This window comes from Gorilla gorilla, chromosome 19 (genome assembly GCF_029281585.2).
Source record: "Gorilla gorilla gorilla isolate KB3781 chromosome 19, NHGRI_mGorGor1-v2.1_pri, whole genome shotgun sequence".
Lineage (NCBI taxonomy): Eukaryota > Metazoa > Chordata > Mammalia > Primates > Hominidae > Gorilla > Gorilla gorilla.
The window spans coordinates 72,815,467-73,077,500 of record NC_073243.2 but is presented as its reverse complement, the minus strand read 5'-3'; the positions used below and the strand labels follow the sequence as shown (position 1 = coordinate 73,077,500).

The 262,034-nt window shown below is 37.9% G+C and overlaps 2 protein-coding genes and 1 pseudogene across 10 annotated transcripts; 2 read left to right on the top strand and 1 right to left on the bottom strand.

Annotated features, from left to right (window-relative positions):
• The first annotated feature begins 19,852 nt into the window (after nucleotides 1-19,852).
• Nucleotides 19,853-107,827, top strand: OSMR (oncostatin M receptor). 4 transcript variants are annotated; one of them, XM_055367927.2, is made up of 18 exons: nucleotides 19,853-20,144; nucleotides 41,117-41,202; nucleotides 48,272-48,444; nucleotides 53,661-53,832; nucleotides 55,978-56,262; nucleotides 57,508-57,643; nucleotides 58,194-58,345; nucleotides 76,020-76,162; nucleotides 76,492-76,642; nucleotides 89,707-89,783; nucleotides 91,000-91,222; nucleotides 93,775-93,954; nucleotides 95,310-95,414; nucleotides 96,585-96,758; nucleotides 97,365-97,532; nucleotides 104,066-104,147; nucleotides 104,646-104,718; nucleotides 105,055-107,827. In XM_055367927.2, exons 2-18 carry the CDS (start codon nucleotides 41,130-41,132, stop codon nucleotides 105,631-105,633), a joined length of 2,946 nt encoding a protein of 981 aa, XP_055223902.1. In that variant the 5' UTR covers nucleotides 19,853-20,144; nucleotides 41,117-41,129; the 3' UTR covers nucleotides 105,634-107,827. The 4 variants fall into 4 exon arrangements, with proteins under 4 accessions (XP_055223902.1, XP_055223901.1, XP_004058977.1 ...); XM_055367926.2 differs by having other exon boundaries at nucleotides 19,870-20,144; nucleotides 76,489-76,642; XM_004058929.4 differs by having other exon boundaries at nucleotides 19,895-20,407.
• Nucleotides 107,828-110,100: 2,273 nt separating this feature from the next.
• Nucleotides 110,101-245,902, bottom strand: RICTOR (RPTOR independent companion of MTOR complex 2). 6 transcript variants are annotated; one of them, XM_019013496.4, is made up of 39 exons: nucleotides 245,815-245,902; nucleotides 245,597-245,644; nucleotides 193,290-193,387; nucleotides 175,484-175,548; nucleotides 174,484-174,615; nucleotides 168,798-168,861; nucleotides 162,956-163,082; nucleotides 154,221-154,390; nucleotides 150,943-151,010; nucleotides 147,898-147,965; nucleotides 144,231-144,313; nucleotides 140,300-140,387; nucleotides 139,695-139,785; nucleotides 139,519-139,585; nucleotides 139,000-139,080; nucleotides 137,152-137,252; nucleotides 135,228-135,393; nucleotides 134,837-134,938; nucleotides 134,667-134,713; nucleotides 132,755-132,890; nucleotides 132,140-132,339; nucleotides 131,556-131,682; nucleotides 131,021-131,185; nucleotides 130,797-130,873; nucleotides 129,994-130,072; nucleotides 127,933-128,042; nucleotides 127,098-127,185; nucleotides 125,785-125,877; nucleotides 125,302-125,408; nucleotides 124,514-124,743; nucleotides 122,025-123,033; nucleotides 121,669-121,740; nucleotides 119,586-119,763; nucleotides 118,790-118,874; nucleotides 117,814-118,047; nucleotides 117,164-117,319; nucleotides 116,697-116,820; nucleotides 115,085-115,223; nucleotides 110,101-114,632 (listed from the first exon to the last, which is right to left on the bottom strand). In XM_019013496.4, the coding sequence occupies exons 1-39, from the start codon at nucleotides 245,861-245,863 to the stop codon at nucleotides 114,558-114,560; spliced, it is 5,199 nt and encodes a 1,732-aa protein (XP_018869041.1). In that variant the 5' UTR covers nucleotides 245,864-245,902; the 3' UTR covers nucleotides 110,101-114,557. The 6 variants fall into 6 exon arrangements, with proteins under 6 accessions (XP_018869041.1, XP_055223896.1, XP_018869042.1 ...); XM_055367921.2 differs by having other exon boundaries at nucleotides 117,814-117,933; XM_019013497.4 differs by lacking the exon at nucleotides 121,669-121,740.
• Nucleotides 194,662-194,814, top strand: LOC115931283 (androgen-induced gene 1 protein-like; annotated as a pseudogene).
• Nucleotides 245,903-262,034: the final 16,132 nt, after the last annotated feature.

The following is a 262,034-nucleotide window of genomic DNA, read 5'->3' as shown; positions in this document are numbered from 1 at the left end:
TAAGACATGGATTTTATTGAAAACCTAATAAATGCCTTGATCAGATTCTTCCCCAAAATAGCTTCCTTGCATCCACCCACCTCTTTTCAGGTCTCCATACTGTATGAGTCCATCTGATTGGCAGAATCTAAAATATGTCTGGAACTCAAGAAGCAAAGGAGTTTAGGATATGTAGCTTTTTAGCTTTCCAGCCCCTGAAACTCAGGAGAAGGTTAAGATCAACTTGAGTGAGCCAATCTACTCTTTCTAACAAACCACCATGTAGGTAGACAAGCAGTTTAGGGAGGAGAATGAGAAGATGAAGCTGGAGAGAATTAGGAGAAACTGATGTCATAGAAATCATGACAAGAAATAATATGAGGAAGAAGGAAATGGTTAATTATTTAAAATAAGTGACGCAGAGAAACACCACGTAAGAATGTAAAGTACTGCTGAATTGGGCAATAACAATGTCCCTCAACACCAAAACAGGAGCTGCTTCATTGGTAGAAAGATGAGAAGGTAGAGACAATGAGTCCTAGAATACTCTTTCCAGAGGCTGGTTGAGGAAGGAAGAGGAAGGATGTGGTTACCATCCATGAGACCTTGTGTGATAGTGAATCGTTCCTCAGTAAAGGAGTGATAAACTCGGCCGTGGATGGACTAGAAAAGTTTCAATCTTTCTCCTTTGTGTCATTAAAAAAAAAAAAAAATCCTCTCCCTGTTTTCTAAGCTAACAGGTCTTCTTCTTAGGTCTCGCAAATCATCTTGTGAGTGAACAGAAGTGACTCTCAGATTTTCTTTGTATCTTCTTGTTGTGGAATTATTCTCACCCACAGCACAGGAAAGTTCCCTGAAGTGGCTGTCTCTGTGCTCCACTTTTCTTCTTGCCTTGTGCAACCTGTATCCCATTACCCCCAGGGAAAGCTGTCTCTCTTATTCATCTTCTTTGTCCTAAAATTCACATTAATTTTTACATCATACTCACAGTCCTCAACCCCCAGAGTTCCCTAAGTCAAACCATTCTTGGCTTCATGACTTTGGTAGATACTGCCAATAATCTCCCAATATCCACCTTCCCTTCTATTTTTTTTTTGTAAAAGAATCCCCAAGTTTTACACGAGCCCAGCTAGAGACTAATTTCTTGTCTTCTTAAGCAGCTAGATGTGACCATGTGATTCTGTCTGAACCAAAGGGACTCTCACTTGTGCCTTAGGTGATGGCTGGCTGAAGAAATCTTGGGAGCCATATATTGAGCACGATGAAGCTGTCCTACCGACCCAGGCCACTTATTCTGGACTGTTAAATGGGAGGGAGATAAACTTAGATTTTAGGTAAGCCACAGTGTTGTTGTTGTTGTTTTTACTTGAAGGGTATCAGGATACACTAGCCCAAAATATGCCACTTTAACGTAAGGTTTATTTTGACCCGAAGGCAACTGAAAATCAACAGATGTAGAAGAGTTCTCCACCCTCCCTTTATCTGCCTAGAAGTTGGGCATGAGTTTCCCTTTGTTACGGTGTCTATCTCCTGTATCAGGAAAAGGAGAGCAACTTACATCACCAGAGATGGAGAGTTGGCACCAAGATAAATCTGCGTAACAGACCTTAGGAAAAGAACCTTTATCTTCTGTTAGTTTCCCCCATATATTTCCTAGTTACTTCCCCATGATTTATCATCCCTTGAAGTTCAAACTTTCCTTTATTAAAATTATATGTAAACTAGAAGTCTAACTACTTCTTTGAGTTTCACTTCTTTTCTGTGAACTCTTGTGCAAATAAATATTAGCAAAAATTGCACGTTTTTTCTCTCATTAATCTATCTTTTGTTAGTTTAATTCACAGGCCCCCAGATACTGAACCTAAGAGGACAGAGGAAAAGTTGTTTCTCCCTGAAAGACTATACCCTAAATAATACAAGGGTCACAAGGCATATTGCTCTCCTTTATAACAATGGCTGTGTGGTCCAGCTGCCACACAATATCCAAGACTGGTTCCACAATGACAACTGCATCTTTCAGGAACAGCTTCCATAACTTGTTCTCTGCCTATTAGAAGTCTCCTCTGACTAGAACAACATCGAAAGATGTTTCTCTTCTATATCTCATGACATCTGGAGAATTTGGGGCAAGAATGAACAGCACCTTGTAGGATGTTCTTGGAAACTTTGTCTTCTTGGAAACAATATACATATTCCCCATGATCTTTTGGCCTTGGAGTCAGTCAGCTTGCAACAAATTCAAGCTCTACCTACCACTTGACAGCAATGCTACTGAGCTTTTCTGTGTCTCAGTTATAAAATGGGGTAATAATTGTACTTGTCTTCAAAAGTTGCTATGGCAATATTTTTAGGTGAAATTGTTATGCAAGTTTACATTATTATAATTATACAGTTAAATTATCCTGCTTTTGCAAATGTCAGGACAAAACATGACCATGTAAACCAATCCTTGAGCCTCTCTCTGGGTCTATGGAAAAGTCTGTGTCATCAGCTTCACAGTAAATCCACTCTGACTACCTCACAGGGGAATTAGAGGATGACACAACATACAGACAGGGCCACTGGCACAAAGGTAACTTTGTGCTTATTACACAAGGGTGACCCCTCCAGATTGACACAGGGCTCAGGGCCAGCAGAGCAAGGGCTAGATTTTAGCTCTCACTATTTTTCTTGGTTGGGGGCCTTTGGCATTGGCAAAACTGGAGGTTGCTGATATAGCTGGGGGTTGGTGCACTCCACCAAGGTCCTTGGCCAACAGGGTGGAGGTGAGCAGGAACCACATTCAAGTCCCCTTTTCTTGCCAAGTTGTGTGTCTCGACATGCAGCTGCATATACCCAAGAATAGGGCATGTTTGGCTTCACACGAAATCTCTGTCTTTCTGCTAAACCCTGCACCTACTTTTCTTTAATGTGTGCAGAGGTGCCTTAGAGCTTGTGGGTGGGCCAGCACATTACACCAGTATAGGTAGCAGCCCTGATCCCTGGCACGCAATAAGCACTTTACAAACCTAAATGTTCCTTTGTGTCCCTATCCCACCCCCCATTCTTTCCTACCTACATAATGTTTTCCTTACTTGCTCAACCTTGTATAACTCGAGGTCATTAAAAAAGTTAGTTTGCATATTTTCAAGGAAGCAATTGGAAACCTAAGTTGCTCCAGGGAATTGCCTTACCAGTGTGTCCCTGTGCTTCCAGGGGATTCCACATAAGATAACATCTTTGGGGATTTTGCCAGATTCCTTGTCTGTATGCATTGGTGCACCGTGACAAAAATCCTTCGCTTGGCCAAACTTTAGTCAGAGTCCTGAACCCTCTCATAGGCTCATATGTGTATTTCCTTGTAAAATCTAGTTTTAGCAAGAACTCTGTTAAGTCAGTTTAGCAAGACCACCCCCTACCCCACCCACCCTCAATATCTGATCAGGTTCTTTATCATTCACCATCTCCCAGGTGATGTCTTATCACCCTGGCCTGTCTTCAGCAAGAGTCTTGTGAGGTTGCCTTACACAGAATCCCCCTTACTCCTCAGGTTTCCCGTAGCACTTTTCCATCCACTGACCACCACCCTGCTCCTTGGCTATACATTTCTACTTGCCCATGCTGTATTTGGAGTTGCAATCCCATTGCTGTGGTCCCTGTACCTATGGGATGGTCCGAATAAAGTCTTTCTTAACAGGCTTTATTAATTATCCATGAACAATTTTTTCTTTAACTAGCAGGGAAGGAATTTTCAGTTGTACCACTCTGGGAATGCCCAGAGCTCATCTTAGGCAAAGTCAAGCCAGAGGGCTGTGCCTGGCCAGTCTCAGGTGGTGGTGATGGGATCAGGTAGCCAAGCATCAAAGTCCTCTGATGTCAGTCTTGCCTTTTGTACCGTGGTGGGAAGACGTGAAGCAAATTCCTCAAGTGGCCAGTTCTCTAAAAAGCAGCCACTAGAGGGCTCTATAGGGGGGCTCTCTCTCTCTCGCTCTCTCTGTCTCTCCCCTCTCTCCTCTCTCTCTCTCTCTCTCTCCTCTCTCCTTCTCTCTCTCCTCTCTCTCTCTCTCTCTCCTCTCTCTCTCTCTCTCCTCTCTGTCTCTCTCTCTCTCTCTCCTCTCTCCTTCTCTCTCTCCCCTCTCTGTCTCTCTCCTCTCTCTGTCTCTCTCCTCTCTCTGTCTCTCTCCTCTCTGTCTCTCTCTGTCTCTCTCTCTCTCTCTCTCTCTCTCTCTCTCTCTCTCCTCTCTCCTTCTCTCTCTCCCTCTCTCTCTCTCCTGCTTTGGACCTTTTCTAGGCTGGTTGAGGGGTTGAGAGTAGGCTTAGGTTAGGGAGCTGAACAGCAGGACAGCACAGGCCTTGCTCACATCACCCACATTATCTCTGCTGAGTGAGTTACCTTGAGGTAAAGGAGCAATTGATGGGCAATTGTCCATCAAAGTAGTCACACATTTAAAATGTTGGTAGTACAAAGGCTAATTTATACTCCCACCAACAGCATTTGAGAATTAACTGTTGATCCACATACCTCATCAACACTGGGACATGACCAATCTTGTAAAATTTTCAACATGATAGATTAAAAATACATATTGAGCACATTTTCTTATTTTAATTAGCCGTCCATATTTAGTCTGTTCATGTCCTGTTAATATTCTTTGCCTTGGATGGACATTAAAAATGATAGTTTTTAAATCCACAAAGTCTCACTGTACAAATGAAATATGGTTTCTGTCTAGCCCTTTCCTACCGGAATATCAAACCGCCTTGGCCTAGTCCTCATTCCCTTCCAAACAAAATGTGGTCGCTTTCTGGTGAAGTCAGTGTTCCCGTGGTGTGTGATAGTTCAGTGTGTCCACAGTTTTATGATTGAGGCTGTAGATTGTTAGTTCTGTCTGCTTTCTAAGACCTTCTGAAGGGGCAGAGCTGGTTTGCTTAGTTGCTTTCTTCAGCAAAATGTATACTGTTCAATAAATGTTGCAACTGACAGATATGTTTCAGCCTCGGCTTCTCCTTCCCAGGGAATAAATCTAATATGTGATTCTGACCACAGCGAATGTGTAAAACAGGGAATGTGGCTAACATCTATGCCACCAGGAAAAATAAGCACTAAAGAGCTGCCCTCTGCTGATAAAAAAGCTTACTAGCATAACTTCAGATTCGTGTCTGTAACAACTTATACTTTCGATGGTCTGAGAATTTCTTTTTCACTTAAAAAAGCCTTGGCTTTCAAGTTATCCATAGTTCTTTTCGAAAAAATATGTGATCAATTAAGAAAACTTAGCAATGTCTTTGAAGCTGTAAAAAATAAAGTAACTTATAACCCTACTATTTAGAGATAACCACAAATAACATATTTTCTATTTCCTCTTAGTCTATATTTTAAGTACGTATAAACATGTATGATTTTTTTCCCAAATTAGAATCCTGAGTCTACATTCTTTTCACTTATCATTGGCATTTTCCTGTCATTAAACACTCTTCAAAATCTGATTTTTAAAGGCTAAATGATATTCTACTATAAAGATATATCATAATTTATTAACAAAGTTCCTCCTGTGCCCAGTGTGCTTCCTCATTCTGTCCGCTGCTGCCTCTCCTTGTGCACATGGGATGCTCGCATTTCCCCACCTCACTTGCAGTTCTGCTGGGGCCATGTGACTGGGTTCCAGCTGATAGAGTGTGGGTGAAAATGACTGGCCCGGGGCTAAAAAACTCATGTCTCCCTCCAGCTCTCTTGTCTGATGCTGCAGTGGCTTTGGAGGTTCTAGTTGACATGGCTGTAATACGGAAGCAGCCTAGATTCCTGAGTTACCACTTGGCAGAGAAAAGACCATCTAATCGGCATCAGACTATATGATCTGAGTGAGAAACAAGCCTCTGTGAGTTACTGCACTTAGTGAAATGATGCCTTAAGTAAACCGACCTAATGGAAGACCTGCAAGTGGCTTCCAACTTTACATTATTGTAAGTAAACAGCAATATTTTGGTTATTTCTAATTATGTTGCTGTCATAAATGAGAACTATTTGGGTTATTTTTTCCTATTTTAAGTAAGTGGATAGTTACTATTTTCTTCTGTTTTTGTATAATTTTGTAGTTTTATACAGAAAGCTATTCTTTTTTTTTTTTTTTTTTTTTTTTTAGATGGCGTTTCACTCTTGTTGCCCAGGCTAGAGTGCAATGGTGTGATCTTGGCTCACTGCAACCTCCACCTCCCCTGTTCAAGTGATTCTTGTGCCTCAGCCTCCAGAGTAGTTGGTATTACAGGCATGCACCACCACACCCAGCTAATTGTTTTGTATTTTTAGTAGAGACAGGGTTTCACTGTGTTGGTCAGGCTGGTCTCGAACTCCTGACCTCAGGTGATCCACCCACCTTGGCCTCCCAAAGTGCTGGGATTACAGGTGTGAGCCACCACGCCCAGCCCAGAATGCTGTTCTTTAAACAAACAAATATTAAAAGAGTGTGGGCCAGGTGCAGTGGCTCATGCCTGTAATCCTAACACTTTGGGAGGCTGAGGTGGGAGGATTGCTTGGGCCCACAAGTTCAAGACCAGCCTGGGCAACATGGCAAAACCCTGTCCCTACAAAAAATACAAAAATTAGCTGGGCATGGTGGCACATGCCTGTAGTGCCAGCTACTCTGGGGGCTGAGGTGGGGGGATTGTTTGGGCCTAGGGGGTCAAGGTTGCAGTGAGTCCAGATCGCACAACTCCACCTCAGCCTGGGCAACAATGTTAGACTCTGTCTCAAAAAAAGGAAAAAAAAAAAAAGAGAGAGAGAGTGTGTGGAGAGAGACAAGTTGAATTGTCTGCTGAACGACCCTGAAGTTGCCATCTGTTGATGGGCTGACCTGGAACAAGGGTTACCTCCTCCCCATGGGAGGGTCTGTGCCCCAACCCAGCGCAGGTATGGGTTGAGGCATCTCTTCTTCAGCTCTACGAATCTAATTTCTAAAACTGTTGTCAGGTGCTAGGAGCCAGCATTCTCAGACAATGGCTGCACAGCCTACATCTAAACTCAGGCTATTTGGCACCGAAGGTCTGCCTAGCTTACATAAAGCCCATTTGTTAATCTCAGCTCATACATACAACACTTTAATTTAGTCTCTCTCTCTCTCTGTTAATCATCTTTTTATTAATTTTAATTTTTAAATAATATATTTATATAAGTAAAAATTCAAAAGACAGAAAAAGGGAGACTTAAGCCTCTCCTCTCTGACCCTTAGGCACCCAGGGACTTTCCTAGAGGAAACTAATTTTTTTTTTTTTTCCTGAGACGGAGTTTCACTCTTGTTGCCCAGGCCAGAGTGCGATGGCGCAATCTCAGCTCACTGCAATCTCCGCCTCTCGGGTTCAAGTGATCCTCCTGCCTCAGCCTCCCAAGTAGCTGGGATTACAGGCATGTGCCACCACACCCAGCTAATTTTTGTATTTTTAGTAGAAATGGAGTTTCACCACGTTGGCCAGGCTGGTCTTGAACTCATGACCTTGTGATTCTCCCGCCTCGGCTTCCCAAAGTGCTGGGATTACAGGTGTGAGCCACCGTGCCTGGCCTGTTTTTTGTTTTTTAAAATATATCTTAAGACATATTTTATCCTTTTCTATCCTCTTTTTCTTTTAAAAAATGCATCCTTTATGAACTGTCAAACTTTTATCCTTTGTCTATTTCAGTGCAAAAATTATTATATGACATTCAATATCTTTCTTTATATCTGGCTCCAAACCTTCTTTATGAAGAATGTTTTACTTCCTTCCAATAGACATCTCTCTTTCCATTCAGCAGGCCTGGGAATTGCCTTTTCAATAAAGTCTGTTTTTCTTTGTTCAGATCTTTCTTCCAGCCTGGAATTTCTGCCTCACTGCCTAACAGTCAATCAGACATCTCTGGGTCTTCTTTGGTTCCAGCAAGCAATTTAGTTTCTTCCTCTCTTTAAACTGGGAAGTACTACCTTCCTTTCAGCTCTGACAAGGCTGTACTGTAGAAAATGGGTCTCTCCTCCCTCCAGTTTCCCTGCAACTCAGAAACCCATTCAGAGCTTAATCAAGCCAGCACTGTCCCTGGAGACATGCAGAGCTGGATAGTGCTAATGAAATAGTTGGTAAAAGGATGCCTTCACCAACAAAGTATGCTTGCAAATAATCTTGCTGTTCCCATGAGAAAAATCAGCCCTCCTTGTCAGGAGGAAGATCCCCTTTCAGACACACCCTCTTGCTCATTTCCTATAATTCTGTTGTTATCTCTATTATCTGTCCTAGGCTCGTACTTTTTCTTTCTCGTAGCTCTTAAACCCCTCCTCCTTAAAAGTCAAAAGTCATCACTCCTCTGAACTCCTGAAAGACAATTGCCTGTGCTTCTCAATCGGTGCTTATCACAAATAGCGTTTATTGTCATAGTCCACAACTGGACAGTAAACTTCTTGAGGACAGGGACCAAGGCACAAGTTGTTTTATGGATTATCCAAAGAACCTAGTGCAATACCTTGTATATAAGCATTTTATAAATATTTATTGATTATAAATTGAATATAACATTCAAAAAATAACAAGTGATGCTTCTTTTCCAGCAAGGCATTCTTTGATTTCAAAAATCATTATTTTTAAGAAGTAAAAATACCAATGATAAAAAGCCAATCTGCACAGACAGCTCTGAAATGAAAAGCACAAGCTTCTCTTACTCCTCATCCTTCATCTTTATAAAGACCTTCTCCACAAGAATAACCTGTTACCAATTTCTTGTAATCCTATCCAGAACATTCTTATGTATCTACTCCATAAATATTAAGAAATTAAATAGATGAGATGGATATACTATATACACATTTCTGACTTCTGCTTTTTCACTGAGTTGTGCATGATGGACATATTTCCATAGGTGCACACATGCATAATCTTCCTTCTTTTGAAAGAATGAATCATAGTTTTCAGTCTTCTATTGGCAGATTTTTAGATTGTAGTTCTTTGTTACTACAATATTCTTCTAATGAGCATTCGTGTGTTTGTGTGTGTGTATATAATTTTGCAAGTATGGATGTTTGTAAGCCTAAATATCCAGTCAAGCAGAATATTCTTTAACTTTTTTATTCTTTTTAAAAACAGGGAAGATTTTCAGAAGAAATTGCCTATTGTCGTCTTCTATTTTTTTGAGATGGAGTCTCGCTCTGTTGCCCAGGCTGGAGTGCAGTGGCACCGTCTCGGCTCACTGCAACCTCCAGCTCCTGGGTTCCAGCGATTCTCCTGCCTCAACCCCCGGAGTAGCTGGGACTACAGGCATGCACGAGTACACCTGCTAATTATTGTAATTTTAGTAGAGACAGGGTTTCACCATATTGGCCAGGCTGGTCTTGAACTCCTGACCTCAGGTGATCTGCCTGCCTCGGCCTCCCAAAGTGCTGGGATTACAGGGGTGAGCCACCATGCCCAGCCTGTCTTCTTTTTCAAAACATTTACAATTTTATGTTTAGGCATCATGTTCCATGATCTTATGATAGGAAGATAAGTTCTTATGATTATTTGTGGTTTGAGAGCTAAGAAAATTTATATAATAACATTTCTTTCTTTCTTGGGTGTGCCATCATTTTCTCTCTTAGCTTGGTTGCTTCGTATTAAATTTGAATAAACATGTTTCCCTAGCCTGTTCCCCATATACTTCCCGTGGGAGTATGAAAACTATCTGACCATTATTCCAAAGTGACTAAGCATCATAGCCACAGTTTTATAATGGATAAAATAATTGCCATTGCATTATAATTGGACAAAAGGAGCTACATTTAAGTAGCTGATAAGATTGAGTATAAAAATGCGTGCCTTTAGGAAGTTTTTGTTTTAGTGTACATGGAGGTAAGTTAAGCACAAATAAGATAACAAACATAAAGGTATAGCTTACTGTAACTCACTCAAATGAATTTTGTGTTTAGCATTTGAACAAAGTTCAGAGGAAATCCAAGAATGCATTTAACTATTCTCCTTTTTTGATTAAAATTCTTTCTTTTGTATTATAGTGGTATTAATGTTTATTTAAGCCTTCATTCTAAAGTGATGTTCAGCCATAATAGATTAACCGTACCTGATTTCAGAAGGTTTTTACTCAATTTCCAGATTTAGGTCTGTGCAAATGTATTTCAATCTTCTGAAAAACTGGGTTGCATCCAAAAGAATGTTCTACTGGAGAGAAATCTAATTTAGCAAAGGAAACAGTTCATACTAGCTCCTCCCAATAACCTAGCCACTTAGCAGATATAACTACAATTGCAGGGAGTGCTACTTTCAGCCATTGCTGAGTAGCTCTGTTTAATTGACTGCCCTTCCCCACCATATAACAATATAAAACACTAGAAAAATGTTGTTAAAAATTAAAAGCAATTATCGGCAGTGGAGAGTGACCAACAGCAGGCAGATTGTGGAGGAAAGTCAACACTTGGCAGAGGAAAGGCATGGAGCAACTTTCCCAAATTTTATGACCCTCAGCCCAAGACTAGTGCATGTCTGTGCAATGTGAGGTAGCTAAAACTCTGTTAGAAAATATGCAATATTTCTAGTTTGAAGAACCAGGGGTCAGGGTTCACAGCAACAACATTATTTGGAAAGTGAGGCGGGAAAACATAAAGGAGGGAGCAAGAGAGGAAGAAGCCCAAATTCTGTATTTAAAATAAATACCAATTATTGGATAATCTCTGAACCATGCTTGTGCAAGGCAAACTCAAAGCAGCCTGGTTAACATTAAAAAGTGAATTCAGATTTGAGCTTCTACTTACTGTAAGCAATATCAGGTTTGCAGTTTGAGTTTAACCACACTGCTTGCCATTTTAAAAGATAATCAGTGTCATTGGAGGAATAGAACAGAATCTTCATCACATAATATTTATAATGCACAGGTTGCACTCCAAAATTATTTGACAATCCAAAAACAGGTAAATAAAAAAACCAGGAAAATGTAATCCATTCTTATAAAAGAAAAAAATCAGTGGAGATTGACTAAAAGATGATGTAAATATTGGAATAATGAAGTGATGTTTTAAAAGCAGCAACTATAATAACTATGCTCAATGAAGCAAAGGAAAATATGTTCATAATAATAAAAAGAATAGGGACAACCAGTGTAGAAATAAACAATATATTTTAAAAGAACAGATTGAAATTCTAGAACTGAAATATACCATATATATCACACAAAATTTACTAGATGGATATAATAGCCCAACGAATATAACACAAAAGGAATTTGTAAGCTTAAAGATAGTTCAATAGAAATTATTGAATCTGAAGAGCACAGAAAAAAAGTTGAAAAACAACAGAGGCTCATGGGCATTTAGGACTATATTAAGGGGTCTGACATACTTGTAATCGGAATTTCAAAAAGATAAGAAAGATAATGGTGCAGAAAAGGTACTAAAAAGATATACAGGCTGAAAAATTCTCCAATTTGGTAAAAGACATAAATTTATAAATTCAAGAAGCTTAGCAAATGCCAGGCAGGGTAAATAATAATTTTAAAACTTCTAAGCACATAGTGTATAAACTATTGACAATCAAAGATAATGAGAAAATATTTAAACCAGAGAAAAAATGACACATTATATTGGCAGAGGAAAGAAGAATCAAATAATGGCTGACTTCTCATCAGAAGCAATGAAAGGCAGTAAAATGTAGAACAGTATCTTCAAATAGTTGAAAGAAAATAGAATTCTATCCAACAAAAATATTCCTTGAGGATGAAGTGAAATAAAGATATTTTCAAATAAAATAAGATTAATACTATGTATCTCCAATAGACTTCCAATAAAAAATATACTAAAGTAAGTTTGTTAGGCTTACAGAAATGCTACCAGAGAGAAGCTTAGATCTTTGGGAAGGATTTAAGAACATTAAAGGTAAATATGTGTATAAATATAAAAGAGTAGTTTTCCTCTTAATTTCTTTAAAATACATATTATATTGTGGGTTTTGTCTTGTCTGTAGATGTAATACACTTTACAACTATAGTGTAAAGGATGGGGTGTGTGGTTAAATGGACCTATTAAGTGAAAAGGTACAATACTATTTCAAGTACACAGTGAAACTTAAGAATGTACACTGTAATCCATAGAGAAAACATTAAGACATCATGCAAAGAGAAATAAGAAAAAGACAAAGGCAAATAAAAATGAAATTTAAAAAGCATTCAAAGCCAGATATGGTGGCTCATGCTTGTAATATCAGCTACTTGGGAGGCTGAGGCGGAAGGATCGCTTAAGGTCAGGAGTTTGAGACCAGCCTGGGCAATGGAGTGAGATCCCAACTCTAAAAAAATTAAAATGGAAATATAGCTCTCTCCCTCTCCCTCTCCCTCTCCCTCTCCCTCTCCCTCTCCCCACGGTCTCCCTCTCCCTCTCTTTCCATGGTCTCCCTCTCTTTCCACGGTCTCCCTCTCTTTCCACGGTCTCCCTCTCTTTCCACGGTCTCCCTCTTATGCCGAGCCGAAGCTGGACGGTACTGCTGCCATCTCAGCTCACTGCAACCTCCCTGCCTGATTCTCCTGCCTCAGCCTGCCGAGTGCCTGCGATTGCAGGCGCGCGCCGCCACGCCTGACTGGTTTTCGTATTTTTTTGGTGGAGACGGGGTTTCGCTGTGTCGGCCGGGCTGGTCTCCAGCTCCTAACCGCGAGTGATCTGCCAGCCTCGGCCTCCCGAGGTGCCGGGATTGCAGACGGAGTCTCGTTAACTCAGTGCTCAATGGCGCCCAGGCTGGAGTGCAGTGGCGTGATCTCGGCTCGCTACAACCACCTCCCAGCCGCCCGCCTTGGCCTCCCAAAGTGCCGAGATTGCAGCCTCTGCCCCGCCGCCACCCCGTCTGGGAAGTGAGGAGCGTCTCTGCCTGGCCACCCATCGTCTGGGATGTGAGGAGCCCCTCTGCCTGGCTGCCCAGTCTGGAAAGTGAGGAGCGTCTCTGCCCGGCCGCCATCCCACCTGGGAAGTGAGGAGCGCCTCTTCCTGGCCGCCATCACATCCTGGAAGTGAGGAGCATCTCTGCCAGGCTGCCCATCGTCTGAGATGTGGGGAGCACCTCTGCCCTGCCGCCCCGTCCGGGATGTGAGGAGCGTCTCTGCCCGGCTGCCCCGTCTGAGAAGTGAGGAGACCCTCTGCCTGGCAACCGCCCCGTCTGAGAAGTGAGGAGCCCCTCCGCCCAGCAGCCGCCCCATCTGGGAAGTGAGGAGCGTCTCCGCCCGGCAGCCACCTTGTCCGGGAGGGAGGTGGGGGGGTCAGCCCCCCGCCCGGCCAGCCGCCCTGTCCGGGAGGTGAGGGGTGCCTCTGCCCGGCCGCCCCTACAGGGAAGTGAGGAGCCCCTCTGCCCAGCCAGCCGCTCCGTCCGGGAGGGAGGTGGGGGGGTCAGCCACCCGCCCGGCCAGCCGCCCCGTCCGGAAGGGAGGTGGGGGGGCTAGCCCCCCGCCTGGCCAGCCGCCCCGTCCGGGAGGTGAGGGGCGCATCTGCCCGGCCGCCCCTACTGGGAAGTGAGGAGCCCCCCCGCCCGGCCAGCCGCCCCGTCCGGGAGGGAGATGAGGGGTCAGCCCCCCGCCCGGCCAGCCGCCCCGTCCGGGAGGGAGGTGGGGGGTCAGCCCCCCGCCCGGCCAGCCGCCCCGTCCGGGAGGGAGGTGGGGGGTCAGCCCCCCGCCCGGCCAGCCGCCCCATCCGGGAGGTGAGGGGCGCCTCTGCCCGGCCGCCCCTACGGGGAAGTGAGGAGCCCCTCTGCCCGGCCACCACCCCGTCTGGGAGGTGTACCCAACAGCTCATTGAGAACGGGCCATGATGACAATGGCGGTTTTGTGGAATGGAAAGGGGGGAAAGGTGGGGAAAAGATTGAGAAATCGGATGGTTGCCGTGTCTGTGTAGAAAGAGGTAGACATGGGAGACTTTTCATTTTGTTCTGTACTAAGAAAAATTCTTCTGCCTTGGGATCCTGTTGATCTGTGACCTTACCCCCAACCCTGTGCTCTCTGAAACATGTGCTGTATCCACTCAGGGTTGAATGGATTAAGGGCGGTGCAAGATGTGCTTTGTTAAACAGATGCTTGAAGGCAGCATGCTCGTTAAGAGTCATCACCACTCCCTAATCTCAAGTACCCAGGGACACAAACACTGTGGAAGGCCGCAGGGTCCTCTGCCTAGGAAAACCAGAGACCTTTGTTCACTTGTTTATCTGCTGACCTTCCCTCCACTATTGTCCTATGACCCTGCCAAATCCCCCTCTGTGAGAAACACCCAAGAATGATCAATTAAAAAAAAAAAAAAAAATTAAAATGGAAATATAAAAAGATAAAAAGTATCTATATAGTCCAGAAGAAAAAAAGAAGAAAAGGAGGAATAAAAAAACAAAACCAGAGAGAACAAAACAGAAAACCTATAGTAAAATGGTAGGCTAAACATAAGCATATCAATAACTGCCTTAAATATAAGTCTACTAAACACTCTCTATCAAATTAAAATGCAGAGATTGTCAGTCAACTTCTAAAAAACAGTCTCAACTATTTGTTTTCTGTAAGAGATTCAGTTTAAATATAAACACAACTATAGACTTATTTCGGATCAACCTTAAGCCAATAGTTTTCAAATATTCAGAAAGTTCCCATCTAATTCTCTCCAAAGTATTTCTCTCTCACTGTATTAATGTTCTAACCTTTAGCATTAACAACTGCACTCAAATTTAGTAAGTGCCATAACCACAGGCCAAGAGAATAAAAGCAGCTATCAATATTCAATATTTTCCCTAAAGTCCCTGAGGGAAAAAAAGTAAAAGATCCAGGGAGGTTCTCCTCATTGTCTGGTTTCTGATGACTTCTGGAAGAAGGTGTGAGCACAATTACAACATCTGGAAGAGGGTGGAATGTGCAAAATCCATCAATCAATCAATCAATTTTCAGATGATATCTAGTTTAATCAAGGAATTCCTGTAGAATTATTGTGGATAATATTATTCATCACTTAAGAGATTTTGAAAGAAAAGCAATTCATCATTAAGTAATTATAGGTAATTCCTAAAATGATAAAATGAGAAAGTCCCACGTAGTCTTCTTATGCTCAACATCTTGCTTTGTCATTGCAGTTGTCACTTTTTTGGATATTTAGAAGTGTTAGATGTGTAACTGCACCAGACCAGTCTGGTTCAACTTTTTTTTTTTTCCAATTTTTATTTTAGGTTCAGGGGGTACATGTGCAGGTTTGTTATGTGGGTAAGTTGTGTGTCGAGGAGGGAATTGGTGTACAGATTATTTCATTACCTAGGTGATAAGCATAGCACCTGATAGATAGTTTTTCAATCCTCACCCTCCTCCCTCCAGTAGGCTTTGGTGTCTATTGTTCCATCTTTGTGTCCATGTGTATTCAATGTTTAGCTCCCACTAATAAGAATATGCAGTGTTTGGTTTTCTGTTCCTGTGTTAATTAGCTGGTTCAATTTTATGGTTCACCATTTATATGGCGAAGCTGTGAGTTGTTTTTTGGTTGCCATGGACCCCCAGGTTGAAGGTCATGTAACTTGAGGAGGCTCAGATGAACTAAGAATGCAACCATGGGCAGAACCTAAATGCTTGGATCACTAAATTCAGAAGTGGACACCACATGGCAGGATCCAGGATCCAATGAGATTGTGCCCTGGTGTCACCTCATGGCAGGATCCAGTCAGATGGTGCCTCCCAGCCTCACCTTATTGCAAGATGCAATCAGGTCATGCCTTATTACCCTCTGGCTATAAAACCTGACCCAAGTGCCAGGTGGGGACACAGATTTGAGCCAGACCCGTCTCCTTGCTTGGTAGCCTTGCAATAAATTTTTCATGCTATGAAAACCGAGTGTTTTGGTGTTTGGCTTTCCATTGCACAGTGGGCAAATGGACCCAGTTCAGTTCAGTAACAGATGTCCTTTAATTAATCAAGCTTTATGATAAATTTCAGATTAAATTTTTTTTTGGAAGACCTGTTTAGCTTTCCACAAAATAATTATTTCCACAAAATAATTTTAATTTCCAATAACTTTTTTTTAGAAATAAGGCCAATATCACCACCAATAATAATCACAGAGGCACGCGTTAAGGCCTAAAAGTGAATCTTTAAGATGTCAATGTCAGCTGGGCACTGTGGCTCACATCTATAATCCCAGAAATTTGGGAGTCTGAGGTGGGTAAATCACTTGAGCCTAGGAGTTCGAGACCAGCCTGGACAACATGGCAAAACCCTGTCTCTATAAAACATACAAAAATTAGCCAAGCATGGTGGTGCGTGCCTGTAGTCCCAGCTGCTTGGGGGACTGAGGTGGGAGGATTGCTTGAGCCCAGGAGGTGGAGGTTGCAGCGAGCCGAGACTGCACCACTGCATTCCAGCCTGGGTGACACAGACCCTGTCTCATTTAAAAAGAGTCAAATGTGATAATATGCCAACGAAACAGAATTCTACAGAACTTGTCGATGAGGGTAATTGTAAACCATTATCCACTGCTTAGGTGATGAAGCCACTTTCTTCACAAAATCCCCGATACCTTCAAATTCCATCAGTTGGTAACAAAATGCTGCCATCTTGTAATTATAGCTATTTACAGTAGTGGAATAAATAGAATCATAATTATATTTCACAATTTACATAGCTGATTTCATAGATGTATGTAAACATAGATATAGAGATATAGACAAATATAATGTTCCTGACAGTTATAGAACTATTTTTCCTCTGAGAAGTTAGATAGGTTGGCAATACATTCCACTAATCCCTCCTCCATATACATATGAGACTTTCTGATGGAAGATGGAAGATGAAAGAGGATGGATCGAGAATCATTCCCAGGGTTTTAACTTCAGTGTCCAGAGGACACTAAATGAAGGCTGGCCCATTAACTTAGTAAAGGTTAAAGGCTGGACCATTCACTTAGTATAATAAAATCAAGTGAGCACAACTGAAGTTTGAATTTGGGCATACTAATTTCGAAGTACGGTCTGGAGTGCAGATGAAATCATTGCAATGGAAAGGAAGAGCTGAGAGCCATCAAGGTACAAGTGATCATTGAAATCCTGGATGTGAATATGATTATTCAGGGGGCCCTGGGGCCCTGGGAAACACCAACATGTAGGGGGCAAGTGGAGAACAAGAGGTTCAAAAATATGAGGGAGGAGGAAGTCAGGGAAATGAAAGAAGAATGGAGAGAGTATTGCTACTGAAATCAAAAGGAAGAGAGAACGTCAGGAAAGAGTGTTTAATGGGCCGGGCGCTGTGGCTCACGCCTATAATCCCAGAACTTTGGGAGGCCAAGGCAGGAGGATCACGAGGTCAGGAGATTGAGACCATCCTGGCTAACACGGTGAAACCCAGTCTCTACTAAAAATACAAAAAAATTAGCCGGGCGTGGTGGCCTGCGCCTGTAGTTCCAGCTACTCGGGAGGCTGAGGCAAAATGGCGTGAACCCGGGAGGCGGAGCATGCAGTGAGCTGAGATCGTGCCACTGCACTCCAGCCTGTGCGACAGAGCGAGGCTCCGTCTCTAAATAAATAAATAAAAATAAAAACACACACACACAAATAAAAAAATAAAAAGAGTGTTTAATGAAGCAGAATAATATGTGCCTTGGCCACACAATCTTATCAAAACTAAGCAAGGATGGATATTTTAGCTCTTAGCTTAATAAGCCATTGGTATTTTTCATCTTTTTCCTATTAGCTATTTTCAGGATAATTGTTTAAAACTAACTTATGGAACATAACCTATGTATCAGTTTCCTAAGGCTGCCATAACACATTACCACAAACTTGGTGGCTTAAAACAACAGAAATGTATTCTCAATCTGGAGGCCAGAAGTCTGAAATTAAGATGTTGGCAGGGCTAGCTTCTTCTTAGGGGTTCAAAGGGAGCCTGTTCCGTTCCTCTCTCCTAGCTTCTGGTGGTGGTCGGCAACCTTGCCATTCCTTGGCTTGAGTCAGCATAAGCAGGATCTGTCTCAGTGGTCACACAGTGTTCTTTCTGGGTGTCTGTGTCCAAATTCCCCCCTTTTCAGAAGTACAGCAGACACTGGATTAATCTTATATGACCTCAGGTTAACTTGATTAAAGCTGCAAAAACATTATTTCCAAATAAACTGATATTTGGAGGTTTTGGGTGGATCTGACTTTATGGACCCAGTGCATCCACTGTTAAGGGTATGATCACGAATTTATATGGTGCTACTGCATCTAGATTCTAGAATAAAGTATAAATTTAAGAAATTAGAATGGTGCAAAAACAGATAAATTATATGTGGGCACCAAATTTTTACACTTCACTCCTTCAATTGCAATAGGAGCCCAAAATAAGCCTCACTTTTTAGAAATTCATACTGGGCTGAATATTTTTATTTGACGTCTCATTTGCTAGAAAAGAGATCCCTTTCAACTGTTTCTATAAAGAATAATTTTTTTTTCTCAGTAAAATATAAAATCATAAAGACTTTCCAACTCTTGGGCTTGGCAGTTTCCATAACCATGCAGATGGCTAAACTAATGGACTCTTTAAAACTCTTCAAGTAATGAAAGGTGTGGCAAAGGACCATACATTTATTGAGACAAAAATACATTTTATTATCATCAAATATTTACTATGCATCATGGTCTTTGTGGCCCCATTAGGTATTAAGTGTATTAGGGCCTTTAGGCCTTTGTTTTAGGAAAAATAAAAAAACAAAAGGACTCCCAGCTTTCCTTGGGATGACACTGGGGAGGAGCCAGATATGTGAACAAACATAAAAGTAACATTTTAAAATAATTCTGACATTATTTTGAGTCATCCAGTCAATTCAATATAGGATTCTAAGATATGTTTATGGTCGATACTTGTTGATCACTCTTGGTTCCCTCCCTCACCCCCCTCCTACAACTTTGCTTTTGTGATACTTTCCAGGGTCCCCAAACTCAAACCAAACTAGGCTCAGCTGATCTGGAGCAAGGCCCCTTGCCTGCTGATCTGTCAGGCATCCAGACAGGCGAGGCTATGGGAGCTCCCGGTCCGAGGCTGCCTGGGAAGGCTCCTGTTATCCTCTAAGAGAGGTGAAATGCACCTTTCAAAGGCCCAGACACGGTAAAGATTGGATGGCATTTTTGGCCAGGCGCAGTGGCTGACGCCTGTAATCCCAGCACTTTGGGAGGCCGAGGCGGGCGGATCACGAGGTAAGGAGATAGAGACCATCCTGGCTAACACGGTGAAACCCCGTCTCTACTAAACATATAAAAATTAGCCAGGCGTGGTGGCGGTCGTCTGTAGTCCCAGCTACTAGGGAGGCTGAGGCAGGAGAATGGTGTGAACCCGGGAGGCGGAGCTTACAGTGAGCCGAGATCGCGCCACTGCACTCCAGCCTGGGTGACAGAGTGAGATTCCGTCTCAAAAAAAAAAAAAAAAAAAAAAAAAAGGTTGAAGATTGGATGGCATTTTTAAGGGGAAAAGTAAACCATGTGTAGCTTGTCGTAGCATTGGGAAATAAAGGTTTCGGGACTGTTGCAGCCGAAGAAACTTTGTCGGACAGGGCGTTTCTGGATAGAACGCGAGTAGGGGAAAAATAGGGACCCTTTGATTCGGTTCAAACACGTTTTCATTGCTCTGGACGCCAAATGGAAACACGGCCAAAATTTAGTTAAAGGACTTCTCTTGCCTGAAGATTTTCGGACGGGGATCTCACGGGTTTGGCCTCTGGGTTGGGATGACAAGTGCCCCTGTGGGATACACAGCCCCAGGCCTCATCGGTCACTCGGCTTCCCTCTGGTTCCGCCGGCTGGCCCGGGCGTCCTTGGCCGGGGCAGGAGCAGCGCTGCGCGCGGGTCACGGAGCCTCGGCCGCCGAGTTTTCGGTTTCCAAGTTTCCTTCCCAGGCCTCTCCCACTTCCTCTTCTCACCAGTGCCCGCCTGTCCGCAAAGTCCGGGTTGTGAGGCTGCGCCTCCCGCAGGATCGCGGCCGCCTCCCCCCGGGACTGAAGGGAGGGAATTCCTGTGGGTCCCAGGAGTGCCAAGAGTGCGCAGCAAGACGGGAAATTGCAAAAGACCTCACCCCTCTGCCCTCCCCCGCGGTTTTCCAGTAACTCCCGCCCCTCCGCGCTTGCCCCGCAGCTGATTCATAGCCCCGGCCCGGGCCGCCTCTGCACGTCCGCCCCGGCGCCCGCACCCGCGCCCCACGCGCCGCCGAGGACTCGGCCCGGCTCGTGGAGTCCTTCGCCCGCGGCGTGAGTACCCCCCGACGCGCCCGTCCCCGCTCTGCTCGCGCCCTGCCGCTGCGCCGCCCTCGGTGGCTTTTCCGACGGGCGAGCCCGGTGCTGCGCGGGAAAGAATCCGACAACTTCGCAGCCCTTCCCGGCTGGACGCGACCGGGAGTGCAGCCGCCCGTTCCCCTCCTCGGTGCCGCCTCTGCCCAGCGTTTGCCTTGGCTGGGCTACCACCTGCGCTCGGACGGCGCTCGGAGGGTCCTCGCCCCCGGCCTGCCTACCTGGTGGGTAAAAACTAAACGATTCATTCCTTACAGGCCGCACAGTGCCGAGTCGCCCATTTCTCAGCCTGTTTGAAATTCACCATCCCAGCGCCTTTTTCTCAAATGATGGTGGAATGTTTGTTGAGTGGAAAATTCCCACTTGAATCCCTCTTGCCTCTCTCCCAACACATCGTGTGGAGGAGTTCATTGCTTCCCCTACCTCTCCTCTCGTAACCCTTGACTCCCACCTGAGAGAGCCATTTTTCTGGGAATCCGTGTATCTCTCCCACCTGGTCCCTAGTGTAGAAGCGGGAGGAGCTCAAGCACAGGTGGAGAGAGGAATCCCCGGGCGACTCTGCAATAGTGTCCGTCCGGGGCGCTTACCTTCTTCTCCAGCCACTTGAGTGGAAGTGGCCCTCTACATTCTGGAAACCTAGGCACGGAGGGGTTCAGTAACTTGTCCAAGGCCATATAGCTAGCTGTGAGGGCACTGAAATCCGAGCCCGGCTCTCGCAGGCCAGGGCTTTATCCCTGACACCGCGATTCCTTTCTCGATAGTTCTTCATCTGCCCTTCATCCACCCACCCATGCATGCCTGCATCCGTCCGTCCATCCTGCCTGCCTTGCTGCGGGAGGCACAGTGCTAGGTGCTGCTGATGGAGTGGCTTGGTAACAGACCTGCCTTGAAAACACTTTGGGAACAAGATATTCAAGAGAAGTAAATGGAAGGGTCTATGAAGGCAGAGAAGATAGAATTGAATGTAGGATACTTAGTTTGAGCTAGAAGGAATTCTGATGGAGGAGAAAGAAATTTTTAGGTTTTATTCCCAAGATTAAAACTGACTTTGGAACATGGGTCAAACTACTTATCACTTCTTAGTTTCCTTGTCTGCAAATAATAATGGTTCATACTTACTGTGAACCAGCCCCTATTCTAAGCACTTGACATAGGCTAGCTCATTTAAGCTTCACGGGTGAGGCGGGTACTAGTTTTTTATTCTATTTTATTGAGGAAACTGAGGCCCAAAGAGGTTTTGTAACTTGTCTAGGGTTACACAGCTAGCAGGTGACAGTATCAGGATTTGGGTTTGGAGTCTGCTCATGATCACCGTGCTGTAGCTCAAACTCTAAGACTGGGTGGGGTGTTTCATTATGGTCTTGCTTTGTCTCTCTACTGGGCTGCTTTAAAATGCACTCAGAGCCCTTGATGTTCCCAAACTCCGCTGTGTCTGAGAATCATTTCTTGAGCTTTCAAAGCATCGAACTCCAAACACAGCCTTCTATTCAGAATCTTCAGGAAATACTCAGTTTGTTTTCCCCGTAGCATTTGTTCAGTGCCTCCAGTGGCAGGAAGCTCACCACCTCACATTTTATTGTGGGAAGAGCTAGCTCTCTGCTGTAAATTGCCTCCTTGTGACTTATATCTTGGTCCCAGTTCCCGTTTGTCCCAGCAGGTGTGGCTAAGCCTTTTGTATCAAAGGTGGCTTTGGGTGGTCTTGGGTGTTTCTTCCGCAGGGACCCGAGCCGCACTGGGGAGAACACATAAACACTGGGTCTTTTCCCCTCTACCCTTTTCTTTAACCTGAACAGACCAGGAACACATGCAGAGGTGTTCCTGGATCTCTCATGTTTTTGTAACCCTTTTGTCCTGAGGACAAAACCGAATCAGGAGAACTGTTACGGTTTTCGAAGAGGAATCAGTGGTACTGTATTTAACAAGAAGAAGGTGTGTATTTTCCTTGTGGGAAAGGACTGGGGCATTCATTGGCTGCAATAGAAGAGAATCTTAGTGAGTGTGGTCTTGCTCACTTACAGGAACTGTGAGCCTTGGCCCTCCTTTTGCTGGGGGAGGAAATCCTTCTTGATTGCTTAAAAAATGTGTAAAATGAGGGAAAAAAACCCCAAACCAAAACAAATAGAATACCATGGCCTTGCTGGAGAAACCCCCTCCTCCAAGCAGGCTTCTTTGTAGCTACATGAAGGGAGAATTTCTTTTCCAACAGCTGTGTTGGTGGTTTCATAGCCTTCCTTCCCTCCTCATTTTAGTTCTACTGGTCGCTCTGCATTTGTGCACTCCACGTTGTATTCTATTTTTGTGTTTTAAAAATAATACAAATAATAACAACTCATTCTCACTCAATATAGAAGTGAAGTGAAATGTAGACGTGCCGTCACCATCCTCCCTACTCCCACTCAGAAGAGGGAAGGTTAAGTTTGATAATACCATTCTAAGGCTTGTTTTTCTTTTCTATAGTTTTACATAATACATACATATACATATGTTTTAAATATGCAAATGATCTTACTATACTTAATGTACAGCTTGCTTTTTCACTTTCCAAGTCTTAGAGATCTTTCCATTGTCTCTAGATACCTCTTTTGTTAATGGCTACGTGTTATTCTTTTTGTGTGTGTGTGAGATGGTCTCACTCTGTCACACAGGCAGAAGTGCAGTGTCATGATCATGGCTCACTGCAGCCTCAACCTTCTGGGCTCAAGTGATCCTCCCACCTCAGCCTCCTGAGAAGCTGGAACTACAGGCACATGCCACCACACCTGACTTTTTTTTTTTTGTATTTTTTGTAAAGATTGGGTCTCTCCATGATGCCCAGACTGGTCTTGAACTCCTGGGTTCAAGCAGTCCACCTGCCTTGGCCTCCCAAAGTGCTGGGATTACAGGCGTGAGCCACTGCGCCCGGCCAGCTACATGTTATCCTAAAGTAGAAATGGAATGTAATTTATCCATCCTTTCCTGTATTGATGGACATTCAGCATTAGCAACGTTGCTTCAGAGCAGATCACACATTCATCTTCCTGCTCAAGTGTGAGTATTTCTGTGGAAGAGAATCTGAGGAGAGGTATTCTTGTGTCAAAGGGTTTGCCCCTTTTTCCACTTGATAGATACGAAGTGGAAGATAACGATGTAACTTAATATTTTTGTAAAGCTTTAGACAGCTGATCCAATAGCATTTATTTAATAATTCATCTTTTTTCCAACTCATTTGAAATTCTGTTTTTATCATTAAATAAATTCCTGTTTGTAAAAGGGTCTGTGTCAGGATTCTATTCTGTTTCACTGATCTTTTTTTTTGTTTGTTTTTTCCTATACCAATATTACTCTGAGTTAACTACTGTAGCTTTATAGTGTTTTTGAAAATCTTGTGGTATATATTTGTGCTTTTTAAAACAACTCTTTTATAAATCACATACATTTTCTCTTTACAAATAGCCTGTCAAGTTTAATAAAATCCTATTTTTAATTAAGATTTTATTGAGTTTATAATTGTCAGCAATTTTTAATGCTTTAATGTCCACTTTGGTATGAGCTCCAAGCTTTAAGGAAGCTGTGTCATGTGAACTTTGGTTAATGGCTTATCTGATTTCAAATATTGGCTACACATCAGATTAACTGGGTCAGTTTGGATAAATTACTTTTCAACTTTCTTATCCTTAATTTCCTCCTCTGTGAATGGGAATAATAATATAATCCTTTTCTTAGCGCTGTTGTGAGGATTCAATTAATAAATGCATGTAAGTCACTTAGCAAAGCACCTTGTAGAGAGTTAGTATCTAATACATGCTAGCTGGGATCTTTTTCGTATTTATATCCTACTCATGGTTTTGCAGAGTGCCCTACTGGTAATAGGAACCAGTAAATAATTTCCTTTATTTATTGGTAGTATCCTAAGAGACAAAAATATATCATATATTTTAAATATAGTAGTGTTTCTCAAACTTGAATGTGCGTATGAATCACCTGAGGATATTATTTAAATGCAGATTCAAGAGGTCTAAGGTCTGGCCTGAGATTTTGCATTTCTGAGAAGCTACCAGGTGATGTCAATACTGCTGGTCCTTTGTCCACATTTGGGTGTACAGTCTTGTACAACTATTTAAATTTATGCTGCTAGTGATAGTACTTCCTATTTGTAATGAATATGATTGACAGCATTTTTAAATTGATTTCTTTTAAAATTACATGCTAAAGAACTAAATTATAGTTGTTTTCCTTTGTTCCTTCTCCTCTCCCTCCCTTCATTTTTGTTAAAAGAAAGAGGGTTGGTGAGATCGCTAAATAGAATACCTAGCTCTGTTCTTAGATCTAGAGTCATTGAGGCAATTAACTATCTGGATTATTTTAAACTGTTGACTTAAGATGAAGACAATCATATAAAATATATGCAGCCTGAATATGACATTTAATGTCAACTAAAGAAAAGCACAATTGTAAGTGGCTTTTGCAAATAGAAAAATGTAAGACATAAAGAACACTTGGAAAAATGTAGGACAAAATAATGCTCAGAAAAGAGTGATTGAGGTTTCATTGTTCATGTGTATGCCAGCTTTTGAGAAGATGTGCATCAACAGAAGTTACGCTTTCTTGTGAGTAAATTTTTCATACACCATGGTATTTCTTGGTCACCTCTTTCTACTTTCAATCTCCCTAATGGGGGATTTTGAGCAAGTTTACTTCATATATATACTTCAGTGTATCTGTCTGTCAGCAGGGGATGGTAGTATGATTTTTCTACTCAGGACACTGGTTACTTTTTGCATTTGGAAATAGATCATTAAAGTATCTACACTCTCTCAGAACCTAAGAGGTTACATTTTCTGTACAGAAAAACACGACATCCTCCCAGGCTGATCCAGTAGGTAAAAACTGCTAACCTTTTTCAAGTCTGTTCAATACCATGGGTTGGACTGGAAACACAAATACTGTCAACTAGTTTAATCATGTTGGGATATATGGTTTCAAGTGTGGAAATAAGGAAATTGCCACTTGCACAAGACTGAGCTTAATATGTTTAAAACATGCACACACACACGTTTTAAGGAATGCTTTATGTTGCAGAACTGTATAACTTAAAGTGAGTTATCTATAATTTCTCTTATTCTGCCCACCTCCCTCCCTCCATCTCAGCTCTAAATTTATAACTTAGTAAGTGGGTGTGTCTTTGGGGCTGGTTTGGATCCCTCAAGTAGAAGAGAGCAAGACAGAAACACATGTGCAAGAGATTTACTGGGGGAAGGACTTGTAAGGGGAAAGGGAGTAACTGTAGGCACAGAGCCTTCAGACCCAGTGCAGGTGTGATGCCTGTGGAAGGAGATGGGGAGGAAGGAAGGTGGGAAGGAGTTGCTTCCAGCTGCAGCCATTGGCTGGGAGCAGCCTGGTGTGTGTGAATCTTCCACAGATCTGAAGGGGCAGTGTCTGAAGGCTGTCAGTCATCTATGCTCTCTTGAAGGGAGCACTGAGGGGCACAGCTGCACACTGCCACAGTTCTCTTTCAGAGATGTTCTTAGATATATACTGTTTTGAAACTGACTTATTCACTGATGTGGTTTGGCTGTGTCCCCACCCAAATCTCATCTTGAATTGTAGCTCCCATAATTCCCTCATGTTGTGGGAGGAACCCAGTACGAGATAACGGAATCATGGGGGCAGTTTCCCCCATACTGTTCTCGTGGTAGAGAATAAGTCTCACGAGATCTGATGGTTTTATAAGGGGAAACCACTTTCACTTGGCTCTCATTCTTCTCTTGTCTGCCACCATGTGAAATGTGCCTTTCTCCTTCCACCATGACTGTGAGGCCTCCCCAACCACGTGGAACTGTGAGTCCATTAAACCTCTTTCTTTTGTAAATCACCCAGTCTCTGGTATGTCTTTATCAGCAGTGTGAAAACAAACTAATACATTCACTCAATATTTTAGAATATTTTTCCATGTCAGTGCATGGATCTAGTTCATTCTTTTTAACAGTTGCATGTTGTTCCTCTGTAGAAATGCACCATAATTATTTTTCTGTTCTTTTTGAAAGGCTCTTGGATTTTGATTTTTTTCCCTCATGTACACAGTGCTATAACAGTCTTTAAACACATTTGCATACAACATGTGCAATACTCTGTCTATCATCTGTAGGGCAAAATTTCAGCAATAGAATTACAGAATGATTTCTGGATCAACAGAAATACACATAGAATTTTAGTAGATGTGGTCAAATGGACCTCTGTAAGGTTGTATGCTTTGATCATTAGTGAGTCACAATGCTTATTTCTGTAAACTCTTACCAATGTGAGGTATTAAGACCTTTTTAAACGTTACCAACTGGATACTACATAGACATACACAGACATACACACACACACAATTATCTTTAATTCTTAGTGATCTTGCCAAGTTTTTTGTAGGGAAGGGTGATATTTGTATTTCCCTCTTTTCATGAATTATGTATTCATGTTTTTCTACAGAGTTGTATGCCTGTTTTTACTTATTTCTAGAACTCTTTGTATATGAGGGATAGCTCTTTGTGATACATATTGAAACTATTGTTTTCATTTAAAGCACTAAAATGTTTCAATGTTTATTAATCAGTATAGCTATCTTTATCATTCTTCACCCTCCCCCTACATCCTTATCTTTTTTGCTTATGAGTTTTATATCATGCCTAACAGATTATAAAACTATTTACCTATGATTTAATCTAGTACTTTTAATGGTTTTATTCCTTGCATTGATATCTTTGTTCATCTGGAATTTATTTTGCTGAAGGAAGTGAGGCAATAGACTTAATGATAAAATTAACACTAACTGGGTTTGCTGTATGTAGGTTCTCATAAGCCCATTTAATCCTCATGCCAATGCTATAAGGTAGGTTATTTTATTCTTCTCCTTCTACAGAAAAGGACATTGAAACCTAGAGGGGTTAAATCACTTGTCATTGGCCATATGGTTTTTAAGTACCAAAGTAGGAATTTGACCCTAAGCATTTTATGTCAGAGTCCATGGTACTTAATTATTAATATTACAGCTTCCTTTTCCCACAAGTCTGCGTGCTATTGTTCCAGTACCATTTTGGGGAATGATTTATGTTTTCTCAAAAGTGATTTAAAATATCACCTTTAGCATATGTACATATTTTTTGGATTCAGAATACCCTTGGATTCCAGTTTTTCACTTTTTTATTTGGCTTCATTTACCTTTTAGAGCTCAGCTTTAATCCTAGCTGATGTCACAAATTCCAGAAATCTTGAACTGAATCTTGCGTTTTTTAAAAATCAGTTATTCATCAGCTAATTCAATTTTATAAATCAGGATTTACCTTATAACACTGGTGGAAACACTTAACCATTATCCAGTGGACAGGTTCAAGAGGTGGGGTGTGGGGGAGGGACATGAAAGGAGAAATACTCAAAGCTTCCCATGGCTGTGGCTTCTGATTGTGGAGCCTTGAGGAGGAAGGGAATTGGAGTGAACACTTGTAAGTAATCAACCCTATGCTGTAAGGCAGAGGCCTCTTCAAAGGGACTCTCAAATATATAACTGACAGTACTCTTAAAAAAAAAAAAAAGATAACTGAGCCTGAGAATCATGGAGAACCCGCAAGAAGTAGCATTCAACTCTTTGTACTGCTGCACAGGACTCTTTCATAAATGCATACACCCAGGCATGAGACCTCCAAGAAAGGGCTTCTTCCTTTAAAATGGCATTTGCATAAGACATCATCAGGTCACCCAGCCAGTTTTGAAGAGTTTGGCAACACGCCCACATTCTTGGGACGTGAATGACTCTTATCACGCTGCTTCTCATGGGCATTATTTGTGGTGAGGAAACTTCCCAGGAATATTTCAGTAATGACAGAACAAGAAGTGTGGTGAGGAAGGGCAGACTAAAATCCACTTAAAAAGTTGTGTTTTATTAGGCATGTGATATTTTTCTGAGGGATTTTCATAAGCATCTTTACTGAGAATGAGATTTTGCAAAGAGACAAGATTTGATTAAGAAGTTCTACAAAATCAATGGGTAATTTTTCTTTCCTTCTTTTGCCCTGCAGAGAAGGAAAGTCAATGCAAGATTTATAAATTAGGCAATATTTGACAAGAGTAAAAGTAGAAAGGCCTGAACAGATATCTATTTTCATTAAAAAAAGATTGAAAGCAAAGCAGAGAGAATGTGAGAAAATTAGTACCCATTTTTATTCATTTATCAAATACTTACTGAGTAGCAACTGTCTTCTGGGACTGACAGACAATGGGGAATAAGATCCAGGCCTGCCTGCAAGTGGCTTATAGTCTAGTTGGGAATGATGGAGACCTGAAAAAGAGAGAGAAATGAAGAACAGATCTGGGGAAAGGACCAAGTAGTGGGGATGAAGTAGGAAGTATTTTTTCCCTTTCTAAATTCTGCTGCTTCACACTTCCCTGACTTCCTTTTCTCACTGGAAGTTGGAAGTAGCAGTGCTCCTCACTGACAGTTGTCGGGAGAGAAAGCCGGCCGGGTGGATGAGAGAGCTGGCTGCCTTTCTTGTGCCAGAAGCAGAGCTGCAGAGGAGATACCACCAAGGTTGTCCCGGCCAGAGCAGCAGTGAGACTGTGTCGGGGCTGCAGGGGCTGTGCAGATTGCTCACCCCCACCACACAGCCCTTACCCTTGAGGCAAGCTAGGAAAGCCTGGCCCAATCTTGGATTTTCACTTGATCTGCAGGAGGGGCCACAGTAGAGGGTGTGGAACAGCCCAGAGCTTCGTGCGCTGACCTCCTAGCTTTTCTGTCTGTACTTCCGGTTTGGTGATGGTCTAGTCCTACGGGTTTAAGTACTATGTGTAAGCACTGAGGATGCCTGAATGTATGTGCCTAGCCAGGACCACTCCCAGACCTTCAAACTGTGTATCCGGCTAGCTGCCTGACGTCTTTTCTTGGAGATGAAATAAGCATCTTGAACTTAACATGTGGCAAATTGAACTATTGATACAGACCACCAGGTCTGTTACTCCCACACTTCTCTGCTCCTCCATAAATGGTAATTCCATTCTTCGAGGTGCTCTGGTCAAAACTGTTGTAGCCATCCATGATGTGTCACTTTGTCACCACCCCTGTCCTGTCAGCTCTATCTTTTAAATCACTCCCAAATTCCACCACTGCTCACTGCTTCCACGGCTGTCACCTGCTCTGAGACCCTCATCATTCTTGCCTGGACCATTGCACTAACCCCCCCAACCCCCACTGCCACCGCCACCCCCCCCCACCTGTTGTCCCTCACTTCACTGTTGTCCGTCACTTCACTGTCGTCCCTTCAGTCTCTCATCCTTGCAGGCTTCTGTTCAATGTAAACCAGACCGCGTTACTCCTCTGCTTAAAATCTACAGTGGCTCCCATCTGGCCCAGAGCAGAAGCCCAGTTTCTTCCCATATTTTGCCTGCTCTGTTCTGCCTGTCTGCGTGCCCTCTAGATGTCTTCTCTGGCTCTCACCAGCTTGCTTGTTCACTCCTCTCTAGCCACACCTGGCTCCTCCTCGTTCCCTAAATCCTCCAAGCAGCCCCCAACCTCAGGGTCTTTGCAGAGTTTTCTCCCTCACCTCTGGGCTTTTCGTTGTGTTAGTCAGGGTCCCATCCATCAGGAAACAGTTGGCACACTTGGAATAGGACAACTTGAGGAGAATTTATTTACAAGGTATAGAACTGGGGACTTCTTGGGTCTTGGAAGCAGCTAACTTAGAATCATTGGTGTCTGTGTTTTTTCACACTGCGTCAGCCATGAGGAAGCCTGTTCCTATGGCATTTATCAAAGAGGCTCCACAGTGTCTCTGGAATGTTCTGCCAAGTGTTGATTCCTGTTCTGCACGTTTTGATATACTTTATTGATTTTAGCAGAAGGTTTTTGGACAGTAGCTAGGACTCATCTTCCCTCTGTCTGTGGTCCTCAGGTGGCCTGGGGCCTGAAACACGGGGGATGGCCTTGTCCAGTCCCACTGCTGGAAATAATAATCACTTTGCTCATGTGTAGGCAGTGACTACTGTGTCCTGCTTGCCCCTGCCCAACATGTGTGAACGGATGACAGAAAAAAACAGGGAATCTGAGCGCAAAAGCTAACCTTCTAGGATTCATAGCCTGACATATGTGAGAGACAGTATAAAGGGCAGGAATTCCAGACAAGACTATCTTGTGATCTTTTATTTTTGGTTTTAGAGATAGGCTCTGACACCCAGGCTGGAATGTAGTGGTGTAATCATGGCTCACTGCACCCTTGAACTCCCAGAAGCAAGGGATCCACCTGACTCAGCCTCCCTTGAAACTGGGACTAGGGGCACGTGCCACCATGCCCAGGTAATCTTAATTTTTATTTGTAGAGATGGATCTTGCTATGTTGCCCAGTCTGGTCTGGAACTCCTGGCCTCAAGTGATCCTCCAGCCTTGGCCTCCGAAAATGCTGGGATTGTAAGCATGAGCCATCATGCCTGGCCCAGACAAGACTATCTTGATGATTCTCAAAGGCTCTTCTGTGGTACCCAAACCATGGAAATACATCTTTTGTAAATACTCATGTCTTTCCATCGTGTTGCTTGACAGCTTTTATTCTCTAATTTCTGCTTACCCTTAAATGGCAAGTGGCTTCTAATTTTTAGTCTTAAGTTTTTCTGCCCTATAACCTTAATTTTTTGTGACATGTAAAATACTCGATATTCTAGGAAAACATCAAAGTTTTAGAAACATTTTAAGTAGTCCTTTTTAAAAAACATTTGGCAACATGCACATCATTCTCTGAATCATCTGCTTTTAAATTTATGAGATGAGATTTCCTTTCAGTGGTGAACACCTTGCATTCCTCAAATGATATGAATGTGAAGAGGATGAGATACTAAGCCCACAGAATATAAGGAATATTTTGAACTTCAAAATGAATGTCATTTTGGAGGATTTTTCTTTGACTTCCCCTTGGTTATGACTAGAAACTATTTCCTCTAGAATTAGTTTTCCCCCTGGCTTTAATATTCAGTTGTAATACAAACTCATTTGAAGTTTTATTTAAAATTGACACAGAATAATTATACATAATTATGGGGTACAGTTGTGATGTTTCAGTGTATGTATACATTGTATAATGATCAAAGTAATTAGCATATTCAAAACTTTACACATTTATCATTTCTTTCTGATAACATTTAAAACTCTCTCTTCTAGCTATCTTTTTATTTTTATTTTTATTTTTTTCTTGAGATGGAGTCTCGCTGTGTCGCCTAGGCTGCAGTGCAATGGCACCATCTCAGCTTACTGTAACCGCCGCCTCCTAGGTTCAAGCAATTCTCCTGCTTCAGCCTCCCGAGTAGCTGGGACTATGGAGGTGTGCCACCATGCCCGGCTAATTTTTGTGTTTTTAGTAGAGATGGGGTTTTACCATGTTGGCCAGGCTGGTCTCAAACTCCTGACCTCAGGTGATCCTCCCATCTCAGCCTCCCAAAATGCTGGGATTACAGGCGTGAGCCACCATGCCCAGCCTCTTCCAGCTATCTTTTAAAAAATTGTGTATATAATAATTGTACATAATTTAGGGGGTATATGTGATATTTTGGTACATGCATAAAATGTGTAGTAATTAAATCAGGGTCTTTAGGATATCTATCACCTGAAACATTTATCATTTCTTTGTGTTGGAGAAATTTTTTCTTCTAGCAATTTTGAAATACACAATATGTTGTTGTTAGCTATAATCACCCTGTGGTGCTGTAGAACACTAGCCCTTGTTCCTCCAATCTAACCGCATGTTTGTGCCTGTTGACTGCCCCCTTCCTAACCCTTTTCAGCCTCAGGTAACCATCATTCTATCTTCTATTTCCATGAGATACACTTTTTTTTTTTTTTTTAGCTCCCACATATGAGTGAGAATATGTGATATTTTTCTTTCTGTGCCTGGCTTATTTCACTTAACATAATGACCTTGAGTTCTATCCATGTTGCTGCAAATGACAGGATTTCATTCCTTTTTATAGCTGAATTGTATTCCACTGTGTATATGTACCACATTTTCTGTATCACTCGTCTGGTGAACAACACAGTTTAATTCCATATCTTTGCTATTGTGAATAGCGCTGCAACAAACATGGGGGTGCAGGGATCCCTTTTATATACTTATTTCTTTTCCTTTGAATAAATACCTAGTAGTGGGATTGCTAGATTGTATGGTAGTTCTATTTTTAGTTTTTTGAGAGACCTCCATACTGTTTTCTATAATGGCTCTTCTAATTTACATTCCCAGCAACAGTGTATGAGTTCCCTTTTCTCTGCATCATTGCCAGCATTTGTTGTTTTTGCCTTTTTGATACTAGCCATTCTAACTGGGGTAAGATGACACCTCACTGTGGTTTTGATTTGCATTCCCTTGATGATTATTGATGTTGGGCATTTTTACCATATACCTGTGGGCCATTTGTATGTCTTCTTTTGATAAGTCTATTTGGAACATATGTCCACTTTTTAATGGAATTTTTGTTGTTATTGTTGAGTTGAGTTCCTTGCATATTCTGGATGTTAGTTCCTAGTCAGATGAATGGTTTGCAAATATTTGCTCTCATTCTGCGGGTTTTCTCTTCACTCCGTTGATTGTTTCCTTTGCTGTGGAGAAACTTTTTAGTTTGGTATAGTTCTGTTTATCTGTGTTTGTTTTTGTTTCCTGTGCTTTTGAAGTCTTAGTGATAAAATTGTTGCCTTGACCAATGTTCAGAAGCGTTTCTGCTAATGTTTTTTTCTACTATTTTTATAGTTTAGGCATTATGTTTAAGTGTATAATCCATTTGGAGTTTATTTTTGTCTATGATGAGAAATAGGGATCTAGTTTCATTCTACTGCATTGCTATGCAGTTTTCCCAGCACCATTTTTCGAAGAGTGTGTCCTTTCCCCAATACATGTTCTTGGAACCTTGGTTGAAAATCATTTGGCTGTAAAAATGTGAATTTATTTCTGGGTTCTCTAATCTCATAAATTGGCCTATGTGTCTGTTTTTATACCAATATCATGCTGTTTGGGTTACTGTAGTTTTGTAGTATATTTTGAAGGCAGGTGTTGTGAGGTCTCAGCTTTGTTCTTTTTGCTTAGGATTGCTTTGGCTATTTGAGATCTTTTGTGGTTTCATATGAATTTTAGAATTGTTTTTTCTGTGTCTATGAAAAATGTCATTGATGTTTTGATAGGGATTGCATTGAATCTGTAGATTGCTTTGGGTGATATGGTCATTTTAACAATATTATTTCTTCCAGTTTATGAGAATGTATTTGTTTGTGTTTTCTCCAGTTTCTTTCATTAGTGTTTTGTAGTTTTCCTTCAACATCTTTCACCTTCATGGTTCAATTTATTTTTAGGTTTTTTGGTATAGTTATTGTAAATGGGATTGCTTTATTGATATCTTTTTCAATCAGTTTGTTCTCAGTGTATAGAAACACTACTAGTTTTTCTATGTTGATTTTGTATTCTACAACTTTACTGAATTCATTTATCAGTTCTAAGAAGTTTTTGTGGAGTCTAGGTTTGTATATATACAAGATCATGACATCTGTAAATGGGGACACTTTTTCTTTCTCAATTTGGATGCCTTTTATTTTTCTCTTGCCTGATTGCTTTAGCTAAGACTTCCAGTACTATGTTGAATATGAGTTGTAAAATTGGGCATCCTTTTCTCATTCCAATTCTGAGAGAATAAATTTTGCTTTTCACCATTCAGTATGATGTTAGCTGTGGGTCTGTCATATGTGGCCTTTATTATGTTAAGGGTCATTTCTTCTATGCCTAGTTGTTGAGAGTTTTTATCATGAAGGAATGTTAAATTTTATCAAATGCCTTTTCTGCATCTATTGAGATGATCATATGGTTTTTGTCTTTCATTTTTTTGATGTAACGTATCACATTTATTGATTTGCATAGGTTGAACCATCCCTGCATCCCTGGGATAAATCCCACTTGATCATGGTGTATTATCTTTTTGATGTGTTGTTGGATTCTATTTGCCTAGTATTTTATTGAGGATTTTTGCTTCCATGTTCATCAGGGATATTGGCCTATATTTTTCTTTTTTTGTGTGTCCTTGTCTGGCTTTGGTATCAGGGTAATGTGAGCCTTGTAGAATTAGTTAGAGAGAATTTCCTCTCCTTTAATTTTTTTTGAATACTTTGAGAATTGGTGTTAGTTCTTCTTAGTAAGTTTGGTAGAATTAAGCAGTAAAGCCATCTGGTCCTGGACTTTTCTTTATTGGGAGACTTTTATTACTGATTCTATCTCACTACTTCTCATTGGTCTGTTCAGGTTTTTTTATTTACTTCTGGTTCAATCTTGGTAGATTGTGTGTGTCCAGGAATTTATCCATTTCCTCTATGTTTTCCAATTTGTTAGCATACGGTTGTTCATAATAGTCTGTGATGATGCTTTGTATTTTTGTGTTATCAGTTGTTATGTCTGTTTTCCCTTTTCTGATTTTATTTATTTGGATCTTCTTTTTTTTCTTGGCTAGTCTAGCTAGATGTTTATCAATTTTGTTTACCATTTTAAAAAAACAACTTTTGTTTCATTGATCTTTTATATTATGTTTTTAGTCTCTATTTCATTTAGTTCTGCTCATTATTTTGTTCTACTCATTTTGGGTTTGGTTTTTCTTGCTTTTCAGTTTCCTTGAGATGCACCATTTGGTTATTTATTTGAATTTTTTCACTTTTTTGATATAGGTATTTAATGCTGTAAACCCCTCATAACACTTTTTGCATTATCTAATAGGTTTTGACATGATGTGTTTCCATTTTCAGGACTTTTTTTTTCTTTTGAGATGGAGTCTCGCTGTTGTCGCCCAGGCTGGAGTGCAATGGCACAATCTCGGCTCACTGCAACCTCCGCCTCCTGGGTTCAAGTGATTCTACTGCCTCAGCCCCCTGAGTAGCCTCCCAAATAGGTGCCTGCTAACATGCTTGGCTAATTTTTGTATTTTTAGTAGAGACAGGGTTTCACCATGTTGGCCAGGCTAGTCTCGAACTCCCGACTTCAGGTGAGCTGCCCACCTCAGCCTCCCAAAGTGCTGGGATTACAGGCATGATTAGGACATTTTTTATGTCCTTAACTAATTCATTGACCCAATGGTCCTTCAGGAGCTATTTTTCCAAAGAAAATTTCCAAAGTCTCTCCTGTTATTGAATTCTAGTTTTATTCTGTTGTGGTTTGAGGAAACACTTGATATGATTTTGGTTTTTAAAAATTAGTTGAGATGGCCAGGTGTGGTGGCTCATGCCTGTAATCCCAGCACTTTGGGAGGCTGAGGTGGGCAGTTCATGAGGTCAAGAGATCGAGACCATGCTGCCAACATGGTAAAATCCCATCTCTACAAAAATACAAAAATTAGCTGGGCATTGTGGCATGTGCCTGTAGTCCCAGCTACTCAGGAGGCTGAGGCAGGAGAATCGCATGAACCCGGGAGGCAGAGGTTGCAGTGAGCTGAGATCGCGCCACTGCACTCCAGCCTGGTGACAGAGCGAGACTTTGTCTCAAAAAAAAAAAAAAATTAGTTGAGACTTGTTTTGTGGTCTAAAATATGGTCTATTTTGGAGACTATTCCATGTGCTGATGAGAAGAATGTATATTTTGCAGGTGTTGGATAAAATGTTCTGTAAATGTCTGTTAGGTCCGTTTGGTCTAAAGTGCAGTTTAAAATCAGTGTTTCGTTGTTAATTTTCTGTCTAGATGATCTGTCCAATGCTGAGAAAGGGATACTGAAATCCCTAAGTATTATTGTATTAGAGTCTATCTTTCCTTTTAGATTTAGTAATATTTGCTTTATTATATATCTGGATACTCTGGTGTTGGGTTCACATATATTTGGTATTTTTTATATCTTCTTGCTTGCTGAACTGAGCCCTTTATTACATATAACAACTTTCTTTTTCTCTTTTTCTGGTTCTTAACATCTGTTTTATCTAAATACAGCTACTCTCACTTGCTTTTGATTTCAATTTGTGTAGAATATCTTTTCCTATCCCTTCACTTTCAGTCTATATGTATCTTTACGGGTAAAGTTTGTTTGTTGTAAGCAGCGTGTAGTTGGGTCATTTTAAAAAATCCTTTCAGCCTACACCTTTCAAGTGGGGAATTTAATCCATTTACATTACATTCAAGGTTATTATTGATAGGCGAAGATTTATTCCTGTCATTTTGTTAACTGTTTTTTGGTTGTTTTTTATATCCTTTTTTCTTTTCTTTCTCTCTTATTGTTCATCATTGCAGTTTGGTGGTTTTCTGCAGTGGATATATCTGAGTCATAGCTCTTTCTCATTTGTGTGTCTGTTCTACCAATTAGTTTTATATTTTCACGTGTTTTCATGATGGTAGATATCATCCTTGCACTTCCACATATACGATTCCCTTAAGCATTTCTTGTAGGGCTGGTGTAGAGGGGATAAATTCCTTTAGTTTTTGCTTATCTTGGAAAGACTATTTCTCTTTCATTTTTTAAGGATGGCTTTGCTGAATGTAGTATTCTTGCCTGAAGTGTTTTTTTTTTTCTTTTAGCACTTAGAATATATCAGCCCCTTATCTCCTGGCCTTTAAGTTTTCTACTAAGAAATCCATTGTTAGTCTGATGGGGGTTTCCTTATATATGACTTGATGCTTTTCTCTTTCTTTTTAAAAAATTATCTCCCTGTCTTTGACTTTTGACTGTCTGACTTTTTTGGGGTTGAATATCTTTTGAGATCTCTGAGCTTTCTGTATCTGATGTCTATATCTCGTGCAAGAATTGGGAAGTTTTCAGCTATTATTTTGTAAAATAGATTTTCAATGTCATTGCCCATGTCTTTTCCTTATGGAACACCAAAAATTTGAGTATTTGGTCACCTTGTGGTGTCCCATATGTCATGTAGGCATTCTTCCTTCATTTAAGTTCTTCTCTCTGTCTGTCTGTATCTCTGTCTTTCTCTCTCTGTCTGTCGCTTTTATGACTGAGTTATTTCAAAAGACCTGTATACGAGTTCAGAAATTCTTTCTAGTCTGCTGGTGAAGCTCTTGATTATATTTTTTTATTTCAATTATTGAATTATTCAAGTACAGGACTTCTGTTTGGTTCCTTTTAATGATATCTCTTTTGTTGAATTTCTCATTCAGATATGAATTGTCCTGATTTCTTTGAATTGTTTATGTTCTATTGTATCTCTCTGAGTTTCTTTAATATCATTACTTTGAATTCTTTTTCAGACATTTCATAGATTTCTTTTTCATTGGAATCTGTTGCTGGAGAATTATTATGTTCCTTTGGAGGTATCACGTTTCCTTGCTTTTTCATGTTTCTTGTGTCCTTACATTGCTATCTGAGCATCTGGTGAAAGAGTTGCTGTTTGTAATTTTATGGATTTGCTTTCATAGGGAAAAATTTTTTTCCTATAGCTATATCAATAGTATTGGTTGGGTAGAGAGAGTGCTTAGGTTTTGATTCTGGCTGGACACGGTAGCGTAGTCTCTGTATGATATATTTGGCTGTAATCAGCATTAGTAGTGTCTGTGAGTTCCTTGGTGGCTTAGGCTGCTGCTGTTAGTGGAAGCTGTGGTGAGATTTTGTTAAGGATGGGGACACCAGACAGGCTGGTTGTTGAGCCCCACTGGTGGTGGTGGCACCAGGCCTACTGTGTTGGTCCTTGGGCCCCCACATGCCCACCTGATGTACATAAGCACCAGTGGTAGTGGGGTTGGATGGGCCAATCCTTGGGCCTCCATGTGGCTTGCTTGGGTGCCAGCAGTGGCAGTGGTAGGCCAGGCAGGCAGACAGATCTTCTGGCCCTTGGGCAGCATGTGTGGTGCTGGTAATGGTAGTTGTGGCTGGTCAGCCCTCAGGACCCCAGGCAGCACACATGAGTGCTGGTGGTGGCTGTGATGGGCTGTGGCAGGCCAGTTCCCAGACTCCAGGTAGTGTGTGCAGGTGGGTTCTGGTGGCAGTGATGATGGCAGGCTCATGCTCAGGCTTCCAGGAGGCAGGTGCAGATGCTGGTGGTGTTAGACTGGGCATGTTAATCACCAGGCTCCTGGATGATGTATGTGGGCACCAGCAGGCTGGGGTGGGGGCCTGTCCTCAGGACTCCAGAAAGTGTGAGTGGCTGCCAGAGGTGGTGGGCAAGGCAGATCAATTCCCAGGCCCCCGCTTCATGTGTGCAGGCACTAGTGAGGGTCGTGCTATGCGTGGCAAGCCTGTCCTCAGGCCTCCCGATGTTGTGCATGAATGCTAGCTGTGGTAGGTGGGGCAAGTTGATCCCCAGGGCCCTGGACAATGCACTCAGGCAGTGCTAGTGACAGTGGTTGGTGGGGTGGACTGGTCCCCAGGCCCCCTAAAAGTACATGCAGGTGGGTGGCAGCTCTGATGCTGGAGGTGGGGGGCAGGTTAGAGTTGCTGTCAGTGACAGTGACCCCAAGTAATGGACTCTCAAGCTTTTGGGAGCACATGCTTTGGCTTCTTTTGTTCTGAGGGTAGCTTCCCCAGTGTGCTGCACCAGTTGTTCCCCCGGGTATAGACTGAGTGAGGTAGAGTGCTGGGGACACAGCCACACTGCTGGGTCCAGCCAGCATTACAACACCACAGCCCTCTGAATGGATATTGGGTGATGTCCGCAGGGCTGCAGGAATGTGGAGAGCAGGGTCTGTTGGCCCCAGGCCAGGATGTAGTCTAATGGAGGTGGGCTCTCAATATGGTCCTGTGCTGATGAGAGGGAGGGGGCGGGGACCCCACATGCACTCCCTCTCTGGAGCAATGCCATCACACAGGCTCCAGAGAGCTCCCTATGCTAGTCTCAGGGCTGGCAAGGGTGGAGGGGCTGTCTTGTGGCTAGGATTATAGGAGTTCACAGTAGGAATATGAACCACTGGGGATCTCTCACTTAACTTTTCCTGGCACTGGGGAGTTTCTTCTTGCTCTGAGCCAATCCTGTCTGGGTCATCTGCTTTACCTCTCTCTCCTTCTCAGGGGTTCTCTGTCACTTCCCTGCTGAATTCCAGTGGTTTCTCTTCGATGCTCTATTCAACATGTGATTATCTACTTACTGTACTGGTCCTTTTAAGAGGAGGTGAGTGCCAGGTCCCTCTAGCCAGCCATCTTGAAGTCCCTCCCTCAGTGTATTCTATTTGAAGTTTTAAGTAGAGATTTTGGAGAAGTATGAATGACTTGTTTGCCAAAAATAGAAAGTAGTGGAAAGAGGTGCTTAAAGGAATATAAACAAAACCTGTTCTTTGCAGACTTTTGCTTCTGTTTGCCATTGGGCTTAGCTATAGACAGGTCTGACCACCCTAGAATAATTCGATGATGTGGTTTACCCTCTTCTTATCATCACTGTTGTTCCCACTTATCTGTAAAATATTATTTTTTAAAATAGAGGACATAGGCAGTAACAATTGATTATCTGGTTTACTGAATCGCTGGCTTTTGATAAAATCCAGGTGGCTGGACAGAGGCAAAAATCGGTTTCAAATTAATTGTTTCATTGTTGCCCTCTGCTGAGTCAGAGTTTGAAGGAGAAAAGTGAAATTCAGTGCTTCCCCTGACTAACACATTTGTTCTTAAATTAAGAACGTATTAACCTTTTTGAGGTCATCCAGCCTTATTCTTGATGTCCTCAGATTTTTCCCGTGGTCAAAGTACCTGATGAATCACTGAAGCTCTTTGGCTCTTTACAATTCTTTTCTAAGGAAAGGAAAACCGGAAATTATTTGGAATAATGAAAAGCTGTCTCTTGGGAGAATATGCTAACCTAGGTTAAATTTTAATGAGGGAGATAGGGAAGAATGGAGATGCTCTCACCTCCAAGTAATTAATTTAAATTTAGTTCTCTTGAGACTGTTGTATTTGGAGATAGGGAATAATGGAGATGCCCTCACCTCCAAATAATTAATTTAAATTTAGCTCTCTTGAGACTATTGTATTTGGAGATAGGGAAGAATGGAGATGCCCTCACCTCCAAGTAATTAATTTAAATTTAGCTCTCTTGAGACTATTGTATTTGTTCTCTTTCTAATCAGAGTTCGTGGTCCATATTTAACTCTTGTTTCTCTGCTTGACCTTTCTTTACCAATCTTTGCTTGGTCTGAATGAATTGGTTGATAAGTTATCCATTGCCACCAACCATCAGTGGCACACAGCAATAAGCATTTATTGCTCTTTCACCTGGGGTCAGCTGCTCTTGTCTGGGGTTGGCTGGCTGCTGGCTGATCTAGGCTGGTCTCAGCTAGAGCAGCTGAGGTGGCCCCCTCTGTTTCATGTGTTGCTCATTCTTCTTCCGGTTCCAGTAGGCGATATGGCTTGGCTGTGGCCCCACCCAAATCTCAGCTTGAATTGTATCTCCCAGAATTCCCACGTGTTGTGGGAGGGACCCAGGGGGAGGTAATTAAATCATCAGGGCCGGTCTTTTCTGTGCTATTCTCGTGATAGTTAATAAGTCTCATGAGATCTGATGGGCTTATCAAGGGTTTCCACTTTTGCTTCTTACTCATTTTCTCTTGCTGCTGCCATGTAAGAAGTACCTTTCACCTCCTGCCATGATTCTGGGGCCTCCCCAGCTATGTGGAACTGTAAGTCCAATTAAACCTCTTTTTCTTCCCAGTCTCAGATATGTCTTTATCAGCAGTGTGAAAACTGACTAATATGGTAGGGTAGCCCATAAATGACCTTTTCATGTCAAAGGTAGAAACACAAAAGAGTAGATAGAAACTGGCACACCATCCTACCTGGCACACTATCACTTATGCCTCATTTATAGACCCAAAAAGGTCCCATGGGGCAGGGAAATATAGTCTTCCTATTTTGGGGGGACTCTAAAGTACCATGACAAGAGGCATGGATACAGGGAAGGGAGAAGTGTGGGAGCCTTTATTGCCTCATCTACCACAATTGGCTCGAAGAAACTTGCCAGTATTGAAAATTAAATAAAATTTTCCTTCTTTATAATTTATCTTTTTCAGAAAACCAGAACTGATGGCTCTATTTGCAATCTTTCAGACAACATCCTTCTTAACGTTGCTGTCCTTGAGGACTTACCAGAGTGAAGGTAAGAAGTGGAAGGAACAGTAAAGACAAAAATCACGTCGGGAACAAATGAAGTCATTGATGCTTTGGAAAAAAGTTAAACAGTTCTTTTTTCTTTGGGAATTACTTAAAATTCCTGAGTATCTCCCATGAGGAGATTTGTCAATCTCTCTAAGCATTGGTTGCCTTAGTCTTGGCCTCTCTCATCTTGATTGCTCTCTTAATAAGCCACCCCTTGACCCTGACTTCCTGGTCAGTGCACTGGTCATTAGGGCAGTTGTAAATAGACCTAATCCCATGGAATTTCATGATGGATATATTTTATCAGACCATCACCGAAGTAGTTCTTTCTGTACCTTGCTGAGAAAAGACACTGGATATACCACACCAGTGCTGACCTCTAGGTTAGTACAAGTTTTTATGTCCCTCAACTGAGTTCATTGAGAAGCTGTTAGCTTAGTAAAATATGAGTAAAAGCAATGAAAATATGAAACAATAGAAACTCTTTCAAGTCTCTGAAAGACAATATGCTAAATGCTGAAATGTTTTGTAAATAAATAATATTTGTCACTTAGCTACTCCCCAAGGGAAGATATTTTGAGATAAATTAACTTTATGAATAAGGTCAATAAGAATTTAATACCTCTAAAATATTTATTGATACTATATTACTTTGAACTTGTTTAGAAGTAGATCTTAGACTTGAGTTTCTATTGGTTCATACTTTTTTGTATCTTTCATCTGTATTTTACAAAGCTTTACATTTTCCTCTTCCTGTATTTATTCTTTGCTGTACTCCCCTTTTAAATGAGAGTACAGGTGTTTGCTCCTAGTAATTACCCATGCAGTTCCTGTCCACAGATTCACGAAAATGATCTTTGCGGGGAATATGCATAGAATTTCTCATCTTTCTTGAAACTCCATGAAAATATATTTGGAAAAAAAAAAAGGAAACATTGTTCTGATAATTGCTCAATTCTCTGTCTGACATTCCTTTCATCTGGATTTATTTATCTTAGGTCCAGGGCACATGGGAAGACACTACTATGCTGTTTCTTTCAGCCTCTTAAAAACCATAGTTTGATGTTAGTCTCTTCTAATCTGGGGCTGAAAGGTGGGAATTAGGATTTCTCATTTGTAGTATGTATACCTCTCGCTCACTCTGTCTTACTTGCTAAAATCTAAGCACAGTGCAACCAGACTGAGAGGTCAAACCATATAATAAGAATGTTTTTTTTTTTTTTTTTTTTTGAGACAGAGTCTCGCTCTGTCACCCAGGCTGGAGTGCAGTGGCGCGATCTCGGCTCACTGCAACCTCTGCCTCCCAGGTTCAAGCAATTCTTCTGCCTCAGCCTCCTGAGTAGCTGGGATTACAGGCACACGCCACCACGCCCAGCTAACTTTTTGTATTTTCAAACAGACCCACTGCCCCACCTCCAGGTGTAACCGAAATGCAGGTTCAGTTGCTTGCAGCTTGCAGAGTCCAATTAAAATGAGCAAGGTCTGGTATAAAAATAAAACCGATTTTTTATTCCAAAGCTAACTTAGGGGAATAAGGACTGGCTTTCCTCCTTAAAGGGACTGCTTTGCTTTTGGAGTAGAAAGTGGGCACTTTTAAAGCAGGGGGCCTGTGCAGTGGCAGAAGTGCAGTGGCAGGTAGGGGTCTGCATACTCACTTTGGTGCCTTATCTACTGGTTAGTTGAGTTGGCATCTTCATGGGCAGAAATAGGCTGTAAGGTGGCTGAAAATTCTCCAGGTGGGAGAGAGTTTCACAGTGGGCATACTTTGGGTTGTAAATCAACTGTTACCTCTCAAGGCAGTCTCCTGGTGGGTGAGAGTTCCTCTCTGGAGCTTCTAAGCATATCATTATTAACAGATGAACTTGCCCTGTAGGGAGTGTCTGGTGAAGGGGAGATAAAAGGTTATAATTGCATTTCCAAAGGGCTAAGTAGGAAGTGGGGAACAGAGGGAATTGGGGAAAAGAGAAAATAATAAAACAATAGTAACTCATTCTCCTTTTCTTAGAAAAATGGGGTACTCGGTTACACAGGGTCTCCAGGAAATCCCAGGCATCTAAGCTTTCAGCCCAGCTCATTCTCTAGTGAAGTTTCCTTTTCTGATCCAGCACTATTTACTATGTGCCTTCTACGTACAAGCCACTCTATTCTCAGAGCAAGCTCTGCTGCTCATGCTTTCAGCTTCTTTTGTTTAGATCAGACATGCATTTCCCTGTTTTTCTATCAACCAATCTTCACTGCTGCTTCCAGCTTTCTCTGTCAAGCATGCCTTCTTTGGTAATTAATCCTGTCTTTGCCCTGACCTGTACAGTTTGGATTTCTTGTCTCAATTTCTGCTGCATTTAACCAAGTACTTACTAAACTCCCACTCAAACTAGTTGGCTTACCACTTAATCACCCAGCCAGATTCAGATCTGAAGATTTATTCCAAATAACCTGGCTTAATTTCTCCAATCAACGAGGCAGAGCCAAGACTTTCTTCAGTTAACCCTGGGTAAATTTCCATCAGCCAGAGATTATGACTGCAGCAATATTTTCCTCTGTCTGTTGTGTATATGTACATACAGATAGAGATGGGGAGATGAATACATAGTGTGTTTTTAAATAAAAGTTAAATTATAGTATATGTATATACTCAGGATTTTTTTATTACTTAAAACAATTATTACAACATATGATGAGTGTGTTTCTTTGATATTAAATGTTCTAGAAACAACATTATTTTTAATTGCTGCATGATATCCCTTCTTATGAATGGACAATGGTTTATTCCTTGAGTAGTGTTATGGATGGCAGAGAAACAGGGTGGGGAAAGTGGGAGGAGAGTATGTGATTGAGTCCTGGTCTGATTCCCAAACCAGGCCTTCTTGGCCATACTCCAGCATTATAAAAAGAGAGCTGGACAGAGACCCAGGAGCCCTAGGTTCTGGTCTGATTGTGCGGCTGTGGCAAAGTCACTTCCCGTTTTTTAAACTCAATTTCCTCGTCTGAAAAATAATGGGATTGGATTTAATAATCTTTATGATTCTTTGATCCCACTGACTTAACCTTGGCATTTTCCACTATTTCCCAAGGAAGTCCTAGATTGCTTTTAACCAGATTATTTTTGACTGATGTTACTCAAGCACCTGAGTCATTCAGCACACCTTAATATAAGGCGTTCTTCTTTTGTCTGGAGGTTCCAGAAGTAAAGTTTAGACTGATAGCTGACTCATGCATTCAGCAACCAATCGCTGAATGTCTTTCCCATAACTGGTATGTTCTTAGTCTTGGTTTCTCTGAGCTGAGTAAGGCTGAGTCTCAACCTTGTTTCACTCACAGTCTACAGGGAGACAGACATAGAAACAGGCTCTTACAGCATGTTGCAATCAGTGCTCCAAACAAGGGCTTAGGAAATCTAAGGAGGAATTGCACGTTCTGAGGTATGATTATAGTGGAGTGAATCAGATAGCTTAAGGAAGTATTTCTTTTATATTATAACTTATTATTTGATTTTCAAACTAATACATGTTTCTAAAGAACATTTACAAAATACCAAAAAGTATAAAGAAGAAAATTAAGATCACTCAACCTCATCATCCAGAAATAATTACTGTTATAATGACTGTTAACATTTTATTTTTACTTCCCTTTATTTGTTTAAAAAAATGTCCTTTAAAAATCATAAAATGGGGTACATGTTCCAATACATTTTTAAAAAGCGTATGGGAAAATCCAATAAAAATATATATGATTTAAATTTGGCAATAGAATGAAAAGAGTAGGATTATAGAAACTCAATTTCTGTGTTATGCAAGCATTTTTATCATGAGTAATTAGTAACATTGATTCATGATACTCATTTGGTGAGTAAATTAGCAATATTAGTACAGTCACAATGTTATGCAACAATCACCCAATTCAATTCCAAAACATTTTCATTACCCCAGAAAGGAAACCACTGCTTAAGCAGTTAGTCTTGATTCCCCTCTCTCTCAGCCCCTGGCAGCTACCAGTCTACTTTCTGTCTCTATGGTACTTATTATTCTGGCAATTTCATACAAATGGAATCACAGTATAAAACCTTTTGTATCTGGCTTCTTTCACTTAGCATGATGTTTGTGAGGTTAATCCAATTGTAGCATGTATCAGTATTCAGTTTCTTATGGCTGAGTAATAGTCCTTCATGTGTGTATACCACAGTTTGTTCATCTGGTCATCCACTGATGAAAGTTTCAGTTGTTTCCACCTCTTGGCTATTGTGAATAACGCTGCTACAAATTTGTGGACAATTATTTGTTTCAATTCCTGCTTTCAATTCTTTGGGATATCTACTTACAAATGGAATTGCTGGGTTATATGGCGATTCTATTTTAATTTTTTTGTTTTGAAGACAGGGTCTCACTCTGTCACTCAGGCTGGAGTTAACTTTTTGAAGAACTGTCAAAACGTTTTCAACAAGGTGGAGCCATTTTACATTCCTACCGGCAGTGTACAGGGGCTGTAATTTCTCCACATCCTCGCCAACACTTGTTATTTCCATTTTAAAAATTATTATAGCCATCTTCATGGATGTGAAATGGTACCTCTTTGTGATTTTGACTTGAATTTCCTTAGTGACTAATGATATTGAACATCTTTTCATGTGCTTGTTAGCCATTTATATATCTTCCTTGGAGAAATGTTCATTCAAGTCTTTTGACTTATTTTATTTTATTCTATTTTATTTTATTTTATTGTGACAGGGTCTCACTCTGTTGCCCAGGTGGAGTGCAGTGGTGTGATCACGGTTCACTGCAGCCTCTGTCTCCCGGGCTCAAACCATCCTCCTATGTCAGCCTCTTGAGTAGCTGAGACTACGCGTGCCATGACACCCAGCTACTTTTTGTATTTTTTTTGGTAGAGACAGGGTTTTTCCATGTTGCCGACTCTTTTGCCCATTTTTAAATTGAGTTCTTTGTCTTTTTGTTGCTGGTTTGTAAGAGTTCTTTATGTAGTATGGATACTGGAACCTTATCAGATATATGATTTGCAAATATTTTCTCACATTCTATACGTTGTCTTTTCACTTTTTTGTGATTGTTATTTGATGCACAAAATTGTTTATTTTATTGTCTATTTGTTGTTGTTGTTGTTGTTGCTCATACTCTGGATTCAGATCTAAGGACCCACTGCCAAACTCAGGGTCATGGAATTCACGCTGAGATTATAGTTATCACCCTAGCCCTTCCCAGCATCACATTTACAAAATATCACAAGGTAACTTTCAGGGAAGGTAGCCATTGTGGCTCCCTTTCCTTTTATGGGCATTCTTGTTCATCTCACTTTCATAGAATGAGTTTTCTGAGGTGTTCCTCCAAATTCTGAGGTTATGCCTCATTTGAATCTGAAGCTTTCTACTATGTGGACCAATCACAAGAAAAACATCATGTTTGTCTTGTATCCACCAGGAATGCTCCTCAGTTTATCTGGCTCCATGCAGAGCCCCATCCTGTCACCTGTGTCCTGACCATGGTAGGACTTTGTTGTTGGTGCCATGCAAAATACTTCTCAGACATTCCATTCCGTGCAAACTTTGATTGGGCCAATGCTCCTGTCTTAACAGTTGGAGGACAGTAAAGGGGGACACAGGTGTTGGTATTAGAGAGATTCCTATTTAATTTCACATTGCTTTGTATATGTTATTTACCCTGATTGAGCTTGAGTTTCCTTATCTAAAAAATTGCTGTCTAACAGTTTTATAGTAGACATTGCGTGAGACAACATAAGTAAAGACCCTAGCACTGTGCATGGTAAATAACATGTGCTCAATTTCATTGTTGTTATTTTTACTTCCCTAAGAGAAAAATAGCATGTGCAGAATGGCAATTTGGGGACATTTTTTCAGTATTGGAGACTGTTTCCATTGTTTATTATCAAAATGAGATAATCTCTTACCATTAAAACTTAACGTTTGAGGGGTTCAAATGACAAGGGGAAATCCCCCTGAAACTAGAAAACTGAATGCTTAAAAGATGATATCTCTTATGCCATGAGTCATCAGATAGCAGCTGATTTTATCGATGCAGGCTTTATCTTTTCAATACCTTTGTACCACTCCCAGTTTACTTCTGATACCCTCACAGTTGAAATAGTTGAATCAGCAATACACAATTATTTTACAATCTATATGGTGTTTTTCTCCTCTTAAGTGGAAAGTCATGATTTGTTCTTCTTTAAGAATCAGCAGTGACTTAACTCACTCAGTCAGGACACATTCTCTCTCTAGTGGCAGATATATCTGCTTAAACCTGTGTGTGCAAGCCATTTGCAGTGGCGCCATTGGTGGTTTATGCAGTCAGCCTAAGAGATAGGCTGCTGCTTCCCAAGGCCACCAACTTCAGCAAATCTGTTTCATGTTTGAATTCCTATTCTTTTACAGACTGTGTCACACCACTAACTAGTCTAAAATTCCAGTCTCTTGATTATTTCATATGAGTTCATCATGTCTCTCCAACTAGCTTCCTTCTTTGAGCTAGGAACCTTGTCACAATTATTTTGTTTCACATCAGATACCTGGTATGTTGCTGGTCTCATCGAAAGAGTTCAGTTAATTCTTGCTAGTCTTTGTCTTTTAAGTTAAATACATTGAGACACAAATGACCATGTCTACAGATAAGACATGCTCCCACATTGTAGTCTTTTACCAAACTATAAAATATTGACTTTCAAAAAGGAAACTTTCATTTCTGATTTTCAGAAATATAACATTTCCATCAAAAAGTCTTCTTTCTTTTTTTCAGCCTTGTTATAAATTTCCAAACCGGTTAGATTGTCCAATAAAGGATCCTTCTGTTTCGTTTACCTGTTTATCAATGTATGAGCTTGCTGTGTATTATTGAGCAAGTCACTTCATTCATCTAGATCTTAATTTCTGTGTCTGCTAAGTGATTTCTAAATTCTCTTCCAGATTTCCAAGGTGTCTGATTCTAGGATGCACATATGAGCAATATTTTCCAGAGCTAAATAATGATGATATTCAAGTTTAATTATTTCTGACTCTTCAATCATGCTCCTATTAAATATTATTTCATACTTCATTTTGATCTTTTCAGTCTTGGCTGAACGTTTACCATTGACTCCTGTATCACTTAAAGTTTCCACCAATTCTACGCGTCAGAGTTTGCACTTACAATGGACTGTCCACAACCTTCCTTATCATCAGGAATTGAAAATGGTATTTCAGATCCAGATCAGTAGGATTGAAACATCCAATGTCATCTGGGTGGTAAGTAATTTTTTTGGTTCAATATTTAAAAAATCATCTTTAAAAAAAGACACCTTGGTTTTCTTTTATAACATCTGAAAAATTCTCGTTTTGGAAACATATTAGCAGCTCAAAACAGTTTGTCTAAACAATTACATTTCTGCATTTTCTGTTAAGGATCCAGGACAAAGTAACATGACAACTTTGGTTTGGTAGGTAGGATGGGATGCACTAAGAAAATAGATTTTCTCAGTTTTGCTCTGTCTTCTAAGAAGACTGTTGAGTCTGTCCTCGTGAATACTGAATTCCAGAGAGCCACAAAGATTAACCATTTCATTCCTCCTACCTCTTTCTTCTCCATCCTCCAGAGATTTTCCTAAATAAGATGTAATAATTTGGCAACATTTTTCTTTCCAATGTAGCTTCCTGAGAGTTTCTTGGCCTATACCCAGCTGAAATGCAGGGAAGAGTAAGTGCTAGCACTTAATGTTCCATCCAACAAGGAGCCATGTTGGAGAGTAACTTCCTGTGTCCTTTGTTGCCTTACATGTGGCTTTTTCCACAACAAATTAAATTAAGAAAATACTGACTTTCACACTCTTTTTGTCTTTGAATTCTTTGGGGTGGATTTTTCACTTAGTTCAAATGATTATTGGGTCAGTTTTGCCTGAGGTGTCCCCATCTAGTGCACTAGGACACATGAGTGGTTTATGATTTCCGTTTCTCATCTGGGAACTCTAGTAATCTATATGCACATAATGTTCTGTCATTTTCACGGGATATTTAAGGACAGTGGAATATTTTCTCATTAAAGGAACTGAAAATTTTCCTACAGGTAAGAGAAGCCTAGGACTGTGCTTGGGCCCTGTGTCAGCTCAACCAGGCTCCCGTCTTCACCCGGGCAGTGGAGGCTTTGGGTACACACATACAGCATGGTTAGTTCCTTTGGTAAAGCATACAAGTCACTAATTTTAACATTTTCAGTTACTTTCCATATTCATTATTGAAATTTGAGATCTGCGCAAGTTAAATAAAATTTTGACTCTGTCCACTTAGGATTCATACCTAGTCTATAATTCTACCTCTCAAAGGGCAGTTTCCCACAATGAGACTTACTTAGTATGATGATTTTCAACAACAGCAATACTTCTGTGTAGCTGTTTACTCCCTGCTATCAACACATCTTTCCACTATCTCACCTTATACTAGCGAGTCTGATTTTTGTATTTTTAATGGGTACACTTGTTGGTAATTTGGGCCCGGTAAAACATTGAAGCAAAGGTCATATTGAGACTAAGGATTATCTACAAAAAGAAAAATTGAGGTGGAAGTGCTGGAGGAATTGTGGAAAACTAGCACTTAGCACCATTAGCAAAAATAACATTAACCATAGACTACATGGATCCTATTCTTTATTTTTCCAAAAGACAACTCATATCTATTATTATGTTAGAAAAAATAATATTAGCCATACACCAAGTGGATTTTTTTCTTTATTTTCCTAAAAAGCAGTTGTTCATATCTGTTTTCATATTTGATTCCCGTAAGAGTCCTCTTTTCAAGGGAAAGTAGCTAGTGTGGACTATTTCTGTAATCTTCTAGGGCTCAAGACCCTTCAGGGTAGAGTTTTGCCTTGTCTATCGTGTTGTCCTCACAACACCCAACCCAGCCTAACTACAACAGTGGAGAAACCACAGCACAGAGAGGTTTGTTGTGTTGCTCCAGGTGACAGAGGCAGGGTGGGATCATCCTTCACTCCTGTGCCCAGAAAGGGATGACAGTCACATGCAGCCCTCAGGCCATCGGTGGACACATGTCCTATGGAATAGATGATGCCTTGAGAAATGCTTGTCTGAATCACTCGTGCCTGAAGTTGACGAGAACTATCCTCCTCCAGTTAAGGAGGAGGATGCTGCTTCTGTTTAGACCAAAATCTCCCTTATACAGGGAAGCTCCCTGTAGTGCAAGCCTGACAGGGCACTCTCATTCGTGCTGGGGGCTGGGGGGAAGAAGCTTCTGGACTCAATGTCTCGGACACCTCTGTTCCCAAACAAGTCAAAGGAAGAGCACTCGCAGCTGGACCAGAGGCAGCGACCTGTCTCCTGGATGGTACTGGCCATTTGGAACCCTGAACTGCATGGTCCTGCCCTCCTGGGTCATGGTCCTCCCCTTCCCTTTGCTTTTTGATTTTGTCAATGGCATAGGAAGGCAAAGTAGAGTAAGAGCTCAAGCTTGGAAGGAGGCCAGGTGTGGGAGTCAAATGTCTCAGTAACAAATCAGTGACCTCTATTAGACTTCTGTGTAAATGTGTGTGCCAATTTCTTGTGACTTACTGATGTCTGCAAGGGTCAAATTAAACTTGCCGCTTCAATAAATGAAATGACCCAAAGACAATTCATCATATTTAAAGAAAAAAAATCACTGAATTGCTGTACTTAAGGAAAAGTTTTATCTCCTACATTAACAGGGCTGTGAAGACCACAAAGCAGAAGTTGAGGTTAAACAGGTTCCGCACATAAATAGTGTCTGGGGGAAATACAACTCATTGCATATTAATGAAATGATTAAATCATTCAGTCCAGAGTTTTAGCCTGTGCCCCCAGATCAGGCATTGTGCGCAGTGTGGGAATGTCAGCGCTGAGCACGCTGGAAAGAATGAGGAGGTGAACACACGCATAGCGTATTCTACACACGGGCTGTGTGTGCAGGTCACTGATGAGATGCTATGAGGTTCGGGTTAGGCCTCACCTTCTCCCACAATTTGGACAAAGGGCTGTTTGAGACCAGATATCCAAGAGGATAGAAGTTACTTTAGCAAGTAGAGTAGAAAAGAGTGCTCTGAGCAGACCCAACAGGCATGAGAAGAGGCGCTGAGAGAGGGGAATTTCCAGGCCTGAAAGCCCGCTGTGGTGCTGGATCCCCAAGCACATGAGGACAGGGGCACAGGCCTAGATGCACAGGACCATGGAGTGCATGCTCAGGTTTTGTTTTTTTATCCCAAGGGCAATAAGAACAAAGGAAGTGGCAAGCTCTGATTTGAATAGCCGCACAGCGGAGTGTGGTGGGGAACTGGGGCAAGGGATGTGCGGCCGCTAGGAAGCGAGCTGTAGGGTTCAGCCAAAGCGGAGATGCGGGTAAGAGAAGTGGCTGCGTTTAAGGGACAGAAGGGAGGTAAAGTTCAGTCTGTGACTTGTTGGCATTAGAGCAAAGTTGCCATTATTGATGTACTTCCTTCTAGCAGGGGTCTGGGGGAAGAGAGGAAATATTTGCCTTTTTTTTTTTTTTGAGATGGAGTCTCACTCTGTTGCCCAGGGTAGAGTGCAGTGGCGCAATCCCAGCTCACTGCAACCTCCGTCTTCCGGGTTCTAGCGATTCTTCTGCCTCAGCATCCTGAGTTGCTGGGATTACAGGCACGCACTACCACATCCGGCTAATTTTTGTATTTTTAGTAGAGATGGGGTTTCACCATGTTGGTCAGACCGATCTCAAACTCCTGACCTCATGATCTGCCCGCCTTGGCCTCCCAAAGTCCTGGGATATTTGCTCTTAAATTTTAAAAATATTTAAGCAAAATGTACTTGACATTGCTCATGTTAAATAGTGAGGGTTTCATGGATCAGGACCTCACAACTTGTTAAGGAACATATTTTGTGATCTAGGAGTAAAGTAATGCAATAAATGGAAATAAAATATAAACATTTAAAAAAACACAGTCTGCAGAGAGTGAGAAAGGAAGCCCACAATTAAATGCCTCCTGGGTGGACCAGGATGTTCTTAGCCCAGGGCTGGGTTTAATTCTGTCAGGGGCACTGTTTCAAGTTTGTGACCTGAATAGCGGGCAGACATAAATAGTAGAAGGCCTCCGAGTTGCTAACGCCAAGCAGTGTGTGACATGTGACTTGTCCCATCCCCTTCACTGAGGACTTATTATTCGCCCTTAGAAACGTGGATGCAGACTCGAACTCAGGTTCCCCCAGTAAGTGTCATGTGTGTGTTGTCTCCACCTTGCAGCTGTGGGGCAGGAAACAGGAGCCTTGGAGGAGGCACACTGAGGAGAAAGCATGCCTGGAGCTTTGGGGGACATGAAGAAGAGAACGTGGTTCCTGCTCCCTCGGGACCATGCTAGAGTCACAGCTGATACACCAACAGCTAGCCTCAGTATATAGGAGGGCCTCAGAAGGGGTGGAGACAAGAGGAATGCAGAGGAAAGAGCAAGAAAGCCTTCATGAAGGAGAAGGGACATAACCTAGGCTTGAAGAACAGGACAGATCCCCATACAGCAGGGAGTGGAAGACACCAAACCAAAGACATTGCCTGAGCAAAGACAGGTCTGAAAGCATAAGGCATGGCCAGAAGTGTGGGGGAGGCGCTGTGTTTGGAGAGATGATTCCTGCAAGGGACTGGTGGGTTGGAGCCAGATTATAGAAGGCCTTGCATGACAGAGCAAGGTGTGAAGGGGCCTTCGAAGCCTGTGGAGTTAGAGAATGGAAACGCCAGCATCTCAGGAAGATGAAGGCTAAAGGCTGTGTCAAAAGCCCAAATTACAGCTCAACTTAAACAAGCTTCCTAGAAAACAGTGTAAGACATTTTGTATCATTGACAGCTTCAGGGCCTAAGAGTCTGACAGATGGAGCCCAAGAGATGGCGTGTGGCCATGTGGCTACTGTATCTGAAAGGACAAGAGACAGAAAACCAGGGGAGACTCAGAGAGCCATCTGTCAACTTCCGAGAGAAAATGGAACTTCTGGTGTGCCATGAAAGACTGCTTTCTTGACTAAGATTTGACCATCCTAATCCAAACCTTGCTAAAGATGAATATTTTTAAAAAACAAACAATTGGTTTTTTTTTTTTAAAGGATGACTGTGTTAATTCTCTACTTTTCAAGAACTTTCTTAGCAGATTCTCTGGGACTGGCACAGTGAGCACCTTCTGTCTCTCATCTGTTCCCCCAAGACCTGAGTAGCTTCTGTTTTCTCTCCCGCTTATTCCACATGAGTCCCCTGGAATTGGAAGACCATAGGGATTGGAAGCTGAGTTTTCAAAAGGCAGGAGGTCATAGCTGTCTCCCATGCGAGGCATCAGAACATGGGGAATTGACTGGCAGAAGTGGACTTCACTGGCACATATCGTGGACCTGCGATGGGGTCTTAGGTTTGTGCTTTGGGATAAGTCAAGTCAAGCTATTTTATAGGACAAGATGGCTATGTGTTTCCAATTGTTTTCTCTTTGCTTTTAGGGGAATTACAGCACCACTGTGAAGTGGAACCAGGTTCTGCATTGGAGCTGGGAATCTGAGCTCCCTTTGGAATGTGCCACACACTTTGTAAGAATAAAGAGTGTGGTGGACGATGCCAAGTTCCCTGAGCCAAATTTCTGGAGCAACTGGAGTTCCTGGGAGGAAGTCAGTGGTAAGAAGTGAGGTGGTTACAAGAGTGAAAAGGGTTAATATATTTTTTAATGAGGAGCAATAGTCAAATAGTGGAAATCTCCTTTGAGGAACCCTGGGTAGACACTGACATTATTTTCCTTTGGCTTCTATGGGAACTAAAAAACACAGGTGTGAAACTTGGCACTGGAAGATATAGTCTGAAGTCTTGCTCCTGAACTTACTCATTGAGATAGTTGTGCAGATTCAGGCAATTTTGTATTTGTTTTCAAAATGTGTAAAGTTTGTGTATTATAAATGCTAAGTGAACAAAGCAAGACATAAATTGTACATATGTATTTATTTGAGCAACACAAAATGTGTATGCGTCTAGAGTAGAGGTTGGGAACATTTTTCTGTGAAGGGCCAGATAAGAGATAGTATAAGCTTTTCAGAGCATACAGTCGCTGTTGTGACTATTCAACTCTGCTACTGTAGTGTGAGAGCAGCCATAGATAGTGTGTAAACCAATGAGACAGCTTTGTTGATAGAAATTTATTTACAGAAACAGGGCCAGGCATGGTGGCTCACGCCTGTAATCCCAGCACTTTGGTAGGCCAAGGCGGGTGGATCACTTGAGGTCAGGAGTTCAAGACCAGCCTGGGAAACATGGTGAAATCCTGTCTCTACTAAAAATATAAAAATTAGCTGGGCATGGGGACGGGTGCCTTTAGTCCCAGCTATTCTGGAGGCTGAGGCAGGAGAATCGCTCGAACCCAGCAGGCAGAGGTTGCAGTGAGCCTAGATTATACCACTGTACTCCAGCCTGGGCCACAGGGCGAGATTCTGTCTCTCACACACACGCCAAAAAACAACAGATGGTGGACTCAACTTGTAGCGCCCCCGAATCTAGACGGCGGGGTGGGGGGAAGGGGGGTGGAATATGGAAAAATGAAAGTGGTGTGTTATTTGAAAAATGAGATTATGGATAAATATATTTTAAATATTCTTTAATACTGATAATTTAATTTTGTTGTAATTAAAATTTAGAGTGCGTTTTGTCAGTTTCTTTTGCTCATGTTAAACTAATAATACTGAGATAATAATAATTGAATTAAATCTATGACCTAGTCACTTTTTAAAGTACTATACATATTTAGTTCTCATATCGGTCCTATAAAAGGACTTCTTATCCTCGCTTCACAGATAAGGAAACTGAGGCACTGAGAGGTTAAAGAAGCCATGCAAGGTCACCACGCCACTAAGTGCTGGAGCTGGAACTCCAACCCAGACAGTCTGGCTCCAGAGGTCATGTGCTTAACCGTTACATCCTACTATGGAAAGAAGGACACATACACAGGGAAAGAAAAGATATTAAAAAGATAGTTAAGAGTTTGGGTGTGGTGGCTCACATCTGTAATTCTAGTACTTTGGGAGGCTGAGGTGGGCGGATTGCCTGAGCTCAGCAGTTTGAGACCAGCCTGCACAATATGGCGAAGCCCCAGCTCTACTAAAAATACAAAAAATCAGCCGGGTGTGGTGGCACATGCCTGTAGTCCCAGCTTCTCAGGAGGCTGAGGCACAAGAATCGCTTGAAGGTTGGATTTTTTAAAAACTTTAAAAAATGAACGTTTTAAAGACCCCTCACACTTGAGGGACTGGCATTTCTGAGAAGGTAGGAAGAGATATGATCTCCAGTACAATGAAGAGATTATGAGGGATTTTGGAGCTGCATAGACCTTGCCAGTCTGAATGTGGCTTTGCCACTTTCTAACTGAGCAAACTTTGGCTAAGTCTTACCTCATCCGTTGTTGTCAGGTACTAAGAACGACATGAGATAATGTGCATAAACACTTAACATGGCCTTCAGCAGGGCTGGGACTTGATAGAAAGCAGTTACAATAACCCAGCCATAGCAATCATGCAATTATCAGAGTGGTAATAGTAATGTGCTGTCTGTGGCAGTAAGAGCAACAGCAGTGGTATCAGTGTAACAATAGGAGCAGTGGTGGAAAGGATTGTCTTGCATGCACCAGAGGGTAGAGGTTTGGCAGAGAAATTTAGGTTGCTAATTTCTCCAGGAGGTAGAAAAAGCTAAAGTTATCTGCTGAAGGCAAATGGATAACTTGTTTTAAGAGGCTTGAATTTTGAGTGCGATTCTAACTTGGCTATTTTTTTTTTCTTGCAGTACAAGATTCTTTTGGACCGGGTATATTGTTCGTTTTCCCTAAAGATAAGCTGGTGGAAGAAGGCTCCAATGTTACCATTTGTTACGTTTCTAGGAACATTCAAAATAATGTATCCTGTTATTTGGAAGGGAAACAGATTCATGGAGAACAACTTGATCCACATGTAACTGCATTCAACTTGAATAGTGTGCCTTTCATTAGGAATAAAGGGACAAATATCTATTGTGAGGCAAGTCAAGGAAATGTCAGTGAAGACATAAAAGGCATCGTTCTTTTTGTCTCAAGTAAGTGTGCAAATTCTCTGTGGCCCTTTCTTCTCATTTCCTGAGGAATAGATTAAATCTCCTTTACTAGAAGACAAGTAAACATTTCTACCCATGATCTTGATTTTCTTTTGTTTCCCAAGTTTTCTAGGAGAGGCTCTGAAGTCGATGTCCTTTAGTAATATTTCCAGGATTTCCTGTTGTTTTCTTGTCCTTACTGAGAGTTGTATTCCTAGAAATCAATAGTATTAAAGAAGACACAGTTGAGGTCATGACCTGGACCACTGGGAAAATACCCTTTTTTGCCCAGCCATGCTGGAATTACTTCAGGATCATGGAGGGAGGGTAGGAGCTACAGATTGGACAACCACGGAGTCAGCCAGGATTGTGGCCTAGGAGACCTGGGTTTGAATCTTTTTTCCCTGGCTGGGTGTGTCATCTTGCCAAGTTTCCTAGCCTCTCTGAGCCAGTTTCCTCCTTTGTAAAATGGGGACAGTGATGGTGATTGTGAGGATTAATGAATGTGGGTAGTGCCTGGCCCCAGTAATAGCTGCGTGCAGTAGGAGATCAGCAAATGGAGGCCATTACTGTTCTTAACTGTGCAGTAAATTGGTTCCATCGGATACATTAGTGGAGTGGGAACATTTTGATTTTTATATAGATCTGTGTGTGCACAACTAGTGGCCTCCTGTATTTTGTTTTGAGCATCTCCTTCCCCTGCACAGTAGGGAACATCTCCCTCCCTGCCTCCCTTGCCAAAGTCAGTCTCCAGTCTCCTGGATGCCTGATTCATCTGTGTCCCCTTAGCATGACCACTAAGGGCAGCAGTAACTCTGGGGATTCGGAGGTGCTTTGCCATCCCCTGAACACTCAGCTCCTGCCTGTTGAATTTAGCAGGTGTACAAATCTGACTGATTCCTTGCATCCCCGAAGCATTCTGTGAGCCACAGCACCCGAAATGAAACATTGGCAGGCACCGGGGATACAACCCTTGTCAAATGGACATAGCGTCAGCCACTTGCATAACATGGACCATCCATGCCCATGACATCTCAGAAAATCACAAGGGCAGGAAGGAGAAGGGGCCAAGATGAGGTGACCCCTGAAAAGTGACTTTTGGAGGCTGTTGATAGGTAGCCTTCCACCTCAGTGACCCCTTCCTTGTTCAGAGTAACTCTGTGGCTTCAGACTCTAAACAGAGCTTTCCATTTGGCTTATCTTCCAATAAAAAGATTTAACTAGGTCTGTTCTCCTTTGTATGGACAGAAGTACTTGAGGAGCCCAAGGACTTTTCTTGTGAAGCCGAGGACTTCAAGACTTTGCACTGTACTTGGGATCCTGGGACGGACACTGCCTTGGGGTGGTCTAAACAACCTTCCCAAAGCTACACTTTATTTGAATCGTAAGTTGGCTCTGGTTACATTATTGACAAGTTCTTCCTTGTTTGAGGTGCTTGTGACAACATGGCAAAAATCTACACTTAGATGTTGCAGGAAATTTGAACAAATATTTCAGAACCACCTGCCAAGGTCAAGAGGAAACCTTTAAGTGGTGACAAGTGTCTAATACTTTCTACCTGAGGTTTTTAAAAAAGGAACATTTAGCATAGCATGGTAAGAAAGACAGTTAATGTATACCTTGACGTGAAAATAGTCCTGTCTGATAATCTGGGTTTACCCAATTTCTGACTTTTTAGGAATATTCCAAGTAAATTAAGGGATGTTCTTGCCACCCATGGGGAGTCAGTGATTCATGTTAAGACATTTCAGCACATATGTCAAATTTGTAGAAACAATATTTTCGTTATTGGTATTTGTTGGTGATGGATCAATGCCATTATGGGGAACATAGTTTGACAGTCACTGAGTATGCCCTGAGGGATAAGGGATACATTTGCTTTGACAAAAGTAAAAACCTCGTAATGGTTGTGTTATTTTGTTTTGTTTTTAAAGATTTTCTGGGGAAAAGAAACTTTGTACACACAAAAACTGGTGTAATTGGCAAATAACTCAAGACTCACAAGAAACCTATAACTTCACACTCATAGCTGAAAATTACTTAAGGAAGAGAAGTGTCAATATCCTTTTTAACCTGACTCATCGAGGTGAGACTAGAGTTGTCACAGCCCACCGTGGCCACTAACGTGTCTTTGTTTGACAGACTGTGTGATCAAGTAAATGTGCTGTAGATCTTTGCCTCATTCACAGCAGAGGTGAGAGTTAGAATTTATACCTATTGTTCATGCCACGTTTCTCCTCATGGATGCACGCATCCCCTATTATTTGTTTCTTTTAATAATGTCACGAGCACCAATGAGCTTACTACCCAACTTCAAAACTAGGACTCCAACAATAACTTCTGTCATATCTCATCCTGTAACACCCCCACCTTCGCTCCTTCCGCCAAGATAATTATCACTTTAAATTGTGTGCGTGTGTATTCTCATTTCTTATGTGATGGTAAAAATGCCTTTATTTTGTTTGGTTTTAATGCATAGAAAGGACATCAAGCTGTATGTAATAATTCAGTAATTATGTTTATATAATATTAAATTGCTAATATTTGCCCATATTGTTTAGTGTTGCTGTAGTCCATTCACTTTTACTGCTGTGTAGTATTTCATTGTGTAAATATTAAATATTTTATTCATGCATCTCCTTTGATGGATTTGCAGGTTGTATCAAGGTTTTTGCTCTTGGGTGCATGTTAATATGAACATTTTTATACATGTGTCCAGTACACATCTACAATTGTTTTTCTTGCATATATACTTAAGAGTTGGATCAGATGTAGAATATGTTCAACTTATAGGATAAGGTCAAGTTGTTTTTCAAAGGAGTGATACCAATTATACTCCCACCCTATAGATTCATATATTCTTACCAAGTTGGTATTGGCACATTTTTTTATTATTGCCAATTAAATGGCTATAAAATGGTATTTCATGATAGTCTTGAGATTGAATCTCATGAGTATTTTGGCCACATCTGTTTTCGCTTTTATGGAAAGCTTATGCAATTTGCACATTTTTTGTTGGTAAGAATATTCATATATTCTTGATACTGATTTGTTGTTCATTTCTTTACTACTAATATCTTCTCCCAATTTGTAACTCACTTTCTTTTATATGTCTATTGATTAACAAAAGCTTATCATTTTTAAAGCAGATAATTTTATAAAAATATTTTAAAGATATCATTTCCTACCCCAAGATCAGAAGGACAGTCACCTGTAAGTTTTTAGTAAGAAGTTTAAAGGTTTTTAAGAAGACAAATTCCAAATCCATCTGGGATTGATTTTTTTATATTAAGTGAGATAGGGTTATGACACTGAATTTTTCTGTTTGGTAACCATTTTTCCATATCTGTTTATCAAATAACTCTTCCCTCGCTATGATCTGACATGCCACCTCTTTCACTATTATGAAAGTGTAAGAGAGTTCTGGATTCTTAATTCCACTGGTTGGTCTGTTTATTCCTGCACTAGTATTACACTAACTTTTAAAGTTTCAGGTGAGTCTTGACATCGGGTAGGATAAGTCTCTCACCCTATTCTTTTTCAGAAATATCCTCACTATTCTTGGTGCCATACTCTTTTATGTAAAACTGATAATTAATTTACCAAATTCTATGAAAACCCCTCCTGGGCTTTTCACGGGATTTGCACTTAATCTATAAATGCAACTTGGAGAGATCAAAATCTCTGTGTTACTAAATCTTCCTGTGCGTGGACATAGTATATTTTTATATTTCTTTAGGCCTCTGTTAAAATCATTTCATAAAGTTTTAAATTTTTCCCTTGTATACTTCTTGCATATTTTTTGTACTACTGATACGGCTCCAATGACTGGAGGAACATCAGGGTTCTTCGTTTCGCGCCGGTTTGGATAAAACGACACAGACACACGTGGAGTGGTTTTAAGGAGTGAAAAGTTTAGTAGGCAAGAAAGAAGGAAGGAAGAAGGAAACAGCTCCTCCATGCAGAGACAGACGGAGGAGGGATTTGAACAAAGAGAAAACCCCATGTGCAGCAGAATAGTGGCTGCTTATAAGAGGAAGCTGGAGGAGTTGGTTTCTGATTTGCATAGGGCTGAGGGGATTGGTTTGACCAGGCATGTCATTCACATAGCCCAGGGAAAAACTGGCCCTCCTGCCCTAGCCTTTTAATATGCAAATGCAGGGCACCTTGATGTTCTACACACGTGGGGATATGTGGGGGCTGCCATGTTGCTAGGCACATGTTGGGGCAAGGAAGAAGACGGCCCGAATTGCCATGTTTGGGTGGACCCAGTTTGTTTCTAATGGCCAGCATTTGCACATTGAAGCTTGGGTGGGGTGGCGGGGCTGGGGTCGAGGGAGAGGTTCTAAGAGCCAGGGCCTTTCTGCAAGACAGGAAACATTTCTGGAGCTGCTTTAAAAGAAACAAAAACTTCCCAAGGACCCCTTTTAACTCCTGTAACACTATAGGCACTTAAAAATTTCCTGAAAACAGTTAAAATCATTGTTAGCATATATCCTTCCCTCTTTTCTTTCTCCATTTTGAAATTTTTAAATTTTAACTCCTCATTTAAAAATAATTGTACTATATCATCATTGTCAGAGCACATAGATATTACCTGTTACATCATCTCCCTTTTAAATCTTGCTGCATCTCTTAAGTCCACAAGTATATATGTTTAATGTTCACCATTAGAGCTTATGCAAATATTTCTCTGGTCATTGTGATTATCTGAAATTTCTTCCCTAGTACCTTCTTCAGAAAGTGTTTATGGGAACAACAGTCCCCTGAATTTTTGAATGTCAATGGAAGTTTTACTCTGGTCGTTGTATTTAATGGTCAGTTTGAATAGATATAAAATTTTTAGCTTATATTTTCTTCCTTGAGTATCGTGAATTTTATTGTTGCATTTTTTTTTTCTGACATACAGCAAGGCTGATGAAAAGCCTAGTAGTAATGGTAATCTATTTTTTTCCCCATTAGAAGTCACTTGGTTTTTTTGCCTAGATGCCCAGAGGATTTTTTTCTTTTTCTTTAAAACCTTTGTCTTGGTGTTGGCTATTCTAGGTTGATGTGTTCAGTAATATGGTACATTCTTTCAATATGTAGTATCAAATTTTTTTTTAATTCAGGAAGTTTTTTGAATCATAGTTTTTGGTATTTGTTTGGCCGCCTTCCCTTGGTGTTCTTTTTCAGGAATTCCTGCTAACTCTAGATTGAATCTTTTTTCTGATCTTTAATATTTGTCACTTTCTCTTGAATTACTTTTATCCCTTCATTTATTTTATTTTAAACAATTTTTTCTCCCTTTACCTCCTATTTGCTTAAGAAATTATCTGTTGTGTTTTTTTTGCTCTGGTAACTACTTCCAGTTTAACGTCTTCAATTTTGAATTTATTTTTTGTTTTATATCTATTTCTTTCCTGAGCTCTGTTACCTCATCCATGATGTTTGCTAAATCTGATTTATATTGTTCTCTAATATCTTTTATCACTTTTACAATGTCTTTTAGTCTATTTTGAAGTAATTGTCTTATCATCATATTCATTTCTGCTGTATCTGTGGTTGTATCTTCTTTTCCATTCACAATATTATCTATATGTGCCTTTGCTCTTATTATTTGGTAATCTTGCTAGAAGTTTAACTACTTTGATTTCTTTTTGAAAAGAAACCAATTTTGCTTTGAAAATTAATTCTTTTTATTGTGTTTTGTTGTTGTTGAATTTCCACTGTAATTTTTGTTACCTGTTTTCTTCTACTTTCTTGGATTTTTTTCTGTTGTTCCTTTTACTTTCATAAGTTGGATATTAGTTAACAAATAAAATATTTAAAGCTACACATTTCCATTGAAATGCCAGTTTTATGGCATCCACAACAGTCCAATAAGTTTTAACTTAACATTGCAGTGCTTTCGTTATAACAAACTATATATGATACCATGTCTAATCCATGAATTAATTTGTGTTTCAAATTTTCTAAAATGAAATTTTATTTTTTTGTTATTAATTTTTAACAAAAATTCACTGTGGTCGTAGAAGGTGTCTATGTGATACGTGTTCATTGAAATTGTTGAGGTTTGTTTTATGGGCTTGTACCTTGCTGAAAGTGTGGTCTATGGACCAGAAGCATCAGTATCACGTAGGAGCTTTGTAGAAGTGCAGAATCGCAGGCCCTGCCTCAGTCCTACTGAACCTGGCAAATATACTGAACCTGAATCTGTATTTTAACAAGGTCATCATGCATGGCAGACAAAGCAAAATTTTTATGCCAGGCAGAGATAACTTATATTATTGCTCTGAACTCAAGATTTTGACTCGTTTAATCTGAGAGCCTAAATTTTTATAAACATTTATCTAGTTCTTTTCTTTTTAGATTGTCAGTCTTTTAATTAGCTATTATATCACCCTAAGCAACTGCTAGCAAGGCAAACCTAATTTTACATTTCTGAAAGGATGACTTTTAGGTGTACAAGGCTAGGTTGTTGGTTGCTACAGAGCTGTTGTAATTTGAAAGCCCCCTTTTTTTTTGTTTTTTCTTATCTTGGCTGAAATGCCTTAAGAAAAACTTCTAATTGACTTTTGAAATTAGCAACAGTAGAATATCTTAATTCAAGTGAAAAAGTCAATAGATTCAGAGTAAGCAGAGAAGAAGAAGAAAAGAAAAAAGAGATAAAGAAGTTGGGAGCCTCTATATACCAGCATTTAAAAAAATTCTATAGTTGTAGTTTCTTAATTTGGTACCGAGAAAAACAAGCCTGGGGACATTGAATGATTCTTAAGATGACTATTGACTGAAAACTGCACAAGGAAAAGCCATGTAGCCAGCCAGAATACTTGGCATGCCCGAATACTGGGGAATCCCATTCTATTTGCTATTAATCTCTCCAGACCAAATAAATCCTATAAATCCTGTCAGGGAATGACAGGGGTTTAGACCAGTGTTTTAGATGGTGATTAGCCACCTTAGTGGATTTTAATTGGCCATCGCGTGGCCACTATTTACAATATTTTTGTTCTCAGAAGACATTGAAAAGCAAGCAAGAGAAAAAGAGCCAAATTATTTACAGATGCACATAACCAAATCAAATGAAACCAAGATCAGAGTACTTGCAAAAATTTTAACTTAGATGTGCAGAGCAAACAGAATATTAAATCAGGTGTGCAGACCAAACAGTACTCTGATTTTGTAGAAATCAGGAAGGAGGCAAGGTCCTCCCAGGAAGGATGCAAGGTCCTTTCTTAAGATGGCTTTGTTTCTAGTTCAAGAGGACTGACTAGAAGCAGCTAGTGTGCACTGCTCTCACAGAGAGGAAACAAAATGGTCTATAAATACTAGCTCTTTAAGTGGATTGTCTAAGACCTCACATCAGGATTTACAAAGGAGGCAGCAGGCCCCATGGAGAACAGAGATGAGCAAAGCCCAGGCAGCTCCTACTGGGACTGGTGTGGAGCCAGGGGAGGCTCCCTAATGTGGGGAAAGGGTGAACAAGTGAGAGTTTTGGGGGAATCCACACTTACCGTGGACCTTTGTAATCCTGGGCACATGAGAACCCACCTGCCCCTGCCCCAGGCCTCTGGACTAACAGAGAGCTGCCTGGAGTCTTTAGAGAGGTACCACTCAAGCCCACATGGAGCTCCACAGGCCTTGGATCCCTGAGCAACCTGGTGCTAGCTGCTGTAGCCCCAATAGCGGCCATTGCCACAGTGCGGAGGAGTGGCCAGACTGCCCCACTGCTCCTCACTAAGACTCATTGGTTTGGGCTTCTAGTGCAGCAACCGCACCCCTGCCTGAACACTATGGCCAGTGTGGCTCTGTGTTCCTCCAGGAAGCACCCAGACTGCAGATCACATGATCCCCCACCCCTGCCGCCCTTCTCCGGGCAAGGCTCATGGCTTGGGCTCCAGCACAATAGCCACACCCTCATCTGAACACTGTGGGCAGTCATGGCTCTGAGTTCCTCTGGGGCAAAACTCCCAGAGGTAGTAAGGTGTGGCACCCTTGCGTGCCCCCAAAAGTGAAGTCCAGCATCGGTTGGATGGGAGGAAGCAGGAGCATGTCACGCACCCCACAGCTGTGTGTCTTCATTGCTTCAGCTGAGAAATCCTGCCCTCCCCAGTGAAGGGCCCACAGCCTAACCTCCCTGCCACTACCTGGACATGTCAGCTGTGGCCCAGAGCCCTTCTGAAAACCCAGCCCCCAGTGGCCTGGGATATTCCCTTGGGCTCCCACCATCTAAGTGTTCTGCCTGCCCCTGCCTGAGAGTTAGTTTGGCTGGAGACCTGGTGGCCAGCCTGCCCCACCCCATCATAGACAGCACCTGAACTCCAACCCCAGTCTAGCCCCTTCAGAACTCATACGTGTTGTCCTGCGGGTCATCTAGCGGCCTGGGAACTGTGGAAATACCTATCTCACTGCAACCACTTCCCCTAAGGCCTGAGATTAGGCTGACTCAACTAGCCAACACCACCGTAACCAACATCCACTCACGTGGGCCCAAAGGTGGAGTCCCCCCATACAAGAAGTAGCAGTACTGCCACATCGGAGAACAGACAAGCCATAAAGCTATCTGTATTGGGTTGAGTCATGAGATTATGCTGTGAAACCACTCCCACAGAGTCACAAAACAGACATTTCCCATGGCTTTCAACCACATTGTGGACTGCAGATAGACTACAAGGTACACCTGAACTAGGAGTCACAAGTCCTAGAACAGGGGAGTGATAGGGAAACAACTCAAGTTCCTGCCTATCTAGGATGGGGAGCTGGTGACGCCACCTTACCCCCTACCCCTACAGAGACCTAAGTGCACTTACAGGAGCTTCTTCTAGCCACCCTTGCTAGGGCTAGTGCTTGTGCTCACCATTGGGGTATTTGTGGGCAAGCCAGGGGCTCCAGCTCTGCCCACATTTGTCACCCTACCTCTGCAGAATAGGAACCCCAGAGTACTGGGCACTCTACTGTCCAGGGCTTCACCTGAAAAAACAGAGCACTTCACAGTAAACACAGACAGGATACTTAACTGCCTACTTGTGTAGCAGCTGGCTCTTACCCGCAAGTGCCATCTACTGGCCTATAGGCCAAGCCATGCAGCCCCAAATGAAACCTGCTGACAGAAGTAGCTAGGGCTATAGGTGCAAAGCCAAAAGACCTTACCCCCTCCAGATGAGAAGGAAAAAGCATAAGAATTCTGGCATCATGAAAATCGAAATGTTGTGACAACATCAAAGGATCACTCTAGCTCCTGAACCCAAATGGAAACTCAGAAATGACAGATAAAGAATTTAAGGCATCAATTGTAAGGAGGCTCGAAGAGATCCAAGACAAAGTTGAAAATCAACGTGAAGAAACTTCTAAGTCAGTCCAGGAAATGAAAAAAGAGATAAACATCTTGAAAAGAAATCAATTAGAACTACTGGGACTGAAAAACTCACTTAAGGAATTTCAAAATACAATTTAAAGCTTTATTAATAGACTGGATGAAGCAGAAGAAAGAATTTCAGAGCTTCAAGAATGATTTTTTCAAACTAACCTAGTCAGACAAAAATAAAGATAATTTTAAAAAATGAACAAAGTCTTTACGAAATATGGCATTATGTAAAGCCACTAAACATACAAAGTGTTGGCATTCTTGAGAGAGCAGGAGAAAAAGTAATCAATCTGGGAAACAAATTTGAGGGAATAATAGAATAAAACCTCTGTAATCTTGCTAGAGAGATAGACACCCAGATACAAGAAATCCAGAGAACACCTGCTAGATTCTACACAAAATGAACATCACTAGGGCATATAGGCACCAGATTGTTTAAGGCCAGCACTAAAGAAAAAATCTTAAATGCAACTAGAGAAAAAGGTCAGATCACATACAAAGGGACCCCCATCAGGCTAACAGTGGACTTCTCAGCAGAAACCTTACAAGCCAGAAGAGATTGGGGGTCTATTTTCAGCATTCTCAAAGGAAAGACATTCCAACCAAGAATTTCATATCCTGCCAAATTGAGCTTCATATATGAAGGTAAAATAAAATATTTTTTCAGATAAGCAATTGCTAAGGGAATTTGTTACCATTAGACCAACCTTACAAGAAATCTTTAAGGAAGTTCCAAATGTGGAAACAAAAGAACAATACCTGTTACCACAAAATCACACTTAAGTACCTAGCCCGTAGACCCTATAAAGGAACCGCAGAATAGAAACTACAGCCAGCTAACAACTTCACGATAGGATCAAAACCTCCTATATCAATATAAATCTGGAATGTAAACAGTCTTAACACCCCCACTTAAAAGGCACAGTGAATTAAATTAATTATTGAATGAAAAAGAAAAAAAAAAACAAGACCAATCTGTCTGCTATCTTCAAGAGACCCATCTTACATGTAATGACATCTATAGGCTCAAAGTAAAGGGTTGGAGAAAGATCTGTCATAAAAATGGAAAACCAAAAAGAGCAAAAAGATATTCTTATATCAGGTAAAACAGACTTTAAACCAACAACAGTTAAAAAAGACCAAAAAAAGGCACTACATAATGATAAAGGGCTCAATTCAATAAGAAGACTTACTGATTCTAAATATACCAACACAGAAGCACCCAGGTTCATAAAACAAGTACTTCTTATTTTATTACCTACAAAGAGACTTAGATAAGCACACAACCACAAAAAAATAGTTGAGGACTTCAACACCACACTGACAGCATGAGATCATCGAGGGAGAAAACTAACAAAGAAATTCTGGACTTACATTCAACGCTGGACAAATTGGGCTTAAAAGACATCTACAGAACAGTCCACCCATCAACCACAGAATATACATTCTTCTCATCTGCACACAGAACATACTGCAAGATTAACCAGATGCTCGGCCATAAATCAAGTCTCAATAAATGCAAAAAAATAAAAACTTTTAGGTAAACAACAAAATGAAGGAAGAAATTAAAAAATTCTTGGAAATAAACAAAAACAGAGACATAACATACCAAAATCTCTGTGGATGCAGCAAAAGCAGTGTAAAGAATAAGTTTATAGTGCTAAATGCCTGCATCAAGAAGTTAGAAAGATCTCAAATTAACAATCTAATATCACACCTAGAGAAACTAGAAAAACAAGAACAAACTGACCCCAAAGCTAGAAAAGAAAATAAATAACTAAAATTAGAGCAGAACTGAATGAAATTGAGACCCCAAAACCCATACAAAGGCTCAATGAAACCAAACACTGGTTTTTTGAAAGGATAAACAGGATTGATAGACCACTAGCTAGATTGTAGTTTTGATTTGTATTTCTCTGATGATCCATGATGTTGAGCACTTTTTCATATGCCTGTTTGCAAATTGTATTTCTTCTTTTGAGAAATGTCTATTCAGGTCTTTTGACCATTTTAAAATCAGATTATGAGATTATTTTTCCTATAGAGTTGTTTGAGCTTCTTATATATTCTGGTTACTTAATCCCTTATCAGATGGGTAGTTTGGAAAAAATGTATTCCCATTCTGTGGTTTGTCTCTTCACTTTGTTGATTGTTTCCTTTGTTGTGCAGAAGCTTTTTAACTTAATGAGATTCTATTTGTCCATTTTTGCTTTGGTTGCCTGTGTTTGTTGGGTGTTACTCAAGAAATTTTACTTGCATAAATTATTCCAATGTCTCGGAGAGTTTCCCCAATGTTTTCTTGTAGTAGTTTCATAGTTTAAGGTCTTAGATTTAAGTCTTTAACCCATTTTGATTTGATTTTTTATGTGGCTAGAAATCGGTGTCTAGTTTCATTTTTCTGCTTATGGATATCCAGTTTTCCCAGCACTATTTACTGAAGAGACTATCCTTTCCCCAGTGAATGTGTTTTGGCACCTTTGTAAAAAATAAGTTTACTATAGATGTGTGGATTTATTTGGGGTACTCTAGTCTGTTCTACTGGTCTATGTATCTGTTTCTATGCCATTACCATGCTGTTTTGGTTACTATAGCTCTATAGTATAATTTGAAGTCAGCTAATGTGATTCCTCCAGTTTAGTTCTTTTTACTTAGGATAGCTTTGGCAATTCTGGGTTTGTGGTTCCATATACATTTTAGGATTGTTTTTTCTATTTTTGTAAGGAATGTCTTTGGTATTTCGATATGGATTGCAGTAACTATGTAGATTGCTTTGAGTAGAATGAACATTTTAACAATATTGATTCTTCCAATCTATGAACATGGAATATGTTTCCTTTTTTGAGTCTTCTTCAATTTCTTTCATCAATGTTTTGTAGTTTTCATTGTAGAGATACTTCACTGCTTTGGTTAAGTTAATTCCTAGGTATTTAATTTTACTTGTTGCTATTGTAAATGGGATTACTTTCTTGATTTCTTTTTCAGATTTTTTGCTGTTGGCATATAGGAAAGCTAATGATATTTGTATATTGATTCTGTATCCTGCAACTTTACTGAATTTGTTGATCAGTTCTAATAGTTTCTTGGTGAAGTCTTTAAGTTTTAACAAATATAAGATAATATCATCTGCAGACAAGGAAAATTTGACTTCTTCCTTTCTAATTTGGATGCCCTTCCTTTCTTTATCTTGTCTGATTGCTCTAGCAAGGACTTCCAGTACTGTGTCGAATAACAGTGGTGAAAGTGGGCATCTTTGTCCTGTTCCCAATCTTAGAGGATAGGATTTCAGTTTTTCCCCATTCAGTATGATACTACCTACGGGTCTGTCATATATGAATTTTATTGTGTTGACATATGTTCCTTCTATACCCATTTTTTTTAGTGCTTTTATCATGAAAGGGATGTTGAATTTCATCAAATGCTTTTTTAGCATCAATTGAAATGATCATATGGGTTTTGTTCTTCATTTTGTTGATATGATGTAACACATTTATTGATTTGCATATGTTGAACCATCCTTGCATCCCTGGGATAAATCCCATTTGGTCATGATGAATGATCTTTTTGGTGTGTTGTTGAATTTGGTTTGGGAGTATTTTGTTGAGGATTTTTGTATCAATATTCATCAGTGATATTGGCCTGTAGTTTTCATTTTTTTATCTGTCTCTCTCTGGTTTTGGTATCAGGGTAATACTGGCCTAGTAGAATGACTTTGGACATATTCCCTCCTCCTCTGTTTTTCAGAGTAGTTTGAGTAGAATTGGTATTAGTTCTTTAAATGTTTGGTAGAGTTTAGCAGTGAAGCCACTGGGTCCCAGGCTTTTCTTTGCTGAGAAACTTTTTATTACAAGTTCAAATTTGTTACTTGTTATTGGTCTGTTCAGGTTTTGGATTTCTTCATGGTTCAATGTTGTTAGATTTATGTGTCTAGGAATTTTTCTATTTCTTCTAGATTTTCCAATTTATTGCCATATAGTTGCTCATAGTAGCCACTAATGATCCTTTGAATTTCTGCAGTATCAGTTGTAATATCTCCCTTTTTATCTTTGATTTTATTTATTTGGGTCTTCTCTCTTTTTTTCTTGGTGTGGCTAATGGTTTGTCAATTTTGTTTATCTTTTCAAAGAACCAGTTGGTCTTTTGTATTGCTTTCTTCATTTCAATTTCATTTATTTCATCTCCAATCTTTATTATTTATTCTAACTTTGGGTTTGGTTTGCTCTTGCTTTTCTAGTTCTGTATTAGGTTGTGTATTTGAAGTTTTTCTTCTGTTTTGATGTGGGCACTTATAGCTATAAACTTCCTTCTTAGTACTGCTTTTGCTGCATCTTATAGGTTTTGGTGCATTGTGTTTCTCTTATCATTTGTTTCAAGAAATTTTTCAGTTTCCTTCTTAATTTCTTGATTTGGGAGCATATCGTTTAATTTCTATGTAGTTTATAGTTTCCAAAATTCCTATTGTTATTGATTTCTGGTTTTATTCCATTATGACTAGAGAAGATGCCTGATATTATTTCAATTTTTAAAACTGTTTAAGACTTGTTTTATGACCTAACATATAATCTATTCTTGAAAGTGATTGATGTGCTGAGGAGAAGAATGTATTCTGCAGCCATTGTACAAAATATTTCTGTAAATATCTATTAGGCCCATTTGTTCTATAGTGCAGATTAAATCAGATATTTGCTTGTTGATTTTCTGTCTGGAAGACTGGTCTAATGCTGAAAATGGGGTGTTTAAGTCTTCAGCTGTTGTTGTATTAGGGTCCATCGTTCTCTATAGCTCTAATATTTCTCTATATATCTGGCTGCTCCAGTGTTGATTGTGTATATATTTATAATTGTCATATCCTCTTGCTGGATTGACCCCTTTATAATTACATAATGACCTACTTTGCATCTCCGTATAGGTTTTGTCTTGAAATCTATTTTGTCTGGCATAAGTAAAGCTACTCCTGTTTGTTTTTGGTTTCCATTGTCATAGAATATCTTTCCATCCCTTTATCTTCAGTCTATATGTGCCTTTATAGGCTAAGTGCATTTCTCATAGGCAACAGATCATTGGGTCTTTTGTTTTTAAATCCATTCAGCCACTCTATGTCTTTTGATTGGAAAGTTTAGTCCATTTACACTCAATGTTATTATTGATAAGTAAGGGCTTACTCTGGCCATTTTAAAATTTGTTTTCTAGTTGTTTTATGGTCTTCTCTTTCTTCTTTCCTTTCTTCAAGTCTTTCTTTTAGTGCAGGTGATTTTTCTCTGGTGGTATGATTTAATTTTCTGCTTTTTCCTTTCTGCATATTCGTTATACATATTTTTTAAAAAATTTGAGGTTACCATGAGGCTTGCAAATACTATCTTATAACTCATTATTTTAAGCTGATAACAACATAATACTGCTTACATAAACAAACAGGCAAAAAACTCTACCCTTTAACTTTGTCTCTCTACTTTTTAACTTTTCGTTGTTTCTATTTATATAATATCTTTTTTTTTTTTTTTTTTTTTTTTGGAGACAGAGTCTCACCTGCTCTGTTGCCCAGGCTGGAGTGCAGTGGTGCGACTTCAGCTCACTGCAACCTCCGCCTCCCAGGTTCAAGCAGTTCTCTGCCTCAGCCTCCCAAGTAGCAGGAATTTCAGGCATCTGCCACCACGCCTGGCTAAATTTTGTATTTCTAGTAGAGACAGGGTTTCACCATGTGGGCCAGGCTGGTCTCAAATTCCCAACCTTGTGATCCACCCACCTCGGCCTCTCAAAGTTGCTAGGATTACAGGTGTGAGCCACTGTGCCCGGCCTAAGGCCTAAGGACTCTTTAGTCAGCTTGTGGTGAATGCTGCCAGGCCTGGGACTCACCTTTTAGGGCAGAGGGCTCCTCTGTGTCCCAGGTCAGATCCAGAAATGCCAGCCAAGAGCCAAGGCCTGGAATCAGAGACCCCAAGAGCCCACTTGGTGCTCTACCCCTGTCTCCAAGTTAGTACCTAAGGTGCAAGACAAAATCCCCTTTACTTTTCTCAAGCAGAGGGTGTCTCTCACTGTAGGCACTGTAGTGGGTCTCACCTGAAGCCAGCACATCTCAGAGTCTCACCCAAGGCCCATGGTATACTACTTGGGTATTGCTCCTGGTTATTCAGGGCCCAAGTACTCTTTAGTCAGCAGGTTATGGGTCCTGCTTGGACTGGGTCCTTCCCTTCAAGGCAATAGGTTCTCTTCTGGCCCAGGGTGTGTCTTTAGAAATGTCATCTGAGAGATAGGGCCTGGAATGGGGTCCTCATGACTCTGACTGGTGCCCTGTCCTACTTTGGATGAGCTGGTATCCAAGATGCAAGACAAAGTCATCTTTACTCTTCCCCTTCTTCTCCTCATGCAGAAGGAAAGGGTTTCTTTTGGAGCCATGAGCTGTGCTGCCTGGGGTTGGAGCAGGGGTGGCACAAACACTCCCTTAGCCTTCCCAGCTAGTGTCTTAGTAGGTCATCTTTCCCCAAAGTCTGCTTGCTCTAAGCCCGGCTCAGCACCATGATTCACCTAGGAGTTGCAGTCCTTGTTGCCTAGACTGGCTTTCTAGTTTATTTAGGGCCTTAGAGCACTTCAGCCTACAGTGATGAGCCTCGACAGAATCACTGGGTTCCGACTGCTGGGATGGGTGATTCCTCTCTGGCTGGGGCTCATCTGAATGCTCCCTCTGTAGGCGGACATCAGCTGAGTTCAACATGGTTTTGCTTGCTTTCCCAGTGACTGGGCAGCACTGAATTCCATGCAGTCTCTCAATCACTGTGCTCTCCCTCTCCTAAGTGCACAGAGGTTCTGTCCATGACACAGGGCTGCTGCCAGGGAATGGGGGAGGGGTGGCATCAGTGATTTAAGAATATCTTTCTTCCCCTTTTCAGTGCCTCTTTCAGTGATATGATGTCAAAGCCAGGTACTGTGAGTGCCTACTTGACTTTTCAGTCTTATGAAGGTGCTTTTTTCGTATAATTTTTAATCTGGTGATCCTGCAGGTGGGACGATCGATGGAGCCTTCTCTTTAGCCATCTTAGTCTTGCTTCTGAGATACCAGTATGCCAATCTAAATAACAGAGAGGGAGACTCTAAAAGAAAATGATATATATTCAGGAATAGACATTGCAATGGGAATACATGTATTTGGGAAGGTAAACAAAGACAAAGGTTTTTAAACAAACAATGAGAAGGATTACATACTGTTTTCAGATAATTATTTTTGACTACAAGGATCAATAACAAGGGTGGTGTCAGTGTAAGGCTGGATAATCCAGTTGCTGGACAGATGTCCTTGTAGAAGTATTTTTTTGTGTAAGGTTGTGTTGACCTTTGTGCATGGTTGTGGCTTTTACAGGTTGTTTCAGGATAGTTTTGTTTTCAGGCATTGGTGTAAGAGAGCCCTTCCTGTGTGACCTCACCTGGCTCCATTTTTCAGGATTTTGTTTTTTAACATAAATGACCCCATTTTGATTCTGACAACTTTTATGCTGCAGGCTCTTTCCATAATTCTTGTCCCACACAGAGGATTCCTTAATCAGTCCAGTCACTCAGTTGTTTTTCTTCTGACAACATGGCTAGGCTATTGGCAATGGCCCATGAGTCTGTGAAAATACAGCAAGATATGGTGAGAAAGGTGGCTGGCGTGGCCATTGCCACTGTATGTAGTTTAGCCTATTGGATAGAATGTCCACGTCCAGTCTCAGTCAAAAGTTGGCTATCTATTGGCCAGATGGTGGTGGCAGCCCAATGGACCCCATCTGCTTTTAGTTTGGCAGAACTGTTAGTAAACCATGCCAGACCATTGGTAGGCATATTTTTGAACCCATAGGAGGAGCCAAAACATCCTCAACAGGTTACTTGGTCACTTTTGGTTAGCTAGCCATTATACTTGGAACCTACTGGTCCCGTGGGACCTGGGTGGACATGATCTTAAATGTGCCAGTTTCGATGTGCCAGTTTCATTTAATAATTGAGCTCTGTTGAGCCTGTCTAATTTGATTGGTGGAGTTTGCATGAACCCAAGTAAGAATGGGCATTTCATGTTGTAGTGTCATGTATGGTGCTCTGGCCATAAGATGCTCAGTGTCCAGAGACTAGTGCCTAGTAGCAAGCAAGGAGTTGCTGTTTAAAAGGGGTGTATCTGGGGGCTGCTTCAAGCAACTTATATGTCCAAAATGTGAGAGGCTGGTACATCCCAGTTGTAGTTTTTTCTTGCCAGAGACTCCAATCAGCATGCATGGAGGTTTTGGACATCTGTAATTTTATTGAGCTAGCAGGCTTTAAGGGTTCTAAAAGCAGTGTCTGGACCACAACTTGTTGAATGGCTTCCAAGGCCTGTTGTCGCAAAGAACCTCATTTAAAATTGGTGGGTTTGCTGGTCACTTTGACTAAGGAGAGCAAAAGGACACCCAGGTTAGGTATATGTGGTCTCCAGTACTCAAAGAGGCCTACCAGCTGCTGGGCCTCATTTTTATTAGAGGATGTCACAAGAGACAACACTTTTGTTTGGCTGTATTGGGGATACTTCTTTGGTGTTCAGCTTAAGTGGCCTTGGCATTTAGCCTGTGATAGTCCGTGGTTAGTCTCCATGCCCTGGGGAGCCTTTTGCGACCAGCCAAACTGGGCTGTTATATTGTGAGAGGGTGGTTTATAATATTTATATCTGTATTAAGTCCTCAATTAACAAAATACTGTCCTATTCTCCACTCAGTATGTATAAGAGTACTACTTTTGTTGAATCAGCCATTGGAACTTGGGGAGCGTAGGTGGCAGGCAGAAGTGGATATGCCCCACTGTTATGGCTTAAATCCTTAGCTGTGTTGGGGGAACATACCCCTTCAGATGGAGGTGGCCTTCTGTGCCCCAAGCAGCCAAACTGCCAATGCCTATGATGCACTGACTGATAGGAACCATGGTCTCTGCCACCTAAAATGGCCCAATGGGCCCTGCCTACAACCAGATAAGCACCTTGAGTCACTATGTTTGTCCGAAAACCTCCCAATGTCATCAGTTTAATTTTTCCCCTAAAAGAACAAGGAAATATTGTCATGTGGGCTCCAGTATCCAAGAACTCCAGAAAAGTCTGAATTTTCTTCTTCTTCTCTTTTCTCTTAAAAAGAGTATTAGGCCAGTGGCCTTCAGTAGGCACCTAGAGACTTTGGCAACAACCCTAACTGCACCGTTTAGGTCTGCAGTGTCCCTTTATTCAACAAACACACCAACCACGTTGCTTGAGAGCTTACTGCTTATGTCTATGTGTGTCCTTTGGATCTTGAGTCACCTTCTCTGTGAAGGCCTGCATTGTGCCTGCTAGTTCCCTCTCAGATGTCTCAAGGACCATCAGAGGACCTCTTTTTAATTCCATCTCAGATGCCTCCAGATGCATCTGAATACCCAGGAAGGAGCAATCACATATGTGCACTAAGCTCCCCTGTTTCCACGCTTCTTTCCTCTGCCACAATCCATGCAGCCACCTCACCCACATTCTCGGGGTGTATGTGTGGCCTGTGTCTCTCTTATCACTGCTTCTTCCCCATAAAACATCTAGCTGGTCTGATGTCTCCACTGTGGGCCAGGTATGAGATAGGATATTGCCCCTTCTACTTCACCAATGAGCCATTGTTCTGTCAGATTGAATCCTGCTTGCTGTGCCAATTTTGTGAAGCAGGTGCTCTCTGTGCACTGGTTATCAACTGTCCGAGTCCAGTGAGACAGAATACACTCATACACAAGAAGTTATGTGAAATGGATTTGTTACCATCAGACAGGCAGCAAGGGATAACACAAGCCTTGGATTTATTGCTGCTGGTCCCCAAGGCTGCGGAGAGCTGCCCAGGGCAAACAGAATCTTATCTCTGAGTTCTTCACTTGTACCATAGCTGAGAGACCTCAGAAGCATCCATCCTGGATTTTATATCCTGACAACACATGACTCACTGCACTAAAGCATTAAAGGACATCCTGTTTCTAGGGAGGACTGGAACAGAGCCTGAGCTGTTCTGGCCAATCCCCCTCTCATCTAAAGATGTTGCATTCCTAGCACAGTCTACATATTTTGGATTATATCCTTGACATTGTTAATGTTATTTTGGTTAGACTCTGAGTTCTGTTAAAATTCTCCCCTGTGGGCCATCTTCTCCAAGTTTTGACTCCCCTTCCCAATTTGCCTACTTGTGTTTAATTTTAAGAGTCCTCAAGTAGTTTCTTTTTGTATTTTGTTCAATGCATGCAGTAGAATCGTTGAGAGAGAAAGGCTGTAGTTGGCTCATTCTAGCTTGTCTATAAGTTCTTGTTTGTCATGTTCTCAAAAGTGAACAAAAATACTTGTTGAACAAATAAATGAAGAAATAAACTGCCTATTACCAATGTCTTTTTGGATCTATGCTTGAATTTTTCTGTTTCTTTTTCTTTTTTTTGACAGTTTATTTAATGAATCCTTTTAGTGTCAACTTTGAAAATGTAAATGCCACAAACGCCATCATGACCTGGAAGGTGCACTCCATGAGGAATAATTTCACATATTTGTGTCAGATTGAACTCCATGGTGAAGGAAAAATGATGCAAGTAAGAACCCTGCTTAATTTTCTATTTTCAAAAATTCCTTTTTGTCCTGAACAGAGACACTGATGAATAAAATCACTTTAAACTCTTATTTCTGTGTAGGTTCAAACTGTGTGGGTCATCTGTTTTAAAAGGTCCATGAAATTAATCATACACACTTTTATGGTTAGGAAATGGGCCTTGAAGATTTTTTTCCACCCAAAGAAGAACTGATCTTACTCCAGGTCAGGATTTGCTGTGTTCTGGTTTGCCTTTGTAATGGGATGCACTCACCAATGCTTCTGTCTTGTTCTTTTCTCTTTTTTCTTTTCTTCTCTTTTTTGATCAAGCAGTACAATGTTTCCATCAAGGTGAACGGTGAGTACTTCTTAAGTGAACTGGAACCTGCCACAGAGTACATGGCACGAGTACGCTGTGCTGATGCCAGCCACTTCTGGAAATGGAGTGAATGGAGTGGTCAGAACTTCACCACACTTGAAGCTGGTATGTTCAGCCCCCTGGCATTTAACCCAAAGAAGTAGGTCTTAGGAGTTAGACTGGTTTCCTTAAGAGATTTTGGTTGTACCAAAAACTAAGAGAAAAATATTTAAACAGAGGTGGCGTAGCATTTAAAAAGTTAGATTAGTTGCCTCATGAGAAGTGAATGGGAAACCGTCCACCTCAGACAGTTGACAGTAGTATTTTATTTATACTGCCTATCTTCTCTCTTACCTTTCATTTTCCCAAAATGGTTTCAAGCCACCACTTTGCTGGATTCACAGTAGATCTGGAGCTATATAAATTAGTATACACCTTTACTTCAGGACTGGGGACAAATGGAAGTGTTAACGACAAGGAAAGCATTGGTCTCATCCTAAACAACTTGAGGCCATGTTTGGAAATGTAATGACATTTGGAACCTTAATGGTTATTTGTGAGTCATTTGTTCCGGTGATGCCACACCATGTGCCCTTTCCAGCATGCTCTGTGGCAGGGTTTCCTCAGCATTGATTGCAAACTTTTCCTGCTAAATAACTATGTCTGAGAACTCAAATGGGCCTCAGGAGATTTGATGGCCCAATCCTGCTTCCATCTCCCTCCAACTCAATGTCGTAAAGGATAACTGTTGCCCATTTTACAGATGAGGCAACTTGCACCCATAACTGAAGAGATTTGCCCTGATTGCAGAGTTACTGAATGGTACAGACATCATAATAATCTTAGGAGTGCAGTGGCTCACACCTATAATCCTAGCACTTTGGGAGGCCGAGGCAGGTGGATCACATGGTCAGGAGTTCGAGACCAGCCTGACCAACATGGTGAAACCCCATCTCTACTAAAAATACAAAAATTAGCCAGGCGTGGTGGCACACGCCTGTAATCCCAGCTACTCGGGAGGCTGAGGCAGGAGACCGCTTGAACCTGGGAGGTGGAGGTTGCAGTGAGCGGAGATCGTGCCACTGCACTCCAGCCTGGGCAACAGAGCGAGACTCCATCTCAAAAAAAAAAAAAAATCATAGGAGTCAACATTTACTGTGAGCCATACATAGCTCGAAGGGCCCTCTGTGCTCCTCTCTTTTCATCCTGACAACATGCAGTAGGTGCTCTTATGATCCTCATTTTATGCCAGAGGATATCAGGGCACAGAAAGATTAAGTAATTTAACTGGTTCAGCCAGGCACTGACTGAGCTGCGACTCACGTCCAGGCAGCCTGACACCAGAGCTCCACCCTTAATCAGAGCTCAATTCTGTGTGTTCTCTCTCTTGGTGTTATTACAACCTCTAGATCTTGTTGATTCAAGTCCTGGCTATTTTAGTGCCAAAGGAAGGATTATACATATGTATTTTATTATTATTCTTATTTGTGTATGGCAGCTGGCAGAACTCTTTCTGTTTCATTCTGGGAGGACCATTTTAAAGCAGTGACTCTAATTTGGGGGTAGTGGGCACCGCTAATCAGAATCCACACATGAGGATGGTCATTAGTCAAGTTCTGCAGGCCTCCCCGCTTCCCTGGTTGTGTCTGCCTATCCTCAAGCCCATTGAGACTCCAGTAATTTTTCCTACGGGTATGGGTTCCTCAATAATCTTTGTTCTGGAAGGCCCTGTTCCTGAGAGGAATGTTGCGTTTTCCTCAGTGTGTTTTAGAAAAGAATTTTTATTATTTTGCTTTACGTTTTCTGGGTTTTTTTTGAAAATTTATTCCAACATAACTAAAATTATGTAAAAAGGGAAGATGGCAAAAGAATAGAGTTTCTTTTAGATTATAGTAATAATCTAACATCTTGAAAACACTTAACTTTGCTTTTGATGATGACAAGAAAATGAGATGAATCTACTGAAGGTGAACCTATAGGAATTTTTTATTACTTCTGATCGCGCTTTGCTCAATGCTGGAAAACTCAAATGTTTATGTGTATTATAACCATGCTTAAGTATAATTATAGTGAGCAGACATTGAGTTAAATGAATTGATGGTATAAATGATGTTGTTTATAAAACATAGTGCTATCAACTGTATTGTAGCACTTTTTTGTTATAAATAGTAATTTACAAGCCAGCTGAAGATTTTGCATTGAGCTTAAATATTGTCCCTGAGTATTTCAATAAAGTTTTAAATTTAATATTGGCTTCTCCAATGACTTATTTAGCAAATTGAAATCTGCTTTAATAGATTTAAAAATATATGGCCACCTTTAACTTAAAGTATAAAGTGTTGAGTCAGCAACTAAAATAAAAAACTTAAATGTCAATTATTAGGCAAAAAAGATTATATTTTTATAAGATGGAGAGATACATTTTAATGTTATGTTCCAAAACAGTTCTTCTTTCAAAGAAATGTTCTGAATCAGATAAAAAATTACTTGTCCTCTCACAAACCAAAAACTAAAAAAATAGAAAAGTTAATTTTTAATATTTGAAACACCTTAATTTTGTTAAATTTTGTTAATTTCATGACAGTTGCTATTTAACACTTTCACACTTAGCAGCCAAAATTTTTTAAACCATTTTAGTATGCAGAAATCATATTTAAAAAATAGAAGTTGGAGGTCCTAGCCACAGGAATCAGGCAAGAGAAACACATCCCAAAAGGAAAAGAAGTCAAACTCTCTCTCTTTGCTGATGATATGATTCTATACCTAGAAAACCCTACATTAAGAGTGGACACAGGGAGAATGCAGAAGCTGGGCTGAAGGGTCAGGAAGCTGCATACCCTGCACAGGGCTATGAAGCACCCACACTCGTTCTTGGCCCCCAGCAACTCCTGGGGAAGGGGTTGAACAGGTGGCCTGCCCCTGCCGTGGACCTTTGGAATCCAGGCAGCAGGAAACCCCACAACCCTCATGGACAATTGGACTGGCAGGAAGAGCTTCTTAGAGAGGTAGTAGGAATAGAGCTCCATCCTGGGCAGGGCCCAGAGGGTTTGGTGCAGAAACATCTGCAGTGGAGCATGGCCAGGGACACAAATCCCCCAAGCCTTGCCGTGCTCCTCTAGGAGACTTTGGCCGTAGGGTGACCGTGAGACCTAGACAGAGGAGAATGGTCTTACCCATGAGATGGGGCCAGTCCAGTCTGAGTGATCCCCTGTCTGCTGGCCACTCCTGAGGCTCCAGCCTTGCCACGCTAGCTGGAGTTGCAGCCTCAGATGCCCAACTAGGGTGCTTCCTAGGGGACCATGTCATAGCTGCTTTGCTGGCAGATGGCACCTGACCATTGGAGAGCTCCAGCAGAACAGTCCCTACTGACATGCATCAGCCCACCTGCAGCCTCCCCCAACCACAGCCTCCCCAATGCCACCTTGCCAGTATGCACTTGTCCATGGTCACCCCACCACCACTTTGCCAGTGCGCACGTGTGGGTGAACCTTGCCTCTTCTCCTCCAATGGCTTGTGTGTGCACATATCCCACTGCTGCTGTTGGCATAAGCACAACGTGTGGCCCTGCCTCCCCCTGGTGCTGCCATTTCTGGTGTGAAAGAGTGCATGGACACCAGCAGCCCCACCCCCACTCCTGCCGACACTGCCACCAGCGTGAATGTGTGCATGGCCCCACAACCCCCCAACACCATCACTGGCACAAATGCATGCACAGACACCAGCAACTCTGCCCCTACCCCTGTGCTGCCACTGTGGCTGCTGCAAACCAACACACAGACAACCACGGCCCTGCCTTCCCAGTGCCACCACAACTGCCGATGTGAATGCATGCATGGGTGCTGGCAACTCTACCCACCCCTGCACTGCCACTGCTGCCTGTGCAAACTCATGCACAAAGACTGGTAGCCTCCTGCCTCCACCACTGCCAGCACCAGTGCCAGCACTGTCACTGGCACTTCTGCCTCTGCCTGCATCCCCGCCACCAGGGCAACTGCATGCAGGAACCCTGCAGCCCTACTCTCAGAAGTACCCCACCCCAGCTGATGCACATACAAACCACTGCACTGCCCTAGCTGCTGGCACATGTGAGTGAGCATGGACCCTGCTTCCACTACCGTGATGAAGTGCTTTGGCCTGCACCACTCATTGGAGTTTTGTGGCCAGCAGACTGAGAACAGTTCAGCCCCTCCAACGCAGCAGGTTCCTAGCCTTGAGGGGCCAGAGAACAAAGGTGGGGGCCTGATACCAGTCCTGCAGAGTTAGAGCATGCAGACCAGGAGTGCTAAGCTGAGCTTTGGCCCCTTAAAATCTTCCAGATGGGAACCCAGTCAACTGAACCCATCTTATACCAAAATCAGATGTCCCCCAAGGAAATCAAATAACATAAAACATAAAACAAAACAAAAACCCATCCAAAGGACAGCAGCTTCAAAGACTAAAGGAACATCAGCCCACACAGATGAGAAGGAAAGAATGCAAGAACTCAGTGGCAACTCAAAAAGCCAGAGTATTTTCTTACCTCCAAAGACCACACTAGCATCCTAGCAATGGTTCTTAACCTGTTCAAAATGACAGAATTAGAATTCAGAATATGGATAGAAACAAAGATCATCAACATCCAAGAGAAAGTGAAAACCCAATCCGAGGAATCTAAGGAATACAACAAAATGACACAGGAGATAAAAGACAAAATGTCCATTTAAAGAAAGAATCAAACTGATCTGATAGAGCCGAATAATTCATTTCAAGAATTTCATAATACAAATGCAGGCTGAGGAAAGAGTCTCAGCTCAAAGACCAGTTCTTCAATATAACTCAGTCAGCCAAAAATAAAGAAAAAAATAAAAATTATTATGTGAAGAGAACAACTCAGCCACTCATTGGTGTTCTTGAAAGAGAGGCAGAGAAGGCAAGCAACTTGGAAAACATATTTGAGGATATTATTCACAAAAATTTCCACAGCCTCACTGGAGAGGACAACATTCAAATTCAGGAAATGCAGAGAACTCCTGTGAGGTACTATACAAGATGACCATCCCAAAGACACCATGTCTCCAAGACATAGTCATCAGATTCTTCAAGGTTGAAATGAAAGAAAAAATGTTAAAGGCAGCTAGGGAGACAGGGCGGGTCACCTACAAAGGGAACCCCATCACGCTAACAGTGGACTTTTCATCAGAAATGCTACAAGCCAAAAGAGATTGGGGCCTGTACTGAACATTCTTAAAAGAAATTCCAACCAAGAATTTCATATCTAGCCAAACTAAGCTTCATAAGTGAATGAGAAATAAGATCCTTTTCAGACAAGCAAATGCTAAGGGAATTCACTACCATTAGACCTGCCTTAGAAGAGATCCTTAAGGAAGTGCCAAATATGAAAAAGGAAGTCCATTACCAACCACCACAAAAACAGACTTAAGTAATAGATCATTGACAGTATAAAGCAACCACACAATCAAATCTGCATAATAACCAGCTAACAAGACAATGACAGGATCAAATCCACACATACCAGTATTAAACTTGAATGCACACAGGTTACATGCCCCAATTAAAAGGCACAGAGTGGCAAGTTGGAGAAAGAAGCAAGATCCAACTGTATGCTGTCTACAGGAGACCTATATCACACGCAGTGACACCCATAGGCTCAAAGTAAAGGGATGCAGAAAAATCTACCAACCAAACAAAACAGAAAAAAGCAGGGATTGGTATTCCAATTTCTGTCAAAATTTATTTTAAACCAATAATGATCAGAAAAGACAAAGAAGGGCATTACATAATGGTAAAGAGTTCAATTCAACAAGAAGACTTAACTATCCTAAATATATATGCACCTAACACAGGAGCGCACAGATTCATAAAGTAAGTTCTTAGAGACTTACAAAGAGACTTAGATAACCACATAATAATAGTGGGAGACTTCAACATTTTGCTGACAGTATTACATGAATTATCAAGGCAGAAAACTAGCAAAGATAGTAAGGACCTCAACTTGACACTTGACCAAATGGGCTTACAGAACTCTCCACCCCAAAACAAATATACATTATTCTCATATGCACATGGCATATACTCTAAAACTGACTACACAATTAGACATAAAACAATCCTCAGCAAATTTAAAAAAAAACCCGAAATAATACCAAACACACTCTCAGGCAACAGCACAATAAAAATAGAAATGAGTATGAAGAAAATTACTCAAAACCACCCGATTACATGGAAATTAACCTGCTCCTGAAAGACTTTTGGGTAAACAATGAAATTAAGGCAGAAATTAAGAAATTATTTGAAATTAATGAGAAGAAAGATAACGATATACCAGGATCTCTGAGACACAGCAAAGCCACGTTAAGAGTAAAGTTTTGGCTGGGTGCGGTAGCTCACGCCTGTAATCCCAGCACTTTGGGAGGCCAACGTGGGCAGATCACGAGGTCAGGAGTTTGGGACCAGCTTGGCCAATATGGTGAAACCCCATCTCTACTAAAAAATACAAAAATTAGCCAGGCATGGTGGCACATGCCTGTAGTCCCAGCTACTCAGGAGGCTGAGGCAGGAGAATTGCTGGAACCTGGGAGGTGGAGGTTTCAGTGAGCTGAGATTGCATCACTACACTCCAGCCTGGGTGATAAAGATCTCAAATTAACAACCCAACATCACACCTCAAAGAAGTAGAGAAACAAGAGCAAACCAACACCAAAGCTGTCAGAAGACAAGCAATAACCAAAATTAGAACTGAACTGAAGGAAATTGAGATGCAAAAAACTATACAAAAGATCAATGAATCCAGGAGTTATTAAGAAGAATAAGTTTCATAGATCACGACCTAGACTAATAAAGAATAAAAGAAGATCCAAATAAACACAATCAGAAATGTTAGAGGACATTACCACTTGACCCCATAGAAATACAAAAACTCTCAGAGATTACTGTGAGCACCTTTTTGGACACAAACTAGAAAACATACAGCCTGGAAACATACAGCCTCTCAAGATTGAACCAGGAAGAAATTGAATCCCTGGACAGACCAATAGTGGGATCTGAAACTGAATCAGTAACAGAAAGCCTAGGACCCAGAGAAAGCCCAGGACCAGATGCATTCACAGCCAAATTCTGTCAGAGGTATAAAGAGCTGGTACCATTCCTACAGAAACTATTCCAAAAAAACTGAGTTGGGGGACTCCTCCCTAACTCATTCTGTGAGGCCAGCATCATTCTGACACTAAAACCTGTCAGAGACACAACAAAAAGAGAAAACTTCAGGTTAATATCCTTGATGAACATAGATGCAAAAATCCTCAACAAAATACTAGCAATCCAGATCCAGCAGCACATTAAAAAGCTAATCCACCACAATCAAGTAAGCTTTATCCCTGGGATGCAAGGTTGTGTCAGCCTACGCAAATCACTAAATGTGATTCATCACATAAACCGAACTAAAAACAAAAACCACACAATCATCTCAATATATGCAGAAAAAGCTTTTGATAAAATTCAATATCCATTCATGTTAAAAACTCTCAACAAACTACATGTTGAAGGAACATACCTCAAAATAAGAGCCTAGATCTATGACAAATCCACAGCCAACATCATACTAAATGGGCAGAAGCTGGAAGCATTCCACTTGAGAACTGGAATAAGACAAGGATGTCCACTCTCACCACTCCTATTCAATATAATATTGGAAGTCCTAGCCAGAGCAATCAGACAAGAGAAAGAAATAAAAAGCATCCAAATAGAAAAAGAGGAAGTCAGAAGTCAAACTATCTTTGTTTGCAGGTGATATGATTGTATACCTAGAAAACCCCATAGTCTCTGCATAAAAGCTCCTAGATCTGATTGAAAAAAAAAAAGTCAGCAAAGTTTCAGGATACAAGATCGATGTACAAAAATCAGTAGTATTTCTATACACCAATAAGATTCAAGCTGAGACCCAAGTCAAGAACGCAATCCTACTTTCGATACTCACATACACAAAAATATCTAGTAATACATTTAACCAAGGAGGTGAAAGATCTCTACAAGGAGAACTAGAAGACACTGCTGAAAGAAATCATAGGTGACACAAAGAAATAGAAAAAATTCCGTGCTCACAGATTGGAAGAATAAATATCATTAAAATCACTGACTCCCCAAAGCAATTTACAGATTCAATGCTATTTCTATCAAACTATCAATGTTATTTTTCACAGAAATAGAAAAAAACTATTCAAAAAATTGATATGGAAACAAAAAAGAGCCTATATAGACAAAGCATTTCTAAGCAAAAAGGACAAAGCAATAGGCAGCACATTACCCCAGTTCAAACTATACTACAAGATTACAGTAACCAAAACATCATGGTACCAGTACAAAAACAGTCACATAGACCAATGAAGCAGAATGGAGAACCCAAAAACAAAACTACACACCTACAGCCATCTGATCTTCTACAAAGTCAACAAAAATAAGCAGTGGGGAAAGGACTCCTAATATAATAGATGGTGCTGGGGTAGCTGGCTAGCTATGTGTGGAAGAATGAAGCTAGACCTGTACCTTTCACCATGTAGAAAAAATTAACTCGAGATGAATTACAGATTTAAATGTAAGACCTCAAACTATAGGAATCCTAGAAGAAAACCTAGGAAACACCATTCTGGACATTGGCCTTGGGAAATAATTTATGACTAAGTCTTCAAAAGAAATTGCAACAAAAACAAAAATTGACAAGTCAGACCTAATTAAACTAAAGAGCTACTGAACCACAAAAGATACTATCAAAAGAGTAAGCAACAACCTACAGAATGTGAGAAACTATTTGTAAACTATGCACCTGACAAACACCTAATATCCAGCATCTATAAGGAACTTAAACAATTCAACAAGCAGAAAGCAAACAAACCCATTAAAAAGTGGGCAAAAGGGCCAGGTGCAGTGGCTCATGCCTGTAATCCCAGCACTTTGGGAGGCCGAGGCAGGAGGATCACGAGTTCAGGAGATTGAGACCATCCTGGCTAACATGGTGAAACGCTGTCTCTACTAAAAATAGAAAAAAATTAGCCAGGCGTGGTGGTGGCTGCCTATAGTCCCAGCTACTCAAGAGGCTGAGGTGGAAGAATGGCATGAACCCAGGAGGCGGAGCTTGCAGTGAGCAGAGGTCATGCCACTGCACTCCAGCCTGGGCGACAGAGTGAGACTCCATCTCAAAAAAAAAAAAAAAATGGGTGAAAGACATGAACAGAGAGTTCTGAAGACATACAAGCAGCCAAAAAACATTTAAAAATGCTCAACATCACCAATCATCAGAAAAAGTCATATCAAAATCACAATGAGACACCATCTCACACCAATTAGAAAGGCTATTTTTAAAAATCTTTGTATGTTGTTACTGTTTTTATTCTTTAGCTACCCCAGGTAGCTTCTGTAGCAGTCAGCACCACTGTCCTGCTAGACCTTCTGTAAGTATTAAAAGCCAATGTTCTTACAAGAACGTTTTTGCACAGAAGGAGGTGTTACACAAAAAGGGGGAAGGTTAAGTTGCTGTACGCATTTGTTTGCAATGTGTCATCTCACAGAACTCATCCCTGTAACCCCATCAGGGCAGGAGCCTTCTTCACATGTCTTCATAATATTTCTTAAGGGAGGCCATTTTCCGCAGTGCTTCAGATCTCAAATGCAAGTGGAGCCTGACATAATAAAACTCTGGTTTCATTTCAACCATGATGCAGGGAATATATTCCATGTGTATTAATAGGTTGTAACAGTTTTCTAGGGCTTTAATAACACAGTACCACAGACTGAAGGACTTTAACAAGAGAAATTTAGTGTCTCATAATTATGGAGGCTAGAAATCTGACATCAAGCTGTTGGCTGAGGTTGTTTCTCAGAGGCCACTCTCTGGCTAGTAGATGGTCATCTTCTATGTCTGCTCACAGGGTATTCTCTTGAGCTTCTCTGTGCGTCTATTGCCTTTTCTAATGAGGACACAAGTCAAAATGGCTATTACTAAAAAGTCAAAAAGCAACAGATTCTGGGGAAGCTGCAGGGAAAAGGGAACACTTATACACTGTTGGAGGGAATATAAATTAGTTCAACCTTCGTAAAAAGCAGTTTGGAGATTTCTCAAAACAGAGCTACTGTTCCACCCAGCAATCCCATTACTGGGTATATATTCAAAGGAAAATAAATCATTCTACCAACACGCATATGTTCATCACAGCACTATTCACCATAGCAAAGACATGGAATCCACCTAGGTGCCCATCAATGGTGGATTGGATAAAGAAAATATGGTACATATACACCATGGAATAAATAATGAAATAATGTTCCTCCCAGCAACATGAATGTAGCTGGAGGCCATTATCCTAAGCGAATTAATGTAGGAACAGAAAATCCAATACTGCATGTTCTCACTTTTAAGTGGGAACTAAACATTGGGTATTCATGAAAATAAAGATAGAAACAATAGACACTGGGGACTACTAGAAGGGGAAGGAAGGGAGGGGGCAAGGGTTGAAAAACTAACTGTTGGGTTCTATGCCCACTGTTTGGGTGATGGGATCATTCATATTCCAAACCTCAGCATTGCACAATATACCCATGTAACAAACATGCACATGTACTCCCTGACTCTAAAATAAAATTATAAAAAGAGTTTCTAGGAAGTATTTTTAAAAGTATTTCAAAGGAAAGTAAAATGTAATAGGGAGGGATTTGATTCACTAAATTTGATTATTAACTACTGAATGATGAAGTAAGTATTTGACTATGGTTTCACATGAATGAGTTATATGGAAATATGCTAAATTACTTTCAAGAACATAATAGCATGCACAAAGAAGTCTGGAGGTTAAAGTAGCACTCAGGTGATGGACTTTGAATTTATGTTTTCATAACCAACTCTAATGAAATCACAATTTCTCAAAAATTTGACAGCACTGGGATATATATTTTGAAATATAGTAAACCCTATCAATGATAGTAGACTGGTAAACATTTAGTAAATACTGATTTGCACCTTTCAAAAAGGATGTTTTTCTCTGATTAAAGTTTGTGATTTGGCAAACTGAGAGTTGGAAGAAAAGTTGGAAGAGTTGGAAGAAAAATAATTCATGTAAAGTTAAGGAACCTACTGATAAGTAATTTGGATTTTATATCATTACTCTAAAATGGAATCTGGACTATTAAACCATTAGATTATTAAACTGACAACTCTATATCACATCTTGTATTTAAATTGATTTTTGTTATCACAAAAGTTATTTAGGTTTGTAGCAATGCTACTAACTCTCTTAATTAGATACTTGAATTTAATTCAGTTATTTTTATTAGGGGCTATGCTAAAATATTCAAGCTATCTTTAAGAATTAAAGGGAAGTTTCAAAGTAAACATTAAAAATAGAAGTCATATGAGACATGCTATAGTTGTATTTTCAAATTCAGAAAGCTGAAGCAGCACGTTCACAAAATGTGATTGAGTAGAGAGATAAAGATGTTTTTTAAGTCTGGATTTAAAAATGAGATGTGCTGTTAGGACTCAGTTGCAGAATGACATCAATACCTGTGAGTCCCTTTCTTGTTTGTCTCCATGGATGTGCTATAATTGGGTCATCTATATCTTCAGCAGTTAAAGCCTGATATTTCTTGTGGCTTATGAATGTTTTAAATTCTCTTTTGACTACTTCTTGTTGTACTATTCTTGTGAAGTTCATACCATGACAAAATTGTATCAGTAGAAAATTTGATTCTATGTGGAACACAGAGTATTACATAAATCCAACAAAACAATTTACAAACGAAAAGATGTACTCATCTTAATAGGACTTTCATAATATTTTTATCAATCAATGATTAAAATGTGTGCCTTTTTAAGATTTTAAAATAAATTGCATTGATTTCATTATTTTTCCATTGCTGAGATTTTTTTTAAATGAGAATTTTGTTGAACTTGTCATGCAAGCTGAGCCTTCAATTGACCATCCATTTTCTAAAGATGAATAATGGAATGACCAGACCCTAACTACCTTGAGTTCAAATCTTGGCTTCACTTTTATTTTCACCTGGGTGATTTGAGAAATTAACTTACTCTCTCTGGGTCTTAGTTTCCTTATCTAGAGAATGGGGTAAATAATCATACCTGCCCCATAGAATTGTTATGAGGATTAAATGAGTTAATATATGCAAAACATTTGGAACTGGGCTGGCATCTAGTAACCCCTCTATAAATATTAGCTATTATTATGTGTAAAAGAGATCCCCTAAATGGTTTAATACATAGGTACCCAGAGTTGGCTTGGATTTAAAGACCTTTCCTTATGATAAGTTGATTGAGCAAATGCAGATTTAGATGCAAAATCAATCAGTCAATCCATCTACAAAGATTTCTGAGTGAGGGATGGAGACAAGAAAAGATTGGGACATTGAAGCAGGTTGTTTTCTGAGTTCCTTTGAAGTTTGATTTTTATTCATTCAAACAGTTTGTAGAGCTTTCACGAAGTGCCAGGCCCTGAGGCAGATGCTAGAGTTTCAAAACCCTTGGTTTTGAGGGATCCTATGGTTTATTGACAGAGAGACAAGGAAGCACACTATTCTAAAGCAGCATGGTGAGAGCCACAGTAGAAGAAATGCTGGGTGCTGCAGGTGTCTCAAGTGTCCACAGCAAGCAGGTGACCCAGGCGCAGGCAAGGTGCTGGGAGGAGGAGTGGGATGAGGCCTGCCCAGTGGAGGGAGACCAGCACTCCAGTGAGCGGGCCAGCCGTGGGTATCATGAAACGTGAGGAAGAACGCATCCTGCCCCTAGCGGGTTCCCCATCACTGTGTCTCTATCCATGACAGATGGGGCAAGGAAGTAGCAAATGTCTGCTGCCTAGAAAGTCAAAAAAAAAGGGGAAATTTACCTAACTCATCTGGAATTGGTCTAATGGACAAATTATTCCAAACTTCTTTGGTAGTTGTATGGCTTGATGTTTATAAAGGCTTTCAGAGGCAGCTGACCTTTTTATAAAGCACTGTACTGTGTGCACCTAGTGAGGAGTGAGCAGTGTGGCTGTGGACCAGTGGGTAGAAGTCATAGAGAGTGAAAAGGGGAGAGGCAAGCCTCAGGTTGGACAGGTAATTGTCATGTCCTTGACCATCCTAGGAAAAGGTCGAGCATATTGCTTTACATACATATTGTGACTCAAGAAGTTTTCTTTGGTTAATTTCAGCTCCCTCAGAGGCCCCTGATGTCTGGAGAATCGTGAGCTTGGAGCCAGGAAATCATACTGTGACCTTATTCTGGAAGGTAAGATGTGCAGATTCCAAAAGCCTGATTGTTTCCAAAAGCCACATTTGTGGAAACAAATGTGTCTTCCTCTGGAGAACTGTGGATTGGCTCAGTGTCCCAACTGGGAGGGATCTTCACATTCATCCAGTAGAATTTCTTACCTAGTAGAGGAATCCCACTCCACTCCTTTGACAGCTCATGCAACTGACAGCCAGTTCTGATTGGTAGAACCTTCTCTGCAACTTCAACTCAGGCCAGGCTTGACTTTTGCAGGGCCCAGGGCAAAGATGTAAGTAAACAACCACATATGATAGTTAAAAGTTACACATATTTAAATAGTCATACTATTTATATTTAAAAATTATAAATCAAGCTTAAAAATTGTAATATAAAATAAATTTTATCCTTCTATCTTGCCTAATACACCTTCGTGACAACCTGGAAGGCCAGGTTTGTATTCTGAACTCTGATGCATCAGTTTCACACTGAAACATGGTGATCCTGGGAGAGTTGGCTCTGGTCTCAACCTACCCCACTTTTTTTTTCACCTTTAGTTTGGCACACTCCGCAAGAATCTCTGTGCACAGACGTGTGGGCATGCCAGTCTGCATGTCTGGGTTCTGTCCACACCCCAGGCAGATAGCCACTCCAAGCCCACTCTCAGGGCTGGTGGTACACATGCCAGGGGAGGGGAGGCCTGAGGAACAGACCCCAGAAGTGGGCTTGGGACTGTGTGGGCAAGAATTTCTCTGCAAACTGAGGATCTTCCAGAGGAGGGCTCTGGGTATGGAGAGCAGCTAATCCCTGTACAGCTGCATGGGGACAACATGGCTGGAGGTGGAATGAGGCCAGTACCCAGGCTCCTCCTGCAGGGTCCCAGGGTGGTGCTGTTTGTACTCATTGCTTTTCTGCCCTTGACTACCCCTCACATTCTTTTTTCCACTAGGTTAAAGAGTCTATTCCTTGTGATTCTGACCTGAGCACTCTTCTCGGGGCACATAATGCTCTTGAGGCTCTTATCTCCAAATGATCCTCTTCTCTACTCACCTTCAGTTAGATTTGAATGTCTGATTTCAGACTTGGTTGAGAGAGTTATTTTCTTTATTAAGCTGTTTGAATTTTCTGGTGTGTGCATATATAAAGGAGTTGAGGGACAGAAAAGATGAAAAAGGAGTTGTACAAATTCCTTTCAATTAAAACCCATTTAAAAATGTTTATCAATATTTTTTTTCAGCCATTATCAAAACTGCATGCCAATGGAAAGATCCTGTTCTATAATGTAGTTGTAGAAAACCTAGACAAACCATCCAGTTCAGAGCTCCATTCCATTCCGGCACCAGCCAACAGCACAAAACTAATCCTTGACAGGTGTTCCTACCAAATCTGCGTCATAGCCAACAACAGTGTGGGTGCTTCTCCTGCTTCTGTAATAGTCATCTCTGCAGACCCCGAAAACAGTGAGTTTGTTTTCATTTTCTTTTGTTTTTATTCTCTAGGAAAATGTTGATGACGTTATTAAGTAGTGATGGATAAATTGAGAAAACAATAACTTAGGAAGACAAAATGTCTAGTCACCAAACAGTCATTTTCTTTTGGGCCAGGTGTGTCAACATGTTTCAGTGGGACAGTCCCCTCAGTGTGGGGAGAAGGAGACTTCAGCCATGGCTCAGGACATTTCTGTCCAGGGGATTCTTCAACATACATGGGAAATTATCTCAAATTTATTCAAGTAAATGCAACCCTAACAAACAGTCACCACTGAGAGTTGGAGTTACTATTTATGATCTTTGTGGCTTGTGAAATAGGAATTGCATTTACTATTTTGTAAAAAGTGTTGTCAGTCTTTGCACCTGGAAAGAGTCCATGAACATTTCCAGAGATCATCAGAACTGGCATCAACTTTCACCACAGGCTCTGCCAACTTTGTAGAATAAAAGATAATAACTGGCTAATCTCTTGCCTATGAAAGAGCAAACAAGGTGGAATGCCCTTACATGCCAAATCAATAGTGATATTAATTTCCTTCTTAGCCATAAAAAGAGTCAACCCCACAGTTACATGCTATGAGATGATACACACATGGGCATACATAATGTAGTTGGCAAGTGGCATCCTGGGATCATTCATGAACCTTGCAATAATATTACCCTTCAGTTCCTGCTATTAAAATTTCCAGACCCTTGTAGGTTCTATAATATGTATTTATTCAAGTTCAGCTTAAATTTGGGTTGAGTTGGATTAGAGGATGTTGTTGTTTTGTTTTATTTTTATGTTTTTAAAAGAACTACCCAGTATATATCACATGAGGAAAAGAAACTATATTGTGCCATAGAAGAAAAACCAACCTAAGTTGGTTTAGGAGTTGTTTAGTGTAACCTCTGCTTTCTGAAGAACTATATTAGAGAAAGAAGTTATATTCTGGCTTCATTAGGATCTGAGCAGGAAAAGGGGGCATTTCATTCAGCCTCAGGGAGCTGGTACTGGCCTCTTCTGAGGAAGGGAGAGACCAGTTCAAAGCAACACTGCTGAGAGCAATTATGTATTTTGGGGTCTCCTACCATACCCTCCATCCCCATGCCCTGCCTTCAGATGCCTAGACCTTCTGGTGAGAGGCTCCAGCTAGCTATCCTTAAGTGTTTCTTGTTTCTACATCACCAGCATGTATAAAGTCACTCATGGACTATGAGAAAACCAGTAAGGTTAAGCCAGTTCACACTAGGGTGTAAATGACTGACAAAAAGATTCCCCTACTCTTTGATGTACCTCCATCTCTCAAAACATATTTTCAATTTAAAGAAGCAGCTTTCTAAGAGTTTCAACCCTGGGTTTGGAGTTAAATTTTACTAAGTATCAATAAGTCAAGTGAAAAATGTCGGCCTTAATATGTGAGGGGCATTTGTCTGCTTGATGGAGGAAGGCAGGGAAGCCATGTGGATGGGATCTATAAAGCCCTCATGGGCTTTTAGCTTATACCTAGGGCTACACATTCCTTTGGGTGCCCCTAGCTGGATGATATTTTGATGCCCTATAAAAATGAATCAGTGGTTTTCACACCACTATTCAGTTGTAATTAGGATTGCCAGGTAAAATACAGGATGCCCAGTTAAATGTGAATTACAGACAAACAATAAACCAGTTCTTAGTGTAAGTCTGTGGAAAGAGGAGAAATTCTCATGCCTCAAGGTTAAGGTATATCTCTGTTGGAACTCAGTAGAACTGGTAGTCCCCTGAGGCCATGTTATCCTTTTTCCAATTGTCAGACATCAGGAAACCTACTTTAACATATAAAATATATTGACATGGCAGTATTAGTCATAAACTGTGTGCATATCTTTATATAACCGAACTTTTTATATACCTGAATATTTTCTTCTTTTTTGTCTTCTACTCAATTCCTACCTGTAACACATCTCAGAAGCAGTATTTAGTTCAGGAGCAACTGATGTTATTGTGGGAGAATTAGCCTGCATTAGTTATTCATTCAACAGGTATTTTTTGAAGCAGATCCAGTACCCAACACCAGATTCTAGATTAAGGATCAAAAAATTTTGTGGTAAAGGGGCAGATAGCAAACATTTTTGCAGGTCATATAGTCTCCATTACATATTTTATTATATGCCTTCTTTGTTGGTTTATTTTTATTTTTACAACCCTTAAAATGTCTTAGAACCATTCTTAGCTCAAGGGTCATATGAAAACAACCCTCAGAGGCTGGAATCATCCTCCTGGTGGTAGTTTGCTGACCCCTGTCCTAGGTGCTGAAGTCTGGTTGGGCTTCAGAAGGTCAACATGATGGGCGTCTGAAGGGCAGGTGTGAATATTCGCTGGGAAGTAAAAGACAAGAACTCACCCATGAAAACATCCCCCACCCAAGCACCTGTAACTATTGAAGTGGAGGTCTGTTACCTACTAGATACAGTGCATGTATGTATTTACTTTCTACCTTACACACTTAAAACAATTTACAGTTAATTAAATCTGGAGCATTGCTCTATTTGTTTATATACAGAAGAGGTTGAGGAAGAAAGAATTGCAGGCACAGAGGGTGGATTCTCTCTGTCTTGGAAACCCCAACCTGGAGATGTTATAGGCTATGTTGTGGACTGGTGTGACCATACCCAGGATGTGCTCAGTGGTTTCCAGTGGAAGAATGTAGGTCCCAATACCACAAGCACAGTCATTAGCACAGGTAAGAAGAACCTTCCATATCATCGCATTGCTATATTGACCTTGAAGAAAGTTCAAGTGGGATTTCTGGACTACTTCACAGACTTTGACTGTGCTAAGCTAGTAATTTTGAAACGACAAATCCAGCATGGGTGTTAGGAGTTCAGATGTTACAAGAATATGTTCTAAAACTTGACCTTTAAATCTACTTTTGCAGAGAATATCTGCACATGAGGTGGGAACTGATTTTCATAAACTTGTTTCTTTAAATTAGTGCATAGTCTCGAATGGCAGAAGGACATTATTATAACAGTTGTCCAGAGAGCTTTTACAAAAGCAGAGACTTGCATGCATTTGGAAGATGTTTAGGACATGTAGTTGATGAGAATCGATCATCAACTTCAGTTTCAATAGAACATGTAGAACTTGTTCTCTTACCTCCCACATTGGATTTGTAATGTGAAGATTGCTAGTTTAGCAGTCAGAGGAGTGCCGGTTTGTGTGGCTTGAGCTGGAGGGGTGGGTGGCGCCATCTACTGGGCTCAGTGAAAGGTGTGGGAAATGTCCCTGTTCAGAGGGTGATCAAGGTTCTGCCAATTTCAGTGGTATGGTGGGTTGTGGAAGGAGATTGCAGATGTACAGGTGTAATGGGGAAATGAGGAAGTGGAAGCAAAGCTTTCAAGACTATTGGCTTTAATGGGAAGAGGGAAGATAAATAACTGGAGGGGGATTTGGAGCCAAAGAAGGGCTTGGTTTTCTATGTCTGGTCTGATTCTGCACCCAATTGTATGCACATGGATACAGGCATGGTTGAGAACTCTTGCTTCAAAGAACACTGCAGAGGCCAGTCCCTGCAGGCTTTGCTGGAGACAAGACAGTGGGGCCAGGTGTTTGCAACATGGAGGACTCCAAGGCTTCATGGAAGGAGAGAATATGGTGGGGATGAAATACAAAATTCCTGAAAGCCAATTATTAGGGGAGCACAAATTTATTTTTCATTCTTTTTTGGGGGGTGTGGTGGGGAACAGACTGTTGCTGTGTTACCCAGGCTGGAGTGCAGTGGCTTGATCTCAGCTCACTGCAACCTCTGCCTCTTGGGTTCAAGTGAGTCTCCTTCCTCAGCCTCCCCGGTAGCTGGGATTACAGGTGCCCGCCATTACATCTGGCTAATTTTTCTGTTTTTAGCAGAGAGAGGATTTCACCATGTTGGCCAGGCTGGTCTCCAACTCCTGGCCTCAAGTGATCCGCCTGCCTCGGCCTCCCAAAGTGCTGGGATTTCAGGCGTGAGCCAACGTGCCATGCCTTTTCATTCTTTTTCTTTTCAGAATTAGGAAACGTCATTCTGTTATTAAAAATCTGTTGACTTTTTTTCCCTAGATGCTTTTAGGCCAGGAGTTCGATATGACTTCAGAATTTATGGGTTATCTACAAAAAGGATTGCTTGTTTATTAGAGAAAAAAACAGGATACTCTCAGGAACTTGGTAAGTTTAAAGCATTTAATGTGCCCCATGTGCAGACTTGTTCAGAACAATTCATAGATTCCTAGCTTTGGGTTTAGGAAGATGTCAGCACCATACCCAACTTTTGGTATCCCATTTATTCTAGCAATTGGGTTTTTAAAATTATTTTTTAATCATACAAACAAAACATTTTCATTAATTCTCACTGCTAAGTCTCTCTCTTTCTTCCTTTTTTCAGTCTCTTATACCCTATGTGAATAATCATCATTTTAGCTGAATCTTTGTCCAAATCCATAATAATGGTTAGTAAATGAAGTCTTAAAGATAGGATGCTGGAATCAAAGGGTTTCAGCTTTTAAAATATTTTTTTTTCATTCCTTTCTTAATTTTTAAGACTTTCCATACATGTTGTGAAATCACCCCCTAGAAATGTTAACCACTGTCCCACCAGCAGTGGAGGGGATTTTTGATCCTTCCGTGGGGTTGCTTATTCCCCTTCTTTAGCTGGGTGCTTGACTGTTCACACAGATCAGACCAGTTCTCAGGGGTTCTTCCTTTAGCAGGAGTGGATCCACAGTTTACAGTTGGCTCAGAGCAGGCAGAAGGTGTGTGACCTTGTGTGCACGGTTCAAGTGTGCATAAGCGTGTGTGGGAAAACAGCCTCAGCAAAGCCTTCAAAGTAAACATTCCTGGATTGTTTTTCAGTGACACTTGGATAAGTGTGCACTGCCACAACCTGGGAACTAGAGTTCATCAAATCCCCCCACTTGCCTCTTTGAACATAATTCTTCCACTTCCTTCCTTCTTCCTCACGTTAGTAGGTTCTCTGGTTGAGTCTTTCCTCAAACACTGTTTTGAATTCAAGAACAGAATTAAGTCTCCTCTTTTTTAGACTTTAGTTTGTTTTATTTTTATTTTTTGGCTATGTGAGCTTGTGCAAGTTATTTAGTCTCTGGGTGTCCATTCTTCATCTGTAAAAGGCAAGACTTGAACAAGATTGCTCAACTCCTTCACAGCTCTCATAAACTATGTCAAGGCACAAATCCTCTAGAGAAACAGATAAAACTCCTTAACTTGGCATAAGCTGTTACAACCTCCAGAGCTGGCTACGGTTCTTCTATTAGTTGACATGAATATTCTGAGACTGTTTCCAAATCATGACTTTTCTCTTATCCCAACTTCTTTTCCTAGCTCCTTCAGACAACCCTCATGTGCTGGTGGATACGTTGACATCCCACTCCTTCACTCTGAGTTGGAAAGATTACTCTACTGAATCTCAACCTGGTTTTATACAAGGGTACCATGTCTATCTGAAATCCAAGGCGAGGCAGTGCCACCCACGATTTGAAAAGGCAGTTCTTTCAGGTGACATCTATTTTTAATTTGTTTATTTATTCTTTCAATATCTCATTATTTGAAATCATTTAAAATAATGGCTGCCATCTCAGACTGTGGCCAGGCTGAATTCCCTTCTTGCATGGCTTTATACTGAAAAGGTGTTCTTAAGCAAATTAGTAGGGTGAGCAAGATGGTGGGGGCAGGGCAGCATTTTAACTTACTTAAAAAACAATATGACTTGGTATTTTTAGAAGCATCTGAAACACCACCAGCTCCTTAAGAAAGCCTGACCTTTATGAAACTTTCCTCTTTTTTTTTTTCACTTTATTGAGCATTGTTCCAATTTATTTTAAAGCCTCTTGCAAGCTCTTACTGTTTCTTGCAGATTTGTATGCTTTGGCTGGATCACTAGTACCCCTTGTTCAGTGGATTTTTTGCTTTTTGTGCCATCTCCTGAACATTTTACCCGGTGTGCCCATGGTGATGAAATTATGATTTGATTTTTGTTTGGTATAAACATGTTGGTGATGCTGAGTTAACAAGAGCATTAGTGTCCAGCTCTCTCACAAGATGTTTACAACACTTTTAATAAAATATTTTTTTCCTTGAAAAAAAACATTTAAAAAATCACAGATGGTTCAGAATGTTGCAAATACAAAATTGACAACCCGGAAGAAAAGGCATTGATTGTGGACAACCTAAAGCCAGAATCCTTCTATGAGTTTTTCATCACTCCATTCACTAGTGCTGGTGAAGGCCCCAGTGCTACGTTCACGAAGGTCACGACTCCGGATGAACACTGTGAGTTTTCCCAAATCAAAGTTCTTCCCTTAGGAGTTTCTGGGAAACTAACAAATTACAGAAGTGTTGACTTAGGCTTTGTCTAGATCAGGAATTTTCAAACCTTTCTTCTCCCCATCACACCTCCCTCTTTCTCTTGATGAAACCCTTTGTGTCACAAAAAAAGGGTTGCACAGACTCTCACTATATAAAACAGATACAAATAGAGGTAATCTGTCTGATGAAGGCCTAAAATCTTCCTTCTGCCTCCCTCAGTGGCCCTTGAGACAATTCTCTGGAACTCAGTCTCACAATCCTGTATGTAGTTTGAAAACACAGATAGCATATTTTAGTGTTGACATCAGAAGAGCCACAAGGCTTCTGTCTAGAGAAGAGTGGTGCTGGTTTTCTCAGCAGAATTGTTCTCTGCAGCTAGCTTTCCTCTGGCTCGTTTCCCTCAGCGGCAAACGAATTGCTTCTTGACTCTGTTAGGGCCTCCAGGGGCAATTAGAGATGGGTGCAGTGGGGTGGGAATTGAGCAGGGGAATGGAATACTTGCTCACAAACTCACTGTTTGCATATTTGGTTGGGAAATGGTGAGGTGGAGAGATAGATCTTTTCAAAAATGCATTTGGCTTGAAAGATGAAGTAAGAGGGAAGGGAGAAAAACAGTAAGAACTGGTTGATGGAAAAATTTATTCTCATGGCAACCCTGACAACCAATAAACAGGAATGCGGTGAGAGAAAATAGATACTGATGGAAGAAAGAGGAGAAAAGAATATCTTCAGTGAGGGGATCATAGAAGATCCTGGAAGGCATCCATGAAAAGCAAATAGATTCAAAAGGCTTGCCTGAAGTTACCATCTTTCCTTAATATATGGTGCCCTCACTGAAGCTGCAGCTGTAGAGATGGGCACATCCTGTTGGACTGCTGACCCTGGAGTGCCCTGACTGGTGATTCAGATACACGTGGCTGCAGTGGCAGTGTATTAATCCGTTCTCACACTACTATAAAGAACTGCCTGAGGGGGTAATTTATAAAAGAAAGAGGTTTAATTGACTCACAGTTCCACATGGCTGGGGAGGCCTTAGGAAATTTACAATCATGGCAGAAGGGAAAGCAAACACATCCTTCTTAACATGGCGGAAGGAGAGAGAAGCGCTGAGCAAAGGGGAAAAGCCACTTATAAAACCATCAGATCTTGTGAGAACTCACCTACTATCATGAGAACAGCATGGGGGTAACTGCCGCCAAGATTCAATTACATCCCACGGGGTCCCTCCCAGGACACATGGGGAATATAGGAGCTGAAATATAAGATGAGATTTGGGTGGGGATACTGCCAAACCATATCATTCCACTCCTGGCCCCTTCCAAATCTCATGCCCTCATATTTCAAAACACAATTATGCCTTTCCAACAGTCCCCCAAGGTCGTAGCTCATTCCAGCTTTAACCCAAAAGTCCAAGTCCAAAGTCTAATCTGAGACAAGGCAAGTCCCTTCCGCCTATGAGCCTGTAAAATTTAAAGCAAGTTAGTTGTTTCCTAGATACAATGGGAGTACAGGCATTGGGTACATACACCCATTCTAAATGGGAGAAATCGGCCAAAACAAAGGAGTGGCAGGCCCCATGCAAGTTCGAAATCCAATAGGGCAGTCATTAAACCTTAAAGTTCCAAAATGATCTCCTTTGACTCCATGTCTCACATTCAGGTCATGCTGATGCAAGAGATAGGCTCCTGTGGTCTTGGACAGTTCCACCCCTGTGGCTTTGCAGGGTACAGACTCCTTCTGGCTGCTTTCATGGGCTGGCATTGAGTGTCTTGGCTTTTCTAGGCACATGGTGCAAGCTGTTGGTGGATATACCATTCTGGGGTCTAGAGGACAGTGGCCCTCTTCTCACAGCTCCACTAGGCAGTGTCCCAGTGGGGATTCTCTGTGGGGGCTCCAGCCCCATATTTCCCTTCCACACTGCCCTAGCAGAGGTTCTCCATGAGGGCTCTGCCCCTGCAGCAAACTTCTGCTTGGACATGCAGGCATTTCCATATGTCCTCTGAAATCTAGGCGGAGGTTCCCAAACCTCAATTCTTGACTTCTGTGCACCCACAGGCTCAACATCACATGGAAGCTGCCAAGGCTTGGGGCTTGCACCCTCTGAAGCAATGACGTCTTTTAGCCACAGCTGGAGCTGAAGCAGCTGGGATGTAGGGCACCATGTCCTGAGGCGGCACAGAGCAGGGCAGCCCTGGGCTCAGCCCAGGAAACCATTTTTCCCTACTAGGCGTCTGTGCCTGTGATGGGAGGGGTGGCCATGAAGACCTCTGACATGGCCTGGAGACATTTTCTCCATTGCCTTAATGATTAACATTTGGCACCTTTTTCAGATACACGTGGCCGTAAATATGCATTATTTATGCATATTTCTGCAGCTGGCTTGAATTTCTCTTCAAACAATGGGTTTTTCTTTAGTATTGCATGATCAGGTTGCAAATTTTCTAAACTTTTTTGCTCTGCTTCCTCTTGAATGCTTTGCTGTGTAGAAATTTCTTCTGCCAGATACCCTAAATCATCTGTCTCAAGTTCAACGTTCCACAGATCTCTAGCGCAGGGGCAAAAATGCCACCAGTCTCTTTGCTAAAGCATAACAAGAGTCACCTTTGCTCCAGTTCCCAACAAGTTCCTCATCTCCATCTGAGCCTGGACTTCCACCTCAGCCTGGACTTCATTGTTCATATCACTATCAGCATTTTCATCATATCCATTCAACAAGCCTCTAGGAAGTTCCAAACTTTCCAACATCTTCCTGTCTTCTGAGCCCTCCAAGTCTCTAAGAAGTTCCAAACTTTCCCACATCTTCCTCTCTTCTTCTGAGCCCTCCAAACTGTTCCAGCCTCTGCCTGATACCCAGTTCCAAAGTCGCTTCCACATTTTCGGGTATCCTTATAAGCAGCACCCCACTCCCTCAGTACCAATTTACTGTATCAGTCCATTCTCCACTGCTATAAAGAACTGCCCAAGACTGGGTAATTTATAAAGGAAACAGGTTTAAGTGGCTCACGGTTCTGCATGAGGAGGCCTCACGAAACTTATAATTATGGCAGGAGGAGAAGCAAACACATCCTTCTTCACATGGCGGCAGGAGAGAGAAGTGCCGAGCAAAGGGGGAAAAGCCCCTTATAAAACCGTCAGATCTTGTGAGAACTCACTATCACAAGAACAGCAGCATGGGGGTAGCCACCCCCATGATTCAATTGCCTCCCACCAGGTCCCTCCCATGACACGTGGGGATTATGGGAGCTACAATTTGAGATGAAATTTGGGTGGGGACACCGCCAAACCATATCAGACAGGTTGTGGTGCTGACTGCATGTTGACTACTACACTGAAACATGTCCCTAGGTCTCCAAACCAAAATCCAGAACCCCTTATCTGATTAAGATGTGTCAATGATTTACATTATTTGAGCACTCTTGGCATGTTGGAGTTAATTTTAAATTTATTTTCAGGTTAGTTTTATTCAACCTTTGGAATTTTCTTTGTATACACACATACACACGTGCACACACACACTTATCTTTAAATATGTATTTTCTAAGTCTCATTCATCTCCCTTATGTTAAACTTCATTAGCCCTGGCTTGGCTTGTGACTATTGATTATATTATTATTTGAAAGAAAATATTTGAAATATTTGCAACTTCCCTGAGATTTTACTTTTTTTAAAAAAAATAGGTATACTGTTATGTGACTAGCATCCAATTAGCTGTACCTCAGATATTGTTAGATGGGAGTAAAAAATACCTGTATCTGCTACAGTGAGGCTAGGATGATTAAACAGTAAAAACAAACAAGCAAAAAACAGAAATGCAAAAAATTGATGTAATGTTGACATTGCAAAATAGTGAATAAATGTTTATTCTGTTGGTATTTTTCAAAATAATCCTTTCTCTTTGTAAATTGGTTTGTTAACTTTTTCTCGGATTAGGAGACAGAGAGGGTAAACAGTTTGTTTAAACATATGGGGTATCCAGACCAACTGTAATTTGTGTTTTTATATTTGGACATTTGGCACTACATTTCCTTCTGAATTTAATAGGCATTACTGAATCATTTTTCAATCCTGAGTATGGAAGCAGATTATGTTCCAAAAGTTTGTGTTTAAAATTAGCCTGAAAATAGCTGAAATGAAAAAGATGAAAAATACCAAGTGTTGATGAGGATGTAGAAAAACTGGAACTCCCATACCTTGCTGGTGGGAGTAAATTGGTACAAGCAATTTTGGAAAACTCCTTGATAGTATCTTATAAAATGAGCATATATATACCTTAGATGTGAGAGCCTTCATTCCTAGGTATATATGCCCCCAAAATGCCTACATAAACGCTAAAGAAATACCTAAAGATGTGTACTAATACAGTGATTGTGAAAGGAAAATAAAATTCACTATGCAAAGGAAAAAAATAAGCTGAAAGCTGGTTCATGCAAGAAGCTGCCTTTCATTTTGCTTTTAAGCAGATAGGTACAGTAAAAGGTTAAATATCTCCACAGGTAGCTACTCTATATTTACCTTATCTTAGCCTCTCCTGGGAGATGAATACATGATTAACTATTCTCCTGTCTCCTTGTTTTCTCTTGTGACATGTGGATAATCATACCCTCCCTTCCAGCCCACTTTTCCTCCAGCCCTTTCTCCTCCAGCCCACTTTTCCCCTTTAACAACATTATCTTTGGAGAAAGGCACAGACCACATAATGTTTCTGTGATTCTGTTTATTTCTTCCAGTCATATCCTTCATGTTGGTAAAAGAAAATTCTAAATTGATGGAGACCTGTCTCAGATACTTTTTGGTTTACATCATCAAAAGTACTGTTCTTGAGAGCAAGGTTTTCCATAGTAAGATTCATAAAGAGAGTTTCTTTCCCCTTTTCCAGGGGCAGGGTTAATTTTAGGCCAGTTGTTTTGGCCCTCTCTTACCTTCGTGGGTCCTTTTCCCTAGAACCCTGTGTTGCCTCATAGCACGGGCTTGTGCATCTATCCAGGGCCACCTTTCTTTACAAAACTCCAACATTATCTGCCACACCACTGTCTCCAAATCAAGCCCCATTTCTTCCAGGACAGCCAGATGTGAGGTGGAGCATGGGGAGGGCAGGGGAGGCAAATGGATTGAACAGAATCATATGTAGATGTGAATAACTTAACCCCCAAACCCTCCCTGAGCAATTTACATTTGTGAAAAGGGATGTTTACCAATCCAGCTGAATTATTATTTGGTGGAAATTGCAAGCAATGGGAACAGGAAGATAGTGTCAGTCTAATAACAGAGAGATACTCTCTGAAAGAAAAGATGTTTATTTGGGACTGAGTGTTGTAATGGAAATACTTATGCCAAAATAAACTATAGTAAACTATGTGCATATTCAGGGCGGTAAAGGAAGACAAAGGTTTTTAAAGGAAAAAAAATGAGGAGGATTAAGTAATTGTTTTGAAATAATTATTCTTGACTACAAAGATTAATAATAAGGGTGATGCCAGTTCAGGGTTTAATGGGAAGATGCCCTTGCAGAAGCATTTTGTGTGTGTGTGTGTGTGTGTGTGTGTGTGTGTGTGTGTGTGTGTGTGTGTGTGTGTGTGTGTAAGGTTGTGATGGCCTTTGTGCAAGGTTGTGGTTTTCGTAGTGTTTTTTGTTATCTGCGTGGCCTTCCCAGCTCTGTTTGTCAGGGTTTCCTACCATTAGTGATTCCATTTTGATTCTACCAGATTTCACAATGGTCATTTGAAATAAATGAAGCACCAGTTGACATATTGGAGAAATAAACGTAATCGTTTTCCCAGATTAAGACATATTTATGTAATCTGAGGCTAACTAGAAGGAGTGCACTAGTCAATTTTTGGTGTGTAACAAACACCCTCAAAAGCTCCGTGGCATACAAGAACAAATATATCTTTTTATGCTCATGGGTTTACAGGTCAGCCGAGACTTGGCTGATCTAGACTGGGGTAAGCTGGACTCCAAGGCTTCAGTCAGGTTCAGATTTGTTTCACGCATCTTCATTCTAGGGCTAAGGCTGAAGTCACAGCAGCTACCTGGGGCACACACTTCTCATGCTGAGGAACACAAGAGGGCAAGCCGATGTATGCATGCACATTTAAAGCACTTACTTACGTTACAATTACCAACAGACCATTGGCCAAGCCAATGCACATGGCTGAGCCCCAAGTCAAGGGGCAGGAAAGTATTCTCACCTACCATGAAGTTTTGGCAGGGGTGGAAAAGCATAATTTTAATACAGCAAGTCATGATCCAATCTGTCAGAAGAGATAGTAACAAATTTGAGACACACGGTGTTGATGGCAAATGGCTTCCTGTGTTGGTTGGCTAGTTGGTTCGTTGGCTTTTCCCCTGAAGTCAGGCAGAATTCATATTACAACTTGCATACATAATTTGAGAAATAATAAACATGTAAAATTACTCTCAATCATCAACTTATATTTATTCCTTTGAGGAAGGGAAAAGTACTTATTAAAAATGTCCCTTTCTTTTTCCTCGTTCAGCCTCGATGCTGATTCATATCCTACTGCCCATGGTTTTCTGCGTCTTGCTCATCATGGTCATGTGCTACTTGAAAAGTCAGTGGTAAGTGTGTGAGGAAGGTTTTATCCAAGAAGAGAGTAAGAGAAAAGTCTGGAAAGAGATTTAGTAAGATAGAAATGACATTGAATAATATGAAACAACGTATAGAAAAGGAAAAGAACAAAGGAGGCTGGGATGACAGTATGTAATTTATTTCACAATTTCGTTTTCCAAGTGGCTATATGAGGAAACTAATCACCATTTAAAATAGACCACAAAATTTTTTCAACAGCAATAGCTAATATTTATATCTCACTTACTGTATGTTTGGCAATGTTCTAAGTGCTTTATCAATTAATTCATTTAATCCTCATGAGGACACTATAAGTACCATAATTATCTCCATTTAGCCATAAGAAATTAAAGCATGGAAGAATTAAGTAACTTGCTTAATAAGTTACAATGCAAGGATTAGAAGCCAGGAATCTGACTCCAGAGTTCTTGCTCTTAACTCGTCCACTGTACTGTGAAATTCAGTCTCATTTTCGCTTTTTTTTCTAGGATCAAGGAGACCTGTTATCCTGACATCCCTGACCCTTACAAGAGCAGCATCCTGTCATTAATAAAATTCAAGGTAAATGTTGGCAAATTGTATGTATACCATATACCTATTAAGGACTAACCCAGAGTGGGGGCTGTCAGAATCCTACTTTCCTAGAGCTCCTCAGGAAAATCTAGCACAGTAAAAGCCATCTTTGCACCCACAGCCATGAAATAGGTGATTGGAGCTTTGATTTCTTCTGTCAGGGGAAATCTTTTGGTTTTCAACATCACCTCCAGGTTACTTGTGACCAGGAAGAAACATGAACAACATTGAAGCTCTAAGTGTATTTCACATGCTTAATATACTTTGATGCATGCATGCATACACACAAATGTCTATATTTACATATTTTTGTTTCCTTTCTAGGAGAACCCTCACCTAATAATAATGAATGTCAGTGACTGTATCCCAGATGCTATTGAAGTTGTAAGCAAGCCAGAAGGGACAAAGATACAGTTCCTAGGCACTAGGAAGTCACTCACAGAAACCGAGTTGACTAAGCCTAACTACCTTTATCTCCTTCCAACAGAAAAGAATCACTCTGGCTCTGGCCCTGTCCCCTGCATCTGTTTTGAGAACTTGACCTATAACCAGGCAGCTTCTGACTCTGCATCTTGTGGCCATGTTCCAGTATCCCCAAAAGCCCCAAGTATGCTGGGACTAATGACCTCACCCGAAAATGTACTAAAGGCACTAGAAAAAAACTACATGAACTCCCTGGGAGAAATCCCAGCTGGAGAAACAAGTTTGAATTATGTGTCCCAGTTGGCTTCACCCATGTTTGGAGACAAGGACAGTCTCCCAACAAACCCAGTAGAGCCACCACACAGTTCAGAGTATAAAATGCAAATGGCAGTCTCCCTGCATCTTGCCTTGCCTCCCCCGACCGAGAATAGCAGCCTCTCCTCAATTACCCTTTTAGATCCAGGTGAACGCTACTGTTAACCAGCATGCCGATTTCATACCTTATGCTACGCAGACATTAAGAAGAGCAGAGCTGGCACCCTCTCATCACCAGTGGCCTTGGTCCTTAATCCCAGTACGATTTGCAGGTCTGGTTTATATAAGACCACTACAGTCTGGCTAGGTTAAAGGCCAGAGGCTATGGAACTTAACACTCCCCATTGGAGCAAGCTTGCCCTAGAGATGGCAGGATCATGGGAGCATGCTTACCTTCTGCTGTTTGTTCCAGGCTCACCTTTAGAACAGGAGACTTGGGCTTGACATAAGGATATGCATTAACCACTCTACAGACTCCCACTCAGTACTGTACAGGGTGGCTGTGGTCCTAGAAATTCAGTTTTTACTGAGGAAATATTTCCATTAACAGCAATTATTATATTGAAGGCTTTAATAAAGGCCACAGGGGACATTACTATAGCATAGATTGTCAATGTAAATTTACTGAGCGTGTTTTATAAAAAACTCACAGGTGTTTGAGGCCAAAACAGATTTTAGACTTACCTTGAACAGATAAGAATCTATAGTTCACTGACACAGTAAAATTAACTCTGTGGGTGGGGGCGGGGGGCATAGATCTAATCTAATATGTAAAATGTGTGATGAATCAACAAGATTTCCACAATTCTTCTGTCAAGCTTACTACAGTGAAAGAATGGGATTGGCAAGTAACTTCTGACTTACCGTCAGTTGTACTTCTGCTCCATAGACATCAGTATTCTACCATCATTTTTGATGACTACCTCAGAACATAAAAAGGAAAGTATATCACATAATTCCATTCACAGTTTTTGGTTCCTCTTTTCTTTCAAGAACTATATATAAATGACCTGTTTTCACTTAGCATCCTTTGGACTCTGCAGTAGGTTGTCTGGGTCAAGATAACTCTCAGTCACATTTATATTCATATTATGCTAAAATAGTAAAATGAAACCTCATTGTTGGACATAATTTAGATATAACTAAAAAGTTCTATGAAGTGGGAAATTCTGTGTTGGCTCTGGAGCAACTTTGTCTCCTCTGAACCAATATATTCTAAACCAATATATGCAAAGCACCTGGTACACAACTGGTATTTTAGTACATGTTGGTTCTTTTGGTGCAATCTCAGCTCACTGCAGCTTCCGCCTCCTAGATTCAAACAGTTCTCCTGCCCCAGCCTCCAGAGCACCTAGGACTCCAGGTGCATGCTACCACACCTGACTAGTTTTTATATTTTTAGTAGAGATTGGGTTTTACCACATTGGCCAGGCTGGTCTCAAACTCCTGACCTCAGGTGATCCACCTGCCTCAGCTTCCCCAAGGGCTGGGATTACAGGTGTGAGCCACCATGCCCAGCCTATTTGTCACATTATTTGTCACATTTATTTTACTTTTATTTTTTGAGACGAAATTTCGCTCTTGTTGCCCAGGCTGGAGTGCAATGGTGCAGCCTTGGCTCACTGCAACCTCAGCCTCCCAGGGTCAAGCAATTCTGCTGCCTCAGCCTCCCAAGTAGCTGGGATTACAGGCATGCACCACCACACCCAGCTAATTTTGTATCTATCTTTAGTAGAGACGGGGTTTCACCATGTTGGTCAGGCTGTTCTCGAACTCCTGACCTCAGGTGATCTGCCTGCCTTGGCCTCCCAAAGTGCTGGGATTACAGGCGTGAGCCACTGTGCCTAGCCGTCACATTTCTAAACAAGCATGAAAGGGGTTCATTTTTGTCTTCTTGCCTGCCGTCAGCATGGTGGAAATGGCTCTGCCTATGCTCATGCCTCTGGTGCCCAGTGCCTTGCACTGTGCCATTCAACACTATGAAGAGAAACAAGTAGCCACACCTCAAAATAATGTGGCTGTCAACTGGCCTAAATAAACCTACACAAACCAGTACTTGCCTTTTGCTGGAAACATTGATTATGTGCGCCTCACATAGTAGAAAGCGGTATCCTGATTGATTAGTCTAAAACAGTTGTGTTAGACTTTAGGGCCAGTATTGTCAGCATTTATTTATTTATGTACCTTTGTTATGATGGGATTATATTTTTCATTTGAAACTTGTTCATAAAAATGTCAATGACATTGATGATGGCTGATTTGTACATATTTTTCATATAGTTTTGTTTAAAAAATAATTCACGCAAAATCTTGAAATCATTTTTGCTATTGAAATAAACCTTAAAATATTTCATCATCACACTGTGTTTTATCTATCTCCCTCAGTGAAATGAAAATCTAGTAATTACTCAGTTTAGATGATACATCACCTCATGAACTTACTAAATAAAAATGTAAATTCCTGGGTATGACTACAAACCTCTTAATCAGAATCTTTGGGGCATGGACCTGGAATCTATTTTTTATCAGTTCCCAGGCATTCATCTACACACTAAACTTTGAGAATCACTCGCCTAAATCAAATGAAGTCTTTCTGAAATAAATATAACAACATGCCAATAGGAAATGCTGGGCTCTGTAACATTTGTCTTCATAGTATCACTATGACCTGTAGTCTTGGCTGTAAACATTTCATCTCCAATGGTCATAACCAAATAAATTCATGTTCAAAACCTTAGTTTTCAATACTATATGCCATCTTAACATGGCTTTAGGAAGTGCTATTCAGAAACTTTGAAATAATACATATTCATGTGTCAGGAAAATGGACAATTTCAAATAAATATACACAAAAGTAGAATAGTTTAATAAACCACTATGTATCATCACTAGCCCCAATGGTCACTACCCATGACTGTTTCAGCTCCATCCACACCCCTGTTCGCTTTCTCCTCACATTGTTTTGAAGCAAATCATATCATGATTTCATGTCAATATCTGAGTTCTCTAAATAAGCTCTACTTTTTCTAATAAGTCATAATATTGTTAAAATTGCACCTAAAATCACAGTAATAATTCCTTAAAAATATCAGGATATTTGGGTGGTGGATGGGACTGGCATATATGGCCTTTACATCCTGCGTCAGCCTGTGCACGGTCCTCACCTGTGTGTGGGGGAACTCCTCGACAATTCGAGATGGGAGTTGGGACCTCTTCTCTTCTTCACACAACAGTACGACTGCTGAAACGCTTCCTACATTCAAACACCTAACCCATACTAATTAGGGTCAACCTTGTTACCTACTAGAATGTGTATTGATGAAGAACGTCGACTTACTTAATAATATCTTATTAAACACTTCTAAGAGTTCTGTTGTTGAAAGATTTCATCTCAAATAATTTACAAAGCATGTTAAAGCACTCTGCATAAAGTAAGTAGTAATTTAAAACTATGGAAGAAAGTAGAAGACAGTTTTCACAACTTTCAGTTAAAATGTTTACAACACAATAGGTATATTCAATTTGAAAGCATAGTTGTTGTTTTATTCCTCTAAGCATTAAGGAAAGTTTTAGTATATTATTTTAGTTTCTTAAAATCAATACCGAAGTAGTACTGTATTTTTATTTTATATGCTAAAGTTTTAAAAATGAAACAATATTTTCCAAGTTCAGCTACATTAGGACTTTTTTAAAGGATCAGCGGCATGATGAATTTATAAGTATGCTTTTCATTTTGGGGCCAACTACCTTTTTTTTTTTTTTTTTGAGACGGACTCTCGCTCTGTCGCCCAGGCTGGAGTGCAGTGGCGCAATCTTGGCTCACTGCAAGCTCCGCCTCCCAGTTCACGCCATTCCCTGCCTCGGCCTCCCGAGTAGCTGGGACTACAGGTACCAGCCACCATGCCCAGCTGATTTTTTTGTATTTTTAGTAGAGACGGGGTTTCACTGTGTTAGCCAGGATGGTCTTGATCTCCTGACCTCGTGATCCTCCTGCCTTGGCTTCCCAAAGTGCTGGCGTTACAGGCGTGAGCCACCGCACCCGGCCAAGAGGCCAACTATATTTTCAATGACATACACAGTGGAAGACATTGGGAAAAAATGATATACAGAAATTTGCCAAACTGTCCAAAACGTTTCTTGAAGTGAGACATACATTTTACCATATTTTATTAACAGACCCTAACTTTGACACTCAACTTTATCCTCCAGAATTGGTAATTTCTGTGTGTGTTACTCTCTTTTGCCAGTAGGTAGCTGTAGGTAAGCTTATCCAATATCAGGGCAGTTTATGTGTGAGAAATCAAATACCTTCCACAGAGAAGTCACCACTGTCATATCATCATCACTCATATTGTACATTATTTCCTAAAAAAATTCAGAGCTATTCTATCTAAAGACTGACCCATTTTCCAAATCCCTTTAGATATTTAAAAAACTACAAAGATGTTTAATTATGAAGTGTTTAAGAAGAGTATTACTTTAAAATATTTGTAACAGCCACTCTACATGTCTGTGGTACCTAAAAGTCACTTTTGCTTGGAGTCACGTGTGTCAGCATCAGCATTACAGGACTCAAATCAAGGCCATATGGCCACTGATTATTTTAAGATTTCAAATAAAACAATGACAAAGTTTAAGAATTTTAAGTACATTTTATTAACAATGTATCCCTTTGATAAGATTATGCTTCAGGAGGCTTTTAATGCCCTTGACATAAACTATACACATTATACAAAAACAAGAAAATCACAACAAAAAAAATCAAGGTGAGCAAAACCATTTGGGGACAAATCTTATTTAAATTATACACAACTCAATGAAATATTCTTACAGAAAAAATATAAATACTTTTTCTTTCTATGTTACAGTTATACAATATAAATCAGATTTCAATGTCTGTTCAGTGACCTACAAACACCAGAACCTCCAAATATGTAGCAGCGTATTACTAAATAAAAAAGAAGAAACTCATGTGGTTAGAGAGCATTAAGTCTGAGATTTTTTTCACAATTCCTTACCACTTTTCAAAACTAATTTACACCATTTGTTTTACAATGCAGCTTTAGGGTTTCTGACAGGCATTTTTGTAACAATTACCTATAAAATTTTTTTCACTCCCCCTCTCTGCCCCAAGACTTTGCATTTTGTGCTAAATCAACCAAGTAGCAAAATTGAAAGGTATGCTTTTTTTGGCATAAATTATATTTTTGAAATTAAATATTCTATAAAGAAAGTAAAACAAAATGTGCAATTTATGCATGCTGTGGTGTAGCTATCTGATACTTACATTACAAAAATACTCCAAACAGGAAAAAAGTCCACATTCTGTGAGTCATATAAACCTACTAGGAATGAAAAATACCCTGGAACTTGGAACTAAAAGAAGAAAAGAACGCTCCTAGAAAGATTCTCACAGATTTCAGTGTTCTTTGATAAGCACTGCTATTAATTTCACTGGTATGCTTTTAAATGAGATTCTCACTGTAATGACACTCTTGAGATTAAGATAGTAACAGTGTATTTTGTTAATGCAGAGACAATGGAGACTTCCTAACTCACATTCTGGAAAATCTGAAATGTTGGTTCATTCCAAATAGCTCCTCTAACAAAAGTCTCTCAATTTTACCTTTTCTTTTTTCCCCATGTTTTAATGGATTGTGAATCTGAGACAAAAGTGGAAGCATAAGACTAAAGGGGAAAAAACCTTACTTCCAAAGAACATTTCCCAAAGTAGTTTACAAAGTTCATCTCACACAAAATTAGCACCTCACTCTTACCATGCAAAAATAACTGCAGTTATAATTTGAATGACAGACAATTTGGTTTTTATTGCTTAATGATCTGTGCTTTAATGTGGGGATAAAAGGCATCCTCTGAATGGAATGAAATAACATTTTATATAAATAGCAGTAGGAAAATGTAAATAAGCATTGATATCCCACTGCTGAACACTTTGCCGTTGTGATATGCCCTGAAAAACTCAGCTTGAATTATCTCGAGCTCTAGATAAAAGAGCTGAAACCCATTAAAGTTGTCATTTCAAAAGGACTTGTACACATTATGTAATAATAATGTATATACTTCCAAAGAGCCTCTTTTAATGTCACTGTCATATAGAATGTCCTTATTCTACTAATCGTTATTAGAAAAAATTTAATTAGGGAGAACAGACTGTTTCCCCCTTCCAATCTACCTAAGAATAAACAGGAAATAAAAGTATAAGAAATTTTAGAGCATATTTAATTATGAATACTAAATTTCTAATTTCCTTATTTATCAGTATTTACTTAGTATGTGAGGCTGAAATCTGTTCTTGAAAAAAAGTTCAATTAGAAATAACAATTCACTTTACGATTAGAAATTCACAGTTTACAACCAGCACAACTGCCCAGATTCCTCCCAATTATTCAATAATTACCAATAGTACAAATTTATATGGACTAAGATTAATCCTAAAATCTTTAAAAACTACAGTATTGACATTATTTTGGTATTCTATAGTCTGTAATATCTATTATTTATAGATGATTTTCTCAATTATTTCTATTACTGCTGATATCATTCCTAACCTCTTCTGCTATAATTTAATATTTTTAAACACCTAAGTTAATCACTTGGCACTGCATGTGTTTTTCACCATAAAGTCTACTTTTTACAAACAAGTACTCAAAGAAAATGTATTAGACCTGTCAGTGAAATCATGGAGAAACCAAATAGCACTATAAATTTAAGTGTAGACTTTTTTTTTTTTAGTATACTGATAACCACAAAGCTCTGAGTATCTCCCCAAAGTAAGTGATATAGGCAGATATGATAAGGTATACATACATATTTTTCAAAGTAACAGTAAAAAAAAAAAAAAAACACACAAAACATTCAGGCCAATACTAACTAAGCCTTATTTCAGGATAGATGACCAAGGTGAGGGTACAGGGATAGTGATGGTGGGGGAGGGTGGGTGTGTGTGTGTGTGTGTGTGTGTGTGTGTGTGTGTGTGTGTGTGTGTGTGTGTGTGTGTGTGTGTGTGTGTGTGTGTGTGTGTGTAAGACAAAAAAAAATTACTGTTAACTCTTGAGGGATTAAACCACAGATTTTATACTCTATATTAACTGAGGTAGTGTTTAAAATGAATGTCTAAAATATGTTAATCCCATTATGAATAAGATTACTACATTACTTCCTTTGGAGGTTTTAACCACTATTTGGTCTAGTAACTCTGACATTTGGTTCTCTGGAAAGGCAGTTTAGTTATCCAAGACCAAAGATCACGATGACAGGCAACGTTCTTAGAAGTACTGTTGACATTTAAATAAACACATGGGTTCAGTGATAAAGTATAAAAAAATTATTTATCTTCAATTGGATTTTATGAGAGAAAATCTGAAGAACCACTTTTCAATATAAGCAGCAGCTTACAGCCCTTATCTGCTTTGTTATAATGTAAGTTGCTACACAGTGCACATAAGAACAATTCACTGAAGTGCAGTCAAAGAGGTGTTATGAAGTGAGATGAAATGCTTCATCCCAACTGGAACTTTCAGTGCCAGTAAATAAATTTTTTAAAAAAGTATCTCTGTGAGTTATGTTTTCTAGTTCACAGGGTTCTTTACAGAGATCTCAAAGAACAAGCCCATTACAAAAAGGATCTGCATTATGGGAAAATATTAATGTTGCTATGACTGTGTCAAAACTGATGTGTAATTGTAATAAAAATGTTATACACAAATGAATTAAAAAAGAATCCTAATCAGTCCAGCTGGATTTTCTATTTCTATTTATATATAGATCTCAAAAAAGATAATCCTTTCATTTACAAGCATTCAAATGATGGCCATGCTATTTTTATATACAAATTTGCATATATGTTTAATTCCTGTAAAAAGTTCCAAATACCTTTAGACATATACAAATTAAACAAACAAAAACCTTGCCCTCATCAACTTAACTTCACAAATGGATAAAGGCAATTAATATACTCATAAACCCACCCACCACTGCATTTAGTTTGTGCAAAACAAAAACACTGATAGAAAAATTAAGTTACTGCTGCTTTAAAATTTGGTACTTAAGGCTTTTCACTACAATTTTTCTTAATAACAAGCTTTATTAATGTTTTTTTTAAGGAAATATGGCTCTTCTTTCCCCATGGAATGTGTAAATTGCAAGCAAACTTATCTTTTCCTCAGGAGATCCAAAGTATTATTTAATGCTTTCCTATCCTTTAGGTCTAAACTAACAGTGCTTGTTCAAGTTCCTGTTTAAAGTGATGAGATGGAAACTTGATGAAAGTGGAAGTCCATTGCAAATATATGCATTCTATAAATGGGAAATATTTTTAATTAAAATAAGAAATGATTTTTAAATTTTATTGAAGAACTGTAGTGAAAAACCTTAATTGGTTCATATATCCTGTAATAACACATTGCAACAAAATGAAGAGTTGGAAAACAAGAATCTTTATGCAAGTCTAGTAACATAAAAATAACTTATAAGTCCCGGGTTGTTGAGGCTCTTCTTCTGCTTTGAGGTCATAAACCTCTGAAGTAGTGTTACAAACATTAAGAAAAACGTGAAAGGGCCAAAGTTCCCTCTCTAATACCAGCAGTTATAGCACACCCCATTGTGGTAACAGGATGCAGCCTTAGAGACACTGATTCCTGCTTTCCACAAGTTAGTTAACAAACAAGGCATCTGTATATTTACCCTAAAAATCATTCAGAAATAACTTGTGAAGGGTGCTTCTGCATATCCCATTATTGTTCCACTGTCATTATGCTTTTAAAATGAAAGAAAATAGAAAACCTATGTAGGTATTCAGTGCTTGGCTCTTGCATACAATGGTAACTAAAACTCTTAAAACTGTGGTAATGAATCATGAACCCCTCAAAAGGCTCAACAAAGGAGAGAAGGAAGTTGTTTTGGTTAGGAAAGTCAGCAGTTCCAACTGTTCATGTACCAGTAACTGCGGAACAGTGTACAGAAGATACTCCTGTCTTTGCTGCCTAGTCAGTCGTATTTTCTGAGGCTTTTAGGAAATCCACAAATATGAATATATATAGTATGTATCTATATCCATCATAAATATGAGGTCAGGATTCAGCAGATGTATCAACTATAGGTTGCTTTGGTGGTGTTGCCAACACAGCCTCTGCTTCTTCATGCATCTAGGGAAAAAATGGTGTATCATTAATGACTTTTATAAAAACAGATGATATAACATATTTATATAAATATCTAATTTTTTTTTTTTTTGAGATAGGGTCTTGCTCAGTCTTCCCAGGATGCAGCACAATGTTGCCATCTTTGTTCATTGCAACCTCTGACTCCTGGGTTCATATGATCCTCCCACCTCAGCCTCCCAAGTAGCTGGGAATACAGGCACATGACACCAACCTCGGCTAATTAAAAAAAAAAAAACTGTGTTGACACGGTCTCACTATGTTGCCCAGGCTGGTCTTGAATTCCTGGGCTCAAGCAATTCTCCCGTGTTGACCCCACAAAAGTGCTGGGATTGTAGGCATGAGTCACCACACCCAGCTATAATCTGTATTTTAATTCAATTCAAACACAGAATTATTCTTGGAAGATAAATTTGAGAAGTACTAATCATACTTACTTGTAGAAACTGTACATCTTGAAATAATTCTTGTATGAACCTCCGACACGGAAGTCTGAATGTGCAGTGTGACAGCAAATGGGAAACCTCAGAGTAAAGGCATATGTCATCAAATGTTTGAGGATACTTCTCTTTAATTCTAAAATAAAAGATTATGGTGTGATGAAAACTGTAATCATGATGTATCTATTTCTCCTCCAAGGTATCACTTACTTTAAAAATAGATTTCCCTACAGATATGGATTAGATGGCATACTTGGAGTGATGACTTGAGAATATAAAATATTAAATATTCCTGTCACACACTTAGACATTCTGAGTTTGGGTTTTTTTTTTAAAAAATGATTATCAAAACCTGAATACTTCTTGTAAAGTTGAAGCATTCTTTTTTATTGGCATGAGAAATTGCAAAATATATTTATCAGCCTAGGATGATTAAAATATGTTCCAAATTAAGTTTTAAAATAGAAATACATCTTTAAAGTTAAGTTATTAACATCCCTGACTGGGCTATTTCTTTGGATACTTCAAATAGCAGCTTTTAGCTAGGAAAGCACCTCACAATCAGCTCTGAGTTGGGTGGGTGACCAGTTAAGGGCCCGCTCCCAGAGCTCCCGGCCCAGAGGTCTGCTGTGGGACCCTGATACCTATGTGGGACCCCAATACCTATATCACCCTTAAAAAAAAAGCCCTACAGCTGGCTGGGCACGGTGGCTCATGCCTGTAATTCCAGCACTTTGGGAGGCTGGGACAGGCGATCACCTGAGGTCAGGAGTTTGAGACCAACCTGGCTAACCTGGCGAAACTCTGTTTCTACTAAAAATACAAAAATTGGCTAGGTGTGGTGGTACACACCTGTAATCCCAGCTACTTGGGAGGCTGAGGCAGGAGGACTGCTTGAACCCGGGAGGCAGAGGTTGCAGTGAGCCGAGATCGCGCCACTGCACTCCAGCCTGGGTAACAGAGCAAGACTCCATCTCAAAAAAAAATACAAAATAAAAAATAAAAAAGCCCTGCAGGAGACCCTGAGGTGCATTTCTTTTAAGAACCACTGCTTTAAATAATAAGAAAAAAATTAAACCAAGAAAATATGACTTGTTACATGTAAGCCCACTTTCCTCAAACTTTTTGGTCTCAGGACTTACTTTCTTAAAAATTACTGAAGACCCGAAAAAGCTTATTTTTGTGTGGGTTATAGCCACCATTAACTACTATATTAGAAATTAAAATTGAGAGAATTTCCTAACATGCATTAATTTATTTTAAAAATAAATCCATTACATGTTAACATGTATTTTAATAAAAATAACTGTATTTTCCAAAAGTAAAAAAGTGAGAAGAGTGGCATTATTTTACATTTTTTGCAGATCTCTTCAAAAGTCTGGCTTAATAGAAGATAGCTGGATTCTCATACTTGCTTCTACATTCAATCTGTTGCCATATGTTGTTTTGGCTGAAGTATTAAAGAAAATCTAGCCTCACACAGGTATGCAATGCAGTTTAGAACTACTGATGTAAGTTAACTAGCCTAACTTTTGAAGTATTTCAAGTATGTTTTCTCAACTTAAAAAACAGAATAAACAAATAATACTCATGCACATAGTTTACTCACGTTAAAAGCCCAGTCTCATGACATTTAGTTGAAACTGAACTACTCAAATTAATGACTAATCTTAGAACTTCTTTGCGAAGGAGTATACGGCACATTGGTGTATCATCTGGAATTGTTTTAACACCTGAAAAGATTTCAGGGAGAAGTTAAATATTATCTATATCACAATAAAATGATTAAAACTCATGAAATTTATTTTTAAACTTCACCTAAAGACCTAGAGATCAATTACACATGATCTGCCAATCATTTTGGGAGCAAAACTCTAATAAAAGCAGATAGCTAAGAGGCTCTATGTCAGTGGGTGATATAGGTGCAATATTTAACAGTGTTAAATTGCTTCACTAAAATGGATGTATTATTGTTTTGAGACAACTTTAATTTACAGTATTTACGAAAAACAAAACAAAACCAACTAATCAGAACAGTTTTACTAATAATGATTGGATTTGAATCTGAAGACTCACCTAGTAACAATTCTGTGCTTTTGGTGCTGCTAGCTGAGCCTTCTTGAGACACCCCATCACTGCATCCAGAAATCCCCGAAAACTTAGAGGGAACCACTTCTAAAGGATTATGGATAGTCTGCTCACACCAATCAGAATATGGAATGTCTTGAAAGTCTAAAGAAAAAAATAATTATTTCAATTAAAGCACCATAACGGCTTAATTCCTGTGCTTACATTGCATACTAAAAAGAAATAATATAAAATAACATCTTCTCTAATTGTATGCAATATACCAAACACTTCCAAAACCTTTTTCCTCATAGAAAATGAAAATAACTACAGCATGCAAAGGGCCTGGACAGGGCTGTTCACAGTGGAAAAGACCTAATCCAGGGATCTGTCAGACTCAGGCCCCACTGTGACCTGGAACCGTGAGAGGATCAGCATCTCAGCATAACATAATTTGGCGTATCAGTGTGTTGCAACTCACCAGCTGGGAAACTCTGAATTAGAATTATATACCAATTATATACCAAATATATACCAATTATATACCAGTTCTAATTGGTATTCAATTAGAATTGAATACCAAAAAGAAATTTGGAAAAGTAAACCAGAGAACTTTAGGCATCACTAGGTTTTTCTGAAGGTGGTACATGATCACTTACCTGAATGACTACATATTGCACTCAGTTGGTTGCTGGGCTGGAAACCCAGAATTTCAATACAGACACAGTAAAGGCAGTTATCATCTGTATGTTCCTGTAGTCCAGTGTCTTCTGTACTTTCTAAAAACAGAGAGGCATCTGAATGGATTGAATTCATTATTTCCGTAAGACTCATCTGCTGTCGTAGCAAGTGAAAAGAATTTTTTACAAGACCTCCAGTTCCAGATGGAAGACCTGTGCATAAGTAAATATAAAACATAATCCAATAAAGATAATACTTTTCAAGGTACCTTAAATTATGTGAAATTTTAAAGAAAGCTAAAGCACATTTTATGACTCAAAATCTAACTGGAAAGAAAAAAAGAATAATTTGCTTTAAATTATAAAAATAAGGAAAGCCAGCAGATGTTTATTACTTTAATATATAGTGTTTTAAATACAAAATGGAAAATTGAGATTATATAATACATCATTTCAATTATCGTCAATATTTGCCTAAAGATATGTAATAATTCTAAGTATAAAGAGGCATTTGTTTAAAAAGTCATTAAGAATATAAAGTTAAAAACCTGTGGCTTATATTTACATATTAAAATATAACAGTTCAAAACAAAGACCGTGTATTTTATAAATACATTTCTTTCTCCTTACTCTAAACAAACAGCTATTTCCTGGATCTATGAGGATTAGTGTTATACATTGTTCATGTGCTACTTTTAAAAAACAGAAACAACTAATTTGGTTTCTAGTTCCTTGAAAGGTTGAGTACTTCACTGAAAACACTGTTAAGTCCCTCACACAGACACAAAAATGTGGTTTAATTTTAAGCTGACTTTAACAATTGTTTTGGTATAATTTTAAAGTTGATCCAAAAGTGAGTCTTCCTAAATTTTTAGTGTTATCCTACTAGAAAGAACTAAGAGTTTTCTTTTTAATATAAAGAGGCATCTCACAAGTACAATGCACAATGCATTACCTCCTGCATCATGGGCAAATGCTCTTGCACCTCGATCATCATGTGGTGGTATGTTTTTTGTCTGAAAATAGGGAATATCCTTTACCTAAAAAAAGATATAAACCATGGTAAGTCCTGCTATAAAAATAAGCCCACTTTATGAAAATTAGCAAAATTAAACAAAATAAAATTAAAATAGAATTACCATAGCATATGAACCTATAATCAAGTTTACTGAAGGTTCAACTACCAAAACTTAACAAAATAACCTAAAAAGTCCTTATTATATTCTTAGTGACTAAATGGACATTAATTATTTTAGTGTTTATCTAAAATGTCTTTCAACTTCTAAGAAAATGTGTTCTTTAGTACTATATACCATCTAGAGATCTGTGGGTATCTCCTGGGATTAGGGTCACCTTATATTACTGGGTACCACATATGGCTGGCTACCTTTTATGGGATAAATAGGAACAAGGATTTAAAAATGAGGTATAAGTTAAATGTGACTAAAAAATAAGTTAGAAATTTCATAAATTTCTACAGAGAATATACGGATAAAGAAATCAAATGAGATACTGATTTAATATGGGAAGAGAGGGAAGGATAATGTTCTAAGGACTAAATAAAAGAGTACAGAGTAGTTGAAAAGGGCAAAATAATTTTAATCTTAAAGTTTCTTTAAACAAAACGGTCTTAAAAATCATGCTGCCCCAAACTGGTGCCCACTCTAAATTATGATTTCTAGTAAGCAGTTACAGAATATGAAAAAATAGGAAACCAACTCATAGGAAAACAATAAAATGTATGATAATACCTGGAATATATCATTTATATCCACCGGGAGAGCAAGACCAATGTAATCATCTGAACCCCCATATGTGGCACTGGACACCATGGACCGCACTGAGGAAGATCGTTGCAGGGTATTTTGATTAATAGGACTCAATAAATCTTCTTTATCTAATGATGCATAACTTAAGGCTTTCATGAACCTATAAAACCATAAAGAAACCACTTGCATTAGTTTCTTGATCTGTAATTTTAATCATATGAAGAAATAACATATATTCCTACCTTCATAAAAGACAAGTAGCTAGTCATGTATTAAGCAGTGTCATCTTGTTTACTGGGAACACATAAACACTTTAAAATATTAGCTGTTATAGACCGCTATGTAAAAGGTCACCAGTAATGTTGACTGTTACCAAAAACAACTGTTATGGTCTCTCAGGTAAAGGTGAAAAGGTGGGCAATTAGAATAACTTTCAACATCTAGAAGTAAAAAAAGAAACTGACCTCAGTAGTCAGAGCATGGTCCAAGGACTGTCTTCATAATCACTTGAGACTACTAGATTTGGCATTTATGTAACTAAGGATATGTGTATCAACTCTATTTAATATTATATTTATAAAAAATGAGATCAATTACATATCATTATTTGTGTGATAATTACCTTAATGCCTTCATTATCAACATAAGATTTATGTAGCACACAAGACAGACACAAGAGCAAAATGGTCATTTATGACAAGAGATATCCTTGTAAAAAGCACTGATATTTCCACAATGTACTGGTATTTCCACAATGTACTCCTACTAGAGATTCCATAACAAATATGATACACTGATATTTCCATAAGACACCTGTTTCTCATACAGATTCTTACTTATGCAACAGACATGCTAAAATATTTACTTGGTATCTGCTGTATATATACAAGGCACTATGCAAGGTTCCACATTTATATACATTTATATGAAGATATTTTTGTTTGGAAAACCAAGTCTTTAAAATGTACGAATGCAGCCTAATATTAAATCAAATAATTATTTCGTAAAACACACAAAATAAATGCTTTCTAAATAGTAGTTATTAAGATTATCATAGCAAATATCCACCCAAAAAACACTCTTTCAAACTGTAATCTGTTACATTTCTTTGATTCCCATAAAACTCTTCAAGGATTACTGGAGTGGGAGGAAAACAATTATTGGATTACTCCCCTTCCCAATTCCTATTTCAACCAGTATAGGTCCCTATCTATTCTACCTATTGGGTTTCCACAGAAATCTTTATGTGAAAAAATAATTTCTCTGCTTAAAAAACAACAATACAAAAGTTTACAACCACTGATCTAGTGCAATCTCCACCAGATGAGGTAACTGAGGCTTAGGAATGTTCAAAATTCATGAACTTTACTGCATAGATTTGTAACAGTGAGCTGTTGAGAACTTTCCCTGGCTTTGTCCTGGACAAGGTTGCCAAAGCTAGTGAGTTCCAGATAGATAAGACATTGATGCATAATTTCTTAAATCCTGTAAGGGTACACAATTCATTGTCTGCTACCAGGAAACCCTCTATTAAATGTGTTAAGCATTATTGAAACAAAACTGCTTAATGTTATTAAGAATAATGTAAGAGCCAGATGGATTACATTAAATAACTACCAATGATGATGATAAAAATAATAGCTAACTTTTATTGAGTGCTTAATATGTGCTAAAGTATTCTAACATATATTGTTGACATATAAGTACCTGACATATATTAATCCACTTAAATAAATGTAAATGAATAATTTAAAACTAAGGAAAGTTGTTTAGAAGCATTTGGTCCAACCACAAAAATTATAGGTACAAAATTTTTTTGCAGCAAATACTGTGTATCTTTTAAAAGTAAAATCTAAACTGTTCACTTTGACTAGCTTGATATAATCTAAATATGGTATAGAAATCCCTGCTGAGTCATGAGGACCAAGTAATTCATTTAGTGTTTATTAGGTTCCTATTTAATAATCACAGCTACTTAAAGTGAAAATAATTTCACTGAAATTTTCAGTTATCTTTTTAAAAAAATAATAAAGAGGTCAACTTTTGGAGCCTTAAATTGACCTACCTGAAAAGGTTGTTTGTTATTGTAGGTCTTAAGCTCCTGATTCCCCCGACATGCTTCTTTTTAAAATCGATCCTTGCAGAAGCGAGAAATAAATAAAAAAAAGCTTGTGACTTGTATGTCCTTTGCAAAGCATGTATGTTTATTTTCAGGGCCTATAGGATTTTCTTCCCCCCTCGCAGCTGCAAGAATCCATTTCAAGTCATATCGGGTAACAAGGAGCTTATAGCCTACCATAGTAAACAATTATAATAGGTCAGTGATGAGGCTCACATAGTGTAAAACCTGGCTAACATTTTGTATTTAAATTTGTTAAAATGCAACCATTATTGGTCACTTCTAAACATATATTTGCTCACCTGCTTGGTGTTAATCTGGACTCAAAACTGTTGGCCTTCATGGTGATGGTATCAGTAAATAGCACATCTTTTGCTGGAGATGCCAAAGCTTCAGAGTGAGATAAGGATGGATGCATTCTTTGTTGCTGTAGTCTTTTCAGTGTAGCATAGCCAAAAGCATCTCTAGAACTTGTGTAACTAAAGTTACAATCTGCTAGACTTTTAATTGTAGCAATAGAGGGTGCTTTAAGGGACTGTGCTCTTCTAGGAAGTGTATGAGAAGAACCTGGAGGCACCAGGGACACCGAATTTGATTTGGAGAGAGACAGATGGTTAGACTGTGGCGTCAAATAGTGGCTTGTCTTAATAGTTTTAGTACTTACCACAGTACTCATGCTTCCACAGTCTGTGTCCATAGTTGTAGCATCTACACCTACTGTCTCTCGTGAAGGACTTGAGCTCATTGAACTTATGCCACTTGTTGTAGTGTCTGTATTAAAACTTTGGCTACGTATCTTCATATGTGAGCTCGTTGAACTTTCTACTACTAACCTCTCTCGGCTTGTATTTTCTCTGTGATTCTCTGTACCAAAATTCTTGGTGAATTTTAAGTCATTTTCTCCAATGCTTGGTGTACTACCAGTGTCTTCAATGTGCTTATTCCCCATAAATGAAGTCTCTAATTGTAATGTTTTCTGTACAGTGGATATGGGTGTAAAATCATCACTATGATTAAAATCAACACTGGGCTCCGTAAGTGTTCTGATTCGCCTGTTGCTTGTCTTACTTTCAGATGATAATTTCCCTCCTTTTGGATCACTGCTACTACGATGTTTTTTGTTAGGCAAAGTAAGCGAATTTAAGATACGATTCTTCACAAGTTTACTAGAAGCAAAGAAAGGGAATGAATTTTTATCCTTTATGGGTCCAGATCGGTCATAAAATGCTGGCTCTGTATCTTCGTTGATATCAAGGAAAAATGTACTAGTAGAGCTGCTGCCAAACCGGTCATCCTCCAATATGAACATACCTATGATTGAAGGATCAATTAATAAAAACACATATAAAATGACAAATTCATGATAACTATTAGTGACATCACATTTCAGGAAATTTTTTTTAGTCATCTAGAGGAAAAATTTTAAAAATAAATGGTTAAACCATTCAGCTACTTGAAAATATCTTTCTTGAAACCCAGAGTTTGGACTTGAATAAAATGTAAAATTATGTAATTTATGAGAATCTCCTGTTATTTCCAAAGAAAAATTATTATAAGACCCACTATGGCACAGGTTACATGAAGTTTCTTTTGATTCTCCAAATATTCAGGATGAAATTAAAGGGAAAAAGGAGACTTGACCATGGATGCTTACTCAATTACTACAGATTCCTAGTGGTTCTTCTTTAAATTACTATAAGCAGGAGAAATTCACCTTGTAAGAAATGAATTCCCAATCTTAAAATATACTTACAGAGAACCAAGTGGTAACATTATAAATTCATGTTTAAATTATGTTTATTTCTCATTTTACCTTAGATACTAAGAAACTCATTAAATTTAGTGCCCAATTCTACTAGAAGACGCAACCCAAGTGAGTGCCTAATGACATCTATACAATTTTTCTTTTATTAACTTTTCTGTTGAATAATTACAAATACTTCAAATATATTTTCAAAGAAGGTAAAAGAAAATCCCAAGTGAATTTGCATACTGCATTACCATTTCTATATTTTGTCAATTCTAAGATGCACACTTTTCACATTTAATCCCTTCTATTTTCACACAGAATCTGATTCTAAAATCAATATACATCTTGTAATAGTAGTACGTCCTAGTTTAATAGGCAGCACTTCTTCTTTCTTCTTCTTTTGTGGTACATAAAATATTGGTATATTTCATAATTCATGGCATCTCAGATTTGGTGAAATACACAGTCTGATAAAGCTGACACTATCTTCTTAAAAGGAAGAACCATGCCTTAAATTTTGTACACCTAACACCACTTAGCACAGGACTTAAAACCACAAATCATTTTATATATAACTATTTTTGTTACTCTATTAACAATTTCACTATTTTAAAATTTAGTGCTTCTCTCAAAAATGAAGATGTGAATATAATATCTGTTAAAAATATATTCTGGCCCAACAATCTCAGTATCTGAAAAATGAGTAAAAAGATTAAATAAAGAAGGTAGACAAATAAATACTTATTATATTTGCTTCTTTTCTGTCAAAAAAAGGAGGACTGGTTCTTCTGGCACATGGCTTATTACATAACTTTGTAGGAATTCTCAAAAGCTACTTAGAATATAAGGAGAGAGAAAAATGTAAGCTGCTGATTATACTCTTTGTTATGAAAATATACACATTCTCCAAGAGGCTATTATTGCCAAATAATTATCTTAGACAAAAGCAAATTACAAATGTAACAAATACATTTAAATTCTAAAATTTAAATATAAATGTTAACATTGGCTAACTTTATATGAACCTGTCAGGATACTCACTCGATGGCACAGATTCACTTTCACTATTATGTCTAGAGCTGGTTGACTCTGAGTTCAAACTTAGAGTGCTTGGGATAGATGAAAGTTCATTACAGAGTTGTTCCACATCATCTGGAACCACTGGCCACAGATGTTTGCGACTATGCCTCACAGCATCCCAGTTGTGACATTTTAGAATATCACAGCCTTGTTTGGTTTTAGCTATGAGCCCAAGTACATATACACAGGTCCTGTATATAAAAGATGCAGTAAAAACAGTTATAATTCCAAGCTGAGATTTCTTAAAGCCACCACAGATTAATTTGCTATACATACTTTGAACTTTCTCTAAAACCCACCAAAATGGTTGCATTTGTGGAAAAAAAAAACTTATTAAGACTAGTTAGGAATAAATTAGCAGCAATAAAAAACAAGCAAACCTTCCCAATAAAAATAGTAATTACAACAAAATAAAAAGAACACAATGCAACATGAGCAAAAAAGGTATATTAGCTTTTCTAGTATAAATCTGGAACAGCTGGGTTACTGGAATACTGGAGTATCTGTACAACACTATGCCTTACCTGTTACCTATAAGGTAAACTTCAATATAATAAAAATCAAATTATAGTAGTAAACAAGGAGTTCATTTAGATGTTTATCTTAATACAGTTAATAATCTTGTATCATTAGAACTTTCAGTGGATTAACAGTTATGCATTGCACTTAATCATAAAATACTTTCCCCTAACATCCATTTGTGAATAAGAATGTCTACATTAAAAAGATTTCTGAGTTAAATGACCTACCCTCTGATGGAAAGAACTTCACACTGTTTTGCAAGTTTTAGTATATCTGGAATCACGTTTTCTTCCTGTAGCAAATTGAGACCCCAATTTGATGAGCCGATATTTCCCTGAAAGAAAAGAAATCACTTACATCAAATATATTTATAAGAGTCCCTCTTTCAAAAGATTTGGAAAGCTACCAAGAAACAAATTTAACCTCATCTCTGAGAGAGAAAAAATGTAAAAGCCTCCTCAAGTACAAAACATTAGGCATGAATTAATCCTAGTTGTCTTAGCAACAAAACAAAAGTCATGAAACCAACAGTTCAACCATCTATTCTTCAACATAGAGATAATACACTTATATTGGCAGGAACAATCCAGTCTTAAATATTAATCTAATAAGTAGTTCCAAAGAAAATATTTATCTATTTAGTATAAATGAAAAAAAAAACTGAAAAATCTAAAAATTGCGAAGATCTTACAGAAGTGTTTATTACAAACCAAGGCCCAAAGAGATGCTTTCAGTTTTTTAATTTCTTCCCACTTATCCAAATCTGGTGTACGAACATTACGACAGAGTTCTGTAATAATATTCTGGAGAAAGAAAAAAAAATACCATGAGTAATTATATTTATGTATTTAATATATTATTATTGCATCATAAAACCAGTATAACGTTTGTTTTTTGGTATTTTTGCATACTTAAAATTCTAAATAATTTTACGTAAAATTTCTTGAGAAGCAGCATTAGGGCAGGGGTTCTGAATTCACATTCTAGAATTATCACTTATTAACTGCATGGCCTTGGGCAAGTTACTTCATCTCCCCATCCTTTGATTTCCTAATATCTAGAAGAGTGATAATAACATTTGCATCATAAGGTTTCAAGATTTAATAAATTATTGCACATACAGTGCTTACCAAAGTACTTGGCACTTAGTATTACTAAATAATCATACTTATTCTTTAAAACAGAAAGTAAATTAGTGCTTAGGTTTTATCATACTATCTAAGTAGTAACACTGAGAAAATCATTTAAATTTTTAGTGAAATTTTCAAATGTTAATATGAAAATACTTGTCCCAACAGTTTTCACAGACGTAATATAAAAACACATGAAACTATAGAGTACATTTATGCAAAACTTTGTGCTCTTGAGATGAATACTGATACAATCGGGAACTAAATTGTTAAATAACTATTGTTCTGTCACAAAAACAAATATTCCTATAACTATTTATTTCTAAAATAAGAGAAACGTTACATTTATTGGAAACAGTTGCATGACGTATTCACAACCATAAATGCGGTGTACATACTATAACTCAAAGAACAACTGCTTGCCTATGCTTGTTAACATTCCATGAAGTACACGAAAATAAAATGTGCTCACAACCAGCAACTTTCAATTTATTGCTCAACAAGGATAACTTAATCTGTATTAGGTTCAGTTTAATTTCCCAATGAGTGGAAGACAAACTCGGTTTTTCAGTACGTTTTTGGAGATCTGAATTTCTCCACTAAACTCTAAAAAATGAACTCAGATCTTCATTGGATTGCTTACTCTACATAACAAGTTAGTTATTCAAAAAGTCATACACAAGTCAGTTAATGCATTGCAAGGCCATTAATATTTCTCAGGTTAATAAATATAGAATGCCTAAGTCAATTACAAAATAGATGAATTTAAAAGCAATTACACCACTGATATTAAAGCTTTTGAGAAGTTTTTGCAAAGGTAATATTTTAGCAATGTTAAGATTTTGTTTTTTTTACTATTGTAGCTACTTAAAATAAGTGAATCATGTTTTTACCTGTACTTCCAACAAATGGCAGCCTGTTTTATGGTGTACTAGTTGTCCATAAAGGTGTATAGGCAGGTAGACGTGAGGACGCTGTAATCTAGTATAATAAAGATGATTACTATATCTCCTGGCTAATTTAAATATGCTAATTAGAACAAAAGAATTTTAATAAATATTTGATAAATAAAATTAGATACAACTCTCCAGCATAAATAAAAATATGAAAGTAACAAGGAATGAGGATTTCTCAGGTAAAATATAGGCTGGGCTTCCCTAATCCAAAATGATCCAAAATCCAAAACTTTTTGAGCACTGACATGACACTGTAAGTGGAAAATTCCACACATCAGTATTTAACGCAAACTATTTCATACAGAAAATTACTTATAACACTGCATAAAATTATGTTTAGGCTACGTGTATAAGGTGTATATGAAACAGATTAATTTCATGTTTAGACTTGGGTACCATTCCCAAGATATCTCGTTATATACATGCAAATATTCCAAAATCTGAAAAAATCTGAAATGCGAAACATTTCATCATTTTGGATAAGTGATGTTCAACCTGTAACAGTTTATCAGAGCTCAAAGTACTGGTAAGAGAATCTAGGGCTAGAAATACAGACTGGGGTGCCAGCATGGAGTATATGTGAATGCGTTATCAGTAAGGATATTCAACATGCTATGAATGACACCGAATTTTTGAGCAATTAATGTTGCGCATTAAGATTCTTCCTATATCATGTTAGAAGCAGAATATACAAAAACTCAGAAATGTTAAAAATAATTTATGATGAACTAGTTTTAAATCTAATAATTGAGAACTAGCACTGGGTACACACCTTTGGTTACTCCGACGAACATAGTTATCACCATCAACAGGCTTCCGGTAAGTAGTAAGTGCTTCATTGAGTTGTTCCTCAATCAAGTCAACATATTTGGAGTTGTATTCCTAGAGGATAATATTGTTTTAATTGCACATAGTATCACAAGGAGTCACTAAATTTAAAATATGTCAGATACTTAGCAAAGGGTAGACAGATCAAGGTATTATGAATGCAAATGTTCTATCATATCCATAAGCTTTTGGCTCAGGTTTCAACTAGTACTATATACTAATGACCCCCATATCTGCCATTTTCCTCACAAATCTGAGCTCCAGATCCACATTTTCAAGCCATCACTTGGTTATTGCACAGACAATGCCGGTTCAACATATTGAAAATTCATTAGCCTAATCTTAACAAACCACTTTTTATAAATGTGATCTCTTAATAGTGATCCATTATATATTGTCATTAAATTAGAAACCTTATGAGTCAAGTTGGACCTCTTATTTACTGTATCCAATCAGCCCACAAATTCTGTCCATCTTATTTTGAAAATGCCCAGAAAATGTGTCCTCATCTATTCAACCTAACTACCAGTGAAGTTCAGGCACTCATCAATTCTTGTTTCTAAACTTGTGTCAATATTTCTAGACTTTCCCTTCAATGATCAAAATTCCTCCTCTTCACTGCAACCTGTCAGATCACTAAAGTACAACTCTGATCACTCTTTAAAAGCTGTTAAGGATTCCCCACTATATATACAATTGAAATCCCTTAGGATGATATAATATGGCTTACGAGGCCTTTTACAATCTAGCTTTAATTTACCATTCCAGCCTCACCTTCCCACTCCACACTTAACCTTAGTTCCAACTACATTGGAATATGACTTTTTTTCATAAGTCTATAATGTTCCAATGATCTATACAGCTTTATTCTGCTCCTTCTTCCGTGGATACCCTTCTTCTAATTTATTTGCCTACTTACTCTTCAAGACCATTTTAAGTATCACATCTACTGCTCCTATTCAACATTTCTTTTGATAATCCCTAAGGCAGAATCATTAATTTCTCCTCTGTGTTCCCTTATACCTTGCATATAACTTTGTTATAGCTCTTATATTTTATTCTATTTTCAAGCACTGCACCAATATTCTAAGCAACTTTCTAATACTATGATTTGTATAATAAATTTTATTATGATGATTTAAATATCTTCTAGGAAACAAACCTATCACATCTTGTCTCAGTTCTACAATTCATCAAATACTAAAAGACTTCATGCCTTAAGTTGTATGCTTGAAAGTTTTAGTCCATTTAAGGAGTATCTCTTATGAAATATGGTTCAATATAGACACTATAAAAGAATCTGTAACTATGTTAACAAAAAAGAGAAAACAGGATAACTGATCTGAAATGATGAAAAATCTAAAAATCATTTATATTGGTAAAGATCATTTTGACCATGGGTTTCCAAGATGCTTCGATGACTTATAATACTTCAAACAAAATAATGAAGCCACAGCAATCACCAGCTAAAGAAAAGCTAGAAAAGTTGTTTCATATCTTTAAACTACTCCCTTCTTAGCAGGTTTCCCTATGACAGCAAGAAGTTCATTCTCAGATTTAGGTAAAGTAGTATCCTAAAGTAAAGTTTAACTAAATGATTATATCTCCTTGGGATTTCAATCTCCCTTCATTTAAAAAAATTATTTTAGTTTTAGCTTAAAGGGCTCATGCAAAGTTGTAGGCCATATTAAGGGACCCAAGAATGAAAGAAATGATAAACAGGGCCAAAAATTAGATTATAAAATCAAATGAGTTGAGAGTCAAATTTCAATAGAACGAATACAGTCAACAGTTCAGAATAAAAGAAGTAACCGTAGTTTAAAAAAATGTATAACTATAAATACTAGCAATTATGCAGAATTTAGGATTCAACTTGATATTGATGTTTAAATATTTAACCTTATTAATTTCAAAACACTGATATAAAAAACCATCCTCTAAATTCACAAATCAATTTCAGAAGATAAAAACACACAAATTCAACTTTATTCAAATAAGAAGTCACCTTGTGCCACTTTTCCAATTGTTTTGCTACATAACCTCTTTCATTCAGATAGGAAAATCCTTTTGGAATGGAGAGAAATCTGCAAATTAAAACAAGCAATAGTTTAACCCTGGGTCTGGCAAAAAAGTATCTTAAGAAGCTAAAATAACTAAAATTTAAAAAAGAATAAGGAGCTAAAAGACTTTAGGAATAGTTCGTTCGTAAAACTAAAAGGTCAACTATAATTTATTATAACTTCAATTACAAATAAATTTTCACAATCTTTGCAACAACACACGAACCCAATCACAATAAAGAAAATGTCAGCCAGGCACGGGGGCTCACGCCTGTAATTCCAGCACTGTGGGAGGCCAAGGTGAGTGGATCACCTGGTCAAGAGTTCAAGACCAGCCTGGCCAACATGGTGAAACTCCGACTCTACTAAAAATACAAAAAATTAGCTGGGCGTGGTGGTGTGCACCTTTAGTCCCAGCTACTTGGGAGGCTGAGGCAGGAGAATCACTTGAACTTGGGAGGCAGTGGTTGCATCGAGCCAACATTGGACCATTGCACTCTGGCCTGGATGACAAAGCGAGGCCGTCTCAATTAAAAAAAAAAAAAAAAAAAAGGAAAATGTCATGAAAAGTATGAACAGACCAAAAAAATTAAAAAAAAAGAAAAACCCAAAACAATGAAAAGACAATGTTTCAATATTAAAAGGTAAACTCTTTAGCGTACTTCCCATTTGGATTTGAATCTATCTTTAATATACGCTGCCAAAGAACACAACAAAAAAAATAACAGAAAATTTACTTAAAATTTACCTCAGCAGGAGAAGCAAACCCTTGTCTCCAAGGTGGGATAATGCTGGTTTCATCTGAATGAGAGCATGAAGATTGGCCTAAAAGAGATTATCATTATTTTTTTACAATTGCACAAAAATAGCAAAATTTTTAGTTCCAAAATGCCTATTATATACTTTTACAAAATTGTCAAATGAGTATTTCAAAAAAATTTAAGTATTAAATTATAAAAAATGAACCTTTACCTTGTCTTCACATGCTTCATCGAGGATATCAAGAGCTTCAGAGGAAATCGTTTTGTTTTTATCATGTAGCTGGGTCACTAACAACTCAATTCCCCAATTATTAAAGAATTCAACATTAGCTCTCAATAATACCCTTAAATGTTTTGTTGCATAGAGTCTGCAGGCCTATAAGGATAAATGAATACATTAAAAAAAAAAAAAACTTCAGCATAAATAGCCTATTTGATTTTATTTTGGGATAGTCCTGCTACTTGAAAAGGGAAGAATGCCTGGAATTGGTGGTCTAGCCCTTGATATGAATACTTTTTTGGTTCTTGTAAAATAAAATACCTCCCTTTCTATCTAGCAGCTTCTTCCCCGTGATACAAAAATCTGAGTACTATATGCAGTTCCTTGGAGAAACTAGAATTTTAAAGTAAACTCAATTTCCATATCATATCCTTAGAACTTAAAATTAATTTTACTTAGCCCAAAATTCATAAAGTAGTGAATTAATTGGTTATAAAAATAGTTTTACTGGCTATGTTATACTCACATCAGTAGCTGCAGTTAAAATTTTGGAAAGGATGACTCTAGCCAATCCATCTCTGCTATAGTCCAAGCTAGAAACAGTAAGTTTTAGCAAGTGATCTTGGTTTTTCAAGGAGCAAAGATTAAGGAGACTTAAAAGAAAAAAAAAATAAGAATGGTTAAAAGAAATTACTATATTGATACATTAATTAAACAAATATTTTTTCCAGCTTTACTGAAGTATAAATGACAAATAAAAATTGTATTATTCAAAGTGTATAACTTGATTTGATATACACATACATTGTGAAGATTACCACAATCAATGAACACATCAATCATCACACATAGTTACTATTTTGAATGCTGGAGTGGGAAGAGCATGAAGTCAGTTCAACGTATATTTTTAAAATTCCTAATATAAACAAGCTTTTTGGAAAGAAAGCATTTAATAACAACAATTTTAAAAAGAATATTAAAGCAAAGATAATGCTAATTTAAAATAAAACTTAACCAAACACACGTACACAGACTAAAAAGCATACCATATCTAACTACATTAAAAATAAAGTTCATGTATATATTGCAACAAAATCTGGGAATGCTCACCACTGAAATACACTGCATTTTTCCAGCATTTTAACTCCATGAGGGTGGCAAGAAAGTGTTCCAATAAATAAAAAGTAGTGTTGACTAAGGGTGGTCAATAAACCATTATTTTGAAGACTTCTTTCAGGTTTCATTCCAGATGAAGCATTGAGCCACTGAACAATATCCTTTACTAGATCTTCTAAGTATCCTTGCCCATCCTAAAAGTAAATACATTGTGATATTGTGAGAAAAGCATTCAAAATCTGTAATTAGAAAATCAACTTCAATCAAGTACAAAAACTTACTAATAATGATGAAGTTACCAATAACAGCTATCAATCAGTGAGTACCTGTTTCTAATCCACTTCAACACAATGCTGCATGGAGATGATATTATTCTCCATTTTACAGAAGAGTAAACCAGGTCTTCTAGAGGGCAGATAACTTGCCCAGTCTCATAACTAGTGACTAAGTCGGGATTCAACTCTAGGTCTGGGATCATTTCTTATGTTTCCAAATACGGCTTATGCATATTCAGAAATAAAAGCAAAATACAAGGTGGAAAAAGAGGGAGGGTAAGGGAAGCAAATTCAATAAAAAACATTTGCTCTGGAAAATATTCAGAATGCCCACCTCTTCAGATTCAAGAAGAAATTCTGTAAACTGGCAACCTACAACCGTGAGCTGTTTGGCCTTGGCAAAATCCAGATCCAGGTTGGCATATAATTTACTGCTGGGCTTGTAAAAATAAAGTAGTCTTCGTACAAACCTAAAATCAAAACACAAGTAGCAACAAGGTAAGAAATGAAGCAATTATTTTAGAATCTTAACCATTACTTATGACATAATAAGGCTTTCAGAATATGTTTTGGGTCTGAACCATTGGGATAAATGGCAAGAAATGTATTAAAAGTGTTTGGTACATGATACGGTCTGCCTGTGCCCCCACCCAAATCTCATCTTGAATTGTAGTTCCCATAATGCCCACATGTCATGAAAGGGACCTCATAAGAGGAGATAAGATTATGGGGGCGGTTACCCTTATGCTGTTCTCGTGACAGTGAGTGAGTTCTCACATCTGATGGTTTTATCACCAGCTTTTCCCCCTGTGCTCTGTACTTCTCTCTCCTGCTGCCATATGAAGGAGGATATTTTTGCTTCCCCTTCTGCCACAGTTATGTTTCCTGAGGCCTCCCTAGCCAGGTGGAATTGTGAGTCAATTAAACCTCTTTCCTTTATAGATAATTTCTACATTATCTGTAGAGGCAGTTATAAATAACTGCCAGTCTCAGGCAGTATTTATAGCAGCATGAGAATGGACTAATACAGTACATTTCATACCAAAAAAACCCCCCAAAACCAAGCAAACAAAAAACCTTCATTTAAAAAAATATCTCTGTGGAGTAAGAATTTTATGGTGAGATGGTTAGAAAAAATAAAGGAGAAGAAAGATGCTAGACGGATGAATGCAGATTTAACATAGCTAGAATATAAAAATTGGATAAATGAGGATGTCACCTGAACTTAAATTTTCTTCTATTGTATTCATGAAGAACTTTGTCCCATGGCTCAATAATGTTCTATTGTTAAGATAATTGTAAGATACTACACTATGATTTTGTTGGTTTTTCACAATTAGGCAAACGGTCAAGCATGAAAGTTGCAATTTAGGCCAGTGAATTTATAGACATAATTTATGATCTTTCAACATTATATCTTTCAACATTATGTTCTAAGCTTCTATTGAATTTAGTTCAGTTCAATTTCATGCACTACAATTCAATCCAACAGAGGTGTCCAATCCAGGAGCTGGGAAAACAAAGTTGAGTAAGACATCATCTGTGTTCTCAAGGAGTATAAAAAGTTAGTACTATGCTTTTTTATTTCAGTGCAATTTATAAGTTATCTTTATTTCTTAAAACTTTTATAGATATTAGGTTACATATCATGAATACAGAATGCAATCAAATAATAATGTTAATGACATGAATTTCTCAAACATACTAAGGACCTCTTTCTGAGATCAGTAGTAATAGCTGGTTAGTCTAAACTCAGGAGTAAAAACATATGGGTGTAATGAAGAACAGCATCGTAGCTTAAAGTGTTCTTCACGCTACAAACATTTGCACGGGTTATGGAAGGTGTGGTTAAGGAGAATGTAAACAGCAGTCATAATGGATAACTCCCAAGTCAAACAGGAATAAAAGTTGTATATTAAAAATATAAGTCCTTATTATGTCATCCTCATATGTCAGGGCTAAGACCCACTATACAATTGATATTACCCCAATTTGAAAAACTTTCATCTCAACTACTTCATCTATTCCAAAACCAAAAGCAGAATGTAAATAACTAGAAAAAGAATTTGCTAATATGTTTTGGTTATAAAATAAGACTATATTAAAAAATATATGAGTACTTATTGAAGAGACATTGTTAAAATGTATGTATATGACTTTAAAATTATTACATATTTTAGCAGGCATTAGGCCTAATATCCATATTTAAGTTCTTTAAATTTAAATGCAAAATAGTTCTTACATACCTGTGTAACTGTTCATCTTTATAGTTTCTTAGATTTACATTTGGCCACTAGAAAAACATAATATGTTATATTACATATGTACTTATCAATTCTCAAACATATAAGATAATTATGTTATAATTAATAATAAAATTAAAGACAAGCCATTACCATGAAGTATCTTTTCATACCTTAAGAATGGTCCCTATAAGATTCCAATTCCATTCAAGATTCTCTTTATGTTGAAGGACTTGGCTATCTCTAAGGTTAATTAAAAGAGCTTCCTCTGTATCCTAAAATCATCAGAAAGTAATAAGAAAAATTAAGGCAAACTGTCCTCATATCAGAAAACTAAGTTCAAATTTGAAAAAATGAAAGGCAGCTTTTCCATTTAAGGATAGATCAAGGTTTTTTAACTTTAAAGTTATAAAAACCCATCTCCAAATTATAAAACTCAGAAGCCATCTGAAAATTCATATGCATGAAGAGAAGTGTAAACTCAAATACATGCATACTAAAATCCAGTGGTTAAGGAATTAAGATGTTGTGTTTAAGTGGAAAATCATGATTTCATGTCAGCACCTTAAGAACAAATATATCTTTCTGAACTCGGAGATACTGATCCCGTTTCTGGTGTGTTGCAATTGCTTTCTGAATAATGTGGTCTAAATGAAGACTATAAGGCTTAGGTCCTCGTTTCTTCATTTCATGGAAGCGTTTTAAACAGTTCAAGGCTGCACTGGCTCGCCTAACGAGAAAAACAATTCAATCAATACAGTAGCAAGACCAATATAATTTAAGAGATTACCTTGGTAAATTATTAAAGCTTACGTAAGATCAAGGCTAGAAATTATTATTGATAAAGTAAATTATTTCATCAAATTTGGAGAGACAAATACAAAAAATAAACAACACTACTGATTTATATAAAGACACACTGATTATTTAGATGCAATTGAACATGTACTTACTAAACTTTTCTTCTATGGTGGTAGGTATTTTTTGTATATCAGTTTTAAGAACTCCTACAAGGTCAGAAACCTAGTTTTCTATATTTTCTTATCGAAATTTTAAAGCTCTGCTTTTCACGTATAAATCCTTAATCCGACTGAAACTTATTTTTGTTTATGATATGAGGTTGAAATAATTTCACTGTACTCCCATATGGATAATCAATGATCCCAGTATCAACTGAACAGTCTCTATTTTCCACATTGGTCTGTAACTGTAAATGGTATATTTTTATAAATTATATTTAATTCTTTGTGGTAAATAAAAGTGTCACTTTCAAGAATTTGGTAGCAAGTCTCACCTTCAGAATTTCTAGTAAGTAGAATTTTTAAATATTGGGATGTGCTGACTGGCAAGTATTTATCAATAAAGAAAGCTTACTGAGCTAAAGATAAAACTATTTTAAGAGGACTATTCTTACTGGAATTCTGAAGATAAATTTGAATTCCTGATGAACCCTGGAATTTGTGGCCATAATCTAACCCAGAGTTTAGGTCTATCAGGTACTGGGAAAGTACATTCTTCCATCATGAAACTACTAATATAAAAGCTAAAAGCTACTATTACTGATGTAAGCCTAGAGACAGAACTGAGATAACTCCTAATGCCCTCAGTTTATAAGACAACTTTGGTCTGTTGAACAGTATTTCCAATGGCAGAATGAAAATTAACAGATTATTAAGCGTACTTTATTATTAAAGCTAAGTAAACTTTTCAAAAATGTACTATAACTCTTAACAAAAATACATAGTTTCGAATAGCTAAAAAACTCCATTTCACTAACATCAAGCAAAAAAATAAAATCGTCCATATATGGTTTTGATCATAATAACAAAATAAAAAAACAACCACAAAAAGACATTCCTAGCCTAGATATAATCTTTGCCAAGTCAAACTAAGTTCTTTCTAGCACTTCCCAATTGAACACTTCCATCATTACCTTTTATATATATTTTATTATTAGCACTGGAATTCCAGCAGAGCTACAATTGTATTACCATAATTTTGTTAGTAAATTCTATGTTTGCAGTATCTCCTTTAGTAGCAGGAGTTCAGCTTATTGCTATGTGGCCCAGTAGTACTTGTTACTAAATTGCAACATTTTTAACCATGCAAATAAAAGAATATATTAATACTGTAAAGCTTTATTTGAAATAGTTCATAGACATAAAAAAAAGAGCCAGAATTGCTGCTCATGACATAAAGGAGTCCAAAAACCTCTCAGCTAACATTTTTAGTAATATGATAACCATTCTATGTCCTTGTCTACAAACATACTAGAAAAAAAGTGATTTTATTAAACTATTAGTATTTTGCAGCCTAAAAGACAAATTATTAAATATTTTTAGAACTATTAATTTTTCCTTTAGCAAATTCCTTAAAAGAATTTCCCACCACAACCTATCCATACTATTTTTTTTTAAAAGAAGAGACAATAATCTAATTCGATATTAAATATATCAAACAAAAGCTTTGCTAAAGCTCTGATACTTACAGTCTCTTTTCCTTGGGGATATCAAAGGATGCAGCCATATTCATTAGGGTTGGCAAGCAGTGCAAATGATGGCTATGTGAATGAGGAAGAATTGTGTTTGCCTAAAATGAAGCATAACATTTTACATGAGTTTTCAGAAGTAGAAAGAGTTTATGTCACAGATAACCTGCACATATAATGCTGTATTTAAGACTATTACAAATTCTGAGGTTTTACTCATAAAATTAACTTATTTTCCCCAATACATGCTTATTTATATTTTTATCATATCTATAATACTTTCAACAAGGATGGAATATAAAGATACACACATATTAACATAACCATTAAGTTTCATAGATTCTTTATTATAATATTATGGTTTTAAGTGGTACCCAGTTAAACTCAATTCTTAAATGCCCAGAAGGGATTATATGTCAAAACATTACAGGAATCAACCTAAGTTATGTTTAAAATAACATTTAAAATGCTAGATGCCATATCCAAATTTATGAGTTGACTTCTTAAGTTTAAAAACTACTTTCTCAAAATAGATTTGTCCCATATGCCATAATCTTTAAAATAAGAAATATTAATTTCTACTTTCCAAACAAAAACCTCACCACCCAACCAGCTATCAATGAAGACAAGTACATCGATCAAATGTGGAAGATAGAAAATGCAAGAATAATAAGCAAAATAACCAGCTCTTTTATTTCAAGAAAATTATAGAATTCTAGGTATGGGACAAGGGAAAAAGATGAAATGTATAGAGATTCCTTCATATAAAAGCAAATAACTCTGAATAATGGTATTCTTGAACAGGAAATGGTATCTTTTAAGAATTAAAAGACAAATAATCAGACCTGAAAGCCTCTGACTATATATAATTCTTTCACAGATGGGCCAAAAAAGAACAGAGCAAGCAGCTAAATAATTCACTGATTTAAAAAAAGAAAGTTAAATTAAATTCTGCTTAATGCTCTTTACCTCACTCACATAGCCCAGTTGCTATGAAGGGAAAACAAGGGTGGGGAGGAGGGGAAGAGATCAAGAAAGAAAAACCTAAACAAAAAACATCTGCTAAAAATAGCAAACTGTGACATAATTTCAAAAGATTTGCCATAGAATCAATTCTTCCTTAATGAGTTTTAAATGGTTCTTTTTATTTTGTATTTACTAACTAGTAAGTAATCTAAAAATATAAATTCCTACCTTGCAAACTATCAGGGATCCCTCATTGATTGATTTGCTGACAGTAAGAATTGTCAAATCACTTTCCTAGCTCCTACTTTCCAAAAGTTACTGTAATCACAAAATCATGGTGAAAAGAAAAACAAAAAACAAAACAAAACAAAAAAAAACCCATCTTCTGAACCTCAAACTACAAGTTTATAGAAAAGACTATAATGTTCAACCAAGACTACATTTAAAGCTTCTGCACAAAGCTTTCTAAAATTCAGGCACTGACTACCATGTATCAAGTACATTCTTAGCAGACTGAAGTAGTATCCATAGTTTTGCAATTTCTTGCTTCTTAGGAGGTCTTTCTGAGATCAGTTAAGATTTACAGGACGAAAATGTCAACTTTGAAAGTGAGTGTAAAAATCAACATTTCAGTACTTTGTATGTTGTATATTTATTCCATTTACAAAACCAATCAAAATATGCGTGTGCATGCGCATGCCTGCACATACGTATCTATCTCAGGATACAGTACCAAGGGATTTTTCTAATGCAAAGATAAACATTTATAAGAAATGCAAATTTATTTTTGACATAATACAAAGCAACACTATTAAAATAACTTGTTTTATAAATTCAAACATTAAAGGTATGAAACATATAATCAGAAGTTGCTAAACTTACCATATGTAAAAGCTCTCCTAAAAGGATGGTAGCTCTAACTGAGATATGATCATCACTGTTTGTTATCACTTCAACTAGACCCTTTGAAAATAAAAAGATAACACCACTGTTGCAAAATAATACACATGAAAACATTTATGCATCAGATTTATTTTTCAAAAATTTTTTTTTTTTTTAAGACAAGAGTCTCGCTCTGTTGCCCAGGCTGGAATGCAACGGCAAGATCTCAACTCAGTATAACCTCTGCCTTCCGGGTTCAAGCAATTCTCGTGTGTCAGCCTCCTGAGTAGCTGGGACTACAGGGGTATGCCACCATGCATGGCTAATTTTTGTATTTTTAGTTGAGACACAGTTTCACTATGTTGGTCAGGCTGGTCTCGAACTCCTGGACTGAAGTGATCCGCCTGCCTTGGCTTCTCAAAGTTTTGGGATTACAGGTGTGAGCCACCACACCTGGCATGAAAGAATCTGTTAGAGAAAATAAACAAAATGGAATAAAATAAGGTTTATAAGTCTTACCTCTAAAAGTCCATTACGAATAAATGCAGAGAGTATCAGTGCCAAATAATTATCCATGAGGTCTGGCCTGGAAAAAACAGCACAGAAATAATTTAAATAAAGTTTCATAGATTACACAGTCTAACATAAAAACCCTAATTCTAATAAATTGAAACCCTTTTTATTTTAAATTCTACCTGGATCTGGCACGATGAGGAAGAATAGTTTTTGCCTCAGCTGCCACAAAGCCATCTGAAAGCCTCCAACTGTCTTGGAACCTCCCTGGATCTAAATTAGTTAAAATATGGTAGGGAAAACATTAGATATCACTGAAACATTTCAGATAAGTATAAAACCATCAGCTAGCCAGACTATAAAGAACTTTAAAAAGTGCTGGTTAAATACCATACATTCAAAAAGATACAGACAAAAATTAGTTATGTAAATATACGCAGATCTAATTTTCTTCATTTTGGGACTTCAGTACTTTAAGTCATTTGGCTCAAATAAGATGAGAATTAGATAATCTGAGGATTACATAGGTTTCTTACTGTCTCCTCTCTTCCTTTTTTGGCCCATTCCTATTAATTTAATTGCTCTTAGAGCCAAGGTGATAAGGAAGAAATTAAAATTTCTCAGTCTTAGGAACTTGAGGTTTTATTTTTATATTAATTTCCTGTCACAATTATGCAGCAAGAAAAGAAAATAGTGTTCAATATTTAGTATTTCTCCTTTTAGGAACTGTCTCCATTAAATAAAAATTACAATATATGAAAAGATACAAATGTACTTCAATACTTACCTACACTGAGTAGTGCTTCTATGAACTCCTCAGTCACAACAGGTAGAGGAAGACGAAATATATCATAAAGCACTTCAAGTAGACCTCGCTAAATTAGCAAACAAATACACCTCATTTATTTTTATGAAACACTTTTAAGATTTTTAAATGTCCTATTCACATTATTTTTAAAATGATAAAAACAGAACTATTAATACAATGACATGTCACATAACAATATTTTAGTGAATGATGGACCACATATACGATGGTCATTCCCTAAGATTATGATGAAGCTGAAAAATTCCTATCGCCTAGTGAAACTGTAGCAGCAGTCATATTGTCTGTCACAGGGCAGTATTACTGAACTGTTTGTGGTGATGCTGGAGTAAAAAAACCCACTGCACTGCCAGTTGTTTAAAAGCATTATATATGGAATTATGTACAATTACATAATACCTGATAATGATAATAAATGACTATGTTACTGGTTTACCTATTTACTATACTATACCTTTTATCATTATCTTAGAGTGTACTTCTATACTTTAAAAAAAAAAAAAGCACTTTGGGAAGCCAAGGTGGGAGGATTGCTTGAGGCCAGAATTTTGAGACTAGGAACATAGTGAAACCCCATCTCTACAAAAAATTTAAAAATTCACTGGGTGTGGTGGCACGTTCCTGTAGTCCTAGCTACTCGGGAGGCTGGGGCAAGAGGATCACTTGAGTTGAGGAGTTCGAGGATGCAGTGAGCTATGATCATTCCACTGCACTCTAGCCTGGGTGACAGCAAGACCCTGCCTCGTAAAAAAAAAAAAAAAAAAAAAAAAAAAAGTTAACTGTAAAACAGCCTCAGGTAGGTCCATAACAAGACATGGTTATCACATGACAGCTTCATTCATGTATACTGCCGCTGGAGACATTCCAGTATACTGCCCCTGGAGACATTCCAGACATACAAGGTATGGAGGTGGAAGACAGTGATACTGATGATCCTAACCCTGTATAGGCCTAGGCTAGTGTGTGTTTGGCGGGGGAGGAGTTTTTTTGTTTTTTTTGTTTTTTTTGAGGCAGTCTCGCTCATCTCCCAGGCTGGAGGGCAGTGGCACAATCTCGGCTCACTGCAACCTCCACCTCCCGGGTTCAAGCAATTCTCCTGCCACAGCCTCCTGAGTAGCTGGGATTATAGGCACCTGCCACCACGCCCGGCTAATTTTTGTATTTTTAGCAGCGATGGGGGTTTCACCATGTTGGCCAGGCTGGTCTCGAACTCCTGACCTCAGGTGATCTGCCCACCTTGGCCTCCCAAAGTGCTGGGATTACAGGTGTGAGCCACCGCACCTGGCCTGTGTTTTTGTTTTTAACAAAAAAGTTTAAAAAGTAAAACAATTTAAAAACAGAAAAATCTTATAGAATAAGGATATAAAACCAAAAAACTTTTGGACACCTATACAATGTGTTTGTGTTTTAAGCTAAATATTATTGCAAGAGTCAAAAGTTTAAAAAATTTGAAAGTTATAAAGTAAAAAAGGTTACAGTAAGCTAATTATTTTTGAAGAAAAGAATTTTAATAAATTAAATGTAGCCTAAGTGTACAAGTCTGTAAAGTCTACAGTAGTGTACAGTCATGTCCTAGGTCTTAACATTCACTCACTTCTCACACATTGACTCATCCAGAGCTACTATTAGTCCCATAAGCTCCATGCACTGTAAGTACCCTATATAGGTGCTGTATTTTTAATTTTTTTTTTTTTTTTTGAGATGGAGTCTTGCTCTGTGGCCCAGGCTGAAGTGCAGTGGCGTGATCTCGGCTCACTGCAAGCTCCGCCTCCCAGGTTCACACCATTCTCCTGCCTCAGCCTCCCAAGTAGCTGGGACTACAGGTGCCTGCCACCATGCCCGGCTGTTTTTTCTATTTTTAGTAGAGACAGGTTTCACCGTGTTAGCCAGGATGGTCTCGATCTCCTGATCTCATGATCCGCCCGCCTCGGCCTCCCAAAGTGCTACGATTACAGGTGTGAGCCACCATGCCCGGCCAGTATTTTTAATCTTTTATACTGTATTTTTATTGTACCTTTTCTATGTTTAGATGTTTAGATACACAAATTCCATTGTGTTACAATTGCCTACAGTACTCAGTACAGTAACATGCTATACAGGTTTGTAGCTTAGAAGCAATAGGCTATACCACATAACCTAGGTGTGTAGTAGGCTGTACCATCTAGGTCTGTGTAAGTATTCTGGGATGTTCACAGGATGAAATCATCTAACAGTGAGTTTCTTAGAACACATTCCTATCATTAACCAATGCATGATTATACCATATTTTGAAACTGTGTAAGGCCTATATTACAGAAGGGATAACTAAATGCTTACTACTACATACATCACTTAATCTAGTCATTAAATTTTTCATTAACCTAATTGTGCAAAAAAGCAATTGTCCCAAGGTCATGGAGCTAACAAAAAAGTAAATAAAACCAGAGGTTAAACTCCAGTTGGTCAGACTCTCCAAAGACCATGTTCTTTTTCCACCTATTACAGTAAGAAGTGAATTATCTCAACAGTTTGTTACCTGCTTACAGATCTTTCCATTTATAATCATATCCTTCCATTTCCATTATCTAAATACTTTCTATTTCACATTTAAACAAGGCACACCTGGCTAATATTTTCTAATAATATTTTTCACCTCCAGGTTTGGTTCATATAAGGAAGGGCAAAAGAAAGAAACAAAATTAAAACAAATAAAAACATTTAAGGAGAAAGGAAAAAAATCACTTTAAGAATTCTCTTTTCCTTCAAATTCAATTTAACTGTATAATACAAATTCTTACAAATAATTTAGAAATATACCTAATATAGAAATATTAACAATTCTATTTTAATCAAAACCACCATCGTTAAAATAAAATCTCACCACATATTACAAAACATAAGTTAGAAGGCATAAATACATTTACCTTTTGTTAAACATAGTCTGTAGTGCTTGAACCTTTTATAGTGAGAATGCCCTTGTGTGTTGTTTATATTGTTTTAATGAATAAAGCATAATAAAGTTCATATTTTCAACTCAACTTTTTTTTGTTTTTTTGAGATGGAGTTTCGCTCTTGTTGCCCAGGCTGGAGTGCAATGGTGCGATCTTGGCTCACTGCAACCTCCACCTCCCAGGTTTAAGTGATTCTCCTGCCTCAGCATCCTGAGTACTTGGGATTACAGGTGCCCACCACCTAAGTAGCTGGGATTACAGGAGCCTGGCTGATTTTTTGTATTTTTAGTAGAGACGGGGTTTCACCATATTGAGGAGGCTGGTCTCGAACTCCTGACCTCAGGTGATCCACCTGCCTTGGCCTCCCAAAGTGCTGGGATTACAGGCGTGAGCCACCACGTCCGGCCTCAACTCAATTTTTAATACAGCCATTATTCCTAACAACAGCAATTTTTTTTTTTTTTTTGAGATGGAGTCTCGCTCTGTCACCCAGGCTGGAGTGCAATGGCGCTATCTCAGCTCACTGCAACCTCCGCCTCCTGGGTTCAAGCGATTCTCCTGCCTCAGCCTCCTGAGTAGCTGGGATTACAGGCGTGTGCCACCAAGCCCAGCTAATTTTTGTATTTTTTTTTTTTTTTTTTTTTTTTTAGTAAAGATGGGGTTTCACCATGTTGGTCAGGCTGGTCTTGAACTCCTGACCTCGTGATCCACCCACTTCGGCCTCCCAAAGTGCTGGGATTACAGGCATGAGCCACCGTGCCCAGCCAACAGCAATATTTTAAATGATTCCTATTATATTTAGGGTTTAACTAAGTAGTAAATATTTACTTGTGTATTTTAAAAATATGATCTAGATTAACAACTAATGAGGAAAACGCATCACCTGAAATAATTTTTTTTTTATAATTAATTCCCACTGTTAAAGGTCCAGGAATGAAACAATCCTAATAACTTTTACCTACCCTTATTTCCATATTTGGTATGCAAAGTACTCCTATTAGAGACTGGATCCCAGAATTTCCAGGTTTACATAAATTAATAATACCTAAAGAGGACAGAAAGAAAAAAAAATCACTGGCATGAATTTCAAAAAAATTTCTATAGCAATGTATAATATAAAATTTGTCATATTTTTCTAGGCAAAATTATATGATTATGATACTATTTGGTCATCATAAGAACTATTATATAACTGAAATATATTTGAAGCATACTCTGTATTTCTCTATTGATTAGAGATTACCAATAATTTCATCATTTAAATTCCATCTTCAGTATCTGTTTAATATCCAGAAAGTTCATGAGTCTGACTGCCTGATGAACTCTTCTCTGGGAGTAAGAACACGGGAGAAAATCAGACAATGGTCTGTCTCCCCTCTTTTATACTCCTCACTTTAAAGTGAAAAACTCTACTTGGCATTTATTAAAGTTCAATTCTAAAATATTCTGAATGCACATGAGTATAAGCAATAGACTTCAAATAAATTATATGATTCAAAATTTTTAAGTTACAGAACTAAGTTGAACAATTTTAAACATATTAAAATCATGTCACAAAAGACGTATGAATAGCCAATAAATACACACAAAATGCTCAATATCATTAGTCATCAGGGAAATGCAAACTATATTAATAACAAGAAATCAAAATATACCTACTAGAATGGCTAAAATTAAAGACTTACAACACCAAATACTGACAAGGATGCAGAACAACTGGGAGTCACATATGCTGATGATGGGAGTATAAAATAGTGTAAGTATTTTGGGAAAAAGTCTGGCAGTTTCTCATGGACACAAACATACATCCAATCTCAGACCCAGCAATTCCATTTAGGTATTTACGCAAGAGAAATGAAAACTCATGTCCACAAAAAAAGCTTGTATGGAATTGCTCAAAGAAGCTTTATCTTTGATAAAGGAGCTTTGAATAGTCAAATCTAGTAACAGAAGGGCAAAAAAAAAAAAAAAAAAAAACCAACAAAAACTGAAATGTTCATTGCATGAAATATTACTTAGCAAAAAAGAAGAACATATTACTGATATATACAATAACATAAATGAGTATCAAAATCATTCTGTCAAGTGAAAGAAGCCTTACCAAAAAAAGCCTTATCAGTATGATTCCACTAATATTAAGTTTCAGAATAGGCAAAACTAAGCCACAAAAATAATGGTGGTTCCTTCTTAGGAGCACGGAGTCAAAAACTGACTAGGAAAGAGTATAAGAGAACTTTCTGGGGCAATGATAATGTTCTATATATTGAAAAGGGTTTGAATTACAAAGGTGTAAGCATTTGTCAAAACGCATCAAACAGTAGACTAATGATGTGTGCATTTCACTGTGTGTAAATTTTACCTCAAATCTCTCCCCCCGACAACAAATCAGGACCATAAACAGACATCTAATTCTAGTTAATAATGTGCATGCTGCAGTGTTCAGGAGTGAAGAGGACTATGTCTGCAACTTCCTTTAAGATATATTAGAATAACATAGATGGACTGATGAACGCCCAGTGGGATGGACAGATATATAATACAGCAAATACAGTAAAATCTAGGTGGAAGTATATGGGTGTTCACTGTATAGTTTTTTCAATTTTTCTGTATGTTTCAAATTTTTTATGACATGTTAGGGAAAACATTCTTTAAAATGTCTTATAGGACTCCAAAGCTCCCTGTACTTCCAGCTAAGCATACAGATATTTATGAACAGTCTCTATGTTCTCTTTAGATTCAGGATAAAAATTCAAATCGAAACATACTAGGTAACCTTATTTGCTTAAAGTATCAAAATACTATTTTGCAAATTTTGATGTCTGAGAGTAGTTTAAGAAATTACAGATAAGATATAGTCTCAAAAGATCATACTCTGTGCTAATATGGAAAACAGGCTGTTGCATCTCATTAAAAAATGTGTTCTAAAAGGTCATTTTTCAATCAGTTATTTGGAACTGGAAATACATCACAGAAATAATGTTACAAGTACACAAAAGTTTATTTAACTTATAAACAGTACTACAGAATATAAATATTATTTAGGAAGTTATTTCCATGAGACAAATGCTTTCAAGGTTTTAACTTATAATGCTGATATTTCTCTTCTTACTTCAATAGAAAGGTAGAAGACTCCCACCCCTCTAAGTTTCTTTCTTTTTTTTTTGAGACAGAGTCTCGCTCTGTCGCCCAGGCTGAAGTGTAGTGGTGCAATCTTGGCTCACTGCAACCTCCACCTCCTGGGTTCAAGCAATTCTCCTGCTGCAGCCTCCCAAGTAGCTGGGATTACAGGTGCCCGCCACCACACCTGGCTAATTTTTGTATTTTTAGTAGAGACAGGGTTTCACCATGCTGGCCAGGCTGGTCTCGAACCCCTGACCTCAGGTGATCCACCCACCTTAGCATGAGCGACTGCACCCAGCCCCACCCCTCTAAGTTTCTAATGATGAATCATTATAAAAGGGCTCCAGGGGAAATTGAAACAGTAAAAAAAATGTTTAAGAGCAATAAGGAAAGACTGGCAGAAACAGACATCATTACAGGAAGCGTAGAGTCTGGACGTACGAAGAATAAGGAGATAGTAGCTAGGATGCAGGATAGAATTAATTTTTTTGGTAAGATACAAACAGCTCTAATGACAAGGAAGATGAGGAGTGGTAAAGGAAGATGACTGTAACTACAGAAAACAAAGTACTGGGGAGCTGATGAAGTATTTAAAAAAAGTATGTATGACTGCTGAGTCATCATAGAATCCTACGGTTGTCCATCAGCGTAAGGAAAATAGGTATTTATGAGGTATAGCAAGGCAGAGCTTTTTACCAAGCTGCTAAGAGATCAGAGAAAATCCCTGGAAACATACTGGTTAGGGGCCAAGTGGCCTTTCCATACAAATGGCTGGAGTAAACATTTGTATGGAAAAGGTATTTTTAAGTTAGGGTTACCTAGGTACACAGAAATGTTTAGGTGAATTTCCTTTTTTTGCTTATTGCTACTTCTTTTCCATGCTACCCCTTCACAATAATACTAAATCAAGAAGGAAGAAGATAATCATTAATACATTGGGTACAAAAGTAATTGCGGTTTTTGCCATTACTCTCAATTACTCTTAATGGCAAAAACCCAATGTTATTAACAACACATTTAATGGTGGTATTATTTTAAAAACAATACTTACTTTTTATTCCATGGAAAGATAAAACATGCACAATCCCTATTCTCAAGAAATTTGGAACTATTAATAGCCTATCTTGCTTATTTTGTATTTATGACACTACACTGTACTTTAAGTAACAAACTTTAGTTACATACACAGCTAACACTCAAGTTTTGTAGGTTTTTTTGGTAAAGATCATGCTTAAATTTTTTTAATTGCCCAGGTAATCATTAGCACAGTGACTGGCAAATAATAAATATGTGTATACTGATCATAATATTAGCTAATTCCTATTGACTATTACAAATTTCCTTCACCATATTTTAATAATTTTGTACGAATTCCTTTGGTTCTAATAATAATATACAAAGTAAGACTAGATTAGCATCTAAATTAGGTGCTACAATAATAATTTAACATTTGAAAAAGCAGTCTAGTTTTTCTTCTTGGATGTTATAAAGCAATGTAGAGTAACCTACCTGCCCATGATCGGAATGTTGCTATGATTCCCATTTTACTGGCTAGAAATCGTGCTTCTCTGTCTTCTCTGTTGGGGGTGGGGAGGCAGCGGGGAGAATCAATGAAATAAAATGTTAAAATGAGTTTTTTCCTGCTACTAAATCACAGTAAGAGCTATCACTAATGTTTAAACATTTACACATAAAATTAAAACAAGACAAAGATCAGATCTACACTAAAGCAAATTAGCCAATTATAAACTGACTTCGAACTTAAATTCACAACACCGTTTAAGTCATAAATTCTGCTTTTCTACTCAGTTCTATATTCCTGCTCTCTCTGAAAACTATTCTTAGATAAGATTTAATTAAGCATTAAGTCTGCTTAATAAGCATCTGTGGTACTAGGCTGCCCCTTAGCAAAGAAAATTATCACAAAAACCTCTTAATTTTAATCACACACTCTTTACTTCACAATCTTTGCTCTAAACTTATTTGAACGTTTCCAACAAGCAAGTTCAACAACCTATATAGTCACTGAAATGTTATAACTACATATTAACATCACCAGCTACTTTCTTCCTTGACAATTATGTACCCAACTGTTTCCATTATTCCCTCCTCTACAATAGTTATGACAATTAAGCAATTGAATTTTTTATATCTATTAAACATTTTTCATGGTTGGCTTATGGCCAGTTTCAATACTTAATAGCAATATTGTGTCTCTTTATGTCACTCCAACCACCATGTCTACCCTGTCAATTGTGCCTTTTTTCCTGTGCCACCTTTTTTTTTAATCTTTCCTACTTAAATTCTTAATGGTTGTGAGCATACAAAAAATCACAGAACTGGGAAAAACAGCAACAAAAAGTAGAAGGAATAAACAGCAATGACAGAAAGTCAAATTAGATATTAGTGAGCAATTAGTCTACAAAAGTGGATTGAAAGGCTCAAAGAAAAAGACTAAGCTATGCAGCACCAGCTAAAATGAGAAAATAACAGAAATGAAAATGGGGGCGGGGGTGGCTTGGAAGAAGGGAGAATCAGACACCTGTGTGATTAAGCTTTCAGTGCTTTCTCTTAAAAAAGTTGGTGACATACATTGACTGTTTGGTAATCCATCTCTAACCTATTAAACTTGTAATATTTTAAAAATCAGTCATTTCCCTGTTCCCTGGTCATAATATACCCTTATTTACAGGCCTGATATCTACCTGCTTATACTCCAGAAACTTAGAAGAAAGTACAAAACCAAATAGGAAAGGAAGGATTCTGATGGAATAGCCCCACCCTCCCAATTCTAAGAAATATCTAGGTTCACCTGTTGTCCATCATCATATGCAGAATTCTATATATGGCCCTATCCCACGATTCCATGATCTGATCTCTGGGTCCTGTGAACATGGTGAGGTATCAGCGCTATGACTGTAACTATGTTTATGTTATATTGTCTAGCAGAGCATAAGAAAGGGTATACAGCATATAGCAGGCTTGATCTAATTAGAGAGCTTTCTCTAGCTGGTAGCCAAAGAAAAAGTCAGAGAGGCTGAAAGCAGTAGAAAGATTCCAGAATTGTTGCCTTTGCAGAGCGAGAAGACCACGTGCTGAGGAATGTGGGAGGCCTCTAGAAGGTGAAAGTAGGCCCCAGCTGACAGCCAGTAAAGAAAAAGGCATAGCAGTTGTACAGTAGCAAGAAACTAAATTTTCTCAACAATCTGAATGACCTTGGAAGTGGATTCTTCACCAGAGCCTCCAGGCAAGGACCTGAGCCAGACTTCTGACCTATCAAACTGTGATCTAATAAACTGGTATTGTTTTAAGCCATCATGCTTGTTGTTATTTGGTGTGCAGCAACAGAAAACTCATATACTCTCCACAATAAGAGAATGTCTATATTTCAAAAGAAGCCAAGAAAGGGCCTTACAAATTCCAATTCATAACTAAAGTTTGCAGGAATAAGTTTGAGAAGTCTTAGAGGACATCTACTTTGATCTCTTAGCTCAAAGTAGATCATGGTATGTTAGGGTGAGAATGAGTTCACAATGATGGATGTTGTGACTGAAGGTATGAAACCACTTTTTTTTTTTTTTTTTTTGAGACAGAGTGTCGCTCTGTCACCCAGGATAGTGCAGTGGTGTGATCTCAGCTCAATGCAAACTTCGCCTCCCAGGTTCAAGCAATTCTCCTGCCTCAGCCTCTGGAGTAGCTGGGAATACCCATGCCCAGCTAATTTTTTTTTGTATTTTTAGTAGAGACGGGGTTTCACCAGATTGGTCAGGCTGGTCTCAAACTCCTGACCTCAGGCGGTCCACCCGCCTCGGCCTCCCGAAGTGCTAGGATTACAGAAATCACTATTTTTAACTCAGGGGAAAAATGAAAAACAATAAAAACATTTCCCTGGCAATGTATGCTATGTATCACAGTAAGTTTATGTCTATATTAAACTCATTGCAGTGCAATAAAGTCTACCAGAAAAACACTAGATAGCATATTTAATGGAATTGTGTCATTTGCAAAATCTTTACAGAGTGCTTTATTTGATCCCTAAATTATGTTAAAGTTATCTCCAAATACCTAGGGAACATGTGCCTTTCTCTCCAAAAACACCCTGAAAATTATACTGTCTCATTTCTAGATAATAATATTTACTCTATTCTCATTTATTTCTGTATTAAACTTATTCTCAGAATTCTACATATTACATCACTCTGCTGATTCAGTAAGTTAAGGTCACTCTTCATTCTACTATCTACTGTTATTTCATTCTTTTAGTTTTTTAAATGTAATTATGCTAAAATATATACAACACAAAAACAATGACCTTGGTTTCTGTCACAGTCTACCATATATTTTTGGAAATAAGAAATTAATCTTTAAATTTCTCAAAGCTTTAAATTTTTTAAACCACAGTAAATTATGAGAGAAATGCAACATAATTCTATAAAATAGAAAATTTATTTAAACTCACATTTCTCTGGCTGTACACGGAATCACGCAAACCTAAAAGCTTTAGTATTAACATATACATTATCTTAAAAATTATTAGGAACCAATGTTACTTACTTGAGCTGTCCTTCAGCTGTATCTGGACTATGTCTGTAGTGAAAATCAGTATAGGGTGCTAAAATTCTCTATTTAAAAAAAAAAGGAAGAAAAGAGTCTTTATTTTAAAATGCATCCTTCCTGCATTTTATGGAATGTAACATTCCATTTCTCTCTATCTTTAATGGGTTTACTGCTTGGGGGACTTATTTCTTCTAACTCATCATGAGGGAATATGTTTGGTGATTTTTTTTAATGTACAAATTGAAGTTCTGAACTTTTAAATTGAGATGTATCTAAAACAGTGATTTTCTCAAACTAAGCACACTCATGTAACTAGCACAAGATAAAACATTATAGGCATCCTCAAGGCTCTATTATACCTTTGTAGTCACAATCAGTATCTATCCCAAGATAACCGTCTTGACTTCTGACACTACGATTAGTTTTGCCTGTGTTTGAAAATTTAAATAGTTCTATTAATGAACTGCACGTTCCTTTTGTTGCTGGTATAAAGAAAATCCAAGTTATTTTTGTGTGGTGTTGTTTGTATTCAGCAACCTTGCTAAAATAACTCATTACTTTAGAACTTAAGAGACAGGATCTTACTCTGCTGTGCAGACTAAGGTGTAGTGAGTGCTGTGATCATAGCTTACTGCAACCTTGAACTCCTAGGCTCAAGCAACCCTCCCACCTTAGCCTCCAGAGTAGCTGGGATTACCGGCTACTTTAGAACTACTATATTTTATTAACAACCTTCCCATCTTGTCTACAGCATTACTGTGGACATGAATTTTAGTTCTAAATATAATTTAAAATATAAAAGATTAATAACTACTTTTAACAGTCATGATTCTTTTAAATCTAGTCATATATTTACTTTTTCTGGTGCTCTTCATTCCTTCCTGCATTTCTTTGTCTTAGGTCATTTTCCTTTTAACTAAGGATTCCCTTTAGTCTTTATGTCTCCTTTTAACAACAAATCATATTTATTAATTTATACAGTTTCAATGACTTAAGAGTCTAGGAGAGGCTTGGCTACATGGTTATGGCTCAAAGTCTCATAAGATTTCAGTCCAAGTGCTAGCCAAGCCTGTAGTCATCTGAAGGTCTGACTGGAGCTAGAGGATCTGCGTCAAGAAGTGTCATTCACAAGGTGCTGATTATTGGCAAGAGGGCTCAGTTCCTCCCTATGTATTATCTCATTTGTTTTCTGAGCTTTACAACATGAAGCTTTATCAGTTTTAGAAACAAAGTTTTGGCCACTTTCTCTTTGGATCTTTGCTTCTGCCAATTTTTTCTCTCCAAAGACTGCAATTACATTTTATCCCTTTTGTGCTGTTCAATTTCTTTCTTTTTTCTCTGTGCTTTACTGTGTGTATTAACATTATTTTTGTTTTACCCTTGGATATTTTTATTGACTTCTCTTTCAGTTTACTAATAACATCTTCCTGTTCAAACTGAATTTTAATTTCATTGTGCTCTGAATTCCAGATATCGTATTTTCAGTACTAGAATTTCCATTTGATTTTTTTTCACATATCCAATTATAAGGTAAAATTCTCCATTATTTCATCTATTTTATTTCTCTTCTTGAACAAATTAATCGGGGTTGTTTTAATGTCTTTTTCCTCTATCTGAATTACCTGCAAGCATGTTTCTATGGATTGTTTTTTTTCTTTTGGGTTTTCAGTCATACAGTCATGTCTTTTTACGTGACTAATTTCCGACTGAATGTCAGGCATTGTGCACTTTATAAAAGACTCCAAGTGATGTTATCTCCCACTAGAGATGGCTTATTCTTTCCTCTGCTAGACAGGTAGATTAAGGGGACTGATCACCTTATTCTAACGTCCAACTAAGTTAAATTGAGGCTACAATGCAATTTTGATAAGACTAAGTAGACCTCTGGTTTTCCTGTGTTTGAGGTTTGTTTCATTTATATAAAAGCTTTGCTAATCCACTGTGTGATATATAGGAATAAAAACTCAGCTGGCTGGGCATAGTGGCTCATACCTGTAAGCCTAGAAGTTTAGGAGGCTGAAGTGGGTGGACTGCATGAGCTCCAGGAGTTCAAGACCAGCCTGAGCAACATGGCAAAGCCCCATCTCTACAAAAAATACAAAAATTAGCCAGGTGTGGTGGCATGTAACTACAGTCCCAGCTACTCAGGAGGTTGACATGGAAGGATCGCTTGAGTCCGGGAGGTCCAGGCTGCAGTGAGATGTGATTGCGCCACTACACTTAAGCCTGGGCAACAGAGTGAGACCCCATCTCAAAACAAAACAAAAAGCAAAAACACAGAGCCTATACATATTATCTTTTATTCATCTCTCCAATTTTAAAATTACAGTTTCCTTACTTGATAAGAAAAAAAATTAAAGCTAAACATATTATAAAATATCAACAGTGCCAGTTTATTCCCACAGGATTCCAATAAATAATATACTTGAAATCGCTTATTAGGAATATTATACTAACATTGTTAGTTAATAATATAGGCTAATGTCAATTTTATAATGTGAAGCATTTTTAAAAATAGTCCTGATAAAAACAGAACACTTAAGTTTCAAAAAATGATTTGGAAAAACAAATTAGGGGACAATCAGTCTTTTATATCACACATGATTTCATACCTAAATACAAACAAATCCTTGATTTAAACTGACTCCAAATACTATATTCAAAGGACAACAATGCAATACATGCACACGAAGAAACTATAATACAGTGCATAATTCTGTTCCAACCTCCACAACATACTTTCTTACAAGGTATACAGTAGCCCTATTACTTTTGACTAACTGTAATAAACCCTACTTGAATCAGTAAAAAATTTAAGAGGTATTTACAAAATATACATACATGCTTTCTTTCAAGTAGATATAATTAGTTGCTAACAAAGTGCTTCCAACTTCAGATAATTTTAGGTTTCATAAATATTGTATAATTAGCAGGAGCTATTCACACACAATGTACTAAAGGCCTTAAAAACAGATGGTAATCTTAAATAGGTAAATTTGTTACGTAACTTTATTTGTACTCTAATTTGGTTCATAAACTTTTCATAGATAATACAAAAATAAAATTTACACATTGATGAAATATTCTTAAGAGTAATGTTTTCAATTCAGTCCAAACTGAATGATCTGTAAAACAGAGCTGGGAATAAATCAGTGTCGGCTAATTTAGGCTTGATAATTAATGTGGTGCTGCATCTATAGAATTTAGTATTTCAAAGTAAAAGTATACATTTATAATAATATTTTAAAACTAGAAAAGAATATTAAAGTTCCTACCTCTAATTCTACATCAGCTCGCACATACTGTCGAGTCTTTGGATGATTAAGAAGGTGCAAAATTGTAGTAATTAGGGCCTCATTTATTCGACTTAATTGGCAATCGATCACATTTTTCAAGATGGTGTTTAGTCCACCTCGAAGGGCCACCACCTCTGGATTCTGAAGTGCTAAAAGAGAAAAACTTAACATATTATATTTGGGGTAATTATTAAAAGTAATAAAAAATCTAGGCTTTAAAACTTAATTGCCTTTCTGACTTGAAAAACTTTCTAATACCAACATTTATAAGAACAGGTAGATAAAAGGACAAGTGGAAAATGTAAGAGTCACTGAATATACTTCCCCACAACCTGATATTTAAAATATCTTTGGATTGTCTTTTCATACCCTTTGTCCATATAATAATGGAATGGCTTTTTTTCCTATCAATTGCAGGGAGTTCTTTATAAAGTAGGGATATTAGCCATTTATCTGTCTCAAATCTTTCATTTGTGATTTAACTTCAGATTTTGATTAAAATGGTGTATTTCATTTCTCTATATTTTTATTAAACACACACATAGAACACACAGTTTAATAATTTTAAGCTCAGAAATTTCTTGCTCCAAAGATCAGGCATTTCTTCGCATATGTGCATGTGTACGTATGTGTTTTAAAAGAGTTCATGAATTAGTTACACTTCGGTTTTCAATCTGTTAGGAAGCTGAGTTTTGTTAAGATGATAAACTCAATTTTCCCCCTCCCAAATGTTGAATCAATTATCCTGGGATGCTTCCCAAACTAGTTTTTGTACTTTATGATACATTAAAGTTTTCTGTTTATCAGGGTCAGCAACTCTTGATTCTCTTTCATTTTTCTCTCCCTTAACAACCTAGGTTAACAGTTTAAAATTATACATACATACACACATATATATATACATATATATATACATATACATATATATAAACAGTTAACAGTTTATACATACATATACATATAAATATATTCTCTTTCAAAAATGTTTATTTTTACTCTTTTTCAAAAATGTTTTCATGGTTGGTTCTTTACTGTTTATTCTTCCAGAAAATTTTAGAATCAAGTTTCTTTTCTTCTATTTTCTAAAATGAGGCATAATTACATTTAGTAAAATCACAGATCTTAATGGTATAGTTAAATAAACTATGAACAATGTCCTACTCAACATACAGAACTCTCATTACCCTAGAAAGATCTCTCACATTACTTTCCAATGAGTCCTCCTCCACTGCACAGGCAGCCACTGTTCTCATTTCTACCCTTATAGATTAATTCTGTCTTCTTAAGAACCAATTTGACAAATTCAAAAGTACTTCCCAAACACACACACAAGTCATACACAGTTCTTATAAAATTTGTCTTATATATTTTCTTTTCTACTTTAAAATAGTATTGCTTTTTCTAATTACTGATTATTGTTGAAACACAAAAATCTGTCAAATCTGTGTTTTCACATAGTCCTACTACCTAAAATTAAGTTGGTTTTCGCTTCAGTTTTTCTATATATAAGATACCATCTACAAAGTAACACTGTCTCCTTTCCAATATATAAACATATTTTATTTTGGCTAATAACCTGGCTAAAAGTTTTAAAATAATGCTAATTAATAGTTACAAGGATGTGGTATCTGTAGAAATTCACCATTAAGAATAGCATCGATTGTTGATTTGAGATAAATATTCTTGAATGTTAACAAAGGAGCCTTCTAATTATCTATGTATCTAGGCATATGTGTATCTGTGTACATGTACATAAAATGCTAGTTACATAATAAGAAATTTGTAGGTTTGGCCAGGCACGGTGGCTCAGGCCTGTAATCCCAGCACTTTGGGAGGCTGAGGCGGGTGGATCACGAGGTCAAGAGATCGAAACATCCTGGCCAACATGGTGAAACCCCATTTCTACTGAAAATACAAAAAAAAATTAGCTGGGCGTGGTGGCGCGTGCCTGTAGTCCCAGCTACTTGGGAGGCTGAGGCAGGAGAATTGCCTGAACCCAGGAGGCGGAGGTTGCAGTGAGCCTGAGATTGTGCCACTACACTCCAGCCTGGTGGCAGAGTGAGACTCCATCTCAAAAACAAAAACAAAACAAAACAAAACAAAACAAAACACAAGAAAGAAATTTGTATCTTTTTAATGCTCTAAATCAGATAACACTACGTAAGAATTACCTGTTGTTTTTTTTAAAACAAAAGTACCTGGATGAGTTTTTTTGGAGCAATTATTTTATCAATGTTTTCAAATACTTCTATAGCTTTTGAACTATTTGTATTTTACAATTTGTGAGTGACTGGAAATTAAAATTTATCCTGAAAATCCATTCATAAGTTTCCGAATACACATAAAAACTATTCTCTTCATTTATTTATTAATCTTTTGTATTTCAAATCTTTGAGTTTTCCAAACATTTGTGGATTTTAGTTTCTTCTTCCAATTAACAATTTAGATTACATAATCTATCTTGTTCAATAATTAAGACTTTACTTTTACTGGTTTTTCTCCATCTGCTTAACATGAAATGGATTTTTTTGCTTCTTTTGGTATTTCTTGAGTTATAATGGTTCACTCATTTTTTGCTTAATTATAATGAGCTTTCTAATGAAAAATTATCTTTGAGTATAGCTTTCTAGGCATCCAGGCAGTCCTACAGATTGGTGCACAGTCAAGTTTTACTATATATTTTTTAAATTTCCCTAATCACAGTTCTGACTCTGTCTTTAAATCAACAAGTATTGCGGTCTTTTTAAAAAATCCTCAATGGTAGATTTTGGTTCTCTTTTTTTTTTTAGCTTAAACTTTTGTTATCATTTATCACCTCAAGAAGGAATGTAACCAACACCATTCCTACTTCAGGTGGCGAAGAAAACATCTTTTCTTGTGACTTAAAATTATATTTCTTTGATAATAAGTGAGGTTGAACTTTTAAAACATGTTGTTGTTGTTGTTGGTGGTGGTGGTGTTTTGATACAGACTCTCCCTCTGTCACCCCAGCTGGAGTGCAGTGGCGAGATCTCGGCTCACTGCAACCTCCGCCTCCCGGGTTCAAGCGATTCTCCTGCCTCAGCCTCCCAAGTAGCTGGGACTATACGCGTACCTTTTTTTTGTTTGTTTTTTAGTAGAGACGGGGTTTCTCCATGTTGGTTGGCCAGGATGGTCTCGATCTCTTGACCTCATGATCCACCCGCCTCGGCCTCCCAAAGTGCTGGGATTACAGGCGTGAGCCACCATGCCCAGCCTAAAATATGTTGCTTAGCCATGCATTTCTTTGAGAATTACAGCCATCACTCTGTATCCACAGGGAAATGGTTCTAGGACCCCCGATGATACCAAAATTCTCAGATGCTCAAGTCCTTTATATAAAATGGCATAGTATTTACATATAACCTATGCACATCCTCTCATATACTTTAAATCACCTCTAGATTACTTACAATACCCTACAATGTAAACCCTATGTAAATGGTTATACTGTATTTTAAAATGTTTTTTTTCTCTAAATGTTTTAGAACTGCGGATGGTTCAATCCACAGATGTGGAAGCTGTGGATATGAAAGGCCAACTGTATTTGTTTTCCTATTGGTTTGTATATAAATAAATTACTTATTTTACTTGTTACATTTACTTTTTTATTGGATTGTTCTGGCACTGCTTGTTTTTGTGACTCCTTATAGTAATATCTATAGCTGCCAAAATCCCTGTGTGATTTCTTTTGATAACTCAAAACTCCTTTTCCTTCCAATGATCAGCTAAATATTCATCCATGTTCCCCACTGGCCCCAGTTTTTTCCGTTTAGCGCTTTCATGCCTCTGCACCTAGAATTCTATTTTTTTTTTTTGAGACGGAGTCTCACACTGTCACCCAGGCTGGAATGCAGTGGCGCGATCTCGGCTCACTGCAACCTCCGCCTACTGGGTCCAAGCGATTCTCCTGCTTCAGCCTCCCGAGTAGCTGGGATTACAGGCACATGCCACCATGCCTGGCTAATTTTTGTATTTTTAGTAGAGATAGGGTTTCACCATATTGATCAGGCTAGTCTCGAACTCCTGACCTCAGGTGATCCGCCTGCCCCCGGCCTCCCAAAGTGCTGGGATTACAGATGTGAGCCACCACACCCGAGTTTATTATTTTTAGGCATAATGGATTGTTTACTGTTTTTAACCCACATCAAGAATGATTTGGTTTGGCTCTGTGTCCCCACCCAAATCTCATCTCAAATTGGACCCACGTGTCAAGGAAGGGACCTGGTGGGAGGTGACTGAATTATGGGGCGGTTTTCTCCATGCTGTTCTCGTGATAGTGAATCTCATGAAATCTGAAGGTTTAAAAGTGACACTCCCCCTTCGCTCTTTCTCCTGCTGCTATGTAAGACATGCCTCACTTCCATTGCCTTCTGCCACAATTGTAAGTTTCCTGAGGCCTCTCAAGTCATGCAGAACTATGAGTCAAATAAACCTTTTTTCTTCATAAATTACCCAGTCTCAAGTAGTTCATAATAGTGTGAAAATGAACTAATACAAACATACAGAATAACTAATGTTAGAGAGCCAGACTTTAGTAGATTCTATAATATTACTGGAATTTAGACAATTCCTATACTAAATTTAATGATGAAGAAAAGTTTAAAATTTATAGAATTTTAAGGTCACATTGAAATTATTTGTTAAATAACAAGTTCTCTACTTCCCTACCAGAAATGTACTACTTTTTCATATTTTTGGAACAATAAAGAATTCATGCATTAAAGGCCTTAAAAATGTTATATATCCAATCACATCATCTGCAAACAGAGATAATTTGATTTCTTCTCTTCCTATTTTAATACCCTTTATTTCCTTCTCTTGCCTGAATGTCCTGGCCAGAACTTCTAATACTATGTTGAATAGGAGTGGTGACAGAGGGCATCTTTGTCTTGTGCCGGTTTTCAAAGGGAATGCTTCCAGCTTTTGCTCATTCAGTATGATATTGGCTGTGGATCTGTCATAAACAGCTCTTATTATTTTGAAATACGTTCCATCAATACATAGTTTACTGAGAGTTTTTAGCATGAAGGGGTGTTGAATATTTTACTGAAGGCCTTTTCTGCATCTATTGAGGTAATCATGTGGATTTTGTCATTGGTTCTGTTTACGTGATGGATTATGTGTACTGATTTGCATATGCTGAACTAGCCTTGCATCCCAGGGATGTGGCCAACTTGATCATGGTGGATAAGCTTTTTGACGTGCTGCTGGAATTGGTTTGCCAGTATTTTATTGAAGATTTTCAGATCGATTTTCATCAGGGATATTAGCCTGAAATTTTCTTTTTTTGTTGTGTCTCTGCCAGGGTTTGGTATCAGGATGGTACTGGCCTCAAAAAATGATTAGGAAGGAGTTCCACTTTTTCTATTGTTTGGAACGGTTTCAGAAGGCGTGGTACCAGCTCCTCTTTGTACCTCTGGTAGAATTCGGCTGTGAATCCATCTGGTCCTGGGCTTTTTTTGGTTGGTAGACTATTAATTACTGCCTCAATTTCAGAACTTGTTATTTTCTATTCTTCTTCTTGGTTTAGTCTTGGGAGGGCGTATGTGTCCAGGAATTTATCCATTTATTCGAGATTTTCTAGTTTATTTGCGTAGAGGTGTTTATAGTATTCTCTTATAACAGTCTGTATTTCTGTGGGATCAGTGGTGATATCCCCTTTATCATTTTTTATTGCACCTATTTGATTCTTCTCTCTTTTCTTCTTTATTAGTCTGGCTAGTGGTCTATTTTGTTAATCTTTTCAAAAAACCAGCTCCTGGATTCATTCATTTTTTGAAGGGTTTTTCATGTATCTCCTTCAGTTCTCGTTTGATCTCAGTTATTTCTTGTCTTCTGCTAGCTTTTGAACTTGTTTGCTCTTGCTTCTCTAGTTCTTTTAATTGTAATGTTAGGGTGTCGACTTTAGATCTTTCCCGCTTTCTCCTGTGAACATTTAGTGCTATAAATTTCCCTCTAAACACTGCTTTAGCTGTGTCCCAGAGATTCTGGTATGCTGTGTTTTTGTTCCCATTGGTTTCAAATAACTTATTAATTTCTGCCTTAATTTCATTATTTACCCAGTAGTCATCAAGGAGCAGGTTGTTCAGTTTCCATGTAGTTGTGCAGTTTTGAGTGAGTTTCTTAATCCTGAGTCCTAATTTGATTGAACTGTAGCCTGAGAGACTGTCTTGATTTCCATTCTTTTGCATTTGCTGAGGAGTGTTTTACTTCCAATTATGTGGTCAATTTTACAGTAAGTGTGATGTAGTGCTGAGAAGAATGTATATTCTGTTGATTTGGGGTGGAGAGTTCTGTAGATGTCTTTTAGGTCTGCTTGGTCCAGAGCTAAGTCCTGAATATCCTAGTTAATTTTCTGTCTCATTGATCTAATATTATTGACAGTGGAGTGTTAAAGTCTCCCACTATTATTGTGTGGGAGTCTAAGTCTCTTTGTAGGTCTCTAAGAACTTGCTTTATGAATCTGGGTGCTCCTATATTGGGTGCATATATATTTAGGATAGTTAGCTCTTCTTGTTGCTTTGATCCCTTTACCATTACGTAATGCCCTTCTTTGTCTTTTCTGATCTTTGCTGGCTTAAAGTCTGTTTTATCAGAGACTAGGATTGCAACCCATGCTTCTTTTGCTTTCCATTTGCTTGGTAAATATTCCCCCATCCCTTTATTTTGAGCTTATGTGTGTCTTTGCACGTGAGATGGGTCTCCTTAGAAAACCCCATCGTCTCAGTGCAAAATCTCCTTAAGCTGATAAGCAACTTCACCAAAGTCTCAGGATGCAAAATCAATGTGCAAAAAATCACAAGCATTCCTATACACCAATAATAGACAAACAGAGAGCCAAATCATCAGTGAACTCCCATTAACAATTGCTACAAAGAGAATAAAACACCTAGGAATCCAACTTACAAGGGATGTGAAGGACCTCTTCAAGGAGAACTACAAACCACTGCTCAAGGAAATAAGAGAGAACACAAACAAATGGAAGAACATTCCATGCTCATGGATAGGAAGAATCAATATCGTGAAAATGGCCATACTGCCCAAAGCGATTTATAGATTCAAAGCTATCCCCATCAAGCTACCATTGACTTTCTTCACAGAACTGGAAAAAATACTTTAAATTTCATATGGAACCAAAAAAGACCCCATATAGCCAAGACAATCCTAAGCAAAAAGAACAAAGCTGGAGGCATCCTGCTACCTGACCTCAAACTATACTACAAGGCTACAGTAACCAAAATAGCATGGTACTGGTACCAAAACAGATATATAGGCCAACAGAACAGAACAGAGGCCTCAGAAATAACATCATACATCTACAACCATCTGATCTTTGACAAACCTGACAAAAATAAGCAACGGGGAAAGGATTCCCTATTTAATAAATGGTGTTAGGAAAACTGGCTAGCCATATGCAGAAAACTGAAACTGGACCCCTTTCTTACACCTTACACAAGAATTAACTTGAGATGGATTAAAGACCTACAACCATAAAAACCTTAGAAGAAAACCTAGGCAATATCACTCAGGACACATGCATGGGCAAAGACTTCATGACTAAAACACCAAAACCAATGGCAACAAAAGCCAAAATTGACAAATGGGATCTAATTAAACTAAAGGGCTTCTGCACAGTAAAAGAAACTATCATCAGCATCAACAAGCAACCTACAGAATGGGAAAAACATTTTGCAATCTATCCATCTGACAAAGGGCTAATATCCAGAATCTACAAGGAACTTAAACAAATTTACAAGAAAAAAACAACCCCATCAAAAAGTGGGCAAAGGATATGAACAGACACTTCTCAAAAGAAGACATTTATGTGGCCAACAAACATGAAAAAAAGCTCATTACCACTGGTCATTAAAGAAATGCAAATCAAAACCACAATGAAATACCATCTCACCCCAGTAAGAATGGCGATCATTAAAAAGTCAGGAACCAACAAATGCTAGAGAGGATGTGAAGAAATAGGAACGCTTTCACACTGTTGGTGGGACTGTAAATTAGTTCAACCATTGTGGAAGAAGAGTGTGGCAATTCCTCAAGTATCTAGAACCAGAAATACCATTTGACCCAGCAATCTCATTACTGGGTATATTTACAACTCATTGTACTATAAAGGCACATGCACACATGTGTTTACTGCAGCACTGTTCACAATACAAAAGGTTTGGAACCACCTCAAATGCCCATCAGTGACAGACTGGATAAAGAAAATGTGGCACATATACACCATGGAATACTATGCAGCCATTAAAAAAGGATGAGTTCATGTCCTTTGTAGGGACATGGATGAAGCTGGAACCTATCATTCTCAGCAAAATAACACAGGGGCAGGAAACTAAACACTGCATGTTCTCACTCATAAGTGGGAGTTGAATAATGAGAACACACGGACACAGGGAGAGGAACATCACACACCGGGGCCTATCAGGGGTCGGGGGAGGGACAGCATTAGGAGAAATACCTAAGGTAGATGACAAGTTGATGCGTACAGCAAACCACCATGGCATGTGTATACCTATGTAACAAACCTACACATTCTGCACGTGTATCCCAGAACTTAAAGTATAATTAAAAAAACATATATATATGATATATATATGACATATATATATATATATATCTCAAATGTTATATATCCTTTCTAAAATATTACATTTTCATTACTTGAAGAAAATTCTGACCTAGTTCACAGATAATGGCAATGCATGCTCGGACCATTCTGTCTCTTTCTTGAAGTCCATCATTTCCAACTGCAATTAATGAGTTGGTCACAGAACTAGGAAACAAGGAAGCATTCACAGTAATCATCTGTAACAGAAGGAATCAGAAAAAGAAGTTACTTTAGTAATACATTTCTTAAACCTATTTTGTCCAGACTGAAGTAGTTAATAACAGAATAAGATCCAGAATAAGATCTAGGTATCAATTTTAATCTTTTGCTTATGGATATTTCAAAAGATTAATATAACTAATAATTGATGTAACAAATGTTAATAGCCATTACTATGGAAAATGTGTTAGTTTTTTTCTAACAGTACAGACTATAAATTCACTGACCAAATGTTTCTGAGATTTTAAATTACTCTAGAATAGGGCCTAAATCTTAAACAGTTTTTCAGTACCTAGACAAGGTAAACCAGAGGGGACAATAGTAGTCAATATACTACTGTACTTTTACGATCCTGACCAACTCTCCATATACCATCATCACCAAGTCCTACCAATTTACTTCCATAACATCTTTATCTCTACTCCCCTCTCCTCATGAAATTAATTAACTTGGGCCCTCACTCTCACTCTGACTACTGCAATAGATATCTAATGATCTTACTCTCTAGTCACCTCTCCCATCAATCACTTGTTGCTATACCAGAAAGCAGAGTTCATAATCCAAATCTATTTTTAATATTTCAAAAATCCTGATGGAAATATCTTGTAATAAAATTTTGTATGAATCTCACATTAAATGAAAGATCTAACTGGCAGTAACATTTGGAATATTGAAAACAGGTAACATATGTCTTTGATTTGGGAAACAAAATTATGTAGCTAATTATTGTTTAATAAATAAAGACTTGCAAATTAATTCAAAATAGCAGGTTACTGGAGTGGAAATAAAATATTTTGTTTGTATAGTAATAAAATATTAGAGAAAATTAATTTGACCCAGATGTTACTAGATTTATTGTCCTGTTGATAAAATAAAACTTGTGAGATGAAACAATTAGAGGATGTAATATAACTAATGAAAGACACACAAGTCTTACAGAAGATCAAAAGAAAGATCTGTTTGATCAGTAGTTGTAAGTGGTTTGTCATTTAAACAGCATTTTTAAGACATATTACAAAGTTCACCTGAAATTACAGAATACAGTTCTACAACCATAAATCAAATACATCTCCAATAACTGTAGAATCTACAAAAGCTTTCATATTCATTTCTAAGTCAGTTTTTTCAATTAACTGAAAAAGGAGAGAAAGAAAGGGAGAAGGAAGGAGGTATAGGAAGTATAGGAAATCAATCTTCCTGGGTGAAAGAATTCTAATATCTTATGTCGTTAAGTTCTTTTTTAATACTTTCTGATCTATTATTATTCTTATAAGGAGCTTATGAGAAAATTTCTCCAAACAGCAAAATGCATGTAATATATTCTGTAAAGAGCTGGCTGAAAAAACTGGCAAAATGGTTTTTAGAGTTAAGTCTGCTATAATAAACTATGTTACCTTGGCTAAACCAATCCTCTCTTGTGCCTCAGTTTCCTCATTTGTAAAATGAAGATATGTATGAACAGATGATTTCTAAAGTTTCAAGTATAAAATTCTATATAAATCTTGTGTCTACTAAACATATACTTAATTCACCAGATTGTGCTATGAAATATATAAATAAAATTTTTACAAATAAAATCACTCTTCTTATTTTCCAGGGAAATACATGCAAAGAAACTCTTAAATTGTGTGTAAATCAGAGAATGCTTTCCTCATAAATCAATGAATGCTCAGTAAGGGAGAAGCCATAAAATGCAGTCACTGTTAAAACTGTAAAAGTTTAATAATCTCTTCTGGCATGACAGGGCAGACATATAAAACAAATTAAAGATCATGATTAGGTAATAAATTTGTGGAACTGACACAAAGGAATTAGAGAAGCACTGAGTTACCTAAGGTGAATATCTAATATTTGAGCTGAGACTAGAAGATCGATGTAAGGTGAGAAGGGCTGAAAATGAGGAGTAGGAAGGAAGTAACAATTGTGGTAGTAGTGGTGGGTAGTTTGCCTACACATGGTGGCAAAAGACATGTCAGATAGAAATGGTTGGCTGGACCAAAACTGGGCTCTGAAGGCCAAAGTAGGCAGGTTGAACTTCAAATTCATGGGCCAACGTAGGTTTGGAAATTTTGGAGAAGAGGGTTCTTGCTCTGGTTTTGCCACTATCTTGCTATGTATCAAGGGCATGAGATACCAGCCAATGAATCTCTTTCAAATGTAAAAAGTTTGTGGAATTCCTTATTACATGAATAAAGAAACTATATATGAAAAAAATGACAGCTGAAATTAGGTGGGCAGCGAGTAGAATTTAAATAAGATTAAGAAAAGAATAGTAGTAACTGACTAGTGGAAAAATTGCATTAAAAATGAGGGAGATAAAGCCAGAAAAGAGCTGCCTGCATTGGAATGGGGAGAGAGAAGGGGGAAATCAGAGACATGGAAAAGAAAAAAGCAGACAGAACATTTCCAAATGAATGAGATGGGTAAAATAAGAGAAAAAGTAACATAAGAATTCCTTAATTATTCATAGTGAAAGTTATCCTAAAGCAAAAAATGTTTTTCCTTATCCTTTAAAATATAATAGACATACTTTTATTAGAAATTTTAAGACTCTTGGGAATTCATACAAAAAAACTCAGTGATATAGTAATTATAATATTAAATATTAATTTCTACTGCAGGTTGAGCATCCCTAATCCAAAAATCCAAAATGCTCCAAAATCAAAAACTTGAGCACTGACATGAGCCAGAAGTAGAAAATTCAGCACCTGACAACTTTGCTTTCTGATGGTTCAATATACATAAACTTTGTTTCATGCACAAAATTCTTAAAAATATTATACAAAATTGGCCGGGCGCGGTGGCTCACGCCTGTAATCCCAGCACTTTGGGAGGCTGAGGCGGGCAGATCACGAACTCAGGAGATCAAGACCATCCTGGTTAACACGGTGAAACCCCGTCTCTACTAAAAATAAAATAAAATAAAAAATTAGCAGGGCGTGGTGGCGGGTGCCTGTAGTCCCAGCTACTGGGGAGGCTGAGGCAGGAGAATGGCTTGAACCTAGGAGATGGAGCTTGCAGTGAGCCGAGATTGCGCCACTGCACTCCAGCCTGGGTGACAGAGAGAGACTCCGTCTCAAAAAAATATATATATATTATACAAAATTAACTTCAGGATATGTGTACAAGGTATATATGAAATGTAAATAAATTCTGTGTTTAGATTTAGGTTTCATTCACAAGATAACTTACTGTGTATACACAAATATTCCAAAACCCAAAAAAATACAAAATGGGAAATAACTTCAGGTCCCAAGCGTTTTGGATAAGGAATACTCAACCTGTAGTACAGCTGCCAAGGTTTTACTAAAAAAAAAAAAAAAAAAAAAAGTGTGCTTCAGATGCCAAAAGCACTAATGAAATTATAGTTTCTCTGGCCGATAGAGGCCACTGTTCGTTCAGCAAATGTGCTCTCACTCTAACCCTTTTAGCATAAACCAAGGAAAAGCCCTGTGCCACAATTCTTCCGCTGATTCTATATCCCACCACCAAATATCAGCAATTTTCCTGTTCTAGGATTCACAAATGGTATGTGAGTCAACTACTCTGCATCTCAGAAGACAATCAAATGAAATGATATTTTTGTTATGCTATTATTTTTGAGCAATTAAAAACTGAGCTACTTTAAATTTTAACTTATGCAAAAATACAAAATTGAAGTAAAACATTTACTAAAATATCCAAAATTGAATTTAATTGTCTGAATCCATTTGAAATTGTCTTTTCTTCTGACAGCAGTCTCTAAAGCGGTTACGCTCAAAGTGTAGACCAGGAAATTCTGAGGGTCCTTAAGATATTTTCAGAGATTCTGCATAGCAATACAAAGACATTATTTGTCCTTTTTACTCTTATTTTCTCACAAGTGTGTACTAAAGTTTTCCGGGGGCTCCACAGCATGTGTTATCAAAACAGACTGAATGCAGAAGCAAATACGATAATCCAATTGACTTGTTTATCAAGACAAAATTAAAGAGAGTTGCAAAACTCTAAAACAATAGCCCTCTTCTCATTAATTTTATTTTTTGGAAAATACAGTCATTCCTAAGTGCCCATCAACCAATGAGTGGATAAAGAAAATGTGGTATTATACACTACGGAATATTACTCAGCCATAAAAGCAATTGAAATAATGTCTTTTGAAGCAACTTGGATGGAGCTGGAGGCCATTATTCTAAGTCAAATTAACTCAGGAATGGAAAACCAAATATTGTATGTTCCCTGCTTACAAGCAGAGCTAAACTATGAGGACACAAAGGCATATGAATGATATAATTAACTTGGGGACCGGAGGTGGGGGGAGTTTGGGAGGAGGTGAGGGATAAAAAGATTACATACGGGGTACAGTGTACACTGCTTGGGTGACAGGGGCACAAAAATCTCAAACACCACTAAATAACTTATCCATGTAACCAAAAACCACCTGTACCCCAAAAATTATTGAAAAAATAAAATAAAATATGGTTTTCATAAAAATGTTATTTATATTTGTATTTAATGTGTTTATTATTTTACACATATTAATATATATTTTAGTTCCTAATATTATAAATACTGACATATAACCCAAATAACCAAAAAATTGTTCTAGGTTCTTCAGAAACAAATTTTGTTTTATCTTGAATTCTCAGTCATGGAAGAAGGAAGAATTGTATAAATAAAAACCATAGATTTTTCAAATCTGAATTTGAAAAGTCAAATTACAATCCTAGTGTAACAGTTCGCCTATAACAAGAGTCTCCTAATCTATTTCCGGTATCATTCTTAGTCAAATTTCAAACTTCTTTTAAGGCTTAACTCATCCATTTACTTGTTCACCTGTGAGTACTATTACTATTACTAACCAAAAGGTAGACAATTTTAAGAAAAGGGAAAAAGAGGGAACCCTAGCTAACACAGAAATTGAACAGTACATCATTTTGGAACCTGTGTACTGAGTTGAAAGATAGGAAGAGAAAAAAAGAACTAAAAAATTCAACTGGAAAGTATTTTTAGATTTTTTATGCAAACAAACATATACTTCATGATTCTCATGATAAGATAAAATATGACTGACACTTGTCTCACTCAGGCTGTGTCCCAACCATATTTACTCTCAGTTCACTCTCTTCTTCCACCATTAGGGTATCAAGTAAAAACAACAAAGCATTCCCTGAAGGCCTCTCATGAGAAGCATTATGGATTGTCCTTAACACCCTCTCTTTCGGAGTTTAGGCTGTGACCTTTTATCCTGTACAAAGGCCTGAATTGTTTATTGCAACTGCCCACAGATTGTATCCAAATTCACCTTTAAAACAATGAACTTCTAAGTATTTGTGACTTCCATTTAATACTATTAACTCTAAGTATGCAATTAAGAGAAAATCAGGATGGGGAGCAAGTAATCCTCTTTCTCTAGTAACTTATCAAAGCAGTAACTACATTTACATGTCTACTGAAGGAAGAAATATTCTTCAAAATAAACATTTTATAAGAAATATTGCCCTACCTATACCCAATCACATAGAATTCCACAAAATATTTATGTTTACCTCAAAGTTTAATGAATTTATTTAATATATAACTTTAATAAAAATGTTTAATAAAAGTTTAGTCTTTAATCTTAATAAAGATTTCACAAAACAGTCTAATCTAAAAATGTAAATATTAACATAAAAACCATAAATTTGCCTTTTACTCTCACACATAGAGCATACCTTTCTGACTAATCGAAGTGCTTGTGTCCTCTCTACCTCGTTGCTCTGTTGTATGTCAATGCACCTAAACAATATACAAAATATTAATCATTGATAAAATTCTATTAAACAACTTTTTGTATCACAATACTGCTAGATGAAACCCATTTTCACAATGTCAATATGGTATATTATAGTTTTGGTATATGATTTCTCAGTACCAGCATATATTTATTTAATTAACCCATACATCTCTAGGGATAAATATCTGTCATTTAAAAGACCAATTTTTTCTTTTAAAACCTCAGGAAAGAACAGTATAGTAATTTACAAGACTACATCTATTCATAAAGAAAGAATAATAAACATAAAGTGTAAAAAGTCTACTAAAAAAATTCACTTATCTCTGATAAAATTCAGACATTTTATAAAAATTGTAAAGGAAAAATAATTCAAGGCTGTTTTCATTTAATTGCAATTTTGACCAGGGCTTAAACTAAATTAGGCACTATCCATAAAAATTCTATCTTACCAAAATATAATTTGAATTCTGAATTCACTTCAAATATTGATGTCCAAACAAATAGCACCAAACTGACATTTCTTTGTAAAATTTATTAAATTATCCAGTTTTGAAAGTCTTTTATGTAGAAGCATAATTTTTATTTAGACAGTTCATTATTCTAATCAATGCTTTATATATAGATAGTCTGCGATTCAAAAAGCATTTCTTCTATCTGAATACAATTAATCTAAGGCAATCCTATTAAAATTCAAATGGACTTAGAATTCCATTCCTGGCCATGTCAGAGATGAGAGGTTCTGACTGTCTTCCCAAAAACAACCATAAAGATTAAAAAAAAAAAAAACTTTACAGTATAAAACAACTGTTAAAAGGGCAATGAAGAATAATCCCTGAAAAAAGAAGCACAGGGAGCTCCACATTCAACCACATTTGTTCCCTGGGTGCATCTGTCAATGTCAATCCCTGGTCTTACGGGCAGAGTCCTAACAGAAAGCAGAAATCTGGCCGTACTGAAAAGACAGAGGTTTAACTTCAGGGCAGCCAAAGTAGCTGGGACTTGAGGGGTAAAATCCCTGAGAGAAGAAAACAGAAGAAAGTGAGCTAAAATCTGCATGCAGTGTTCTCTCCAAGACACTTGTCAACATCCACATTGTGCAAAAGCAGAATTACACTCTAAGAAACAAAGGAACAGAGTATAGATTTCAGCAGAAACACGATACTCTAAGAAATAGGTAAAGGTTCAAGACTGGTTAAGGTGAAAAGATTCTGCTCAATATCTACACTCTGAGATTCTAAATAGCCACTGCTAGGAGCAAAGGCAAATCTAAAACCAAACTTTAACAGAATCAGTGTAATAAACCAACATACTAGAATAAAACTTAACTCTCTTACAAGGCAAATAACATGATCCTGAGACAACAATTGTGTTTGTTTGTTTGGATATTTTGTTTTTGAGACAGAGCTGGTGCCCTGGCCTCCTGAGTAGCTGGGATTACAGGCGCGTGCCACCATACCTGGCTAATTTTTGTTTTCTTAATAGAGACAGGCGTTTCGCCACATTGGCCAGGCTGGTCTCAAACTCCTGGCCTCAAGTGATCTGCCCGCCTAGGCCTCCCAAAATGCTGGGATTACAGGCATGAGCCACCAAGCCCAGCCCCAACAATTTTGAATACCAATGTTCACATTCTATCAGACAATATGAGGCACGGTTTAAAACAAACAAACAAAGGACCAAGAACCAAAAACTAAGAAAAGAAAATGGCACTACAAATAGAACACAGGTGATTCACATATTGGAGTTGTCAGAGGGGACTTCAAAGTAATTATGGTTAATATGCTGAAGAAAAGATGAAGAAATGAAGCGGAGACCTGAAATCTTTAAATAAAACTAAAGTAAGCCAGGTGCGGTGGCTCACGCCTGTAATCCTAGCATTTTGGGAGGCAGAGGCAGGCGGATTGCTGGAGCTCAGGAGTTCAAGACCAGCCTGGGCAACATGGTGCAACCCTGTCTCTACTAAAATAGAAAAAAATTAGCCAGGCGTGGTGGTGCGCACCCGCAGTCCCAGCTACTCGGGAGGCTGAGGCAGGAGAATCACTTGAACCCAGAAGAGGGAGGTTGCAGTGAGCCGAGATTGTGCCACTGCACTCCATCCAGCCTGGGCGACAGAGCGAGACTCCGTCTCAAACAAACAGGCAAAAAAAAAAAACCTAAAATAAATAATAAAATCATAACTGAAATTAAGAATTCATGAGAGTCATTTACTAGCAGGATGAAAGGTTTTTAATAAACAGGTAAGTAGAAACTAAGCACACTGAAATACAAAGATTAACCACAACAAAACGTTGAAAAATACAATAATGACATCAGAAAAGTCAGTGATGGGACAGTGAAAAGATCCAACATTATAATAGATGGAGTACCAGTCAATAGGACAGAATATACAACAGAGAAAAAAAAAAATCTTTAAAGCAGCCAGAGGTAAAAAGATATATCCCAAAGAAGCAACAAGAGAAGCTACTTACTGTTCAACTGTTAAAAAAAAAAAAGAAAAAAGAAAAAGAAATCTAGAAGACAATAACTGAAGCATTGAAAAATAAGTAACTGGTAGTGAAAACAGCCTTTGAACACGAAGGCAAAATAGAGGGATTTACAGACAAAAGATGACTAGCAGAACTTAATATATCAAGGATATATGTTCCAATCTCTAGGACAACTACTAAAAAGAAGGAAAGACTTCATAGCCAAGACACGAAAAGAGGAAACAAATTGTTATTTCAAAAGAAGCAAAAAAAGGAGAAATACAAGAACAAAGAACATATGTGACAAATAGAATACAAATAACAAGATAGCAAACAAATTCAAGTATTAGGAAGCTAGTAATGAGACAACAAACTCATAAATACACACAAATAATTACATTAGACAAAGTCCATAAATCATGCACATAATAAAGCACTAGACATAAATAGTCTAAATACTCCAATAAGAAGACAAAGTTGGTCAAACCAGATATAAAAAAAGAAAAAACTATATGATATTTACAGGGGAGACACTTAAATGTAAAGACAAAAAAAGAAAGTAAAAGGATGGTAAAAGGTATACCATGCAACCACTAGGCAAAAGAAAGGTGGTAATGTATTATTAGATGACATGAACACTCATAAAAGAAGTATTACTAGGAATAAAGAGGGTTATTTTATAATTATAAAAGGATTAAGCCCAATAAGAAGATTTAGCAGTTCTAAACATGAAGTAACAACAAAGCTTCAAAATCTGAAACAAGAAAAAGAAAAGTCAGAAAGTATTATATGGGTGAAAAATAATTGAGTCTATAATTTTAAAACAGGCTGAAAAAGAAAACCCAGCCAGAGAGATCCATTAATGAATTATAATCACGTAGGAGAAAAAAAAATACATATCTTACATATATTTTCCAGGTAATATGAAAACAAGGCCATATTTCCCTAGTTGTTTTATAAAACAAACATACATACTCCCAATACTAAAACCAGACAAAGACTTTAGATGAAAGGAAAAATAATGGTCAACAACTCTCATGAACATAGGTGCAAAAATCTATAAAATATTATTAGCAAGGAAATTAAGTTATATATAAAGAGAACAATATATCACAAATAGTGGTGTTTATTTAAAGAATGCAAACTAGGAATATAAAGAAAATCTAGTAAAAGCTTATAGAAAGTATAAATAATGGTGAAATACTTAATGCTTTCCACCTGAGTTCAAGATCAAAACAAACTTGTCCATTATTATCATTCCTATTCAGTGCAATATTCTAACTCATGTAGTAAGGTAAGAAAAAGATAAAGATTGGAAAGGAAGATATAAAATGGACATCATCTGTAATTAATGCTTATACACACAGAAAATCCAAAGTAATCTACAAACAACCAGAACTGAAAAGTGAATTTGGCAAAACTGTTAAATAAGAGGTCAATATCTCCAACAGGTCAATATCTCCCCCCAATTTTTTTATATATTAGTAGCAAAAACAGAAAAGAATGTTTTAAATTACATTAATACTATCAGAAAAATATGTTAGAATAAACTGAATAAATATGTTCAGGACTTCTGCAAAAAACAAACAAACAAACAAACACTACTAAATACTGTTGACAGAAATCAAAGTTTCCAATAAATAACTGTTTAGAAAATTCAGTATTAAGATGTAAATTCACCCCAAATTAATCTAGAGCATCAATGCAATCCCTGCTAAAATCCCAGCAAGTTATATGGATAGACTATCTTATTCTAAAACTTATATGAAAATGCAGAACCCAGATTAGTCAAAATAGTCTTGAAGAAGCAAAATTAGACTAACATAAACAGATATCAAAACATATTATAGAACTGCAGTAGTTAAAACAGTTGAGAAACTGGTGCAAGGACAAATATACCAACTAAAGAGGATAGAGAACCAAACAATAGATTGCTACTGAACTACCTGATTTACAACAAAGGTGACACAAATCTAGACGTGAAACGAAAATATTTTCAATAAAAGGTGCTAATTTTATTGGATATTCATAAAGATAAAAATGAATCATGACTTGCCATCTATCTCATATCTTACACAACCATCAAATGAGATCAAATCAAGTAAGATGGTTCAAAGACTTAAACACGTATAAAGGAATAAAACCTTTAAAAGAAAACACAGATCTCTTCCAAATAGAAAGCATTCTGGATTTCACTAATTATGAACTTTTGTTCATCAAAGACCCATTAAAAGAATGAAGAGGCAAGGCAAAGGCAAGGCAAACTGAAACAAGACATTTTCAATACATATATCTGTAAACACTCATATCCAGAAGACATCAAGAATTCCTACATAACAAGAAAGATAATCCAATTTACAAATGAGCAAAAGATAGGATATCCAAACTTTCAACCAGCAAATGAAAAGTGCCTAACATCATCATTCATCAGGGAACACAAGTTAAAACCACAATGAGACCCCACACAAGAAAGGATATAACTAAAAACTGAAAATAGCAAGTGTTGATGGGGACACGGGGAGACTGAAACTCCTATACATAATAGTAGAAGTATAATCAGTGCAATCATTTAGCAAACTGTTTAGCAATATCTACTAAAGCTAAACATACATGTACCTTATAACCCAGAAATTCTAGTTCTACATATACCTAAGAGAAATGAGTGCATTTCCTCTTCTATAAGAATATTCTTGCAGCCTTCTACAAGAATATTCAGGGCAGCTTTATTCCAAATAGTCAAACACTGAAAACAACCCAGAAAAGCTTCAACAGAATGGAATAAATTGTGGTCTATTTATAAAATGAAATGTTACACAGCAAAAAAAAAAAAAAATCAACATGGATGAATCTCAAAGATGATAATGAGAAAAAGAAAGAGTAATTACTGTATACGTCCAACACACAATGCTCAAGAACAGGAAAAACTAGTCTGCAATGGGAAAAGTCAGAATAATGTTTACAACTGATTAGAGGTGTAACAGAGCTTTACTGGGATGCTGAAAATGTTCTAAATCTTGTTACTTGGTTGTGTGTGTGTATATATACACACTAAATTCATCAAAGTTATACTAGTATGAGTAAAAATCTATACACTTTATGGCAGGCATGCTAAAAACTCAACACAAAATTTCAAAAATATATAAACAAGTCTAGGAAATTTACCTAGCTATTAAATAGTCCACTTTCAATTTTAGCACCTTCTGGAGAATACTGGAGTCTTGGATGAGATATCGAAGCGCTCGTAGCCCTGCTGCTCGCACTTCTTTTGCTTCATTTAATAAAGCTAACCGCAAACTGTATGAAAACAAACAGAATACAAGTTTTGCTGCACAGGTTTCAAATACACACAAAATTGTATTACCAAATTATTCCTCAGCCAAAATATGCAAAAATTCTAGTCATGCACAGAATTCTAAGAGCATTCTACATATATAAAAATTATTCACTCCAAGCCAGACAATTTCACTTAGTGTTGTTTTTTTAAATCTGTGCCTCCTTAGTACATTCTTACCAATCAAGAAAATGTTATTGAGTTCTTTCTTACCTTCTGTACTTTATTTTATATAAACAATGGAAAATTAAATACGCCTTTTTCAAGCTATACCATTTGTGTCTACAATCGAATATCCTCTCTCTGCCTACCTGGTTCCATACCTCCCAAAAATCATTGGTTTAAATCAATGATAATAATAATTTACGCCAATAGCAGGCACAGACCTTTTATATCAATTTTAATTCCTAAGAGTACCTAAAAGATAGTTATAAAACCATATAACATGCCTCTATTAGTGTGCATGGGCAAATCAAGTCTGTTGTAAGCACAAACTTTCTCTTAGGTAAGACCTAGAGTTATAGTTGTTCCTGGGAATAATATGAGAAATTTAGTCTGCAAATTTCAGATTTAATTTAAAAGTTTAAATTATAGAAGTCCAGATATTTTTGAACATTCACTTTGGTTCTTCATATTTAGTAATTAGAAAATATCACAAAGACTCACAAAAACAAAACTACCGTAGCTCTTAGATTTTTTCTAATGTTCAAGCAACTATTTCTATAAAATCAAATATGAGGTGCTGTATTATTCTATTTCTAGTTTAAAATTACTAAAATTAAAATTACTAAAATCTGAAAGGGATGGGAGGGGGGAACGAACCACACTTACCAAATTATGATATCCTCATAGTTAAAGCCTAGTTTTTCTTCACTGTGGCCAATATCACAAAGAAGCTGTCAGAAAAACAAAACAAGTGTGTATTTATGTGTTGTATATTTTCACATATTTATACACATTATATATTTACACTGGAAAATAAGGTATTTTTATGGAATAATATTTTGAAAAATATGATTTTACTGTTCAAATAAGCAGCTTTATTTGTATCATCTTACTATTTCTCATTTGACCTGCCAGTTTTAAGTTTCTTTAATCTTTTATCTTTCCTGCCTTTTTAAAAATCATTTGTTTTCTATTATTCCATTTTCCTTCTCAATAATTTACTGTTTTAAAAATGGTTCTTTTAGTGGCTACTATTAAGATTACAACATGCATTGTTGACTTATCTAACAAAAAGTATCACTTCACAATGTCCTCAATGCCAGAATCTCACACTTTAATTTCACTTTCTCCCCTCACATTTCACTTTACAATTGTTTTTTCTATCTTTTAAAAACTATACTGTATTACTGTTAATGGGTTTTAACAGTATTTAGTCAATATCAGTTTATATTTATTCACATATTTACCCTTTTTATTATTCATCATTTTGATGGTTCCTTATTGGGATAGCTTCCTTTTATCTGAAGAACTCTGTTGTTGCTGTTGACTTGTTCTGTTAGTGTTTTAATTTTAGACCAGGTTGCTGGTAATGATTTTCTTGGTTTTTATTTCTCTGGAAATAATTTTTTTTTTTTTTACATTGAAGTTTGAAGAATATTTTGCTGGATATTTAGAAGTTTAGGTTAGCTGCTATTTTCCTCCAACAGTTTCAAGATGGCAGTTTCAAGGTGGCCTCCACTGTTTCGGTTGTGAAGTCTGCCATCAGTCTTATTGTTGACTCTTTTAAAAGTCATGTCATTTATTTCTCAAACTCTTTTTTTTTTTTTTTTTCTGAGATGGAGTCTCACTCTGTCACCCAGGCCGGAGTGCAGTGGCGTGATCTGAGATCACTGCAACCTCTGCCTCCCGGGTTCTAGTGATTCTCCCGCCTCAGCCTTCCGAGTAGCTGGGATTACAGGTGCCTGCTACCACGCCAGGCTACTTTTTGTATTTTTAGTACAGACGGAGCTTCACCATGTTGGCCAGGCTGGTCTTGAACTCCTGACCTTAGGTGATCCACGATCCACCTGCCTAAGCCTCCCAAAGTGCTGGGATTACAGGCGTGAGCCACCGCACTGGGCCTCTCAGACTCTTTTTTTTTTTTTTTTTGAGATGGAGTTTCATTCTTGTTGCCCAGACTGGAGCGCAATGGTGCAATCTCAGCTCACCACAACCTCCGCCTCCCACGTTCAAGCGATTCCCCTGCTTCAGCCTCCCTAGTAGCTGGGATTACAGGCATGTGCCAGCACGCCCAGCTAATTTTGTATTTTTAGTAGAGACAGGGTTTCTCCATGTTGGTCAGGCTGGTCTCAAACTCCCGACCTCAGGTGATCCGCCCGCCTTGGCCTCCCAAAGTGCTGGGATTATGGGCATGAGCCACAGAGCCCGGCCTCTCAGACTCTTTTAAAGACATCTTTCCTTATCTTTGGTTTCCAGCAATCTTATTACAATGTTTCTGGGTGTGGTTTCCTTTGTAGCTATCCTGCTTAGGGTAAACAAAACTTCCTAATCTCTGGGTTGATCTACTTCTGCAAATTCTATACAAATTCTGAAAAATTCTATACATTTTCAAAACTTCTTCTGTCCAAACTCTCCTTCTGGTAATTCAATTAAATGTATGCCAGATCTTCTCATGTGTATCACAAATCCGTAAATCCTCTTCTTTTTTTCCATTTTATCTCAATGCTTCAGTTGAATATTTTCTATAACCTGTTTTCTGATGTGTCTAATCTTCTATTACATGTATCTAATGAGTTTTTAAATGTAGATAACTGTATTATTCACTTCTTGAATTTCCATTTAATCCTTTTAGCCATTCCAATGTGCTAATGAAATTCTTCATTTCACATCAATTTTCTCCATACGTCCTCTATGTTCATGACATAGTTGTTACTGAAAGTAGGTTTCATCTAATAAACCTGAATGATGTGGATCATCTCTGGATCTGTTATTAACTGTTTTCCCTTTTGTTCTAGTCATGTAATCCTGTCCTTTGGTAGCTCCTTAGTCTTTGATTGTATATAAAAACTTGCAAAGATTTGATGGTGTTATCTGTCTCCACAGAAGGTTCAGCCTTCTTTCTGTTAAGCCACTAGATGGTGTTGAGTCCACGTTAGGTGGTTGCCCTGGTAAGACCAGGCCTACCTCTGCTTTTTCCCTGCCACCTGAAGTTTCAACTGAAAGCTTATTGTTAAGAAAACTAGTCCAAGGAGGATGAAAAATTTAATTTTTGTCCTGCAAACTCCATTCCTGATTTTCAAAGATTTTCTACTTAGGTTTTAAGTTTCTCATCCCAGGTAGCCCCAGGATTAAACAACTGAACTGAGGGGAGAATCTCCCCATGCTTGATGCACCTAGGTAGGACTCCACCAAAACCTCTGTGCTGTTTTTTGACTTTCGGCAACAGTATTTCTGGGCCTAATGCTTGAATCCCGTTTCCTGCCCATACTTAACATCAGCAAGTGTCCCCTGGGAAAAAGTTGTTGAAGCAGCTTATTTGTACAAGATTCTCCCTTTTCTGAAAGGTTGGTGTCTGCACTTACTGTTGCCCAAGCAGCTTCCTGCTGCCTTCAAACAGGTTTTCCTGGTTTTCATTGAGAGCGGTGGTCTAATACTACCTTTATGGATCCCACCTGGATGAATATATGCCAGTTTAATCTAGGTATGAGTCTGGAGAATTGACTTTTACCTAAAAGTTACGTATAATGTCCTTAATTGATTTATTGGGGCTAACTGAAATGGATTAAAGAGAAGATAAATCATTTATTTAACACTGAAGACCAAGAAGAGTCTCCAAAGTGCTAATATTCTTTCTCAGTATGAAGTTATAAACATTGTAACCATACAGTATAAAGCAACCAAAGTAATCAACATATCACATCACATCTATGAGAAGAATGGACCCTAAGAAAAAGTTGATAAAAGTTCACTACCCTATTGGTAGGATAACTGTAAAAATTTCCTGTCCAATTTTTCTTTAGAGGAAAAAAGGGGAGGGAAAGGGAAGGGAGAGGAGAGGAGAGGAGGGGAGAGAAGGGGAGAGGAGGGGAGAGGAGGGGAGAGGAGGGGGGAGGAGGGGGGAGGAGGGGAGGAGGGGAGGGGAGGGGAGGGGAGGGGAGGGGAGGGGAGGGGAGGGTGTCCCAAACAGAACAGGGTAGGAGACAGGACTAGAATAGCTGCTATCAGATATTGCAACACTGCTGATATTACAATACTGGTATTCCTTAAAATTCTGATATGATGAACAAAGAGGCCTCAGACTTTCAAAGAGTATAATGTTTTTCTTTTGTTTTTACTGTCTTGTACAGTGTTGCAAGTAGCTACAAATTTAAGAGAATGCGTTTTTATACATACATATTTAAAATAACATAAAATTTTCTAAGTTCTGAGATAAAACTTCTATACCTCTAAAAAACCAACCATATACCTAAAATTAAAAGTGACATAATGTGTTAGTAAAAAATATTTGCAACAAATATGGTAAGAAAAAGGTTAAGGCACTGTATGTAGTTTGCTAGGGCTACTATAACATATATCACAGACTGGGTGGCTTAAACAACAGAAATGTACTTTTTCATAACTCTGGAGGCCAGAAATCTAAGATCAAGGTGTTGGCAGGGTTGTTGTTTTTTTAAAGTCTCTCTCCTTGCCTTACATATGGCTATTTTCTGTATTTTCCTATGTGTATGTCTGTCTCCTAATCTACACTTTTTATAAGAGAGTATATTAGATTACGCCCACCCACCCATATGACCACATTTTTCCTTAATTATCTTTTTCAAAGGCCCTATCTCCAAATACAGTCACATTCTGAGGTATTGGAGGTTAGAAATTCAACATACGAATTTTGACGAGACACAATTCAGCTCACAGCATTCCATCCTCACCTAGCAAACTAATACAGATCCTTATAATGTAAAAGGTTGAAACAAATTGAGGAAAAACTTCTCAGGACCCCAAAGAAGAACGGGCAAAGAAAATGTACAAGGAATTTACTGAAGAAATATAATTGACAAATAAATATGACATATATTCATTTTTCCTAAAACCCAAATCAAATGAATTGCAAAGTTCTACTTACAACTCACAAAAATGGCAAAATATTGTTTTAAATATTATTGTATATTATTTTATTATTGGAAATATTTCAAAAAATAGTTTTAAATATTATATATTACTATAATAATTTTTAAATATATTGTAAAATGTTATTTTAAATATTATTATATACTGGTAATGGGATTGAAAACTGAAAATATTTTATAAAATAAATTGGAAAAATGCACTAGGATCAAGATCCACTTTTGGAGATTTATGTATTTTAAATTATTTTACTAATATAAAGTAGGTTCAAGTACAAGATGCTTATGACATTATTTACAACATTAAAGAAATGGGAATAAAATGTTTATAAAGGAGGAACTTTATGAGGCCATTAAAATAATGTAATATACAATCATAAGAAATAATATGCAGAATCTATTGCTAAATGGGGAAAAGATTCTGTAAGATATATTTCTTAAAAACACACTTTAGGCCGGGTGCGGTGGCTCACGCCTGTAATCCCAGCACTTTGGGAGGCCGAGGCGGGTGGATCACAAGGTCAGGAGATCGAGACCATCCTGGCTAACACGGTGAAACCCCGTCTCTACTAAAAATACTAAAAATTAGCCGGGCGTGGTGGCGGGCGCCTGTAGTCCCAGCTACTCGGGAGGCTGAGGCAGGAGAATGGCGTGAACCCAGGAGGCGGAGCTTGCAGTGAGCCGAGATCGCGCCACTGCACTCCAGCCTGGGCGACAGAGTGAGACTCCATCTCAAAAAAAAAACAAACAAAAAAAACACACTTTAAAAAAAAAGGATATACATCAAAATTTTAACACCAAAAATTTTTTAACAACAACTCCTCTGCGTTTTTGTGTATTTTATAAATGTTCACAATTAAACACGTATCACACCATCTAGGAATAGTTTTATATATAGTATTGATGAATACACACAGAAGTAACAATTATTGACTGGTAATCTTCTCAACCCTGGTAGTATTTCTGTAAATGAAAACAACTGAGGCTTAGAGACTTCCTAAGGCCACAAAGCCTAATTAAGTGGTAAAGCTGGAAATCAGATCAAACCAGTCTGACGCCAGAGCCCACTATGAAAAATATTACTATAATTTTGTATTGAAATTATTTACACAGGGTTGGGGGTTAGGGGAAGTAAAAAACAATTGAACATTACCATCTTATTTCATTTCTCCAGCCTCAAATGTGGCATCAAGAATCTGGAGAACTGCACCCTGGCTATATATATATACACAAAACAAATAAGAAAATTTAACTATTGTTTTCTCCAGAACTGCTAACTAAAATATACCATTAAAAAAAACTGCCCATTTCAAAGAATTAAAACATAAAAAACTGCACTTTCACTCCTTAAGTTAATTTATTATTTTAAAGATTTCTCACGTATTTCAGAATACTAGCATTATCACTATGTGGTACCATACATGAGTAAGAAAGAAAAATACGGTCAGCTTACAGTGTTATGATTACTTCATCCTTGGGAATATTCAAATATATATAATGTAGAAAAATTAAGGTTAGAATTTGTTTATATCAACATACAAAATATTGTGCTTTCAAACTGGGAAAAAATGTTACTTTCTTAAATTATAATTTACACATATCAACTCAACTGCTTAAAAAGGGAGTATTTCCATTCCTCTGCTACAGTAATAATGAATGTTAATAAAATGAAAGGTTGTAAAATTCTACAAATATACAGTCTTGTCCTTTAAAAGGTTGGTTTTTCCCCTAAGTGTGTACTTGACTCTCATTTCCTGCATTATATTTTTCATACTTGCCAGTCAACCTCATAGACAACTATAGATTCAGAGAACACAATTTTCAAATTATCTACCTTCTCAGACGAGAAAAATATATGACCATTTACCACTTAACATTTCCTAGAGTTAGCAGTTTTAGTGAAAAAGTTAAACAAAATTCAAAGGTATTATAATCTTAAAAAACAAACATGCACCATTTAAAAAGTGTTTAGAGAGGTGTATCATTTTCTGATTATTAATGTCAATGCATCTCAAATGCAAGAAAAGTTTTTGAGAAAGATGCTGAATCAGCTGGAAACTGGAAAATCATAAATAACTAAAAAGAACAATTATGGCAGAAACACAATATATTTGTTATTAATTAGTGCCTATTTTCCAGACATAGTAAATGGATTTCAATAATGGTTAAATTTAACCATTTAACCATTCAATAATGGTTAAATGCCTTCAGGTTGTTTCCAGGACTGTAGAAGAGGGCTTTAATCAGTCTTAAATGAAAAACCTTTTGAATTAGAATTATCCCGAGCAGTGATTAAACTTTCTATGTGTAAATAAATTCACATATATATTGGGAATAGGAAAGAAGATAGTAATAGAATTCTAAATTTTGGATTATCAAAGAAATATTATACTTTCACTGCTAATCACTAAGAGTTCACATATAAATCTCAAAATAGTATGAATAAGAATGACTTTGATACAAACTTCTTGTGATGACTACCTTACTAGTTATCTCCTAATTTAAATAACCAAACCCTAAAGTACACATTAAACTGTTTAGCTCTTTCTCTATGTGATATGGTTTGGTTCTGTGTCCCCACCAAAATCTCACCTTGAATTCTAATAATCCCAACATGTCAAGGGCAGGACCAGGTGGAGATAACTGAATCATGGGAGCAGTTTCCACCATGCTGTTCATGTGAAAGTGAGTTCCATCTATGACCATATCACCCTGAACACGCCCAATCTCGTCTGACAGTGAGTTCTCACGAGATCTGATGGTTTTATGAGAGGCTTCCCCCTTTGCTAGGCACTCATTTTCCCTCCTGCTGTCATGTGAAGAAGGATGTGTTTGATTCCCCTTCCGCCATGATTGTAAGTTCCCTGAGGTCTCCCCAGCCATGCAGAACCGTAAGTCAATTAAACCTCTTTCCTTTATAGACTATCCAATCTCGGGCAGTTCTTTATAGCACTGTGAGAACAGACTAACACAGTAAACTGCTACCACAGAGAGTGGGACACTGCTGTAAAGATACACGACATGTGGAAGTGACTTTGGAACTGGGTAACAGGCAGAGGCTGGAACAGTTTAGAGGGCTCAGAAGACAGAGGAAAATGTGGGAAAGCTTGGAACGTCCTATATAGACCTGTTGAATGGCTTTGACCAAATTGCTGATAGTGATATGGACAATGAAGTCCAGGCTAAGATGGTCTAAGATGGAGATGAGGAACTTGTTGGGAACTGGAATAAAGGTGATACTTGCTATGCTTTAACAGAGAGACTGACAGCATTTTGCCACTGCACTAGAGATCTGTGGAACTCTGAACTTGAGAGAAATGATTTAGGGTATCTGGTGGAAAAAATTTCTAAGCAGCAAAGCATTCAAGAGGTGACTTGGGTGTTCTTTAAAACATTCAGTTTTATGTATTCACAAAGATACAATCTGGAATTGGAACTTATGTTTAAAAGTGAAGCAGAGCATAAAAGTTTGGAAAATTTGCAGCCTGATGATGCAACAGAAAAGAAAACCCCATTTTCTGAGGAGAAATTCAAGCCGGCCACAGAAATTTGCATAAGTAACAAGGATCTGAATGTTAATCACCAGGACAATAGGGAAAAATGTCTCCAAGGCATGTCAGAGATCTTCGTGGCAGCCCCTCCCATCACAGGCCCAGAGGCCTAGGAGGAAAAAGTGGTTTCCTGGTCAGGGCCCAGGGACTTGCTGCTTTGTGTAGTCTTTAGTGCCCTGTATCCCAGCCGTGGCTAAAAGGGGCCAACACAGAGCTCAGGCCGTTGCTTCAGATGGTGCAAGCCACAAGCCTTGGCAATTTACACATGGTGTTGGGCCTGTGGGTGCACAGAAGTCAAGAAATGAGGTTTGCGAACCTCCGTCTAGATTTCAGACGGTGTATGAAAATGCTTGCATGTCCAGGCAGAAGTTTGCTGCAGGGGTGTAGCTCTCATGGAGAACTTCTGCTAGGACACTGTGGAAAGGAAATGTGGGGTTGGAGCCCCCACACAAAGTCCCCACTGGGTACTGCCTAGTGGAGCTGTGAGAAGAGGGCCACTATCCTCCAGACCCCAGAATGGGAGATCCACCGACAGCTTGCATTGGGCGCCTGGAAAAGCCACAGGCACTCAATTCCAGCTCATGAAAGCAGTCAGGAGGGGGTGCTGTATCCTGCAAAGCCATAGAGGTGGAGCTGCCCAAGGCTGTGGGAGCTCACTTCTTGCATCAGTGTGACCTGGATGTGAGACATGGAGTCAAGGGAGATCATTTTGGAACTTGAAGGTTTAATGACTGCCCTATTGGGTTTTGGACTTGCATGGGGCCTGTAGCTCTGTTGTTTTGGCCAATTTCTCCCCTTTGGAATGGGTGTATTTACCCAATGCCTGTACCCTCATTGTATCTAGGAAGTAACTAACTTGCTTTTGATTTTACAGGCTCATAGGCGGAAGGGACTTGCCTTGTCTCCAATGAAACTTTGGACTTGGACTTTTGGGTTAATGCTGTAAAGAGTTAAGACTTTGGGGGACTGTTGAAAGGGCACGTTTGTGTTTTGAAATGTGAGGACATGAGATTTGGGAGGGGCCAGGGCAGAATTATAAGGTTTGGCTCTGTGTTCCCACCCAAATCTCACCTTGAATTGTAATAATCCCCATGTGTCAAGGGTGGGATCACGTGAAAATACTTGAATCATGGGGGTGATTTCCTCCATGCTGTTCTCGTGATAGTGAGTAAGTTCTCATGAGATCTGAGAGAACTCACTCACTATCACCACTTTTATAAGGGACTTCCTTCCCCCTTAAAAAGTCCTCTGAGAGTACTATCAGTGGTTTTATAAGGAGCTTCCTTCCCCCTTCACTCAACACTCATTTATCTCTCCTGCCGCCATGTGAAGAAGGACATGTTTGCTTCCCTTTCCACCATGATTGTAAGTTTCCTTAGGTGTCCCCAGCCCTGCGGAACTGTGAGTCAATTAAACATCTTTCCTTTATAAATTATCCAGTCTCGGGTAGTTCTTTGCAGCAGTATGAGAATGGACTAATATACTATGAAAGATACAAGAAGAAATAGAAGAACACAGAGTGAGTTAAAACATGGACATCCTGCGAAGCCTCTACTAATAATCAAGTTGCTAATTAATCTTCAACCATTAGGTAGCAGTTTCATCACTACTATTTTTGGTGACATCCTATCTCCTGTATTAATGTAAGTCATTAAAATGTAATTCTGTCTACCCTATTATATAGGCTTGTTATTATATATTAAGAACAAATCATTGACTATGTTTAGAAATTGTTAAAGACTTTACAAAATGTAAGAATTAGCGTTTACAGTCACATAAAATGCTAAATTATTAGACACCACACTTTTCATTGGGTTTGGCACTCCCTATGCCATCCATGCATTTTTTTTAATTGGCCATCGGTCACAACGCCTAGCTAAACCTGACCAAATAACATCAGAGTTCATATACAAAGATGCTAAGAGAGGGTTACTCTCTGCTTTCCAAGACCAGAAGTATTAAGGATGATGTATTTTATCTTAGTCCCATGGAAAGTGTTTATCTGAGAATGAAGACGATCTGAAAGAAAACAGGAATGAAAAATAGAGTGGCAGCATGTAATTGACAGTGTCTCAACCCCTGGGTTGTCTTGTCTGAAATTAGGATCCAACATTTGATATTCCTAATTATGTACACAAATAATTTCTTTATATTTTAGCTAAGATGAATTAAGTTTGTTGAATTTATTACTTATAAACAAGTTAAACATTCAGTATCTTAAGTCCACAATTATTTTATGAGTATAACATGTTAAACTTAACATTTTTATATAAGCAAAACAAATACTATTATACAAATCTTATTTCTTTAAGAAGGGTTAAAGATTTTGATAATGTCACTGGTTTGCCTATTAAAATCCAGGTCCATCATCAGTGAATCAGTTATTTGTTATAATAAATCCACATGACTTTCTTACACAAATACTAAAATATTCAAAAAGGGCTATAAACAATTATATCCTGTCAAAGTTACAACAGAACTGTATATTATCTCCAAGTATTAAAAATTTGTCTGTTTATTAAAATGATCAAGTTTTAAAAAATGTAATGACTAGTTAAAACTAGGTAGTTTTAAATGCTACTCCCATTTTACTTGTATTACTCTGAAGGTTAAATAGTTCTTCTAAATAAGCAAAAGAAACAACAACCCTAATTTTAAAAAATGTTATCTCACATACTAGAACTCCATGGCACAGTCTTTTACATGGCAATTTAGACACAAACACACACACACAGAGCTACAAAAAAAGTAGATTGATATATATAGAAAAGGAAAGCATGCTATGATATATTGGGATGTGGAAAGCAGCAAACTGCAAGTCAATATACATATACATACAAAGATATATATACACACATACACATTTATATACACATATCATGCTGTCATTTAAAAAATACCTTTTTGCATATACATCTACAGTCATGCACTGCATAACAACTTTTCAGTCAATGATGGATCACATGTAGAATTGTAGTCCCATAAGATTATACTACTATATTTTTACTGTATCTTTTCTATGTTTAGACAGTTACCATTGTGTTAAAACTGCCTACAGTATTCAGTACACTAATATGCTGTACATGTTCATAGCCTAAGAGCAACAGACTATACCACATAGCCTGGATATGTAGTACACTACACCATCAAGGATTGTGTAAGTACACTCTATGATGTTCACAAAATGATGAAATCACCTAAAGATGCATTCCTTGAACATACCCTGTGTAATAATGGTAAATAAATTACGTATAACTGTATAATAAATGGCAAATAAACTGAGCATGACAGTAAACACTTCATTTTGTTTTGCTCATTTAAATCTCACAATTCCCAAGAAAATACACATACACATTTATATTTATAATTATACCAGAAAAGGATACTTTCTAGTGGTTACCTCTGGAGAGTGGTATCAGAACAGGGAGGTGGGTGGGAAGGGTATGAAAGGGAAGAATTTCACTTTTTATCATATATTCTTCTGTACCATTTTAAATTTTTTTTACTCAGCTTATACCTTAAAGTTTTTAAAAAGCAGAACAAAATAAATATTCTTTTAAAGCTTTTAATATAAATATATGAGATTAAATATAGGAAAAGAGAACTTTTAAGATATAAACGAGCTGAAATATTTTCATCTTTAAAAAGCAGGTCTTTAGATTATGAGCATGTTGTCAGTTATAAAAATAGAATACTAAGATTATATTCATCAGCAGTCTGTTATACACATTACTTTATCCAGTGAGATGATGTCAGAAGGCAAGCATGGGTGTGTGACATTCACATGGTTAAAGGATCACATCACTAGCTCCGTTTCTTTATACCTTAAAAGGAAGTTTAGTTTTGAAGCTGAAGTTCACCCTATACAACATTTTAATGTCACTGTTCTAGTAAGATAACTTAATCCTAACAGGCTTATACTTAATAACAGAACAAATGCCAGTAAAAACAAAAACTCATATTTAAAATGCATCATCTTCTCAATCTAATATAATACCATTAATTAAACACATATTATGTGACACGCTTTTGAGTAGAGAGGGATATGAGGGTGGAAAAATAAATACTACATATTTTTTTGTGTTTGAGAAACTCAGTTTAATAACAGAACAACCCACAATAAATAATAAAATAGATAAAATTTAGTAGGCATATCTATCAAATAATGGAAACACAGAAGAGGGTAGCAAACAAACTCCACTAGTCCTGGCATCATAATTATTTTTCTTATTTTCTTATTCTATAGAGCTATTCTCAGAAATTTCTGAGAATTCCTAAATTTTACTCAATAAGCAAATGAATGAATTTACAGGTTTTACAGGAATACTAGTTACCTAAATATTTATAAACCCAGGTCTCTAACAAATGGAATTCAAGACACAGTACAATTAAATTCAGTGTTCTGTGCTGCATATTTGAATAAATTTTATAATAAAATCTACACACACATTTATTTACAGAAATGGTCCTTAATGGGGGGCAATTTTGTCTCCCAGGGAACATTTGGCAATATCTGGAGACATTTCTGCTTGTCACAACTGGTTTGGGGCGGGGGTGCTACTGGCATCTAGTGGGTAGAGGCCAGGGGCAGTGCTGAACACCCTAAAATACACACAGCAGCTTCTCAAAACAAATAATCATCTGGCTCAATTTGTTAGTAATGCCAGCATTGAATAACCCTGATTTACAGTAATAGTTTACCAATTGACAACTCAAACTACTAAGCAGACTCACCATCTTACAGTCAGCTAAAAAACTAGAGAAGTGACAAAAAGAACAAAAAAACACAAAACACAAAAACCAAACATGAGGTTGAATCAAGGCACTACCTATTACAGAGCACATATTATGTGTCAGGCACTAGACTGAGACCTTGCCTCTACAGAAAGCAAGATTACCTCTGAGTAAAGAAATCTGCCTAAGATTGCCCTGACAGTTAATCACAGTTGGGCTGCAAGTCTCCATCTGTTTGATCTAAAGCTCATGCTTTTCCCAGCACATCACTAAGCAGCCAAAATAGATTTTATGAAGTCCAAAGTTCATGGACTTTATTCATGGGACAGCCCCTAAGATCCTGACTCAGGGCTTACTCACTCTTAGAATAGACAAATTCTAATAAGTTTGGCTATCAGGATTTTAAAATCATGGCAACATAGCAAAGAAAGGGGCTGCTACAAAGCTTGCACCAAGGCCAGAGGGATATATGAAAATCATTTTAAAAAGGATATGGTAAAACAAAAAACAAACAAGACAAAAAGTACAAAAAGTTTAGAGCCTTCATTACAGAGATACACTGCATACTCTACAGTGGTACAACGGAGAAAAGGAAGGAGAAGGGGAACAGAGAAGGGGGGAGAGGGAACTGAGAAAAGAGGGAGGAAGTGAAAGGTGACAAGGAAGGGTGAAGAAAAGAGTGAGAAGATGAAGGGGGGAAAGGAAGAAGTAGAGAAGGGATGAGAAGGAGAAAGGGCAGAAGAGAGTGGGGGAGCACAAATCAAGAAAGAGAGAGGAGGTGGAGCGAATAACTTAGTGAAATACTGTGGGGGAAATTTAGACCAACAGAAAAACAAGGAAACTGAAGAGAGAAGAAGAAAGAAAAAAAGGGAAACTAATCCTAATGCAAGAAAACCTGGGACCTAGACAGAAATAAATGAAGAATGAGAAGGGAGAATAAGAGGTGTTCAACAGATTCCTAGAAATGAAGGCTTTTAAGCCACTCCTGTTCCAAAAAGCTGTGTATCTTCACTGTCCAATGTGGTTAGTAGATACTAGTTGCAAGTGACTATGAACACTGGAAATGTGGCTAGTCTTAATTGAAATTTGTTGTTAAGTATAAACCATAAACTTGCTTTCAAAACTTTAGTATGAAAAAATAGTAAAATAACATTTAATAATGTTTTATACTAATTACATCAAATGATGTTTTAGATATACTGGCTTAATAAAAATATTAAAGTTAATGTCATGTTTCTTTTTACTTTTTTAGTATGGCTACTAGGAAATTTAAAATTACACATGTGGCTCACATTATATTTCTATTACGCAACACTATTCTAGATTTTTAAGATTGCTGTAAGACCCATGCTGGTAACAAAGTAAAATAACAGGAATTACTGCCATTCTTACCTCCATCCCCAACTTTCAGAATCCTGTTGGCAAGAGATGTGGAACTATATTATCTAGCTGTGCAAACTTGGTTATAACAGTAATTATAATTGCAAACAGGACACAGACCTCTATTATAATTGTTTTTAACAGTTAAAACTAAGCAAGTGAGGCTTATTTGAATTGAGTGAAGATTGGTGAAATAAAACTATAAAATTTAATAAAAGACAATGAAACTAGAAGATGCATTTTGCAACCTTGGAACAATGTTGGGGTCTTAAAGATTTGACATTATCTCACCACCATGTTGAAGAAAGATGTTTGAAGATTTTCATTACGTTCACTCACACTACAAAATACATGCCCATACTTTTGAAAACCCGTTCTCCAGTACCTAGTCAATGTTTTTAAAAGCTGTTTTTTTTAAAAAATAACTTTCTCATCCCACATATAAAATCATTTTATCATCTCTTATATATTAAAAAACAGCCAGAGTATTTTAAAACTTCACTAAGGAAAAATAAATGCCTATGTACTTGCTTCTCTAGCTATAGAAAAAAACTCAACCTATATTTAGTGCACAATACTACATAAAAAATTGTATTACATAGTGACTATATTCTCATCCCCTTCTATTTCTATGAAATAAAAATCAAATCCAAGTCACAGTTCAATTACTTGACAAAGAATATTTGGAAGGATTAAAACAGTACTGCTCAAACTTGAATGTACACATACATTTACTTGAGACTCTTTATTGAACTGTAGATCCTGATTTAGTAGGTCTGGGGTGGGGCTAAAATAGTGCATTTTCAAACAAGCTTCAAGGTGATACCAATACTGATGAACTGTGGATCATATTTTGAGCAGCAAGGGATTAAACATAAAATAATTCTTTCATTAAAAACAATTTATATTTAATATACTAAAAGGTGGGGGGAACGTTATCCCAAAGACCCATTCTGTTTTCTATTTTAGGGTATCTCCTAAAATAAAGGCATTTTAGTGTTTGCATGAATTGGCTGTCCAGCATTACAAGGCTGAGAAACATACCAATCCACTCATCAAACTCAAGAATTCTGGGCTGCTATTAGAGATCAAGTCAATATTTATTTGGGACCAGGGCCCCCACAATTTGGGCTCTAATTTAGATCCAAATAATGGGGATACAACATCAGGAAAATAGAAAGTTATAATATAGTTCTTTGGGCTTAAGGCTATATTTATGAAATATGGCACACATATGTAGTTACATACGAATACTTAAAAGCATACTTCATTTTATTGAGCTTCACAGATACTCTGTTTTTTACACATTGAAGGTTTGTGGCAAACCTGCTTCAAGCAAGTTCATTGGTGCCATTTTTCCAAAAGCATGCGCTCGCTTTGCATGTCTGTCACATTTTGGCAATTCTTACAATACTAAAAATGTTTTCATTATTATTATCTGTTAGGGTGATCTGTGATCAGTGATCCTCAATGTAACTATTATCATTGTTATGGGGCACCATGAACTGGACCCATAAAGGACGATGAACTTAATAAATGTGTGTTCCAATTCCTCCACCAACTAGCTGTTCCTGTCTCTCCCTCTCTCCTTGGGCGTATTTCCTGAGACACAATACTTAGTAAAATTGGGCAAATTAATAACACTACAATGGCCTCTAAGTGTTCAAGTGAAAGGGAGAGTCAACCATCTCTCACTTTAAATCACAAATTAGAGATTGAGCTTAGTGAAGAAAGTCCAGAGAGGCCTCTTGAGACAAACAGGTAGCCAAGCTGTGAATGCAAAGGAAAAGTTCTTGAAGAAAATTAACAGTACTACTCCAATGAACACACAAATAATATGAAGGCAAACAGCCTTACTGCTGAAAGTTTTAGTGGTCCAGATAGAAGATTAAACTGGCTACCAACATTCCTTTAAACTAAAGCCTAACCCAGAGCAAGCGAGGCCCCAACTTTCTTAAATGTTATGAAATGAGAGGTGAGGAAGCTGCAAAAGAAAAGTGTGAATGGTTCACGAGGTTAAAGGAAAGAACCCATCTCCATAACATAAAATGGCAAGGTAAAGCAGTAGGTGCCGATACAGAAGCTGCAACAAGTTATCCAGCAGATACTGCTAAGATCACTGACCAAGGTAGCTACACTAAACAACAGATTTTCAATGCAGATGAAACAATCTTCAACTGGAAGAAGATGCCATCGAGAACTTTCATAACTAGAGAGAAGTCAATGTCTAGCTTCAAAGCTTTAAAAGACAGGCTGACTCATGTCTGGGGCTAATGCAGCTCGTGACTTTAGATTGAACCCAATGATCATTTACTATTCTGAAAATCCTAGAGATCTTAAGAATTATGCTAAAGCTGCTTTGTCTGTGCTTTACAAATGGAACAAGGCCTGGATGACAGCACATCTGTTTACAGCATGGTTTACTACATATTTTAAACGTACTGTTAAGAAAACAGTATTTGCTATTGCTCAGGAAAAAAAAAAAGATTTCTTTCAAATTGTTACGGCTCATTGACAATGCACCTAGTCACCCAAGAGTTGACAGTTACAAGGAGATTAATGTTGTTTTCATGTTTGCTAACACAACATCCATTCTGCAGCCCATGAATTGGGGAATTGGGGAATAATTTTGATTTTCAAGTCTTATTTTAATGAAATACATTTTACAACACTACAGCCACCATAGACAGTGATTCCTCTGATGGATCTGGGCAAAGCAAACTGAAAACCCTCTGGAAAGGATTTATCGTTCCAGATGCCATTAAGAACATTCCTGATTCATGGGAGGAAATCAAAATCTCAACACTACCAGGAATTTGGAAGAAGTTTATTCCAATACTCATGGATGACTTTGAGGCATTCAAGGTGTCAGTGGAGGGAGTCATTGCAGATGTGGAAGAAATAGCAAGAGAACTAGAATTAGAGGAGGAGCCTGAAAATGCAACTGAATTGTTGCAATCTCATGAAAAAAGCTTTAATGGATAAGGAGTTCCCTCTTATGGATGAGCAAAAACGGGGTTTCATGAAATCTATTCCTGGTGAAGATGCTATGAACACTGTTGAAATGACAACAAATAATTCAGAATATTACAGAAACTTAGTTGATACAGCAGTGGCAGGGTTTGAGAGGACTAACTCCAATTTTGAAAGAAAAAATGCTATCAAACAGCACTGCATGCTACGGAGAAATCTTTCATGACAGGAAGAGTCAATGCGGCAACTTCATTGCTGTCTTATTTAAAGAAATCGCTACAGTCACCTCAACCTTCAGCAACCACTACTCTGATAAGGCAGCAGCCACTGACATTGAGGCAAGTTCCTCTACCAACAAAAAAAACCCCACAATTTGCTGAAGGCTCAGATGACTGTATTTTTTAATCAATATTTCTAAATTAAGGTACACGCATTTTTTAAAAAACATAATGCTATTGCACACTTAATGGACTACACTATAGTATAAACATAACTTTTTATATTCACTGGGAAACCAAAAAACTCGTGACTTGCTTTATTACAACATTGACTTTATTGCGACACTTTATTGCACTGGTTTAGAATCAAACCCACAATATCTCCAATGTATGCCTGTACCATATATTATCAAGTAAAATGAGTAGAAGGCAAAAGAAATACATCCTTATGTGAATAAAAGGTTGAATTGTAAATTTCTCAGTGATTTTATTCTTTTCTGAACCTACCAAATTTTCTATAACAAAGATATAATTCTTCTATTACACAAATACATTTTTAAGATACACTGGACAAAATCCATGAGAAGCAGGAAAGAAAAGCATTAATGCTGAGTGAATACACAAGAATTTGTATTTAATGATGGTCAAGAAACATTTAGTAAGTGTGGTAAGGAACAAAGAATTTTAGACAATAATAAAAATTCAAGTTACTTACCTTAGTAAAGTTATTCAGATGGCCTAGCTTTCTCATATTTGATACTCCTTGCAATCTGGCCACATTTTGGAGAATCTCTCTTAAGTTATCAGAAGGTTCTAGAAGGAAAGACAAGACAATTTAACATAATTTTATGAGTATTTTCCTGTTCAAACACATAAAACATGCAGTATTAAAACTTCACAACTTTGGCTCTTGGTTTAAAGTCTTACCCTCCACCCCAAATCTATTAATTTAAATGACTTCAAAGTCTGTGACAAATCCAATTAACTTCACATCTCTACTCCCCCGTACCCATGGTCCAGCTCTGTATCATTGCCTGGAATTACTCAACCACAAAATCTTAAATCTTGCTATTATTTGAATGTGTTCCCCCCAAAGTTGTGTTGGAAACTTAACCACTAATGCAAAAGTGCTGAGAAGTGGGACCTTTAAGAGGTGATTAGGTTATGAAGGCTCTGCCCCCATGAATGGACTGTTAAGGAGGAAATGGGTTAGCATAAGAGTGAGTTTGTTATAAAAGCTTTTGGCTCTCTCTTGCATGCACCACCCCCACCTTGCTTGTGTTCATGCTCTCACAAGCATCTCTCCCCTCACCCCACCTCCAGTGCTCTCTTGACCTTCCAGCATGGGATGACATGGCAAGAAGGCACTTACTAGATGAAGGCCCCTCGACCTCAGACTTCCCTGCCTCCAGAACTGTGAGAAACAAATCTCTGTATTTTATAAATCTCCCAGTCTCAGATACTCTGTTACAGCAGCATGAAACAGACTAAGAAAAATCTCAGCATCACAACTTTCACTTGATAGCTGTTTGACAGCATGGCTACAATGCAGTAAAAGGGACCAAATATACTGTCCCTGTTTGAGTAAACCAAAAAATTAGATAAAATATATAGATGGTCTGTGACTTACAACGGTTAGACCTAATTTTTCAGCTTTACATGGTGCCAAAGCAATACACATTTAGTAGCAACTATACTTCAAGAACCCATAAAACCATTGTTTTTCAGTATAGTACTCAATATATTACATGAAATATAATACATCTTATTATAATATAGGCTTTGTGTTAGATAGTCTTGCCCAACTATAGGCTAATGTAAGTGTTCTGAGTATGTTTAAGGTAGGCTAGGCTAAACTAAGATGTTTGGCAGATTAGGTACGTTAAATGCATTTTTGACTTAAGACATTTTCAACTTAACAATGCATGTATTGGGATGTAACCCCATCAGTGAGCTGTGGAATTTTAAGCTGCTTAACATATGTGTAACTGGAAACCCCAAAGAAAAGAAAGAATTGAGGGAACAGAGCAATTACTTGAAGAAATGATGGATAAAGGCCACCCAGCCTGCCCAGGCCTATTGCAAACATGGCTCTTGTCCCCTGCCAGGTGCTGCCAGTGGTGTTTCTGCTGTCTTACTGCTCTATCCTGTGCAATTAGAAGGTCATCAAAATGACCTTGCATCAGACCCATGAGGGGAGTTGGAAATTGCTGCTGTTCATTGTTCTGTGTTGCAGCTAAAGGCCTGGCTGCCCTAGAGCAGCACCTTCTGAACCATTCACTATTACCTGGTAGCTGGGGGACAGATGGAGGTGGGGTGCAGCCGGGTGTGGACTATTTGGAGGGAGACACAAAACTGCTTCCAAGAAATGGCACAGGAACATCTTAACTAACAAAAGCATCAGACAAACTTAACCATGAATGGCCTGAAACCCATTCACCCTCAAGATGCTTTCCTGAGCACCCACTGTGGGATAAACTTGCTGCAACTGAAGGAAACAGTGTATTGTCTAGCAATTTGGAGTTTCATCTGGAAGGACCCAAATCCTCCTCATAAGAGAGAGAAAGTACCTAATAAAGTCTTATTTGCAAAAAAAGAAAAAAGTGATGGATGAAAACTTTCCAAATTTGATGAAAACAATAAACCAATAAAATCCTCAACAAGCGCCAATCACAAGAAACATGAAGAAAACCAGACCTAGGCAGATTATAATCAAATTGCTCAAAACCACTGATAGAGATAATCTTAAAAGTAGCCAGATTAAAAAAAAGAAGTTACATAGAGAAAAACAAAAACAAACGAACAAAAAAGGATAACGGCGGATTTCTTATCCAAAACAGGACAAAACAGAAGACAGTAAAGCAACATCTTTAAAATAATGAAAGAAAAAATGCTTTAAAAAATACTTGCTTTACAAAAACAAGCCAAGAAAACTAGACCTAGGCAGATTATAATCAAATTGCTCAAAACCACTGACAGAGAAAATCTTACAAGTAACCAGACTGAAAAAAAAAGAAGTTACATAGAGCAAAGCAAAAAAAAAAGATAACAACGGATTTCTTGTCCAAAACAGAAGACAATGAAGCAACATCTTTAAAGTAATGAAACAAATGCTTTAAGAATATGCTTCACAAAAACAAGCCATGGGCCAGATATGGCCTTATAGGCAGTAGTTTGCCACCTCTGGAATAGAGTGTCAATTTCTTCAGATGGCTATAAACTATTAAAATCTTCACCATCCTATTTGTTTTAAATAAAAACAAAAGCACAATTTTTAAAATACATTACCAAGTTTTTGATATTTTAGTTTAAGAGCCATTATGACTTCCTTTGAGACTTTTATCTGTTAACACCAACGCAAGGAACTGTTTTGAATTAGTGTTTTCCTCATCAAATGAAACTGTTTGCATTGTCCTGCTTTAAATTTAGCTTGCGTCTGCCTACCTTACTCCATTCTGTTATACCGGGTGTTGTCTATGACAACAAATGTGGTGTCAAAGCACTAAATACACTACTTAGCTATTTCCAATTGCTTTGAAGTTGCTACATGCTGAGATCAATCATGGGATTTTCACGACAGATGAAATATTTTTAATGTAAATAAAATTCAATCTTAAGTGATTTAGTGTGGCAGTCCCCAACCTTTTGGACACCAGGGACAGGTTCTGTGGAAAACAATTTTTCCATGGACCCTGGGTGGGGATGGTTTTGGGATGAAACTGTTTCACCTCAAATCATCAGGCATTAGATTCTCATAAGGAGGGTGCAACCTAGATCCCTCGCATGTGCAGTTCACAATAGGGTTTGTGCTCCTATTAATAATCTAATGCTGCTGCTGATCTAACAGGAGGTGGAGCTCTGGCAGAAATGCTCACTCCCCTGTTGCTCACTGCCTGCTGTGCAGCCCGGTTCCTAGCAAACCACAGACCTGTACCAGTCCAGGCTCAGGGGCTAGAGACTTCTGGTTTAGTGTATGTCTTTATACTTAGAGATTTTGGGGAGTTATTTTGAAAGTTGAATGATCCATCACTGAGTGAGACTGGATCTATTAAAAAGAATTACAAGGGGCCATGAATAGGTCACTGTATTTAGTAATATCTTTTCACTACTATAAATTGTATCTGTTTGAAATAATTATAAGCAAGTCAATGGCATTAAGATGATTTAACTATATTTGAGGAGTTCATAAAAATTTTATAACAACCCTCTAGATAATTTAGGACCTATGGTAGTTTGCAAAGTCAGGGTTGAGGTTCATAGAAGCTAGTGTGAAACTCATCTAATGGAAATGTATAATCTAAACATTTTACTTCAGTTTATCATTAGCTTGTCAGGCACCAAACAGATTAACTCGTGACAATATAGTTACTGCTATCTAATGATCTAACAGGACTAATAGTTACGATGATTAGTCTGAAAAGATAGATTCCTTACAAAGGTTTGCAAATTTTTAAATCCTGCCTATTTTCTGGGTACAAACTGATTGCAGACATTTTTTTAAAACCACAATCTTGTTACAAAGCAAAATCTCATATCTAAGTGTATTCATTCAACAAGTATTAACTGAATGGCTATTATGATTAGGTACTGTTTTAAGTACTGGAAATACAGCAATAAACAAGACAACTCCCTCTCTAATGTATCTAACATAGAAGTGGAAGAAAACTGATTACAAGAACAAACTGCATGCACATAATTTAAAAACTGACAGGTGGTGATAACTCAACAATGAGTCAAATGTTTGCCTAATGAAGATGTTATCCTTCTTAACCCAAACCAAAATGAATCAGCCTTTCTCCCTCCTTCTCCTCCTCAAAACTTTCTCCTTTATATAATTACCAAGAACCTCCACCTCCCAGACGGTATTTGACTTCCAGATCAATTAAAACAGTATAAGGGCCATTTTAGACACTGAACTACCATCTAACATTCATGTGGTACAATGCTGCTGAGGAACTTTTTAACTTGAAATAACAGGTTAAAGTATCCCTGGTAATACAATGAGAAATCTCTGCTTTCTTCTTTACCTAGACCAGGGCTAGACCAGGGACTGAAAAACATTTTCTGTAAGTATTTTGACTTTGCAGGCCATAAGTCTCCGTTGCAGCTATGCAACTCTAATGTTTTAGATCAGAAAGCAAGTGTAGAAAACGGACTTTTCATGTGTATTAAGTCAGTTCAGTATACTATAAAACTAAATAATGGAGACCGAATGGCTTATTAAACAACAGAAGTTTATGCCTCATAGTTCTGCAGGCTGCAAGTCCAAGATCAGGGTGACAGCATGGTCAGGTCCTGGTTCCTCTTTCAGGTCGCAGACTGCCAATTTCTCACTGTCTCCTCACATGGTGGGGAAATGGGGCTAGAGAGCTCCCTGGGGTCCCTTTTTATAAGGGCACTAATTCCACTTGTGAGGGCTTCACCCTTAAGACCTAATTACCTCCCAGAGGCCCACCTCCTAATACCAATACGTTACGGGTTAGGATTTTGACATATTAATTTTTGAATGACACAAACATTCAGTTCATTGCACTGTTCCAATAAAACAAACTTGGCTCTCGAGCTGCAGTCTGTCAACCCTTAGAGTGTCACCACTTAAAGTAGTGAGCAAGCTGAGATTGACATGATTTTTATATGGGGGACAGGGTGACTAGATATGGAAATAGCAAAAAGAAATTTAAAGAGAGGTTTACCTGTCTCTATTTCTTCCTACTCTGTGTTTCCAATTTTCCTTCTCTAAAACTGTCTACGGATAACAGCACTATGTGGAAAGTATCAGGTCAGAAATAAGATGATATTCTCCGAAGCCTTAAAGTTTAGAAAACCATGGCTGTATGAGAGAAAAAAGGAAAAAATAACCAGACACAGTTGCTCACACCTGTAGTCCCATCTACTCGGGAGGTTGAGGTGGGAGGACTGCTTGAGCCCAGGAGGTTAAGGCTGCAGTGGGCAGTGATCATGTCACTTGTACTCCAGCCTGGGCAACAGACAGTGCAAGACCCTGTCTCAAAAACAAAATAAAACAAAGCAAAAGGAAAAAATAAATGTGGGTAGCCTGCTATGATAGGCAACTACTCAAATGGAAGGAAGCAAAATACAAAAGAACTACTAGAATTACAGTGGCTCTTTTCCTCATATTGCGTAGACTGTAAATATTACACGTATTCCTGATGAATCTCTCTGGAGGTAATGCAGTAACTGCAGCAATTCCAAATATCCAGTGATTTAATATATTCAATTGTAGAGCTGAATACAATTGATTTCAACCATCTTTAATTTGATCTGTCTTCTCCTGTCCTTCCATCGAGGAGTTGCCTATTCTGCTTGTGACACTGTAGATACTCTGTGGTATTGTTTTTAATAGATGAGTTAAAAATTTAATGGATGGCCAGGTGCGGTGGCTCACACCTGTAATCCTAGCACTTTGGGAGGCCGAGGTGGGTGGATTACCTGAGGTCAGGAGTTTGAGACCAGCCTGACCAATATGGAGAAACCCCGTCTCTCCTAACAATACAAAATAAGCTGGGCGTGGTCGCACATGCCTGTTAATCCCAGCTACTCAGGAGGCTGAGGCAGGAGAATCGCTTGAACCCAGGAAACGGAGGTTGTGGTGAGCCAAGATCGCACCATTGCACTCCAGCCTGGGCAACAAGAGCAAAACCCCATCTCAAAAAAATAAAAAATAATGTATTACTCTCACATACTAATTACTGAGTATTATTAAGAAAAACAAAATGCAGATTTAGAGAGAAACCAAAATGTCAAGAGATTTATTTTCTTGACTTTACACTGCCTTATATGTTTTTGGAAGTGAGGACTGTATAAAACTTTAAGTATAGCTGAAAAGGGATGGGGTTAACACTTAATTACCCCCAAGGAGATAATACATGGCAATTCAAGGATTCTTGCAATTAGGAAAGTATATACATCAAAAATATTTTCAGAGAAGTTAATTTTAGGTGGTAAAAATTACTGATGATTTATTTTTATGTCTTGGACTACTTTATTTTACTTCTCTAAATGAGTATAAAAAACATGCACAAAATGAGAGGAACTGAAAAAAAATGAAGACTTCCTGGCTGTGACTAGATTAAAATAATTAATCTCTCTACATTGCTTTTATAAGTAAAAATGGAAAAAGCAGTTTAATATAAATATAATAAATGTAAGTGTAATGTGTTTTATATGTGCTTCATTATCATGTATTGCATGACATGTATATAGTATTCACCAGAGTATTATATATTAATGTCACCATAAGTTACACATATTTATGTTAAAGTTTATTTTTTAGAGTACTTCTGATGTTACATTATTTTGTAGACATTTTGAAAAATAAAAAAGCCAAAGGAAATTTTTAAAAATTACTAACACTTCCATCCTGCCGAAGCATTTTTACATATCAGTGTTAAATATTTTTCTAAGTATACAGAACAATAGAAAGCAGTCTTAATTAGTATAAAGTTAATTATCTGACATAAGTATCTAATCCTCTGCTCATCAAAAGACTATTAAGAAAATGAAAAGACGATCCACAAAATCGGTAAAAAACATTCACGGCACAAACATCAGACAAGATTTTAATAACCAATATATGACTATCATCTACAAATCAACAATAAAATAACCCACGTAAAAACAGGTAAAAGATTTAAATAGATGTGAAAGCAAAAGAGGATAAGAGGCCAAAAAGTATGAGAAAAGGTGCCTAACACCATTAATTAACAGGAAAATGAAAATTAAAACCACAGAAGTACCATTACACACTTATAAGAATAGCTAAAATCAAGAAGAATGACAACATCAAATGTTGGAGAGGCTATGGAGCAACTGGAATTCTTACACACTGTTGGAGGAGCATGAAATATTACAACCACTTTAAAGAACTGTTGGCAACATACATCTGTCAATATTATGATTCTGTAATTTCACTCTCAGTTAGAAATACATGCCCACAAATATACTTGTACAAGAATATTTATAGCAGCCTTATTCATAACAGCCCCAAATTGGAAACAACCCAAATGTCCATCAACAGATGGATAAACAAATTGTAGTATATCTACATATTGGAATATTAATCAAAAATCAAAAGAAGAGAGCTGTGTGCAGTGGCTCGTGCCTGTAATCCCAGCAGCTAGGGAGGCTGAGGCAGGAGGATCCCTTGAGCCCAGGTGTTTGAGGCTGCAGTGAGCTACGAATGTGCCACTGCACTCCAGCTCGGGTGCCAGAGCAAGACCCAGTCTCTTAAAACCAAAACAATATTAGTAAGAAAAAAACAAACTACTTATACATACAACATAGATGAATTTCAAAAATGTTAAGAAAAAGAAGCCAGACACAAGAGTATATATTGTATCATTCTATTTGTATGCAATGCAAATATAAGCAGAAGTAATCTATGATGATAGAAATCAGATAGTGATTGCTGGAAGATAAAGTAACCAATTGGAAACAGGCAAGGGGGTTTAGGGAAGGGGATAAAAATATGTTGTATCTTGTTTGGAAGTAGTGGATAATTACTGAATGACACTTACATGCATACTTAAAATATGTACATTTTATTTTGTGTTAATTACAGCTCAACAAAGATTAGCATATCATAAAACATTTTACATATTTAAACACACACATATACAAAGATACATAATACATACACCACCAACAGAAAACTAACATATAAACCATTATTCACTAATTATTCATTTATTTCTTGGCTCAATTCTCTGTATGTGCACATGTACACACACATATGTATATACGTGTGTAAACATTAATATAAAATTGTCTTCAATATATGCTGCTTTATAACTTGCTGCAATAAACTATATTGTTATCTTTACCTGTCAATAAATAACACAACACAAAACTGATTTTTAAACTAATCTGAATCCAAGTACCTATAGTAAATTAATGACCAAAAACTGATGGCATGCACATGCTACTTGGGAGTAACGGAAAGGAAAAAAAACCTTTGGAATAAAAAAGAACTGAATTCAAGTCTAGCTCATTCACCCCTAAACCATGTAGCCTTGGCTAAATCACTTAACTTCATGAGCATCCATTTTCTCTATGTAAAGTGGAAATATTTACCTACTTTAAAAATGCTTTTGCAAAATGTGAGATATAACTTCCTTATTAGCACAGTGCCTAGCCCATAACAGCTACTCAATAAATAATGACTATAATTAAAAGTTGTTTGTTTAGCATAACCAATTTTCACAGAGTAATCATGTGAAATTTATACAGCTGGCCCAGGCAGGTGTTAAACACATTAGTCTATTTAAATTAACTTTTATTATATGAGGGTTTTAGTAGTACATTACTTTCATGATCCAAGATTAATTCGTTTTTAAAGTAGAAACAATAATGACCTTCCAGAGCTATATTAATGATCACATTAGATATTCCATATAGAAATATTCAAACCATAAAGTGCTATACAAATACTAGAAATTATGACCCTCTTCCTCTTAGTGTGAATTACCTGAAATCATTTAATATGCAGGTAGAATTTGTTTTGCTTATATAACATATGACGTACTTTTTGATACATAATTCTATCTAAACCTGTTATTAATGAAACCTCAAACAAATCCTAAAAGAAACTTTTTTCAGTCATGCAAGAGTAGCAAATTATAATAAATTAAAGGAGTCAGTACAAATTTAATAAAGCCAAATATGCTGATAACAGGCCACTATGTTGTCATAAGTATATTCTCAGAATATATTCCCCGACATCTTACGGTCACTTCAAGGATCCCTCAATTCTTATCCACTATCCCATCACTTACCTAGCCTTTAATTTTCCATCACTCTTACCTAAACTCTCAGTAGTTTGGATGAGATGTCATTTACTCTAGAGCATTATCTGTGTAGCTCTGTAATTTCTAATATTTTCACTCTAAAACAGGACAGTAAAAAAACAGGTGAACAATTATATAACATGAACCAAGATTCTATGAAGGGTTTTAAGCTTTATGAGGCCAAGGACATCTTGCTTACAATTATCTTCAAATGCCTACCACAGTCTCTGCCACACAGTAGGCTTTCAAGAATTATTTTTCTATATTAAATAATAAATATGTGAGTAAACATTTTTTAAGACCAGGTTGTTGTTGCTAACAGTACTCAGGAGGAGGAGGGTCCAACCAACATTTACTAAGCATGAAGTATATGTCTGGTCATGTACCAATTCCAGTAAGTATTGCTAATTATCCCTTCCAATCGCCCTGTGAAGCAAAACACCAAGAGGACAGAGAAGAAGGAAAAAGAAACAACTATAAAAGGAGTATGTGAAAGGAGGGTGATATGCATATAACAGCTATCAGGCAGCATGAACCTAACAAAGCTTTAGTTCCTGTCATTATCTCTTCTTCTAGGCTTCATACAAGGTTTCTCACACTCATGAGCTCCTTCTAATTAAAATCACTTATAAAATGTTTTCTTGAAGGGCTGGAGGCTGACTAGAATCTTGAAGCAAATGTCTAAATATATTTCCATTTATCATCTATAACTGTTCAGAAACAATGATTATTACAGTTAATGACTGACCAGGTTTGTTGATAACCGCCTTAAAGAGGCACTGAAAAGAAAAGGCAGTTAAGCAAACTCTGAGTAATTACTGGTCCTTTAAATTCTTTTCCACCTTAACAGAAAATTTCTCCGTAAAAGTTATCTTTGACATTTTCGTCTCCCTGATCTCTCACCTTCAACTGGCCAGCAAAGTGCTATTTACTCCTCTCTAAAGTTTCTGACATCTTTTCCTTTTTTTAAATTCTATCAACCACAGCCACATTTCAATTGCGCTCTTCTAACTCATACCTAAATTATGGCAAAAGCTGCACAATGAATTAATTCCCTGTGCTTATATTGCCTCTCTTTCTTCTAATCCAATCTCCAAGCCACCGTGAGATTAACTGTACAGATCTAACTTTTATCATTTTATCTACCTTCCTGAAAATTTCAAAGAGAAACTGGGACTGGGAGTGGAGCTGAACAATGTATTCTATGATGTATTTGTGAATACACATAAACAAATACTACAATATATCCAACTAGAAAAGTTGGATACATACGCGACTTCAACAGTAGAACAAAATTAAACAATTACACAAATCTGATATGCAATTATGTCTTTAATATCATCTATGATTATTGTGAGCAGATATGACTAAAAGCATATGAAGATTACTGTAGTTAGCATTACTTTTGCAAAAGCCAGAAGCAAAACTGTCTCCACTAGCGGAGACACTGGGAGTCCATCTTCTCACCTTTATCCACAGGTACAAAAGGTGAGAAAAGCATTGCTTCAAACAATCTAACATTTCCTGAAATTCTAACAATTATTAATTTCAAAAAGTTTGATAATTTAGTAGAGAAAGGCTGTATCCCAAGGATAGCATCTTCTGAGGGCCTCTAGTTTATGATAAAATAACTATGCAGAGGAAGTCAAAATTTGCCAAGAGAACCTATTCCATCTTTGGATAGAAAAGTAGAACATTTTTTCTCTACTGATGCCAAAATCTGCCCCTTTGTAATTTTTGTCTATTTGTTCTGGTGTAACCATCTGGAATGCAGAGCACAAGTATTATCTTCCATTTACATACTTGAAATAACCATGTTTCCTCTCAAGCGACTGAAGCACATAATAATCCTTTGATCATTGGTATATTTTAAATATAAATACAATGGCAAAAATAGTAAAGAAAAACCTGTCAATCAATTACAATGGCAAGTCAATCAGTTTAACTGGATTATAATGTTCCTAAAATGTTAAGTTTATCATACTAAAAACTGAACATGGACTTCATTTCTGGTTCCACACAACAGGAGCCTGGAAGTCATCACATCATTCTAACAACAAGTAAAAATCTGAACAAACTGAAAAATCAACAACTCTGCTTGAATTTGTAAGAGAACTGAGGACACAGGGCAAGCCACTACCCCCAAGATCATAAAGACAGACACAAGAATACAGGGAGTCACACATTAGAAAAGAGGTTCATGAGCAGAAACTGCTGGGAGAACCAGTGCCTAGGTAGGAAAACTGAAGTGCAATTAACCAACTGAATGTTTCATAGCTGTTTCAGAAAAACGACAAACCATGAAGCACTTCTTGAGAGGCAATGATACAGACAGAGACAGAGCAACATGGACAGCAAGATGGCACTAGGTCCCTTTAACCTGGCATGCCGTTTCTCAACCCAACTTGGGGAACAACTTTGTCATTCTTTAGAAGTCTAGCTCAGACTAGATTAGTAAAGGTTTTTCCTAACCTACAAGCCCCCTTCTCTATACTCATGATACATTCTTCATACTAACATTACAGCACATATAACACATATATCTGATTTGTCAGGGTTCCAATTTACAGTTAGTGTACCACTGTAATTATTAATACCATCTATTTTCACTTCCCAAAGTATCCCAGGTTGTATTATAAATAACAACTATAAATAATATGATCGCCTTAAGTGTAAACTTCAACTGCAGTGTCTGTTTTTCTTAGGACTACATCTGCTCCATTATCTCCTTCCCCCAGAGACTAGAATTGTGTTGTTGGCTTCTTGTACCAGTGTCCTACTCTTTTTTTTTTTTTTGGGGGGGAGGGGACAGACTCTTGCTCTGTTGCCCAGGCTGAAGCGCTGGAGTGCAATGGTGGGATCTCAGCTCACTGCAACCTCTGCCTCCTGGGTTCAAGCGATTCTCCTGCTTCGGCCTCCTGAGTAGCTGGGATTACAGATGTGTGCCACCACGCCTGGCTAATTTTTGTATTTTTAGTAGAGACACGGTTTCACCATGTTGGTCAGGCTAGTCTCGAACTCCTGACCTCCTGATCCACCCGTCTTGGCCTCCCAAAGTGCTGGGATTACAGGCATGAAACACTGCACCTGGCCCACCAGTGTCCTACTTTTATAATAATGATGGCAGAAAGAGTTATGGCAATTTCTGCTGATTTGTAACATATTAAAATTGTCTTCCCTAAAGATGGGAAAAAGAGACACCGGGGACTAGTAGTCAGGGGAGGAGGAAAGAGGACTGAGCACTGAAAAACAACCTATTGGGTACCACGCACACTACCTGGGTAATGGGATCATTTGTACACTGAACCTCAGCAACATGCAACTTAACCATATAACAAACCTGCACATGTACCCCCGAAACTAAAGGTTGAAAAACAAACAAATAACTATATGTTTTTAACAATAAATAAATAAATTTTTCTCTCAAGGACTCCGGGATTCAGATCTATTTTCCTCCCCCTTCAATTCTGAATTATAAACTTACTTCATTTTATACTTTCCTCTTTCTGTGTACACAAAAACATCTGCCTTTCTTTAATTCCAAAGAATTGCTCACTTTGAATGATTTCAAGGAGAAAAGGTTATAATTAATGGAAGAAAAAAAAAGTCCTTGCTGACAGTTTATCATTCTGTACCTTTGGATAAGTTAAACAAGTGACATCTACCAGGCCACTCCTGCGATTGTCTTAAAATTCTATTAAAAGCCATGTCTTTAATTGGTTTATTATCAGCATATTATTATATACTGTAACTGTCAAATATAGATGAGGGTCAATCTAGGTATAGAACACTAACAGAAAGTGAGCTAGATGTAGTTAATAATCCATTTGAACAGAGCATCTATTAAAAGTTGTATAATTTTGGGGGTAGAGCCAAGATGGCCGAATAGGAATGGCTCCAGTCTACAGCTCCCAGCATGAGCAACGCAGAAGACGGGTGATTTCTGCATTTCCAACTCAGGTAACGGGTTCATCTCACTGGGGAGTGCCGGACAGCGGGTGCAGGACAGTGGGTGCAGCGCACCGTGCGTGAGCCAAAGCAGGGTGAGGCATCTCCTCACCCGGGAAGCGCAAGGGGTCAGGGAATTCCCTTTCCTAGTCAAAGAAAGGGGTGACAGACGGCACCTCGAAAATCCGGTCAGTCACACCCTAATACTTCGCTGTTCCAATGGGCTTAACAAATGGCACACCAGGAGATTATATCCCACACCTGGCTCGGAGGGTCCTACGCCCACAGAGCCTCACTCATTGCTAGCACAGCAGTCTGAGATCAAACTGCAAGGCAGAAGCGAGGCTGGGGGAGGGGCGCCCGCCACTGCCGAGGCTTGAGGAGGTAAACAAAGCAGCCCGGAAGCTCGAACTGGGTGGAGCCCACCGCAGCTCAAGGAGGCCTGCCTGCCTCTGTAGGCTCCATCTCTGGGGGCAGGGCACAGACAAACAAAAGGCAGCAGTAACCTCTGCAGACTTAAATGTCCCTGTCTGACAGCTTTGAAGAGAGTAGTGGTTCTCTCAGCACGCAGCTGGAGATCTGAGAATGGGCAGACTGCCTCCTCAAGTGGGTCCCTGACCCCCGAGTAGCCTAACTGGGAGGCACCCCCCAGTAGGGGCAGACGGACACCTCACACGGCCAGGTACCCCTCTGAGACAAAACTTCCAGAGGAACAATCAGGCAGCAGCACTTGTGGTTCACCAATATCCACTGTTCTGCAGCCACCACTGCTGATACCCAGGCAAACAGGGTCTGGAGTGGACCTCTAGCAAACTCCAACAGACCTGCAACTGAGGGTCCTGACTGTTAGAAGGAAAACTAACAAACAGAAAGGACATCCACACCAAAAACCCATCTGTACATCACCATCATCAAAGATCTAAGGTAGATAAAACCACAAAGATGGGGAAAAAACAGAGCAGAAAAGCTGAAAATTCTAAAAATCAGAGCACCTCTCACCCTCCAAAGGAACACAGCTCCTCACCAGCAACGGAACAAAGCTGGACGGAGAATGACTTTGACGAGTTGAGAGAAGAAGGCTTCAGACGATCAAACTACTCCGAGCTAAAAGAGGAAGTTCGAACCAATGGCAAAGAAGTTAAAAACCTTGAAAAAAAATTAGACGAATGGCTAACTAGAATAACCAATGCAGAGAAGTCCTTAAAGGACCTGATGGAGCTGAAAACCATGGCACGAGAACTACGTGATGAACGCACAAGCCTCAGTAGCCGATTCGATCAACTGGAAGAAAAGGTATCAGCGATAGAAGATGAAATCAATGAAATGAAGCAAGAAGAGAAGTTTAGAGAAAAAAGAATAAAAAGAAACGAACAAAGCCTCCAAGAAATATGGGACTATGGGACTATGTGAAAAGACCAAATCTACGTCTGATTGTTGTACCTGAAAGTGATGGGGAGAATGGAACCAAGTTGGAAAACACTCTGCAGGATATTATCCAGGAGAACTTCCCCAATCTAGCACAGCAGGCCAACATTCAGATTCAGGAAACACACAGAACGCCACAAAGATACTCCTCGAGAAGAGCAACTCCAAGACGCATAACTGTCAAATTCACCAAAGTTGAAATGAAGGAAAAAATATTAAGGGAAGCCAGAGAGAAAGGTCGGGTTACCCACAAAGGGAAGCCCATCAGACTAACAGCTGATCTCTCGGCAGAAACTCAACAAGCCAGAAGAGAGTGGGGCCGAATATTCAACATTCTTAAAGAAAAGAATATTCAACCCAGAATTTCATATCCAGCCAAACTAAGCTTCATAAGTGAAGGAGAAATAAAATACTTTACAGACAAGCAAATGCTGAGAGATTATGTCACCACCAGGCCTGCCCTAAAAGAGGTCCTGAAGGAAGCACTAAACATGCAAAGGAACAACTGGTACCAGCCACTGCAAAAACATGCCAAACTGTAAAGACCATCAAGGCTAGCAAGAAACTGCATCAACTAACGAGCAAAATAACCAGCTAACATCATAATGACAGGATCAAATTCACACATAATAATATTAATCTTAAATGTAAATAGGCTAAATGCTCCAATTAAAAGACACAGACTGGCAAATTGGATAAAGTGTCAAGACCCATCAGCGTGCTGTATTCAGGAAACCCATCTCACATGCAGAGACACACATAGGCTCAAAATAAAGGAATGGAGGAAGATCTACCAAGCAAATGGAAAACAAAAAAAGGCAGGGTTTGCAATCCTAGTCTCTGACAAAATAGACTTTAAACCAACAAAGATCAAAAGAGACAAAGGCAGCCATTACATAATGGTAAAGGCATAAATTCAACAAGAAGAGCTAACTATCCTAAATATATATGCACCCAATACACGAGCACCCAGACTCATAAAGCAAGTCCTTGGAGACCTACAAAGAAACTTAGACTCCCACACAATAATAATGGGAGACTTTAACACCCCACTGTCAACATTAGACAGATCAACGAGACAGAAAGTTAACAAGGATATCCAGGAATTGAACTCAGCTCTGCACCAAGTGGACCTAATAGACATCTACAGAACTCTCCACCCCAAATCAACAGAATATACATTCTTTTCAGCACCACACCACACCTACTCCAAAACTGACCACATAGTTGGAAGTAAAGCACTCCTCAGGAAATGTAAAAGGACAGAAATTATAACAAACTGTCTCTCAGACCACAGTGCAATCAAACTAGAACTCAGGATTAAGAAACTCACTCAAAACCACTCAACTACATGGAAACTGAACAACCTGCTCCTGAATGACTACTGGGTACATAACGAAATGAAGCCAGAAATAAAGATGTTCTTTGAAACCAATGAGAACAAAGACACAACATACCAGAATCTCTGGGACATACTCAAAGCAGTGTGTAGAGGGAAATTTATAGCACTAAATGCCCACAAGAGAAAGCAGGAAAGATCTAAAATTGACACCCTAACATCACAATTAAAAGAACTACAGAAGCAAGAGCAAACACATTCAAAAGCTAGCAGAAGGCAAGAAATAACTAAGATCAGAGCAGAACTGAAGGACATAGAGACACAAAAAACCCTTCAAAAAATCAATGAATCCAGGAGCTGGTTTTTTGAAAAGATCAACAAAATTGATAGACCACTAGCAAGACTAATAAAGAAGAAAAGAGAGAAGAATCAAACAGATGCAATAAAAAATGACAAAGGGGGTATCACCACCAATCCCACAGACATACAAACTACGATCAGAGAATACTATAAACACCTCTATGCAAATAAGCTAGAAAATCTAGAAGAAATGGATAAATTTCTCAACACATACACCCTCCCAAGACTAAACCAGGAAGAAGTTGAATCTCTGAATACACCAATAACAGTCTCTGAAATTGAGGCAGTAATTAGTAGCTTACCAACCAAAAAAAGTCCAGGACCAGATGGATTCACAGCCGAATTCTACCAGAGGTACAAGGAGGAGCTGGTATCATTCCTTCTTAAACTATTCCAATCAATAGAAAAAGAGGGAATCCTCCCTAACTCATTTTATGAGGCCAGCATCATCCTGATACCAAAGCCTGGCAGAGACACAACAAAAAAAGAGAATTTTAGACCAATATCCCTGATGAACATTGATGCAAAAATTCTCAATAAAATACTGGCAAAACAAATCCAGCAGCACATCAAAAAGCTTATCCACCATGATCAAGTGGGCTTCATCCCTGGGATGCAAGGCTGGTTCAACATATGCAAATCAATAAACGTAACCCAGCATATAAACAGAACCAAAGACAAAAACCACATGATTATCTCAATAGATGCAGAAAAGGCCTTTGACAAAATTCAACAGCCCTTCATGCTAAAAACTCTCAATAAGTTAGGTGTTGATGGGACGTATCTCAAAATAATAAGAGCTATTTATGACAAACCCACAGCCAATATCATACTGAAGGAGCAAAAACTGGAAGCATTCCCTTTCAAAAATGGCACAAGACAGGGATGCCCTCTCTCACCACTCCTATTCAACATAGTGTTGGAAGTTCTGGCCAGGGCAATCAGGCAGGAGAAAGAAATAAAGGGTATTCAATTAGGAAAAGAGGAACTCAAATTGTCCCTGTTTGCAGATGACATGATTGTATATTTAGAAAACCCCATTGCCTCAGCCCAAAATCTCTGTAAGCTGATAAGCAACTTCAGCAAAGTCTCAGGATACAAAATCAATGTGCAAAAATCACAAGCATTCTTATACACCAATAACAGCAAACAGAGAGCCAAATCATGAGTGAACTCCCATTCACAATTGCTTCAAAGAGAATAAAATACCTAAGAATCCAACTTACAAGGGATGTGAAGGACCCCTTCAAGGAGAACTACAAACCACTGCTCAAGGAAATAAAAGAGGATACAAAACAAATGGAAGAACATTCCATGCTCATGGGTAGGAAGAATCAATATCGTGAAAATGGCCATACTGCCCAAGGTAATTTATAGATTCAATGCCATCCCCATCAAGCTACCAATGACTTTCTTCACAGAATTGGAAAAAACTACTTTAAAGTTCATATGGAACCAAAAAAGAGCCTGCATTGCCAGGTCAACCCTAAGCCAAAAGAACAAAGCTGGAGGCATCACGCTACCTGACTTCAAACTATACTACAAGGCTACAGTAACCAAAACAGCATGGTACTGGTACCAAACAGAGATATAGACCAATGGAACAGAACAGAGCCCTCAGAAATAATGCCACATATCTACACTTATCTGATCTTTGACAAACCTGAGAAAAACAAGAAATGGGGAAAGGATTCCCTATTTAATAAATGGTGCTGGGAAAACTGGCTAGCCATATCTAGAAAGCTGAAACTGGATCCCTTCCTTACACCTTATACAAAAATTAATTCAAGATGGATTAAAGACTTACATGTTAGACCTAAAACCATAAAAACCGTAGAAGAAAACCTAGGCAATACCATTCAGGACACAGGCATGGGCAAAGACTTCATGTCTAAAACACCGAAAGCAATGGCAACAAAAGCCAAAATTGACAAATGGGATCTAATTAAACTAAAGAGCTTCTGCACAGCAAAAGAAACTACCATCAGAGTGAACAGGCAACCTACAGAATGGGAGAACATTTTTGCAACCTACTCATCTGACAAAGGGCTAATATCCAGAATCTACAATGAAGTCAAACAAATTTACAAGAAAAAAACAAACAACCCCATCAAAAAGTGGGCAAAGGATATGAACAGACACTTCTCAAAAGAAGACATTTATGCAGCCAAAAAACACATGAAAAAGTGCTCATCATCACTGGCCATCAGAGAAATGCAAATCAAAACCGCAATGAGATACCATCTCATACCAGGTAGAATGGCAATCATTAAAAAGTCAGGAAACAACAGGTGCTGGAGAGGATGTGGAGAAATAGGAACACTTTTACACTGTTGGTGGGACTGTAAACTAGTTCAACCATTGTGGAAGTCAGTGTGGCGATTCCTCAGGGATCTAGAACTAGAAATACCATTTGACCCAGCCATCCCATTACTGTGTATATACCCAAAGGATTATAAATCATGCTGCTATAAAGACACATGCACACATATGTTTAGTGCAGCACTATTCACAACAGCAACGACTTGGAACCAAGCCAAATGTCCAATAATAATAGACTGGATTAAGAAAATGTGGCACATATATACCATGGAATACTATGCAGCCATAAAAAATGATGAGTTCATGTCCTTTGTAGGGACATGGATGAAGCTGGAAACCATCACTCTCAGCAAACTATTGCAAGGACAAAAAACCAAACACCGCATGTTCTCACTCATAGGTGGGAATTGAACAATGAGAACACATGGACACAGGAAGGGGAACATCACACACCAGGGACTGTTGAGGGGTGGGGGGAGGGGGGAGGGATAGCATTAGGAGATATATCTAATGTTAAATGACGAGTTAATGGGTGCAGCACACCAACATGGCACATGTGTACATATGTAACAAACCTGCACGTTGTGCACATGTACCCTAAAACTTAAAGTATAATAATAAAATTTTAAAAAGTTGTATAATTTTAATAATTAGAAGCTATAATTACTATTTTAATTCATTTACTCAGAATATAAGTTTTATAATATAAACAACTTAAAATATTTTAAAATTAAATTTTAAACAATGGTCCTTCCAAGGTTCTTTTTCAAAAAAGTTGTTAACACTATCAATAGAGTGGAAAACAGGTTTTCCCCTAGATTGTATTTCATAATTTTATTACTTATATAATTTTTAAAAATAAATCTATATATACTATAAAAGACAGTTATGATCTGACCTAGGAATAGCTCTGTATATCTACGCAGTATTTCAATTTCTATGTTTTATTCAGTTATAAATTTCAATCCTCCTCATCTGCCATATACTGCGATAACTGCTAGGAGAGGAACATTAATAAATATATGATCTCATTCCTGGAGACCAAAATTAAATGGGAAAAAAGAGGGACATAAATGTCTAACAGTAATATAATAGACAGGTAGGTAGTAAATACCATGCAAATAAAATAAAAGGAGAGTGATTGATAGAGATTTCACTAGAGTATAAGACAAGTGAGAATAGGCAACCAGTCTGTCTGTTTACAGATGTATCCTGGCCTCTGGCACAATGCCAGGCACATGGTGGGTTGTCAATAAACAGTGGTTAAAAGAAATACTGAGCAAGACAGTAAGTGACACAAATGTTATTTGGAGATGCTTAACACGAGTTTATTCTTGACAATAAGCAATACATCTTGTAGGCATATAAAATGTGAAGAGCAATATGTACATTAACATGGAAATGTGAAAAAACAAGGTACTTTTCTCAATGAACTCAAGGAATAGCAAGAAATTCTATATCTTCAGAAAACAGGATGATGAGAATAAATGAAAATGGAGCTAGATTCCAACAGCTTTCTAAGATAAGTTAACTTAACTTAGAAAGATAAAAGTTAACATATCTTATATCTTTGGGCAATGGATAATTATTAAGGAAGGCATTTGTGCAAGTGAATGGCATGATCAGTTTTTTGTGCTTTAGGAATACAACTCTGGAGAGTGAACTGCAGAAGAGGAGAAAGGCAAGTTTAAGCAGAAGTTAAAAAAATTTTCTGAGCAGAAAACTTAATAATGGCTTAGAGATGGAAAAAAGATAGAGGGCAGAATCAAGGATGAAGTCTAGATTTCCAGGTTGGGTAAATTGATGTATGATTCTATTCACTAACAGGGAATCCTAGAGCAAGTACAGATTTGGGGGAAATTTTCTACCAGCTGTAGTAAGCTTATGCACCAAAAGTAAATAACAACTAACCTTACAATGTTATAAGTTAACTGGCTATTTGTTCCTACATGGAAAACACTTATATTAGTCAGGCATGGCTACTCCAGAGGCTGATAGTAGGCGGATCCCTACAGCCTGGGAGTTCAAGGATGCAGTGAGCTATGATCATGCCACTGGACTCCAGTTTGGGTGACAGAGCAAGACCCTGTTTCAAAAATAAAAAAATATTTTTAAAAAAATTTAATATGTTTAATTAAAAATGATTTTAAACCACATTTACAGGCTATCAGTTTTCAAGCCTGTGTTCTTAAAAAATAAGTAGATTACCATAGAAATACCAATTCCAGGGTCAAGTGTGCCTAGAAAGTTGCCCACAGTAATCTGCATTTATAGGAAGTACCCCAGTGATTCTTATGCACACTAAAATATGAAACATGCTATAAAGGCTGCCAGAATGTCACACAACTAGATTCTGATATCTCTTTGGGTTATTTAATCTGAAATCTAAGACTAGAACCTACTCTATGAAATATTCTTATCATCTTCAAATGTTACAATATAAAACAACAACACTGACACAAAAATAATAATTACTAATACTATACACACAGAGAACCTATATTATTGTGCTAATATTTTTGCATGAATAATCTCTTTTAATCTCCACACCAACCGTATAAGGTAGGTACTACTATTATTGTCCTCATGTTAATAAATGAGGCTTAGAGACATAGTTCACTTGCCTAAAAGTCACACTAATACCAGATATGGCAATGAGATCTGAACTGAAGCAGTATGACTCCAAAGTCTACCTTTTATTCCTCAATATATAATACAATACAGACTACCTAGTTGTACTGCGTTGCATAGGACAATGTACCTTCAGTGTTCATACCGGTTTATAATTACACACTTAATTGTATAATTATTTGATGTTTATCTCCCTATACCACAATTCTGCTTTATTTCACCAATGTGATGTCATCCAAATACCTAAAACAATGGCTGGCAAACAGTAACCACACTCAAAAAGTATTTGTTGCATAAATGAACTTACTATTCAGTAATAAATACACAGAAACTTTAAAATATACCAAATTTTGTTTCTTGATCTGGGTTCTGGTTTCATCTCTCACCTAAATTAGGCTATTATCAAAAAGACAAAAAAATGCAGGGTGCCATGAACACACCACTGTACTCTAGCCTGGGTGACAGAGCAAGACCCTGTCTCTAAAGAAAAAGACAAAAAGTAACAAATGTGGAAAAAGGGGAATTCATATACTGTTGGTGAGAATGTATATTAGTAAGTACAGCCATTATAGAAAATAGTATAGAGGTGCCTCAAAAAACTAAAAATAGAATTGCTAAATGGATGATCCAGCAATTCCACTACTAGGTATATAAATATAGCCAAAGGAAACAAAATCAGCATATCAAAAAGAATCAGTAAACCAAAGAGATATCATATTTATTGCAGCACTATTCATAATAGCCAAGATATAGAAGCAACCTAATTGTCCTTCAATAGATAAATGAATTTTTTAAGTGTGGTATATATGCACAATGGAATATTACTCAGCCATTAAAAAAATAAAATCTTATCATTTGCAGCAACATGGACGAACCAGGAGGACATGATCTTAAGTGAAATAAACCAGGCACAGAAAGACAAACACCACACAACCTCTCATATGTGGAATCTAAAGAAGCTGATCTCAGAAGTACAGAGTAGAAGAGTGGAGGGTAGAGGAGAAATAGAGAAAGACTGGTCAATGGGTACAAAGTTACAGTTAGGAGGAATAAGTTCTGGTGTTCTCTTGTGCAGTAGGGTGACTATGATTAACAGTACTGTATTGTATATTTCAAAATAACTAGGAAAAAGGATTTTGAACATTCTCACCACAAAGAAATGATAAACATATGAGGTGATTGCTATGGTCTGAATGTCCCCTCCAAAGCTCATGTTGAAATTTCATCTGCAGTGTGGCTGTATTGAGAGGTGGGGTCTTGAAGAGGTGACTGGATCATGAAGGCTCTGTCCTCATGAATGAGTTATCACAGGAGAGGAACTGGTGGCTTTATAAGAAGAGAAGCAACCTGAGCTAGCACATTAGCACGCTCAGCCCCCTTGCCATGTGATAACCTGTGCCACCCTGGGACTCTTCAATGACAGCAAGAAGGTGTCATCAGACAGCCCCTCAATCTTGGACTTCTCAGCCTTCATAACGGCAAGAACTGAATTCCTTTTCTTATAAATCACCCAATTTCAGATATTCTTTTAAAGCGACAGAAAACTGATTACCCTGATTTGACTTTTACACACTGTATACACATATCAAAATATCACACTGTACCCTATAAATATGTAATTATTATGTGTCAATTAAAACCAAAATATTTAAAAATGTTTAAAATATACCAAGCTCTGTTTTGATCTGGGTGCTGGTTTCACAGGTGTCAATCTGTCAAAGATTCATTGAGCAAAACATGTATAATAAATTCATGTCTCTCTATTCAATAAATAGTTAAAAAGCAAGAACGAAAAAAAATTTTGTTATTTTGCCAGATATTAAAGACTATGTCTATTGTCCTTTTATAGTAAACAAGACTATGCTTCTTAAATTGACTTTTAACAATCTGGCATTTATAACAGAAGAAGTCTCTAGGTCATACCTGTGAATTCTAAAATATAAGAATGGACAAGGGACTTACTATCTTATGATTAGTTATAATAATGATAGTTATAATATGGACATACACAAAAGAGGGAATAAAAAAAAACTATGCTGCTTCAAAATGTATCTACTTCCCAAACTCTGAGCAACAAGATATGAAATAATATAATTTTCCAAAAACCCTAACCAAACTTATTTCTATTGCTTTGAAAAGGAATCTCACTTTCTAAGGTAAGAACAAACCTAATTAAATATAATTAACAATGCAATAGCATTCACCCAAATTTGTCAAATACAAAACTTTTAAAATGGCAATGCATAGGAAAACAAAAAGAAAAAGGCAAACAAAAATTTAAGCCTGCTGTCTACCTTCAGAAAACCACATTCTGATCCTTTTCTATTCCACCCTCTCAAGCACTATATTCACGCAGTGCTAAAAATCATGTTGCCAGGTTGCACTTGCTAGATAAAGAACTAAAGCCTAACCATTCCCCTTACCTAATCTTTTAATCATTTCATCCTTGTCTATTTTTACATGGTAGATAATTAGTGAATTTATAAAGATTTTCTGGCACAGATGTTTGAAGGAGAAAATGGATAAGACCTGCTCAATGGAAAAAAAGCATCAAGTGCTTTCTTAGACTTCATCTCTTTCCCTTTTCCACAGTAAAATTAGAATTGAGTACTTGGGCTCATAACACCTGTTAAAAGATAATTTGTGGTAGACAACTGAACCAAATTCACAAAGCACTTTTACTTTGTACACAAACACAAAGTATATACGAGTATATACAAAGAATTCAAAAGGTCTTCACCAGCCTACAGAAATGACTATCATTCAAAGAAATGTTTTTCATAACATTTTAATGTTATTTTCCTGCAGAAAAGCAGGAAAACTCTGAGCAACAAGATATGAAATAATTTCATTATAGACTGAAAAATACAGTCTGCAACTTGAACAACCCTTTCTAAGACAGTAAAAATAACTAAAAGCAATTATTAAACATTACAATTACTACATGTTCTGCTACAATTTCTATGTCTTAGTCTGTTATATTTTACAAAGATACTTGTAAAATCATTAGGCTTCCACAGTTCTCTAATTAGGAATCCTTTATTATAAGAGAAAAAAATCAGTTTGTCTTTGAAACAATTCACTATGTAAATGAACCCTGTGAAAGAATGGAACAGCTGTGCCTAAAGGCTGAGACATTAATTTTTATATATAGATATCCAGTCTATTAGAATTATTTAGAAGTCAGTTATATATTTTCATGTACAGCTACTTTCATGCTTCTGCTTTTCTCTATGAAACATGTCTATAGTTCAGATCATTTGTCAGACAGGTGGCTTCTATGAAGGTAGTAGTTAAAAGGGCTTACCTTCTCAGAAACTAATAAGGGAGAGCAAAGGTATAAATACACCTTGGCTGTAGGACACTAGATTTGAGTATGGATTAGCAACCTGAAAAATATGTTACCGTATTATTTTCTAATCTTTTCATTTGTATTGATTCCACATCTTATCTTATTCCAGTATTTTTATCATTAGTTATTCACTATTCTTCATGGCTCTTCAGTCTCTTTCACTAGCACTGTCTTTAAAAATAAATAAATAAATAAATAAATAAATAAATAAATAACTGCTGGCCAGGTGCAGAGGCTCATGCACGTAATCCCAAAACTCTGGGAGGCCAAGTTGGGAGGATTTCTTGAGGCCAGGAGTTCAACACCAGCGTAAGAGCACTGTAAGACTCCGTCTCTACAAAAATTAGGGGAAAAAAAAAACAAAAACAGCTGGGCATGGTGGCATACGCCTGTCGTCCCAGCTACTCAGGAGGCTGAGATGGGAAGATCACTTGAGCCCAGGTGATTGAAGCTACAGTGAACTATGATGGTGCCACTGCACTCCAGTCTGGGTAACAGAACAAGACCCTGTCTCTAAAAACAAAATTAAAAAAAAAAAAAAAGAAGAAGAAATGCTTTGCCCATTGTTTTCTATCTTTGAAATATTACTTTTTTTTTTTTTGCCAAATCTGAGATGCAACTGAATTTATTCTTACCTCATCATCTCCTAAACTTCATCAACCTGGTGTTTAAGGCCATCATTCAAATTAAGCTGTCCTCCTCAAGCTTACCATTTGCCTAATTCAAAGTTTTTCTCTCAGCTTTTCAAAATTTTTGACTTTTCCATCACACTACTGACCCATGCTAACCAAATCCACCATATTTCCCGTGGTTTCTGCAACTACACTGTCTCAATCCTTTTCATACCTATCCTTCACTGTTCCTTATGACTTGGTTTAAAGATTTGTATTCCCTCCTCCTGTTCCATATCCTTTAACATTACCTAAAGCTTTGAGTTAAATGAAGGTTGCCAGGAAAAAAAAATGTTTTAAATGTAAACAACAACAAAGACAACAAAAATTACCTAAAGTACTATATCCTTTTCCTCAGGTTTCTCTTTTCACTGTCTCTATCAACTCTGACAAATTCAATTTTACCCTTTAAGTCAATGCCTCAAAAGTTCGATTCTAAAACTTATCTATGATTAAAAGCAACACACCTCAGTCTGTATGTTTTGTGGTGTGTCCACCTCAAATTTAGCATGTCCTGTAATCAAATTCATTCATCTTAAAAAAAAACTTAAAAAAATTTCCATCTTCGAATAATATTACTATTAGAAATTCCGGACTCCCTGGAATCTACTCACATCCAAGCAGTCATCAAGTATCACTGAGACACTTTAGAACAGCAGACCCCAACCTTTTTGGCCCAGGGACTGGTTCTGTGGAAGACAGTTTTTCAATGGACAGGGTCAAGTGGGGGGGATGGTTTCAGATGAAATTGTTCCACCTCAGATCATCAGGCATTAGATTCTCATAAGGAGGGCACGACCTAGATCCCTCGCACGTGCAGTTCACAATAGGGTTCATGTTCCTATGAGAATCTAATGCAGCCACTGATCTGACAGAAGGCAGAGCAGGTGGTAATGCATGCTTGCCCGCTGCTCACCTCCTGCTGTGCGGCCCCGTTCCTAACAGGCCACGGACTGGTACCGGTGCACAGCCAGGGGTTGGGGAACCCCTGCTTTAGTTCATGTATTTTACTAACCTCTTACATAGACTACATTATAATGGTATCCTGTTTTTATACAGAATCAGTGTTTTGTACAACATTACCTATTCAAAAACTATTATTTCTTTTAGGAAAAACATGACTAGACACACTGAGACAAATATTAAGAAGTCAAATTCCAGTCAGGCTTTGCTATATGAAATGAGTTTAGGTCACGTCAGTTTTAACAGGTCATCTTATTTATGGAAAAAGCTTTCATTCTCAGAGATTTTAGGTTTTCAAAGTTGTGGAGAAGAGACTATGGACCTGTACAATTAATACTACCAAAGTGAAAATGTTGAACTCTTTTCTACAACTAAGTTATTGAAACTGTTACTTTTTCCACTCTTCCAAGACATAAAATATGTAGTGAAGTATAAATTTAGATCTTAAGTTGGAAAAAGTTTAACAAAAAGTAAACCATATTGCCCCAGAAATAGTTTGTCAACACAAAGAATTTAACCACAACGAAGAATTTTCCCACTAATTCAGAATAAAAGACTGGTCATTTAGGATAAAAACATTAATGAAAAGAAGGGCTTCTGGCCCTAAGAACAACTACCTGGCTACCAAAGTGTAGCTGTGGACAATCAACATGGGTACCACCTGTGAGCATGTCATAAGCGCAAAATCTTGAGCCCTTCCAGGCCTACTGAACCAGACTCTTCATTATGACAAAATCCCCAAGTGGTCCAACTGTATATTTGTGTAGGAAAAAAGTTAACCTAGCAGGCCTAACTGCTTATCTTTAAAAAGGCCTGCTTACAAGGTTGACCCTCAGCTGGCATACAGGAACTTAAATTTTGGGAGATTCTCTAAACTGGTAAGGTGGCTCACTGGACCTAAACTGTTTATACAAACAATATGTTTTACATGAAATACTTGCTTTTGTTCTGTAAGTATGGAATTTTGTTATCTGCCAGGTAGAGGCTACCTACTTGGCAATTCCTCAAATAAAAACCCTGGGCACTGAGTCTCTAATGAGATTCCCTGGTTGACAGCATTTCATGGGTTGTCACAATTCATAATTGGAGGGAACTAGCATGTCCTGTGTGAGTCTGCTGGGAAGATTCTAGATGCTTGTGCTGGTTTCCCCCAGACTTTGCCCCATGTATCTTTTCCCTTTGCTAATTTTGTGTCATATCTTTTCACCATAATGAGTTCTAGTGAATCACTGAATCTAAGGATGGTGTCTGGGACCTCCAACAAAGCATTAAATTTCAGAAGCTCTGCTTTAGAGAACCCACATGAAATCCTATTCCTAAAGCTTAAGAGCAGGCCATGAGGACTGTAGGCTAACCCTTGAGTCAATGCAAGACAAGGAATCTGTTACGCATAAAGTTAGACCTTAGAAAAGTCTACATCCTAAGAAAAAAGGTGAATTAAAAGAACATCCAACAGAGGTAAACAGCAAAGAAAAGCAGCTCTGGGTAACACTGTAAACAAAACAAACAAAAGAGACTCTGCTGAGACTCTGAAGCCACCACATGTGACTTTGGAACATAAATGTACTCTTGCATGATTAAGGGAAAAAAACACCAAGGTGAGAATCTGAATTTAAAGTAGCCCTTGGTCTACAATGCTCCCAAGCAGCAGGCAGAAGCAAACTCAACCATCAATCACTCCCCACTAACTCACCCAACCAACCAGATAACCACCCTTAGCCTGGGTAACCTAACAAATATAGGGCACAACTAAAAACCATGAACACACAAGTAAACAGCAAAATAAGCCATTATAAACAGAAACAAGAAAAAAAAGATATAAAAAGACTAAAAATCAGAATTATTCAATGAAATAATAATTATGTTTTATATATCTAAAACAGGGGAGCTGGTAAACTTGTTCACAGAGTCACACAGTAAACACTTTAGGCTTTAAAGGTCATACAGTCTCTGTTTCAACTACTTAACTCCACAACTATGGCACCAAAGCAGCCACAGATAAAACTTAAAACAAATAAGCATAGCCATGTGCCAATAAAATGTTATTTACATATGCAGTAGCAAGCCAGATTTGCAAGCCATAATTTGCAAACCTCTGGCTTAAGGGAAAAAAAGAAGTAAAAAGAACACTAAAGAGAACATTCAAAAAAAACAAAGTTATCAAAAAGATCCATGACAGAATAGGAAAGAAGGGAGGGAGTGAGGGAGGGCAGTCCAGGTAGAACTTCTTGAAATAAAAATATCATAACTGAAATAACTCAATGGAAGGGATGAACAGCATAAACACTGCTAGCAGAAGAATTAATGAACGAAAGACCTAGCTGAAGATACTATACAGAACTTGGCTTCTCAGAAAAAAGGAGATGAAACACATAAAAAAGTTTAACAACCAAGAAAGATAATGAGAAACTCTAACATACATGAGAGTTCATAAAGGAGGTAACAAGACAAAATGGGGGAAATGCAATACTCAAAAACCCAAGGACTGACACTTTTCTGGAATTACTCAGACTTGAAATACTTAGAATCAGGATGCCCAATGAATCCAAAGGCAGAATAAATAACCACCTAAACACATTTTATTCAAAATGTTTGAAAGAAATTGTTAATATAGACAGAAAAACAGATTACCCAAAAGGAAGGTGATCTAGATGAACAACTTGCTTTTTTACATATATAAATATAAATAAATAAATATATATATAAAGTATGCTGACCTTCTATGAATCATTACTCAAAGTACTCTAAGTATCTGTAAAACAATCAGGAAAATTTGAGCACTGACTGAATATTAGATAATACAAAGAACTTACTGCTTTGTTTTTCTTTGGTTTTTTTCTTCTTTTTTGAGACGGGGTCTCTCTCTGTCTCCCAGGCTGGAGTGCAGTGGCACAATCTCGGCTCACTGTAATCTCCACCTCCTGGGTTCAAGCAATCCTCCTGCTTCAACCTCCCAAGTTGCTGGGACTACAGGTGCACACTGCCACACCCGGCTAATTTTTTGTATTTTTGTAGGGACAAGGTTTCACCGCGTTGCCCAGGCTGGTCTCGAACTCCTGAGCTCAGGCAATCCACCCACCTCGGCCTCCCAAAATGCTGGATTACAGGAGTGAGCCACTGCGCCTGACCTACAAAGAACTTACTGTTAATTTACTCAGTTGTGTTAATGTCACTGTGGTTGTATATTTTAAAATTCCTTATCCCTTAGAAATACATACTGATGATCTGCAACGAAATAACATATACCTTGGATTTGCTTCAAAATGATCCATGAGGGAAGTGGGAGAATATACAAATGAAACAAGACTGTCCCATATGTTTATAATGGTTGAAGGTAAAGAATACATGAGGGCTCATTATACTTTTTTCTCGAATTATGTGTATGTTTGAAATTTTTCATAATGAAATATTTTTAATAAGTCTGATAATCCCAAGTGTTGACAAAAGTATGAATCAATAGCAATTCCTATATATTATCACTGTGAGAATAAAGACATATAGATGGATAATCTTTCTCTCTCCCCGTACATATATATACACACACACACACACCCACGCGGCATATAACCAGTAATTCCACACTAAATTATATAATGCAGAGAAACTTACATATAAGCAGCAGGATTCATATACAAGACTATACATAAAATCACTGTATATAATAACAAGAAACTACAAATAACACAAATGTCCATGATCAAAAGAATGGATAAATAACTGTTATTTGTTTATTAACACTTGCTCTTAAGAGTTTTCATCTAAGCATTTGCCAGACACTATGCTGGGGTCTGTAAACAAATAATTTTCTCACTTAATACTCATAATGACATTGTAAGATATACAAAATTTTATCCCTTTTCACAAATAAAAAAAGTTAGACTCAGAAAACTTAACAGCACATCTGGTATTTGCTTGCAAATTATGGAGCAAGAACGTGAATTTCGGCTGGGCACGGTGGCTCACGCTTATAATCCCAGCACTTTGGGAGGCGAGGCACGTGGATCACCTGAGGTCAGGAGTTGGAGACCAGGCTGGCCAACATGGTGAAACCCCATCTCTACTAAAAATAAAAATTAAAAAAAAAAAATTAGCTGGGCATAGTGGTGGGCGCCTGTAATCCCAGCTACTTGGAGGCTGAGGCAGGAGAATCGCTTAAACCCAGGAGGTGGAGGTTGTAGTGAGCCGAGATCACGCCATTGCACTCCAGCCTGGGCAACGGAGCGAGACTCTGTCTTAAAAAAAAAAAAAAAAAAAAAAAAGAATGTGATTTTTTATTCTCCCTTCTACAAACTCACTTTTCATTTCACAGTAATAATTAGGAATGTATATTTTCAAAAAAGGAGTGATACGCTAATTTTCTAAAATAGCTTAAAATTAATACATAGTCACCTACTTATGATGGTTCAACTTAAAATTTTCTTACTTTAAGATATTGCAAGAGCAACATGCATTCAATAGAAATCATACTTTGAATTCCGAATTTTGATCTTTTCCTGAGCAGCAGTATGTGGTAGGATACTCCTTCATAATGCTGGGCAGAAGTAGTGAGTCAAAATCTCAGTCAGCCACATGATCGCAAGGGTAAATAGGCCAGGCGTGGTGGCTCACACCTGTAATCCCAGCATTTTGGGATGCTGATGTGGGTGGACTGCTTGAGAACAAGAATTCAAGATCAGCCTGGCTAACAGCAAGACATCCATCTCTACAAAAAAAATTTTTTAAATTAGCCGGGCGTGGTGGTATGCGTGTATAGTCCTAGCTACTTAGAAGGCTGAGACAGGAGGATCCCTTGAGCCCAGGAGTTTGAGGTTACAGTGAACTATGATCCTGCCACTGCAATCCAGCCTGGGCAACAGAATGAACCAACACTCTACAGTGTACCCAGTCATTAGCATTTTTTGGACATTGTTTTTGCAACCTATCGTGTCTACAAATACTTATTTTTCACTTACAATGAGTTTAGGGAGTTTAAAAGGATGTAATCCCATCATAAGTCTAGGGTTACCTGCATAAAAAAAGAACTTTTTACAGTATCACAAAGGTAAACTGTAGTTGATCCAGATCTGTACAAATTACCAGTAAGATCTAAAATAAGGTTTCCCATAATTTGCAGTTTATATTTTATGTATGTAAACATAAAATAAAACCAGTGGGGATCCTGGGGAAGATTACTGACTAGTTTAACTCAAGTAGTCCTCTTAATACTGTCAGTCTCCTCAAAGTACATTGACAATGGAATCTACCTTTCTCGTACCTAGAGAGCCGCCTTCTTTTGTCAAAAGTCTTCTGAAATTAAGTGATCTCTTATCAGTTTCTTCTAGCTCTAAACTCTGCTTACTTGGCTTCTATTTTATGATTCCACACCAATGATCTTCACCTACACTATTGCTGAACCCAAACAGCCATTCTCTAGTGCAAAGTTTGGCTTACTAAGAATGTCCCGCTCAGATCAAGGGATAAATATCAAATAAATAACAGTATCAGTTAAGAATCACATCCATGCTACTTTTAGCAATGAAATTTGTAAGAGTATCCAATTGATTAGATTACATCCAAACACTTTCATGAACTAACACTTTAAAAAAGACAAATCACTAGCTAAATTTTTTCATAGTTTTTCTCCAATTTATTTTAGGCTATTTCAATGCCCCTGATGCACCTAACCAATAATACTTTCTCTGGAAAATGCTAACAGTAAAAAATAATACAATTTAATAAGTAGCTAAATCCTCCTCTATTTGCTAAAGGTGCAAAATATCCCTCAGTCAACAAACCAAAACACAGACATTATTCAATTATACTTGTCATGGCAAATCAGGTTTCAACTCTAGTGTTGGCCCTAGTGCTTCCAGGAATACTACTCTGAGGATTATGAACCCTCAGTGTCACTCAGAGGAAAAGAGTCTGGTGATTGCTGAGCAATTTCTACCACAATGGCTCATGTATCTGCCAACCCCAAACCATGATTTTACTTTACCAAAGGCACACGTGCTCATGCTATAGCCTCTTTAAAAAATATTTAGGATCTAGCACAGTGCCTAGCACAAAAATAAATATTTATTAAATAAATGTTTATTAAATCCGCAGAATTAGAAAGCAAGAATAAGGGTCGGGCGCAGTGGCTCACGCCTGTAATCCCAGCACTTTGGGAGGCCGAGATGGGTGGATCACTAGGTGAGGAGTTCAAGACCAACCTGGCCAACATGGCGAAACCCCATCTCTACTAAAAATACAAAAAGTTAGCCGGGCGTGGTGGTGGGCGCCTGTAATCCCAGCTACTCGGAAGGCTGAGGCAGAAGAATCACTTGAACCCGGGAGGCGGAGGTTGCAGTGAGTGGAGATCGCGCCATTGCGCTCCATCCAGCCTGGGCTACAGTGTTAGACTCCGTCTCAAAAAAGAAAGAAAGAATAAGTTAAAAAAAGGTTTTAATTTTAACAACGGGCTGAAAATCTAGATACTAAAGAACAGACTGACGGGATCACATTCACTTAAAAAAAAAATACAAAGAACATATGAATAAAAGCTGTGAAATGAAAGACAAGAATTTCCCCCAAATCTGCCTATAAGCCATCCTGATTCAGCACCAAGATAAAAAGATTGTTTCCAAAGCACTCACAGCCCACATGTCTTGGTGCTGGTTAGGAGGGACAACAGTGGCAGTTAAAGTTGAATAAGGGGAAAGATTGACATAAATGAGAGGAAGGGGAGCGCTCACATCCAGAATAAAGATTTATTTAATATTAAAGAGAATAAAGTTAACACTAACTTCACTCATTCTGCTATTTTCAGTACTTCTTCATATTCCCAAGGATAGATTCAACATCTAAATGAAAGCATCTAGCTACAGCAGCAGCATAAAGTAGATCAAACGAATAGAGTAATTTTTGACAAAGATTATATAAGGCTAAGAAGTCCCTTCTGGGCCTCTTGATTTGTCAGTCTACCTTAACCATCCATTCAGTCTACATTTTTTGAGTAACATGCAACTAACTGGAGGTTCTTGAAGAGCAAGGTCTGATTTATCTTGTAACCTCAACCTTCAGAAAAACTGGCAGAATACTCTATGTTATATACTCATTAAATACAGCATTTCCACCCACAGTAAAAAGAACTGTTGTTAAAATTAGTAATCAGGCATTACTTGATAACTCAAAAATATTAAAGTAATAGGGTTATACACACATCGCTTACAAGGAAATCTATTAATACAACTATCATTTCTACAATGTTTGGTTTTGCTATCTCATCTGGAAAAACAATACACTACTTCAGTTTCAAGTGATTCAAATGGAATAGTCTTGCCCGTCTTGTAACATGAATGAAAGAATTCATTCATTCACTTATTAATTCAGTTAACATTAATTTAATGGCATGTGCTATGAAGTGCCTGCTCCAAGGGCTACAGTCTATTGTCCAAGGGGCAGAGTGATTTTTCTAAATTATCTCACCATATCACACTCCTGCCTAAAACCCTCTAATGACTTCCCTTTGCAGTTGTACCACCTTCTCCAAGTTATTACTTGTCTCCCTATCTCTCCTAATCTCATATTCCCATACTCTCTCTCTCATTCATCAAGCACTAGCCATACTGGTTCTTTCCTGTCTCTTTGATAGTCACATTTTTTTGGCTAGTTTTTCCTTCTACTTGAAGACTTTCCTCCCTTACATGGTGCCTCCTCGGTATCAACTAAACACTACTACTTAAGAGAAGCTTTCTCTGACAATTCCCCCCACACTCTTTTTCACATACCTGATTTTACACTACTAAGAGCATTTATCAGTACCTAAAATTCTGCACTCATGTGTTTACTGTGTTCTCCCTAGACTATATAGGTCCATCAAAGATAGGGACTCAATATATTTTTTTCACCACTGAATCAGCAGCAAAAGATCAGTACCCAGTACACAGTAAAGGTCAACAAATATTTGCCTAGTGTGACAGAGGCAGACATGTGAATAAAATTATGCCAATTGTAAGAAAGGTAAAATACAATATATTATAAAAGCCCAAAAGAAGAAGATGTTCAACCCTGCGAGGGAAGATTGACTTTTTGGGAAACTTTTTGTTGGTTACAGAGAAGAAAACAGATTGGAAAAGAACAGAACTAGAACAGGGAGAGTAGTTACGAAGTCAATAGAATCATCAGGAAAGATAATAAAGATACTAATAAAGATACTAAATGCCTGAATAAAGGCATGGCAACAGAAATGGAAAAAACAGATTTGCAAGTATTTCAGAGATAAAATCATTACCATCTGGTCTCAGATTGGATATGTGGAATAAGGACAAGGAACGAGGTTAAGATGTCTCCTGGGTGTCTTATTTGGCCCAATTAAAGTACTTCTCTTAACCCGGAAAGATTTTTAGAATAATGAGATAATTAGCCAGTTTGAAACATATTAGGTGTGATGTACTTGACGACACGGTTACAATGTTGAGTAAGCAGCAAAATTGGTCGGGAGCCCTCAAGCTTAAACACAAATTTGAGAGTCAATCATTCAGTCAACAAATATTTACCCAGCGCTTACTATGTCCCAGGGCTGTTCTAAGCACCAAGGATGCAATGGTGAACAAAACAAAGTACTTGTCTCCTCACAAAACTTACATTCCAGGGAGACAAGAAATATATACCGTAATACCAGTAGTGACAAGGGCTATGAAAGAAAAAGCAATAATTATGCCAGGCACAGTGGCTCATACCTGCAATCCCAGCACTTTGGGGGGCCAAGACAGATGGATCGCTTGAGCCCACGATTCAAGACAAGCCTGGGCAACGTGGCAGAACCCTGTCTCTACAAAAAATACCAAAAAATTAGCCAGGCTTGGTGGCGTGTGCCTGTACTCCCAACTACGTGGGGGTGCCGAAGTGACAGGATCACTTGAGTCCAGGAGGTCGAGGCTGCAGCGAGCCATGATCATGCCACTGCCCTCCAGCCTGGATGACAAAGCGAGACCCTGTCTCAAAAAAGAAAAGGCAAAACGATTAAAAAAAAAAAAATGACAAGTGACAGTGAGAGGAGCTACTTCAGACACAGTGATCAGAGAAGGCCTCAGTGATAAGGTGACATTTGAACAGAGTTAAACAGTGAGGGATTAAGTAATAGAAATATTGGAGGAAAAACAATCCAGAAAGAATATGATAAAAGTACAAATTTGGGTCAAAGAAAATATGATTAGGAATGACCAGCATAGAAATCATTTCACTAAACACAGTGAATCAGGAGACAGTTAGGAAATGAGAATGGTAGTAGAGGTAGCCAGGGACTAGATTACAAAGACAGTATTGCATATAGTGGCAATTTATTTAAAAGTAATTATCTACCTTGCAAATACCACCTTCCAGTATGTAATACAGTGCTGAGAAAAGAGCAGGTGTTGAATGTATTATTTTCAAATACATGAGTGAATAAATTAGTGAATTAATAACTTCCCAAATTTGAGTCCGATTATATCTGACCATTTCCCAAACTCCAATTCATCCTTGAAGGACAAACCAAACAGCAATTTGAAGGACTAATAATATAAAGGATAAATTTAAAGGCCTTACAAGCTTTAGCAATCTTCACAAGTAGAATTTTAAAATGTTTTGAACAATAGCAACATCAATGGTTCCATTGATGTTGGTTCCATTGATCCTGTCCCTTGCAAGAAGAATGCTTAAAAGAAAACGACATCTACTTAGTAAGTATATAATTTCTGGGATGTCTGCGAAATTAATCCATCACTCCATAAACTACATTTAGTAATATTTTAATAATCAAATTATCACTTTAGACAAAGTTCAGATCATGTGGAACAGTCATTAGTTTACTGCACTACTTCAGCTTTATTCTAAGGAAAGTCATTTAAAATGGTTGGAAAAAAGGAAAATGATGTGCCAGTATACATAAGAGCAATAAGTAATATAATCCTGGTTAAAAATATACATTTACTGCATTATATCACTCTTAATAGAATCAAGCAATCACTTAAAATTCACCACTAAAAACAAGTATTCTTTTGGTAGCTAATAATCTACACTCAATTTAAATCTGCTCAGTGAACTTTTTAAATAGTCTAGACTCAGAGTCAGCAAGGATCTGTCAAGGTTATATTAAGTGTTCCCATCTTCAGGAAATTCCCAACTCATTGTTTTCCACACTTCCAAAGAGTGTATGTATAAAAATTTAATATACTTCAAGTATTTAAAATAAATTAATACTAATAGTTAATTATCAGCATTTAGAAAATGTACTTCATCAGAAACTTCTTTACCTTCATACACTTCAGTATTTTTGTTTCACTTTCATATTTACTCTAGTGCTTTTGCATACTGAAATAAGTAAAAATTTTCTTTATTTTAAAAGTGTATGCTAAAACAACACATGTTGCCAAGTTGCTGTCAGGTATTTAATCAATTTCCTACAAAATATACCTGGTTTAAATTTCTCGGAGACAAGCACCAAAGAAAGGCAGTGGAATCTTTTTCTATTTCAACTCTCACATCACTATTTCTTAGGGGGCAAATAATCACTGAAAACAACAAAAAATCTAAATATTAAAACTTATTTTAAATCAGGGAACATAAAAAGGTAGCAAGTACAACAAAAGAAAAATGTAATTCATCTACATAGCATACTCTATTTAAAGGGTCATCTGAAGAAAGGCTAGAAATAGCAAAATAGAAACAGAAAGCAATGAGAGAAACAGAAAAACAAGGCAGAAAGAGAAAATCACACAGAGATAGGTTATAAGTATCAATCAGATGTTAGATACTATCAGTCTAATAAAGTTCTAATATATCTATTAGAAAATCCATGACATTACTTTATGACTTCCGTCTATGTAAAACCTGGAGTGGTATAAGACAGTTCTAATGGTTCATTCTGAACTCTTAAAATAGAGAATCAGAAAAGATATTTATATATGTATGCTCTTTCAAGGAGAAGGATCTCTATTTTGTATTCTAACAACTTTTCAACTTTGATGCACAATTACAACTGCATGTTGTAAATCTAACATATTAACAAATATTGATATTTCCACATGAGCATACTGTTGAACTGAGGATGTTTATCATCTTCCCTTTTTCTCTGTAGAAATACTAAATTGATTTTGGTAATCATCCCAGAAACATAATTAGGTCAACACAAAACTTCTACTAGATTACAATTCTAATTTTTTCAACTTTCTAATCTGTAGTTTTGAAGTCTTTATAAGTAATTTGATTATTTTTCATTAAACAGTCATTCAAAAAAAAGTTCACCTATCTAGACATATTATTAACTGGCCAAAACCTGTTCAATGAAAAGTTCAGGCTGAAGACACAGAAGAGAAATGGAGAAGATGATTTAAAATTTTTAAATTAAGGTGGAATTACTGTAATTACTTCAAACTTTATCCACTCATATAAACCCACTGACAATCCTAAAGAAAAGAATCCATCCACATCATAACACATCTGATACACATGAGCAGACTTAGATTAAAATAACTTTATATATACAACATGGTGATAAGACATAACATCAGGCATAAGAAGGCAGATACAAAAGAGTATACACTCTTAACTTATCACCATAGATTAGTTTGGCCTGTTTTTGAACTTTACAAAAAGAGTATATCTACTGCATGAGTACATTTTATAAAGTTCAAAAACAGGCTAAACTAATCTATGGTGATAAATAAGAGTATATACTCTGAGCACTCAAAGATGTACTCATTTTATAAAGTTCAAAAACAGGCAGCTAAACTAATCTATGGCATTAGAGGTCAGGATAGTGCCTTCCTTGGCTGGGAAAGCAGTGCCTGGAAGGAAACAGAATGGGAGCCTCCAGGGTATTGCAATATTATGTTTCTTGATCTGGGTTCTGATTCCCCATGTGTTCAATTTGTCAAAATTCTCAGAATTGTACATTTATAACAAAGACTTTTTGGATCTATGCTATCTTTCAATAAAGGAAAATTTTTATATAACATTTACTGTTTTCTCTGCAGTTCTGAAGGTCCTCAACAACTTACCCTTATCCTAAAAATCTAATACTAAAATTCTATATTCTTATGGTTCCTTTCAGTAAAATGTGTCATGCCTTTATTTATGCCTTATTTCCTCTAGATTTAACCACATTCTGCCCATCCAAGGTTGAAACAATCCTCCACTTTCTAAGATTTTTTTTTCCAGCTCACATCAATCTCTCCATTCTCATCTCTTTTGCTTTCACTGACCATACAAATAAGAATATGTAATATCTACTTGTTTATATCTATGTGCTAAAACTGAAATATTTTACAAACATTTCCTTCAATCCTCAAATAAGTGTTATCTCAAAAGGAGATGAAGAAACACGCTCAGAAAAGGCAACTTGTCCAGCAGATCCCTTAACTTCTCAAAGGCAAGATCAAGATTCAAATCTAGATCTGTCTGGGTATGACACCGTGCTTTTAGTCAATACTAGACTGTCTTCATATCATGCAATCAGTACCTTATTAGATGTTATTTTGTCCATATTAGTTATATTTTGTAACTTATTAGCTATCTTCATATAATCCTACTATCCATATTACATACGTATAAGCCAACTCCATATCAAGTCATACTTCACCTACTCTGAACTATGCTATGAGGCAATTACCTATTTGGAAAACCAGTACTCAAATGTAAGCACTCCAAAAAATGACAATAAAAATTCAAAGTATGTATCATCACCAAGTTTATTCACATGTTACGCATAGTAGAGCCTCTTAATTCTTCATAATCACAACCTATTTATCCTATTTTACATATATTAGCGTAAGTCCACACTTACAGTTGCCATTCTACAGCACAATAAAAGTAAAAAACAAAGAATTAAAGGACTACTAAATATAGGGATAATAACTGCATTGTAAAGTGACAGCTGAAAGAAATGTAGAGGCATACAGGAATCAAAAGAGCGGTGAGGTATTACAGAGGGTAGCAATAAATTGTCTTCACGCCACCTCAACACAAAAATCAATATTCATAATGATGACCCTAGCCAAGGAGAAAAAGTTAAAGTATAACATACTTTAACTTTTTCTCAAGTTAATAGTTGGTATTTTCTCAAGTTAGAAAAGAACAGGAACCAGCTCTAGAAACAACTGTATCGAAATGGCTAAAATATACATTTCGGATCTCAGTTAATAACCTGGTTCCTGGGGGTTCCAAATCAATACTCTACAATACATAGAATACTCATTTAGTCTTAGTCATATGATTTATCTTATACATGATGCTGTCTTTGGGAAGACTGCAAAGGGGTAAGTGCATGGGTTTTAGAATCAGAAACAAAGAAAGGCTTCTGAACCCCACCTCTCTCTCTCATAATACCTATATGATCTTGGGCTAGTTAGGCATTGCCCCATTTTCCTCATCAGTTACACAGGTGTATTAATACATATTCTCCTAAGTATGTAGGAAGACAATGAGAATTTAAGTAATGTTTTTAACACACTCCCCAACATACATTATTCAAAATATGGCAGCTGCTGCTACTATTTCTTGTGTTCAAAGACGATTAAACATTTACCAATTAGAACAATGCTGGACACATAACCAGTACTCAATAAATACTTGGTGAGTGGCCTGTGTATAAGAAGAGAAGGGTAACCAAATCTCTAATAGCATACAGCAGTGTCCAGCCTGATTACATCTACTACTTTTTATTTGCAAACACTTACCAAATAAAAGAACTAGGACTAACTGCAGAAAGTTATTTTTTCATTAGATTTTTTGCTAATTCAATGTAAGAGTTTTATTAACAAACATAGCTGCTCAACAAAGGAACAAACCACTGTGAATAACCTACCCATAAGTGGAAGGTTTGAGTGATGGTGGATGACAGCTGTCTGATATTGCAGAGAAAATTCCTACTTTAAGTGGGAGGTCTACTAATTTCTAAAGTAGCTTCCAAATATTCTTAGAAATATTAGATTCATATATGCACATACCTTTCTGAAATTCATACATATTTAGGCACTCCAGGTGAACACTTAGCAGCAATACATTTGTTTTAAAGGTAATTACATTTTTTCTCTGTGGTACTTTTCCAATATAAAAACAATTATTGATGTATGCAAAGAATTCCTCCAGGAATCAAAAATCAAGTAGAGTTTTTTTAGTAAAACAAAATAACTATCAGAAGAAACAATGCATAGCAAAAGGCAACTGCCACAGTTTACCTGAATCTTAATCATCTCCTTTTAATTTTGATATGAAGAACAACCAGAATCTTTTCAAATATATAACTTTTTTCATTCTGCTAGGTAAAATAATAACATATACTTGTGTATTCAAAACAATGTTGAAATATGACCATGAAAAAACAAACTTTCCCATGAGAAAAAAGAAAGACAATGTTAAGGTTTTTATTAAAATAAGGTGGTTTAAGCATTTTTAAAACTATTCCAATCTAAAATTTAACTCACTACAAATTGTTGTCATGTAAGAATTATTCTTATATACATATGAAATCTTATATGACATAAGAATTAATCTGACCTGCTTTGTACTGTCATGCCATTTAAAAACACCGCTGAAAGTTATAGCCTATAGTAATACGTCACTCTAAATAAACAAGGTAGGAAATAGCTTAGTATTCAAACATCCATTATTATAATTTTATACTAATACCACGTGACAGATATGATTAAAAACTTATAACACATACACTGAACAAACAGTTTCACAATATTCCACTTGCTACCTGATTACATATCCAGAAACTACCACATGGCTAAATGTTAAGAGTTCACAGCTCACCTACCTCAAAATGTGTTTCCAACCACTGGAGTCTCTCCCTGCAACTCCATTCCCCTCAGAGTTTTTCATTTTTCCTTTTTTTTTTCTTCTTGAGGGAGGGGAGTGGTGGTGATGGTAGTGCGGTAAACATTAGAAAGTGCATTATAGAATTATGAGTGAAAAAAAGTGCAATTAAAAATTTTATTATATGAGGGTCAAACACTAAGTATGGAAATAATTAGCAATACTATTTTAAGATGTGATTTCTTGAAGTATGAAACTACTGATAAAAATATGTATGTGCACACATCTAAAACAGCTAAATACACTTTTATCTGACAAGCTGTTCCTTCTTAGTAACTAAATTACTTGGCAACCTTCTTTGTTTACAGCTTCTATGTCTCTTCATTCTCTATTCATTATAGGAAACACATGAAATTTCACTGGATTAAATGCAAGATGACTAAAATCCCTGAAGTCTTGTTTTGCTGCTATAATAGAGCAATAATTTCCTCAAACACTATTTATCCTGTACCTAAATCACTAGAGGGCTGGGTAGGGTGTCTGAATTTGGCAATGAAACATTCTGTGGTTTTCAGGATAATCTTCATTTCAAATATTCTGACTGTCAGGTTACATGTTTAAATTTTGAGATCAGAAAATCTGGTGATTTTAGTGTACAACAAAACAAAAACACCACCCATCCCATTTATATTCTATTTCCAGACTGCATACATCTAGAAATAAGTTTGATAAATTTACAAAGGACTTTGAACATGCACACTCCCTCCATTAAACAGTATTACTGAAGGTGCAAGACATATGCACTACAAAACAATGGAAGAAAAAAATTACTAATTACTTAGGCTTGGGTCTGGAATGCAGACATTTCTAGACTCATAGTCACAAGTACACACAAACAATTAGTATTTCACAGTGTGCTCCAAATCTTTCAGTCCAGCAGTACCTTCTAAGGCCAGAAGAGCCTGTCTGTAATATTATCATTCTTCAATAGTTAAGGGATTTATATACAGGAAAACAAAACTTACCCCTAACTTTTTCTCAACGTTATCTTGAAATACTAAATAATGTACCAGGAAAACGTTCATTCAAAACATTAAGAGTTTTAAAACCCTGGTGCAGAGCTCTACCTATTTGAATTGCTACTCTTTTATGCAAAGGTCTTACAATTGTCATTATATCCTCACTTCTAAGAGATCTTCCTTCTAGGTCATTCCTTACCTATCTCCCATTTTTTCTGAATTCCTCTAGCTTTTAGAGTCCCTTACAAAGATAATTGGCATGTGCTTCAAATACTACTGTCTTTTAATGTACACTGATAGAGCTATATCCCAACAGAAACTCCCTGAAGGAAGATGTATGCCTTCCTCAATCACAACAGTATTAACTAACCCATGTGATCATATAATATATATAATTAACCCATGTGATCAAAAATATACTGGTTGACATTAATAAAACCATTACAAATCCAAATTAACACAATGGGGTTAAAAAAAAAAAAGGAAAAGTAATTGAAGGAGGCAGATTCTTGAAAATCCAGGTAATTAAGGTTAAAAAAACGTTTTCTGTATTTCTTACTGACATCTTTAACAGGATATGTTTAAAGCATTAGAATATCCTCAATTTTATATTTTATATAAATTTCATCATTCCAGGTACATTGCTCAGTTTACGCAATCTGGCTGGAAGCCTCTAAAAGAGGAATACGAAGAATATACTTATATTTAGGTTCTCTTTCAACCCTATTACTTTGGGTATATGAATGTTATATGTATTAACTAGTTTTACACAATTATTTTCAATTTACTTTTATGTCTGTAATTTTATAACTACATTTGTTGTATGGATATAATTTTTAAGGAGCCATTCAACTTTAACCTGGCCACTGTAACAAAAAAACACAAATAACAGTATCTGTAGATGACCCAAAAAGCATTAACAGTCAACTTCAATTATTCATACAGATTAACAGATATTTTAACCTGTTTATGTTCTTCCACTAACAGTATTTGCTTAGGAAACAGAAATCTGTGCTAATAATTCAAATAAAATGTAAAAGAAAATATACATCAATCTATTGTGGGAGAGAAAAGAACATAAAATATTTTCTCACCAATATAAAGTATTTAGATTATATATTTAGCATTCTTCTACCATTATTCATCTTTTTAAGGCAGGTAATTGAGAATGGACTGTATTTAATAGCTTGGTGACAGAGGCACAGATACACAGGCAAGCAAATCATTCGCTCACCCCACTGTGCTTTTCGCAGTCTTATTCTTGGTAGCCTGAGACCTGGGAGCGGGAGGAAGCAGCAAGTCACTGCAGGCAGATCACTTAAAAGGAAATTGAGAGTTGACTGTAATTTAAATTTAAAGTGCTATGAAATACCACCACTCCTACATGTATTCATTATTGTTTGTGGGACTACTACTCACAGTGATTTAACAAGGCTACAAATGCTTTCTTTTTAACCTTTTCAATATTCCAGGTCTGTAGTGATATATGAGAATTACAAAAGTAGGAGGCTAAAGTGCTGCAAGTATAAAGTAGTATGCATTTTAGAGGTGAGGAAATTGAAGCCAGAGAGGTTAAATAGCATTCCATATCTTCCTCAGATTAAAGCAGAACCTCGCTCTCTGGACTTCAACTTCAATGCAACAGTCTAGCAGCCCCTTCAATTCAAAACTCTTCTCTTGGCTTATGTATCAGGCCATTCTTGCATTGTTACAAAGAAACACCTAAGACTGGGTAATTTATAAGAAAAGAGGTTTAATTGGCTATCATTTCTGCAGCCTATACAGGAAGCAGGGCACCAGCACTTGCTTCTGGGATGGCCTCAGGGAGCTTTTACTCATAGCAAAGACAAAGCGTGTGCAGGCATCTCACATGGCAGAGCGGGAGCAAGAGGGAGCTGAGGGGAGGAGCCACAGGCTTTTAAATAACCAGATGTTGTGAAAACCTACTATCATGAAGACAGCACCAAGCCATGAGGGATCCGCTCCCATGACCCAAACACCTCCCACCATGCCCCATCTCCAGCATTGGAGATTACAATTCAACATGAGATTTGGGTGGGGACAAATATCCAAACTATATCATTCTGCCCATGGCCCCTCCCAAATCTCATGTCCTTCTCACACTGCAAAATAAACTCATGCCTTCCCAACAGTCTCCCAAAGTCTTAACTCATTCCAGCATTAACTCTGAAGTCCAAAGTCTCATCTGAAACAAGGCAAGTCCCTTCCACTTATGAGGCTGTAAAGTCACAAACAAGTTATTTACTCCCAAGATACAATGAGGATATAGGCATTGGATAAACACTGCCATTTCAAAAAGGAGAAATCAACAAAAAGAAAGGGGCTACAGGCCCCATGCAAGTTCAAAACCCAGCAGGGCAGTCATTAAATCTTAAAACTCCAAAATAATCTCCTTTGACTCTATGTTCCACATTCAAGGCACACTGCTGCAAAGGGTGGGCTCCCAAGGCTTTGGGCAGCTCTGCCCTGTGGCTTTGCAGGGTTTAGCCCCCAGGAACGCTCTCACAGGTTTTAGTTGAATGCCTGTGGCTTCTCCAGGTATAGGATGCAAACTGCCAGTGGATCTACCATTCTGTGGTCTGGAGGATGATAGGCCCCTTCTCACAGCTCCACTAGGCAGTGCCCCACTGGGGACCCTGGGGGGCTCCAACCCCACATTTCCCCTTGGCCCCACCCTAATAGAGATCTTCAATGAGGGCTCCACCCCTGCAGCAGGCTTCTGCCTAGACACCCAGGCTTTCTCATACATCCTCTGAAATCTAGGCAGAGGCTCCCAAGCCTCAGTTCTTGCATTATGGACACCTGCAGGCTTAATAATACATGGAAGCCATCAAGTCTTATGGCTTGCACCCTTTGAAGCAGCAGCCCGAACTGTACCTGGGCCCCTCTGAACAAGGCTGGAAGCCTGAGTGGCTGGGATGCAGGGAACAGTGTCTTGAGGCTGTGCAAGGCAGCAAGGCCTGGCTAGCCCAGGCCCACAAAACCATTCTTTCTTCCTAGGCCTCTGGGCCTATGATGAGAGGGGCTGCTGTGAAGGTCTCTAAAATGCCTTGAAGGCCTTTTCTCCAACTTCATGGATATCAGCACTTTGGCATGTGTTTAATTATGCAAATATCTCTAGCAAGTGGTTGCTCTATAGCCTGCTTGAATCCCTCCCCCGAAAAAGCTTTTTTTCTTTGCCACATGGCTAGGCTGCAAATTTCCCAAACCTTTATGCAGTGCTTCCTGTTTAAAAACAAATTCCAACTTTAAGTCATTTCTTTGCTCCTACATCTTAGCATGGGCTGTTAGCAGCATCCAGGACACATCTTGAACACTTTGCTGCTTAGACATTTCTTCCGCCAGATACCAGAGGTCATCACTCTCAAGTTCAAACTTCCACAGGTCCGTACAGAATGAACAGAATGTAACCAAGTGCTTTGCTAAAGCATAATGAGGGTGACCTTTGCTCCAGTTCCTACTAAGTTCCTCATTTCCACCTGAGACCTCATCATCATGGACTTCATTGTCCGTACCACTACCAGCATTTTGGTCACAACCATTCAACCAGTCTCTAAGAAGTTCCAAACTTTCCCTCATTTTCCTGTCTTCTTCTGAGTCCTCCAAACTCTTCCAACCTCTGCCTGTTACCCAGTTTCAAAGCTGCTTCCATATTTTCAGGTATCTTTAGAGTAATGCTCCACTCCCACTCACCAATTTTCTGTAATAGGCTGTTCTTGCACTGCTATAAAGAAGCATCTGAGACTGGGTAATTTAAAAGAGGTTTAATTGGCTACTGGTTCTGTAGGCTGTACAGGAAGCATGGTGCCAGCATCTGCTTCTCGGGAGGCCTCAGGGTGCTTCTGCTCAAGATGGAAGGTGAAGCAGGAGTAGGCATCTCACATGGCAAAGGAGTGAGAAAGAGTAAGAGGGTAGGTGCACACTTTTAAACAACCAGATCTTGCTAGAACTCACTATCGCAAAAACACCACCAAGCCATCAGGGATCCATTCCCATGGCCCAAACACCTCCCACCAAGCCCCACCTCCAGCACTGGGGATTACAATTCAACATGAGATTTGGGTGGGGACAAATATCCAAACTGTTTTAGCTTAAGAGATCACAATTTTCTCTCTTCTCTTCTATTGACTCCTTTCTTCTTATTGATTCCTACCCTATGATATACACCCTCATCATATCTATTTTCATACATTCAAATCTTCAGCTTTTTCCATTTATATCCCTTTTCTCAACATCTTACACACAGAACAATCAGACTAGAAATTCAGAGCAACTAAAACCTCCATTCCAGTATTTGCTGCCACCTTTTACACATTTATATAATCACGTGAAATTCAAGGTGCAAAGCTGAACTCATTATCATCCTTCCCAAAATAACTTCTCCATTTTATGGCACCATCAATTTCATTGTCCCTTAGGACAGTAATCTTAAAGCACTCTTTTCCTTCTAATCTCCTTAATACTGTACTATTCTTTTTCCCATGTCTCTCACTTCCTTCTTCCAGTCAATTAATGCCTCAGTGATTATCTGATGGATGCTGGGGGAAGCGGATGTTAAAAATGGGTAAAACAGGCCTCCTGCCCTCAAGAAGCTAAAGATCTAGTGAAGGGGGAAGAAACTGGACAAAGAACTAAAGTAAGACAATGGTAACTGCAATTTAGAAAATAATAAATAAAGACGTAAAAAAGCAGAGAAGGAAGCAATAAATTCCCACTGGGATAAGGAAGGATCTCCAGAAATGGCATGTGACCTCAACCTTAAAGAATTAGGACTTCTGTAGATAAACTGTGCTGGAAATGCAATTCGAGGCAAAGGAAATACCTACGCAAGGTCAAGCGAATATTAAACTACATGCCATGTTCAAGGAATAGCAAACATTCTTCTTTGACTGAAAGATTCTCAAGTAGGGGCATACAGTCTCCACGGAGAAAGAGGTGGAATGGGGGTTGGTGCTTTAGACTGGCAAACTCTCCCCAATCCTCTCTGAGAAGGACTGTATGTAATGAAGTGAACTATGCAGAGAGGCAGATATATTGAGATGTGTATGGTTAAAATAGTACAGAAGAAAACCATATGGGAGTAAATCAAAAAAGGCCTTGAATGCCAAGCTAAAGAAATGTGGACTGTATTCTGTGAGCAAAAATTAGCCTAGTAAATGTGTGTATGTGTTTTGTTTTGTTTTTTTATTTAAGAGAACAACAAGATCAGATCTAGATTTCTGGGAAATAATCCTGGCAGCCATACAGTGGACCAAGTGAAAAAAGGTGAGAAGATATTACTGCCACACGATGACATAATGAGGATATGAACTGACAATGGGAACAGAAGGAGAGACTGAATTCAACAGCTATTTCAGAAGCAAATCAGAGGAGTTTAGCAATACAACAAAGAGGATAAGCAGTGGATCTCTAGCTTGAATAACAGAGGATGGCGGAAATACCTAGAATGTGTGAAAAGCGGGTACACTTTGGGGTGCAAAGTTTTACACATCACAACTCTGAGATGATTATCAGACACATACAAGTCACTCACTAAGCCCTGTGACACTGGTTAAGTTACTTGTCTGAGTTTTAGCCCTTTAAAATTTCAAAGCCTATATTCTCAACTGTAAAACAGAGACAATAAGTGTAGCTAAAACAGTTGAATATTAAGTAAAATAATGAAATCAGTGCCTGGCACAAAACTAGTATTATAGTAATAGTATGTATAATAGTAGAATGTGGAACTTAAAAATGCCCATAAATTTTGCAAGAGGTTACTAGCATCTTTTAAGAAATTATTTTCAGTACAGAGGGAGAGTTTTGCTTACAAGACTTTAGTGGTTAAGCAATAAAGTTGTGGAGTGAAGACAAACTATTCTGTCTGTAGAGCCTTCAAAAAAAAGTTTTTGTAATATTGTCGTTATCATTCCATATCTCCCACTTTCAGCCCATGCCTAACATAGTACCTGGTCCATGTGAAGAACATAAAAATTGCTTGCTGAACATGAGAAAACTGAGCCAACTGCAAGGGAGAAATGAAGAGAAGATCTTAGTTCTACAAAGAATCTTGAGGAAACAGTATTAGAAGCACAAACGTTTTTCCAAGTTACCCTTGGAAAAGAATAGCAACGCTTTATTCTTTGAATCAGGGTAAAGACAGTAAGTCTGGGCAGACAATTGAGGAATTCACACTGGATGGGCAGCCTCTACCTTTTTAATAAAGAAATAAAATTCACTGCATAGAGTGGGGGGACTGCAAAATCAGTCTGAAATCTGAAGAAAGCAAATTAGATAATTCTTCCATTTTAATATGTATTTGACTTCATTTCTGTAGCCAACGCCATGGTCCAGTCTTCTATCATCCGTCAGATTTTATCAGCAGCACCCTAGGCAGCTCCTCTGCTTCCTAACTTTCCCCTTCCCAGGGTATGGTATATTCCCAAGAGAGCACATATTTCCTTCCACTATGTCCACCATTATTCTTTTAAGAAGTCAACCCCTCTAGGAGACTTCTCTGATCCTTTTACCCACCAGACAGTTAATCATTCTCTCCTCTGGCTACTATTGGGTTACCTCTGTTTCCTATATAGTTTGATTACTTATTTTTCCACCTGCAATCATTTCCTCATGTCTATTCCAATGAAACCCTTAAAAGGGGGAAAGAGTTTCCTCATTTTCATTCTTCCAGCAGTTAATTCAGCATCTGGTATATAAATGTTCAGTCAATGTCCATTTTGTCTAACTGAATGATTTCACAAATGAGAAAACTCCTAACCAGAAGAAACTGGAAAATAAAAAGTTAGAGTTCAAATCTACATCATTTTGGAACCTTTCTGCTTTTCTAGGTATTAAACAGCAACCAAGAGACTCAGTTTTTTAGTTCTTAGTGGAAACGTAAAGGAGTTAATCAAAAATTATAAAATTCAACTGTACTTTTAAATAAATTATATTCTAATAATTATATTTGAACTAGTGTGTCCATATTCTGGGAATTCACTTTGAACACAATAATTAAAGTACACCAGGAGGGGTTTACCCAGGAAGAACACTGTATCTTTTCAAGTGATTCAGTACCAGTAAAGAGATGCACTACTGGACTGATAAGACAGTCTATCCTTGCAGTACAAATGGTGAGCGGAAGCATTTGGGCTTCAAAATACATTTTGGCATGCATTACAGACAGTATTTAATAATATCATTAGCAAATATTGGGGACTTTCACAAATTAAGTAGTTGTCTGAACAAAACTGAGAGCAACAATTACCAATACGCTGACTGTAAAGGCTACTATAATGAAGTTCCTAAACTAGATAAAAATTAATCCATCAACAATTTTTAACTGAGGCACTCTATGTATGAACCACAGCATTAACACAAGTACCAAAACCAACGAAACTTAGAATTCTTCTGAGCCTCAAGAAGCTTGCAAGGCTAGCCAAGTCATTATTAAATAGTATGAAATGTCCTGGTGTCAGAGACAAAAATTCTAAGGTTCTATGAAATACAGTATCACATTTTATCCTAAGTGAATATAACATACTGCACTTCGCTTAGACTTAATTTATTGGTAATGTCACAGATTGCTTTACAATTGTTATATTCAAGAACTCTAACTCAGATAGACTATACCCAATTAGTATAACAGTATGTTTCAAAAAAAAAAAGAAGCTCGAATACCATAATTCCTTATTAACAAGTTTATAATATTCAAAACAACCGTTTAAAGTATTTTTAATGTGAGTTTTAAAACTGTGATTTCACAATGTAGGAAGGCAACTAATGTTAAATATCACTTACAAAGTATCCGGTCTTATGCCAAGTACTTTAATTAAGAACTAGCTCATTTACTTTTCACATTCTTAACCCTTTGAAGTTATCTCTTATTTTAGAAATGAAGAAATCAGGGGTAAAGCAAGGTCAAATAACTTGCCCCAAATCACCCAACTATTAAATCTCACAGCTGAGGTTACAATCCAGAATGATTTGACTTCATAGTCAACTCTCTTTTCACTACACATTGATGGATCCTTTAGGGATTACAATGACCATGTCCTCTATTTTATAATGAGCTTTATTAGGTAACTACACAATGAATCTCTCAAAGATTAAATTTTAAAAATGAGAATAAAAGCAAACACTGCCTTGGCATTAAACAAAAAAATTTTTGGTTGCCCAAACTTTATCTTTTCACATACTGTAATCTAATCCACAAACAGCTGCCCTTCAGCTGCAACCCAAACTGCCTCACAGTTCTCAAATTATTACTAAACTTTAATTCCTCATGGATTTTCTTCAAGCCTTCTTTGAACAATGAAATGTCTGTCACAACAGCAACTTTTTAAAACAATAGTATCACTATAAAATGACTGATTCAGATTAATTCCAAACTTCCTTATGATTTAGAAATACAGATCTCATACAATCTCTCACTCTTTATTTTTGCAATCAGTTTTAAATGGCTGTGTATACTTTATTCCAAACTGAAGTACATTTTGTCAGGGCAAGCCGAAAACAGCATTTTCTGCACTATCTGTATTAACCTGGAAATACCTATGGACATAGGTGCTTACTAAATTCTCAGTTAATATGGCATTTTAAATAGTAAACAGTTACCTGTGTGCCTCAGTAAAACTGCAGTAAGCCAAAATTATCAAATCAGATGTGTACCTAAGCTCTTCCACAACTCACCATTTTTGACACCAAGCAGAGAAACCACTATATATAGGAGCTCGACGAACTCAATTTAAAATACAACTATATATTTCCAGCACCACATCTAAGCAGGTTTTTAATGCACAAGTTAAACTCAAGTTTATTAAGTGCTCCCTTCACCTTCATCTAAAACACATATGCCTGTATATAAATTAAATCACTCACTAATTACATCTTTTACAGACCTGAAATTGTAGAAATTATCCTTATTAGGAAGTTTTCTAGTGAATCTATTTTATATAGATTTTTCACATGTGTGTTATAGTCAAGTTTCCAAACAGTTGCACAGAAGTCAAAAGCTTTACATCTTTCTATACTAATTCTCAAAACCGATCTGCTGAAAAAAAATGGTGGAAATTAGTGCATTGATAATCTAATTAGTAGCCATTTCCAGGACTTAAGCTCTATTATATTGTATTATATTTTAGAAACTGTCTTGTAAAAGGACCTAGTTCACCCAAAACTAAGTCCCTGAACTTTCAGAATAAAATATTAAGTTATAAAAATGTACTCTTGTAGCTAAGTGAAAGCTGACCATTCACTTTATAAAACAGTAATCTTACATCGTGATACGCAAAATAAAACAAATTAGAAAATGCACTATGCTTTCACTCTAGCCGTTGTCAACAAGGAGCCCAGCTTTAACAAATTACTGTAGATAACAGTCATTACGTCAGGTACGACATAGGGTAAAAAACTGATCTCATACAGAATGTCTACAACAAGTTTTTTTGCTTACTTCCTAAGGTGTTTTATAGACCTCAGAAACTGATTCTGTACAGCTGAACCGGGTTACACTCCAAGCTACAGCCCGTGTGAAATATGACTTCGTCGGAATCAGTAGGCTAAATCCCGTTTATCGTGGAAGAGAAAAGAATCTTGTACGTAACTACTAAATCTTCAACGAGATAATGTCGAATAAACTCTAGTACTGTTAAGTGATAGAGGAAACACTGGCTAGTAACGGCATTAGGTCATTGAAAATATCACCCGAGTTTCCCCAGTTCGGAAGGTGTAAACAAACCCATCTCCACTGCAGAAGGTAAACAATGAACCTGCAGCAGGGTGAGGGGGCGGTCTTTAGCCAACTACAGTCCCAGCGGCCCGGGAAAGGGAAGCAGAAGGGAAACAGCATAAACCAGACATTTAGCAGTAATGACCAGTTCTAGGTTTCACTACCAAGTTATCAATGCTGCGGGTCCCCACAGGACGGTGGGCAAAGGGGAAAGCAGTCACGCAGTCGGCAAGCACAGAGCAGGTCCGGCTTCTGCTCCGGGGACGGGGAGGGCAGGATGTGGTCGCTCTTCCCTCAAACATCCTCCTGCAACCTAAATAACAGCCTCTACCTCCCTCCAGCTGCCCCTAGCTTGGGCTGCCGGACTCCGGGATAGGTGCAAACCACTCTGCCGGAGCTCGAGCCCAGAGGGTCGCCGGGTCTGCCCAGTTCCACTCGGGGCTCCCCCGCACCCGCAGCAGCCCGAGGCCCGGAGAAGGGCTCGGGCGAGGGAAGCGGGCGCTGGGTAGGGGGATGGGTCCGGCGAGGCGGCCCCGGGCTCGGTTCCCGCGGGCCGGCAGGCGGGGCTCCGGCTCTGGCCCCCGCACCCCGCCGGTCCCGTGCGGGGCCCGCCCCTGCCTCTGGCCCCCAGCCCTGGACCTGGCTCCTCCCCAGCAGCGCGCCCTCGCCGGCGCCCGCGGCGCCCCGCGTTACCTCGGGTCAGATCCAGCGGGACGTTCTCCTCGCCGCTGTCATTCCGCCCTGCGCGAAACAGACACACAGCCCCAATTAGGATTCGCTCGCAGGCCAGCTGCGGCTGCCCTGGCTCCGGCCAGCGCCCCGGCTCGCTCCCCAACCCAGGGCCAGGGGAAGGCAAGTGCCAGGGGTGGCGGGCGCCGGGCGGTGGGGAGTGAGGGTTGCAGCGGGCTTACCTCGTACTCGGAGGTTCTTCAGAGAGCGGCCGCGGCCGATCGCCGCCATATTGACGGGTTTCAGTCACAACACCGGAAACCTCGCCCAATCGCGCGAGAACCCCTTCCCCTCCCTGCGCGCCGCGCCCGCCCCCCGCGGCATCTCCCCCGCCCCCTCGGCGGCGACGGCGGCGGGTGATGCAGGCTCGGCCCGAGTGCTGAGGGAGCACTGAGCCGACCCAAGGTCTGCAAGGAGTTCGCGGCACCCGCCCGCCCACGCCGGACCCGGAGGGCACGTCCGCCGGGAGGGGCAGTTCCCACGAGGAAAGTCCCATTGATGCGAGTTGGCAGTGTAGAGGATGCTCCCCTTCGGCCGCCGCGGAAGCCGTCGTCCAAATGCAGGCGAGCGGGGAGGAGGAGGCCGGGATGCGGCCGGCGGGCCACCTGCTCTCGCCGGCCTGCCAGTCTCCTGCTTGCTCTGAAGCCCTGCCATAGACGGCCCCGCTCCCCCGTGTATCCATTGAAACATTTTTTTATAAAAACGCTGCGCACAGTTTTAGACTCCTTTCCTGGAATCGCTTTGCTCCAACTAAGTTAATACGTAACAAAGTTTGTTTTCCAGCCTCGCCCTTGATCTTCAGAATGCCCCTCTCGGCTAGGAGGGCTTCTCCAAGTGGAAGTGGTTAGGCAGTTTTGTTTTTGGCCGCCAGGCGTAGGACGCGAGAAGGGGGTGCAGCGGCCGGGGACCCGGGCGGCGGTCCCCGCGGTGGGATCGCGCCAGCGCCGGGAGGCCGGGGAGAGGGTGTTCTCTGCCGGGAGCCGCGGCGAGGCTGCTGGGTACTGTGTCCGGCTTTTATGGCTCTTCAGCTCCTAGGATCGTGGCTCATGCAGATGTTGTGGATTAATCTATTTTATGCATAAGCCTATTAACATTAGGGATTTTAATTCTAGAAACTGCTTAGTTAATATATATGTGTATACAGATACACACACACACACACCTGGCTACACACACACACACACACACACACACACACCTGGCCACTGACCCAGCAGCTTTCTCTTGAACTACATTTACTTTAAAGAGAGGAGCGATTTGTCCTCTCCAGTTCCTCGGCTCATCTTTCTATTCCATGAGACTGAAAGTTAATTAAAAGTGGAGATCTAGCCTTAACCAGTTCTGTTTTCCCAGCTCCCAGTTAATGCAATATCTGGCACAAATAAGTGTTCAATAAATATCTGTTGGATGAGTAAGTGCCCTGGATTTCTAATTTATTCCAATTCTCTGCTTACTTTAAAAAAAAAAGCGATATTGGGGATATTTGTTGAGGTTGTTAATAAGAGTGAACATTTGGAAACACTTAAATGACCAAAGGTAGGGATTATGTAAATTATGTCAACCATTAAAAGTGAAGAGGTAGACTTAGTAATAGGAAATAATGTTCATGATATTAAATCAAGCAAAATATTACAAATTTCCTGTTTTTATAAAAGTTTAAATATGTACGAAATTAAAAGTATACATTATAAAATATTTTATATGTACATGTATGTTGAAAAAAGTCTGAAAATATACATGAAAATGTTAGCTGATTTTCTCCCCTCATTTGTGGAATTGCACGTGCACTTTTTTGTTCTTGTTTGCTTGTCTCTACTTTTTAAATATCCTATAGTTAATATATGTCATTTGTAAAATAAGTGGTAAGAAGAAAAATAAAAGGAACATAAAGTAGCATCATCTGGAAAATAAAATAGGAACACTGCTTCCTTAGAATATTGCCAATTGTCTATATATTCCAGTTCTTTTTTTTTTTTCTAAACCAAGTCTGCAATCAGATATCTGCGGCTGATACTGCACTTAGATTTAAGGATGTAACACAATTACAGTACTTTAAAGAAATGTCTTCTGGCATTACCAGTAGTAGTTTTAATATCAACAAGCGTGCTCCCTCCGTTATAGCTTTAAAAATCTTGGTGCAATTTATTTATTCTAGTTACTGCCTAAAACAAAAATCACAAAACTTGAGGTCTGGCAGAGGGTTGGATTTCAACCCTCCATGTATCACCACATTTCACCCTTAAAGAAAAGTAGAGATCTATCAGTAGAAATTATACCAGATTCTTACAGTTGTTCTGATTTTCAACAAATCTTTTATCATATTATAAAATCCCTCTATATTCTACATTAACTCCTTCCTAATACAATTTAACTTCATTTTCTCTCGGTGTTTTATGAAAGTTGGGTACAACTAATCTACTTTTAAGTTACTTGAGGTACATAAGTGCCTAAATCCAGTAGTATTTTATCATTATAACTGTATGCTATTAAAGACAATTATTCAATTACTCTATTTCTTGCAGGAGAAAAAATTACATTCAATCTTTCATCGAAACTAGTTTCTTCTCTGTTACTATTTCAGTCGTTTGAGTGGTTAGGTTCTCCATATTTGCTCTTAGAGTGAATGGCAGGTCTGGTGAAAAGGAACAAGTTATTAGTGTTTGCAAGTGACACTGAACTAGGAAGCAGTTTAGGTAAATTTTAGTAAGGAATACATTTTATAATGTGTTTGCTTTTTAAACAGTAGCACTACTTTATTGATTATAGTCAGATTGATACTTGTTAAAACCCCTAAATTTTCTTCTTTGATACTTGCCAATTGCTAGCTATTCTTCCTTTTGAAACTTCTTTTTCTTCCTTGCATCTTTTAGCCGACCCGTATGACTTACTCATTTTGTTTACTTCTTACTACTTCTCCAATTTTTATTTTGATTCTAATCTGGTCATTGAGAATGTGACTTCCTCTTCTTAGTTTTCGTTTCCCAGCTAGGTTTCATTTGCTGTGTCAGTGACTTTTTTTTTTTTTCTGGTAGTATTAGTCATTGATAAAAAATGTTCTATAAGAAGATCGAGTCCAGGACCATACCTTTGGAAGATAACTGCTTAATTCTGAGGATACAATTACTCCATTCATAGTCACTCCCTTGGTTCTATTCTCTACCCTCCTACATGCAGTTAATAATTCCAGTATATAACTAGAATTCTAGTAATAATTCTAGTAAATAAACCATATTTTATCGGTTTGGGATACAGTTGTAATACTGAACAGAAACAAAAGCCTTATCAAAATCTTAGTTCCCTTTAATCTCTCTGCCTTGGTACATAGGCCATTTGAAGATAAAGCAAGTAAAAAGCCACAAAATTTGGTCAGACTATTTCTTGGTAACTTCATAGTTAAACCGCACATTTGAGACATCTAAAGGCCATTTACACAAGCAATGAATTAAATTTAACAAATGTTACAATCCCATCCAGTGTTAATTATGTCTTGGTCACAGCAGAACAGAGCCCCTGAGTATTGTGTCTTTAAATTTTAATCTCTGTCCCAAAATCTCATATAAATTTCCTTTTAAATAATTATTTAAAGAGACTTTCTATGACAAACAGTTTTAAATGAAGAATAAACCTATGTTTATGGAAGATGAAGATATGTTAAAAAATGAAATCTAGAAGGGTATGCAGTAAAATTTCAACAGTTATTATCTACAGATGGTAGAAATTGGAGTGATTTTTCTCTCATGTTTTCTCATTTTACTTGTTCCCAAACAAATTTTTACTCATGAATTTTTTTAGGAAAACTATTTTAGAAAAATTTTGTTGGCTATTCTAAACCAAAATTATAAACAGTTGATTATAATAATGACTTACTTAACAGGTCATTATAAACAATCAAAATTATTTGTGCATCTGTTCATTAAAAAAAGAACTTTTGCATATACAATGCAATACATATATATTCACTTTTTAAATTAAATTAGAACTTAAAACATAAACACAAAATAAAAATAGTTAAAAGTAATTTTTAATGTTATTTTACTAATGACACGAATACAAAGCAATGGGGCTGAATATCCTTCATTATTCTTGACATTTCTTGTTATATACTTTGTGATACTGAAATTTAAAAGTCTAGTTCTAAGAAGAGTTTATGTGAGTATAGGGTTTTAATAGCTGAGACCTCACAAAATGCAAAGTTAAAAATGGAAGAACTACTTTATTGGCCGCATTTCTAAACCATAAAACTCATTTTCCCATTTCGTCCACCCAGTGATACAAAAGCTTTTTGAAATGTAATTTGGCTAACAAATATCCATCTTCCCTAATGTCAATCAGTTTTCCTATCAAACTAGTAATTTGGCTAACAAATATTCATCTTCCCTAATGTCAGTTTTCCTATCAAACTAGAAGACATAACATTTAGAAATTTTCAGCAAAATGGTTGCAAAACCATTTATCTGAAAGATTTTTAAGCAGATTGGGAAACTCTGTTCCCATGATTTTCAAGTGTGCAGATATGAAAATTTATATATGTGACATATTTATATTTTAAGTTTTCTCAGAAAAAAATCACAAAACAAACACTTTCAAATATCTATTTTCTAAATGCTCTCATCCTAGCACAGGTTTTTTGGAAGTATTAAATTTCTTAGTTATTGTTATCACATCTACCTTGAAGGGAAATTTTTTTTTAATTTTTTTTAAAAAATCTGATAGGTAACATGCTACTCGAAGCCACCAGTCATCATGAAAAAAAAGCTTGCCACTAAATAAATAGTAAACATCTGTATAATACAAAAGATTTTCTTCACCTCTCATTTCAAAGTGTGTGGAAATTAAACTTTTTTAAAAGTCATATTTATACAAAATTATCACATGTGGTACTATCTCTGTACTTCTGTATGAACTCCTTTTTAAATTGATGGGAACTGCTTCATCGATTTTCAGAAAACATTGTTCTTATTAAGGAAGTTGTTTACTGATAAGGACACCTGGTATTTGGTACTTTTACTTTGATGGCACAGAAAAAAGCTTAACAGAATTAAGCCAACACTGTAAGCTAAGATATAGTTAGAAATATTTATGCTTTCATTCAACTGCACACACAGCAAAGCTTGTTCATAATGCTTATTTGTTCAAATGCCTTTTTCTTCAAATCTTCAGCCTTCCCCTGCCCCACCCCTTTTTCTGCTTTGGTTGACCAATAGGTTTGCGTTTTAGTTTTGTCAACAAATATTTTTCTCTGTTTTTTTTAATTCCCAGCCATTTTTTTAACCACAGTAGGAAATAGCACTATATTCCCAACTGATATGTTCCTTTTTGTCTGTTGCTAATAAGAAATCTTTCTCTTTTCACAGGACAGGGTGGCTCATGCTTGTAATCCCAGCAGTATGGGAGGCTGAGGCAGGAGGATCCTTTGAGCCCAAGTATTCCAGACTAGCCTAGGCAACATAGCAAATCTCGTCTCTACTAAAATAGTAATAATAATAATAATAATAAGTTATCTAGCATGATGTCATGCTCTTGTAATCTCAGCTATTTGGGAGGCTGAGGTGGGAGGCTCACTTGAGCTCAGATTTTTCAAGGCTGCATTGGGCTATGATCACACCACTGCACTTCAGCCTGGGTAGTAAAGCAAGACCCTACCTTGAGAAAAAAGAAAAAAATCTGCCTTTTTGCAAAGTAATGGATTCAATATTGCATGACTTCTAACATCACAGAAAAAATACAGAAAATTATCTTTATTTTCTGTTTATGTTAAAAATATTTTGCTAATCTGGTGGCTTTATAATAGCTAACATCTCAAGGAACAATATATAATTAGACTCAGATAATAGTGAAGGATAATGCATATAAATTCATATTTCACATAATTCTAATATTTTTAATTTTTTAAAATGTTGGCTGACACTGTGACATCTGAGTGCATTATCATTACTTTTTCCTTGTAATGAAGCTGATAAAGTGCTAAAATCAGAAGTATCAAGTCTGCCATATTTTAAAACCTGTACTGTGCTTTTATTATTTGTGTTACATACAATTTCTTTGCAAGATTCTTCTTAAGCCATGTGTACATTTTGTGAGGAATAGTTTATAATATCTTCCTTAAATCCACTTACCTAGATAAAGTATATGGCCATATGTCAAAGTGGAGAGAATTCCTGAGTCTGTTGTGAATTCTTCTGAGTTGTAGAACTCCCAATCTTCCCTCAGAATACTTATATGACTCATGTCAATTTAACCTTCTGACAAGATGACAGCTCCATTGTTAATATGTATAATAAATATTAATAGTTTACCTTTTTCTTTCGTTTCATTTCTTTTCTTTTTTCTGTTCTCTCTCTTTCTTTCTTTTTTTTTTTTTTTTTTTGAAGGGGGCAGGTAGGGGTAGGGGACTAAAAAAATTCCTCTAAATTCCTCCACAAAAAAAAAAATAACAAAATAGGACACTGAAGTCAGAGTGAGGAGCAGTGAGCAACTAGAAAACTGGAAAAATGGACCTCTCTAGCTATCTAGATCTGAAGACTAAGCCACTGCAAGGTAGTAAAGCAGAACATCAGGCTCTTGCGTTAAGTCCAGGATCCTAGAAGTGGACCAAAGTGGACCCAGGTTGGTAGTGCCCCCTGGCTTTCAGCAGTAGCAATTACAAATCCTTTTTGGGGAAAGTCCATTACTTCATCAGTTCCTAGGATCGTCACATGTCAAGATCAAACAAATAAAAGCTCACATTCAAAGATCATTAAACTCATAGAAAAAACTGACTATGAGTAAGAATCCGTATAAATAAAAATAAACAGAATTCTATGCCAAGGACTTCAGATATTGATGATATGAAACAAAATACAAAGTAGCTATTCCATATTAAATAATTTTTTTCAAATGAATTTATGATTCTATCCATGATAGAATAATGATTGTTGGATGTAACTTCCTACAATAAACAATTGTTAATTTAGACAAATGTATGAAACAGCAGTGTTTAGGCATTGGACAATAGTGTGGCACTATGACCTTGACATAAAAGGAGCAAAAAAGGTGAGTTTCACCTTCCCTCCAGCTTTGAAAATACAACACAAAATTTGTGGAACCTAAACAGAGCAGCAGTCTCACGGAATGGAGGAAAGAAAAACTGAAGTCGAGATAATGAGGCAATTGAACGTTGAGGGGCATAATACCAGAGATGAGAGAGCTGTGCAAAGTAGGAGCTCCAGAAATCTGCACTGGGATCCCCTTGCTTATTTAGCTGAATTTTAAGCTGAACAAGCATAGGGTAAGACTCAGTGAAACATGGCAAAGAACAGCCCCTGGGGGCTCTGAACTAAACGGAGATTCCAGAGGTTGCAGATTGCTGAAAGACATCCAACCGGCAAGTAAAGAGACTTTGGTGAACACTTTGAGTATGTAAGTAAGACCCCCAAAAGGCTATACGTTAGGAAATGGGTTGCACTGAGATCCCACAAAGGCCATAACTTATCGAAAAGGATACATCAGTCCTAGAATAAGGCTGCTACAGATACACCTAAACAGAGTTCAAAGTCAAGCCTCAATAGGATCAAGCTGATCTCCCAATAAATTAACTAAAGAACAGGGTTTAAAACTAAACTCAAAAATACAACAACAATATTCCAACTCTCTGACAAATCACATTGGTAATGTTCAGCATACAGCAAAAATTTTATGAGATTTGAAAAATGAGGAAAATGTGACTCATCCTCATGAGAAAAAAATCAATTAAAAACAAGACCAGAGGCCGGGTACAGTGGCTCATGCCTCTAATCTCAGCACTTTGGGAGGCCGAGGTGGGCAGATCATGAGGTCAGGAGTTCGAGACCAGCCTGACCAACATGGTGAAACCCTGTCTTTACTAAAAATACAAAAATTAGTTAGGCGTGGTGATGCATGCCTGTAATCCCAGCTACTCAGAAGACTGAGGCAGGAGAATCGCTTGAACCTGGGAGGCGGAGGTTGCGGTGAGCCAAGATCATGCCACTGCACTCCAGCCTAGGCAACTGAGTGAGACTTCATCTCAAAAAGAAACAAAACAAAACCAAAACCAAAAAACAAAAAAACAAAAACAAAAACCAAGACTAGAGAAAGCATGGACATTGGAATTAATAGAGCTTCATAAATATGATCAAAGATTTAAAAGAAATGTTGGACACAGTAAGTAAACAGATGGATACTCTCTAGAGAGAAATGTATTCTGTAAAAAACAACTGAGTGTGCATTTTAGAAATGAAAAATACTGTGCCAGAAATGATGATATATTAGTCAGAAATTCACTAAATGATGACAGATTGTACCCTAAAAAAGAAAAGGGTTGTGAATTTGAAGACAAACCAACAAAATGCATAGAGAAGAAAAAGACTGGGGAAATAAGGAAGAAGAAAAAGCCTTAGTAACCCATATAAAAAAAATCAGGCAGTCTGAAATATGTGTAACTGAAATCCCAGAAGAAGAGGAGAGAGAGATTGGGGCAGAGAAAATGAAGTAATAATGGATACACCTCTAGCTAAATTGACCAAGAAAAAAGAGACAAGCAAGAAATAACAAATATCCAAAATGAAGGATGGGCCATTAGTATAGAACCTATAGATGTTAAAAGTATAGGAAGGGAATATTAACAACTTTATGCCAATAAATTTGTCAATTTAGATGAGGTGGACCAAATCCTTTAAAGACAGAAAACACCAAAGCTTACTCAAGAAGTTATTTGGTAGATATGCGAAATGATTATAAAGTTTATATAGAAAGGCAAAGGTCTAAAATTGTCAGCACAATACTAAAGAAACACTATCTGAATTCAAGACTTACTCTAATGCCAGAGTGAAGACAAGACAACTTTAGAGAAAGGATGTATATATAAACTAATAGGACATAAATGTGTTAGTCTATTCTCACACTGCTATAAAGACATACCCAAGACTGGGTAGTTTATAGAGAAAAGAGGTTTAATTGACTCACAGTTTCTCAGGGCTGGGGAGGCCTCAGGAAACTTACAATCATGGCAGAAGGGGAAGAGGCACGTCTTAAATGGTGGCAGGCAAGACAGCAAATGAGTAAAGGGGGAAGCCCCTTATAAAACCATCATATCTTTTGAGAACTCAGTGACAATCATAAGAACTCCATGGGGGAAACTGCCCCTGTGATCCAATTACTTCCCGTCAGGTCCTGCCTTCGACATGTGGGGATTATGGGAATTCCAATTCAAGATGAAATTTGGGTGGTGACACAGAGCAAAACCATATAATAAAGAGCTCACAAAGTAGATATATTTAATTAATTATTGATGAAGGCACAAAGACAATTCATTTTAGAAAGAATAGTCCTTTTCAACAAATGGTGTTGGATCAATTGGCTATCCACATGCATATAATGAACCTTGATCTGTATGTTACACTGTATGCAAAAATTAACTCAAAATGAATCATAAATCTAAATGTAAAATTGAAACTACACAACTTCTAGAAAAAAAATAGAAAAAATTTCTGTAGCCTTGAGTGGAAGAAAGGAGTTCTTAGATACTATACTAGAAACATGATCAATATGAGAAATAATTGATGGATTGAAGTCATCAAAAAGAAAACCTTCTGCCCCTGAAAAGACACTTTTAAGAGAATAAAAACAGAAGCCACAGACTGAGAAAATGTTTTCAAATCATGTATCTGATAAAGTAATTGTATGCAGGCTATATAAATACCTCTCAATACTCACTAATAGAAAACTAAACAATGAAAAAAATAGACAAAAACTTGAATAGACACTTCACCAAAAAAATATACCCATGGAAAATAAGCATATAAACATTACTCAGTAAAATTAGTTATAAAGAATATGGTCATTAAAACCACAATAAGATATCACTACATACCTATTAGAAAGGCTTAAAAAGTACATAAAAGGAAAATACCAAAAATGGCAAAGATGTGGAACAAGTGCAACTCTCTTACACAAGAGAGGTGGGGACGCAAAATAGCTCAGTGACTTTGGAAATCAGTCAGCCAGTTTCTTTTGAAGTTACACATGCACTTATCGTACAACTCAGCAATCCCACACCTAGGTGTTCCCCAAGTGAAATAATAACTTATGTTCACATGAAAATCTGGATGTGAGTATTTATAGGGGCTTTACTTGTTATTGCCAAAAACTAAGAAACTAAAGTCAATCCAAATGTCTCTCAACTGGAGAATGGATAGACAAATTATGGAATAATTATACATTTGAATACTACTTAGCATTAAAAAGGAACAGATTACTGAATCACAAAACAATATGCATGAATTTCTTTCTTTTTTTTTTTTTTTTGAGACAGAGTTTCTCTCTTGTTGCCCAGGCTGGAGTGCAATGGCGTGATCTTGGCTCACCACAACTTCCTCCTCCCGGGTTCAAGTGATTCTCCTGCCTCAGCCTCCCAAGTAGCTGGGATTACAGGCATGTGCCACCACACCCGTCTAATCTTTTTTTTTTTTTTTTTTTTTTTTGAGATGGAGTCTCACTCTGTAGTTCACTCTGGAGTACAGTAGTGCTATCTTGGCTCACTGCAACTTCCGCCTCCCGGGTCCCAGTTCAAGCAATTCTCCTGCCTCAGCCTCCCAAGTAGCTGGGATTACAGGCACACGCCGCCATGCCCAACTAATTTTTGTATTTTTAGTAGAGACGGGGTTTCACTATGTTGGCCAGGCTGGTCTTGAAATCCTGACCTCGTGATCCACCAGCTTTGGCCTCCCAAAGTGCTGGGATTACAGGCATGAGCCACCACGCCCAGCCTACAATATGCATGAATTTCAAATGTATTATGCTAAGTGAAAGGAGCCAGACTTAAAAGGCTCTATACTCTATAATTTTATGTATTTGACATTCTGGAAAAGGCATAACTATAGTGACAGCAAGATCAGTGGTGGCCAGGATCTCGGGTTGGGCAGTAGAGTTAACTATAACATGGCACAGGGTCATTTTTAGGAGTGATGAAATGAGTCCAATTCTTGGATACAGTGGGGGTTATGTGACTGTATGTGTTTGTTAAACTTACGGAACTGTATATTAAAAAGGGTAAATTTGCCTTATGTAATTTATACTTTAATAAAAATGGAAATAACAGAAGTCATTATTGCAAGCGTTAAAAAATACATGGAGTACCGAATGAAAAGATCTAGTAGGATTCCAAGAAGGAAAGAATTGAGAGATCAAAGAAGATATAATATTTGAAAAGATTATGCATTTTCTGGGACTAGTGAAAGACACAAATTAACAAATATAAGAGGGATAATATATGCAAATCAAGATAAATCAAGTGAAATGTACACCTGGACACTATACAGTGAAAGTACAGAACACCAAAAACAAAGCAATCTTAAAAACAAGTGGAAAGGAAAGGCAAATAACTTGCAGAAATTACAATTAGAATAATTATGTAGTTTCCTCAACATAAATAATATGGAGAAAACAGAAAAAATATCTTTAGAGTGCTGAAGAAAAATCAGTATCAACCAAAATTTCTGTATTTTTAATACCTATCTTCAATAAAAATGGAAAAATTAAGTTATTTCTATATAATCAAAACATCTGGGAATGGACTTCAAGATGGCCGACTAGAAGCATTTCGTACTTGCCTTCTGCCCAAAGAAGAACCAAAATAGTGAATAATCACACTTTGAATGGATCATCCAAAGCAGAACACTGGAATTCAACAGGAAAGTGACAGAAAAACCTAAAGCAAGGAAGGAGAAAGAAGCGAGGCAGCCTTCTCAGCCAGGTTTGTCTGGGAGTGGGGAATACAGGGAAAGGGTAAATGAGTGACCCCCTGCGGACTATGGTTCCACCATGACTTCTGCAATCCTAGTCACGGGAAAGAACCTAGACCCTCACAGGCCCTGAAACTAGCATGGGGAGCTACTTGGAGACGGCATAATGGCACTGCTCCAGGGAAGGAACTGTGCTGGGTCCCACATTCCCCCTGAGTCATAGACAGCTACAGTAAGGCACCATTTTGAAAGCCCAGCCCATGACAGACTAAGCACTGTCCTGGGGCCCAGTGGTACCAGAGCTGAAGTGTGAGTGAGGCTTAGGCTGTTGCCACAGAGGCTAAAACATGAGTGCGGTGCATGTTTTCCACCCACCAACTTAGGCTGCCATCATCGAAGGTGTCCCTGCCCTTCTCAGTGGCAGGGCTGCAGCATGGCCACTGCTTTGTCCAACTCCAGCATTCTGCTGGAGGCCTGGGGATTTCCCTGCTTCTGCCTAACATGGAAGGCACCTGTACACACAATTAGGGGGTCTGAGGACAAGCCTGCTTGGCCTGGCTTCAACCCCTCGTGCCAGAGCATATAGTCTGGGAACCTGGGAACTGTCCAGTTCAATCCACCACTATTGGCACCTGAGCACTCTTCCCAGGGAGGCATGAGGTTGGGCCTACTCACCTGATGATACAACCACTGCTGGTACCTACCTGCATGTGCCACATTTGGGCTGGAGACTAGCCCATCCAGCCCATTGCAGCCACCACCAACACCAGCATGCACCACTTAGGACCCAGAGGGTTGTCCTGCCCCTGTGACTGACACTGCCCATCCCATGCTGGCTGCCTGGAGGCCTGAGAACCCCACTGCCTTCTTGGCCCACAACTGCCACTACTGACATCCAAGCAAGCCACTTTGAGGCGCAAGGATCAGCCAGCCTGGACCTGCTGACTCTGGTGCCAACATAAGCTGCTCAGGGGCCAAAGGACAGGCCTCAGCCCACCACTGCCACCACTGGGGCCCAAAGACTGGCCCACTTGGCATTCTAGTACTCAGCAAAACTTCACCACAGCCTCCATTAATAACCACACCCTATGTCACCATGAAAATCAGATACCACTGACGCTATTTACAGTCAAAGAAATCATACAGAGTCTACACTCACGCATACACCCAGAATCAAAGCCAAGGTACGCCACCCAACCAACACCATAGATACATCTTCAAGAAAAAGTCCTCCCTTAAGAAAACAAATTCAAAAAATTGAAAGAAGTCTGTTATACCAGATGCACAGATATCAATGTAAATACACAGGAAACATGAAAAAGCAAGGAAATATGATGCCTCCAATGGAACACAATAATTCTTTAGCAAGAGACTCTAATTGATAAATTTACAAAAGCTCAGAAAAAAAATGGCTGAATGGATTAAAACAAAAACAAAGAACATGACTCAACTAGATGTTGCCTACAAGAAACTCATCTCCTATATAAAGACATATATAGACTGTAAGTAAGGGGATGGAAAAAGATATTCCATAAAAATGTGAACCAAAAGCAAGCAGGAATAGCTATATATAGATTAAACAGACTTAAAGCCAAAAACAGTAAAAAGAGACAAAGAAGGTCAAATTTTTATTATAAAAACATCATTCAGCCAGCCTACATAAAAATAGTAAATAGGTCAGATGCAGTGGCTCATGCTTATAATTCCAGCACTTTGGGAGGGTCAAGGTAGGAGGATCACTTGAAGCCAGGAGTTTGAGACCAGCCTCATCAATACAGTGAGACCCAGTCTCTAAATAATTTTTTAAATAGTAAATATATATGCACTCAACACTGGAGCACCCAGATATATAAAACAAATGTTATTAAATTTAAAGGGAGACATAGACTCCAATACAATAATTGTTGGAGACTTCAACACCCCACTCTCTGCATTAGACAGATAATCTAGACAGAAAATTAACGCATTAGACCAAATGCCCTAACAGGCATTTACAGAACATTTTGCTCAGCAGCTACAGAATACACATATTTTTATCAGCCCATGGAACATTCTTCAGGATAGATATGTGAAGACACAAAACAAGTCTCAACAAATTTTTAAAAATTGAAATCATATCAAGTATCTTCTCAGACCACAATGGAATAAAACTAGTCGTCTATAACAAGAGGAACTTTTGAAACTGTACAAGTAGATGGATGCTCCTGCATGACATTATGACATTGGGTCAATGAAGAAATTAGCAAGAACATGTTTTTAAAAATTATTGAAACAAATGAAAATGTAAACACAACATATCAAACCTGTGAGAAACAGCAAGAGCAGTACTATAAGGGAAGTTTATAGCAGTAAATGCCTACATCAAAAAAGTAGGAATATACTTTTACTAAGACCCGAATTAACAACCTAATGATGTACCTCGACTAACTAAAAAAGCAAGAATAAACCAGGCACAAAATTAGTAGAGGGCAATAAATAATAAAAATCAGAGCAGAACTAAATGAAATAAAGACTAAAAAAGTAATATAAAGAATTAATAAAATAAAAAATTGTTTTTTTGAAAATAATAAAATCAATGAATCACTGCCTGGAGTAACCAATAAAAAAGAGAGAAGACCCATACAAACACAATCGGAAATGAAAAAGAAGGCGTTACAACTGATCCCACAGCAATACAAAAGATCATGAGACTATTATGAGCAACTACACATCAGCAAACTAGAAAACCTAGACAAAATGGATAAATTCCTAGACACACACGACCTTCCAAGATTGAATCAGGAAGACATAGAAAACCTGAAGAGACCAATAACAAATAACAAAGTTGAAGCAGTAATACAATGTCTCCCAACAAAGAGAAGTTCAGAACCAGACGGCTTCACTGTCAAATTCTATTAAACTTTAAAGAAGGACTAATATCCAGTCTCCTCAAACTATTCCAAAAAATCCAATGGAAGGATCTTTTCCCTAACTCATTCTATAGGGCAAGAATTAACCTGATGGCAAAACCAGATTCAACAAAAAAGAAAACTACACACCAAACTCTCTTTATGCACATAGATGCAAAAATTCTCCCCAAGATACTAGCAAACTGATTCCAACAGCACATAAAAAAATAATATACCATGATCAAGAGGGATGTGTCTCGAGGATGGTTCAACATATAAAAATCAATAAACATGATACATCACATTAACAAAATGAAGCAGAAAATTAATACGGTTGATTACATACAATCTCAATTGGTGCAGAAAAAGCATTTGATAGAATTTAACATCCCTTCATGATAAAAACTTGCAACAAACTAGGCATAGAAGGAACATACCTCAACATAAAAAAGGCCATATATGACAAATCTACAACTAACATTGTATAGGATGGGGAAAAGCTGAAAGCCATTTCTCTGAGAACTGGAATAAGATGAGGATGCTAACTTTCACCACTCCTATTCAACATAGTAATGAAAATCCTAGCCAGCATAATCAGGCAAGAAGAAGAAGTAAAAGACATCCAAATTTGAAAAAGGAAGTGAAATTTACTTTTTGCTGATGATATGATTATACATCTAGTAAAACCTAAAGACTCCACCAAAAAACTTAGATCTGATTAATACTTTCAGTAAAGTTGCAAGATACAAAATCAACATACAAAAATCTGTAGCATTTCTATATACCTATAATGAACTCGCTGAGAAAGAAATCAAGAAGGCAATCCCATTTACAATAGCTACAAAAAAAATACCTAAGAATAATTTTAACTAAAAAAGGTGAGCCATCTCTACAAGGAAAACTAAAAAAGCACTCACTGATGGAAGAAATTGAAGAGGAAACAAAGAAATGGAAGGACATTCCATGCTCATGGATTGTAAGAATTAACATCATTTAAATGATTATAGTGCTCAAAGCAATCTACAGATTTAATGCAATTCCTATCAAATTATTTATGTCATTTTTCACAGACTTAGAAAAAGGCAATCCTAAAATTTGTATTGATCCAAACAAGAGCCCGAATAGCCAAAGCAATCCTGAGCAAAAGAGAACAAAGCTGGAAGTGTCACACTACCTGATTTCAAAATATATTACAAGGCTATAATTACCAAAACAGCATGGTATTGGTATAAAAACAGACAAATAGACTGAAGTAACAGAATAGACAATCAAGAGATAAATCTATGTATTTATAGTCAACTGATCTTCAACCAACTCACTTAGGACATACATTGGGGAAAGGACAACCTCTTCAATAAATGGTACTGGGAAAACTGTGTAACAATTTGCAGAAGTATGAAATTACACCCTTATCTCTCACTGTATGCAAAAGTCAACTCAAGACAGATTAAGGGCTTAAATGTAAGACCCCAAACTATAAAACTGCTAGAAGAAAACATTAGGGAAAACACTTCAGGACATTGGTCTAGGCAAAGATTTTATAGCTAAGACCCCAAAACCATAGACAACAGAAACAAAAATAGACAAATGGGATTATATTAAACTTAAAAGCGTCTGCACAGCAAAGCAATCAACAGAATAAAGAGACAACTCATTGAACAGAAGAAAATATCTGCAAACTATTTATCCAACAAGGAACTAATATCCAGAATATGCTAGGAACTCAAACAACTCAATTTTTAAAACTAAATAGTCCTTTAAAAAGTGGGTAAAGGA

What these genes read in the sequence shown, in the direction of transcription:
- RICTOR (XM_019013496.4), bottom strand. Translation starts at nt 245,863, where the DNA reads ATGGCGGCGATCGGCCGCGGCCGCTCTCTGAAGAACCTCCGAGTACGA. An exon ending in GAAGAACCTCCGAGTACGAG is followed by an intron (nt 245,645 to 245,814) that starts GTAAGCCCGCTG and finishes TGTTTCGCGCAG; the next exon opens with GGCGGAATGACAGCGGCGAG. An exon ending in TGCCATTATCTGTGAACTAG is followed by an intron (nt 154,391 to 162,955) that starts GTCAGAATTTTC and finishes TTTCTCTTTTAG; the next exon opens with CACTTCAGAATCCAGAGGTG.
- OSMR (XM_055367926.2), top strand. Translation starts at nt 41,130, where the DNA reads ATGGCTCTATTTGCAATCTTTCAGACAACATCCTTCTTAACGTTGCTG. An exon ending in GAGGACTTACCAGAGTGAAG is followed by an intron (nt 41,203 to 48,271) that starts GTAAGAAGTGGA and finishes TGATCTTTTCAG; the next exon opens with TCTTGGCTGAACGTTTACCA. An exon ending in CATCCAATGTCATCTGGGTG is followed by an intron (nt 48,445 to 53,660) that starts GTAAGTAATTTT and finishes CTTTGCTTTTAG; the next exon opens with GGGAATTACAGCACCACTGT.